The sequence below is a fragment of the Bicyclus anynana genome, chromosome 17 (genome assembly GCF_947172395.1).
Source record: "Bicyclus anynana chromosome 17, ilBicAnyn1.1, whole genome shotgun sequence".
NCBI classification, from domain to species: domain Eukaryota; kingdom Metazoa; phylum Arthropoda; class Insecta; order Lepidoptera; family Nymphalidae; genus Bicyclus; species Bicyclus anynana.
This window is the reverse complement of record NC_069099.1, coordinates 152,060-355,042: the sequence shown is the minus strand read 5'-3', so window position 1 is coordinate 355,042 and position 202,983 is coordinate 152,060. Positions and strand designations below refer to the sequence as shown.

The window sequence follows — 202,983 nt, the reverse complement described above, 5'->3', positions numbered from 1 at the left end:
CGTAAATAGCTAATATACGTTTTTTTTCTCAAAACATATCCTCCCTTCACGCAAGGGACCCTATGGTTACTTGATTCAAATTTACATTACCTCATCACTGTTATCACTATCAAATTTAGTGGCTCTGTCGGTTACAAACTTGAGAAAAGTAGCATCTAAAACGGCATAGCGACTAGCGTTGTTCTGGGCAGACCATCACAAGCACTGCACTCGCCTTGGCGTGACCTCTGTCCCGCCTGACCTCTGCCGATGACACCTTGACATGACTCTGACACCACTTCACTTGTTTCTTCCATTTTGTGCCGATCCCGAGCACTGCTCCCACACTTCGCTCCCGTGAAGGTTTGTCAATTAACCGTAACACCGCTGCCACTTGCTTCGTTACCCGGAACTGGGTGGTTGTCTACCAATGCCGCGTCTTTCTCAGCTGCCTCCATGCTGCTTGCCAGCTGATAAGCTTCACCGCAACGCAGCTTACCTCTGCGAACAACCTCTGCCGAATAGGTTCGCTCCTCAACCCACATACTAACTTATCTCGAAGACTTTCATCTAGCCTTGTCCCAATCTCGCATGTCATAAGACATTTTTTTAATTCCGCTACATATAGTGCAATACTTTCTACCGTCCGTCGGGACCGCCGACGACATTTGAATATTTTTGGTAAAGCACGCGGTTTCGGGTAGACTACTCTGGTAGACCAGAGCCCGGGATGGACATTCTCTTTTTATAAGAGCAACTGTGTCGGTTCTTCTCAGCAGAACCTACCTTCCAATTCGGTGGAACCTTTACAAATAGTCGTTTCAAAATTGCTTGTAAACTGAAGAGAAATAAATGAATTTTGAATTTTTATATATAATTTAGGTAGAAATAATTACAAATGAAACGTGACTTCATTTTATAATAAACTAGGAGTTATTGCCGTTTCTTATAAAACAGTTTTTATAAACTTTTTCTTTCTTTCTACAAGTTAGTCCTTGACTACAATCTGACCTGATGGTAAGTGATGATGCAATCTAAGATGAAAGCGGGATAACTTAGGAGGAGGATGAAAATCCACACCCCTTTCGGTTTCTACATGACATCGTACCGGAACGCTGAATTGTTTGGCGGTACGCCTTTGTCGGTAGGGTGGTAACTAGCCCCGGCCGAAGCCTTCCACCAGCCAGACCCAGACCAATTAAGAAAATCTCTATAGGCCCACCATGGGATCGAACCCAGGACCTCATACATTAGAAAACCAAAATACATTAGAAAACACGATAGATCGTGATTTTTGACAGAGGCGTAACGTCTAACGAGGCAGGTCTTAAGGTAATTATTGGTCTGAGTAGTGAGTACATTATCATATAAGTGCGGTAAGTTGAAAATTACAGCCGAGGCGATATTGCAAGCTGTATTAAGGAAGTAGAGGCTGTAATTGTCAAAACGCACATATGTCATACGACGTTTTATAACACATTTGCGAGGAAACACACTTTGAACACACTTTCTGAAAATTAATTTACATCTTTGCCTGTTTTCCTTGTGATGACATTTAGACATGCTTGTCATTTTTGCACAGATAACGAAGTGCGCACACCAGCGTTTGTTTTTTTTTTTAGAAAAATGCACCAAAACCAGGCAGTATTATTAATAAAGTAAATTAATATTTTTGTGTTTCTGATACAGATAAATGGCTGACATTTATTGTCAACATTATTAAAATTAAAGAATTAAATGTTTTTTTTTAATTATAACTTATCTCACAAAGTTAATCTTAATCATAAAATGTTGAGCACTTTTTTGACATAAAAAACTCTTTGCCAAGATTTAAAAAAGTACTGTTCGTTTTTAGACGGTTGATAAAGGTTACATATTTATTGCGGCACGTGTGAGTAATGAGATACATTACGATACTGAAATTGATGAAATAAGCAATACATTACGAGCAAATGTGTTATAAATATTATTATTCATGTCACGTTGTTTACAGGTATTTAGTGTAAATTATTTAATAAAACACAAACAATGGCTTGTTTTAGAAGATTTATTTTAATTATTTTTATCTACACATTGTTTGACAATGACGCAGCGATCAATTCAATAAATAACTTATATATATTTTGAATGTTTTTGTATAGCTTTATACGTAGGTACAATAATATAATATATAATTACTCTTAATCGAAAATATCCGATTATCAATAATATAATATTTAATAATACATTTTATACATTTTGTATAAGTAAACTTTTCAGTGTAGGCTTTGGCATTTCATATTGGAGTTAATAATTAGTCACTGAACCTAAGGCCTAGTTCGGAATACTTTAGTATTTTAGTCGAGTACGAAAAATTTTTGAATTTATCGCCCATAAATTGTTCGCACTCGACTAAAATACTAAAGTAGTCCGAACTAGGCATTAGAACAAACAGTAAAATGACTTAGAAAAAAATCTAATAATACTAAAGGATCCGACTCCAAGTCACAATCACACTTGTCTATGGTAACAAAGTTTTTCTATACCAAAAAGGCGGGATTATTTATTCGCTTGATTTTAAATTTAGTTTTAATTTAACTTCGAAATAATTGCAGCAGTGTATTCGCTGCATTTGCCAGTGCCTCCCAAGTCTCCAGTCAGTGATTTCCCTTCCCGTAGCACTTCGTAACAAGCGTTTTGAACTCTGTCCGCGTGGTCGTTGAGCTGCAAATGCCGCAACATCATTATCGCAGAGAGAAGTAAGGCAGTGGGGTTCGCCATGTCCTTGCCGGCAATGTCAGGGGCAGTTCCGTGTACCTGAAAAACAATAATAATGATCAGCATATTTTGTACGAGCGTGTACCAAAAGACGCGCTTCCAAAAACACTTCATGCGTATAAAACGCTAGTCTGAAACCGCTCTTATTCTTCTATCATAATTTTTAAAAAAATTGTGACATTTTGTATTATCATGCTAATCTATGTATCTAAAGATCCTTCCACAATGACAATGTGTGCGTGTGCTTACTAGCAAGACGAGTGCTTTATGTAAAGATGCAAGACGAGTGCTTTATGCATGCAGACATGAATGGTGATTGTGCCGATCAGCTACTCTGTTTTTTTCAAAATATTAGGAATTGGTTGTTAAATATGCCTAAGCTTCCGCTTAACTGCTAGATCAAGGGTCAGATACAGAAGGGGTCAGATACAGAAGGGAAGGTTGTTGATTCTTAGGATGGCACGTCTTTTGAGGAGGTTCCTCACAATGTCCCACAGCGGGAGGATTGAATATTTTTTTTAATTTTTAATATAAAACTTATTAAAAAAAAAACATACAGCCGAACATAGACCCTCCTCATTTTTGGTTAAAATAAAACCAACTATGTTTTGAAAACTCTTTATTTTTAAGTATAACTTCATTACTATCATTGAATCAGATTACAGTAACTTAAGTATAAATGCAAAATACATAATTTCATATTCAGATTCTACTTCTAGAGTAACATTATTGTCAGATTACATCTGAACATTTTTAATAAATAAAATATATCTGAAAATAGTTAAAACTCGTGGGAATTTTTCAATGTCATTGCTTACTTTTTGCTTCAAAAGAATCAGTTCCATAATTATTAACGATCTTACCTGTAAATATGATAATATATATTTTTGGAAATAATTGAAATATTTCCTCAAGTTTAACCATTTTCACATATTTATAAATAAATAAGAAAAAAATGAAATAAATCATTGGTAATAATACTTCAGTATTTAAAATCAAGGTAAACGTGTTATAAGTAAACTTAAATTAATAAAAAAAACTACATCACAAATTGAGGAACGAATAAACTATGACCACAGACTTAAGGAAATGATAGACAATCCTTTTGAATTGTTCTTGCCTTAGTCTGTGACGGTAATTAGAGTTAAAATTAATTGATTATGAAACACGGCTAAAACTCACGTGATATAAGGTCGGAGTATGCCCGACTACTTTCGACCCTACACGGGGCCCATAGTCATGAGTTGGTTCTTGTAACGCGGCACGATTCACACATCAAATCAGTTGTGTGAGTATTTCATAATCAATTAATATGAATAACACTCACCATAATTTAAATTCTAAAAAAAAAGAGCTAAAATTATACGAAAAACTTTTGTTAGTGAATACTGTTATTTATATGGCTGATATTGGTACTAACCCTGTAGAAAATAAAAAATAATATAATATTAAGGAATAAAATTGAAATAAACATTTACTAAGAATGAGACTGACAAGAGTACTTTATCAGCTAATTAAAACGTTTTACCAAGTTAATTAGTACCAAGTTTCCACTATTTCATCAGATGAGAAGAAATTAACTAATAATCACACAAAGTCAAAACAGCCACAATTATCACTACAAATAGATGCTTTTACGTGATATACACATATGCGGATCGGCAAACTCGATTTACCATATTATAATCGGTAACAAGAAAACGCGCAAGCTCAGCACATTCTGTATTGGTTGTGTCGAGCAGCACAAGTAAATAATTGTTTATTGACTTGAAAAAAAAAACATAATATTGTATTTCGTGAGAAATACAAGAATTTTTTCTCTAATCTACATATATAAAAATGAATTGCTATTCGTTAATTCGCTAAAACTCGAGAACGGCTGAACGGATTTATCTTACATTGGAAATGTTCGTGGAGGTATAGGGAAGGTTTAAAAAGTGAAAAAAATTAGATTAATTGCCGGGAAAACCCTAAAAACAGTACTTTTCTATTTCCCATACAAAAGTTTAAGAATCAAGGGGTAGGAGTAGGGTAGGGGTAAGGTAGGGTTAGGAATAGGGTAGGGTAGGGTAGGGTAGGAGTAGTAAGGTGTAAGGTAGGGGGGTAGGAATAAGGTAGGGGTAGGAGTAGGCTAGGGGTAGATTAGGATAGAGGTAGGGTAGGGTAGGGGTAGAGTAGTGTAGAGTAGGAATAGGGAAGAAGTGCACATAAGTAATAGCGAAGCTTGACCGGGTCCGCTAGTATATAATAGAAAGTGGTGTGAATTCAAGGGATCTTAATAAACATTTTTAAGGGAAACGAACTGTCACCGTACCCATGCTATCTGAAAAACACTATAGTCTACGCACACACGTCTAGTCGCACGCACACACTCACACACCGTGCCGAAGTCTGCCGAAGTGAATCGACGTTAGACGATGCACGGCCTTCAACGCCGTGTATCGGTCGGAGTGGGGAGTGTTAGGTTAATTTTTGTTACGGAATTTCTTGATTCGGTTGCCGCGCTCAAAGCCCGCGATAAAAGCTATACAATAGCTTATAAAGCTTTTTGTATTTGATCATTACTGCAGATTTTTGCTGATCAGCATACGTGTATACAACGCATTATGGTAACACAACAACACATAATTAACTTAAACTAAACTAAAACACTTTTTCAGAATACGGTCATATTTTCATTTTAAACGTCCTTAAATTAAAGTTGTACTTTAATATGAAAATACCAAATATTATTTCAATTAAACACATTTGAAAGTTAAGTGCGTGTCAAATCTAAAACTAATATTGAATTGCATACAAATTATTTTTTGAAAAATTTCGAACATAAATCAGCTGCCTATTAAATATATTTTTAAAATCAAATTGGACATCACGCCATTACATCGTAAGCCTACGAGCTGTGTCTAGTCAAATTGAATCGTAGAACTAATTATATTTCGTCACTTCATTCCCAGATATAAATTTTACCAAGTAGTTTCCTTTAACCTACAAGCAACAACGCACGTTTCGGAGATTTATTTTCTTTGAAAATGAAGCGACTCACATAATTATGATAGAATTCCATTTACAGGTAAGTTCGTTTAATCATTAATTATGGTTTAAACCAAGGGTTCTCAAACTTATTGTGTCTTTTGAAAATAAAGAAAATTCACCCAAAGCACTGAGTTTCCTATACTCTTGGAAAAATTTGATCTAAAAAAATGTATCCAATCCAATTTAGTGCAGAACTAAATGAAAAATAATCTTTCAGTTAGAATTTCATCTTCAAGTAGTTGTTAAATAATTTTTCGACACAAACTATTTTGTGAGTTTTTAAGACTTCTTTGCCATCAGATTACATTCTAACTTTCTCTGGACCCTCCTCAAAATCTCAAACACCCATGTGTTACCGTCTACTTTGAGAACCTATGATTTAACAGTGTCCATTGTTCATATTTTGAAAAAATTGTCTTTGCTCATATAAAGCATGATTTTCAATGCACCTCAATAATTGTAATTTGGACAAAACAAAAAATATTCGTACATAGGTACACAATATTTATTATTTTAGTTAATAATGTTGTTTTAATGTCTGTTAACTGCAACTGAATTTGATCTATGTTCTAAATAAACTCAGACCATTCAAAATATTCGTACATGAAAATATATTTGAGAGTTACTGAGTAATGGCTTTTCATTTTGTTTAGTTATTTATTTCAGACGAAGACTGTATATCTACTGTATAAAGTATCTTGGTTTTGTTCTAAAACTGATCAAACATTTTCATTTTGGCAGTTTCATATTTGTAAATTCATAGTTCGTAAAATGGAACTAGAACAGATCTTATTAATATGCCTTGTGTGTGGGCCACGAGATATGTTTTCGCTACAGAGTCATTTCGAAGCGTCAAAATGCTGCAAAAATAAATTGGTTAACCCCCCCCCCCACGAGATTGACAGTATACGCCAAGAGTTCATTTTGTATGGCAATAAAAATTTACAATAAACTTCCAAATGACTAAAGTAAACGATCATTCATTCATTCATGACTGCCAAAATTTTATAATTTTGATATCGTGTAGTACGATTTAAATAACTTTTGTAAAGGGTTACAATGTAAGTTTACTTGAAACTAGCGGACGCCCGTGACTTCGTCTGCGTAGAATCCAGTTTTTCACAAATCCCGCGTAAACCATTGACTTTTCCGGGATGAAAAGTAGCCTATATGTTAATCCAGAGGAAAATCTATTTCCATTCCAAATTTCAGCCAAATCGCTTTAGTAGCCGCAGTACAAAGGAGGAACAAACATACACACTTACACACAAACTTTCGCATTTATAATATTAGTGTGATAACGAACTTTAAATTAGAATATAAATATTAAATATGTATAAAGTGTTGGTAAAGGTTACTTATGTGAAGTGAATACATTTCTTTCACTCATCGCGACAAATGTTGACGCACACTAGGCGTAATATTGAAACTCATTACATTTGTTTTTGACGCTCGACTTTGACGCTTGCAAATTAGCGTTCAGCGTTAAGGCTCGTGGCCCAGAGATGGCGTGTTCAGTATAACAATTGTTCTACTATATTAAAAACTAACAAAGCAATAATTTAAATTAATTGTTAAATTCATCTAACTTAGCAACATATTCCGCTGCTGCTTGTCGATATTTTGGTTTTTTTTTTTAAATAAAGTTTTCTAACATCTCCAATATGAGACTGCTAGAAACAACTAATATTGTTCAAACTTCTTTCATATGAAACAAGGAAATGAAAACTGAACTGAAACCCAGAAAACGATTAGTATCAATCAATTGTTCAAACAAATAAAGGAATTTTATTATTTTTAATTATTTATAGAACCTCCATTAACCGTTTTCTGGTTGCAATTGAGGACTAAACGTAATTGGATAAACCAGTTTGGTTAACTAGTTTATTCAATAATCAACAACCAAGCAAAAGTTTTTCTAGAATAAAAGAAGTCAAAACTATCGACAAAACAGCATTTCTTTTTTTTATTACCCCACATGGAGCTATTAAGGCTATGAAGGCTCATTTGTTCTCTAATTCATATTCCTAATGATCTCATTGGTGTAGTCCGTGCAAGAACTCTTCCCTCCCAGATCCTCAGTCAGCACCCTCCCCTCCTTCAGCACGGCGAAGCATGCACCCTCGATGCGGTCAGCGAAGTCGTACATGCGCAGGTGGCGAAGCATCATGACCCCGGAGAGAAGCAATGCTGTGGGGTTGGCCTTGTCCTGGCCGGCGATAGATGGCGCTGTGCCGTGTACCTGTAATATGTTAGTCGGTCAGCCCGTGCCATGCAATTAGGTTACACGCAGACATAGTACAAACAAAACCGCGGACTCATATTTAACTAGACGTCACATGTTGATTCAGTATGATGACATCAAATAGTGTACATTTTTTGGAATGAAATTCACGAGTTTTAATCATCACAATGTCATGGAATCATATTCTTTATTTATTTACGTCGACGAGAACTATTGATTAAAAAAAGATCGATAATTTTTCGAGCACACTCGGAAAGCTTTGCGGCATCTAGTTAATGACAAGTCCGTGCAGTAAAAAAACCATTATTTTTGTTATAACAAATTAAACACATGCTGTGGCGTTAATTTGCGTGAAGTCAAATCTTTCGCGAAAAAGATTATATTAACTATTTTTGCTCCTGTGTGTGTTTTGAAATAAAACTGTGTCTGTTGATGAAATTGCAGTATATTTTTTTTAAATTAAAAATAACTGTCTGTTATGTGATATACACAAACACACATTGATGGCACCAATGATATTTTATACTATATAGATATGTTACAAAATCACCACAAACAGTGATCTGAATTTAACTACTCCGCACACAAGCACAATTTTGTGTTTTCTTACATTAAATATTTAATATATATAAGTGTTACACTTCCAGAACACACAACTCGACATTGTAGACAATACTATGGTGATATTTGTTTAAATAACTATCGATGTTTAATAAGCGACTAAATGTAATTAAGACAATTATGCACATCTGTCCGCCTCAGTTTTGATGCGTTAGTGCCCTATCTCTAGTAGAAAATATCAATGGATGGCACCTAAACACATTTTAATTCTGATAACATTAACTGTAACTACTGGAATCTATGTTTGGAGATTCTTGTATAATCAATATTAAATTACTGCCACTTGCACAGTGAACAAAAACAATAAATTATATCACAATGCAAGGACACAGATAATATATTAAAATAACCTGTAGACTTATATGTAAACAAAATTATTGTTAATGAAATGGTTGTGTTTTTAATTAATTTGTTGTGTTATAATAAAAAAATATGTTTATCCAGCTAGCAATTTTTTTTTTAATATATTAGACGACTACGAGTGACATATAAGACTTTATTTATACTTGTGTATGAATTGTTATAATTTCCAGAATTGATTGTCCTTTTCTGGTCGAGTTACAATATGCAGTGACTTTATGGGCAAGTTTTACCACAATCTAATAAACGTCAGATAATCTTGACGTAAGATTTGTCAATTTCGTACTTTATGTCAATCTAGCTGACGCCGCGCGGTTTAACCCGCGTGGTTCCCGTTCCCGTAGGAATATAGGGATAATATATAGCTTATAGCCTTCCTCGATAAATGGGCTATCTAACACTGAAAGAATTTTCCAAATCGGACCAGTAGTTCCTGAGATTAGCGCGTTCAATCAAACACACAAACTCTTCAGGTTTATAATATTAGTATAGATGACAAAGACAAAACTTGTTATTAAGCAATTCGACACTTTTAATTTAAAAGTTTAGTCTCTTGTTCTTAATTTTTAACCCAATTAAAAAATGGATAGGAAAAAAAAAAAAATACCGACCGAATTGAGAACCTCCTCTATTTTGAAGTCGGTTAATAATAATAATTAATAGTAACCCATGTTGAAATTAAACCCTAGATACTTTGACTAACTGACTGAAGTTTTAATTGACACATACATACATAAAACATATATACATGCAAAACGAAATGTTTTAGTAAAACCGCACACAACACCTGTTAGTCCAACACCTCATCGCTAAAATGTCTGGACGAGACTTACATTTATAATATTTTTCACAATTGGCACTATTGCTTCCTGGTTTTTGTATGAATTATCCATTTACTAATTTAAAATTTTTCAAATTTTTTGAAACAGATAATCAATAAAGACACAGATAATCAATAAAACAGATAATCAATAAAGACACAGATAATCAATAAAACAGATAATCAATAAATAAGAAAAATAACTGAATAAAAAAATTTTAAAAATTAATAATCCTTAAGTAGGTCTAAGAGACACACGATATCTTGGGACGAGGCAAAGACAAAATATGTCGACATGTGTATCTGCATAGTAATATGTGCATAGTCGTTAAAAATAGGTCTCTATTTTATTGAACGAAAGAGCTTGGACTGGGACAACTCCGTGGCTATTGGTCGACAATGTCTTTTTATTTCACGAGATTATTGTCTTACTAGACCTACATAGGTATTAAAACTTTTACAGCAAAAATATAACTAAAAACAACAAAGGTTTGTGTAATAACTGTGGAATTCATACATGGACTGGTAGATAAATAAATTATAATGTTCCATAGTTATAAGGAAACCTTAAAGTTAGCCATATTTGTCTGTACTAGAAAGAAAAAGTAATTTGACAAGTATGTATTATTTATCTGGTTAATGTAAAATTAAATTATTTTTATGGTAGAACTATTCTCCAATATACAGTACAGTGGGATTTATAGTTTACAATTACTTATTAATTTGTATAGTACAACTAGCAGAATTTCTCTACATTTTAAGTGAGATATGTAGTTTACAACTACTTATTGAGAGGCGTGAACGTTATCAACAAGCAACACTGACCGACTCAATCAAATGGATTAGTGCCACTTGAATCGCACTCTGCAATAATGCTATCTTATCATTGGTGGCTGATTGTTTATGGTATTAGAACATTTCTTTTATAAATAGGGATGATGACTAGGTTTGAACATATTGATTTTATGAGACATTCAAGTCAATATTTGCAAAATAATTAATATTATGAAATTTCAAAATCTACTAAAATTCTATTATCGTGATTAGATGAAAATTCAGACATTTTTAGCTTTATTAAACGTGACATTTTTCAATATGTGAATTATAAACATGAACGCACAAATAGCAAAGATATTTGTAATTTAGTTAGAACGCCCATACAAACCTAAATGGCGAATCAACGACATCATTAATTTGTGCCATTTTGTATGGGGCGTTTTTCAGGGATCCGCGGCAGCGCCGCAAATCTGACTCTTTAAATCCTCTGTAGCTTCGAAAGTAATGATCGCAGATACCCTGTTACTTTTACAAAATTGCTTTACTAGTAGCGTACTCCTAATTTATATACAATATAAAAAACTGTCATCATCCCTATTTTCAAGAAACAATTTAAGAATTACCAGGAATTGGGAACTGTGAAGAAGATTTGAGTAAATTTTTCAAGAATTACGACAAATACATCAAAACAATGGCTCTTATTCAGATTTATTTGTCTGATTGTCCTATCATTGACATATCCCGAGATGCTACAAAAAAATCGACCAATAGCGGCTCAATCGGAAACATAGCTCCATCTTTGGTTGCGTTGGGACGAAACGTTTTTTCTTTACGAGTTACGGCGTGTTATATTTATTAGATTAAGGGTAATTATTATAATATATCTGAAGGCTTTACTTTTGTAAAATGTATGTATTTATGTAAGTTTAATGAATTATGGATTGCTCAACCGTTTGATTTGATTTAATTTACTTTTGGGAATGATATATTATTTGCCAATACTTGTTTTTTAACCAATCCAATGATTAGGACTTACGCAGTTGGATCAAATTCACCATCACTATCCAATAGCCAATGGATGTCTACACCTGGGCTATAACTCTTGTTTGGACTTCAAAACTATATATGGTATCAAGCCCCATATATTCAGAGGCACTCTTTGATCCACTTGATGTCATTTTATCCATCTAGTTTAGGGGGTGTTAACCAACACTTAACCACTATTGGCTCTACGAAATGGCCCTGCCCATTGCAATTTTGACTCTCGTGAGTTATATTCGTATCGGTTCTTCTGCTCTCATTTCATTTGCGGATTCAACCGAATTTGAAATCAGCAGAGGAATTAAATTTACACAGATATATTACGTAGCGAAGTCTAGCGCGAATAGTTGCAGAAAACCACTAAAAATGGTGTTTAAAAGTCCATACAGTCCATGAAAATCAAAATTCATTTATTTCAATTAGGCTTAGTCAGGTCAGGTTGTTATGGTATGTAGACATCCATTAGCTGATAATGAAGTGTATCTGTTACCGTTAAATTGTAAAATACGTTAGTTTAAAATGTCACTCGCAATATTGTAATCTGTCGATATATTGTGAACTGAACATACTGATTATAATTTATGGTGTTGTTTTTCGGTATATTATAATCTAATAATATATAATCCCCTGATTGGTCGGCGTTACAGCAGACCGTTCTGTGTCCATAGAGTTAGGAATGAAACACATATGTCAGCCAAATAAAATACTTCAAGAATTGTGACATCATTTATTTATTTATTATCTATTATACCTAAAGACTGACCTAAGTTAACTAGACTAGAATAAGCACCCGGATTTTTATGTTCTAACCTAACCTAACCTTAGATTTGACAAAATTATACTTATAATTAACAATAACAACATTTTACTAATGGAAGAACAGTGTTTAAAATTAAGTGTTTAAAAAAATTAAGAGACGCACTGGTCATCCCTGCGATTTTTTTCTTTTTCTTTGTCCATTGTAACTTTTTACTATTTTTATTATGCTCACTGTAATATTTTTGTAACCCTATGGTAAATTTATCCTGATTGACAATTTAACGGTTACACTTCGATAGATTATTTTTATAATATACCGAAAAATAACACGTTAAATTGTAATCAGTATGTTCAGTTTACAATATATCGACAGATTACAATATCGCGAGTGAGATTATAAACTAACTTATTTTATTAACAATTTAACGGTGACACATCCATGGTGTAAGTGACAGAGACCCTATAGAACGGACAAATACTTACGGACTCGAAGAGCGCGCCGTTCTTGCCGATGTTGCCGGAGGGAGTGAGGCCCAGACCTCCCACCAGGCCGGAGCACATGTCGGACATGATGTCGCCGTACAAGTTGGGCATCACCTGGAAACATTCAATTCTCTTCTAAAGACACAGATTAAAGAATAATAGGCAGATTGAGCGCACGGAACATGGCGGTGTCGCAGCCGTTTCAAATACGATGGAAGCGGCTAACTCGTTAGGAGAAGGATGAAAATCCACACCCCTTTCGGTTTCTACACGGCATCGTACCGGAACGCTAAATCGCTTGGCGGTATGTTTCTGCCGGTAGGGTGGTAACTAGCCACGGCCGAAGCCTCCCACCAGCCAGACCTGGACCAATTAAGAAAATCTCAATCTGCCCAGCCGGGGATCGAACCCAGAACCTCCGTCTTGTACATCCACCGCGCATACCACTGCGCCACCGAGGCCGTAAAAAAATTGAGTCTTTTAAATATTGTCAATTTAGAGAAATTACAACAAAAAATACTACTAGCGATGCTCATTCGCCGAGAGATATTTACAAAAACTATTGGCATATTATAACGTACCAGTACGTCGAACTTGGACGGGTCCTGCACCATGTTGAGGCAGACCGTGTCGAGGTAGCGCTCCTCGAAGGTGACGCCCGGGTACTTCGTGGCCAGGTCTCGGCAGCACCGCAGGAACAGACCGTCGGACATACGCCTGGAAAGTTTCATATTTACATGTTAATAATTTTATTGTTGTAGTTTTAACCCTTAAAAGCATACAAGGTGTTTTACCCAGGTGACTTATTTTTCTATATCTTTTTTTTGTTATCAACGCATCCCCTTGAGATTTCTTTTATTCTCCTAAGTCGACAGTGACTCTAGACAATGCGATGAAAGACTCCTAAGCCTCCGTAAAAATCCGTATTGTGTAGTAAGTTGAATGGTGTAAAAAACGGTTATAGTATATACTAGTATAGTATAAAATATATATCGACTATAATCTAAGCACGTTTTCGTCAAAAAATGACAGATAATTATGTTTGTGAATCTAAATGTGACACTAGTACCGTGAGCCGTGATAGCCCAGTGGATCCGGTCCGGGGCATGCACCTCCAACTTTTCAGTTGTGTGCATTTTAAGAAATTAAATATCACGTGTCTCAAACGGTGAAGGAAACCTGCATACCAGATGATTTTCTTAATTCTCTGCGTGTGTGAAGTCTGCCAATCCGTATTGGGCCAGCGTGGTGGACTAACCCCTCTCATTCTGCTCATTCTCATTCAGCTCAATAGTGAGCCGAATATGGATTGAAGACGACGACGACTAATCCTTATGTAATTAGACTGAGGGTATAAAGCATTTGTATGTTTATACGATAGGTGAAGCAAAACTATGCTACAGCCTTTGTTTATTCTACAAAAAACACATTTCAATTAAGCCTAACCATTATGCAACACAAACCACACTTGGTTTTACTGTACACTGGTTATTATTACATAATACAATATTTAAGAACAAAAATAATTAACAAACAAAAGAGAAGAAAAACCAAGAATAATCATTATCGGGTAGTTAAATAAATATCGAAAAAAAGTGCGAATGAACAGGCTGTCCCAACTCTTTAAGTCTTTAGCTACCGCTTATGTATGTTCGTGAGTAAATTTGTATCTTTTAGAAGATTCTTTACCGTATCCGGAATATCGTTAAAGATTGTTGGAACAATATATTCCAGCCTTCGCTTACCATACCAATAGATAGATAGATAACATAACACTAGACTATGTTATGTAACATCAATTTGACACCGTATCGTTAGCGCCAATGAAGGCGTAATACGATCGTACAGTATCGCGTGTGCCATTTACTGCGATGATTCGAGGCCGCACTCGCCTTCATACACAAATTATCTCGTCAAACCGTATATTTACATAAACAGCGCATGTTATAGTTTTCAAGTAGTTCTTAAACAAATCAGTTTTAGGATTCCGTAGTCAACAAACATCTATCTACAAGTTTTGCAATGTCTGTCGAAGTCTAAAACCGATCCGTTGAAAACAAAGGGCGGAATTACTCTAAGGTTGTCTATTGACTCCTGATTGACTGAGACCCGGACATCGGCTTAGAGGCCCGTCGTTTATGATGTGCGAAAAGCCGACGAACCCATGCGACAACGTCACCCAGGTCCGACAAAATACTGTAGGCTATGCTTTCGGGGTGAAACGTACGTAGAGAGTATTTTGTCGGATCTGGGTGACGTTGTCGCATAGGTTCGTCGGCTTTTCGCTGATGTTAGCAAAATAAAGAAATGTATATATATTCATGACGAACTTCCGCAAACTAACGCCTGCTTCTATCCAATTGTATCAGTCCGATCGTCTCAGAGATCGTAAGTTTTACCCGCGTCCGGGTAACGTCAGATATCCGGGACTCCGCCGTCGAAGGCGCTATGTTACTTGTGTTACGAATTCATAGAAGATGTTGGGGCGCTCCCAGAAATCGTTCACCCGCTGAGTGTCGAATTTAAACTCTATTGAGAATTCGACACTCAGCGGGTGAATGGTCCCCTGGGGGTGCCCCTGCAATGCCTTTGAATTCCACTGTAAACGTTGCCTGGATCGTGAAGGACGTTTTTGGGACAACTCAGTTCTGGTTCTGGTATAAGATCTTTATTTTTACATTAAATTCGCTTATATGAGAAATACAATTAACTCACTAAGCTGTTCATTCACGTGTGTACAGACTAATTAGACTTGAATTTTACAGACAAAAAATCCAAATAATTGCTAAAAAAATGCGGGTAGTTTTAAAATAACATGTTGTTACGTAGAATACTCGACTAGTTTTAATAAAACAAAGATTAGTGCTTACTGGATGCGGCATGTGTTACAATGACATGTTATCTAATATATAAAATTCTCGTGTCGCGGTGTTCGAACTTGAACTCCTCCGAAACGGCTCGACCGATTTTTGTGATCCTTAGCGTGATTGTCGGCCAGGGTGGAGAATCGGCCAACATCTATTTTTCATCCCCCTAAATGTTAAGGGTAGTCCACCCCTAAATTTTTTTTTTTATTTTTTAGGCAAAATTTTTTGTTTTTATTTTTTATGACACACCATACAAAAATACATACAACCCTAAATTTTCACCCCTCTACGATCAACCCTTATATTTTATTTGTTAATTAAAAACTATAATTTTTTTGGTAAATTTTTTTTTTATTTTTTGATGACTTACAACAAAAAATCTCATAATACTTTCAATTTTTCACCCCTCTACGATCAACCCCTATTTTTTATTTGTTAATTATAAACTTTAATTTTTTGGCAAAAACCCTAAAATAGCCCTTTTCTTTTTCCCATACAAATGATTTGTAACTAAAACGTAGTCAATTTGAGCTTTATTGTTATTGTATAAAGTTCATATTAATAATAATTAGAAAACGGGGTAGGGGTAGGGTAGGGGTAGGGTAGGGTAGGGGTAGGGTAGGGGTAGGGTAGGGTAGGGGTAGGGTTGGGGTAGGATAGGAGTAGGGTAGAGGTAGGGTAGGGGTAGGGTAGGGTAGGGTAGGGGTAGGGGTAGGGGTAGAGTAGGGGTAGGGTAGGGGTAGGGTAGGGGTAGGGTAGGGGTAGGGTAGCGGTAGTTGAAAGTTTACATCGAGTTTCACGCGGACGAAGTCGCGGGCATTCGCTAGTTAAATAAATAAAATTTCAATTTATTTTTTATAAGTAAACATAGATTTAGCTTCTTTTATATCAAAATCAAAAAATTTTAATAAAAAAATTCAACCGACTTCCAACTCAAAAATTAGCCTAAACTAAAAAGCAAAAAATAACATCTTACCTATGTGCTACCTTCTGATCAGTTTGAAGGCGGTGCCAATCCAGTGTCATGTTTTAATTAAAGCACACAGAAATTTTGTAATTTAAACGGCTTAAATTAAAACATCACTGGCTTGGCACCGCCTTCAAACTGATCAGAAGGTAGCACATAGGTAAGATGTTATTTTTTGCTTTTTAGTTTAGGCTAATTTTTGAGTTGGAAGTCGGTTGAATTTTTTTATTAAAATTTTTATTTTTTAATTTTTAGTGTTAGCACACCTACTGAGTGTAACCAAAACTGATACTAATATCCTTCGAGAAGTTCTCTTCATTGTCCTTCGTCTTCAATACCAGACCCTTAATTCAGTCACAACCCATCTAGGTGGAAAGTTCTCAGCAATACAAATTCATAAGGTCCCAACAAAGGTAGCTACTGTGAACCGTCGAGGAGTTCCCTTAACTCTCCTTCATCTTCGTCACCAGACCCCTAATACAGTCACAACCCATCTAGGTGGAAAGTTCTCATCAATACAAATTTATCAAGTCCAAACACAAGGTAGCTACTGGGAACCGTTGAAGAGTTCTCTTAACTGTCCTTCGTCTTCATCATCAGACCCTCAATACGGTCACAACCCATCTAGGTGGAAAGTTCTCATCAATACAAATAAATCTAGCCCAAACAAAAGGTACCTGCTGTAAATCGTTGACGAGTTCCATCGTCTGTTTTTCGGCTTCATCATCAGACGCACTCCAGACCTTCATAAAATTGTAGTGGTTTAAGATACCTTATGGAAACATTAACAAACGCACTAGCCGTCCCTACGATTTTCGAAAGTTCCCCTCGATTTCTCCAGGATGCCATCATCAGATCCTGACATGAAAAAAATGGGACCACCCTGGAATCAAACCCTTCAAAACAAAAAAAGAATTTTCAAAATCGGTCCACAAATGACGGAATCATCGCTGGACATACATAAAAAAAAAAAAAAAAAAAAACAATACATACAGCCGAACGTAGAACCTCCTCCTTTTTGGAAGTCGGTTAAAAATCATTTATTTCAAGTAGGCTCAGTTTACAAGCACTTTTGACACGCCAGTTGACTATTTGTAAAGATTCTACCACCGGTTCGGAAGGCAGGTTCTGCTGAGAAGATACCGGCAAGAAACTCAACAGTTGCTCTTTTGAAAAAGTCATACAGTATTATAATTTACAATCGATAACAATTACTGTTTACATTTCTTATAGTTTTACTTCCTGTGTGAAGGTGGAAGCTGATCCAACGGCCTCCAAGCATCTTTATCAGATGGTAATTTATTGTAGATCTGTGCCCCTTCGAATATAATATTTTTGTTACCATAGCTAACATAGTTCAGTTGGCGTTTGGATCGGGAGTGTTCCTTAGGACAGAATTCATTATCAACCCATATTCGGCTGCTGAGCTCGAGACTCCTCTTAAAATGAGAGGGGTTAGGCCTTAGTCCACGACGCTAACCCAATGCGGATTGGCAGACTTCACACACGCAGTGAATTAAGAAAAATTCTCTGGTACGCAGGTTTCCTCACGATGTTTTCCTTCACCGTTTGAGACACGTGATATTTAATGTCTTAAAATGCACACAACTGAAAAGTTGGGAGGTGCATGCCCCGCTGTGAGAGCTGTGATAGCCCAGTGGACCTCTGCCTCCGATCCCGGAGGGTGTGGGTTCGAATCTGGCTAGGACAGAATGCCACGTTTACATTTGACTCACATAATGTTGGCCTTGTGTACCGCGGTGACCTTCTTCCTCTTGTTGTCCTGCGCGAACTGGAAGGCGAACTCGGCGACGCGCTTGCTGGCCTCCTCCGTGATGAGCTTGATGCTCTGCACCACGCCGTCCACGATCTCGTGCTCGATGCCGGAGTACTCGCCCTCCGTGTTCTCGCGGATGGTCACCACGTCCACGTTGTCGTAGAGGGTCTTGATGCTGCAATTGAAAAACTTCATAAATATAACCCTATACCTACCTTACAGATGGACTATTCACTAATCACTAACTATATTTAACTATCCTCATCTTCATATCAGCCGATGCACGTCCACTGCAGGACATAGGCCTTAAGTACAGACTTCCAAACATCACGATCCTGAGCCGCCTGCATTCATCGAATACCTGCGACTCGCTTGATGTCGTCAGTCTACAAAGATTTGGCCGATACTGGGCATGTTGGTTGGTCAGCGCAGAGCTATATTTCTTGCGCCGGTTTCGCTGCTGCCCGACACCCATTTGACATTAAATAATCTAGCCATTGGGAATGGATATACTGCCAATCGTCGGTCGCCAGTCTCGTCAGTCCATCTGCAGGGTGCACCACTAGCAGGTGAGGTTGGCAGTTGGAGACATTGACAGGTACTACGGTACGGTAGCTTCCTCCTAACACCATCTATCACCACTATGAGAGGGGCGTTCAATAAATTCTTCATTTTTTAGGCAAAGAAGAAAAATATTTTTAGATGGTGTAGAAAAGTTACTTTCCCGATCAAATAAATGTATGAGGTTATGGGGAACTACATGGAAAAATATATTTTATTTAGAATTTTCTTCTTATTATTTCATGCCTATACCGAGAATTTGTTGAACGCCCCTCGTAGTTCTAAATAACTATCTATACTTATAATAAATCTGTAGAGAGGTCAATTCTGTACATGAAATATATTTCCAAAATAACTATCAGGGGGTGATTAGTGATGCCAAAAATGCAATCAGTAAAATTTTTGTGTCTGTCTGTCTGTCTGTATGTTCTTTATAGAAACAAAAACTATTAGATGGATTTCAACGAAACTTGGTACAATTATTCAACATACTCCTGGGCAGGTTAAAGTATACTTTTCACTACGCTACGATCAATAGGAGCAGAGCAGTGAAGAGAAATGTTGAGAAAACGGGAGAAGTTACTCAATTTTTTAAGTTTCCGTCGCGTGTACAGCCTTAATGGTTAAAGCTACATAGAATTCATGTATGACGGAAATGTTCTCCTTAAAATTATGTATAAAAACACAACAGCATATATATGTCTATCTTTTATGGTTGACTCACAATAACACGTGTAACTCCCGATAGCTTAGCAGTTCGGAGCTTTCTAATTATATTTGTCTACTCTTATGTTTATAACACTCATCACTCATCCCAAATAAGAAAGTTAATTTTATTACCTATTCAATAAAAAAAGAATCATAAAAATCGGTAAAGAAACACCAAAGTTATACATGAAATACGCTAAGCCATCGCACGTGAATACTAATTCATGCTTTAAGGATTATTTTTGTGTAACGATTGCCGCGCTCGACGCGACTCGCGGTGGGAGGAATAAATAAAGAAGTGCAGCCTTAATGAGTAGGGTAGGGGTATGGTAGGGTAGGGTAGGAGTAGGGTAGGGGTAGTGAAGGGTAGAGGTAGGGCAGGGGTAGGGCAGGGGTAGAGTAGTGGTAAAGTAGAAGTAGGGTTGGGATAGGGTAGGGTAGGGGTAGGGTAGAGGTACGTTAGGGTAGAGTAGGATAGGGGTTTCTAGGGGGGGTGGGGATAGTTAGTTGAAAGTTTACTACGACTTTCACGCGGACGAAGTCGCGGGCGTCCGCTAGTAGTAAATAATAAATAATATTTATATATACGAAGTTTACAGACCAGCTGTTGTTATTAATTCTTACATCACGTGAATACATATTCACTATTTATTTAATGCTAACTGATTAAAATTGAGACTATAGGTAAAAATGTGGCGACTGACAACCCTTGGATATCACAAAGTAGGTGGATATTGCTCAGTTTGACATTGTGATTTTTATTAACAATGCTTTACGGAATATGAAAAATGCGGTCGTTACCTATTTGATTTCTTAATTATATTAGGTGGCTAACATACGTCAACGAATTGGCCATAATTAAAGAGGGAGAAAAGAAAAAGAACAACCTTTTTTACCCTTTCTTATTCCTCTATTAGGTAAACAGCCTAAGATAAGTAAAAGCTAGGAAACGTATGCGTTTTAATCCTGACAAAGATAATTTAATATAAATAATTGCCAGACAGTACCGTAACAACATCGTGGTGCCCAAGGGATGCAAAAAGAAAAAGAGGCAGACCAATTACTAGATGGAAAGACGATCTGATTGCCTTTAAAGGTACATACTGGACCCGATCAACTATGGAAAGGACACGATGGAAGAGGAAGGGGGAGGCATTTGCCCAGCAGTGGGATGAAATTTAACTATGTAGCATGTAATAAATATTATGTAATTTAGATTGTAAAATTAAATAAATAAATTGCCAGACATATCCTGCTAACTGAATTAAGTCTAAATCTAATATTCTCGAGTGAGTCAAGTTACCTACGTTTTACGAAAATCACACTTCACACTAATCACATTCATATTACAAAGGCGAAAGTCTGTGTGTGTAAGTAGGTATGTTTCTTCCTTTGCCACAACAACTGCTAAACCGATTTGGCTGAAATTTGGAATGACAATAGATTTTACTCTGGATAGACTTTTCATCCCGGAAAAATCCGTAGTTCCCGCGGAATTTGTTAAAAACTTAATTCCATGCACACAATATTATTATGGTTATTGTACACAAAGGATGAGTCTTAACACAGATAAATATATGTTTTATCTAACACATGCTATTTTTATCCAAAAGGTAATAAATAATAATTCATCAACATGGATTTGAGGAAATTATCAGTAATCTTTTATGAGTTATTCAACACGAGATTTTGTTCTGATAAGATTGTTTTACATTGTAGATTTGAATCGTGATTGGATGACATTACATTAAATGTTAGTGTAACAAGGAATGTGTCTTGTTCAGTACATTGTATGACCCAATTGGCACCATTCAAGTGAATGCAACCAGGAATTAAGTTACATTGTATTTACGAGACTTTTTAGATTTATTGGCATCAATAACAGATGCCAATAAATCCAAATTAAAATACACACACATTCAGATAGAATCTTTTTTTTTATTTCATTGTTTACAAGTTAGCCCTTGACTACAATCTCACCTGATGGTAAGTGATGATGTAGTCTTAGATGGAAGCGGGCTAACTTGTAAGGAGGAGGATGAAAATCCACACCCCTTTCGGTTTCTACACGGCATCGTACAGGAACGCTAAATCGCTTGGCGGTACGTCTTTGCCGGTAGGTTGGTAACTAGCCATGGCCGAAGCCTCCCACCAGCCAGACCTGGACCAATTAAAAAAATCTCAATCTGCCCAGCCGGGGATCGAACCCAGGACCTCCGTTTTGTAAATTCACCGCGCATACCACTGCGCCACGGAGGCTGTCGAAATCACAGACTATCATAAAAATCGTCAAGACCTAAGATACCAAAACTTCGACATTTGATTTTCGAAAAATGTGGTGATCTTCCAATTTATCTTGAAGTTAAAAGAATCAAAAGCGGTAATTTTGTTTTGTTTTTTTGATTTGTTGATGAGACACTAGAACGTCAGTTTATTTGTGAATGTCACAGGATATATTTTATCTCACGAGGACGGGAACTACGCGGGTGAATCTGGGGCATTGGCTAGTTCATTATAACTGGGTTCTTATATTTTTTTTAATGTATATTAATATTAATGTATTGCGCTCGTCTAAATGTTTCTAATGTTTAAACCCCCTAAGCCAGTGACCTTAAGATCCGTCTCGTCGGTAGCCACGTACAAGATAACGGTTATCGCGAGTCGCGACTGAATCAGCGCTTATCACCGTTCAATTGACTCGCGTTTAAATTCACGGTCATTGGTCACAAGTTTTGTAACATCGACCCATTTATTAACTATTTTTTCAAAAGTTTCAAACAGTACAGCCTACTATTACTTAGTATTTACTCTTGTTCTTATTTTTAACAGTGTTTTCTCATAATGTTGAATTTTTTTTAATTAAAATGGAAAAAATAATTTTTTGTCGGTCTCAGGACTTTCGCCATTGACGTATTTTTATTAAAAAATATAAATTCTTTATAGTATTAACAGAATACAAAAAATATAACTTACAGTTCGTACGCTATAGCATGGTGCGTTGGACAGTTCGTTTCACTCATAAGTTTGTCGCGATGTTAGTACGTATTATGAACGTCATAAGGCAACTGTCACCCGCACCATGCTACAGCACATGGCATGATAATGAGGTGCTAATAGAAGTCAAGCTCACGGAAACTAAAAGGTCATGTGACAATACTTATCAAAAGAGGAACATGTCGTCACAAATTCCAGCAATATCAACACATCCATCACAGTTGTTATCAATTGACAAGCCTACAATATTAGCGAATTACGTAAAACGTAAAAAAAGGCATTGACATTGCAACTTTTATGTCCACTATTAAGTCAACTGGTTATCAATTCGTCGTGATTTCAAGGAATGCCATATTTCTGATAAGTAATCTCAATTTAGTATTAAAATAAGTTATCAAAATATTTTTATAAGGATTTCTTTTTTTTAATGTTATTCTATATATAAATAAAAATTCCAAATGAACAAATACGATTAAAATTCCAGTCCCCTCCAGTGTTAGATTCCTCAGAGATTGAAACCCCCTAAAAGTTTAAAAAGGTTAACCTTTTAGGTTCCAAACCCATAATATGAGTACTTTATAATGAATTCTCTGGTATGCAGGTTTCCTCACAATGTTTTTTCTTGACCATTTGAGACACGAGATATTTCATTTCTTAAAATGCACAGTGAAAAGTTGGAGGTGCATGCCCCGCACCAAATTCGAACCCACACTCTCTGGAATCTGAGGCAGAGGTCATATCCAATGGGCTATCACGGCTAATATTTATTATACAAGTGACAATTTCTTAGTAAATTGATATGATGCATAGAAGTCTTAACAAACCACAAGCCATAATTCGTAATCTAATATCTAGTATGCTTTACAATAGAGTTATTAAACACATAATCATGTAAAATGTGCTAATCCAACAATTTACATTATCACTAGCTGACCCAGTGCACTTTGTACCAACTACCTATAATAATTTTCACAGAATATTGTTTTTTTTTTTACATATAAATCCAATCAAACATTCAAACAAACAACAGCCGCAGTGGCACAGTGGTATTATAAAACAAAGGTCCTGTGTTTGATCGCCAGCTGGGCCAATTGAGGTATTCCTACTTAGTTAAGGTTTGGCTGGTGTCTCTACCGGCAAAGAAGTACCACCAAGGATTTATCGTTCCAGTACCAGACAACCAAAAGGGGTGTCGATTTTCATCCTACTCCTAACAAGTTAACCCGCTTCCATATTAGATTGCATTATCACTTACCATCAGGTAAGATTGTAGTCTAGCAGCAGCAGGGCTAACTTATAAAGAATAAAAAATCATTTTTTTCTGTCAGTGATTTTGTTGACCAGGCATCACTCTAGAACTACTGAATAAATTTAAATGAAACTTTGCATTATTAGAGACCATTACAAAGAGGGGGTTATAGGATACTTTTTGTTGTGAAAAAAAATCAGAAGGGGGTGAAATATGGGTTGAAAGTTTGCATGGTTTTTCAAGTAACATTTGTATACTACCAGAAAAATTCTAAAAATAATGTCATCCAGGATTTTCAAAATTCTACTCCTAAAGGGTTAAAAAGGGCTTGAAGTTTTTTTAAATATAAATGGTTCATGTTATGACTTATATTTGTGTAAAATGATTAGTGAACTATTTATTACATATATAACATGCTAAAATATAAATAGAAGAGAATGAAATAGGGATTGAAAGTTTATATTAATTTGCATGCAGACAAAGTCACGGGCATCCGCTAGTTTTATATAAAACTGTGAATAAACTTACCCATCTAAACTTTTACAAGGTCTGACATTGGCGTACAGGTCAAACTCCTTCCGCAGAGCCAAGTTGAGGGAGCGGTACCCTTTACCCACTGGGGTCATCAGAGGGCCTTTCAGACCTATTTTGTTTGCATTGACAGAGTCAATTGCTTTTTGTGGAATACCAAATTTGCCATCTGGACCCTAGAAAAAATATTTTAAATTATACTCTCATATTTGTGTTTTAAATTGAAATTTTTTTATGTGTAAAATAAATTTTTCTTTTTTAAAAAATTATAATTATTGTTAGATATACTAGTTTAGAGTTACGCTGGTTGTGTATATGTGCAGAGAATCAATAAAAATAATTACTATAAATTTCTTACTCAAAGAATATTTATTGTTGACCTTTTGCAGCAATAATAAATAGTTACTATAAATAAATACAAATTTACCAACATCTCAATGAATATTAGAAACTTTTACATTTAAAATACACCTCAGCAAGCAAAAGGAGGAAAATAAAGGCAATTTCCTGTTACATTACCTACTCTTTTTTCCCTCACTGTTCACTTTTTAAATTAATTTCAATTAAAAATGTTCACATGAACATTAGGGACTTACCCTGACAGCTGTGACATCCACTTCGTCCCATTCTATGGGAACTTTGGCAGCTTCGAATATTTTCTGAACAGCAACGGTGATCTCAGGGCCGATTCCGTGCCCAGGGATGAGTGTCACCTTCCTGACTCCCGTACTGTATTGCGCCGCACCAGATCGCCCAGCTGGGACCTGGCGGACATCATAAAACCTATAGCATAACCTCTACCACAGTACCGGAATAACAAAAAAAACAAAATGTAATGTTAACCTCATTTTTCACACCCACAGCCGCTCCAGCGGACTTATTCACCCCCGACTCGAACAATTTCAGTAAGCTCTCGACAACTTTACTCTCACGAAAAGGCTTCAAAAGGGCATTTATGTAATTCTTCGACATAACTATAGTCTATTTTTGGATGGCAAAAGAAATTAAACGAGCCGTCGCACGAGACTTAATAAATAAGGGGCGCATGCAGATACTTAATAGTAAACGGGTATCAACATCATTATCTACGAACTTACGATTTTTCTGATAATTCTTGCTGCCATTTCACAAAATTTAATTTTACGACGACAAAAGACACTCCGCGAAGAAGGAGGCGCGCGGGGGGAGGTTCACTGCGAACTCGACATCGACAACGACGCATGACCGGAAATTATTCGCAAGGACGAATTTTCCCGGGAATTTAGTTTAAATTAATTTACAACTAAATTACGCACCAAGAGTCAGCATGAAATAAAGAGAAAAATACTCTTACCCTCACGTATTATCTTTTATGTTTCAAAAAAATAGAATTACATGAGAATTACAAAGTGCAAATTATTTTATGCACATATTAAATGTAGCAACTTTTATTTATTTTAGTATGGCTAGTTCCTAATCATGTTGTCTTTTTGACGTTGCCAATTATCAGCTGTGTATAATGTTACCATTTTAGAAACTTTTACTTTTATGTGGATAATTTTAGTAATGTCAGTATATCTAAAGTAACATTACAAAAGTTCATTGACGCTCAAAATTTTACCGGCTAATAATAATAAAAAAGAATCGCAAATATTTTTACATACTATAGTTCTCACGATAAACATAATCATCATTCTCAACATTATGAAAATAAAATTTCGTAACGGATATGATTTTTGTAGAATATTGGTTTGTATTACGTTTGTGATCATTTACGTTGGTTTTTACGAAGTTACTATTAAGTGTGCTGTGTTGGATTTCCCATTTTTTATAATGGGGTAAAGAATAAATCAATAGAGTTATCATCTAGACTAAGTACCAAAATTTAAAATGTCAATTGTCAATGTCATATCAATAGTCAAGTAAGCGTCAAAAATCAAGTGATGACATTGACATTGACGTTTATGCACACATTAATTTGGTACGGTTTTGTATTTGTATTTTTGTAAATATTTCTGATTTAGAAATGTAAAGGTGTACTTGTTCCAAGTTATTCAAGGAGAATGGATCAGCCGCTTAATCTGAAGCTCGCATCTCTATGCCTTATTTCTCAGAGCAAGTTACAGAACATCTTATCCAAATGTGGCGACAAGGTAGATCTAATCATAGACCCATCGCTTATTAAGCCTTTGGAGAGGATTTGTGGAGTGGCCTGGCTTAGGTAATATATATAAATTATAGATACCTTTATTTAAAACCAATAAATAGTAGCCAACTCTATTAATAAGATGGGGCTCGACTCGGCGTACACACTTCAACCAAATGTATTTGCCCCTCCCTAGACTCTATATGTAAAATAATTTCCCTCCTGACTAGGAGCCTGTGCTAGGAGTAGGTAAGACAATTGTCCTATGAGAATGAGAGAGAATTGAACTTTTAAAATTTGGGTCCAATTCTATAACACTGGATGTATTTAGGCTCCTAATATATTCTGTATTGCAAATTCATTGATAACAGGCAGGATGTGATGTAAAATTTATACAAAATCTTTGAATAGTATATTATTTAACACACAATGATAAATAATCATGAACGTATTTCATCTGAGTTCCTATTTCATATTTATGCTGCAATTCCTACAGGGGATATCCATTTTTGGTTAATAAAAAGTACAAAATATTCAAATGGACTTTCTATAATTAAAGAAGTAAAGTTTGTGGTGTTGTAATCTTTGGATCCACTGAACCAATTTTGAAAATTCTTTTACCACTAGAAAATACTTGTTATTTTGTGAATGTCTAAGGCAATATTTTATCCTTGTATTCTCCCAGGAATGGGTACTAAGTGGGTGAAACCACAGGCATTGGCTAGTTTTTTATATAACTGTAAAGTGGTGGACAAATCCAATAATGACATCAATTTTACACTTATACTTTATGTTTTATATTTATGGAATGTGTTTTCAATTTCAATTTCAGACAACATGGAGTTGATAAAATATACAAAATGGATCCTCAGCTGGGTGCTACAGCCAACACAGTAAGGGTCTACTTCATACCAGCCTGCATACAAAAATACAAATGTGTGTTGGACCAGATCTCATCTCTACTCAGCCACAACCCCACACTAGCTGACGCTAAATGCTTCAACATAATCATTGTACCAAAAGTTGTTAATTCTTATGACTCAATCCTAGAAAACAGAGGTCTTTATGACATTGTTAAATTGTACACTTTTGCATGGGAACTAATGCTGTTGGACGATCAACTTCTTAGCCTGGAATTGCCTTTTCTATACAAGCAGTTATATGTAGAGCAAAATCATTCATTATTATCAAGTATTTCTATGTCTCTATGGAGTTTATTTCATGTGACAGGTCGACCAAACTGTATTCTGTCATTAGGAAAATTGTCTTCAAGAGTTTTGGATATACTGGAAGTTTATAATGAGAGTTACTCCAGAGATTTTTTGAATACAAATTCTTCTCAAGATATAGGTTCCTTGGTTATTATTGATAGAGATCAAGATTATCCATCAAGTTTGCTCACACCTGCCACATACAGTGGATTATTGAGTGAAATATTTAACATTACTTGTGGACAATTAGAACTGAATGTGAAAGAAACAAAACTAAAGAAAGGAAAGTTAAATTTGGTAAGCTCAGAAGCGACGCCAACAAAAACTCCATCTGTAATGTTAGACAGTTCTATAGATAGTTTGTATGCTGAGATAAAACATAGGCATTTCTCTGAAGTACTGAGTGTGTTGAGTTCTAAAGCGAAACTACTCAAGAATGAAGACATAAAAGCATTAGGAATACAAGAGATGAAGCATTATGTTGCAACAAAATTGCAGCAAGTTACATTGTTTAAGCAAAATCTAGTCAACCATGTCATGGCAAGTGAGACAATATTGTCGGAAATGAACAACAAGTTTGAGAACCTAACGTTCACAGAGAGTGAAATGTTAAACAATAGAAATAAGAAATCAAACTTTACATACATAGATGAAAACTTTGGAACAGACATTCATATGTATAACAGCTTACGTTTAATGTGTTTGTTAAGTTTGACACAGGGATTATCTTATGAAGAGTACAATTCTTTAGTGAGTAAATATTTGTTAGCGTTTGGTTATAAATTTTTGTATGTTTTCAATAACTTAGTCACAGCTGGATTGCTGGTTCAACCGTCCAGTCCTAAACTGTCTTTGACAAATTTGGGGAATCTTAGTGAGAGGCTACCAAAGTGGCAGAATGAATTTCAGACTGTAGCCAACAAATTGAAGCAACTACCCTCGAAATCTGAGGACGGGAAGTCTCCAAGTTACGTGTTCAACAGTGGATATGTTCCATTAGTGGCAGTACTGTGTAATGCATTGCTTACATCTGAATCTCTTTTGGAAGTCCTTACAAAACTATCAGCATTGAACGAACTTAAAGTTGGCGGTGCGGTTATTGAGAAGTTAAAGGAAGGTTTGGAGACTTTGGATGAAAGACTGTCCAATCTAACTGTTAACAGTGTTTTAGATTTTGGTTGTCGGAATGCCAAATCTCTGCTGAAAACAATTAAAAGTGACAATAAAGTGGGTGGGTTTTCTCTAAAACCAAGGACTATTTTAGTGTTCATGATTGGTGGAGTGACATATGCGGAAGTAGCTGCTTGTGACGTCATTCAAACTTTAACAGGCAGCAAGATTATTATCGCCAGTGACTGTGTTGCGAGTGGCAGCGATTTGATGCTCGCCAATACTTGAAAATGTGTACAAATGGATATTGGAAAAGGAAATTGTTATTAAAATGTTTAATAATATTATAGCTATGCATATTCTCTCTAAAAATTATTTATACTGAGTATAAAATTTTATTTAATAAAAAATTCGTATTTTAAAACATAACTTGATGCATGTTGTGTAAAATCAAATCCTATTAATGTTATTACCAGAATAGTAGCAGTGTGAAAGCTTGTATAAACCTGAAAAATTTTAAATCTTGTATATATATTAACGAGTTATTTGAAAACGGCTGGACGAATTTATCTTGTCAAAAAATTTAAAGACCAACTTTAATTTTTGGTGGAGGTATACCTCCACAATTTTTTACTAATAATATTTGCCAGGAAAACCATGAAAACAACCCCTTTCTATTTCCTATACAAACATATAAGAGTCAAGGGGTAGGGGTACGGAAGGGTAGGGATAGGGAAGAAGTGCACATAAGTCAAAGCAAAGTTTGACAGGGTCCACTAGTTTTCAATAAAAAAGAACAACATTAAAGAAAATATTTTATTTTTAAATATCACAGTAAAAAATTACAAATATATTTCTTACAGCTATGACAGGCTTATTTTTTTCCTTTATAATACACATTTTAATGGAATATACATCAAGATAATTTATAATATGTATTTTTCTACTAAATATATTGGCATATACAAAATAAATTTTATGCTATTTTGGAAGTACCGCCATGTTGAATTTCTCATGACGTTACAAGTTAATTTTGGAAAATTTTATGAAAAGTTTTAATGTCATGCTAAAACAGCCTTCATCTTATTACTATTTGGTGTTGTTTATTTATTTATTATTTATTGCAAAAATTATTAACTCTTTAATTTTTTACATGTATAATATTATGATAATAATAGAACCAGAGTCCTAGTCCTTCATTAAATATACTATAACAAATGTTGTTCCTGCTTTTTATAATTACAAATATAAAAAAAAACTACATATTTTTATTGCAGTTTTATAAACATAATTAACTTCTATTTATAAAAACTTTATTTCATTGAGATCTGAGTATTTTTATAACCCTTGGCTATTACTTCAAGTAATGTCTTCAAGTTATTTTAAGTGGACTTTATAGTCATGTATTTTCCAAATATATTTATTAATTTATTTATATTAGATAGTAATTTTATTTTCAACAGATCATCTTATTTAAAATATGAACATAATATCTACTTAAAGTACTAAATATCAATTATTAACCAGTAGCTGTGATAGCCCAGTGAATGTGACCTTTGCCTCAGATTCCGGAGGGTGTGGGTTCAAATCTGGTCTGGGGCATGCACCTCCAACTTTCCAGTTGTGTGTATTTTAAGAAATTAAATATCACATGTCTCAAACGGTGAAGGAAAAACATCGTGAGGAAACCTGCGTACCAGAGAATTTTCTCAATTCTCTGCGTGTGTGAAGTCTTACCAATCTGCATTGGGCCAGCGTGGTGGACTATTGGCCTAACCTCTCTTATTTTGAGACTCGAGCTCAGCAGTGAGCCGAATATGGATTGATAATGATCGTCTTTTCTCTTTACCAGATAATTTGACGCATGCAAGCATAGGCCTACTAGTCGAGATATAAATATAACAAGTGAATCGTCCTGTATATAGAAAAGTTAAGCCATCATTAAATATTGAAAACCGCTTGACATATAAAGATGAAATTTGGCAGGAAATATAATTTATAACTAGTAAACATATGCTAAAAACGAATTTTGCGACAGGGACCGTTTAAGGAGGCCTAACGGTGCATCCTCATATGTCGAAGCAGTAAAATTTACCGTTGGACCATTGTCGTCTCTAGCTGTTCTTACCATAACGACTTTTATCGTTGAAAAACACCGATATTTACCGCTAAACGACAGTCGTGACAGGAGTTCCCATTGGATCTGGTCAATATTATCGGTTCTGTGTTCGATGTGTACGATATTATCGCTGTCGTGGCAGTAATACGTATCGGTTTTTATTGTGTCGGTTTATTGTGACGATTTTTTTAGTTTTACAACTGTCGTGCTAGCCGTTCACATTACCACGATAATCTGTCGTCACTGTTGGCGACGCAAATTATCAATTATAATATTTAAAAAGAAAATATACAGTTTTGACGAAAAAAAGGGTCACAGATAATTAAACCACTCAGTTCGTTACGAATTATCAACGGTTAACATCCCTTGTTACGTTATACGTCCCGAAGAGCTCATTTTCGCCAATTATTTCTGTTTAGTTTCGGTCGTTACGAAGTGGTCCTTCGAGCCGGATCGAAGACCACTTTGTAACGGACAAACAAATAACAAGAATGGTGTTTGCGTCGTTAACAGTCACAGACAAAAAGATATCATGAACAACATTTAGTCGTACCATCATATATGTGAACACCTCAATTTAAATATACAAGCCACGACACTTCAAAATGTACGGTAAACTGTCGGTTCGACATAATGGGAAGGCTGCCTGTGAGAGGACGAAGTCGCAGGCGTCCGCTAGTAATTTCCAAGTAGCAGCTATTTCCTCCAGTACTGTGCAAACTTGTGGAACTGCTCGACCAGCACCGCCATCACAGCGGTTACTGACATGTCCAGAAGGTTCTGGAGGTAGTGGACGGCCTCCTCGTCGCCTAGGTCTAACCTGGAAGTGAAAAAATCACCATACTTATACCACCATATACCATACACCATATTTATAAAAATCGATTGAATTAAACCTTAATTTTGTTCAAAGGAAAGTCAAAGTGAACTTTACGAATATGTAGTGCTCATAAAGTCCATTTTTTAAATCTATGTTTATTGTTCCTCTGCGGATTTTCCTGGGCCTTCTTCTGTCAGAATAACTCCCTAAAAGTTGTTTCTTGATGTTATAATAATAATAATAATAATAATTTATTTTATTTCAGAATTACAAATCCATATATTGTTAGTATATTAGTAGGTAACATTTTCATCTTACTTATTAAATTAAATTAGTACAGTTAGTAACATTGGAATTTTTTTTTTGATAATATTTTAAAACAACAATCAAGTACGCCCTATAATTACTTCCACACAATGGCCTAGAATTGGGCAGCAGGGTGCTAGCACGTAATCTCTGTAGGAGAGACACCGCTTTTTTACGCCTTATTGCAAAAAAGTCATTTGTATGCGCGTCTGCGAACATTTTTGAGGCGTTATGGGGGTGCCTATAAAACAACTGTTCTGCAACATTGAATCTATATCAATATTATAAATCTGTTTGTTGCTTGAACGCGGTAATCTCAGGAACTACTGGTCCATTTATCGAGGTATAAGCTATTTATTATCCCCGTAGTCCTACGGGAACGGAAACCACGAGGGTGGAAATGTGTATTTGGTAACACTGTTAGCAACGTTTGTCTTTTGTAGGCTCTTGGTTAAGTATGCATATCTCATCAAAAAACAAATTCCGATTGTTTGCGCAGGAACTAGTTATAACACATTGTTATAGACTTATCTATAAATATGTTTAAAATAAAGGTGTAAGAAGATAGACATCAGATGGGTATATCATAAAAGCGAAGAGGTTGAAGCAGCGAAGCAACTCCTACAATTCAGGACACTGGCCATTCAAAAGACGCTGATAACGATGATGAAGAAGTTTGTACCTGAGCTTGTCCTGCACCTTCTTGACCGCCTTGTCCGGCTCCAGCGCGATGTCCGGCACCGACGCGTCCGTCATCAGCGAGAACAGGTTCAGCACCAGGTTGGCGTGTCTGCGCACAATCATCGTAAAGAAAACATATTAGGGGACACGTGTCTTGGAAGCTTTGGCCACTGGGGCAATGTGCTCTTGAGTCAAGACACCGTACCAGCAAGCTCAGTGTATGACGCCCGTAACCCAATTAAGGGCGTCATACACTGAGCTTATTGGGTATTGGGAAGTGGGTGGATGATAAAACTCAGAGGATCGTAAATGGTGGCCCAGTCTTAAAAAGACCTATATCTATAGTCTTTAATTTTTCCCTCCTAGTCTGTTCTCTTATTGACGTTTCATGTATTGTCATCAGAACTCAGAGCGTGTGCAAAATTTCATCCTAATAGAAGACCGGGAAGTGGGTCAAATTAAGTTTCCAAGATTTTCTTACATACATAGTTACAAGTGAAGCGTGTTAAAAATATAACGAGTGTGTTCAACCCTTAAAAGTCTCCAAAACCCACAAGGAAGCGTCATTGTCTACGTTCAGGAACAGTGTGGAGTATATCACCTCCTCAAGTGCAGGAAGGCGGTGTAGCAGAGCTTGCGGAACTCGTGGAAGTGGTCGGAGGTGACGCCGCCCATGGCCTCCACCATCTCCTTGCTGAGCTTCATGGGCGGCGGCAGCGGCTTGGGGTCGCGGCCCAGGATGTAGCCGAAGTCAATGTGGAACAGCGCGCCCGCCTTCGTCAGTAGCAGGTTGTCAAGGTGCCGGTCTCCCACTCCTGGAAATGAAACAAGTGGCTAGTGTTCAACTGAAAACAAGTGTCTTATTGAAAATTTTGATACTTTCTAATCCTCTAAAAGTTACCTTTTGTGTGAGTAAACTTAACAATATTCGTTTTGGATAAAACAAAAATGAGTATGAATAAAGCGACGTTTTTCCCAAGGTTCAAGGATTTTTAGAATGGGGTCCCCACGACAAATGGTGTTGTTCGACCCCATACAAACACTGGTGTTTGGAAGAAGAGTTTATACCAAGGACCAAGGAGTAGACATCCGTGGGCTAAAATTGATGATGACAGATCAAGGGTCAAAAAATTACCGAAATTTCGCAGGTAGGATGTTTTTTAGACGTTAGGAGCTCAGTATTAATTCAATATGGACTGTCCATGAAGGTTTGCCTTTTTTTTTTAATTATATGCGAAAAAATGGCATAAAGTTACTACTCAGCAAAACTGGCTGTTCTTCAAATTGGAGATAGAAATACCTAACCTAACATGACTATTATGTTCTGGACCTTGGGGTAAATTTACTCACCAGCAGGTATAACTTGACTATTATGTTCTGGACCTTGGGGGTAAATCGGTGTTAGATGCCTATTGACTCACCCAGCAGGTAGGTGATGACGCAGTAGCCGGCGCAGCTGCGGATGTAGGTGTCCATGGTGTCGGGCTTGATGCCGTAGGGCGCGCCGTCGCACGGGGTGTGCTTGCGGAAGAAGTTCTGGATGCTGCCCTCCGCGGCCAGCGCCTCGGCCACCGTCACCGACTCCACGAACTGCAGGAAGCCGTGCTTCGAGCTCGTCGCCAGCACTTTGTACGGCGTCAGCTTCAGGTCCAGGTTCTCTCTGAAAGTTCATTCGTTATCAATTCAGATGCCGAGAACGGAGGTGATACATTTGCATCATAACATAATATCCACTACCTGTATATATCTACACATGTATCTGCAAATAAATATTGATTTTAAATTGATTGATTGATAGATTGACATGTTTAATATCTAGCAACCTGCCGCAAATGTTTTGCATCTAATTTTATTTCGTGCGGCAAAATTGTAGAATTTGTTTTATACCCTTATTTTGTGCATCTTTAAAGTCGGGAGTGAATAGACATCTCGGCAAGTGCACCCCGACTTAAACATCATCATTGTCTTCGATTTGGCATGATTAGTCTATGAAACACACAAAAATCGATCAATAAATGTCTTAAAGATCATTAAGCATGGTGCTACCATCTTCTAAGTAAGACAACAGAAAGTCTTGTATAAGGGTGATCTTGTTGCAATGCAGTAAGTCTATGAAGCGCGCTAAGTTAGCTTGAGATAATTTTGATAACATTTAGTTCTCCCTTTAATCCCAACGCAACGAAAGTAAAAACAAAATTATTCCTTTTCATTGCAATAGGACGAGCTAACAAGAGCGATGCTTTCCTGGCGCGCAACTTAGAGACCTTTATCACTTTAGACTGTTTAGATTATACACCTTTTGAGTAGTTGACACTGATACAAGAACGTACCTCCTCAACAATTTATCCATGAGCGTGATCATCTGCAAGATGAGCTGGTCCTGCCTCAAGTCGTCTCCGTGTTTGAAGATGGCCTCGTACTCCACGCCCTCGCTGGTGAGGAACGTGAGCTTGCACGGCATCAGCGCCGACTTGAACAGGCTCGCCTTCTTCGCCACTATACCCTGGAAGTGCTTCATGTGGAATCATGTGCAGCCGAAAGGCTATAAACCTCATAAATTGGCTTACAATCACAGAGTGAGTTATGTCGTAGTATCTCTGTAAGGGCCAGGCTTAATAAAACACAGGTTTACTTGTTAAAAACGGCTTAAAACGGGAACATATATGGTGACGGTTAGGCGCTTGACGTAAAAGTCGTTGGTTTTATTTAAAAGGCTGTCAAAGTCACATTATCTATGACACCATTTATTATAAGGCACAGATTACATAATCAATGGTATTTGCGTCGCTAACAATCTCTTCGTCATCAAAAATGAGGAGATATTCAGAAGAGCCATAATTACCGACATAGCTCAACTAGTGGCGTGACATATAATTCGAAGAGTCGATGGACGTTAGGATCTCAAGGTGCTGCAAGTGTTATTTTTGATGTGTATGTGCACGCACGTGTTATTTTTGTAGTGTATGTATTTAAGCCCTTAAATTCTTTTAAGGACTTAAAAATAACACGGCCTATGTTCAGAAATGGACGTCTATCAGAATAAAAATAAAGATGGAACAAATGTAGCATTGTTTTGTTCCGGATACAAGAGTATCTAAGTGTCTATGACTATATGTGTAGGTGTAATTTTACACATATAGTCATAGACACATGTCTTTAAATCTACGCCTCAGGCTAATGGACGTATCTTTGTAGGACCATAATTATGTATTCTGTGTCTTCATAATTAAAATATGAAGACCTTGATTGTGAAGTGCTGCCTATGTTTGTAGACGAAGGTTTCCACTTGGAGTCAGATGGGTCACCAGCTTGGCAAATAAATCTATAAGTATATCTATAGAAGGAAGTTGTTTAGTTACACTACGAGTGAAAATTGGTGGAGAGGTAACTTAGAACCAGGATGTCTTAGGACATAGGATTCTTAGGGTAGGGGTAGGGGTAGGGTAGGGGACGCACCTTGATGTTGACGCTGGGGTCGAGCGGGAAGGGCATCGGCTCGAAGTTGGCGAAGTTGAACTTGAAGGCGTCGGCGTCGGCGAGCAGCTGCTGCAGGCGCTCCGCCTTCTTGTTGCGGTTGCCGCTCTCGCGCGCCACGCGCCGCACCAGCGCCACCAGCTTGTCGATGAACACCTGCTGGCGCGCCAGGGAGCTGCGCGTGCGCACCAGCTCCGCCGCGCCTGCCAACAGCGACCACTACACTATACGCTGCATCAATACGAGCAGAGCAGTAAAGGGAAATGTTGGGAAAACGGGAGAAGCGAAGCTTGACCGGTAGTTGAATATAAATCTATAATATAAAAATGAATCGCAAAATGCGTTGGTAAGCGCATAACTCATAAACGTCTGGACCAATTTGGTCAATTTTTTTTTTAAATTGTTCGTTGAAGTTCTAGGATGGTTTTTACAGCGAGAAAAATTCGAATAATTGCCGGAAAAACCATAAAAATAGCCCTTTTCTTTTTCCCATACAAATGTTTTTTAACTAAAACGTAGTCAATTTGAGCTTTATTGTTAGTGTATAAAGTTCATATTAATAATAATTAGAAAACGGGGTAGGGGTAGGGTAGTGGTAGGGTAGGGGTAGGGTAGGGTAGGGTAGGGGTAGGGTAGGGGTAGAGTAGAGGTAGGGTAGGGTTAGAGTAGGGGTAGGGTAGGGGTAGTTAAAAGTTTACATCGAGTTTCACGCGGACGAAGTCGCGGGCATCCGCTAGTATGATATACAAATAAGGAATATAGTTAAAGTAAATAAATAGCTAACCAGACTGTAGAACCCACCGTTAATGACGAGCAATTAGGAGTGACTGCCCTGTTCAAACGCTAAGGCAATCGTCGAACATAAAACTGCCTACGCGGCTTGTGCGTCATAATAATTCATTACAGACTAGCCTTAAGGCACGCTACACCAACACTTGATGAGCAGGTACAGTCGGCCACCACGACAGGGTATGTCTCAGTTAGGTTATAAGGTTGTGTGGGCCATATTCGTGGCGGTACCTGGTCTGCGGTTCCAAAAAAAGTCAGCACTGTACGATCTATTTTTAAAAGGTCATGTAGCATAATGTTTAGGTGGGGCCATTTTCTGGGTTATGCCACATATTGCAAGGTATTGTCTTGGGAGAGCATATTGAAGATATTGTGATGTGTGGCATAGTGTGTGTTGAGCATGGGTATTTTCCAGTGAGGCGAATTCGGGTAGGTACAAGTCGCCGCGCCCCCGCGTAATCAGGGATATGGAAAATCTTGTATTACGCAGCTTATCGCACGATGTTAAGGTTGCACCCGACTATATCAAGTACAGTCAACGCCACGCTGCCGTGACTCACCCTTGGCGAGCTGGTGCGAGAAGGTGCGCATGACGGCGAGGTACATGGCGCGCGCGGCGAGGTCCCGCGCGCCCGTGTCCGTGTCCTCGCACTCGATGAGCAGGTACCAGTACAGGTAGTTGGCGACCACGCTGTTGTGGCAGGCGCGCGCGATCAGGAAACTGGCGAGGCTCAGGCGTTCTTCGGATGGCTCCAAAGATTCACTTGCGCATAAAAAAAAAAAGTAAGTATGATTGGAGGAGTCATAAAATAGCGTTGAATCCTATGCTGCGCTCAGGATTCTATATTTGAATCACACGCTTTTTTTCAGTATTATGTAAGAATAATCTGAGGAATCGTAAAAAAAAGCGTTGAATCCTTTGCTACGCCCAGGATACTATTTTTAAATCACTTGCTTCTTAGTATTCATGATGTAAAAATGACAACTTTGCGGTAAATTTTTACCCCCTCTTACTGTTTTGACCAGAACAATTTTGCTAACGGACACAATACTAACTTCAAGTTATAAAACCTTTGTACATCAGAGCTAATGGGAGGGACAAATAAGTCAGTTGCATTTACAAATTACAATAAGCATACAGGTAATCGTCGTTGACTTCGACGCCGGCGTTGCTGGCGAGGCTCTCGGCGACTGCGGCGGACTCTTCCACCGCGGAGTCTGACTGTCTGCTGGTCGTGGACGACGTCATCTCGCTCGCCGTTAACACTGGGATAGAACAAAATATACTATGTAAGTATAGAATACAATGAAAGCAATTTCTGAAAAGACTTAACTGAGTGGTGCTTTTGGATCTTTGAACTTTACTTCTCCGTCCAAAAACTCTTAATCAGTGAAGCAATGCTGGACCCCCATTGCTAATAAGGCACAAAACTCTTTGGTTACCTAAGCGGTAAGCAAGCAAGCCTCTCTCAAACAATAATAGCTCCAATATTTAAGCATTGTATTTGTAGACCGGATATTGTCTAAGGAACACCTTTTGTTTAGCAATTGAGCTAAACAAAAGGTGTTCTTTAGACAATTGAGAGTATTTTATAAGATCTAGTGGGAGTCTCAATTAGATGTTATAACATCCCTGAAAGAGAGAAATTGATACTTTTTTTCAGTCATTATTTTATCTGATCTGGATTACCCCATGGAAATCAGCTTTCTATGATATCTATTGCATCGAGGGTTAAAATGTGATAAAAAGTAACCTGAAGTGGACAGCAAGCTGGCCTGGCTGCCCCTGTGGCCGCTCTGCAGCAGCTTGCCCTCCGCGTCCGAGTACACCGCCACCTCCTTGCCGCAGATCCGCGCGTATTCTGCACAAAAACGACCGTATTTGGCAATATCTCCTAAATTTCTTACGTCAGAACGAGAATTAGATTTAAAGGTAGCTTTAAATCTAATTGCTTTAAGTCTTTAGTTGCGATGGGATAAAAAAAAAGAGCGATATACATACTAAATTATCTCGTTATCACTTGGAGCGTAACTTAAGACTGTAGCATATTCTTATGTCGTTCCGGTTGCTTACGTCACCATGAAGTGGATATCAACCACTAGCTTGAGACAATATTCCACTCAGCCCATAAAACCCATCGGCCACAAGTATAACGTTCCTCTAAGCCAACGTTACTCTCATTTGAGATGCCAAGCAACTGACTTCCTTAACTCAAAGGTCTTATAGTCAATTGAGTTCGATTTGGAGATAGCCTTTATGATAATGAACAACCACGAAATAAGTTTAAAATCATTAGCCTCTATGTACACCCTAGCCCCTCAATGACGCCGCTACGAAACACGAATACAAATCACAAAAAATAATTCGTAATAGTCAGTGTCATAACTTGTCAGGAAAAGTACAATAATTGAATTTCGGTCTGAAGGGTATTCTTGCTGTTATTATTGGCCAAAACTTAAGATCTATCTGTCTGATCTCTTCCTTGTGGATATCTTCCACAAGAAAAAGGCATTGAATGACACGAGACGATGGTTCGTAGCAACCTGATTCCTTTTGGGTTACCTTTGGTAAATCCGAGTTTTACGGATTTAACGTAGCCAAAACACATTTAGAATAAAAAACACATGTTAAAATTTCAGTCTTCGCTACTGATGTGTACTTACGAAAGTGTCCTGTGATTTTACGTTACTATTATAGGCAATGTTTTACACAATCTTGGAGTGGAGGATTTATTTATCATCAGAATACTAAATAGTCTCCCTTACCTACCATATACTTTAACTCACCATCATGTATTTCCATATAGTCTTCGTACTTCAATGCTTGCACCAGTTGTAACAGATACAGTAGTAAGTCTTCATCGGGAGCTTGTTTCAGTCTTGATATTGCGTACCTTTAAATTTTTGGAAAATGTCAACTTTAAGGCTGAGCGAATGGGAGAGATAACTTTATGTAATGATTGACTGACTGTTCTTTAATGTTAGGGGTGATAAGGGGTTTAACGCGGACAATAAGTAGCATTGGTTCTGCTGGAGTATTATATTAATCTCAGTAACAGGACGATACTAAGACTATCGCTGAGTAACTGACACAACATCATTGAGATTAGAGATTTTATTTGGGATCACTTTGATAGGTGATTCTCAAGATTTTCTTTCTTTGCGATATATTTGACTTACTTCCTGACGGCGGGGTGCGTGAACTTGGGCGTGAGCAGCTCCAGAGCGTCCTCCACGTCCATCGGAGCCCACTGCTTCATCATGGCCAGCGCCTGGCGCACCTCGCCTGCCACCAAGTGTGTGATAATATACATTTTTAAAAGTATATCCATATAATTGCGATAGATCATCACATAAAAAAAATACAACCGACTTCAAAACCTAAAAACGTACCCACTAAACTAAAAAGCGAAAAATAACATCATAATATGTTCTACATGCTGATCAGTATGAAGGCGGTGCTAAGCCGGTGATGTATTAATTCAAGCCATGTGCCATCTTATAGATTTAGATTTTGCAGACAATGTTGTTTCATGTGGTCCTGTCAGAAATGGCTTAAATTAAGACAACACCGGCTAAGCACCGACTTCATACTGATCAGCATGTAGAACATATTATGATGTTATTTTTCGCTTTTTAGTTTAGTGGGTACGTTTTTAGGTTTTGAAGTCGGTTGTATTTTTTTTATTAAAATTTTTATTATTTTTCAATTTTTAGTGTAAAATTTCATCTCAAACGAATACATCAGACCCCTAATGACAGTCACAACCCATCTTGGTACAAAATTCTCAGCAATACAAATTAATCAAGCCCAAGCACAAGGTAGCTACCGTAAACCGTCAAGGGGTTCCCTTCATTGACCTTGGTCTTCATCATCAGACCCTAATAACAGACACAACTCATCTAGGTAGAAAGTTCTCAGCAATACGAATTAATCAAGGCCAAACACAAGGCAGTTACTGGTAACTGTTAAGGAGTTCCCTTAATTGTCCTTGGTCTTCATCACCAAACCCCTAAATGACAGTCACAACCTATCTATGTGGAAAGTTCTCATTAAGACAAATTAATCAAGCCCAAACACAAGATAACTGCTGTAAATCGCCGAGGAGTTCCCTCGTCTGTTTTATGACTCCATCATCAGATCGATTTTAAACCTACATAATTTTGTATTTCTTAAAGGCACTAAATGGAAAAGTTTACGAACACACTAGACACCCATATAATTTTCGAAAGTTCCCCTCAATTTCTCCAGGATTCCATCATCAGATCTTGTCATGATGGCAATGGGACCAAATGGGGACTATACCGTTTCAAACAAAAAAAGAATTTTTGAAATCGGTCCAGGCGTCTTTGAGTAATCGGTGTACATACATAAAAAAAAAAAAATACCGGCCGAATTGAGAACCTCCTCCTTTTTGAAGTCGGTTAAAAATATTAAAAACTACTTGACGTACGAAGATGGAATAGACTATATATATAGTAGACTTCTGCTAAGAACGTATTTTGCGGGCCGGATTAGGGAAGTCTAAGTGCGGACGAAGTCGCGGGCGTCCGCTAGTTTTGTATATCTTTTAATTTGACCAATATTCCCATTTCCTTTCAACTAGTCGGTAAATACTGTATAGCTTGGCAAATTCGTAACACTCTCGATGCCCTGCGCACCCGACTTCATATCCGTGCAGTCCTTCCACTCCCGTCGCCCGCATATCATTGAAGTGTCTTCAACGAACTTGCTATAGGAATGGGAATACGAAAAGTCCAGCAGGCGGAAATCGAACTACGACATATCGGTGATGAGTCCCGTCCATTTTAAGATCTTTGAAGGCTTGTTTTTGTCTAGAAAATGATATTACTTTTACACATACTCAATACACAAATGTACATTGTGTTAATGCATCTGTACGCTCAAAATTTAAACGAGCTAAGATTAATATTTTAAATACAATATCCACAATACTCACCTGGACGGTTCCAGTTGACGCACGCTAGGAATTTGGTCAACGCTCGGCGGTGCGACGATAAGTAGAACCTATGGATATAATGGCGAACTTTAGCCTTAGTCTTAAAACAGTACTTTAACTGTCGAGGTGGGTAATAATGCAATTCCGAGCCTAGTAACATGATTTTAAAAAGACGAGGCTCTTATCATTGAATATTAAAAGATTTGAAGTTTTCAAGGGCTTAGGTAACCTGCGTTCAGCAGTTCTATTTACGAATATTCGTGTGAAATTTCATGTAGTAAGGGTTAAACGGTTCGTTTTTGCATTTTGAGTTCTCTGACACTATGTTTACCAGGGAGCTATTATCAGAGTTCGCGAAATTTGACATATTGTTCAGCTGTCAACTTTCGGGAAACCGCCGGCGGCTCGGCAATGAATGTAGACTTGTGCTTAGCCGTCGGAGTTTTACGTCCAGCAAGTAAATAAAAACTGAATTTTGATAATCATAGACTTTAGTTTTGCTTAAACAACTTTTGCTCATAGTCAAATAGTTTTTCTTTTCTATTTATTGAAAGACTAATTCGCAACATCGACATCGCAACTCTGTCGACCTCGTGTCAAAAAGTTGAAGGGTTAAGAGGTACATCAATTTTAGAATTTAATCGGGATCATGGATGGCTGCTGCCCACAGCGTGGAAACCGCTATTTCTTTCATTGTCACATACAACAAACTTGAAACAAGATAGCGTTAGTTCGGTTTGCTTATAAGAAGACGAGTCTAATGAAGATGACATTAATGAACCGTCGGAGAGTGTAACGGAACCTTCACTCCCCACCATTCAAGCCCTCTCCCAGCGCGCAATACGAGCCGTGTTTCATAATCAATTAAACCAATACTATAAAGGTACACCAATACTATAAAGAGGTAGTTTGTTGTGATGTAGGGGGTAATCACTGGATCTACCGAACCGATTTTGAATTCTTTTACCACCAAGCCACGTTATATGTTGCGAGTGTCCTCGGGAAGAGGAAAAAAGCGGAGGAAACCATAGTGCTTCGGCTACTGTTTAATAACAGTAAAGGGGTGATGTAAGCTTATCCATTAAGTTCTGCCGATGTTGCTGTTACCGGTACTTCCACACGAGGTCCTGGTCGTCGGCGCAGAGAGCATGCAGCGCAGCCGGCGCGGCCAGCAGAGCGGCGAGCTGGTCGCGCTCGGCGGCCGACGGCTTGGCGTCGCGACCGGGCACCGCGCAGCGCAGCGAGCGCGCCAGCCGATGCTGCTTGCTCTCTACTAAGTTTTCCTGCCACGGCACCAATTTTATTCAAGCCTTCCATCAGGTAAATTCATTAGATCACAGAGATGCACGCTAGGTGTACTAATATAACTAGATACACGGTTATGATTCACAACACTTGTCAGGACAACTTAACTAACAAAACAAACTGTAACCAAAATAAGACCCTACAATGGCAGAGCATGACCTTGAGTGAAGTCACGTACTTGTAAACGATGTGTGTAGGGTAAAAGTATCCTTTGACCGTATACAAACACTCCCCTTTTCCACTCAAGTCACTCTCTCCGCCTATCCCAAGTAACACTTAAAGAATTACACAACAAGAGATGTGGACGGTTCGAACGCCACGAGTACACTGAAGCCGTCCGTACCGCAAGTCGTTGCAACGCGGCGATAACATGTGTTAAATTATTGAAGATGAAAATGTTGAAAATGCCACCCATAACCCTACGTACCTGTAATATTTCGTAGTCTGGTACAGTGACGATCTCTGCTTGAGCTCTGAATTGGTACATTTCGTCTCCGTCTTGCTCATAATAGACCACCGCGTGCTGCAAATAAAAGAAATACGTATTATTTACAAAACTTGTAAAGTCACAGGATCTTTATAAGATGTCCATCCCTATGTGTATGTAATTCCCTTCTTACTCTATTTGTAAAGGTATGCAAATAATACGCGGAAGACAGAACAGAATTCCACACCATATAGGGAAACCGCAGAATTGCACGGTACAAGGGCATGAATATAGAAGGAGGGATGGGGAGGATACGCGAGCGGCAACATGCTTTACTGTTAGTGGAATGTATCATGAGTACGCCTTCCTGCTCGCCACTGTCGTTATAATCCTAAAGTGGGAAACTTGTTGGAAGCATCCGCCTACAATTTGTCTTATTGTTATGCCGCAATTTTGTATTGAGAAACATGATGTAGTGAAACAGTTCCGGGTAGTCTGCTAGGCTTCTGATGGTGATCATTATGCAGGAAACGAAGATTCCAAACCCGCATTATCAGATTTGATAGCTTATTCACAAGTATTGTCTTTCTCACTTGATATTAAGTAAAAATGCGACAAAACTTGCGGTTAGACTATCCGACACGAATTAAAAGATGGTAAAACCAGCTCTTATTTTTTTAGACAAGCGCACCTCAGTTTTTATCAACATTGAATACGCAGATGTAGCACAAACAAGAACGAGCTACACTCACGTCGATGCCGTCGATCTGAACGGTGGGGAACTCGATCATCAAGTACATGTAGTTGGAACTCCTCTTCTCTTTCTCGTTGATCATCTCTATCTCCCGGAACGTCAGCCTGTCCAACCAGTCTACCTGGGAAGCACACGAAAACAAACAATTTATTATCTGATGAACTTTGTGACTATTTGCTTAATTTTTCTGGTCAGTTCTTTAATCTGCGTGGGTAGTTCAATCACTGATTTGAGGGTAGTTATGGAAAAAACTACTCTCGAACGCGCTCGACCAGCCGTCATTTATGGCTCACGCAGGCGCGTTCTATACGCAATATTTCGACAAAAGACCTCGAAACCATGCGGCAATATGTGTAATTCGGCAATTTTCGTATTAAACGTTAATCTCGTGTAAAATGTATTATCACTTGGTACTATCGAGACCGCGGCCCAGTGCAGTGTTTAATGAAAGCCATTACCAACATGTCTGGAAGAAGCTGATTTCCTGGCGGTTAGGCGGGTCTGTAGCTTCGAAAGGTGGGTTTGCTCCCGATTGCCTTCGTTTCGATGTTGAAAACCTGCCCTAGATACGAGTAAGTAAAGGAAACTATCGAATCATCAACTAGCTATGGATGCAGTCCACAAAATGTTATATCCGTGGGTATGTACAATCCAAAGTAACAAAGTATTGTTTCCATGATTCTTTAATCATTAATAATCGTGTTCTTACTCAACATAAGCCAGGATATAAACAGTTTATAAATCTTCATATCAAAATTTAAAATCGAGGAAACCAAGTTTTTGCTTATTTTTCTAGCTAGATTTGCATTCTGTACCTGTGGTAGATTAAATACTGTGTATCTATCAATCAAACCCAAGGTGTCAAGTAACAAGTAAACTGAGTTTTATAACGATAACCCGATCCACCTCCAAGCATCTCTAATGTCATTACGAAATTAATAAATCACACAAAAAATAAAACTCACATAAAATAGAAACCTCGAATTAAACGCGTTTAATATTCATAAAATAGCAGGTCACAAAGTATCTTGTTCTAGAAAAGCTTCAAAAGATTTTTGTATTTTTAGTCGAATGTAAAATGCAGGGTATATTGTTGATTTAAGTTAAGTAGTAATAAAGCGCTAAACTGTTATTTCTGATAGACTGTTCTTGTTTTATTTAGATTTTTTTTGGTTCATGACAACTTTTTTTTTTTATTCTTTACAAGTTAGCCTTTGACTACAATCTCAAGTGATGACGCACTCTAATATGGAAGCGGGCTAACTTGTTAGGAGGAGGATGAAAATCCACACTCCTTTCGATTTCTACACGGCATCGTACCAGAACGCTAAATCGCTTGGCGGTACGTCTATGCCGGGAGGGTGGTAACTAGCCACGGCCGAAGCCTCCCACCAGCCAGACCTGGACAAATTAAGAAAATCTCAATCTGCCCAGCCGGGGATCGAACCCAGGACCTCCGTCTTGTAAATCCACCGCGCATACCACTGCGCCACGGAGGCCGCCAAAAACAACGAACAACAACGAAGTCATTTGTGCATATGGTTACGGGCACAGAACAGACAACGCTAAAAGCTAACGCCTTTAGCAATAGAAGTAGCAAGGGCGCGCGTACACCCGGGTGTGCGGAACATCGCAAGCGTGTCCGCGCATGTACTTGCAGACTTGACATGTTTAAAAAATCCGTAAAGACATATTATCTTAGTCACTAGTTACATATTTTATTTTATTAGAATATTTATCATACGACATAATGATATATTATATATATTAGTTTATTTTATGATATTTATAATTATTATATAATTTGTGTATTATGGTTTATGTATTAGTGTGTAGTTATTTGTATGTATGTATAATGTACATTATTACTACGTACACACCACCTGCAGTTGTCCTAATAAGGCCCTAAGCCTAAGGTTGCCTGTAAGAGATCGCTACTAAGCGATAAGGCCGCCTTTTGTATTCTACTTTTTCTTATGTTTCTGTTTTGCTTGTTTTCTTTTATTATTTGTGGTGTACAAATAAAGAGTATTAAATAAATTAAATAAATATCTGTGGTTACGGGCAGGTACCCACCTTCGGTATGTGTCCATTCCTGTGTTTCTTGGCCAGCTTGGCGAGCCTCTGCATCTGCTCCTTGCCGCGGTCGGGCGCCTTGCCCGGCGTCTTCTCGCTGCCCTCCACTCCAGGCCACACTCGAAGGTCGAACATGCCCTTTTTCAAAACATACTGCCACTTACGAAATGCACTAACTATATATACGCTCCATTTCTTGTAAAACGGTTTTGGTTTTGACGACGAGTTGCCCATTTGGCCATTTATCTTACAAGGTTTTTAAAGATCCTGACCATTTAATACCCAAGACTTTGGCCATTTACTTCTAGATATTTTAACTGATTTAAAAAAAGAGATGTGTTTATAATAATCATAATCCTAATTAGTGTTAAAAAGATTGCAAGTTCATTTATTTGTATAATAGCTGTAGGTAGTTAATATTTTTGAAAGTTTGAATAATATTGAAAAATTTTAATCAAAAAAAAATTTGTTATTCATTCGCGCTTTCAAATCAAACGATTGTGAAATCACACAATGTACATGTTGGCAAAACAATGTTCTTGAGGGTAGTATATTAATTTATAGACAGTTGACATAAAAATAAATCAAAATCATTAACGCAAAGTATCGCAGAAATAAATATATAAGTAGAAGAATGTTTCCTTTGAATATAATCACATGAATAATCATAAAACAAGATTAACAGCTCAACAGATTAGGTATTCGTTTTTTTTCTTAAAATTTTTGCATCTGAATATCAAACAATCAACTCAACACAGCTTTCACATATTAAAGTGTTATTTATTATAATAAAGTGGTTATTGATATATTTATTATATGCATAATTTATTTTTTGTTGTTTATTGGTGCTCTAAAAACAATAATTGCTTGGACCAATTTAATTTTTTTTTTGCACGAATATTTCGAGCAATTCTAATATTATAAACAATCACATCTTTTTGAAAATCAGTAAGAAATAGGAATATAGCACAGAAACAATTCACACGTTAGAAACACAAAGTTGAAAGCAAATCCACAAATGTCAACAAGCCGCACTGCTCTGTGGCACAGGCTAGAGATCACTGACTCGAGAATATCTCTCAGTAAATACCTATAGCCTCGTTTTATGTGAACTAGCATTTGCCTCTAGTTTCGACCGCGAGTATTTATAACAATTTAAAAAAAAAGTTTTATATTTGAGGTATAGTTGGATGCAATCTTTATGACGTTTCCGAATATCGTGCTTTAAGCTGCGCAATACAAGATTTTAGGTATCACCGGTTACACAGGGGCAAGGCATTAGGCACGTTTTATTTTTTGTAATTTCGGCGCGTTTGGAACCCTCGTAAATTCCATTATAAGTTTCGACTTATTATTATCACCATCGTACTAGTATTACAAACGCGAAAGTGTGTATGGATGTTTGGATGTTTGTTACTCTTTAACGCCGCTACTACTGAAGCTATTTGGCTAAAATTTGGAATGGAAATGGATTTTACTTAAAATATAACAATTATAAATACCTAGCAAACGCCCGCGAATTCCGCGTGGAATTCAGTTTTTCCCAAATCCCGCGGGAACCATGGCTTTTTCCGGGATGAAAAGTAGTCTATGATGAAAATTGGAATGGTAAATCTATTACCATTCCAATTTTCACCCAAATCGCTTTAGTAGCCGCAGCGTAAAGGAGGAACCAACATACGTTCACACTTACACACACACAAACTTTCGCCTTTATAATATTAGTGTGATTATTCGAAAACTTAAAATTAAAGTTGCGAGGGTCATGCATAGTAAGTGATTATATTGATGTCTCTAATTAACATATTTTGCATGTCAATGATACTACTTTGAATAGATAAACAGACAAATCTTTTTACAATTTTATATGTAGCACACATACAATATCGCGTAAATAAGTCGATAACTAGAATAATATGCTAATTTGTTGCATATATAATGATAAATTATTTTTTATTGGCAGAGGTGATACTTGCAACATAGTACACGGGCTAAGAGGTGGAGACTGTCTTTACGTCATCACTTGATTTGATCCAGCAAATACTAATACTGTATGATTTTTTTAAAAAGCTTAGACTAATTACAGAAAGACCAGTATCCATTAACAAAATTGTCTGTCATTTTCTGAGGAAAACGATCCTAATTTCGTATATATCATATACTGAACTAGAAGATTTTGCCCGGTTTTTACACCATTCAACTAAACAAAAAGATATTTTTACGGAGCTCTTTAAACCGACGGACACAATTACAACTACGAAACATCGATTCTATAGAGACAGACTTTATAATCGCATTAGATCGTTGATCATATACTTTGGACAAAAAAGTAACGACTAAGTATAGCGAGGCAGGGTACCTAGTAGCAGTTTTCAATGTTTTCATACTGTGACGATCGCGATTTTTCAAATTCATATTCAAAATGAATGATAAGATTACAAGACCCGCACAATTTCCATTTCCATGGGAATATGGGCATAAATAACGTAGGCTATCTACTCGTATGTTATTCGGTTAAGATGTCAAATAATGATGAAAGAATTTTTCAAATCGGTTGAGTAGATTTTGGGTTCAATCAAACAATTAAGCCGTGATAGCCCAGTGGATATGACCTCTGCCTTCGATTACAGAGGGTGTAGATTCGAATGAAATGAATGAAAAAAATACAATTAAACAAATCTCACCTCCTTCATACAATCATACCTCGTTCATTCACCATACAATCTATTGAGATGCTTGATAAAAAATTAGGCATACGAGTGTCTAGCGCGACCTAAACTGGCTATAGATGACATCATTTAGGAAGCGTTTATGTACATATTATAAGTATATCTAACAGGTACTTATGAACAGAAATCACCTATCATGTATAATTAACTAATTTTCCAGAGTAAAAAAGTGTATCCTAATGGGCATTATTCTGAAATTTATCATGATTCAATTCTAAACATATGTAAAATATATTTAAATTAGGACATTTAATTTAAGAAGAAATGTGTCTAGCTTGTTAAATCTTCCGGATCTATGCAAAAATCTACTTATACTAATCGTATAAATGCGAAAGTAAGTCTGTTTGTCTGTTACTTTTTCACGGCTAAACGGCTGAACGGCTAGGGGTAATCTGTAGATCTACTGAACCCATTTTGAAAATTCCGTTACCAATAAAAAGCCACGGTATCTGTGAGTGTTGTATCATATTTATATCTATGCGGGTGAAATCTTGTGCAGTTACAAATCAAGTATCAGTGCTGAGCAAACAGTAATAACAGTAATAACTAATAAGGTAATAGGTATTTTCTTCAAAACTTTATCTGGCTATTTATCACATTTTGCATGCAGAATTAATGGTGTATTCATGTTATAACAATCAACATTGTCTCTAGTTAGCAACAAGATTATATTTTCATCATTGATATATTGGTAATCTAAACATTTTAAATATTAACAGAATTCAGAACAGAATAAATTAGAATGGAATATTTTGTTAGTTATAAAATTAGTCTTTTAATAACGAATGATGATATTAAAATATCATCATTATCAGCCTATTTAAACTGCCCATAGTGATGCAGGCCTTCCTCCTTATAGGAGAAAGGAAATTTAAGATCCATCATGCTGCTCCAATATGGGTTGGCGGGATCAACTTGTAGGCCAAATGTACCAAATTCAAAAATTAATTTAATCTTAACTTATATCTTGTTATTCAGTGGTATGAATTTCATAGATGCATATGTATACCATGAGCTGTATTAGAGAAGAAAAAGATCATTTTGTACAATTCGTATATACACTGCATACCCTAGTTAAAACCTTGTGTATGCCAGTGTATATTCTCACCTGTCTCAGCATGCCATGTTTACCAAACAGTGATATGGTGGTACCGCCCACCACCATCAGTTTGCCGGGGCCAGCACAGTCGTAGATTGTCATAGCTAGGATGGCATTGCGGGGCAAGTCACTATAATACACTGGCAAAGTCACCCACTCATTCCAACTGAAACAATATGGAAATGACTTTAGAGAATTGTTATGTATAGTTTTTAGTGGCAAGCACTTTTTTTCTTTAGATATTAGATTCAGCTTTACATAATTTATAGACTTTGTGTAATGTTGACACTTTTTTTTTTTCAATATTTTCATACTGTTACTATCGCGTTGACGTAAACGCGAATTTATATAGAATTGAAACAGTTGTGCAGTAGTGCAACTAGATGGCGCTGTTTCAATTCCTTAGAAATTCGCATTTAGGTTAACGCGATAGTAACAGTATCAAACTGCTACTAGGCCCTCTGGTAACTTTTAAACACTTTTAGTCTACTTCATCTAAAAATAATGTTCTTATCATTGACTCTTCTATTTTTTTTGTTCTATTTTTGATGACCTCTCTGGCACAGTAAGTAGAGCTGTGGTCCACAACAGAAAGGTCCTGTGTTTGTGTTTTGGTACAATACTCCATAGAAACTGTCAGAATTGTGGGTTAGATAAACTTGTAGTCAAATAAGTCTCTGTCCATCTGAGACTGCATTGTCGCTTCACACAACATCAGGTGAGATTACAGTCAAGGGCTACCTGGTACCTTATCGTTGAATAAAAAAACTCACTTCCATCTGTTAGTAAAAGACTTGTATGACGTAGTGACAGGTAACGCCAGTGGCACCCCATCACACAACACCTGGCACGTCACATACAAGTCGGAGCAGCCTTCCTGGTACAGCCCGGAGAATTTGAGCATTGGGTCCGAGAGCAACTTGTCATACTCTGGCTTAGACCGCTTCCCTTCCAGGGTACCACTGAAAAATTACATTGTTTTAGTATACATATACCTAATGGCATGCAGAAAGAACAGCTTCTTTTTAATCCTTTACAAGTTAGCCCTTGACTACAATCTCACCTGATGGTAAGTGATGATGCAAGCTAACTTGTTAGGAGTAGGATGAAAATCCACACCTCTACTATGTTTTCGTACTGGGTTGGTTACCCTAGGATGTTTTTACACAACATCATACCGGAACGCCAAATCATTTGGCGGTACGTCTTTGCCAGTAGGGTAGTAACTAGCCACGGCCGAAGCCTCTTATCAGCCAGATTTGGACCAATTAAGAAAATCTCAATCAACCCAGCCGGGGATCAAACCCAGGACCTCTGTTTTGTAAATGGACATGCATACCACCGTAACAAAACATAAGACATAAGGCTGCTTAAAACATAAGACTGGATGAGCTGACAATGTGGTGGCTCTGACTGGAAAAAAGTCCTACATTTAAATTCTAGTTTGTTGGCCTATTTCATACCAATTTTGTCTATTTTTATAATTACTTGTTGAAATCGTAAAAAATGTGATATTATTTCAGATAGAATTACAGCAGAAGACTTTCGTAATATGAAGCAGCTTGCGCAAAAAATTAAAAATGTAGAGCAGTACTAATTTGCAATATCCATTGTGTAAATAATAATGCAACATTGTTAGATTAAATATTATATGAATACTTACATTTTTATTTCTACTTTGTGATCCAAAGATGAGCTATACACATAGTAGAATTTATCATCGATTTCATTCATTTTGCAGCTTTTAATAATATCTATTAGCTATTGAACGGCACAATTGCTCTCTTCTCACAGCCACAGGTTTTTGTGTTAAAATAATGTGATTTTTTATCACTAAATTCTAGCAAGGCCAAATTGCATTGTTTTCGATTTTTTTTTTACATTGACATTTGACGTTTCGACTTTCGTAAACGTCAACAAAACTGGCCAAATATATTGCAGTGTTTCTAGCTTTAATTATAAAATTTAACCAAAGCCTAATTCTTCCACTAATAGGCCGTACAGACTACCTTGTATTAGTATTTTAGTCGAGTACAAACAATTGAACAAACAAACAAACAAGAAAAAAAGCAACGAAAATGGGTTGCTAATGATGCCAGCATCCATCTAGCACGTCAAAATTGAAGGAAACAAAGGTCCCTAATTGACTTAATTTTGTTTTGTCGCTCAAACAACGCATTGTAAACAAACACATTCTGTAAACATAATATTATTGTCTAAAATGTTGAGTTGTGTGATCAGGAAGTGTAAAAACTCTAAATATGAGTGTAATGTATGTAAACATAAAAAATTGCATGAGTGCATGCTCAATGGAGTAGCTGAGTTCGGATCACTAATTCTTGCAATGATTGCGTGTCCAGTTAGCGCGGCGCGGCGATCATCCCCGCGGCGAAATGCAATCGACGTGCCACTTGTCTACAGGGGTTGGTCATGTCTCTTGGCGTCGGCCACAAATGTATAAACACACCCAGACACTGAAAAAATTATTCATGTTCATCACACAAATATTTTCCAGTTGTGGGAATCAAACTCACGGCTGTAGATGCAGGAAGCAGGGTCACTAGCATAGTAAGTTCGGGTTAAAACTTATAATTAGTAGATAACCGGTAAAGCTTGCTACACTTAAAGTGTCAATGTCATTTTGACACTAATTCGTTGCTGTCAATGTCAGCTGTTCATTTGTTGTTGCTGTTAAGTTAATTTTCTATTTCTGTTGTTTTCTATATTCAAAACAAATACAATTTTCAATTTAGCGAGGAGGAATCTTTAATTTCTGTTAATCTACAGTTTTCAAGAATACACATAACCCAATAAAGTCAAGTAAGTATAATAACGTATTACTTTTTTTTGATACTTAGTCTTTTTTTAGGTTATGAAATATATTTTGCATTAATAGTATAATTAAGCATATAGTGCTTAATAAAATACTGGAAAATTCTTAAAAAGTATTTTAACATGTCTAAAACAATAACAATAATGAGGTTAACATTTATAGAGACATTTACTTAAATTTCACAATCCATAACCTAGGTATATAGCAAGACAGTTAATTCCTATATCAGAGTCTTATCTTGTATCTTACAATTTCCTTGACTTTTCTTTTTCCATGATTAGTACAAAGAGCTATTATGATTCATTTAAATGAGTAGCTAATAACACTTAATGATTTTAGTTTAGTAGAACTAATTGTGTTAGAGCTCTTCCAGGGAAGTGCTACTGCTACGCAGCTTTGCTGTGTTTGTGTGGGTTATGAATGTTGATGGAATAATTACAGGCACATGTGGCTTGAAATCCACATCTCAGGTAGACAGATGCAGGATGGTCCATCACACTAATTACACTAATATTTTAATGGTGAAGTTTGTGTGTTTGTTCTTCTTTTGCATTGCAGCTACTGAACCGATTTGGCTGATATTTTAAAATGGAAATAGACTTTACTCTGGAATAACTCATAGACTAGTTTGCATTCTGGAAAAATCCATGGTTCCCACAGGATTTGTAAAAAAATCAATTTGACGCAGATGAAGTCACTAGCATTAGTTGTTTTATTTCTAGCATGTCGTGCAAAGTATTTCTCTATTTATTGTTGCTTTAATTCCATTAGTATTAGTATATAAATAAAAACCGAGAATTTACTCAGAGCACATGTTAAGCCTTCCATCTCATGGTAAGTCATTGAAATTCACATCTGATTTTAGTTGTTGAAGAATTTAACATTGTCTCTTTGAGGCAGCATACTGGGTGTAAGCTCCATATTTCATATCCACCTAAAAGGAGGGATACCTGTCCCTGTAATGACTCATTAAATTTGGCTGATAATGTTAAAAGCTCAATGGCAAAGTGGTCAAACTCATCTCATAGTTGTAGGGAAATGGGAATATTGGTCATATATAATAGATATTATGCAAATATTCTTTTAAAAAAAAAAATAATTATGATAAAGTTTGTTTGTTACAGAATGACAAAACTTCTAGAATGGATATCAGTGACTTCAGCCATCTTTGCAGTATGGTACTCTCTCGTAGGAGGGTACGTCAAGCATAAACTAATTGAAGAAAACATGACACTTGTGGTAATATCACCTATAATATTTGTCATACTGTTTGGCCTGTATGCTGTTACCGTGGTCTTGTACAGAGTATTTACCTTCAATAACTGTGACGAGGCGGCCAAAGAGTTGCAGGCAGAGATCATAGAGGCAAAAAGGGATTTACATGAGAAGGGACTAAGGTTGTAGACATTCCATTTAATTGTATGTAGTTTTAAGAGTTATTCCATATTTATATATTAATAAAGTGTTTTATTCTTTATGTGGTTATTTGAATTAAATTAAAATAGCTCAACAAATAAATAAATAATATCATATTGCTTAGGTTACGGGAATAGGACTCGCTACTTTAAAATTCTTATGCATAGTTTTTAACCATCTTCAAAAAAGGAGGAGATTCTCAATTTGACTATGTTATTTTTGTATGTATGTTACAATTTTTTTGTATGCATTTTATGTTTTTTCCTACTAATATTATAAACGCGAAAGTATGTATGGATGTTTGTTACTCTTTAACGCCGCGATTTGGCTGAAATTTGGAATGGAAATGGATTTTACATGGTTCCCGGACGAAGTCGCGGGCGTCCGCTAGTTTGTACATATATGTATAATAATAATAATAAACAATTTTATATACTTACTTGAGTAATAGTTCAGTAATATATGTAGGTAGAGTTCAACCCAGAACCCGAACCCAGCCCTCGTAATCCGAGTCCACACAGGCTAACCACTGTCCCAACGAGGCTAGATACTTTACATAAGATTAGCCGCGACTACGTCCGCGCGAAAATTTGTTTTTCATATATCCAGCGGCAACCATGTATTTTTCCGGGAAAAGAAACATTACTCTGTAACCACCTCTATCTTCCAGTTAAAGTCCCATTAAAATCAGTTTATTCAATGCGAACAAACAATCTTTTCTCTTTATAATATATATACTAATATTATAAAGCTGAAGAGTTTGTTTGTTTGTTTGCTTGAACGCGCTTATCTCAGGAACTACTGGTCCGATTTGAAAATTCTTTCAGAGTTAGATTTATCGAGGAAGGCTATAGGCTATATAATATCCCCGTATTCCTACGGGAACGGGAACCACGCGGGTGAAACCGCGCGGCGTCAGCTATTATTAGTATAAATGTAAATAGATAATACTCTCTTACAGAAGAGGGTTGAGACATAAGCAGTAGTTTATGTGGATTATCAGGCTTAGGTTAATTTTGACCCTGAGGTTATTATCTTGTTAGTGATAATTAGTGAGATACCGGCTTAACTTGCACTCTGAGCTGAAGCCAGGAAAAAAATGTAATTTTAGGTTCAGCCTTCTTGTCAGTGTTACTTGAAACGCATGAAATCAATTAATTTTAGAACGGAAGTCTGTAACAGCAAGATTTTCATAATTATTAACCAACTTCAGAAACGGAAGAGGTTTCTCAATTCGACTGGTACTTATACAGGTGCTCGGGAGTATTTCCGATAAATTCGAGGTGTTGACAAGTCCACCTATAGGAGCCGAATTGCATAATTTTTTTTTAATTAAAAAAAAACTTTTTATGTTTTCATACAAAGGAATTCAAATAATTCCGACTATCCATTTAACACACGCCTTTATGTCCTTGAATTTTTAAATAATCCTAGTAGTAACTGTCGATATTGACGAGATATTGCAACTGGCACTCCGCACTTTACTAGTAAGCTACTTCATGATATATTTTTTTTACTCCAGAAATATTCTTTTTAGAACACGTTCCCTAGACATTTTTAATTTTCCTTAAATAATAATTATAACCCTAGAGTTACGGGAAACGCTTCCGAGCACCCTGTATATTTTGCTGTTGTATGTGCTACCTTTTGACTAGTTTATTGCACATACAATTTTATTTTTCGTTCTTTGCTTAGTGGGTACATTCTTTTGTTTATGAATTAAATTGTTTTTATTAAAAAAAAATATAAGCTATTTTTTTAAAGCTCCTCTCATAGTTAAGTAGGTATAAAGTGAACTGTGGTGCTGGAAACATCATAGCTTTGGGAGATAGCAGGCAACAAAAATCCAGAATCGTCCTAAATAACAAGCACAACAATATTTTTTTTCTGGTAATAAGAGAATAATGGCCCTGCTGGTCGTCAGACATTCTGCGAGGGGTTTTCACATTGCCATGAAGCTTAAGTTAACGAAATTAAAATAACTAATTAATTACTTGCTTCTCTCAGCATGTGCAAGACATAGGGTAAGTATTGAGATTGTGGTAAAATTAAACAACATATTTTAAGACTAAGATTTATAATATGAGCTAAATACTTGCACTTAAATAACTATTTACAATTTCAATAATTTAAAAAATATCATGTATATATAAATAATATCCTCGCATCATTTCATTCTACATTAAAATGAATGCATTATTTTTATTAAAAAAGACTTATTTCAAGTAAGGTACATTATGGTTTCATACAATATGTATTATGATTGTAAAGATGAAAATATACTTAAAACCTCAATACCAAGTAATGCGCGCCGGTTGTTTTATGTAAGTCTGTCTATACGAAATTCTTCATTATTTTTTGATGCTTTCTTGCTGGCAGCGTCGTAAGTTTTAAGTATGCTATCGCCTTAACTTAAACAGGGCGCACGGCAGTGCAACAACAAAGCTTTTTCAATCAAAAACATAGATACAAAAAAACGAATAATGCATTTTTCCTTAGCTTATATTAATTAGAAATAAATATATGATATAATTCATTTCGTAATAGAAAATAACTCCCTTATATCACATTTCAATTGGATGTATTGTTAACTTGTTTGAGATGTAATGTAGCTATTTTCATGAAGTGTGAACCGCATTGCGGCAAGGTTTTTTTATTGTCAAAGCTACATTGATTATGATATGACCATGACGTCATACTTACTTACTACAAGTGTTTGTCAAGCATAAGAGATAAAACCTTTTTTAAATTTCATTTTCGATTAAGACAATATTGGGATCAAAATAATCAGTAGTAACATTTAAAACGAAAATCATATACCTCCCTACCTAATTATCGATTACAATATATATTACAATACAATATATATAAAACACAATTGTTTTTGGTACATAGTGGCTAGTGGGTATAACGAAACAACACTACCAATAATTTACATATTTTCAGCAATATGTTTGCTACGACGAGTCAAATGATTTAACTACATAATAATAATAATTGTTTACAATCTGAATTATTATTTTTTAATTAAATCAAATTAATTGTACCTCACAATTACGAAAATTAATAATGATTTATTATTAAATAAAAACCTAATAAAAAATTATACCTACATTTAATATTTTCTGCAATTTACTTACTTTTTGCAATTCTTTAAAATATTTTGCTAAATAATATTTGTGATTGATAAAGAATGCATACAATGGAGAATCACTAGTAATATTATCTCTGTTCCCAATATTATCTTGATAAGAACTTCAGTTTATGTTATTTATGGATCTCGACAATCCAATCTGTTATTAATATTGTATTTTATCTAATATCTACGTAATATATCTATGAAAATAGTGTGAGAATGAATCGATGCGTAAAATTGTGTTTTATCCTACGTCGCTCTACATATATTAAAACCCTAATAGCCGATGATATGAAAGATAGCGCCCTAAGCACCGGGGTCGGTCCCAATATATATCTATATAGTTAATATAAATAAAATTATACTTCTTACTACAACATACTTTCATGTCAAGTTTTATTGGGTTATTTATAATTAAATAATATAACTTCAATAAGATTGATTATTATTATGATTCAAATTATTAAAATATGATTTTTAAATACATTTAGCATTCATTGGCTTCGCCGTTCAGGAATGACTAATTCCTAGTAGCGTAATAAATATTAAAAAAAAACCTTAAAGCGTATGCACATATATGTATATGTTAAAGTTACATGCAAGTCAAACTTTCAGTGCATTGATTAACAATCGCAATTTATTTAGTTTGATAGCATTGCAGTGTTTTGATAAACGACGAAATAAAATGAACTCAATTAGTTTAATTTTAAAGCTCTCGATACCCTCTATATTTCTTTCACTTTATTTCTACAATATATCTTGCTAATATATCGACATTCCTACATAAAATTTCATTTATTTACTTACGGGAATACCGCCCCGGGCCATCGCCGTGAAACCATCTCTAGATATGATAAAGAATGTAATTTAAAGCTACAATTTCAAAGTGCCTATCTACATGATTCATAAAGACGTGAAGAGATAGTTGGGATCGCACTACGGTATTCTCCGGTCGTCTAATATAAAAATAAAAAATGTATTTTATACATGGATATCAAATAGAAGCCGGCGTTTGCGGTAGAATATGAAGTTTAATCGAGTATGTATTTGTGTACGATTTATCTCGCAAATCAAATCCTTGAGAAACGTTACACTGATGGAGTGGGTATTCGCTGAATCGGTCGATTTAAAAATTGATATCCACCGAACCCGTTTGTCATTTAATGATATTCAATAGAAAGTAGGTATGCTACGAAATATTTTGTATGTATCACTCAATTAAGTTTCAAATGGATTACGTATAAAATGTACGTACGAAGTCACAGCGTACGTCTCACTTCCTGCTTCCAGACGGTATCATATTCTGAAGGTTATTCAACAACGTTGCAGAAAAATTTTTCAACATCCGCAATAGTGTCCGCAGCAAAATAAATTTATTATACATTACACCTAGCCGTACAATATAAATATTAGAGTGGTAATGGGTAAACACACAGTTCGTTAAACCGATGGACTTGTCCCAAGGTACTGCAATGGCGACCCGCATCAGAATGTGTAATGTTAGTCGAACACCCACTAGGTAAACCAACTTAATTATACGGGATGTAGGAAGCTACCTGATATGATTAAAGACCGTGTTGATGACACCGTACAGGTACAGGAACCATCCAACAGTGTACGTCCATGGAATATAACAATCAATGTTATGTAACTTAAGCAAATGAAGTACCTATACAATAAAAGTTAATTTGTACAAAAATGTCATATTGGAGCGATAAACCGTAGTGCGGTCTAGCATATTTAATTTTATTTGGTATACATAAATTAAGAAGATATCTTGCCAGTACCTACTCGTACTTACTTTTTTATATCACTGACGTATATTACCATAACGGACGCAAAACGAAAATACCTCAGGGAAATAATGTGATTACTATTTGTATGGCTGTGTAAGGCACACAGATTTTATGATAATTAATTATTTAATAATTTAATTATCCTACATCACGGACGAACGGCAAACGCTAACGCACTTCCATTGAGGCATAGAAAATCTAGTGACGGTACATCACAACCGCAATTATATAGAGTAAGCAGACCGTGATATTCGTGTGGTTATAGTACCTACTCGTAAATTGCATCCCCGGTATTGAAAATTAAGTTGCGTTCCATCCGTAATGAAAGATATTTTATTAAAAATTGACTGACATTCAATATATATTTTTACATGAAATATATATTATATATACATATTTCTAAAATCTCCAATCATGTCAGAAGGAGAAGGTAACCATAGAGTAAAAGTTGGGAATTGAACATCATCATCATTTCATTTTCCGAATTGTTAAACTTCCGAGCTTATGAAGTTCAAATTGAGCGCACGGTAGTGCAATCACCAAGTTCAGTGCGGCATTGTTAATTTAACGAATATTTTTTTTTATGGTCCACATTCAATGATCGACAAACACACATTTTGCTATTTTTACTTGATAAGTAATTTCATGTAATCGACTTATGTTTCAAGTTTCAAGAAACATAAGAGAATACAGACCGACATAGCAAAATATTCAAGCCTTTTTTGCAAAATCGTTTTCGTATTATCAGTACGAGTATTATGGACCACAGTTCATACATATAAATATATATTTGAAAATTTATTATATACATATAAATAATATATTACATATTAGTTGTACATTGTATAACTAATATTACGAGTATGACTGTACAGTTAGCATTTGGGACCAAATATCTGTGATCACTTATTTATTTCAAGTTTTAAACTTATGTATTTTTTATGCTAACTGCACACTTGAGACAGAAAAGTTGAAAAAGTAGTTACTGCCCAGAAGTCCAGAATGACTATGTATGACCAAATCATAAAAACGTATAAACACAACGCAAAATGAAAAAACTGCGACAAAATGTTTTCAAGTACAGTAAAAGCTCATTATTCGCGGGGGATACGTTCTCTAACTGTGTCGCGAATACAGAAACAGTGAATATGGAATGGTATTTTATATAAAAAAAATCTTTTAAAATATATGAATATATTTACGAACGTACTTATGCGGAAACTAAAGGAATACTGTTTGGGACAGCCTGTGTAGCGTCGCAGCAGCGGTTCACTCACACTATAATTATGATATTTATTCAACTACCCGCTAATGATTGTGTTTTATTTTTTTTTCTCTTTTTATTTTGTAATTATTTTTTTTCTTAATTATTGTATTATGTTATATACCAGTGCACAGTAAAACCAACTGTGGTTTGTGTTACACTATGGTAAGGCATAATTTAAATATGTTTTTTGTAGAATAATAATAAATAAATAAAATATAGGATTCTACGGGATACGTTCTTTGGTGACAAAATAAAAAAACAAATATATAAAGAGAATCTTCAGTTGCTTTTGCAGTGCTTGACATTTTATGCAGTAAACTTGAAATTTTAAACCATCCATTTGTAATTTCGACAATAGGTATTTGCAAGTTAAAGTTTAAATTTGCAGATTTTACGTCAGTTAGATCCGCGAATAACGAAATATTTAGCCGGGAATATAAGAATTAGGACGCAATTTATTAATCCGCGAATAGTGAAAACGAGAATAAAGGAAGCGTGAATAAGAATGAGCTTTTACTGTATATAATGTAAAGTATGTTTTTAATAATTAGTAAAATAATCATTATAACTTTGTTGTATGTACTAAAAAATAGATAATGATATTAATATATCAATGCTATGAGTAGGTATCCCAGGAGTAAATGCACTGTTTCAACTTTAATGACCCAAGCTGTATTATATTATGTTATTATTCTACCGGACACGACATACAAACATTGAAATTAACCAGGGAAAATATATAACGAAGTACACCATACTAATCGTTTACATAAAATTGGTCCGAAGGTTTTTTTTTCTCTTCTAATTATTTTATCGGTGCGAAATAATTATATAATATTAAATCTAAACATTTATCATTTAAATTAAAAACAGCCATGTGACAGTCCATTTTATACTACCTAGTGCATCGACGTTTATGTCCATTTTGAAAACTTACATAGCTATTTCATTATTATTATATTACTAAATAAATTATTTTAAATAGAGCATTATTTGTAATCATAAAGAAATTAATCCTGCCTACGATTTATACATATGTAAAAAATTATAAAACAAACAGAAATATTATTGTTTTCAATTGAAACTAGTCTTTTACATTTTTTTTAATGTAGTAAAAAAAATCTACTTCTAGTTAGAGAGGTGTTTAACCGTGTACCAAAAGTTTGATAGCTAATAGAATTAAAAAAGTTATTTTTACATGTGAATCAATACTTTCTAACTGTAGTTTGGAAGGACAAAGAAAAATTATAGGTAAGCGTTTTTTTTATGTAATATTACTTTTAATTTCAATATAAAAGACTAGATTTTTTAAAGCTTTACAACTAAACTCTAAAGAGGGTAATTTATTAGGGAAAAGTATTAGAAGACAAGTAATTAGATCAGTGAAAAAGGGAGAAAAGGAGGTAAATTGGTGTTTGTTTTGGCATTTGAGTAATTAGAGAAAAACGATAGCGAATTCGGAAACTTTTCTAATTATAATAATTACAGTATTTTAGCTGTTTTAAGATTAAACATCGAGTTTTAGAAAGATAATAATCAGTGCTAACTCCCATTTATAAACGTAAGAGATGACGTTCTACGATATCAAAGCGACTAGATTATCTTTCTTAAGCTCGGTATTTAATATCTATAGCTGTGTTTGTTAGCTTTTAACAATTTAGTTTGCCATTCCACAGGTGCATATCATTCTGGCCAATAAACTATCTCTATGAGAATAAATCATGTCAACATTTTGGTCAATTGTCATGTGAATGTGATTATTTTTGTAACACTTTTCAATGAGATAGTGTATAGGTATCCACTTTTGCCATTATGGCGTCAAATTCCTCTACAATTATAGCAATTAATTACAAATAAAGAGCTATCACAGATGATACACCTATTGCATACCCGTTATCTGTTACGCGCACGGCAGCAGTGCAGCCAAATTCCTAACCAACCGTTAAAAGACAGCTCGTATTAATATTGTATACCCATTACCCATAAGCGCACGGCAGTGTGCCGGCCAAGTTCTTTTCAGACCATTCTCGCGACGGCTACCGCTATGAGGGAAATGCCGGCTTTCAGTCGCAGGGAGGGTTTGACTTGCGTCGCGGAGGAGTTGCCGGCGAGGATGAGTGCTCTGAGACGCTCTCGCTCGCGATATCTCGTGTCCTCTCCCGGTGGGTCGAGACATTCGAATTCGCAGCATCTTTCACCGACGCGGAAGTTTTTACAGAACTGTGAACAAAGAAACTCATCATCGCCATGTTTTTATAACCACAACATGGCACAGGCTGTCAGTTTTTTAAAGAATAGCAGTGTAAACCCATCACGCTTGTCGGTTGGCGGATCTAGAGTGGTAATGTTTGACTCTGTAACGAATATTACCGATGGTAATCTGGAGCAATGGTGTAAATAGGGCGGTGCCACCGGTGCCCAGGCACAGGGCGTAGACTCTTGGGGGCGCAAGAATAGATAGAATTAAGCATCAGAATGGGCAACGCATTTGCAGTAGTGAACCTGCGTTTGAGTTTTAGTGAGTGAGACACAGTAAGTGGTATGTTAGGCAAAGGGTCTACTTAAATTAAGTGCAGTTATAGACGCTCGCACAGGGCGCGGAAAAGGCTATTTACGAAACTGATCTGGTGTGGAAAGTTCTCTGAAGCACGGGCGTATAACACTACCAACTTCCGAACTCCGAGCTTTGAATTTTAACACCACATTTCTTAGAAGCTAAGCTCTTAAGCCCGACCTAGAGTTTGAACCCAGGACCTCATGATTCAAAACCACATAACATAACCAACGATTCCACAGTGTGGTAAAAAAATCTAAACGCAAAAACAAAGGGGTAATAAGTACTAGTTAAGTTAGTTAAAAAAATTGCCATATAATTCACTAGCTGTCGCCGCGCGGTTTCACCCGCTTGGTTCCCGTTCCCGTTGGAGTACGGGAATAATATATAGCCTTCCTCGATAAATGGGCTATCTAACACTGAAAGAATTTTTCAAATCGGAGCAGTAGTTCTTGAGATTAGCGCGTTCAATCAAACAAACAAACAAACTCTTCAGCTTTATATATTAGTATAGAGTATAGATTCTCGTAAGTATATTATGATAAAAATATTCCCATTCCTTCCAATTAATCGGAAAGTTTGTGTTAGTTAAGAGTGAATAAGTCAATAGTCTAGCGAATTGAACCCATGGCCTTTCGGAGTATGTGAGGCCAATTTACCGTAAAGTTGAGTATATTTTTTAAACCATTCCAATATAAATCGTTCTATTCAATCGGTCAAATCGTTAGATTTTCGAAATGCACACCTTTAGCTATCAACTAATCCACTTTATCCTTATCTGACGTGCTGAAGCGGATGAGTATTTTTGAAGTTACTTTATTTTTAAGGTTGCCTAAACGTAGCCACCAATATACAAGAGATACTCGTATAGTCCCATAAGTTCAACTGCCGCGCTCGAGTAACTGCAAAAATCCTCTCTTCGTCTCTCTACTACTAGTTTTCAGAAGAGATGAAATTGTATGTTTTTGTCAACGCTCTCATTTTGGGGATCTGTTCCAGATATGTAAAACGTCGCTTTAGTGGGTCATGCGACTTGACATACTTGCACCGTATATTAGCATAACTATTGTATTACATAATGGCACCTCGGTTGGTACAAACTTCACGTACTGCGTTAGCCTTTCTGTGACCCGTTGGATATCTGCGTAGGGAGATAACAGATGATGTATGTATTTGCTTTCTGTTTAAACAGATTATGTTTTACTAGCAGACGCCCGCGGTTTCGCCCGCGAACTTCCCGTGTCCGTGAGATTTTTTATTTTTTATTCTTTACAAGTTAGCCCTTGACTACAATCTCACCTGATGGTAAGTGATGATGCAATCTAAGATGGAAGCGGGCTAACTTGTTAGGAAGAGGATGAAAATCCACACCCCTTTCGGTTTCTACACGACATCGTACTGGAACTCTAAATCGCATGGCGGTACGTCTTTGTCTGAAAACCTCAATCGGCCCAGCTGGGGATCGAACCCAGGACCTCCGTCTTGTAAATCTACCGCGCTCACCACTGCGCCACGGAGGTCTTTCTGTGACCCGTTGGATATTTGCGTAGGGAGAACAGATGATGTATGTATTTGCTTTCTGTTTAAACAGATTATGTTTTACTAGCAGACGCCCCGCGGTTTCGCCCGCGTACTTCCTGTGTCCGTGAGAATACGGGAATAAAGATATCATACTAATACTATAAAGTTTGTGTGTGTGTATCTATGTTTGTTCCTCCTTTGCGCTGCAGCTACTGAAGCGATTTGGTTAAAATTTGGAATGGAAATAGATTTTGCTCTGGATAAACAACTTTATTTTCATCCCGGAAAAATCCATGGTTCCCGCGGCATTTGTGAAAAACTGAAGTCCACGCAGTCTATAACTAAATTAATACTAGCGCGCTAGTATTAAATGAGATGAGACTGACAAATAAAGTGACTTTCTATTGGTAAAATAATTTTCAAATTAGTTCAGTAGATCCAGAGATTACTACCCCTACAACATCACTTTCACCTCTTTGTAATATTATTACCTTTTATATTATTAAGTAAATAATTAAAATAAGCAAACGTTAGTGACGTTCACGTGAAATTCAGTAAACATTTTATATCTAGTTAGAGAACGATGATTTTTTTGGGATAAAATTTAGCATAGCCTACCTTCCTCTATAATTATAAAAGTGAATGTCCCATTAAAATTTACCATCCGTTCTGCAGACCAGACCAGTGTGTACAGTCTAAAAGACAGACAGCTTAGTTCCTCCTCCTCCCAGTCGATGCAGTCCACGCTACTACTGCTGCCGCTACTGATACTCACGTAAGGGGGGTCGCAGTAGATGGCCTTGCACCACATGGGCTCGGCGTGGTAGCACACGCAGATGGAGCACACGCCAGGCCCCGGCACGTACAGCAGGCCGTGCGGCACCGACTTGCCCTCCCAGTCGATGCAGTCCTCCTCCACGCACGCTGCAACACGACAGTGAAGCTCAACAACTGGTCAGTGACACTGCATTTACAAATAATCTGACCAAAAATATCTTAAACTCTATCTTGGAGCGCCATAATCAGTTCTCTTTGCTAGTAGAAGTTAGTAATTTAATCTGTAATCTGTGTAGAAGTTAGTAATTTAATCTGTAATCTGTAATCTGTAGTCTGTGCGTAAAAGGGAGTTTCAATTTTTCCGCACATAGCAAGGTTATTAATATACTGATGGTGAAATCAACGGAGATTCGTTAATTCCTACATTATCCACAGGCTTATTTTAACATCAACTCCAAATAAGCCTATGTCCACTGCTAGACAAAACCTTATTTAAAGGAACTTCCAGTCTCCCTGCGAGTCGCTCGATGTCTGTTCACCTAATCAGTAGTGGAGTGGAGACCAACACAGCGCATTCCGCTGTTGAGTCACCATTTCAACATCTCGGGACCCCAACATCTATTGATTTTTCCCGATTATGTACTCCGCCAATTGCCACTTCAGCTTTACAACTCAACTCTATATGTTTCAAACCTATCTTTCATTCTTGAACAGATGTCCTAATAAAAACAAAGGAGATGGTCCATTTCAAGTCCACTCTAATTGTATCCCGTATCATTAAAATCAAAAAGAAAAAAAAACTAGGATTTTATTAATATCTAAATAACTGAATATATTAAATGAAATAAAAAGAAATTAATAAAATTAAAACCCAAGTTTTGCCCAACTATGACATGACAATTGACAGCAAACGTCAAATCGACTACTGCTTTGAAAATGTCATCAATCCGCCATTATTACCCATATTAATGTTGCATTTCTTGGGAGAGAATGAATATTATTTCGAAAGATTTAATTCTTTTAAAGTAGATTTGTATAATCAAAAATAGTTTTAAAAAATATTTTTTTTTTTCCGCCAGGGTACAATTTCTGATCCTGGGCTCCATACAATTTTGGACCATCTCCTTTAATCAAAATGTAAACGAACTATAAACTTAGTTAGTACTTTTTTCTGTCCTTTCTACACAACATGTAAGGCTCCCATCCGCTTGACGCGTGATAAGGAACTTCATTCCAACATTCAGTTACAACAATATTTACGACGGGGATATCTTAATAAAATCTGGGTTGTCGTAAACATCAACACGTAGCGCGCATCAAGCTGGCTCTTTACTCTTTATGTCCCCATAACAGGCCCACGGGACTTACCCTAAATCCCTACTTATCTTGACAGCCGAGTTTACCGACCAACCGTCGTACGTATACCTACAACTCTACCCACAGACACAAAGAACATAGACAAACAGATTATTGCTAGTTCCTATTGATAAGCCCATTTATTACCAATCCAAAAAAAAAATTAAACTTAAATGCATTAATGTATTAATTGCTGTTGTACTTATTCCATTACTATTCTTCCAGACCTTTTTGTTTTTAGCTTGTTTTGGATAATAGTAGAGGAGCCGAAGAGGGGATTTTTGCAGTTACTCGAGCGCGGCAGATAAACATAAGGGACTATACCTTACACTTTGTCGAGTACCTCCACCGAGTATGAGCCCTTAATATTGGTGGGTACGTTTAGGGCAACCAAAAAAAAAACTAACTTCATAAATACTCAACCAGCACGTCAGATTAAGATAAGGTAGGTGAGTTGATAGCTAAAAACTGCACATTTCGAAAATCTGACGATTTGAGCGTAACGTAATGGAATGGGAGGGTTTCAAAGTTACAAAATTAGACCCTTATATTTTAGTGCTCGAGGTACGAGTGCGATTAATTTTTTACTTATTTTTAAGGAAATAATCTCCTAATTAATCGCTAAAATTTTCTTACAATTTCAGTAAGCCAAAGTAATAAAAATTGTTTTTAAGTCTGTAGTTTTTTTTTCCACCGCTAAAAGCGGAAAAAGTAAATAACCATTTATTCTTCCTATAATTTAATCTACCAAATGTAATCGGTCTCAATGACGCTCGAGTAACTGCAAATTTAGCATCCCGGGCTTCCCTACCATAAAGAAAGTTCCTCTTTAGCAGTGTAGGTATAACAACTGTATTTGTAGCTCGCTTTTTTTCGCTCTTCTAGCTCAAAAAGTTCGACAGTACCATAGATAAAGCATTTACTAGCGCTTATTGGTCAGTATAGCTTACCCACAGCGGGGTAGAAATAGTATTTCGAGCTTTAAGGAAAAAATAATTCTTTTCAGATTTTCCTGTTAAAGTTACGCTAAAACCAGAGTTTGGTATTTTATTTTCTCGCTATCGCAGTGAAAAGCAGAGTGTCACATAAGTGCGAGTGTGAACCCCGATTTTTATTTAGCCACGTATCGTTCTAGCACCTTGTTTAAAATCTACTATTTATTTTATTATTCTTTTATTATTTACTATTTTATTAAAATTATTATAACTTTATTCACATTTGATGTGATATTTTATTTTATTATTATTGTAAATTTTTGGTAAATTATTTTAGATTGTAGGTTAATCTTTTACTTTAAGTTTTTAACCGGACTCTGTAGTGCTGTGAATGCCTGTAAAAGATGGCTGCAGTAGTTCAAGAATTTTGTAACTCACTTATATATAATGTTTTCTGCTGTCATTGTTGGCGTTACAAATAAATTAATAAATAAATAAATGATTGATTGGCCTAAATAAACATTAACTAGATCTCTCTATTCTAGAATGTAAACTATCGTGAGTGTTATTCATATTAATTGATTATGAAACACGGCCAAAACTCAGTGTGGATCGTGCCGTGTTGCAAGAACCAGCTCGTGACTAAGGGCCCCGTATGGATTCGAAACTAGTCGGGCATACTCCGACCTTAGATGACGTGAGTTTTAGCCGTGTTTCATAATCAATTAATATGAATAACAGTCACGATAGTTTAAATTCTAGAATAGAGAGATCTAGTATATATCTCTCTATTCAGTTTACAATAGCGTGTAGGTATTATATTGGATACACGATATTTAAAGAACTCAATTCTTTTCAAGCTACCAAAACAACTCAAAACAAATGAAAAATTTTTATTAAATTTTCTATCTTTAAGCAACAGATTAATCAATAAAAGGCAGATAGAGCGTACGGAACATGACGGTGTCGTAGCCGCTCCAAATACAAAATTCAAAAACGAATACATTCCCGAGTCAGTACGACACGAAGCGTCGCATCAGTTACTTTCAATATTATTCAAGAAAAATGGCCTCTTATGTTTTTAAATATTTTAAGATTTGTTTACAAAAACTAAAGAAATAAGATGGAGTAATTTTTTATAGGTAATTATTGATTATTATACTTAATTGTCGTTAGTGTTCAATTTTGAAATACAAATTATGAAAAGTTTGAATATGCGGTTGTCAAGGAGACGCGTGACGTTTTTTTTTTAAGAGTTTTACCGGCTTCACCAAACTGCTTATAAAGACTCACTCTGTATCATGTTTACTCTGTGCTCTAAGTGGATTCGATGAAAAGGTAGGTATAGAACAGCAGACGTAGGCAATAAATTAAAAATAGCAATTATTTTTTAAATATCCACCACATTGATTTCTTTCTACACCAAAAATCAGGAGCTTTCAATAAATAAAAAAATACGATACGAAATCATCAATGCGAAAATCCTAGACGTATTGACGCTGGTTTGAAAAAAGAACTGCAGCTTTTTTTCAATTCCCAAATGACGGAACTACAGGTGCATTAAAAAAAGCAACGGTTGCGTCGCGTACAGCCTAAAAGCCAAAGCCGTAGACGACTTCATTAGTGCACACGAAAAAAAAATTCGGCGCGCATAAAAGGTGCACCCACACACGCAAGCCTCGTCTCGAGTATCCTGTCTCGAGGACATAAAACACGACGCACCTGTATACAGCCTGTGCTATAGTTTAGTACATGATTACGACGATGCAAACGGAGAACTTAATAACCGGTCGCTTTAAAATTTTGGGGAAACTAAATTAAATTGCGCAGGCTTTATTTATACCATATCAGGGTGCTTTGTGGCAGTTTTCAATGTTTTCATACTGTGATTATCGCGTATACGTAAACGCGAATTTCTAAGGGAGACGTGAGACGTCGGGTCTTCTCCGACCCGTATAACACGGGGCGGGGGTACGGGCCTCGAGGTAGTGCCTCCTTGCCCGGGCGTGTCGCGGGGGATCTTTCTCCCCCGGTGTTTTCTTTCAACCCCTCCCGGGGTTGAGGCCAATAGGCCTACAGGTTCACTTTTGTATTTAGCTCCGGTGGCCCCGCGCGGACTGCGATTTCTCGCTATCCTGCGTCGAGGCAGCAGCGGGCTTAGTTGGACACGTGTCGGAGTAGAGCAGCCATCCCTGATTGGATAGCCGCTACTGGTCCTTGGCCTTGTAGGTAGGTGGAGAGAATTGAAACAGTTGTGCACTGTGCAGTAGTGCCACTAGATGGCGCTGTTTTAATTCCTTAGAAATTCATGTTTATGTTTACGCGTTCGTCACAGTATGAAAACATTGAAAACTGCCACCAGGCATTCAGAAGAGGTTTTACGCTATGGGTTTTTGTTAATTTCCGCTATTAATTTCCTTTAACTGGCAATACACTTAACACTCCCACATTCACACTCGCTGCCATTATGGTGTCTCACTCAGAGTGAAAACTAGACTCTGCTATCTGCCTCATCCTGGAGTACTTCGGACTCTATGCCAGGAAAGACGGAGATAATTTCGAAACAAATTCGAAATTCGAAAAAAACAGAAGGTCACTGGCAAAGCGGAAGGAAAGACGCCGCGAACCCTATGCGTTGGTCTGATCAAATCCGCACCACACTTGACTCCACAATCTACAATGCTCTCCGGACGAAGATAAGAACATAATGGCGTGACACAATATAACTGAAATTCAAGTATGGAGGTGGTCACGACTCTTATACGTGAGGAATACGACATAAGGAGGAGAAATTTATAAATAGTAATATCGGCTTTGGACAACGCATTCTAAGAACATCCATCCAATCCAATAATGCTCTGCCGTCTGTTCATAAGATAAAAGTGCTAATATTTGTTATGTTATGTGTCAAGACTCAAGCGTCACTTATTCAGTTCTCTCTTTAAGCCGAGGATTATTCGTTATCCCTGTGTGTCTCTTTCTGGTGCGCCGTTAATTATAATTTCGTCTCTTTTCATCGTCCCCGTGAATCCCGACTGCATTCGAAGCGAGCGCTTGTTGAGTTTCGACAATGACTAAATCACGACGAAAGGATTTTTGATGCATACGAAGTTACCTACTACATAACTATAGGTATGTAGTATTTGTATATGTGGGTACACTTTCCAAGCCTACAAAAGAGGATTATGTACCTCTTTTAGAATTTGCGTTCTATGTTTTAGGAAGACATGAGTTTTTGCTTCAATTTTTGGGCACTTTTGTTGATTATGATGCCTTTGATGCTAGCATAGGGTTCTTTGGTAAAGTATACTGTTAGAAATTAAAATGGTATCTCTAATTGAGATCGTTCCAATTGTTACTTTGTACTTTCGTTACTTTCATTTTAAGTTTTCGATTTAAATTATCACCATTAAGTATTTTAATAGATTTTTTTTCAAGGAGAAGCTCAAATCAAATCAAAAAATCAAATCAAAAATCATTTCATTTCATTCCAGCAGGCTCAGTTTACAAGCACTTTTGACACGTCAGTTGACTTGTAAAGATTCTACCACCGGTTCGGAAGGCAGGTTCTGTTGAGAAGAAACCGGCAAGAAACTCAACAGTTGCTCTTTTTTAAAAAATCATACAGTATTATAATTTACAATTGATAACAATTACAATTTCTTATAGTTTTACTTTTTGTGTGAAGTTGGAAGCTGATCCAATGGCCTCCAAGCACTTTTATCTTTAAGGAACTTATCAATGTTGTAGTAACCTCGATAAAGTAAATGTTTTCTAACATATTGCTTAAAGCTATGCATTGACAGGTCCATCACAGTCTTGCTCACTCACAAGCTGAGTATTAATCCAAAACAACAACAATTAGCCGGGGATCTAACCCAGGACCGTCCGTTTTGTAAATCCACTGCGCATACTACTGCGCCACGGAGGACATCAAAAGTATTGCTGGACTCCTACCAACTAAACCTACCTCCAAAAACGCTGATGTACCTGCCATTTAGACTTCCAAAGTCGCAGCCTCTTTCACTTTCCGAGTTTCCTTTCATCCATCTCCTTTATTTTCATTAAATTTAATTAAAAAATTTCGGTCGCCCATGACTTCGTCCACGTGGAATTTAGTTTTTTTACAAATCCCTCGGGAACCGTGGATTTTTTTCGGGACGAGAAGCCTATGTGTTAATGCAGAGTAAAATCTATTTCCATTCCTGATTTCAGCCAAATCGCTTCAGTAACAAACATCCATATCAACTTTCGCGTTAATAATATTAGTAGAAGTAGAAGTAGAATCTTAATTCAGTCCCATTTTTCACTCGATTCTAACATCTTGGGTATCTGATGGTGCTGGAACTGGTCCTTAGTCTTATCGGGGCGCAGCTAATAATCGCCACACGATATGAGCATCGATCGCCGATGCAGCGCATGTGAAACCCTACACTGAGCATTTCCTGAGCAATTTCTCAAAGGTGAACGCACACAGGAATCCGTACAAGCGAGGTAATGCTCACCGTCTGGTCGACGGTTTGGCGAAATTCGGTTGAAATTTTACACTCTGTTAGTTCACTTTCTTTTATTCGCGAAGCCATTTAAGGGATATTGTTTTCAGTGTGAATGAAATAAAAAGTGGTAAAAAAATTCTCCGAATTATTACACCGTACTAGTTGCTTCGACGGGTGACAGTAGGGCTGGCTCATTTTTTGCGCAAAGGTCCAGCGAGGAAATGCAGTCAGTATTCTTGACGCCATTCCACATTCTACTCACCTATAGATAATAGAAAATGTTTTTTTTTTTATTGTGAAAGAATACATTAAGAAACTTAAGCTAACTTATCCTGATAATGGTGGCAAGAATACTGGCTGCATTTCCGCGCTGGACACCCAGACGGATCCTTTGTGCAAAGACTGAGCCAGCCCTACTGTCACTGATGAGGCAACTAGCCACGGAAAAAATATTGAACTTTTTTGACACTGCTACTCCATGGCCCAAGCCCCAAGGGTCTCCACGGCAAAAGGTACAAATTAGGTAGGTGCATTTTTAGTACCTTAGAGGATTAAGGAATTGCATTTTGCATCGAAGGCCGAGGTTTCGGTTCCCACAAATGGAAAATGTTTGTGGACGTGGGGTACAATGTCTGGGTCGTCGTCGTCATCAACCCATATTCGGCTCACTGCTGAGCTCGAGTCTCCTCTCAGAACGAGAGGGGTTAGGCCAATAGTCCACCACGCTGGCCCAATGCGGATTGGCAGACTTCACACACGCAGAGAATTAAGATAATTCTCTGGTATGCAGGTTTCCTCACGATGTTTTCCTTCACCGATTGAGACACGTGATATTTAATTTCTTAAAATGCACACAACTGAAAAGTTGGAGGTGCATGCCCCGGACCGGATTCGAACCCACACCCTCCGGAATCGGAGGCAGAGGTCATATCCACTGGGCTATCACGGCTCCTCTGGGTCTGGGTGTACAAGTATTTAATAATCTAGTGGCTATCTATCTTGTAATATCCTGTGACAACTATTCCATACACGCAAAAATAAATGTTTACACTGAGAACTCAGTACGAACCAGTATTCCTAACATTGAATTTCGCAAGTAATTTGTTTTTTTTTTTTTTCTGTCTGAGTAGGTGCCGATAGCTCCCTGCGGAACCACTACGGCGTCACCGGGGGGGTGACAAGTAATTTGTTTGTATAATGGCTACCCTAGTTAAAACCTTGTGGACATCACTAATACTAACAGGCCAAGTTAAATAAAAAAGGTAATAATTATTATAATAATTCCTTCGTAACATTGGGTGAATCTACTCTGTTTAAGAAAATAACTCGAAAGTTTTCTAGAAGAAGAAAAGAAGAGGTAGAATTTGCCTTTTGAGCCTTTAGTAGCGTCACTACAAATACACAAAGACGTTCTTAAGTGCTTGTAAATTAAGTCTATTTGAGTTAAAGGAATTTGATTATAAAAGCTTGTAAAAAATACAAACGGTATCTTGCCGTTAAAGGTAAAAAATGTCTCTTTCAAGTCGTTTAGTCATTGAAGCTTCGTTCCATTCTGTATTTACTGAAAGTAGATAACAATAAAAATAAATACGAATCAGCCTGCAATAACCAGACATACCCTATTTTATAAAGCCTAATAAATTGTAACCTTTCCACACTCCTACCATAGGTAGACAAGTACGGTGGTTATAAGAAGGTATTCCCCATCTATCCTCTCATTCTGAGTGGAGACTCGAGCTCAGCAGTGAGCTGAATATGGGTTGATAATGATGAAGTAAGTATTATTCGTATTTCAAGGATCCAGATCAAGGAATCTGAATCTTCATTAAAAAAATTTTGGACATGAGATTGCGGAAATAGGTACATACAGACAGTAAGCGATTATTAATTTCAATCTACATAGCAGATCTACATCTACATTTGGACGTGTAATATTCCAAGGTACGATCTAATATTCCTGAGTTCGATCCCGGGTAACATGAGAAAAACACTTTTGTCTTTTATTTTTGATTTTTCTTTTTCTTCAAATATTTTGAAAGTAAGTAAGTGTTTTATTAAATCTCGATAAAAAAAATAAAATAACTTAAAAAATGCTGAATTTAATTCAAAATATTTCGTATGCGGAAATAGTGTCGCTGCTATGTCCAACGTTTTCGTGTATGTTGGTTCAGACTGAGTTATTCTTTGATCCAGATACTCAATAATAGGGATGAAGATAGTTTTTTTAATTGTATATAAATTAAGAGTATGCTAATAGTAAAGCAATTTTGTAAAAGGAACAGGGTAACTGCGATCATTACTTTCGGAGCTACAGGGATTTAAAGAGTCAGATTTACGGCACTGCCGCGGATGCCTGAAAAACGCCCCATACAAAATGGTACGAATTAATAACGTCATAGGTACATAATGATCGTTAGATTTGTATGGGCGTTCAAAGAAAATTACTAATATCTTTGTTATTTGTGCGTTTATGTTTATAGTACACACATTAAAAAATGTCACATTTAATGAAGGAAAAACTGTATGAATTTTCATCTAAATACGACAAAAGATTTTTAATAGATTTTTAAATTTTATAATTTTATTTATTTTGCAAATATCCAGATAATCTTTGCTTTATATTACCCGAATGTATCATAAAAATCAATATATTCCTACTAATATATCCTATCAATATATACCTAGTCAATAGTCATCATCCCCATTGTTCAAGTGTAAACGTAATCACACTATCACACAAATATATATAACACTACGTTTAACACTTTCACAATTAGGATCAGGGGCCTTAACACCTACCTTCCATAACCACCACGATCCAAACTTCATAATCGGTTACCTACTAAAACCTACCTACTAATCTTGGTAGGAACATGTCTTTATAAAACGAATAGTAGGAACATGTATAACTTTCTGTCTTCATAAGCCTCAATAGCTCAACGGTAAGAGCGGTCGGGCTCATCACCGAAGGGTGATGAGCCCGACCGCTCTTACCGACCGCTCTCACCGACCCTCACCCCGTTGGTCTATTGTCGTAACCACTCTTAGCACAGCCTTTCCCGACTAGTTGGAGGGGAATGGGAAAAAAAAAGTTGAGGCAAGTCTGACTGCGGCAGGCACCCGTCCGTTCAACAGTGAAGGCGACGCTTATGCTCAATGAGAGAGTCAAGCCTCCGCGTCGGAGCCATTAACTTTTTAATTTTTATGAAGTAGCACTGCGAATAACTCACGAGCTATTCGTTTTCTCTTATTTCATTGCATTGTAAGATTTATGTATTTTTCTCTTAACCGTGTAAAACACTAGCCGGCACCGTGCGGTTTTACTCGCGTTATTCCTGTTTCCGTTGGAAAACGGGGATAAAGTATATATGACATTTACAAGTAACGTGGCTTTGTAGTGGTTGAAGAATTTTGAAAATCCGTTCAATAGTTTACCCCCATACAACACCACAAACTTTACCTCTATATAAAAATTCTCTGCGTGTGTGAAGTCTGCCAATCCGCATTGGGCCAGCGTGGTGGACTATTGGCCTAACCCCTCTCATTCTGAGAGGAGACTCGAGCTCAGATGACGATATAAAAAATTAGCGGGCGTTAGCGACTTCATCCGCGTGGAATTCAGTTTTGCACAAATCCCGCGGGAACCATGGATTTTTCCGTAATGAAAAGTAGCCTTTGTGTTAATCCAGAGTAATATCTATTTTCATTCCAAATTTCAGCCAAATCGCCGTAAAATTGACAAAGATTTGTACAAATTTTCATCCCTATTTTATCTACTAGGGAGTAGAATTGATCAAAATCCTTTCTTAACGGATGCATACGTCATAACATCTACCTGCATGCTAAATTCAGCCCGATCCGTCCAGTGGTTTGGGTTGTGCGTGGATAGATCACTATGTCAGTCACAGTCAGTCACCTTCGAGTTTTATATATTTACATTTTCATAAAAAATTGAACCGACTTCAAAATCAGAAAATAAACTAATAAGCGAAAAATAACATCGTACGTGATGCATTAATTCAAGCCGTTCAAATCATAAAGTTTTAGTTAAGTTATTCTCCGATTTTAAAAATTCTTTCACCAGTAGAATGCTACATTATCGGGGAGTGCTATAGGCTATAGTATTTTTTTTCGCTGACATAGACCCCTTGTAGTTTGTCATAGACCCCTAGGGAATCACTGGTCTAAACTAAAACTGTGCAGTACATATTAGCGTAATGAATGCGGTTAATTTCCAAAGTTTTGGCGCGCACTTTGAGCGCTAATTTAGAAACTGAAACGGCGTTTTGCCAATACTGTCATCACTTGCATTTGACGCATTTGGCCACTGCTTGGTGATACTAAAATACGTAAATTAATAATTGCATCGATGTAGAATAACTCGCTGCCGTACATGTAATCCTACTTCCTACTATAATATTATAAACGCGAAAGTTTGTATGGGTGTTTGGATGTTTGGATGTTTGTTACTCTTTAACGCCGTTACTACTGAAGCGATTTGACTAAAATTTGGAATGGAAATGGATTTTACTCTGGATTAACATAGGTTACTTTTTATCTCGAAATAATCCATGGTTTCCCGAGATTTGCGAAAAATGATGATTTTAATGATATAAATGTTTGTTACTCTTTCACGCCTCGACTACTTAACCGAATTAGCTGAAATTTGGTATTGAGATATATTTTAGCATGGATTAACACATAGGCTACTTTTTATCTCGGAAAAATCCATGGTTCCTGAGGGATTTGTGAAAAACTAAAATCCACGCGGACGAAGTCACGGGCGTCCGCTAGTGTTATAATATTTTCAGCTAAAAGTCAGCATCGGATATTGCGCGTTTTTGCATTACACGGCTTTAATTCTGAGCTATTGCATTGTAAACCTATTCTGTTTTGTTTCACAGACATTCATTCATTCATTATCAACCCATATTCGGCTCACTGCTGAGCTCGAATCTCCTCTCAGAATGAGAGGGGTTAGACCAATAGTCCACCACGCTGGCCCAATGCGGATTGGCAGACTTCACACACGCAGAGAATTAAGAAAATTCTCTGGTATGCAGGTTTCCTCACGATGTTTTCCTTCACCGTTTGAAACATGTGATATTTAATTTCTTAAAATGCACACAACTGAAAAATTAGAGGTGCATACAGACATACATTATGTAAAATAGGATGTAGGTACTGTTTGTGACACTAATAATAAACGTATTTTGTATACGTTCATAATTAAATGAGTCCAGTTTAAATAAATATATATGACACCGTAAAATTGTAAATACCGTTAGATTATAATCTATCGAGATGGCGAACTATCGAAAGATTGTGAACAGCAACATACTCGAAAGAACCGGAACTTGAGTGGCTCAGAAACCAATGGTTAGACTATTTTTTTTGTACTTTCTTCCTTAAATTGTAAGCAGTATGATACGGTTCACAATCTTTCAACACTTCACAATCTCACGAGATAGATTATAATCTAACGGTGTTTACAATTTTACGGTGATATACATTCAGTCCATAGATACTTTAAGCAAACATACATACACACAAGCTCATATTAATAGCTGGTATACGATAAATCTCTCTCTCTCTCAAATAGCGTTGAGAGCTCTGACTAAAGTCCCAGATCCATTAATTAACAATTACATATGGACTCCTCGCTGGAATGTTTGTATGCTACGAGCTTCTGACAGACTGACAACTTGACAAATGGTGCTACGTAATCAATTTTAATACTGCAATGAGTAGTATAACACTTAGCGCAACGGATAGCTTGTAATAGTCAGACATGCCTCATTTTATGAAGGTTTAAACGCTGCTGCTCCGGCCGCTCAGATATTGCGTTTCTGACAGTCGCGGTCGAAATGGACAAACTATTATCCGATGGGGATAATGACTAGGTTTGAATATATTGATTTTTATGATATATTCGGGTAAATGTTAACTAATTTATACATAAAAAGCAAAGATTGTCTAGATATTTGCAAAATAAATAAGATTATAAAATTTCAAAATCTATAAAAAACTTTTATCGCTTTTATATGAAAATCCATACAGTTTTAGCTTCCTTACATTAAATATGACATTTTTCAATAAATGAACTATAAATGTACAAATAACAAAGATATTAGTAATTTTGTTTGAAAGCTTATAAAATCTAACGATCATTATGACCTACGACGTCATTAAATCGTGCTATTTTGTATGGGGCGTTTTTCAGGGATCCGTGTCAGCGCAAATCTATGTAGCTCCGAAAGTAATGATCGCAGATAAACTGTTACTTTTACAAAATTGCTTTACTATAAGCATACTACTAATTTATATACAAATAAAAAAAACTGTCATCATACCTATTCCAACGAACCGTCTAAGAATAAAGTGTGTATCTATACTAATATTATAAAGCTAAAGAGTGTTTGATTAAACGCGCTAATCTCAGGAACTACTGATCTGATTTGAAAAATTATTTCAGTGTGAGATAGCCCATTTATCGAGTAAGGCTATATATTATCCCCGTATTCCTACGGGAACAGGAACCACGCGAATGAAACCGCGCGGCGTGAGCTAGTAACACCATAAAATTGTAAACACCGTTAGATTATAATCTATTTCGCAAGTTTGTAAACATATTATATTTTTCAAAAACCTCTAACGTTGATAGGGGTTATTTAAATGCATAATATTCAGGGAGGGTTTTAGTATACTACAAGGCTAGGTGGTTTGTCTGTAAAAAAAATATTTACTTTATGTTGTCTATATCTATGTGAAACGTGATAGAATAGTAAATATGACCTCTGCCTTCGATTTGGAGGGCGTAGGTACAAATCCGTTTAACTTTTTAGTTATTTGCATTTCAAGAAATTAAATATTAATCAAATCAAACGGTGAAGGAAAACATCGTGAGGAAACCTACATACCTGAGAATTTTCTTATTCTCTACGTGTGTGAAGTTCACTAATCCGCATTTGGCCAGCGTGGTGGACTAAGGCCTAAGCCCTCTCATTCTGAGAGGAGACTCGTGCTTAACACTGAGCCGAAATTGTAAATTATAATGGTAATGTTATTTATATAAAAAAAAATAATAAAAAAATACAACCGACTTCAAAAACATTAAACGTGCCAACTAAACTAAAAAGCGGAAAGTTTCCCTCGATTTCTCCCCAGGATTCCATCATCAGATCCTGACATGATGAGAATAGGACCATTCCGAGAGTAGGTATACCCTTTCAAACAAAAAAATAATTATTCAAATTGGTCCAGGCGTCTTCGAGTAATCGAGTAACATACACACAGAAAAAACATAGACTCGAGAACCTCCTCCTTTTTTTTAAGTCGGGTAAAAATATATTAAGAACTGAAAAATAATAATTCAACAAAAATTATACGCCCCAACAATTATTGACTTTTTAAAGAGTAGGTGTGAGGATTTAGTCAGAATACAATTATATTATTACAATTACCATCTGCTAGTTCCCACCTAGTTCAGACCTCACGAAAATACCTCAAGGCTGTCTGAGGCATGTAGGTATCGTACCTAGCTAGCGGCTTGTTTCTTAACAACTCGAACTATATACCTATACCTACTTGTGGAATGGAATAACATCTAGGGATGTTAAAATCCTACTATCCTACTACTATTATAAAGGCGAAAGTTTGTAAGTATGGATGTATGGACGTATGGATGTATGGATGTTTGTTACTCTTCCACGTAAAAACTACTGAATGGATTTGAATGAAACCCTACCACAATATAGCTTATACATCAGAATAACACATAGGCTATAGCTTATACATCAGAATAACATATAGGCTACAATTTTTGAGGTTTCTAATGTGAGGTCGTAAAAAAACACATTTTTTGCGCTTACATTGCAAACGCTGACTGAATCCTACAAGATAGATCAAAACAATGTACTACAGTATTGTACAACTTAAAAAGGTCTACAAAAAAGTCCGTGATGGTATATGTTTATCTCTTATTCTCTTCATTTTTTATCCTTTACTTTGTACGAGAAATAATGGCTTATTTACGAAGCGATTTTAAGCAATAAAAAAAGTATTAATCCTTATCCAATTAAGTATCTTAAATACATTGTGCATTTAATAAAGATCAATATGGCTTTTTACAGCATGTAAATTAAATAAATATTTTCGAAGATATCACAGATTTAAAATTTAGGATAGGCGTGAGATAGGGGTACGGGTGGGAAAGGGATAGGGTACGGGGAGGGTAGGGGTAGGATGGGGGTAGGGTGTAGGTAAGGTAGGGGTAGGGTAGGGGTAGGGTAGGGGTAGGGTGGGGGTAGTGGTATGGTAGGGTTGGGGTAGTGGTAGGGTAGGGTTGGGGTAGTGGTAGGGTAGGGGTAGGGGTAGTAGTAAAGTTGACATCGAAATTTACGCGGACGAAGTCGCGGGCGTCCGCTAGTACCTAAATATATATTAAAAGAAATTCTAATCCACGCCATTGTCGATCAATTATTCTCCCGTATCTGCGGGACCCACGACTATAACTGATCGTGTATTGCTCGGCGTGCATGACGGCTTGACTTATGAAACGTTTTCGTTGCCGTTTGCGCTGCAGAAACGTGAGAATAATTGACCGTCAATGGCTGACTTTAATCATTAACATTGATTTTGGGTTCATCGAACTCAGTATAAACAAGCTTTTTTTTATTCTCTACAAGTTAGCCCTTGACTACAATCTCACCTTATGTGATGTAAGGTCGATGCAATCTGAGATAGAAGCGGGCTAACTCGTTAGGAGTAGGATGAAGTCTACACTCCTTTCGGTTTCTACACGACCATCGTACCGGTACGCTAAGTCGTTTGGGGCGGTACGTCTTTGTCGATAGGATAACTAGCCACGGCCGAAGCCTCCCACCAGCCAGACCTGGATCAATTAAGAAAACCTCAATCGGGGATCGAACTCAGATCGGTCGCTTTTATACATAATATAAAATAGTGGTTGCAAAGCAAGTGATTTGTTCGTTGACTATTATTATCTACTTTTTTTTGTTAAATTTTCATTTTGGTTTTCTTTTCATAAAATCATCATTAACTATACTATAACTAGTCCTACTTCTGTTTCCGGAGTATAAAATATTTTTTAAACGATCGTTCGTTATCAACCCATATTCGGCTCACTGCTGAGCTCGAGTCTCCTCTCAGAATGACAGGGGTTAGGCCAATAGTCCACCACGCTGGCCCAATGCGGATTGGCAGACTTGACACACGCAGATAATCAACAAAAAATTTTGATATGTAGATTTCCTCACGATGTTTTCCTTCACCGTTTGAGACACGTGATATTTAATTTCTTAAACGATCGATTTCGATCGATTTGAACTTCAAACGATCAAATACACGATTTTCATCAAGGAAATGTATAAATGAAACAATTTTCCCTATAAATAGTCGAAATGCCACTATAAGAAACCCGCTCATGGAAAACTACAAGCAATCCCGCATTAGAAGTTCAATCCCGTTACTCCATCACAGTGGGAAGCCGTACTACGCCGATATTGATAAAGGGTCTGATACCATTGAGGTTAGCGGTTAGCGCGCAATGCCAAGGTTTGTTTATTAAGTGGCTTATTATAGCGTATATATGTATATAAAAACTCAGGGATGATGACAGTTTTTTAAATTGTATATAAATTAAGAGTATGCTAATAATAAAGCAATTTTGTAAAAGTAACAGGGTATCTGCGATCATTACTTTCGGAGCTACAGGGATTTAAAGGGTCAGATTTGCGGCGCTGTCACGGATCCCTGAAAAACGTTTCATACAAAATGGCACGAGTTAGTGACGTCGTTGGCTCGCTGATCGTTAGGTTTGTATGGGCGTTCAAACAAAATCACTAATATCTTTGTTATTTGTGCGTTTATGTTAATAGTTCAGTTATTGAAAAATGACACATTTAATGTAAGGAAGCTAAAACTGTATGAATTTTTATCTAATTACTATAAAAGATTTTTATTAGATTTTGAAATTTTATAATCTTATTTATTTTGAAAATATTCAGTCAATCTTTGCTTTTTATGTATAAATTAGTTAATATTGACCTTATTTATCCGAATTTATTAAAAAAATTAATATATTCCAACCTAGTCATCATCCTCATTCAAGAACAGGCTCACATATTATCCAAACAAGGGGCGTGCACAATGATTTTAACTAGGGTAGGCAAATGCATGCAAATTGTACAAAGTGGAAAAATTCCACCTCCATTACAGGTTCATAATGAATTCTCAGGGTATGCATTGCGTTTATGCATCTATGAAGTGCACGCCACTGATTCAAACCAAATGTTTAGGCTTTGTTCGGGTTATGTGAAATTTGCACAAAATCGGTCGAGCGGTTCTTCATTTATGACGTTTTTTTTAAGAAATGAATTCAGAAGTAGTGTAGGGGTAGGGTAAGGTAGGGGTAGGGGTAGGGCTAGGGTAGGGTAGGGATAGGGAAAAAGTTCACATAAGTCAAAGCGAAGCTTTACCTTATCCATAATAAGATATACGTCACCTTTTCAACAACAATGTTTTCCAGACGACGTCATACATAGAAATGTGTAACATTTTCCGTAATGAATAGCGTGGGACAGTGTAAAAAACATGTGATTATAAGGGTTCCGTTTTTGTACTACGTACGTTCGGAACCCTAAAAACAAAAACGTCATGTAATCATTTTATATTCGAAATAGTGACGAAGCAATCACGTTTCACCCTGTGATTTTATAATAGAAAAATTGGCACCATTATACTGTGGGGAGGAAATCTGAAAACGTTTAAAGTCTTCGAAAGGAACCATGAGTTTAATAAGGACTCTAAAGTATCGCGTATTGATTCGTTCTCGGTTGCGTTTTAAGTTTGTCACGGTAATGTAATGCTGTAGATAATCCTTTATTGATTGTACACGTACAGATATTCCATTTCCTGAAGAAGACTTTGGTTGTAATTTTAAGGTAAAAGACAGGTATTTGAGACATTTTGTGTGTGAAACGGAAGTAGCGTTAGCAACACAGAAACATGTTTATTAATTATCAACTGTCTGTGAGAGGTTTCTAAGCAACAGCTTGGTAGTAAACGGGTTTCTACGTCACACGCCTTCTCCAATACCACAAAATAATCCAACAACTCATTTTTGCTATGTTGGCGGTCCTTCAGTGTATAACTTTACTACACCCAAAGCCAACGGGTTTCCCAAGATAGATTAAGTATAATCTATACTAGTATTATAAAGAGGCAAAGTTTGTAGTATTGTAAAGGATAATCTATGGATCTACTGCACCTATTTTGAAAATTCTTTTACCACTAGAAAGCCACGTTATTTATGAATGTCATAGGCTATATTTTATCCCAGTATTCTCCCGGTAACGGGATATAAGCAGGTGAAACCGCGGGGCGTCGGCTAGTATTTTAATAAACGTAGAGTTTGTGATAAAGCATGCAAGTACCACCATGTTTATTTCTGCCTAACATCGTTGTACCGTATTCTGAGGAGTATGGTTGTCGGTGTAATTACAAGCACAACAGGTTAAGGGACTCAACACAGAGATCTCTGTCTGCTGGTTTTTTGACATCCCCTTCTAACACGGTTTTTCCGACTTATTGGAAGGTAAGGAGGGGAGTGATTTTAGGTGTGTCAGCTTTGGTAAATATTTAAAAAAAATGTTTAAGTGTTTTAAGTACCGCTTTAATCTATACTAATATTATAAAGCTGAAGAATTTTTTTGTTTGTTTGAACGCGTTAATCTCAGGAACTGGACTGATTTGAAAAATTCTTTCAGTGTTTAGCTACCCCATTTATCGAGGTAGGCTATACGCTATATATTATACCCGTATTTCTACGGGAACGAGAACCATGCGGGTGAAACCGCGCGTCCTCAGCTAGTACATATATAATGCTTGCGGCGCATCCGTAGTGTGCGATGACCATATAAACCGGCTGACGTAAGAGGCTGTTTGTGGTACGTAATCTTTTGTTAAAAGTTTACGACCTCTTTCATGAGTTAAAAAACGGAAAAGCATTAAGTGGGCCGGCCACATAAAGGGTTATGTGCGCTTTATTCAAAGTAGGCTTTGCAAGGTTTTCGCGGTTCGTATACAATGAATAAAATTACGTTTCCAAGTAGTGTATCATATTAAATAGCTATGTAGCGATAAGGCTGCCTTTTCTATACTGCTTCTTCCTTGTATTATTTCTTATTTTATTTCTATGTTTATAGAACTTAGAAGAGAATTCTAAATTATGATTAATATCAGTGCAAATTAGAAAATAAACAATAATAATATTTCTTTACTATTATTATGATTATTAATATAATGAAGTTTATCAGGGATAATGTAGAATTCTAATGATGAAAGAATTTTTCAAATCGGTCAAGTAGTTTCAGAGCCTATTCAATTCAAACAATGAATTTTTTGACGGCCTCCGTGGCGCAGTGGTATGCGCGGTGGATTTACAAGGCGGAGGTCCTGGGTTCGATCCCCGGCTGGGCCGATTGAGGTTTTTTTAATTGGTCCAGGTCTGGCTGGTGGGAGGCTTCAGCAGTGGCTAGTTACCACCCTACCGACAAAGACGTACCGCCAAGCGATTTAGCGTTCCGGAACGATGTCGTGTAGAAACCGAAAGGAGTGTGGATTTTCATCCGCCTCCTAACAAGTTAGCCCGCTTCCATCTTAGATTGCATCATCACTTACCATCAGGTGAGATTGTAGTCAAGGGCTAACTTGTAAATAATAAAAAAAAACAATTTTTTTAAACATCGAAACTTGCTATGCGATCACTCACAGATAGAAAATGATTAATAAAAATATGTGTCATGTTCTTTTAGCGGTTCTTTCAGTTGCACACACAAACGCCTTACCTTACAACTACAACGAAAGCCAATCCGTCTTCCAATAATAGAACATCTATACGAGAAAGTTATCGAGTACGTAATGGAATACTTAAATATTGAATGATATTTGCCCTCAACTGTTGGCATTCAATCATGCGAAGCTTACATCATAAATAACATTCCAATGCAGGAAGAGATGAGTTTGCTGCAGTCAATATTTTATGTTTTCCACAAAAGAATTTATTTTAATTCAATGTTAAGGTAGATTTTCAGAAATATATCGAGCCCATGCCTTTTTAGATATCGCAGCCAGCTGATTTATTCACTATTCGGTCTATATTAACAATCTATTAAAATAAATATCAAATCAAGTGAGAAATGTCATCTACCTACTATATGATATCCACAAAGGGTTGTCAGTAGGTATGCACCGGATGATATTTGTTACATATAATCTAAATTTCGTATATGTCAACTAACATAGCGAATTGTAGAATGTTAAAAGTGAGAGCTTGATTGCAATCTCACCAGGGGTGTGATTCCGCCAGTTTACACTCGTCGATGTAATTTCGCCTATAACAAGTTTTATTAGGACTTCAACTTTATTTCTATGGGATGCCAAAAATAAAATCTCACTAACAACGAAGTTGACATGGAAATGAGCGTCACATCGCTGTAACTTTACAGAAGAGGCTGGTGTTAAGTGATACAGTCTAATATGGTAGCGGACTTCTCAAACTCAAACTTCGTATTATCTTCTAGCCTGTATCTCTCTTCTAGCTCTACCCTTTCGTGCCATCTTAATGACCTAAGTTTTTTCTGCTTCGCTGTGTCATCGGCCTACAAGGCGTTATAGTAAGTTTGAGAACCTATACTCTAGTTTGTCACTAATCTGTGTGCCCTATCATAACTAGGTCACATCTTGAACCTAAATTGTACGTATAAATATTAATGGGCAATAAACAATCTGCTAACGATGAGAGGAGAAACGTTATAGAGAATTTCTGGATATTTTCCAATCCGATACGGTCAATTCTTTTAAATGTGTCACTTTCTTGCAAGGTCGCCGCGTCCTAGGGTTGCCACCCTGTATGAATATAACTATTACTAGCTGACGCCGCGCCGACGGTATCACCCGCGTGGTTCCCGTTCTTAGAGGAATATGGTATATAAATATAACCGAGTAAGGCTATATTACTCGGTAGATGGGCTTTCGAACACTGAAAGAATTTTTCAAATCGGACCAGTAGCTCTTGAGATTAGTGTGTTCAATCAAACAAACAAACTCTTCAGCTTTATAATATTAGTATAGATTTTAACGACCCTCTACATGGTAATGCTACAGAATATATAAAACGCCAAAGCTGATGGTAATAACAATAGGTAATACAAATTTCGAATTGAGAATTTTTACCAAGAACTTCTTAGATGAAAGAAAATCTTCATAACCCAAGTCCAGGCAGGAATAATATTGAAATAGAAAAATGTACGTCTCTCTGTCACACATATGTGAAAGGAGACGTTGGTCAAAAAATGCTAATCGCATATTAAATTCACTCCTCACAAAATTTAGCACAACGAGCATATGAAAATCGTTTCCTAAGGAGTAAACTCCAAAATAAAATAGGTGGCAACCCTAGCGTGGTCTCGTTTAGAAATGAATAGAGATTTTTTTCCATTTTAAGTGCCTATTTTTGCTTTGTCATAATTTTAATCGGCTTTATGTAAGAAGCGTTTGGCCTGAGCTCTCTTCTGTGAATATTGGGCTAGTGTAAAAATAATTTAGCGGCTTATACTAGACTAGCGGAAGCTTGCGACTTCGTCCGCCCTTAGACCTCTTTAATCCGGCCCCCTTTAAAATTCGTTCTTAGCGGACATCTACTATCTATAAACTACCTCTCTGACTAATTGTAACTAACTAACGGTATTTGATATTTTGTGATGAGTTCTTTCGTTTTTATATATCAAGACTACACCGACGCCTCGCGGTTTCACCCTCGTAGTTCTTGTTCCCGTGAAAATACGGGCATAAAAAGTACCCTATGACACTCACAAATAACGTGGCTTTTAGTGGTAAAAGAATTTTCATAATCCGTTCAGTATTCTTCCCCACTTATACCTCCCATCTTGTAATTATTTATTACTAGCCGACGCCCGCGACTTCGTCCGCGTGAAACTCGATGTAAACTATCCACTACCCCTATCCTACCCCTACCCCTACCCTACCCCTAGCCTATCCCTAGCCTACCCCTACCCCTACCCTACTCCTACCTACCCCTAGACCGTGTGTCCGAAAAACCCAAATATCTTACGGAACCCTATTTTTTCCAAAATAAAATTTAGCCTATGTTACTTGTGGATAATTTAGCTTTCGAATGGTGAAAGAATTTTTAAAATCGGTCCAGTAGTTTTTGAGCCTATTCATTACAATCAAACAAACAAACAAACAAACAAACAAACAAACATACAAACAAAGTTTTCCTCTTTATAATATTAGTATAAGTATAGAAAATAGTAAATAAATATCGTAATGAACTAATAAAACCAGCTAAATTATAACAACCGCATCTAAATCGGCTCATCAAGTTAATTGCTATGATGATATACATAACAGTCAAATTTTGTCGTCATCAACCCAAATTCGGCTCACTGCTGAGCTCGAGTCTCCTCTCAGAATGAGAGGGGTACGGCCAATAGTCCACCACGCAAACTTCACACACGCAGAGAATTAAGACAATTCTCTGGTATGCAGGTTTCCTCACGATGTTTTCCTTCACCGATTGAGACACGTGATATTTAATTTCTTAAAATGCACACAAATGAAAAGTTGGAGGTGCATGCCCCGGACCGGATTCGAACCCACACCCTCCGGGATCGGAGGCAGAGGTCATATCCACTGGGCTATTACGGCTCTCTATGTTCTCCCCGACGAAAAATGGAATAACACTCCATTTTTCGTCGGGGTTTAAGAATGTCGAAGGTCAGGCCACTGCAGGACCATAACACATTCATAACGATAAGAGGTAAGTAGGTGCTTAGTGTATTCACAGTGGAGGCCAAGTGAGGACAAGCTATTAATAACCTCCAAGCGGATGTCCCTCCTCCAGACAAGGGTTGTAGTGTTGCAATGCGGGCGGGTAAAGCATCCCCTACACCGCGGGGGGCGCAAGCCTAACAAAGGATTTGTGTAATAAGCACTTGATGCCCTGATGCTTCGTCTGGGCACAATCCTGGTTTTTGTGAACATAACAACCCGACTAAGAGATGAAAATCCTGCTTTTTTGTGAATTTAACAACTTTTAACCCGACTGAGAGATGAAAATCCTGCTTTTTTGTGAATTTAACAATTTTTAACCCGACTGAGAAATGAAAATCCTGCTTTTTGTGAATTTAACAATCTTAACCCGACTGAGAGATGAAAGTCCTGCTTTTTTGTGAATTTAACAACTTTTAACCCGACTGATAGATGAAAATCCTGCTTTTTTGTGAATTTAACAACTTGTAACCCGGCTGATGGTTGTTAAAGTCAAAAATAAGCACTATTAAAAAAAATAAGCAAATTTTGAATCGTCAATGTACAATGTTCCGTGTTATAAAAAAATTGTTTGTCCATCAGCCACTGATTAATTTACGAAACTACGTTTTTTACAGCCAGACCTGAATCAATTCAGAAAACCTTAATCTAGCCGGGGATCGAATCCAGAACCGTCTTGTAAATCCACCGCGCATACCACTGCGCCACGGAGGCCGTCAAAACTGACAAGACCAATTCAGTAGAGGTATACTATGTAGGTCATTCACTCAAATAAAAATCACGCATATAACTCAAAAGACGTTAGCTTAAGTTCCATTCTTTCTCAATAAAAAAAAACTCGAAAAAAAAAGACGTGTAATGTAAATAAATAAAATTGTATACATGGGTACCTCATTTGGTGTGTAAATTGGAAAATAATAATATTTAAAATTATCCATATTCGGCTCACTGTTGAGCACGAGTTTCCTCTCAGGATGAGAGGGGTTAGGCCAATAGTCTATCACGCTGGCCCAATGCGGATTGGCAGACTTCACACACGCAAAGAATTAAGATAATTCTCTGGTATGCAGGTTTCCTCACGATGTTTTCCTTCACCGATTGAGACACGTGATATTTTAATTACATAAAATGCACACAACTGAAAAGTGCATGCCCCGGACCGGATTCGAACCTACACCCTCCGGAATCGGAGATAGAGGTCATATCCACTGGGCTATCACGGCTCTTTAAAAATAATACTATACCTACAATTATTTTCTTTTGGAGACAAATGGAACAAAAATGAAAAAAAGTACCTAGGTACTACCTATTTAAAAAAATATGTTTTTTTTATAAAATTAAATAAAGAAGACAGTTTATAATTTTAATGGAAGTACATTAAATTGTTACCTTGATAGAAATTACATTACAACTACCGCATAGACAGTAAAAAACATTTCACTTGCCAAATAAACTTGGCTGCACCACTGTAATGCATAATAAAAAACCTTCGTGAAACGTGACACGGGAAGTCAAATTAAAAAGTTTTGAATAGAAATTCAGTGTAAACCCTGTAAACCTGATTTAAATTGTTACATAGTATTTTTAACTTTGTTTGTAAAATGAACTATTACTTTTCATTTCTATTATTGGTTATACTAAGATTTTTTTAATATAGTAAGTATGCAATGAGGAACATCCTCATGATGATGTAAAATCACTTTTTTCGTTTGAATATAAAAATACCATAACTATAAATATGACTTCGTGCACATATTTTCAGGTTTCACGATTCGCGTGTCGTGCTTTTAAATCATATATTTAAAAATCTTGTTTTACAATATGTATTTTAAAATATTCGAACATAAAAAAGCACATTTTATTAGATATTTCGATTATTAAAAAAACAAAAAAAAAAAGAACTCTTCGAAACTACAATATCCTTGTTATCTCTCATATTTTTATATCACTTATATTGGTGTGAACATTCTGTGAAAACAGCCTAGCACACACTAAGCAAAATTCGAAAAAAAAAATTATTAGTTTTTGTAAATGGAACGTTAGTTTGCAAGTTCATCGTACTCACCGACGAGCGCGGCGAGTAGCGCGAGGCACACGACACGCAACACAGACATGCTCGCGCGGCCGCAGCGCAGAGCGGACTGAGCGGAGGTCTGCGCCGCGCCCCCCCGCGCCCCCGACTGCGGCACTGCGCTTCTGTGCCGGACACGTGAGGGCTGGGGAGATTTCCACAGTGTACGACATAGTGGAACTTTTTAATATTAACCCGGAGATCGAGTTATGCGCCGGGCAAGCCCCGGTGAGCGCTGGAGTCTATGCTGCGCTCTCAGTTCGCTGTGGTGTTGGTCACGTGAGAGCTTGGGAGGTGTCCACGGTGTACGACATAGTGGAACTTTTTATTAACCGGACACCAAGATATGCACTGGTATGCGCCGGCACGCACCAGTGAGCGCTGGGGTTTATGCTGCGCTATCAGTTCGCTGTGATGGTGGACTTCTGGAGTCTTCGCTCTCGGTGCGCTGCGGTGTCGAATACTTGCAATATCACAATGGTTTTTTTTATAAATTTCCGCTGGTGGATTGATGCTCACCCCAGCCGCCTGATATGCACTGGCCTATGTTGTACATTTCCAGTATGCCTCAGCAAGCACTGGTGTGCACTGGAATCCCAAGCAGTGCTCTCCGCTAAGGCATTTGATACTGGCAGTATCACAGAATTCACAGCGGATTTTTCTTACCAATGTTCGCTGGTAGATAGAGAAATCCTCCTTGATGCTATAGCCTGGCGTCACTTTGTGTGCCCAGTGCAATTTTGTTATAGAATGTGATTTTAAATGTTATTGATCCAAACTATGCAATGAAAGTACTTAACTGGAAGAAAAGCGGGCTGACTGTCTTAGTGCAATGTTTAATTAGGTAGTGACAAGCCATCACTATTTTTATGATATTGGCTTGCACTTAATATGCTTTCGGAGATACAGAAGTGCACTACTTATTTTCAACTTTTAGCTGCAACTTTTTGCGGAAGGAAGAAGTCTAATATTTCCAACTTAACACAGGATTCTGTGATATATACAAGCTGAAGCTACGAGGCAATTTACAACATATTGCAATATCGTTGCCTAATAGTGAAATTAGAATTTCGGACATTGGCACTAACGACAGGGCAAGTGGCAAATCGCGCCCTTATCGCACCATTTGTAGTCGATTGGTTACTCAATTGCAAGTCGTTTACACCTCGGGGTTACAAATCAAACGTGGTTTTATGAAACTTTAACAGATATTAATAATTTAATTCAATTTTCTTTAAAATGAACTTTTACGTAACCCTTTCGATGTGCCTGTAATCCAGGTTCCTATGATATAGCACGAGCTAACTTCAGTTTTTTTTTATTCTTTACAAGTTGGCCCTTGAGTACCTCCAAAGATGGAAGCGGGTTGCTGTTAGGAGTAGGATGAAAATCCACAACAATTTTCGGTTTCTACACGACATCGTACCCGAACGCTAAATCGATTGGCAGTACGACTTTGTTGGTTGGGTGGTAACGAGCCATGGCCGAAGCCATTAGCCAGATCTAAACCAACTAAGAAAACCTTAATCAGCCCAGTCGGAGATAGAACCGACGACCTCCGTACAGAAAATCCACCGCGCTTACCACTGCGCCACAGAGGCCGTCAAATAAACGTTTATAAAAGGCAAAGGTCTGACCCATGCAGGGTTTTATACCACAAAGATTAAATAATTTGTAAAGCAGGCTTCACATTTAAAGTTTACCGTGACAGGGTTCCGTGATAGAGTGACATAAGCTAGTTAATAATGTAGAGTGACTACACCACCCGTACTACCTACGTCACGCAACTCTTATCAACGTTATTATCATTAGGAACTGGACAACTTTTTAATAATTATTTAAAATAGAATATAATCATCATCATCGTCATCATTATCAGCCGATGGACGTCCACTGCTGGACATAGACCTCCTAGCACTACGATCTCGAGCCGCCAGCATCCAGCGGCTCCCTGCAACGCGCTTGATGTCCTCGGTCCACTTAGTGGGCGCTTTCCGGTGCGGGGTCGCCATTCCAGCACCTTGAGACCCAACGTCCATCGGCTCTTCGAACTATGTGGCCTGCCGACTGCCACTTCAGATTCGCGTCTTGCTGAGCTATGTCAGTGACTTTGATTCGTCTGCGTCCTCATTTCTGATTCGATGATGCAGAGTTACTCCAAACATAGTTCGCTTCATCGTCCGCTGAGTGACTTTGAGCCTTCTAATAAGGCCCGGTCGGTCACTGACTATAGGCCTTGGGCCTTATTAAAATGGAATATACAAAGTGTTATTTGTATTGTATATCGTAGACGTTGCGTAGCATGTAGAAGAAAACCGTAGCACGTTGTAGCATCCCACGTAACCATTTCGTAGAGATAGTGTAGAGACGTAGGCGTAGCAGTCTGGGCAGGTTAAATGTAATCTTTTTAACATTAAAATAAGTATTTACGAGTAAGTGCAGTATACTTCATCGACTGCCGGAACGTGATATTATATTCATTCATTCATTCATTATCAACCCATATTCGGCTCACTGCTGAGCTGGAGTCTCCTCTCAGAATGAGAGGGATAAGGCCAATAGTCCACCACGCTGGTCCAATGCGGATTGGCAGACTTCACACACGCAGAGAATTAAGATAATTCTCTGGTATGCAGGTTTCCTCACGATGTTTTTTCCTTCACCGATCGAGACACGTGATACTTAATTTCTTAAAATGCACACAACTGAAAAGTTGGAGGTGCACGGCCCGGACCGGATTCGAACCCACACCCTCCTTAATCGGAGGCAAAGGTCATATCCACTGGGCTATCACGGCTCTTGAATGGAAATGGAATATACAAAGTGTTAATTGTATTGTATATCGTAGACGTTGCGTAGCATGTAGGAGAAAAGCGTAGCACGATGTAGGAGCCCACGTAACCATTTCGTAGAGATAGTGTAGCGACGTAGGCGTAGCAGTCTGGGCAGGTTAAATGTAATCTCTTTAACATAATAATAATTAGTATTTACGAGTAAGTGCAGTATACTTCATCGACTGCCGGAACGTGATATTATATACTCATCATTATTTTCATTTAATATAAAAGTTTGATAGTTATTATCTATAATCATAAAGTGGTAATGTTTGTGAGGTTGTAGAAGGTTATATGTGGATCTAGAAAACCGCTTTTTGGATATTCTTTTACCGATAGATGAGTTCGTACCATAAGATGTACTCTATCCCTGTATTGCCACGGAAACGGGAATTACCTAAGTAAAACTACAGGGCGTCTGCTAGTAATACTATATATATAAAAAATTGAGTTTCTTAGTTAAGTTTTTACACCTTCGTTTTTGAAATTCAAAAACGAATACGTTCTCTTGTCAGTACGATACGAACCGTCGCATCGGTAATTTTCAATATTATTCAAGAAAAATGGCGTCTTGTGTTTTTTAAATATTACAAAAACTATTCTCAAAAACTAAAGAAATAAGATGGAGTATTTTTTTATTGGTTGTTATTGATTATAATATTAATTTACGTAATTGTTGTTAGTGTTAAATTTTGAAATACAAATTATGAAAAAAGTTTTTATATGCGGATGCCAAGGAGACGCGTGACTTTTGTTTTTTTTTATGGGTTGCACCGGCGTCAGGACACAGTTTGTAAATACTCTCTCTGGCTACTCTGTGGTCTTTGTTCACATTTTTAATTTACATATTCATGATAATTTACAGCTAGTAGTATTAGTATCTGCGCTAAACCGCGGACGGACAAACGGACATGACGAAACTATAAGGGTTTCTAGTGGACTACAGGACCCTTAAAAGACTACAAATACTTTAAAATCTAGTGGATACCGTGGATTTACCTCAACAAGAGCACAGTGGCAGCAAATTGAGGCAACCGACGGTTAACTCGATAGAACAGTCCGCTTCCCGATTATTTCACACTAATGAAGCGACGGGTCGAATTGCGCAGTGCGGTCGCAATCGCATTCACCATGAATTTTTAGTTCATAATAGTTGACTCATATCAAATTTAATATAAACCATATTAATTTCGCAATCGCATGGATTATGGGTCCGAAGTATATCGATGTAAATTAATAAAAGTTAAGGATTTCATTTAAAAATCACGCATTCAAATTTAGTCCATTTTGTGACGTCATAATGTTACTTGATGTGCTAAACGTCATACTAATTGTTGACTAATGTTTTTGTCAAACGCTCCGATTGTAAAGGATTTGTTATAGTGATGAAAGATGAAACACAATTAAACAGTTGAAATATAGACCATCATAGCTGAAATTTGGAATGGAAATAAATTTTACTCTGGATTAATACATTCATCCCGGAAAAATCCATGATTCCCGCGGGATTTGTGAAAAACTGAATTTCACACGGACGAAGTCGCGGGCGTATTTTATAAATTAAAATTTTCATGTTATCAAGTCTCAATAAATATGAAAAAAAAAAATCAATCTAGTACAACGATAATTAACTATATAGAACCATTATAAAAAAGAGTCAACTAGCCTATTTCTACATTTTTTAAGGGCAGCGGTACTCCGTGTATGCCTTTTTTTTCTTTTTTTTTTTACAAGTTAGCCCTTGACTACAATCTCACCTGATGGTAAGTGATGATGCAGTCTAAGATGGAAGCGGGCTAACTTGTTAGGAGGAGGATGAAAATCCACACCCTTTTCGGTTTCTACACGGCATCGTACCGGAACGCTAAATCGCTTGGCGGTACGTCTTTGCCGGTAGGGTGGTAACTAGCCACGGCCGAAGCCTCCCACCAGCCAATATTAGCCTCCCACCAGCCAGCCTTATCCCTATGTCTGACCTATTTTGTAGGTTAAGTTCCTCTTATTATGATTAATTTTCAATGCGACTTCTCCATTTACCCTTATTCATAGACTCCAAACATTGTACGAATGGCACACTTTCCATAAATCATTTGTAGATGAAAAAAATATCATCTTCAATTATTTTAACCCGTACATTCATTATATTGTTAACTAGCGGACGCCCTGCGTTTTCACCGGCCTAGTTCTAGTTTCCGTCGGAATACGGAAATAAAATACAGCCTTTGACACTCGCAAATAACGTGGCTTTTTATTGTTAAAAGAATTTTCAAAATCGGTTTAGTAGATCCAGAGTTACCCCCCTATAACCTCAAAAACTTTACCACTTTATAATATTAGTACAGAATATATAACTTAAGTTTATTTATTATAAATTTAAATTTAATATACTGTGTAATTCTTAGTTTTTAACCGACTTCCAAAAAGGAGGAGGTTCTACGTTCGGCTGTATGTATGTTTTTTTTTAAAGGGTTTGATTTCAAGGTGGTCCCATTTTTTTAGTGTCAGGATCTGATGATGGCATCCTGGAGAAATTGAGGGGAACTTTCGAAAATTGTAGAGACGGCTAGTGCGTTTGTAAGTGTTGGCACCGCCTTCAAATTGATCAGAAGGTAGCACATGGGCAAGATGTTATTTTTTGCTTTTTAGTTTCAGTTAATTTTTGAGTTGGAAGTTACGTCGTGCTCCCATTCATAGACACCCTAAGCACAACATGTACATATGTGACGTACCTAGATAAAATATATACATATTGTATATATATATTTTTTATTCTTTACAAGTTAGCCCTTGATTACAATCTCACCTGATGGTAAGTGATGCAATCTAAGATGGAATCGGGCTAACTTGTTAGGAGGAGGATTTCTACATGATGTCGTACCGGAACGCTAAATCACTTGGCGGTATCTTTGTCGGTAGGGTGGTAACTAGCCACGGCCAAAGCCTCCCACCAGCCAGACCTGGACCAATTAAGAAAACTTCAATCGGTCCAGCCGGGGATCGAACCCGGGACCTCCGTCTTGTAAGTCCTCTGCGCATACCACTGTGCCACGGAGGCCGTCAATATTTCGTCGTAATTTACCTATGCACTACTATAAAGTAAATTTAAATGAAAAACTAACCAAGAATATATTTTTAGTTTAGTTTGAAACACGTTAACCGAAGTAGTTAGCTAAGTTATGAAGGTAATTTAGTTTTTAAATCCGCCGAGAGTGCTTATGCAGTTAAGGAATAAAACTTGCGCTGGCTTTCCCAATGAAAAGAACTAACTCAATACTAAAGTGTTTTTCAAACAGCGTCTTTGAGTTTATACTTGGAAGACATTACAAAAGATTTTAAAAATATGGTAAAGTTATACTTTAATTATCATTATCATCATCATCATCATCATCATCATTATCATCATCATCATTATCATCATCATCATCATCATCGTTATCATCATCATCATCATCATCATCATCATTATCATCATCATCATCATCATTAACAGCCGATGGACGTCCACTGCTGGACATAGGCCTCTTGCATGGACTTCTAAACAAAACGGTCTTGAGCCGCGATCATCGAGCGGCTCCCTGCAACCCGCTTGATGTCCACCTAGTGAGGGGTCACCCAACACAGCGCTTTCCGGTGAGGGGTCGCTATTCCAGCACCTTGCGACCCCAACGTCTATCGGCTCTTCGAACTATGTGGCCTGATCATTGCTACTTCAGCTTCGCGACTCACTGAGCTTTATCAGCGACTTTGGTTCTTCTGCGGATCTCCTCATTTCTGATTCGATCGCGCAGTGAAACCCCAAGCATAGCTCGCTCCATCGCCCGATGAGCGACTTTCAGCCATTTTATGAAGGCTACAGTATTCGACCAGTTTAGTTATATAGTAGACGCCTCCTCGATAAATAGGCTATCTAACACTGAAAGAATTTTTCAAATCGAACCAGTAAGTAGTTCCTGAGATCAAATCAATCAAACAAACAAACAAACTCTTCAGCTTTATCATATTAGTACAGTTAGTATATATAAATTAAGTCAGTGGAAGCCGTAAAATTGTCTGTGCTAAGTCATTTTTTTCTGATTAAAGTAAATCAATGAAAATTTTGGGTGAACGCACAAAAGTAGAATAAAAGAAACATATTTTGTCAATCTAATGAATATCAAAACTGCAAAGGCGGTCTTATAATGCTGTAAGGGAATCGAATGAACAATACCGTAACATTACATTCATTTTGATAAATTTTCCATTGTTTTCAATATATTATTTAATTAATTAAACAAATTCATTGAGTTAATTTCGTGCTTATATTTATTTATTTATTTCTTTACAAGTTAGCCCTTGACTACAATCTCACCTGATAGTAATTGATGATGCAATCTAAGATGGAAGCGGGCTAACTTGTTAGGAGGAGATTGAAAATCCACACCCCCTTTCGGTTTCTACACGACATCATACCGGAACCCTAAATCGCTTGGCGGTACGTCTTTATCGGTAGGGTGGTAACTAGCCACGGTCGAAGCCTTCCACCAGCCAGACCTGGACCAATTAAGAAAATCTCAGTCGGCCCAGCCGGGAATCGAACCCAGGACCTCCACCGCGTTTACATCCACCGCGCATACCAGTGCGCCACGGAGAACGGTAGCATTTTATTTTTTCTGTACAATATTTCATTCATTCATTCAAATTGGCAGAAAAACATAAAGTAGAGTGAAATGAACAAAGGACAAATGATCTAGTCAGCGTGTCCACTGCGCATTTCCGCACAAGATCTGCATCGCTAATGTATCCGCATCACAGTGGGTACTTATTTACTGAACGAAACTTACAATGTGTCCTGCAACATAACATAAATAATTATTTTCAAAATACATAGCTTTTATTTTTTAACTTGGAATACGTTTTAAATTATGTAAAATTTAAAAAATAAATTGTTGTACATGGGTGTTGCTATAAAAAAAATCGAACGTATGCGTTAGGATTTGTTTGCAAGCAATATTAATAATTCATAAATTATAAAAAAAAACTTGCAATTTAAGTTTTTCTATTTGGATGTTAATGCATGGTTAACTTTGTGACGTCATTCTAAATTTAACATGGCGGCATATCTAAGATGACGGACTAGTCATTACAACATTAGTGGTTTGCGCTATGGATTTATAAAACGGAGGTGCTGGGATCGATACCCGGCTGGGCCGATTGATGTTTTCTTAATTGGTCCAGGTCTGGCTGCTGGAAGGCTTCGGCCGTGGCTAGTTACCTCCCTATCGGCAAAGATGTACTGCCAAGCGATTTAGCGTTTCCGTGCGTTGTAGTGTAGAAACCATAAGGGGTGTGGATTTTCATCCTACTCGTAACAAGTTAGCCCCGCCCATCTTAGATTGCATCATCACTTACCATCAGGTGAGATTGCAGTCAAGAGCTAACTTGTAAAGTCATCTGCAACGATAATCAAAATACAGTAATGCACCTATCGACAAAGTTAAACGTGGTAAATAAATAAAAGTACTTCTTAATTAATTTAATTCTAAAAAAGAATAATTAATTCTATAAAGCTCTACTTCTAATACCTATCTATATTTAACCGATCAACCGATCTCATCCGATTATCAGGATGCGTGGTGCTTTCATTCATTTGTAGAAAAGTTGTGGCAGATATCTATAATTAGTTATTAGAATTAGTAATGTTATAGCCGCGTTGCAACGACTTGCGGTACAGACGGCTTCAGTGTACTCGTGGCATTCGAGCCGTCCACATCTCTTGTTGTTTAATTCTTTCTCACTCACTCTCCCCGCCTATCCCAAGTAACCCATACTTAGGATAGGCGGGGAGAGTGACTTGAGTGTAAAAGGGGAGCGTTTGTTACAGTCAAAGGATCCTTTAACCCTACACACATCGTTTACAAGTGCGTGACGTCACTCAAGGTCATTCTCTGCCATTCTAGGGTCTTACTTTGGTTACAGTTTGATTTGTTAATTAAGTTGTCCTGACAAATGTTGTGAATCATAACCTTTGTTCGACATTAGTTTTCTTATATTTGTAATCTTTTTTGAGTCTGCTAAAAGTAATTAGTTAGTAGATGTCTGCCTTTTCGACATTCATTTCACCTTGACCTTACAAGAAAATTTTCTGGTCCTTGGTATAATAACAGTACTTTTTTAAGGTGACAAGGTTTTACGCCGTTTTGAAAATATATTACATCAGACTGGAAATTAAATTAATATTTCCACAACGGACCTAATGGTAACTCGTTTTGTGAAATAATTCAAGGCTTAGGTTTAGACAGATATAACCTACCTATAGGTAATAGCCTTCAAGATATAGCCTAAAAGAGATAAAGTTTGCGATTTATCAAATTTTAAAAAATATTTTACCACTACAAAACGTTATTTGTTAGTGTCATAAGCTATATTTCATCCCCGTATTCTTAAGTAGGCTAGTATTATTACATAAAGTCATAAACTCGAAAAACATAACCCTTCTTAGGTCTTTACCATAATCATTATCAGCCTATGTCAAGGCCTCCCCCCATATAGGAGATGGGATATGAAACTTAGACCCACCACGCTGATCGAACGAGTTGGCAAGTGATAAAGTTTAATTTTGTACAATCACTGATACTGATGATTATATTCGGGACCGACGGGTTAAAGTGGCGGGTAATTTTTGATTTTACGGTAGGTAAAATCTGTTCAACGAAAAAAGGAGTGTTTGTTAACAGTCAAAGGATCCTTTAACCCTACACACGACGTTCACAAGTGCGTGACTTCACTCAAGATTATTCTCTGCCATTCTAGGGTCTTATTTTGGTTACAGTTTGATTTGTTAATTAAGTTGTCCTGACAAATGTTGTGAATCATAACCTTTGTTCGACATTAGTTTTCTTATATTTGTAATCACTTTTGAGTCTGCTAAAAATACTAAAATCCGTTTGATGTAATGTGTCCGATACGTTCTGTAGACGCATGCCATTAACGTGCTCTTTGAGGCACGTAAGTCACGTGATCAAGTTATCAGTCGGATCTGTCGTTCCCACATATTTTTTTAAGGTTCCGAAGCGTTGGTTTTTGTAGAAAGAGAATCGACTTGCCACTTGGCTACAAGCCGATTAGATACAACCCGTTCACTTCGACAACGAACCACATTCAAAAGATGTTGATTCTACAATATTCAAATTGGTTCGATATCCACAAACGAGCGAGTGGAAACCTGATAGTATAAAATTCCCGCAAAACTTTTGTTTGCTACGATGTTTGTATTGAATAACGAGTAAGCAATTTCAAGATTAAAACAGCAAATGGTTATAAAATATAATAAACGATGTAAATCATAGGCTGAGTGGGTAGTGACTAGTGACCCTACTTACTGCATCAATGGCCGTGGATTCGATTCCCAAAACTAAAAAAATATTATTTTACTTCCATTTTGCAATCTACTCAATATAAAAAGCAAAAAATATCACAAAGCTGTTCATTCTTTATCGTTTGGTAATGTTCATTACCACACGGGTAAACCGTGCTATAAATATATTTTTTTTTAATTTTTAAATAGTTTCATTTATTTTTTTATAAAAATAAAAAAAAAAGATTATTTGTGTTTTGGTATCGTGTAAATAACTTTAAGCACTTGAAAAAACACAGTTACTTTAAAATCACAGACAGGCTGTTCAATTTTATTTATATGTATTGTTGTATAGCCGAGAGACGTGATAGCCCAGTGGATATGACCTCTGCCTCCAATTCCGAAGGGTGTGGGTTCGAATTCGTGTGCATTTTAAGAAATTAAATATCACGTGTCTCAAACGGTGAAGGAAAACATCGTGAGGAAACCTGCATACCAGAGAATTTCTTAATTCTCTCCGTGTGTGAAGTCTGTTAAACAGCATTGGACCAGCGTGGTGGACTATTGGCCTAACTCCTCTCATTTGAGAGGAGACTCGAGCTCAGCAGTGAGCCGTATATGGATTGATAACGACGACGACGTTGTATAGCTACAAACAAAGTAAGCCTTTTCAAGTTAATGAGATGAAAAATAGAAATGACTCATTGCGCTGTAAAATATGGTAAACCTAATAATTTAGCATGTAGTTATGTAAGGTACATGCAAATTGCGGAGCTATGCGCGACGCCGGTCGTATAACGTGGGAATATTTAAACGAGGGGCTAATGTTGCCTTGCGTAACTATACCCCGCATAATATCTGTCTATTTTTTTTAATTGCATTTAACCAGTCGTCAAGTAATCATTTTTGTATCACGTAGGTAATTATAATTTGCCCTATTAGGGCGAATGTGGTCACAGGCTGAAGGCACACGAAACGTTGCATCGCAAAGATTTTACCGTATCCGCGGGCATACGAGCGGTGCGGCGCCGCATCTCGTCTGTGAACCACGCTTAAGAAGATCGATTTTGAAAAGCCTGTCTGTGGATCAAACTTCTGAAGATTGATTTCATACTCATATCATTTTGACCTTTTTTTTGTTGTTTCAACCTATTCTTGTCACACTCTAACTTATTTCACATGTAGTAAAAAGAACAAGGATGGCATATAATCACTCATTACCTGTACAAAACACGTCTGTGATTAGTACTGACAGTTTTTAAAACCGCGCTCTAGGAGCGCGGTCTACAGACGCAGCGGCAACGTAGCAGCGTTGGAGAGTTTGACCTGTAGCTCGAGGCCACGCTTCCATTTTGTCGCCAAGTGAGTTAGGTACCATACATTTCAATATTAACTGCTTGGATACGTAGCCGGCGACGTCGCCATGGCGTCTTAATGAGGCAGAGCTTTTACGTGGCTTCTGGATACTCTGGCGGCTTGGCGTTGCCACTATAATGTACACGGTAAACTGTACCTCGCTCACTCAGTCGCCAGTCAGCCGCCATTTTGGACGATGGCTCGGAATATAGCACCTAGTTGATAATGTAAATAATAAGTTTCGATACTGAAAAATTTATGATAGAAATTCAAAACCGTCTTTGTATATGGGTTAGTTCATCTAATGAGTATTCTGTTCGTAACTTAAAAATTAAAGGTTAGGACGAAATAGTAAACATATTTAATCTAATAGGGCAAATTATAATCCATAGTTTCTTTTTTTCTACAACGTAGATAGCAAAGAAGTGCGATTTCTTCTACGTCCATTCTTGACGATGTAAATGAACTGACTGTCACTGCCATGACGCCATGGCCACTCGATTTGGCGACCTTGGGATGCCAGAAGTAGACAGGCCTGCGCCGCTGGCGACGTCGCCACGGCGTCTTAATGAGGCAGAGCTCTTTAATTTTAATATAGTAATAATGTAATGTAATTGTTAATATCTTTGTTAATAAAGTAATGTTGTGAGTGCGACGCATAAACAACTGAGCGGTGCTGCGGTGACGTCACAATTCACCCCTTCTCGCCTCGTCTCGGTGGTTGCAAGTCCGGTGCGGCGCCGGAGCGCATCGTGACTCGTGTGACATGCCACAGATACTTCTATGTAAGACACAACGCATGTATGGGTCCCCAACACGAAAACGAACGATCGAAACGAAAAAATAAATTACGGAGCGCGCGTAAATTGAACTTAGTACAAATATATAATAAATTACCGCAAAAAATTAAGGAAAAGGAAAACATTAATGAGTTTTTATTAACATTAAAAAACTAATTTTGCTTGGAAAAGTATATTATAAAATTAATGACTTTTTGACCGAAAAACAATAAATCCGCCTCTCTACTTATCTTAACTTATGTTAGGTTAAGTTAAGTTTTACTTTGTAGTTACAACACCCTCACAGGGTTCCATTTGTAATAATTATGACGTTTTATCTATGACATGTGTTAAATATTATAATGGAAATGTAACTTAAATAAATAAATAAATAGTTAAACACTACGTCACGATGTCGTCTTAACGGCATGGTAAATTGCTAATTTACGACACGGTAACGTAAATTAGCACGTCACGCCGCGTCACGACGTCGTGACGTGGTGATGGGGACAGGCCCTATAGTCCATCGTCCGTCATTGTTGTCAGTCAGTCCTAGTCAAGCGGAATAAACCGTCAAGTCATGTCATACTTTACGAAGACGACCTTATCAAAAATTTTGATAGAGTCCACCGAGCTACTTATAAACATATAAACACCACGAATTTCCTGCCAAAACTCTAATATCTGTCTTTAGCTACGGTTACCCACATAGAACAGAGATCGCTAAAAATAATACTTCTTATATCTGTGGTTACCCAAGTATGTGTTGACTATAAAAAGGTTATGCTGAGAGTTTGAAGCCTTTTTTTCACTGAAATCATCAAAAATTCGGATAAGACATTGATAAAAGAACCGATTTGAAAAATTCTTTCACTGTTGGGAAGCTTAACTATGCTCGGGTGGTATAAGTCATATTTTATTCCCGAACTCCCACGGGAACGGGAACTACACGAGTGAAACTGCTTGGCGTTTGCTAGTTAAGTAATAGTATTATAAAGATTATGTGTATGATTATAAAGTACGTTAGGTCACTTGATCTACTGAACCGATTTTGAAAAGTCTTCTACCAATCGAAAGCCACGTTATTTGCGAGTTGCGAAACGGAACGGGAACAATACGGGTTAAATCGCGGATCGTCTGCTATTTGGTGTCTTGATTTTGGTTATTAAAATTAAATCATTTATATTGTCTCAAACCATGAACCTCAATATCCGTTGTTGAATCAAATTACCACGGCAACGACAAACAACCCTTATTTGGTTCGATATTAATTCCTTCGAGACATCAACAAATCAGTTGTAATCATAGTGTCAGGTTGACGTAGATAAACGACAAAACAAACAAACAAAATTATTTTATTATAAAATCAATGTAAATTGTAAATACCCTAGCGTTACGAACGATATAGTTCCCAATTTTGGTAATATACCACCTGTTGAGTTGTAGTGTTATAAGTGAGGAAAACGTTTTGACAATGGCCGGAGTTAATCGACCGATGAGCCGAATGAGAAAGTTGGAAACTGTACGTATTAGGTAGCCTTTAAGCAACGACATTATATTTAAGTAATTGCATTTAAGTATGCCTTTAAGCATGCACCTCCAACTTTTCAGTTGTGTGCATTTTAAGAAATTCAATATCACGTGTCTCAATCGGTGAAGGAAAACATCGTGAAGAAACCTGCATACGGGTTGATGACGACGATGCCTTTAAGCAACGACATTATATTTAAGTAATTGCCTTTAAGTATAGGCATAGATTTAAGAGTCTGTACAAAGTATAGGCGACTCTAGAGCTGTTGCTTGCTTTGACCTAAGGATAAACTTATCTCATCGATCTTATTTCCTCTTTGATTTGGCCAGAAGGCCAAAACACCCTTCCCGAACGACCCTCTAAGCCGAGGTCCGAGTCTCAGAGGTGACACTCTTAGAGAGTCGTTCCGCCCATCTACTCTACTTCTGTCTTTGGGACCCATCAGGTGATGCTTCTGCGCTCGCTCAAACCCCCCGATGACGCCGCTGAGGTGCCATAAGGAGCCTACTAGAAAAAAAATATCGGCGCCACTCTAAAATCACATTTCTAGGATCATTTTGTTGGCCGTTTGTCTTTCTTCATTCTCATCTGTTAAACTGATGTATCACAGAAAGAAGCACTGTTCCGGAGTCGGAAGCGCATCCTCAAGTATCTGGTGCTGGGGTTCCTGCGGCAGGAGGGCCTGCAGCGTAGCGCCGATGCGCTCGTAGCGGAGGCCGCCGTGAGCGACGAGTACACCCTGTGCGACAACATCGACCTGGACATCATCCTGCAGGTCAGTATGTCCGAGCTGTATCACACACCTGGTGCTGGGGCTCCTGCGACAGGAGGCGAAAACCTGTAGCGCTCCGCCGACGAGCTTCTACTATGAGCTAAAAACCCCAGCAAACTGTGGGTAGACAACAAAACCGCGCTTCAGGTGTTCGCAGCTACGTTCAATGTTGAGACTTCCGGTATTATAGCTTATCGGTTTCTGTCATTCAATGCAACCCACTCCTTAGAAGGATTAAAAGCTCGTAATTCCTGCTATTCTAGTAGGTAGGTACTTGAAAACAAATAACTTTAAATGAGATATCATTTCTCGACTAAATTTCATTTTACTATTGGATTGGCTATTACATTTTAGTCGTTAGTCGTTTACAATGTATTACTAATGTAGCTAACGTGTAATGTAGGTACCTATTTACAACAAGATAGGTAGCAGGATATCCACCGCAATACATTTGGAGCCCAGTGACCTAAATAAAGGGAATTAGAAAGCGCCGTGAGCGCGCCCTCAATGGAGCACAATTTACCGGCAACTCTCACACGTAGCCGCCAGCATAGCCGGCTATAAATGTAGCTAAGGCTAAGGCTAAGGCTATAGCTAAGGCTAGATAGGTACACAGACGCTTTGAACATAAGAGTCTGTTTACTGAACAAGTGAAACGTTGGTATGTTATGATGTGTTTGAGGTTTTATGGTTTTTTTTTTATTCTTTACAAGCTAGCCCTTGACTACAATCTCACCTGATGGTAAGTGATGATGCAGTCTAAGATGGAAGCAGGCTAACTTGTTAGGAGGAGGATGAAAATCCACACCCCTTTCGGTTTCTACACGGCATCGTACCGGAACGCTAAATCGCTTGGCGGTATGTCTTTGCCGGTAGGGTGGTAACAAGCCACGGCCGAAGCCTCCCACCAGCCAGACCTGGACAAATTAAGAAAATCTCAATCTGCCCAGCCGGGGATCGAACCCAGGACCTCCGTTTTGTAAATCCACCGCGCATACCACTGCGCCACGGAGGCCGTCAAAATGGGATTGAAAAGATGCTCGTAGTTGCCTACGACTTTGCTCTTGTGATTGCGTACATACCTATCCACTTAATACTATTGTTAATTACGTAGCCCGACTGATCTCAATAATATATTTTGTTTTAATTAATTTTCTACAATGTCTACAATTCTTCATATTCAATTATGTTTCAGTTTTAAAACCAAACTGCACTTTAAGTCGCGTGCATTATAAAGATCATGAATCGGTATATTTTAGATGCAGTTTCAGGAGCTAAAATCACAATAAAAAAAGCTACAGGTTAATAAGCAACAAGATTAGACCGTAGGTAAATCAAAAACAGCCTTATAAGGCTGTCAAAGTCAAAGTCAAAATTCATTTATTTTAAATAGGCTTAGTTTACAAGCTCTTTCGAAACGTCGGGTAATAATATTAAACTTAAGATAATGGTGATAATAATTATTCAAAAACTTAAAATTACAGTTACGAGGGTTCCAAACGCGCTTTGCTCTGAGAGCCCACAACAAACTCAGTCAAGTTTAACTGTTTTTGGTTATGAGATTTTTTTAAGGAATTTTGCAACTCTGTCCAGAATTTTTTTGAATTAACCACGCAATTAAATCTTTTTAATATTAGTTGACATGAATATTGTGTTGAATTATTAATAGTGAGAGGTACTACATAATGCCCTAAGTGTTTATTTACGGTATCGGAGTCAGCAATAGGTCGTCCATTGTGCATCCGAGAGTTGGACGGATGCCATACAGAGCTGGAGACTCGCGGACGCCACGCCGACCTTGCGCTTAGGCTGCGGGCACAACTTCTTGGTATTTTTTTTTCCGTGTTAAGTAAATGCCGATGGCTCCATGTGGAACCACTACGGCATCACCGGGGGGTTTGGGCGAGCGCGGAAGCATCGCCTGATGACACCCGAAGGCTGAAATAAAGATAGAGGACGGAACGACTCTAAGGGCGTCTCCTATGAGACTCGGGCCTCTAGAGGGCCATTCGGGAGGGTGTAACCGTGATCTCAGTGAATCAGTCCGGACGCCCCTGAGATCGTGAGTTAGAAAACCCACGTCCGGGTGACGTTAGATATCGGGGAGCTCGTCTTCGCCGGCGAAGACGCTGTGTTGCTTGTGATTGTGTTGCCCGGGAAGCATTGTCGGTCGTCATGTCATCGTCTGGATCGTCTTTTTGGTACTATAGGTTGGTAAATTCGTTCGTAACACTCGCCATGGTCCGCGCGGGCCGGGCGGGGGGTAGGGATAACTTCATACCCGCGCAGTCCTTCCCTCTGCCCCGCGCGCACGACCTCACAGCAATTTACGAACAAAGTCGTCGTTGTATGCGTTGTACTGCCACGTGTAGTGGAGAATGAATGCGAGTGCGAGTGCACCAGGGGCGAAGGTTCCTAACAATTCGATTCCTATCGGGTTACCTTAAAAAAAACACGAGTTTTACGGACGTAAAAAAATTAACGTACTCAACTACTCAGCCAAAAACACATTCAGACTAAAAAAACACAAACGGGTTACCTACCTACCAAAAAAATTTAGTCTTCGCTACTGGTGTGCACGCCGCCTTATGTGACACATCTCGCTTTTGAAACTGAAATGGTGGTGCGGAAAAAAGTCCAAACCTCTGCTGAAAATAAGAATAGTTATGTGTTTCTCTATCGTTATTAAGATGCCCTATTACCGATGCTCTTAAAACACCCATGCCCTTCACACAATTATTTTCCAATTGTGTTGACTGGGAATCGAATTCACGACTGTGGATGCAGCAAGCAGGGTCACTAGAAGTCTATACTTTTCATAGCCGCACTGCAGGCGAGATACGAACCAGGTCTTTTCGAGCTGGTTTCGCACTCAACGTGTTAAAGGAATGTTATGTTGTTTGTGTAGGACTACTGCAGCTACTGAGAGCCGTGATAGCCAGGTGGATATGACCTCTGCCTCCGATTCCGGAGGGTGTGGGTTCGAATCCGGTCCGAGGCATGCACCTCCAACTTTTCAGTTGTGTGCATTTTAAGAAATTAAATATCACGTGTCTCAATCAGTGAAGGAAAACATCGCGAGGAAACCTGCATACCAGAGAATTATCTTAATTCTCTGCGTGTGTGAAATCTGCCAATCCGCATTGGGCCAGTGTGGTGGACTATTGGCCTAACCCCTCTCATTCTGAGAGGAGACTCGAGCTCAGCAGTGAGCCGAATATGGGTTGATGACGACTGCAGCTACTATATGATCCGCTTCAACAAGAGGAATGTTATGTTGTTTGTGTAGGACTACTGCAGCTACTACATGATCCGCTTCAACAAGCAGCCCCAGTTCTGCCGCAAGGCGCAGGAGGCGCCGCCCAGGAGGCCGCAGACCCGGCGCGCCAGGCCCGAGCGCGCGCTCCCGGAGACGGAGGAGCAGGACCCTGGGCTGCCGGCCAGCTTCACTGTCACGCAGTTGTTGAACGTGAGACTCATCATTACAGTGCTGCAGCAGTATGCTGAGGCAGTGACTTTTTTAGCTTAAGTAACATAGTATTTTTTTTTTTATTCTTTATAAGTTAACCGTTGACTACAATCTCACCTGCTGGCAAGTGATGATGGAAAATCTAGGATGGAAGCGGGCTAACTTGTTAGGAGGAGGATGAAAATCCACACCCCTTTCGGTTTCTACACGACATCCTACCGGAACGCTAAATCGCTTGGCGGTACGTCTTTGCCGGTAGGGTGGTAACTAGCCACGGCCGAAGCCTCCCACCAGCCAGATCTGGACAAATTAAGAAAATCTCAATCTGCCCAGCCGGGGATCAAACCCAGGACCTCCGTCTTGTAAATCCACCGCGCATACCGCTACGCCACGGAGGAGGAGGATATCTATTATTTTTTTTGTTTTGTCTACTACTATAATACTATTTGTAACACATTTGCTCGTAAAGTATCACTTATTTCACCAATTTCAATATCGTAATTAATCTCATTACGCACATGTGCCGTAATGTAAAGTAAAATGCACATGTGCCGTAATGTAATATAAAACTTTTATCATCCGTCTAAAAACGAACGGTACTTTTCTAAATCTTCGCAAAAAGTGTTTATGTCAGAAAAGTGCTCAATCTTTTATGAATGAAATTAACTTTGTGAGATAAAATATAATGAAAAATCATTTAATTCTTTCATTTTAATAATAATTTTGACAATAAAATTCATTAACCATTTATATGTAACAGGTAACAGAAACACAAAAATATGAATTTACTTTATTAGTAATACAGGCTGATTTAGGTGCATTTGCCTAAAAAACGCTGGAACTTCGCTATTTAAGCAACAATGACAGACGTATCAAAATGTCATCATTGGAAAACATAGATGGAAATTCATATTCAGAAAGTGTGCTCGCAAATGTGTTACAAAACGTCGTATGACATACGTGCGCTTTGATAATTACAGCCTCTACTTAATATAGTTCTCGCCTTCGGCTCGAGCTGCAATATCATAGTGTACTATTATATCGCACGAACAGCTCTCTTCTGAAGAACAAATACACTATCAATAACAACATCATTACCCCATAGTATTTCAGTCTCTCTATGCCATAGGCGTATATAAAAGAGCATGCCCGCGTGTTAAGGTTTTCTTAATTGGTCCAGGTCTGAATGTTGGGAGGCTAGTTACCACCCTACCGATAAAGACGTACCGCCAAGCGATTTAGCGTTCCGGCAGGATGACGTGTAGAATCCGAAAGAAGTGTGGATTTTCATCCTCCTTTTAAAAAGTTGTCCCGCTTCCATCCTAGATTTCCCATCATCACTCACCAGCAGGTGAGATTGTAGTCAACGGTTAACTTATAAAGAATAAAAAAGCTACATCATCAACGAGTAACATACGCTATATTTTGTTCCCGTATTCCCACTAAATATAAACATCAAGCTTAAAAGTATTGTGTTGTTGTACCAAATATTTATCTTCCAGGATAACGAGCTACCAAACTCATCAGCTGTAGAACGGAAGCCTCTTTCAGGCTTAATATCCGGGATGACACCAGAGAAGAAACAGCTTGTAGAGCTGTTGTACCAGGACATCGTCAGACCGTCGCCGGTATCGTGGGACGACATCAAAGGGTTGGCTACAGCTAAAAGCATTCTGATGGAGTCTGTGGTCTATCCTGTCAGGTAACGCGGTGCCTATGGTAATTTAGGGAGACTCGAGCTCAGCAGAGAGCCGAATATGGGTTGATAATAATGATGATGATTGTAATTGGTCGGGCAGGTACCCCGAAGTGTTCACGGGGCTGCTGGAGCCGTGGCGCGGGGTGCTGCTGCAGGGCCCGCCGGGCACCGGCAAGACGCTGCTGGCGCGCGCCGTGGCCAGCGAGAGCGGCTGCACCTTCTTCAACATCACCTGCAGCACCGTCGTCAACAAGTGGCGCGGGGAGTCCGAGAAGATCGTCAAGGTCAGGGTTCTATTTTGTCATTAGCGGACGCCCGCGTGTTATTTAGTTTGTCACTCTCGGGAACCGTGCATTTCGGGATGAAAAGTAAAATAAAATCTATTTCCATACCAAATTTCAGCCAAATCGGTTCGTTCGGTAATAGCGGCGTTAAAGAGTAACAAACATCCATACAAACTTTCGGGTTTATAATATTTGTAAGTAAGTAGTGGCAGTGGCGGATTAAAGGTCCAGAGCGCCCTAGGCAATCACTTTATCGGCGCCCCTGTACCGGCCATAAATGGCCATCAAAATACTATAAATTTTAAGTAGTTGTTCTTGCAATTACGATGACATTGTATCATCAAACCCTAGACGTTAGTAGATCAGGATCCTTGTACTTACGCTAATGCGCGAATGAAATATGACGTTATCACTGTGAAGAAATCAAGAGGGACGACAGAACGAACATCATGATTCCTCTCTGCTCTGGGAAATAGGCCTTAAAGTGTTTTGACAAATGATGGTGTGTTATGAATATATCATTACAGATTTAGATTATAGACCAGCATTTAGTTCTTAATCGTCGATAGGTATGTCATTTTCTTTATTTGTTCAAAAATTCTGGGCTCAAGCGCCCCTTGTAACTACACGCCCCTGGGCACGTGCCTAGTTTGCCTTACGGATAATCCGCCTCTGAGTAGTGGTAGTAGTTATTTGCTTAACGTCTAAGCGAGGTTAAGCATCCAACTCGCAGTTAGCCGATTTTATAATCAATATATTTAATTTAGTTTATGTTATAACTTCATTTCACAAACCTGCTCGCACCTATAGTCATCCGCCTCGCGTATTTTGTATAGACAACTAATAAATAACGTTTTTTTAATTGTAGTTTTTTTTAAACATGGACATGATATACCATTTTAGAATCCTCACAAAAGTTCTTGAATTTGATACCCATATTGCAATATTAGAAAAAAAATTTTTTTTCACCTCGAGTCTATAGCGTCTCGCAGTCATCTTGTTGTTTTTTTTTAGTTTCACCTATCTAAGAACACTTGACCGTTTGATAGCGTCTCACAGTCATCTTGTTATTTTTTATTAGTTTCACCTATCTAAGAACACTTGGGTTATTGAGACAAATCTAACGATATCCTAATTAGGTAAATCCGTTCAGTGGTTTGGAAGACATGAGGTAATAAAGATATTATACATACATACAAGATACGCGCGAAAAACATAACCCTTCTTGCAGTCGGTTAAAACAAGAACCTCTTTCTTTTTAAAGTCTGTTTAAAATCGCTTCCAGGTTCTCTTCGAGATGGCATCCTACTACTCTCCGTCGATCATCTTCATCGACGAGGTGGAGACGCTGGCCGCGGAGCGCGGGGGCGAGCACGAGGCGTCGCGCCGGCTGAAGACGCAGCTGCTGACCGAACTGGACGGCGTCGCGCACAGGGAGGGCGTCGTGTTCCTCCTGGTCAACTCCAACATGCCGTGGTACGCTTACCTTCAAGTAACCTTAACCTTAACCTTTAAGTACCTGTTAGCGACGACTGTCAAAGTATGACGTACGCTGTCACCGTATACGTTCCGTTTTGCCTCTTTATTAGAAGGCACATATTAACCAAACATAGTGGCATTTGCGTCGCTAACAGTACCGACGTGTGACGTTCGGAAAGTCTAGTTTAAGGCGGCCAACTTTGTGAAAAATTTATGCGGGACTTTCTGTGGATAGATGATAGATGCGCTAAAGTTTAGTCGCTAACTTAGGTACAAAAGTCAAATGCCTTTGTATATCACACAATCAAAACAATAGGGATGATGACAGTTTTTTAAATTGTGTATAAATTAAGAGTATGCTAATAGCAAAGCAATTTTGTAAAAGTAACAGGATATCTGCGATCATTACTTTCGGAGCTACAGGGATTTAAAGGGTCAGATTTGCGGCGCTGCCGCGGATCCCTGAAAAATGCTCCATACAAAATGGCACGATTTAGTGACGTCGTTGGCTCGCTGATCGTTAGGTTTGTATGGTTCGTAATATCTTTGTTATTTCTGCGTTTATGTTTATAGTTCCCATATTAAAAAATGTTAATAGATTTTGAAATTTTATAATCTTATTTATTTTGCAAATATCCAGTCAATCTTTGCTTTTTATGTATAAATTAGTTAACATTGACCTTATTTACCCGAATGTATCATAAAAATCAATATATTCAAACCTAGTCATCATCCCCATTGTAACGTAAGTTTCAGGTACTACGTTTGTAAGCGACTGAACCGAGTAGGTACGAGTATGATAAATCATGTATATTGTATAGATTTAAACCGTATTTAGATCAATTGACTTGTTTATAAGATACGTTGACACAGACAGAAAATATGCAAGTAAATCCGCTGTGTGTCTGTCTAAAAATTATATTGTTTGTCCTCAATCAGGGAAATAGACTCAGCAATGCTCAGAAGATTGGAGAAAAGGATCTACATACCGCTGCCAGATTTCAAGACACGAGAGGAACTGTTCGAGAGTTTCCTAAGCAGCAAGAACATAGAGCTGGTGCCCAGGGTCAACTTCCAGGAGTTGGCGGCCAAGACCGAGGGCTACTCCGGTAGCGACGTGAAGCTGGTCTGCAAGGAGGCGCTGATGAGCAGCGTGAGGAGGATGCTGCCCAGCATGGGGGGCAAGAGTGAGTATCAGTGTAGCAGCTCTTGTTCTCTTGCCTTCGTTATCAACCCATATTCGGCTCACTGCTGAGCTCGAGTTTCCTCTCAGAATGAGAACAGTTAGGAACATAGTCCACCACGCTGGCCCAATGCGGATTGGCAGAATTCACACACGCAGAGAATTGAAAAAATTCTCGCAGGTATGCACATTTCCTCACGATATTTTTCCTTCATCGTTTGAGACACGTGATATTTTAATTTATTAAAATGCACACAACTGAAAAGTTGGAGGTGCATGCCCTAGAATAGATTCGAACCCACACCCTCCGAAATTGGAAGTAGAGGTCATATCCACTGGGCTATCACGGCTCAATGTTCTCGTGCCTACTAAGCGTTATTTACCACGTGAGCTTTTTAGGGTTTTTAGCATTTTAGCGTTTTTCGGGTTCCGTAGTCTACAAGGAACTCTTATAGTTTCACCATGTCCATCTGTCTGTCCGTCCGTCCGTCCGCGATTTAACACAGAGTATTACTACTAAAAAACTTTAATTTAGCATGACTATGTACATTAAAAATGTGAATAAAGTCGTAAAATAAAATCTTGAAAAATAGTTTTTTTAGAGTACCTCCCCTACATGTAAAGTGGGGATGAATTTACTCCTTTTTTATAAATAAATAAATATACTTAAACATCACTATCTAGCCCCAAAGTAAGCATACAGAGTAGCTTGTGTTATGGGTGCTAAGATAGTTGATATTATAATATTAATATACAATTATATACTACATATAAATACTTATATAATGTATAAATACACACAGACACTGGAAAACATCCATGTTCATCACACAAATATTTTCCAGTTGTGGGAATCGAACCCACGGCCGTGGATACAGAAAGCAGGGTCACTAACCACTGCGCCACGCGGCCGTTTATCTCATAGTGTGGGGTATCGTTCGATACGTCTTTGAAAGATATGGGGGGTCTTCTATCACTATTTTTCGTAGGGATCCGTTTGTAAAATATTAAGGTTTTAATAGCTAACTTTGGTTAGAGTAACATTTCCGCTACCAAATAAACGGTTGTTTACAGTTACAATACGATTTTTTTTTAAATTTAGCAATAAGGAAATGAGATAAATAAAATATTATCTAATACCATCCGGCGGCAATTTAACTAGGCAACCTATGTGCTATGTGAATATTTTCTATAATTTTTTGTTATCATAAATATATAACAGATGAGGATATATTAATTGATTACGAAAACGGCTAAAACTCGTGTGATATAAAGTCGGAGTATACCCGACTAGTTTAGAATCCATACAGGGCCTTAGTCATGAGCTGGTTCTTGCAACGCAGCACGATCCAAACTGCGAAACGGAGGCGCGGCGCGCGTCCGCTCGCATCGCGCGCTGGGAGATGGGTTGAGTGGCGGGAAGTGAAGGTTCCGTTACACTTTTCGACGGCTCATTAATGTCATCTTCTTGTAAGCAAACCGAATTAACGTTATCTTGTTCCTAGTTTGTTGTTTGTGACAATGAAAGAAATAGCGGTTTCCACGCTGTGGGCAGCAACCATCCATGATGCCGATTAAAACCTTATCATCATCATCTCCTTACCCTTATCCCACTTAAGTGGGGTCGGAAAAATATGTCAATCTTTTACACATGTCCTCTTTCACACAATCCAACCATCTCTTCTTTGGCCTTCCTCTCCTCTTATGTCCTTCCACTTGTACATTCAACATTTTTCTAGTAATATGACTTTCCCCCCTACGCATTACATGTCCATACCAAGCTAACCTTCTACTCCTCAATTTTTCTGTCACTGGCGCCACCTTCAGACTTCCTCTTATATACTCATTCCTTATTTTATCTAATCTTGTCACACCACACATCCATCTCAACATACGCATTTCGTTTACATGCATTCGTTTACTATCCGTCCCTTTCACCGCCCAACATTCTGAACCATACAGCACGACAGGTCTTACAACCGATTAAAACCTTATACCACGTGAGTTTTAGCCGTGTTCGTAATAGATTAATATAAATAACACTCAGTCGAATCTTGTACTAATAGTATAATAATATAATACAACATAAATCTTATTTGTTACTCCACAGATCATGCCAACCGTAAAGACAAGATATCTCTCTCCGATGTGCTGACAGCGATAGAGAAGACGAAGCCCGTTTCGAAGAATCTATCTAAAAGACATGAAGACTGGCAAAATGAAATGGGCTCATCTTAGATATTAGTGATAAACATAGATATTTGTTTATGTGCCGAGTTTGAATTGAGTAAGCGAACAATTCGATATTTTAATTGGTTTTCAGTTCTTTCTTCAGTTCACTTCTGGGCACTGTGAGGGATTCAAAGGCGCAAGAAGTAAAATACTTTGCTCTGGCGTGACACGTTGTATGACTACTTACACACTACACTTTACCTACTAGCGAATATTTATTAATACATAGTTTTATTTTTATTTATCTTTATATCTATACTTATAATAAAACTGTACAGGTCAAATCTGTACATTATTTAGATATTTTGAAAATTTTTGTTGGAGGGAAATGAATATAATCGATAGTAAAGGCAAAACTATTTTTTTCGTCGTATTTTTGTCGATCACGCTGAAATTACTAAATGAATTCAAATGAAACTTGGCACGATTTGAAACTCACAGTTAAAAGTTATATTTGTAAAAATTGGTATGTTGGAGAAACAGGTTGACATCATAATTGTTATCGCCGTCTAGTGTTGAAAATAGTAGTCTGTGACGGATATGACGTCGCACGATCTCGTGTTGGGTGTTGGCTTCAGTGTGCTCGTGGCGTTCGAACCGTCCACATCTATTGCTGTGTAATTCTTTATGGGTTACTTGGAATAGGCGGGGAGAGTGACTTGAGTGGAAAAGGGGAGTGTTTGATATCAGTCAAAGGATCCTTTAACCCTACACACATCGTTCACAAGTACGTGACTCCACTCAAGGTCATTCTCTGCCATTCTAGGGTCTTATTTTGGTTACAGTTTGATTTGTTAATTAAGTTGTCCTGACAAGTGTTGTGAATCATAACCTTTGTTTGACATTAGTTTCCTTATATTTGTAATCACCTTTTGAGTCCTATAACATCAGAAGTGCGATAAAGAACTTGTGCCCACAAAGTAAACAAAGATAACGACGAAGTTTTAAACTATCCTAAATCAGGCCAATCATTTTTAATTTAATTGTTAAATCTAGTATGAGAGAGCATTTTTCATAAAAAGAGGGTATCAAATTAAGTGAGTATAGTCGTAGTATACACCGATGAGTCTTACATTACGATATTGTTAAATTCGAATATTAATAGTGTGTGAATCGTGATTCCAAATTTTAAGTATTGACGGTATAACTTTAGTATTGACGGTATTGACGGAAATTGTTTAGAAATTGTGTTTTCACGGTGTTCTCGATGAAACTTTGCGTTTTAATATTATGACAAGACGCGAAATGTTAGATTTTGTGTTAATATTTGCAACTTATAACAGTTTGAAATTTGTGAATTTTGATTACCGGATTAAGTAACCCTACTTCATACACGACGTTAAATACAATGGTGACTTGAAATATACATAACCCTAGATACACAAGGCCCATACACACTCATTCGATTAAAAATGAGTCATACACGACCTTCAATAGTGGTTTGTACACGCTCAAGTTGTTAGTGTAAACGCAACTGCACCAGACACGGACGCGATCCAGGGACGGATGCGCCACCAGGATGGCCGAATGTTATCGCCGTCTAGTGTTGGAAATAGTAGTCTGTGACGGATATGACGTCGCACGATCTCGTGTTGGGTGTTGGCTTCAGTGTGCTCGTGGCGTTCGAACCGTCCACATCTATTGCTGTGTAATTCTTTATGGGTTACTTGGAATAGGCGGGGAGAGTGACTTGAGTGGAAAAGGGGAGTGTTTGATATCAGTCAAAGGATCCTTTAACCCTACACACATCGTTCACAAGTACGTGACTCCACTCAAGGTCATTCTCTGCCATTCTAGGGTCTTATTTTGGTTACAGTTTGATTTGTTAATTAAGTTGTCCTGACAAGTGTTGTGAATCATAACCTTTGTTCGACATTAGTTTTCTTATATTTGTAATCACCTTTTGAGTCCTATAATATAATCGGATTTAAAAAGCAAAACACAATTTGAATCAAAGTCTGTCAGGTCCAACAATTCCCACTAAGAATGTTACCAATAAACCTTGAGTGGCAGAGAATGACCTTGAGTGGCAGAGAATGACCTTGAGTGAAGTCACGGACTTGTGACCGTTGTAACTAGGATTAAAGGCGCCTTTTAAAACTAACTAACACTCTCCCTTTCCACGCAAGTCATTCTCCACGCCAATCCCAAAATAAGGATCCATGAAGGATCCAACAAAAGGTGTGGACGGCTCGAACGCCACGACAAGAATGCCCTAGATGTGAATTGTATAAATATATTTATTAATTTTATTTGTTTATTTAAATAATTAATATTGCTTCGCGACATCATCCTTGTGACGTTCTATTATTTCACAAATCCCGCGAGAACTATGGTTTTTTATTGGATATTTTTTTTTTTGAGACCGCTATGTGTTAAGTTCAAAACATAACCTAATATTGGCAAATCCCTCCTTATCTGGAAAAAATAAACGTCAAAAAGGCATCTGCGTTTCCTGACAATATATTAAAAAGATTTGATACCATTGGTTATATTTTTGGTATTATTGTTTCAATGTGCCCCATATCTTGTTTCCAGGGTTCCCAACTTAGGGGTTTTCCCCCCAGATTTAGGGGGCAAATAAGTGAAATGGGATTTTTTTAGGGGTATTTTCAGGGATTTTTTGTCTCTTTAATATTTTTAAATTAATGACAATTTTAATATTTCTTTCTTGACCTAGTAACTTATAACGATATATAATACGTTGTTCTACAACCACTCTGAGACAACTGGCGGCAATTTACATCGAATAAAAAAAAATGTTAAAATTTATTAATTGTCAACATGTATGATTTTAAAAAAATCGAATCTTTAGATAAAGACGTAATATTTTGTCTGTATTAAATATATATTTTTTAAACTTATTACAGCATATTATTTCTAAATTATTATGAATTTATATTTTTTAGGGGACAACTAATTAATTTTGGCGTTTTTATGAGTTTTTGACACAAACTTTAGGGATAAATATTTTGGAGAGTTGGTAACACTTCTTGTTTCATTGTACCCAAGACATGGGGCAGAGGTAGGTGTTTACAAAATCAAAGATAAATAGGTTTAAGTTTGATTATTTATCTCTGTTTTGCTGTGCAATTATTAAGTTATGGTATATGGTATATTGTTGATGTTTGTAAGCAAAAATAAACTAAAGTATAAACTCTGATTTTTTTTTAATCAAAACGTTTTTTTCGTACCATTGTGCCCAAACTGACCCTACTTGACAAAACACGTTTGCTACGCAATAACCTTCAATGTTGTTTAAATGTGATAATTTATTATTTATAGTAGTTTTAAAATAAACAAAAAATTTCATTCTTGAACCATCTTTTATTTAACATCTATAATAATAAATACATCAATATTTTTTTTTTTAAAAATAGGGCAGTGGTACCAAAAGATGAACGTAGACGCGTTTTATACAACTTTGAATAATTGAAAATCAGTCAATATTAAGACAATAATACTTGTTGTGTCTATTTTATGATAGCATATAAAATCACAAATTAACTTACTGGGATAAAACTTGTCTTAGATACCTATATCATTTATTATTTTTCTTAAATATATAATACCTACTAATAATATGTACACAGTTCAAATCCCTAATTTTAATAAAATATTTAAGTAGAAAAACATTACAAGCAAATCAATGGGAGGGGGGACTCAAAAATATCGGGGATTTCGTCATAGCTTCTTGATTTCTTGATATATTTTAACCAAATTTTCATGACATTCATAGTATACCTACTGCCACCACCAGAACGCACTCTTGAAAACGATCCTCATATTGTTCAAACTTATTACAATTCACATAATGGAATGTTCATCAGGCCATCCGGCTTGTTTTAACTCCGCCAGTGTCAAAACAATTTTCTCATATACCCTCATTTTATCATAATTATCTTATCATTATCTTAACACATTTAATTTACTAAAAAATACACAATATGGTTTTAGAAAAGGTAGCTCGACAACCTTAGCTTGCTTTTCTTTAATATAAAATGTAACAAAATGTTTTAATAAAACAATTTTCTAATTGCTTTCTACACTTCTGGACTGAGCATGTTTTTTTTCTTTTCAGTTTTTGTATAATTTATGCAGTCGGGTTTTTTTATTTGTTTAATTCATTTATTTATTTAAATCGTGCATGTTTTGACTTATATATTTGTAAAATGATTAGCGTAGGTACCTACTAGGTATTTATTATACATAAAATATTCGAAATTTTTAGAACACATTGCTATAAGTTAATTTGATATTTATTTAATAGGGATGATGACAGTTTTTTTAAATTGCATATAAATTAAGAGAATACTAATAGCAAAGCAATTTTGTAAAAGTAACAGGGTATCTGCGATCATTACTTTCGGAGCTACAGGGATATAAAGAGTCAGATTTGCGGCGCTGCCGCGGATCCCTGAAAAACGCTCCATACAAAATGGCACGATTTAGTGACGTCGTTGGCTCGCTGATCGTTAGGTTTGTATGGGCGTTCAAACAAAATTACTAATATTTTTGTTATTTGTGCGTTTATCTTTATAGTTCACATATTGAAAAATGTCACATTTAATGTAAGGTACGATAAAAAAAAATCGACGATACGATACGATAAATATAAATTAGTTAACATTGACCTTATTTACCCGAATGTATCATAAAAATCAGTATATTAAAACCTAGTCATCATCCCCATTGCAACTGGCTTGGAACACCACCTCGTCCCCGTGGCTGCAGTCGCCCGATGTCGTGTCTATATAAGGAATATGATGGCAGGGATCTGGTTCATTCTCCTGGAAACGTCCACGAGCTCCACATCGGAGAAGTGGAACACCACCTTCTCGCCGCTGTTGTAGTTGATGATGGCTTGCTCCAGCCCGTCTATGCCGTAGTATTGCTGCATTTCCTGCATGTTCTGGGGGAACAATAATATCTTTTTTTTTTACAAGTTAGCCCTTGACTGCAATCTTACCTGATGGTAAGTGATGATGCAATCTAAGATGGAAGCGGGCTAACTTGTTAGGAGGAGGATGAAAATCCACACCCCTTTAGGTTTCTACACGGCGTCGTACCGGAACACTAAATCGCTTGGCGATACGTCTTTGCAGGTAGGGTGGTAACTAGCCACGGCCGAAACCTCCCACCAGCCGTAACACCAGTCTGTTACGAGAAGTAGCCTACTATCTATATAGTTTAATCATAGAGTCTGGCTAATGAAAGTAGAGACGAGAAATCGCCCGCCAAATTTAAAAAAATCATTTAAACAAATGAAAGAAAACAGCCAAACTCTACATAAACTAATAAACTCAGTTTTTCCAATATTTGCACTATAATTTTGATATTCACTCCGATTTTATTTAAATTTTTGAAATTTGGAATGGAAATAGATTTTACTGTGGATTAACACATAGGCTACTTTTTATCCCGAAAAAAATCATGTTTTCCCGAGATTTGCGAAAACTGATGATTTTGATAATATGAATGTTTGTTACTCTTTCACAACTCGACTACTGAACCGAATTAGCTGAAATTTGGTATTGAGATATATTATAGCCTGGATTAACATATAGGCTACTTTTTATCACGTAAAAGTCCAAGGTTCCCGAGGGATTTGTGAAAAACTAAATTCCACGCGGACAAAGTCGCGGGCGTCCGCTGGTGACCTTAAATTTTTATTTCTGAACGTGATCGTATTCATTATTAAATCCATATAGTCTGAGGACTTTATACCATGTATCAAAAATACTCGTACTTACAAACATACATTAACACTCAATACAATAGAATGACGAATAAAATATATGATTTATAAGGAAACGTATTGGCCGCCCCTACAATTTTCAATAGTTCCTCTCGATTTCTCCAGGATCTCATCATCAGATCCTGGTTTCCTTATCATGGTACCACCCTCGGAACATCTTCTTTCCAACCAAAAAAGAATTATCCAAATTGGTCTATAAATGACGAAGTTATGCGCGAACACCTCAGACTAAATACATAAGGACTAGTATCGCACCCAAATTCACGAACAAAATTTTCTGCCATTTTCTTAGGAAAACTAGCTTAGATTTCATACATATTTTATACTAAACTAGCAATTTTTGTTCGTTTTTTACACCATATAACTACACAAAAAGGATATTTTTACGGAGGTTTTTAACCGACGGACACGATTGTAAACTACGAAACATCGATTCTTTAGAGACAGTGTTTATAATCGCATAAGATCGTTGATCATATACGTTGACAGAAAAATAATGTCTTGCGAGGCAGGTCTTTATCTAATTAGTCTGAGGCGAACACACATAAAAATCTAAGAATTACACAGTGTTGGAAATATGTTATTTACACAAAATTCGGCGCTGCCATTGTAGATGGTGTCGGGCAGGATCTCGACGGGCTCCCTGAACATGGCGGGCGAGATCTCGGCGCTGCCGTCGCAGCAGAACGTGGTGATGTTACTGCCGCACACCTTCTTCGTGTCCTCGTGGATTATCTGCAAGCATCAGTGGATGTGACCTCTGCCTCCGATTCCGGAGGGTGTGGGTTACAATCCGGTCAGGGGCATGCACCTCCAACTTTTCAGTTGTGTGCGTAAGAAATTAAATATCACGTGTCTCAATCGGTGAAAGAAAACATCGTGAGGAAGCCTGCATACCAGAGAATTATCTTAATTCTCTGCGTGTGTGAAGTCTGCCAATCCGCATTGGGCCAGCGTGGTCAACTAAGTTTGAATATATTGGTTTTTAGGAGACATTCGGATAAATACGGTCAATGTAAAAAACAAAGTTTGACTTGATGTTTGCAAGATATGTAACATAATAAAATTTCAAAATCTACTTAAATTCTTTTATCGTAATTAGATGAAAATTGCTGGAATGGCAACCCCGCACTAGTAAGCGCAGTGTTGGCCGACCCCCCACCAGGTGGACTGACGACATCAAGCGAGTCGCAGGGATTCTCTGGATGCAGGCGGCTCAGTATCGTGATGTTTGGAAGTCCCTACAAAAGGCCTATCTCCTGCAGTGGACGTCCATAGGCTGATATGAGGATGATGAGGTGTAAATTCATACATTTTTAGCTTCCTAACCTGTTTTTTTTTTAATAAATGAACTATAAACAAAAACACACAAATAACAACAACAACACACAATGAGATATGATATATGAGATGATGATGATGATGATATATGAATACAAATTAACAATCAGCGAACTAACGACGTCATTAATTCGTGCCATTTTGTATGGGACGTTTTCCAGGGATCCGGGGCAGCGCCGCAAATCTGACCCTATAAATCCCTGTAGCTCCGAAAGTAATGATCGCAGATATCCTGTTACTTTTAGAAAATTAAAATTAATAGTAAATATTAGCATTCTCCTAATGTATATAAAATTTAAAAAAACTGTCATCATCCCTTTATGGATGAAATCTCTATGGTCCCGTATGAATGCATGGTGGACTGCCGAGTTAAACAACTCAAAAGCAACGAATTATTATTTGGTGGTATATATATTTGTGTATTTATGCAGTTACTGTGGGGGTGTAAAGGGAGCAAGGGGTGCTTATAAAAACAACTGAAAAATATATAATATATTATTTGTACATATATACAGGGTGCTCGGGAGTATTTCCCATACCTTCAAGGTGTTGACGAGTCCACTTATAGGAGCAAAACTGCAAAATAAGGATCCGTATAAGGGACACATCTTGAGATCTATGTACAAAAGATTATTAATTTTAGAATGTTTTTTGAACATTTTAAGTCATCAGCATTCTACTATACATCATATTTATTTGGCAGGATTTATATTATGATGTCAACGACCTCATCTTGGAATCTAATAAAAATGGATATTTGAAAATCTAATAAATGTGTGTCAAATTCAAATTTTAATTTATTATTTTCTAATAAAGTGCTACATACTTCTAAATGTTTAATAATGCTAAGCTTTCCTTCCTTGGTTTTATTGCTTTGAAAGATTTATGGATTTCAAGCATTCTTTGGGTTTTTTAATGTAATAGGTCCCTCTAACATTACATTTTGACGACCTCCGTGGCGCAGTGGAATGCGCGGTGGATTTACAAAACGGAGGTCCTAGGTTCGATCCCCGGCTCGGCAGATTGAGATTTTCTTAATTTGTCCAGGTCTGGCTGGTGGGAGGCTTCGGCCGTGGCTAGTTACCACCCTACCGGCAAAGACGTACCGCCAAGCGATTTAGCGTTCCGGTACGATGCCGTGTAGAAACCGAAAGGGGTGTGGATTTTCATCCTCCTCCTAACAAGTTAGCCCGCTTCCATCTTAGACTGCATCATCACTTACCATCAGGTCAGATTTTAGTCAAGGGCTAACTTGTAAACAATAAAAAAAAAAAAAACAATGTTCTAGACTTCAAAACAAATAACTTACCTGTATATGAACTTTATATTCTATTGATTTTTGGTAAAATCCAAACAACCCAAATCCTACGACAAAGATACTCTGGTCCACAGTGAACGTGACCTCAGACGTATTAGGCAAGTGCCACTGCCAATTAATTTGAGGGAATCTATTCACTGTCAGCTTTATACCAGTCATACGTCTTGGGGTGTCCGTGAACCCGACATTCGGCTTAGGGTTCACTGTAAAATATAGAAATAACTCGAGAATCTCTTTATCATCTAGTAAGCCGCTCTTGACTGGTCCCATTGCAAATTCTTCAACAGACATTAGGGGGAATCTTATAGCATGGAAGGCTTTGCCTAGAACCGTTCTTTGGTTTATCGGCGTCACTTGTAACTGACGCCTGTTGCACTCAGCCTCCGACCAGCGGAGCGCCGCTGAGAAAATCTTTGCCTCTCGTATACGTAAAGTGTCTCTGGAATTAAAAAATATATTTATATTTAAATATGCTGTATGTCTTTTTCGTCTGTTGATCAATCTCCAGGAGCGGGGTTTCAAAAATGCTTCTGTGAAGCAATGTCCTGGTTCGCGATCACGTAGTTCTTTCATTTTGGCCTTTTTTGAGTTGTTTAAACCTATTTTTTTTCACTCTAACTACCATTACATGTAGTAAAAAAAACAAGGATGGCATATAGTTACTCGTTACTTAAATTAAACATGTATACGACGATTACTGACAGTTTAAAAATCCCGCGCGCTCCAGGAGCGATGTCAACAGACATTTTATTTTGGATAAAGTAAAATTTATACTAATATTATAAAGCTGAAGTGTTTGTTTGTTTGATTGAACGCGCTAATCTTAGGAACTAATGGTCCAATTTGAAAAATACTTTTAGTGATTTATCGAGGAAGGCTATAGGCTATATATTTACAAAAAATTAGGAATCCTTCCTGAAACTCCAATAATGTAACCCAATGTATACAAAAGTTTTGTTTACATGGCGTGCGCTGCAAAAACTATTGACGTTAGAATAAAATAATGTACTACAACTTTGCAGAACACATTATTTTGTACAAATTTCTAAAAGACGAAATAATGCCGCTAAAAGACGCCCCGCGGTTTCACGCACATAATTCCTGTGAACACGGAGTAAAAAATTGTCTATGACACTTGCAAATAACGTAGCTTTCTATCGGTGAAAGAATTTTCAAAATCGGTTCTGTAGAACCAGAGATTACCCCCTACAACCACAGAAACTTGGTTTGTTCACAAACCACAAAAAATGGTAGGTATATTTTTTAAATTATATAGAGTTTTATGCGATAGTTGGGAAACCATCGCTCGTTCTAATTTCAAATTTAAATTTAAAAATACGTATCTTTCCAAAACCAATTACATTTTTTTTAAAGTTAGCTTGTTGAATGAAATTCTCTCTAATCTCTAAATGTACTAACTCCAATACAAAACTTGAAATAAATCGTCATTAGGTAGTCACACGCGCCACGAAAGAGGCGTCACAGTCAAGCCGCGGGCGGAAATAAGGTTCCACAGATGAAGGGGGGAGGTCTGTAGCGTCTCCATACTAATATTTAGTTAGTAGTTATCCATAAATTGTTAACGATAGTGTAAAGTGCCCATGTGGCAAGCACATAATATAGACGCCATGTGCCACCAACCACATAAATTGAATAAATATTTTAGCTCTAGCATTTTGTAATACATGAAATCACAAAGCAGTTGTACAGTATGTAAACAGTGATCGATAAACACGCTTTTCTTTGCCTCTTTACCTTCTAACCAGACACGGCAAAGTCTCACATCAGTGGACACAAACCTCAATGCAAAACATTTTATATTGTTTGTTTGTTTTCACTGAACAGACTAAAACTACTGGATCTGTTTGAAATATTCATTCACCAATGGAAAGCTACATTCAGGCACATATTCTACAATTTATTCCGTATTCCCACAGGAATAAAACCCATGTAAGCCCGCGTGTACTGCTAAAAAATATCGTGAAAATATACCTTTCCAAAACAGCATTCAGAGTGTCCTGATCAATATCTGTAAAATCTTCCGCATTCAATACATCAGTTGTATTCTTATCTATCATCTCCAAACATAAAGCAGCTAGCTGAGGCACATCAAACAATATCGCCTGAGTCAACAGCAGAAAGGCGTTGTCAGTGCCCAAATTGGCTTTCAAAAACTCAACACAATGCTCCTCTAGCGCCGCCACATCGTATTTCTTAGCTGCATAAAGCGTAGTCATGACACTGTCAGAGTCAATTCGTACTTCATCAGAATATAGAAACTCTAACAGGTGTAGAAAAGCAGCTGGTTCAACATCGGGCAATTCAACCTCTTCTGATTTAGTAGCCAGTACACCATGAAACATCGCATTAAAGACTGCACTGCCTACAGATAGCACTAACTTGTGTGCCGGTATCACTTGTTGATTCGCCTCTTTACCTACAATGAAATGGACGTCGGAAAACAATTCATTGTTAAATAGGAATGATAAACGTTCTTTTACTGTAGTTTTCGTGGCCTGCAATTGGTGAAGCGTCCCACCAGTGCCGTTAGTCAGCTGCAAATTCTCTGAAGAAGGCAGAGGTTCACTTTCATGATTGTCACCGTCATTCCGGCTCTGACGCTGTTGGCATTTGGAGGGCAGCATGTTTAATTGTCGTTCAAAGACTAATCACTAGACTCGCTACATGCTGGTCGTATCGTCGCACACGTTAACACGTCAGTCGTCACCGTTCGTTATCGTTATTTTTTGGTAGTAACTTTTAGCACATTCTTGAAAATTGTTCAGTTACGCTTTCTTTTTGTATGAAGAGACTTTTGCTTGTCGGTTGTCAGACCTAAACACCAAGACAACACAACATATATTAGGTATTAATTAGTACCAATCATAAGGCGGCCAACTTTCTGAAAATTTTATGCGGGATTTTTGTGGATAGATAGGGTTGCGGGGGGGTGGAGGGGTCAAAATTATGTCACACTAATTTTAAAAATCAAAACAATTCAATCATTCGCGCGCGCGCCTCTCCCGCTCTTACGTCTCATGTGTTCTGTAGAGTGAAAGAGAGAAAGAAATCACGCGCGATACGCTTGGCGCGCGCATGCGTATAGATGCAGCGCTATTGTACGTGCGCGCGTGTGGGTGTTGTGTGACTCAGTCCAGAAAGGGCGAATTGGCCGCGATTCTCTCGCGCGTATTACGCGCGACCGTTGCATTCACAAGGCCCGTACCAACGCGCGAGCATTTGGGGAGGAATTCAGTACGAAACATGGAGTTGAACGTGCACTCGCTAGAGGACAAGCTAAGACCTTGTCCAGAAGGGGCGAATTCGTCGCGAATCGTATCGCGCGAATTCTAACGCGCGTTGTCAAAGTACTAGACATCAATACATCGTGCGAATTCAAAATACGCGCGTAAATCGCGTGCACTACGCCAGACTCTCGACTCGCGCGCAATTAGCGCGTATTGCGCGCGAGTCGAGATACTAGGGACGCCTTGTTGCGTCCAGTTAACGCGCGAACTCGTGGACGTGGACGCAATGGTCGCGCGTAATACGCGCGAGAGTATCGCGGCGTTTGTCGGTCGTGTGGTAGAAAATGCGGGACAGTGGACGCATCCAACGTTTTACGGGACTATTTTACTAACTATTTCAAAGCGGGATTACATCTATCATTACGGGACGGTCCCGCAGAATACGGGACGGTTGGCCGCCTTAACCAATCATTTTGTTAGAACATAGGACCTGTTTTCAGATTAAAGGGAAAACATGTAGTTTGAACAACATACACAATGAGACAACATCACATAAAACCATTTTAGTGGTTTACCATACTGGTGTACCATATTTTATTAACTTAGAGATTAATATATTTACATAAACATTTCAGTACTACAGGATTTGGGAAACTGAGTAGAAAAGTAAAGGCGTGAGTCATTTATGGACATCGATGATTGATGCATTTGAAAAAAATATGTTAAACAGAGCCTTCATCAATACCTACCGCATTCACAGAGTGAGATATCTATCACCCTGATTTTATTCAGGTTTACAGCTTGTTCTTTTAATTTAAATATATTTAAATTTTAAGAACCATCAAACAGTACAGTTAAATAGGGAAAGCGATAACGATTAAATAATAAATATGGTAGTAGCAATGTGAACACAATTGAATCAATTTAGAAACATCAAACAAACCCAAAGAGTAGTTGTTTAAAAAACAAAAACAAACCGATCTGTATTGTCCAATTTTTGAAGTAATAGGCGATGATTACTGCATAATATTAAAAATAAAAAATCACGAATCTGCAATACAGCGAACCACTGAATTTATAGTAAAATAAAAATTAAAAAACTATTAGCATTTAACATGGATAATTTGGACATGGACGTATCGTAGGGTAAGGATGATCGATATTCATCGATGTTGAATAAACATCGATGTTTTAACATCAATGGGTTGGTTGACTTCGATATCATCGAAACATCGATGTTACCTGAATAAAATATCGAAACGTCAATTATTCTTTTGGGCGCGATCCTAGCGTGCAGTAGGTGTAATAGCTTCCAACTAAATATTCTCTCTCTCTGTCTATCAAGTTTTTTTTACAAAGTGTCCCTAAAAGAAAAAGAATGTTAATTTTTTCTTATTTATTTTGTGATTTCTAGGTGTCTCAGTAAGAGTGCATTTATCTAGTAAAGTAATTAAAACTTTTCATAAATATTCAGTTTTATTTGTTTCCAAAAACATCGATGTTTTAGATACTTCGATACTTTTGATTCGATGTTAACATCGATGTTTTTCTAATATCGATCATCCATAAAGAGTGACTTTAGCACGGCACTGACAGATTCAGCTGTGAATTGACACTGACAAATATCCTAATGTCATTTTTTTAATTTATTTTACGGCCTTGGATACCTAATGTCACTTTGTAACATAGTGTAAAGTGCTCGCAAGATAAGTCTGCGCGCGACTGGCGGAGCACTTTATGTTCTTCTTTTTCTTTAATTTAATGGCTTTTGGTTATGCCACACTTAATGTTTACCATATTTATTGTCTGATCTTCAGTTCTTCAGAAATTAAACTCAACAAACGTCATTGTCTTGAATTATTTCTTTTACATGCATTCAAAGTTTACCAAAACATTTCAACGGTCATCTTTTGATGGATGACACTATCCTACACTAATCGAGAATAAATTAAACTGCCAAAATTCGTCACAATGGAAAAAAAATACAACCTCGTTCAACATGAAATAAAATTTTGAGAAAGGCTTCTTTTTTTCATTTCAAACAAGCCATCATTGCAGTTATTATAACCTAAAAATTAAACCCTGAAATAAGGCCTCAGCCAGCTTTTTAGGGTAGGGGTAAGGTAGGGGTTGAGTAGTGATGGGTAGAAATAGGGAAGAAGTGCACATAATTAAACCGAAGCTTGATCGAGTCCGCAATTTTTTTATAAAAACAGAGCATCAAAAATAATTTTTTTTTTAATTTACTATTTCTTTGAAAAATCTGCCACTGAAAGTCCCATTGAAATGGGTCCAGCCGTTTCAGAATTTACCAGACCGGACCGGAATAAACAGGCATACTGTTAATCATATTTTTAACAGACTTCCAAAAAGGAGGAGGTTCTACGTTCGGCTGTATGTATGTTTTTTTTTTCATCCGTCATTTATAGACCGATTTTAAAAATTCTTTTTTTATATAAAAAACAGACATTTCAATTTTATTAATTTCTAGAGATTTTGAGTTTGAGATAGATCAGCCAAGTCGGACTATGAGATACTGACACGGTTGCTATGAAATAACAGGCCTTTCAATATGACGTATTGATTTATGGTAATTGTAAAATAAAACTAAATTTTTATTATTGAACCATCTTTTATTTGACATCTAGTTATATTAATAATTAATTCACCTACTTATACAAAACTTTGAAAAATACATATTTCATTTTTTTTTAAAATAGATAATACTTACTAATAATACTACGTACACAGCTCAATTCCCTAACTTTAATAAAATATTTAAGTAGAAAAATATTACAAACAAAACAAACAAATAGGGTCCATGTAGTAAATAAGTCCGCATACACTCGCATTTCCGTATTCCTTTTCCTAATGCATAATCTATACTAATATTATAAAGCTGAAGAGTTTGTTTGTTTGATTGAACGCGCTAATCTCAGGAACTACTGGTCCGATTTGAAAAATTCTTTCAGTGTTAGATAGCCCATTTATCGAGGAAGGCTATATGCTATACATTATCCCCGTATTCCTACGGGAACGGGAACCACGCGAGCGAAACCACGCGGCTTCAGCTAGTTTCGTAATAATTCCGTGAGACTACCGCAGATTTTACATTTTTCTTCATTCAAGCCTTAATCAAAAGATCTTTATCTATTTAGCGGTGGTGGATTAATGGTGTCTCGTGATAATCTCAGAAAATATGAGAAGTTTACCCATGTTAGGAGAATAAAGAAAACTTTCAGCATTTATAAAATAACGAAGGTCTGGTCATCATGATTCATATACTAGTAACAACTTGTGATGAAAATGCACAAGTGTACACCTAATCTATACATAAAATAAAACTGGTCGAATTCTATACATTTCTTCGCAATTTGAGATTTTACTTATACCATTTGTAACATCAAACGCTAATAAAGGAAGCCAGCGCCATCTAGAATCTATATTTATATTACGAATTCTGTACATTTTGTACATCCTGTACATTGAAGATATTTTAAAATTTTTTGTTGGTGGGCATTATATAATCGATACTGAAGCTAAATATATATTTTTTTCGATGTTTTGTTTGTCTTTCCGTGTTAAAATTTTTTAAAATTCAACCCATGAAGTGGTGAAATAAGGCTTGAAAGCTTACATTGATTTCCACGCGGGCGAAGTCGTGGGCCTTCCGCTAGTAAATAATATAATCTAAAATACCTAAAGGAAATATCACTAAAAGTAGTTGACATATTTAATTCGTTTATAAATTTTACATCGCTCATATTAATAAAACCACATATACTCCGCGCCACGAAAGAAGTCCTGCGACTAAAACCTGAACTAAGCGCACCTGAACAGCGCCCTTTCACCGTGCAGGTGCCGGTTCCATCGGGTGGTAGAGACAAAAACACCAAGCAAAATCCAGGACTTGTGACTACTGGATGTAGGGTTAAGGAATTTTTTGACGATCGATCAACACTCCCCTTCTCTGCTCGTGTTGTTCTCCCTACCTATCCAAATTTGGTAAGATCCTATTAGAGCAGCTTTGGATACTCGTTCTAATATAGAAATAGCTGCACTTTTAGAGAGGCCAAGGTCTTTAAGCAAGTTATAGAGAGATTTTGCTGGTAATCCTCTCGCACCTACTTCTACGGCGTACAGACTAACTACATAGCCATTTTTAGTTAGTTCATTTGTTAGGTCATAATATTTATTCACTTTTATACTGTGGTCCTTCGGAATGTCTCCCACGGCACAGTAAGCTACTAATTCACTAACTTTGACGTATGCTACTATAGTGTTTTTCAGGTAGCATGGAATTTTGAGATAGACAGTTCGTTTCACTATTGAAAATTTTAGGATTTACGATAATAGTACGTATTATGAACGACATAAGGCAATTGTCACCGTACCCATGCTATCTGAAAAACACTTCGGGTGACATATTTATATTCGGAATTAAAATTATATGTACCAAATGTAATCCGACAAGTCATCGTGGATATCATAAAGTAGGTAGATGACATTTCCCAATTGATTTCATGTTTATTTTAATAGGTTGTTAATAAAGACTTAGTGAATAGGCTAGCTGTACAACTACACAGACTTTTAAAACAAATAATACACGATTTTAGATTATCATTGTCTATAGATTCATTTTTTTTTATTTGACTAGAAACGAAACTCAAACGCCTATGTACGTTTGCCGAAGTAATAAAAAACCTACAATAGTTTTCATTAAATAACATTTTTTTAGATTAATAGTAATTATTATAGTACTAGTATATTAATAGCATTGTCATTTACAGATTCTTGATTTAAATAATGCACAAATTATGTAATAATTTTGGCACTAACTACTTCTGTTTTACAAAAATATTCATGTATTTATAGTAATTGATGATTTCTGTTAGTAATAATAATAATTTTATAATGAATAAGCAGAAAATATGTATGATACATTCTAATTTAATTTGATATATGTAGTACTTTGGTCTAAGATCCGGCATCAGAAATATATACCCTCATCTGTTATTCATTAGTGCTATGAAATAAATGATAAGTAATGTTCACAATGACACATTGCAAATAGGTTGCCTAGGTAGATTGCAGCCAAACACATTTTTCATATAATATCTAAGAAACCATGAACTAAATCAAAGGTAACCCAATACAAAATTAAATTTCGTTTTTGTAATCATTAAGCATAAAATAAGCTTTCATTTGACATATTAGATGACTAAATAACTGATGAGGGTACATAAATAACAATTAACTGTTTATATCTGGCAACCCCACAGTTGCAGTGTGAAAGCAGTCAACCTTTACTTTTCATTTCTTTTGGGTCTATTCTATTAAAAAGTGAATGAGTGTTTTAAATGAACTGATGAGGGAAAAGAATTGACAGAAAATTAAAAAAAAATATGCGTTTTACACTATCCGATCACAATTTAACTAGGCAATCTATGTGCAATGTGTGAAAGTGAATATTTTCTACAATTTATTTCCCCAATTTAATTAACAGATGAGGTTATACATTTCTTATGCTGGATCTCGTACTACAAAATATTATAATGAATAAGCATAAAATATATAATGATATTCATTCTAATTTAATTTGATATAATTATGTAATACAAAACTAATGACAGGGCACTGTTCACTAAATACACCTTTCGGTTGTAGGTATAACCGACAGCCCTCTTAGCAGAGCATGCATGGAGGAATAAGAAACCCCGATACATATTATGCTTAGATGCAGCACACATTGGATCCCCAGCAACACTCCACGAGGCGTTCGGCGACCTGGGCGGCCTGCTAAGCTTCTGGAGCGAGTTCGGCTGGCTGGAGTGACTCCAGCGGGAACCAGTACCAGAAGGATCTACGCACAACGGCTAACCCCTTGTTGCCAAGTGCGGAAAAGGCCAAAAAGAAGAAGAAGTAATACCAGTTGTTGTCTATATGTGGAATATGATGGCGGGGATCTGTCCGTCCTCCACGGAGGTGCCGTTGTTGTTCCCGGCCGCATACGAGAACTGGAACACCACCTTCTCCCCGTTGTTGCAGTCCACGGTGACGCGCCGCAGCCCGCGCGTGCCGTAGTACGAGTCGGTGCCCTGGGGGTACAAATATCATAGACTATACTACAGCCTTTCTTGATGAGTACTGTTTACCAACAAATAACGACGATGCAAGCGATTTTTGATGTACCAATAATTGGTAATAATGCGAAAATATAGCCCAACAACAATATAACCCCAGAGTTATAGCAAATACTCCCTAGCACCCTGTATAAGTAATCAGATTTACCTTAAGTTTGGCGCTGGCAATGTATGAGGTGTTGGGCAGGATCTCGACGGGCTCCTTGAACATGGCGCGGAAGGTGTCGTCGGTGCCGTCGCAGCAGAATGTGGTGGTGTTGGAGCCGCACACCTTCTTTGTGGCCAGGTGGATTATCTGCAAGCATTCATCATCAGACTAGTAGACCAGGCCTACTTTGTAGACCTAGAAGTAGACCTTTACTACTTTAGGAGAGGGGATTTAGAGATTTGTCCTTGAATTAAAAGGCTGTGTAATATTTGACTCTATAACCATTAATATCACATGTTAACAATAATGACTGGGACTGGTGGCTAAATATGCTCTCCAAAACTGGTAAGAAACATCCTCCAATTCAAAATAATGTTTGTAATTACTTTGCCCAATAACAGTAATAAAAGCATGTTTAATGCCTGTGTGATACACAAGGTTTCATAAACATATGAAGTTGTCATAAAGATATAAAGAAAACATTATTTTGTCACTCAAAATACACCCTATATCTTGAGCGACAAAGTTAACACATATCAAATTTAATATAAACAATATTAATTTAGTACATGGATAAATAATTAAAGTTAATGATTTCTTATAAAACTTAACTTAAATATCACATATTTTTTAAAATGTTTCAAACATCAAAAATGCCATTTTGTTACTTCACGATGTTGCTTGAAAACTAAAAGTACTGTCGTCCATTTTGTTACTTCACGATGTTACTTGAAAACTAAACGTACTAAACGTCACACTAATAGTTGACTAATATTTTTGTCAAATAGAATTTGTTAAAGTGACATCATGAAACAGATAAAATATAGACAATCATAGCGTTTTAGCTCGTATTGTCAAAAAAATTATTAAAAATTGAAATTTTCATGTAGTCACATAACAAAAAAAATAATACATTTTTTTTAATCTAGTAGAATGATAAATAACTATTTAAGACCATTTAAAAAAATTTTCAACTAGCCTATTACTATAGATATTACATATTTTTTGACTTAAAAACAGATAAACTTACCTGTAAATGAACTTCATATTCTGTCGGTCCAAAGTAAGATCCATACAACCCAAATCCTACAACAAAGATCCTCTGGTCCACAGTGAACCTGATCCTATCTGTAGTCCCACTGTAGCCCCAACGGGACTCTGTCTGAGAGAATCTATTCACTGTCAGCTCTTTACCAGTCATGCAGCATCTCGGGGTGTCCAGAAACCCGACGTTCGGTTTAGGGTTGACTGTAAAGTATAGAAATAACTGGACAATCTCTCTGTCATCTAGCAAACCGCTTTGAGCTGGTCCCATTGCAAATTCTTCTACCGACATTAAGGGGAACCTTATAGCATGGAAGGCTCTGCCTAGGACCGTTCTTTGGTTTATCGGCGTCACATGTAGCTGGCGCCTTATACACTCCGCCTCCGACCAGCGAAGCACCGCTGAGAAAATCTTAGCTTCACGTATACGCAAAGTGTCTCTGAAAATTAAATATATAATTGAATAAATAATATGATTTAACAAATGAACTAACTATACTAAAACCATAATCAATGTGTACTGTTTACCAACAAACAAATAAAAAATGTAGGTATAAATCGCTAATCATTTCACAGCTAGTAATAGTTATAATTCTTGTTCTTTTGTTGTTGTTGTTCCTAAATTAAAACTTGTTCCTAAATTAAAGAAAATTAATTTGATTAATAAGCTTAGACCTATAGATATAGTTACTATAATTTTGAACAACAATAAAAAAAAAAAACAATAAATAATCCAAAATAATAAACAAGTTATGAAATGATATGCATTTTCTACCTTGATTTCTAATTTATTTCTTAATAAACAGTGCACATTGAGTATGCTTTGAGCATAAAAATTACTCTGTGGTTACTTTGTATATTATAAAAGTGAATGTGAGAGGATTACCAGCCAAATCTCTATATAACTTGCATGAAGAACTTGGCCTCACTGGAACTGTACCCAGTTTTGTATTAAAACGCATAGTATCGAAAGCTGCTCTAGTGTGATCCTATGACATTTGGCTAGACAGCAAGAACACCACAAGCTGAGAAGGAGAGTGTCAATCAATTTGGAAGGATATCCTTAATGTACACTACACTCATTGGTCACAAGCTTTATAGCCTCAAACAACCAATGGCCCAAACCTACATACTGCTATGTCGTTGATATTTCTCTGACATGTACTAACCACGTACCTACAACAACCAACTCCTAGTGGCCAAGTGCGGAAAAGGCCCAGGAAAGAAGAAGATGTACTAACCAGAATAGGTATCTTCTAGGCATAGGCTGCATCATCATTTATCATCAGGTGTGATTGCAGCTAACTGCTTGCTTATACAAAATAAAAAAAAAAACACTACTAACTACATTATACCTTTCTAAAACAGCATTCAAAGTGTCTTGATCAATGTCTGTGAAACCTTCAGCATTCAATGCATCAGTTGTGTTCTTATCTATCATCTCCAAACACAAAGCAGCTAACTGAGGCTCATCAAACAATCTCGCCTGCGTCAACAGCAGAAAGGCATTGTCAGTGCCCAAATTGATTTTCAAAAACTCAACACAATGCTCTTCTAGCGCCGCCACAGCGTATTTCTTGGCTGTATACAGAGTAGTCATGACACTTTCAGGACCGATTCGTACTTCATCAGAATATAGAAACTTCAACAGGTGTAGAAACGCAGCTGGCTCGACGTCAGGTAATTCAACCTCTTCTGATTTTGTAGCTAGCACACCATTGAACATCGCGTCGAAGACAGCGCTGCCTACGGATAGCACAAACTTGTGCGCCGGTATCACTTGTTGATTCGCCTCTTTACCTACAATGAAATGGACGTCGGAAAGTATTTCATTGTTGAAGAGGAATGATAAACGTTCTTTTACTGTAGTTTTCGTGGCCTGCCAGTTGTGGAGTCTCCCGCCTGTGTTGTTTGTTGGCTGTAGGTTCTCTATCGCGGAGGAAGAAGGCGTAGGTTCATTTTGATGATTGTCATCCTCGTTCCGGCTTTGTCGCTGCTGCCTGTTGGAAGGCAGCATGTTCTGAGGCGGCTGTTCATCACCATTCGCCTCCTCCAGCCTCACATTGAGTAATCTATTAACAATCTCATTCTGGAAACCAGATGCCATGACTAAATTTTATTTTCTTTACTCGTACATTACATGAACGCCGGTCAGTTATCATCCGCGAGTTTTAGTTACAAATAACATTAAATTAGTAATTACGCGATCTGAGATTAATTTAATATTGGTATAGTTCAATGTTTGTGAAAATCTTGTTATTTCTACACAATTTTCAACTTCCGAGTAAAAATTTTCTGAATTTTAACGTGACATTTCAATACAATTTTCAAATCAAAATGACGTTTAATTTGTCTATGGTTTGACATAATAGCTTTGTTTGGATTGGATGGTTTTGGATTCTAGTCTTCATCACTTTATTTAGTTATCGTGCTATGGTACTCTCCCTCAAACGATATTATTATTAAATATTACCTACCTTGCTAGACGTTACCCTTCTGTTAGAAGTATATGATTTTAATCGTTTTCGTCGTGTAAAGACTTCCCTAAAAATACCGGTTTCTGTTAGAAAAACGGCAACAATTTCTTTTACTTTATTTAAATTCACGCTCCATACATTTTTGAGATCATTTTGAAAGTGCCGGCGAACAAAAAAACAATAGCATTAGCAGCAATAGCTAATGTTATAGTCCAAAAGTTATCAGATGGCTTTAAACAAAGTTATGTAAGTTCGAAGATTCGGTATTTCCATACAATCTTAGTGTCGATTTTCAAAAATACCCTCCAAGAAATAACTGGTATGTATAAGTTAGAACTACCCATATGGAGCAATAAATAAATAAAATAAAAATATACATAAACAATACACAACAGTAATAGTACTTAAATACGCACAAACATTGTACTAGCTACGTCGCTACAAAATAACCGCAAAAAGTGATCCGGCTATAAAACTGAGCGATGTGTGCGCTCAGTTTTATAGCCGGATCACTTTTTTAGCACAACTTTTGTCTTTAATTCCATTATTTATTTATGTACTAGCGGACGCCCGCGACTTCGTCCGCGTGAAAGTCGATGTAAACTTTCAACTACCCCTACTCTAGCCCCACCCTACCCTATCCCTACCCTATCCATACCCTACCCCTACCCTACCCCTACCCTACCCCACCCTACCCTACCCTACCCTACCCTAACTCTACCCCTACCCTATCCCTATCCTACCCCTACCCTACCCCTAATTTTCTTTGCTATAAACCTCACGGAGCCCGAGACCTTACCAACGAATGCAAAACCGTGGAAATCAGTTCGTGCGTTCTGGAGTTATAGCGTCAGGAAGGAAATCCCGACTTATTTTTATATAGTACTTTATAGTATTTACACTTCCTGAACACACAGCTTGACATTGTAGACGATATTTAGGTCATATTTGTATAAATAACGTTGTAAAATTGCGATGTGGAAATTTCCTCTTTAGAGAGGTAATTTTTCATAACCTAGTAACACATCTAAACATTATTACAACACAGTATTGAACATCATTGGTCTATATGTCGAGTTGTGTGTTCAGGAAGTTGTTGTTGCGGTATTTTTGTAGACTTATCCGATCTATAGTATAAAATTATCATTGTTATAGACGATATTTAGGTATTGTTTGTTTAAAATATAATGTTCATTGTTGACTACAACTAACATTGAGTTAACTAAAAATTTCCTCTTTTCAGCGCCTCATTTTTCATGCGCTAGTAACACATCTAACAGTATTTAATATTATTGATACATGTTAAGTTTTCTGTGCGCTTAAGAAATAACTTCCCGTCTAGGGGAGCACCAGAGACGAACGAGAAAAAAAAACGAGCACATGAATGTTATACAAATTCAAAATTCGTGCATTGAGTGGTTTAATCTATCATTTGTATCTACGGTACTTAATAATGTTGTTCACTACTCTTACACAAAAACACTATCATATAAAGTAAATTTGTAAAGTATAAAGTAATTTTGTTTTTTTAATTCCTGTCTATTACGAGTACTAGCCAAGCACTAGCCTACTATAAAACGGAGGAAATTCGAAAATAGAATCATTAAGTATAGGTAAGGCCTTAATTGTTTTGAAAAATAAATAAAAAACTTTAAATTGGAATGAAATGCAGCGTACTTGTCTGTGGAATGCGTTCATTTTTTTATTTAATTTTTATTGAGTTGCGAATAGAGCGAGATTTGAAGACCTGGGACATCCTGTACGGTGTACCTTTGCTTTTTTCTCATGTGTAAGAAAAATAAAAATAAAAAGCGAGAATTTTAAAAACAATTGCCGTGAATAATCTATACTTGAATAATAATACAGACTACTTTAGTATTTTAGTCGAGTAAAAATCGTTCGTACTCTACTAAAATAAAATACTAAAATAGTCTGAAATAGGCCTAAGGACTCAATACAAACCAATATTTACCACAAAATACATAGGGCAAGGAATTTTCCAATGTTTTCTGATACTCGTAGTTTAGTGCAGTAAGAGCCGTGATAGCCCAGTGGACATGACCTCTGCCACCGATTCCGGATGGTGTGGGTTCGAATCCCGTCCGGGGCATGCACCTCCAACTTTTCAGTTGTGTCCATTTTAAGAAATTAAATATCACGTGTCTTAAACGAAAACATCGTGAGGTAACTGCATACCTAAGAATTTTCTTAGTTGCTCAGCGTGTATGAAGTCTGCCAATCCGCATTTGGCCAGCGTGGTGGACTATTGACCTAAACCCTCTCATTCTGAGAGGAGACTCGATCTCAGCAGTGATCCGAATATGGGTCGATAATGATGAATGATGATATTTTCACAAGAACAGGAACTACACGAGTCTCGGTTACACCCGTGTAGTTCCTGTTAGGCGCCATATATTAGATAGATCAAATTAAAACATTCTTTACACCATATTTGCCTTCGATTTAATAGGTAGTTATTTACCATGTTCAGGTAAATAGGTAAATGGTAAATGCATGTAAAATCGTTGACTCCCCCCTCCTCCCCCCCGCGTGCAGAGACACCGCGCGTTGCTTTATTGGCTCTTCTGCCTGCTTCCACGAGCTCACAGACACAACAATTGTGTAGAACTGGCAACAATTTAATTTGTAACAAAGTCCATCGTTTATTTGATAAAAAAAAAGATTCCGACGAATTGATAACCTCCGCCTTTTTTAAAGTCGGTTAAAAATCTAAATAGGGAAAAATCAATTATAATTATAGCCCAGACTCCGTGGAACATTTGTACAATTGATTACTATCGATTTTCCGTGAGTAGCTTCATCTTGATGAGACGCTCAACTTTTTTATTTACGAAAATTCTTGATTCTGGTTACTGGGTTACCAGGTAATAAAAATTTCTGAGCGTTGGCACGACATAATGTATCACGCAATTTTAGGATTTTGTAGCGGTTAAGTTGTATAACTATTAATTAAGCAACAAATAACATTAAATTAGTAATTACGCGATCTGAGATTAATTTAATATTGGTATAGTTCAATGTTTGTGAAAATCTTGTTATTTCTACACAATTTTCAACTTCCGAGTAAAAATTTTCTGAATTTTAACGTGACATTTCAATACAATTTTCAAATCAAAATGACGTTTAATTTGTCTATGGTTTGACATAATAGCTTTGTTTGGATTGGATGGTTTTGGATTCTAGTCTTCATCACTTTATTTAGTTATCGTGCTATGGTACTCTCCCTCAAACGATATTATTATTAAATATTACCTACCTTGCTAGACGTTACCCTTCTGTTAGAAGTATATGATTTTAATCGTTTTCGTCGTGTAAAGACTTCCCTAAAAATACCGGTTTCTGTTAGAAAAACGGCAACAATTTCTTTTACTTTATTTAAATTCACGCTCCATACATTTTTGAGATCATTTTGAAAGTGCCGGCGAACAAAAAAACAATAGCATTAGCAGCAATAGCTAATGTTATAGTCCAAAAGTTATCAGATGGCTTTAAACAAAGTTATGTAAGTTCGAAGATTCGGTATTTCCATACAATCTTAGTGTCGATTTTCAAAAATACCCTCCAAGAAATAACTGGTATGTATAAGTTAGAACTACCCATATGGAGCAATAAATAAATAAAATAAAAATATACATAAACAATACACAACAGTAATAGTACTTAAATACGCACAAACATTGTACTAGCTACGTCGCTACAAAATAACCGCAAAAAGTGATCCGGCTATAAAACTGAGCGATGTGTGCGCTCAGTTTTATAGCCGGATCACTTTTTTAGCACAACTTTTGTCTTTAATTCCATTATTTATTTATGTACTAGCGGACGCCCGCGACTTCGTCCGCGTGAAAGTCGATGTAAACTTTCAACTACCCCTACTCTAGCCCCACCCTACCCTATCCCTACCCTATCCATACCCTACCCCTACCCTACCCCTACCCTACCCCACCCTACCCTACCCTACCCTACCCTACCCTACCCTAACTCTACCCCTACCCTATCCCTATCCTACCCCTACCCTACCCCTAATTTTCTTTGCTATAAACCTCACGGAGCCCGAGACCTTACCAACGAATGCAAAACCGTGGAAATCAGTTCGTGCGTTCTGGAGTTATAGCGTCAGGAAGGAAATCCCGACTTATTTTTATATAGTACTTTATAGTATTTACACTTCCTGAACACACAGCTTGACATTGTAGACGATATTTAGGTCATATTTGTATAAATAACGTTGTAAAATTGCGATGTGGAAATTTCCTCTTTAGAGAGGTAATTTTTCATAACCTAGTAACACATCTAAACATTATTACAACACAGTATTGAACATCATTGGTCTATATGTCGAGTTGTGTGTTCAGGAAGTTGTTGTTGCGGTATTTTTGTAGACTTATCCGATCTATAGTATAAAATTATCATTGTTATAGACGATATTTAGGTATTGTTTGTTTAAAATATAATGTTCATTGTTGACTACAACTAACATTGAGTTAACTAAAAATTTCCTCTTTTCAGCGCCTCATTTTTCATGCGCTAGTAACACATCTAACAGTATTTAATATTATTGATACATGTTAAGTTTTCTGTGCGCTTAAGAAATAACTTCCCGTCTAGGGGAGCACCAGAGACGAACGAGAAAAAAAAACGAGCACATGAATGTTATACAAATTCAAAATTCGTGCATTGAGTGGTTTAATCTATCATTTGTATCTACGGTACTTAATAATGTTGTTCACTACTCTTACACAAAAACACTATCATATAAAGTAAATTTGTAAAGTATAAAGTAATTTTGTTTTTTTAATTCCTGTCTATTACGAGTACTAGCCAAGCACTAGCCTACTATAAAACGGAGGAAATTCGAAAATAGAATCATTAAGTATAGGTAAGGCCTTAATTGTTTTGAAAAATAAATAAAAAACTTTAAATTGGAATGAAATGCAGCGTACTTGTCTGTGGAATGCGTTCATTTTTTTATTTAATTTTTATTGAGTTGCGAATAGAGCGAGATTTGAAGACCTGGGACATCCTGTACGGTGTACCTTTGCTTTTTTCTCATGTGTAAGAAAAATAAAAATAAAAAGCGAGAATTTTAAAAACAATTGCCGTGAATAATCTATACTTGAATAATAATACAGACTACTTTAGTATTTTAGTCGAGTAAAAATCGTTCGTACTCTACTAAAATAAAATACTAAAATAGTCTGAAATAGGCCTAAGGACTCAATACAAACCAATATTTACCACAAAATACATAGGGCAAGGAATTTTCCAATGTTTTCTGATACTCGTAGTTTAGTGCAGTAAGAGCCGTGATAGCCCAGTGGACATGACCTCTGCCACCGATTCCGGATGGTGTGGGTTCGAATCCCGTCCGGGGCATGCACCTCCAACTTTTCAGTTGTGTCCATTTTAAGAAATTAAATATCACGTGTCTTAAACGAAAACATCGTGAGGTAACTGCATACCTAAGAATTTTCTTAGTTGCTCAGCGTGTATGAAGTCTGCCAATCCGCATTTGGCCAGCGTGGTGGACTATTGACCTAAACCCTCTCATTCTGAGAGGAGACTCGATCTCAGCAGTGATCCGAATATGGGTCGATAATGATGAATGATGATATTCTCATAAGAACAGGAACTACACGGGTGTAACCGAGTGGCGCCATATATTGGATAGATCAAATAAAAACATTCTTTACACCATATTTGCCTTCTATTAAATAGGTAGTCATTTACCATGTTCAGGTAAGTAGGTAAATGGTAAATGCATGTAAAATCGTTGACTCCCCCCTCCACCCCGCGCGTGCAGAGACACCGCGCGTTGCTTTATTGGCTCTTCTGCCTGCTTCCACGAGCTCACAGACACAACAATTGTGTAGAACTGGCAACAATTTAATTTGTAACAAAGTCCATCGTTTATTTGATAAAAAAAAGATTCCGACGAATTGATAACCTCCTAAGCCTTTTTGAAGTCGGTTAAAAATCTAAATAGGGAATAATCAATTATAATTCTAGCCCAGACTCCGTGGAACATTTGTACAATTGATTACTATCGAGTTATTTTCCGTGAGTAGCTTCATCTTGATGAGTCGCTCAACATTTTTATTTATGAAAATTCTTGATTTTGGTAGCTAACTGGGTTACCAGGTAATAAAAATTTCTGAGTGTTGGGACGAAATAATGTATCACGCAATTTTAGGACATTGTAGCGGTTAAGTTGTATAACTATTAATTAAGCAACAGTAATAAAAAAGCTGGTTAGTAACAACTTTTAATAACCTCTTTATTGACTTGCTTTAAACGCCTTTGCAAGGATTACTAGCGTCTATAAAACAATCGTGAAACTAATATTTATAATAATAATAATAATAATAATAATCATTTATTTGCGTATATATCATATGAGGCATATTTTTATAGGATTTTGAAAGCTTTTTTTTACAAAGAAACAGCCATACAGAAGCAATTATTTGTAAAAAGAACCAGCCGTCTCTGTGGCACACATATTTTATTTGGTTGAATGCCCCGCCAGTTTGGGCCCATTTGTGACAAAACACAAATTGGCGGGAACAGAGTTTGATTATTTTTTACTACTTAGTCTTTTACAATTTTATCTATCAATACTTACGTACTTTGTTTTTGTTTTCTTTTTACTGTAGATAACGGACGCCCGCGGTTTCACCCACATAGTTCACTGGTTAAATTTTAGTTCATGTGATTTCTGTGTTGATAGTTTTCATCAACAACATGTTGGCGCTTAACATAGGTACATAAACAAACCTAAAATAAATAAAAAAATCAAACTTGAGTCAACCACTTACCCTTGCTAAGAAAAAAAAACTATTACGCATGTTGTAACAACGCTTCTATCGTTTCGTAGCTCTGCAACACATTTTCTACGTCATTGGGGACACGCACGCGCGCGACGGTCGATCCAGCTACAGGTGCTGTCCCGGCAGTCGCACTGTCGCCATCGGCAGGACAACCCCCGTCAACCCTTGTCAAAATCTCATCAGCCCTGGTTAAACTATAAAATAAACCATGTGTCTAACTCTCATAACAGACTAATCTACACATACTCTTGTCAAGCCCATTATCAACAAATCAACAACGCCTGTTATTATTTTAATAGCAAAGTCTTAAAACTAAATATTTGTGCTGAAAATTTAAACAGGCGTTTTTTTCAACTAAATATTTTTATCTTTTTTAAAAGTTACACTCCTTTTTCTATACTGCTGTTGAAGTTTCTAATTATTTATTGATTAAATAAACTATTGATAAAGTGTTGTTGGTGGGATATTTTATTGATTGTAGTATTTGTTTACCAACGTCTTTGATCGAAATGTGAATATGAGGTGTAATATAAAAGTTGGTTGGTCTACGTAATAATTGCTCTGTGGCGTTCATAATACATAAATGTAAGTAACTAGAAAATTAATTTGAATATTTTATAATTATTATTTAAAATTAATCAAAGTATTTAATTAATTATATTAGGTACTAAAATTAATTATCTATTTTAATTTGCTCAAGTGATAGACCTAAACTAAACGATTAAAAACCCTCCGTTTGCCGATAAAGTTTTTAATTAGTAAAAGATTTTTTAAAACCGGTCTGGTAGTTTCGGAGCTTTGTAACAAACCAACAAACATTTAAATCTTATCTCTTACAATGTTACTTTAGATGATGACAATACGATCGGTTGTGTAGATAAGGCATAGAAGCGTAGAAGACAAACAAATGAACATTTAAAATATTAGTTTATTACCCAACTACGGCGAAACCTTTAAGAAGGGTACCTATTGATTTTGGCTGTATGTATGAGTGTATGTTTCACCGTAGCGCCTAAAGTACTGAACCGATTTAATAAAAAGAGAGCAGTTAAGTTAATAACTTTGACATAACCTCGTTTTGAGTTCGGCAGCTTTCATCATTAACAGCCGATGGACGTCCCTATTGAGGTTTATTCGAATTATGGCTATACGTCCCTCGAAGAGCACGTAAAGCCGTCGGTCCATGATCTCTCACCGGTCGTGTCGCTCTGCCGTCCATAGGACTATGAGAGTTAGGGGATAGAGAGTGCACCTGTGCTTGTGAACACACTTGTACACTGCAACATCTCTTGCGTACATCGTTAATCTCACCATGAGACCACTGTGGTCTAAAATATTATAAAGTTTGAAGTATATTTATTTTGAACAATAGGGTACTCGCCTGATGTACAAAACTAAGAAGATTTTTTGCATATAGGCAGTTTAGATGCCTAGAAACTCTAATCACATTTTTATTTGTGAAAATAATCTCGTAATTGTAATATTTTTATAAAACAAAGTTGTATTTTTATCACGTCACCGCAAACGCCAATCATAAACTGTAACGTCATTCGCTACAAGGCATCGGTTTGTGATTGGCGCTATCGTTGACGTGATATAATCACATCACTGCAAACGCCAATCACGCTGTTATCTCTATAAATGACGTCACTTGCTAATGTGTTGTGTTTCGGCGGCAAAAATGTTGCTTATATATTTTTTCATTTATATTAAATTTTTTACTGGTTATTATTGACGGGACAAAATAAAATATAGCTTAAAATACTTCCATAATTCAGTTTAAACACTGTTTACAAAAGAGGCAAGTAGCCTATTCTATAGTGTCATTTTCCGTCTACCCTCTTTTATGTTTATTAAACTGCAGAACAAAAGTTTTGAACTTGTGACCTTTATTTTTATTCTGACGGTGTATTTTACATGGCTTTTTTGCGAGGTATTCAATTACTTAGCTGTCTATACAGGGGAGCGCGAGCGGCTTTTATCAGGCCAGTGCTTTAATATGCATAAGTAATTATATTTTTGGCGCAGTGGGCGTAACTCTGTGGTCGAGTGTTTAACTTGTTCGGCTAGTTTATACTCTGTGGCGTGCGTTTGATAGATGCATAACTGCGTTGCCTACTCTTAGCCCCATTAAAAGTTCAGCAGTTTCAGATATGAAACGGAAGAAACAGACAATTTCTTTTCTAAAATTTTCACTTCTGTTTTAGTACCTACTAAAACATCTCTTAGAATAATTAATTATCTTTAAAATACCTTTCCAAAAAAAAGTTCATCCTCACTTTACATGTAGCGAGATATTAAATGTTTTAAGATTTAATTTTACGACTTTGTTCACATTTTTAATGTTAATTTATTTTTATTTTTTTTAATTTTTAATTTTACACACTCATGCTAATTTACAGCTTTCTAGTAGTAATTAATAGCGACGGCCTCTGTGGCGCAGTGGTATGCGCGATGGATATACAAAACAGAGGTCCTGGGTTCGATCCCCGGCTGGGCCGATTGAGATTTTCTTAATTGGTTCAGGTCTGGCTGGTGGAAGGCTTCGGCCGTGGCTAGTTACCACCATACAGGCAAAGACGTATCGCCAAGCGATTTAAAGCGTTCCGATACGATGTCGTGTAAAAACCGAAATGAAAATCCACACAGGATTTTCATCCTCCTCCTAACAACTTAGCCCGCTTCCATCTTAGACTATATCATCACTTACCATCAGGTGAGATTGTAATCAAGGGCTAACTTGTAAAGAATAAAAATGAAAAAAAAATTTCTCTGCGCTAAGCCGCGGACGGACGGACAGAAGGACGGATGGCGAAACTATAAAGGTTCCTTGTGGACTACGGAACACTAAAAATGATTTAAGCTGGGAATCGAACCCAGTCTTCAGAACTATCAGCTACCGTCTTTTGCAGAAGCCACGATGCTGAGTCCGAAGATCCAACGCTCAGTGCGCGTCAACGATGGTCAGCTGGTCACGCTGTCCGACCGGGCGCAGTACGACCACTCGCAGGTAAGTGACCACCACATCCCGACCACGAATTAGCCAAGCGATTTAGCGTTCCGGTACGATGTCACGTAGAAACCGAAAGGGGTGTGGATTTTTATTCTCCTTTCATCCAGCCCGATTCCATCTTGGATTGCATCATCACTTACCATCAGGTGAGATTGTGGTCAAGGGCTAACTTGTAAAGAATAAAAACAATATAACGAAGCTCTTGTTTACACTTTCCTGGGCCTTTTACCGCACTTTGCCACAAAGGTTGGCCGTTGTACGTAGGTCCATTTGGTACTGGTCTCTTCTGGAGTCACTCCAGCTAACCGAACTCGCTCCAGAAGCTTAGTAAGCCGCCCAGGAGGGACATTATGTGTCTCAGTCACAGAAAACATATCTACAAGTATCTCAGTGTACCATTCAAATAATCAGCCACTACATAGATTTCATCGTTTTTTCGTAATTGTGATCATCTAACATAGTTATTTCAACAAAATGATCTTGACTACGTCATTTTACATCAAATAGCAGTGGTTTTTTTGTTTTACGATCATCTAACATAATTGTTTCAACAATTTTTTTTTCTAGTCCTTATAAGACAAAAAACTTTGAAAATTTTAATTATGTCTATGGTGCAGGCTGGATACTTGCATAAAAGGAGTGCCGACAACACAAAATGGCAGCTTCGCTGGTTTGTTCTGTACCAGGTAAGCAGACATTAAGTGATACTGATTTACTTACTTTTACTACTTGCTTACTTTCAAAGTAAAAAGTCAAAATTCATTTATTTCAATCAGGCTTAGTTTACAAGCATTTTTGAAAGGTCAAGATTATGTCATAATTTAATTTAATTTAATGGTGGTAATAATAGTCGAAAACTTAAAACTAAAGTTACGAGGGTTCCAAACGCGCCTTGGTCCGAGATTTAGGAGTGCAACATACGAAAAATAGATGACGTCTAGGCTATAGGCGTCTAAGTACCTACTTAGTAGCTAATAGTGCAGCTTACTGCCGGTTACGGGGAGTTTGGTTTGCTACGTATTTTAGGTGGTCCAGCCCCTTTAGCCAAGTGGCACGTCGATTCTCTTTCTACGATCGCAAACGCTTCGAAAACTAGAAAAAAATATGGGAATAACAGATCTTGATCACGTGACCTATCGATAGCAAATGTCATTCCCATACATCTTTCTAGATTTCGAAGCGTTTGCGATCGTAGAAAGAGAATCGACGATCTGATCTTACGATCTGACTTGGCTACAGGGATTGGACTACTTTTTATATATAACACTCACCATAGTCTAAATTCTAAAATAATGGTTACTTATTAACAAGGTGTTACTTATTACCTGTCTTAGTATTATTAATGTTATCACCATCACAGAACCTGTTGTTCTACTACGAGTCAGAGAACAACACGCGACCCACGGGTGTGCTCCTGTTGGAGGGCTCGTACTGCGAAAGACTCAGCAAATCGCCCATGGAGAGAAACGCCTCGGTAAGATCATCACCATCGTCACCACCATTATTATCTCCCTACAATAGCCCAATAGAAACTGCTCTCGATTATGAGAGCCACCATCCACCCCAACCAACTGCTTGAGGCTTGTTACTGCACCCCCGATTTCAACCCTGATTTCGGCGAACGCCTGAAAAACGTCCTTTACGATCCTGACGATGACATAACTGTTATCGCCGCTTTGCAACGACTTGCGGTACGGACGGCTTCAGTGTGCTCGTGGCGTTCGAACGTCTACATCTCTTGTTGTGTAATTCTTATGGGTTACTTGAGATAAGCGGGGAGAGTGACTTGAGTAGAAAAGAGAAGTGTTTGTTAACTGTCAAAGGATCCTTTAACCCTACACACAACGTTCACAAGTACGTGACTTCACTCAAGGTCATTCTCTGCCATTCTAGAGTCATATTTTTATACAAGACGAAATGCAAATTGGCATCCTTTTGTTGTCGATGTTCAGTCGTCTCGCACAAAACGTTTCGCATCGACATTTCTAATAAGAACAGCGAAGATGTGTGAATAGGCATTTTCTAAGCAAGCGCGCTCCAACCTAGACGGTAGACCATTGCTTTCCACCAAGCATGATTGTAGTCAAGCGCAAGTAAGATTGGTTTCGCAAATACTTTCGAATGAAAAGTAACGTTTTTCTCATTATTCGTGTTGCGGCTTGTGTTTTTACACTTCCAAAATGATCACGAAGGCATAATTATGGGACTAAACAAGAAAAAAACAGTAAAATATTTTTTAAAGTCGCAGCATGCGCTTATTGCATACTAAAATAAGATGTGCGTGCACGTCTTTGACTAATGACATAAAATTGTGCGTTCTTTAATCCCATCTAACGATTTATATCGATGCTTTACATACACATATTTTGTCTTACATAATCGAAGTTGCAACAAGACTAGTGTCATCTCAGCTCAGTGTTACACGATTACGAACTACCGAAATACATAATACGCTTACTATTTCAGGCACCCGCCGGTTGGCGGTTACTCGCTATTATACCTTTTTATAAAAACAGGTATCTTACCTTGTTTATTCGTCAAATTGCTCTGTTCCTTGTTCTAAATAAATTGTTTTGGTCCAGTTCTGCTTCACCATAACTTACCGTCGAGAGAGCCAGCGTCAGTACGAACTGCGCGCAGCGTCCGAGGTGGACTGCGTTCACTGGGTGGACGCAATACGAGAGGCCAGGTGAGTCAATATATTATATTGTAAATACATTCGCGTGATCCAATCAGAAATGAGGAGATCCGCAGAATAACCAAAGTCACCGACATAGCTCAACGAGTTGCGAAGCTGAAGTGGGCGGGGCACATAGTTCGAAGAGCCGATGGACGTTGGGGTCCCAAAGTGCTGGAATGGCGACCCCGCACTAGTAAGCGCAGTGTTGGCCGACCCCCCACCAGGTGGACTGACGACATCAAGCGAGTCGCAGGGATTCGCTGGATGCAGGTGGCTCAGTATTGTGATGTTTGGATGGCCCTACAAAAGGCCTATGTCCTGCAGTGGACGTCCATCGGCTGATATGATGATGATGATGATGAAATACAGTTAAAGTTAAGCTTGGCAAATTCGTTCGTAACACTTCCGATGGTCCGAGCGGGGCTGGTAGCGATGCCCCGCTTGCACGACTTCATACCCGCGCAGTCCTTCCCTCTGTCCGCGCGCACGACTTTACAGCCTTGCAGTCCGTTCGACCCGTCGCCCGCATATCATAGGGGTATCATCAACGAAATTGCCGAATAGTCAATATTTTATTAACCGACTTCAAAAAAAGGTTTTCAATTCGAAGCGTATGTTTATTTTTTTTTGGTTTGTTACCTCATATCTTCGTTATTTATTATCAACCAAATACATTCGCAGAGTCAGTAGAAAGGTAAAGTGAGTTGATAACAATATTTGTTGTAAATAAGTACATTTACAGAGTCAGTAGAAAGGTAAAGTGAGTTGATAACAATATTTGTTGTAAATAAGTACATTTACAGAGTCAGTAGAAAGGTAAAGTGAGTTGATAACAATATTTGTTGTAAATAAGTACATTTACAGAGTCAGTAGAAAGGTAAAGTGAGTTGATAACAATATTTGTTGTAAATAAGTACATTTACAGAGTCAGTAGAAAGATAAGGTGAGTTGGTAACAATATTTGTTGTAAATAAATACATTTACAGAGTCAGTAGAAAGGTAAAGTGAGTATATAACAATATTTGTTGTAAATAAGTAGATACATTCACAGAGTCAGTAGAAAGGTAAAGTGAGTTGATAACAATATTTGATGTAAATACATTCACAGAGTCAGTAGAAAGATAAGGTGAGTTAATAACAATATTTGTTGTAAATACATTCACAGAGTCAAGAGTAGAGTAAAATCTATGCATTCCAAATTTTAAAGAAAGAAAGAAAAGAAAGAAAGAGAAATGCGTTTATTTTGAAATTATACCACTCATCACAATATCTGCGAATTTCAGCCAAACCGCTTCAGTAGGAACAAACATACACACTTACACACAAACTTTCGCCTTTATAACATTAAGTGTGATAGTGTGATGTGATTAAGTCACTACAAGACTACTACAAGTAATTGAGTGAGCGTAACCAGGGTGACAATTTCGTCTCTCTAGTGGTAACATCTCGGTCAGGGCAGGGATTAGACGCGACCTTGACCCGCGCGGGGGTGGGGCAGCTCCCCCGTCTGTAATTCAGTAATGGAGGCTGCGGACAACTGAATAATCAAACGTCTGTGTCCCAGCCTACTATTAGACGGAACCCTCCGAGAGTTCAGTGTACAACCGTAATAGTGTTTATTACAAGCACGGATTAAAGAAGTTTAGCTTTTAGCTTTTCTGTTCTATGATTACAAACTACGAGTAGGTGGACTTCGATTTTTTTTTATTTAGCTTTCTTATTGATAAGATTAAAAAAATATTGTTTTTTTTTTAGTTTTTCCTTCGAATATGGGTTGATAATGATATCATCATCATCATTATCAACCCATATTCGGCTCACTGCTGAGCTCGTGTCTCCTCAGAGTGAGAGGGGTTAGGCCAATAGACCACCACGCTGGCCCAATGCGGATCGCCAAACTTCACACACGCAGAGAATTAAGATAATTCTTAGGTTAGGTCTCCTCACGATGTTTTCCTTCACCGTTTGATAGTTACTTTCTTAAAATGCACACAACTGAAAAGTTGAAGGTACGAAACGTACCCTGGGCCGAATTAGAACCTACACCCTCCGGAATCGGAGGCAGAGGTTATATCCACTGGGCAATCACGTCTCTTATTATCTATACTAATATTATAAAGCTGAAGAGTTTGTTTGTTTGATTGAACGCGCTAATCTCAGAAACTACTGGTTCGATTTGAAAAATTCTTTCAGTGTTAGATAGCCCATCTATCGAGGAAGGCTATATATTATCCCCATATTCTCATAAGAACGGGAACCACGCGGTTAAAACCGCGCGGCGTCAGCTAGTCTTGTATATAAAACAAACAAAACCAAAAAATGATCAAAATCAAATTGATGTTGCCGTTGTTGAATAGAACCATTTGCCAGCGGTGTGCACAAGGTTTTTACTTTTTAAATAGGGTAAGCTGTACGTAAAAATTTACAAAATGGAAAATTCCTACTCCAAATCTTCGTAGATTAGATTGCACCTAATTTCCATTTTAAATATATATCTTTGGATAAGCACACATTAATAGCTAATTTATGTAACTAAAACTATAAAAAATTAAATTAAAACATACAAAATTAAATTAAATTCTTAAATTAAAATAAACTGAAAGTAAGACTTAAACTATCAAAAGCCGGCCATTTTTGAATATTTAATGAGACAATTTTAATTTCCGTATTATTTACCCACCTACAAGCAGACGCCCGCGAATTCGTCCGCCCTTAGACCTCTTTAATCCGGCCCTATCGCAAAATCCGTTCTTAGGATACCTACTAAGCATAAACTACCTCCCTGCCAAATATCAGCTTAGTACATCAAGCGATTTCCGAGATTTCGTGATGTCATTCGCATTTACATATTAAGATTACTCATTCCTTTTTTTTGCACAAAAATCAAAGTAAAATTTAACTTTGTATCTCGTAAGTAGGGATGCTGGGCGTCTTCGCATCTCGGACGGTTGCCATAGCAACCGGGTCGAGGCCGCACTGACATTTCACCCGGGAGCTCTCGCATTCGGATCCTTAAATATTAAATAAATCTCTAAAGGAATACTGAGCTTACTCTATATATTCTAACGGGGCCATCTTTGCACAATGGAGGTGTTTTTAAAAGAAAAATGTCTAACACACCTAGTACAGCCTTTTAATACGATTAGGTACATACTTAAAGTAGAAAACGGTACTTAAAGGAAATGTTCGCGATTTTCATATTATTATTTCGAAGTTTTCGCTATGTACTCGTAGGTAGTATTTTAATGAATCAAGTTTAGACATTAAATGCACTACATATACCTATCTACCAAAGTTTTTGAGACACTCCTAATATTACAAAATAGGTTTCCGATGTCCAGCTAACGTCAAAAGAACAGAAATTAAATAACTATATTTAAAAATCAATGCCACTTTTCGGTGTAATTTTAAAAACCAAGAATGGGCTAACCGATACAAAATATGCTACTATTTAGTAGATGGTTTATGTGAAGTTTGCACAAAATGAATTCAGGGGTAGGGTAGGGGTAGATTGGGGGTAGGGTAGGGTAGAGGTAGTAGTAGGGAATTGTAGGTTAAAGATAGGGAAGAAGTGCACATAAGTCAAAGCGAAGCTTGACAGGGTCCGCTAGTAGATTTATAAAATAAAAACACAATTAAATGTTTTTCTGCTATTTAAATCACTGTTTCACAATGAGGCGATTTTACTTCAAGAATCCAACTTTACCATCTGTGTAGAATGTACCGTTTTTCACCAGTTTCAACAAGCTGCTGCTACAGAAGGAGGAGCTGGAGCAGAAGCAGCTGCACCTGCTGCAGGTGGTGGAGAGCGAGCGCACGTCGCGCTGGCAGTACGCGCAGCAGTGCGACGAGCTGGCCAACGAGGTCAAGAAGTTGAGGACAGAGGTCAGTGTAGTCCCACCAGCTGCAACAAGCTGCTGCTGCAGAAGGAGGAGCTGGAGCAGAAGCAGCTGCACCTGCTGCAGGTGGTGGAGAGCAAGCGCACGTCATGCTGGTAGTACACGCAGCAGGTGCCAACAAAGACATACCGCTAAGCGATTTTCGGTACGACGCCGAATACATCATACAAACCATGAGAGTACGGGTAAAAATAACTTGTATCTCTTCTAAGTAAGTCCACTTCTATCGTAAATTGAATGGTCACTTAACAACAGGAGATGAGAGTGCAGTCAAGGGCTAATATGTCACTTGAGGCTTTATTTTAAATAGGTTTTTTATAAACAGATTAAAGATATAAAAATCAACTTTAAGATATGAAAGTTCTACTTTACAGAGGTAGCCTGTCACTACTGTGCACCCCAAGGTTTAAATTAACCTATGTGAATATTTTGTACTTAATTTCCTTTTTATGTTTACAACATATTGATAACCGAGCATTCATATTTGGCAGCTCTGCGCATATAAAAAGGAGCACGAGCCAAACACTCGGACGTCGTCCACGGCCAGCCTCTCTCCGGCAGACTCTGATGATATAGACCCTGCGGAACTGCGCAAAATTAAGAAAGTTCAGGTAACAATTTATCTCACACATAGGGTATGAGCCTCAAAGGCTAATAAAGGGCTGGAAATCATGACCAAGGAAACCATCAATGTCTCGCTGCGACTTGCCCAGGCACGGAGGTGTGGTGATAGAGGTGTCACGAGGGCCACACCCTTATCCGACCTAAGATGAAGCGAAGATAAAGAGGCAAGCAAAAGACTAGCAAAAGGTAAAGAGTGCCTAATTGTACTTCAGATCGGATAGATATAATGTCATACATCAAAAAAACTACGATTATACCTGTGCATTCATGAAATCTGTTTTGTATTTTTAAAGAGTTTCTTTCGAGGATGGTTGTGCAGACGCCGCTGGAAGCAAATCGTGGAGCAGTACATCAAAAGCCCACATGCGGAAAGCATGAGAAAGAGAAACAGGTAAATAATGTATCTCAAGAAGTTTATACACAACTTGACAAACTCTTACACCAATATTTTATTTTCAGTTTGGTATTCAAGATGGTGGAAGCTGAAGAGGAATACCTGGAGCAGATGGAGATATTGGTAAGTTATCTATAAAGTCTTGTTTCTAAAACCTTTACATTACATAGGATGGCTACCTTGAGACATTGCTAAGAAATTGTGACAAATTTCCTCTTTAGTGGTAACAACAAAGAATCATAAATTGTGTAAAATAAAAAATTTCATGGTCTTCATGCTTTCAACAGGTGACATGTTTCCTTCGTCCATTCAAAATGGCGGCCAGCTCTAAGAAGCCACCGTGCACGCACGAAGACGTCAATTCCATTTTCTTGAACAGCGAGACCGTGTTGTTCCTGCATCAGATATTCTTCAAAGGACTGACCTCGCGAATGGAGTCTTGGCCTACACTGGTGTTAGGTTAGATAATGATTATTATTGTATGAAAATATATTTTAAAAGACTTGAATAATTATGGGAAATGCGCCTTGAATGATGTTACATTCCTTTTAATTCCAAGAAGAAACGGTTGGAGTTTGTGAAAGTGATAGGATATGATAGGATAGGAAAGGTAAGGCATATCCTTACCTTTCCTATCCTATCATATATGACTGTGTGTAAGATGAGTAGATTGGTACATAAGTGACGTGCGATAGATAAAAGGAATCGTACACGGAGTAAGGTCTGAAAGTTGATGATGCACAGTGAACGAGTTTTAAAGAGCTTTTAGTTACTTATGATCTAAAGAAGAATACCAAATCCGTGACTTGTGTAACACCCAACAATTACCTTTTATCCAACATTGGATGTTCTATTCAGATTGTAATATAGTAGGAAATATTTTTTTATCTAATTAATAATTAAGCTTGCCACTTGCGATCCAAAGATCGAAAGCACAAGAGCACGTGGCAGGTCACCACTAGACTGACCAAATCAAAACCGCTCTCCATGGTTCGCTCCACAAATATGATAGAAGATCTGGATGAAATCAGACTCCTGTACTCGGAAAATGGAGAGAGATTGTAAGGATTGCCACTACCCCTAAATGACGACCACGACCACTCTGCTAAGAGTGTAGCGGCTAAGAAAAAGAAAGAAAAGGTTTTGCTAAATAAGTAATAAGTATCTTGTCCGTCTAGGTGACCTGTTTGACATGTTACTGCCGATGCTGACCATCTACCAAGAGTACGTGCGGAATCACCACTACTCCCTGCAAGTTCTGACAGAGTGCAAGCAAAGCCAGCCGTTCACTCAACTGCTGGCACGGCTGGAGACCAAGTCGGCTTGCCAGGGCAGGTCTCTGGAGACGTTCCTGACATATCCTATGCATCAGGTATGAAGTTTGAAGCTTTTGAGGAAGCTACCGATACACCAATCCGTGACTTAGCGTTCCGGTATGATGCTTCACAGAAACCGTCAGAGCAATGGATATAATGAAATTATACCTCTTTCAAGTAAGCTCGCTGCATCGTCACTTAACATCAGGTGATATCAGAGTCAAGGGATATTGACTCTGATATCACCTGATGACCTGACCACGTTGAATAAAAAAAAGTTCCGCAACGTGGTGATGTTTTGAACATTTTTGGCAAAGGTTTGCCCTTGACTACAATTAAGCTTGATGGATAGCGGTCTATGTTGGAGCGCGAAGAATTTAACCTAGAAGATGCCTATTTACTCTAGCTTTGAAGGTTTTAAAATTATAAGTGTCATGAAACAAACGCCAAAACGGTCAAAAATCGACACACAAGCTACATTGCGACGGCGTTGCAAAGTCTGCAATTTCACCTGTGTCAACGGTTGATGTGTCAACCAATGATGCTTCTAGCGCGGCGATCTATCGAGTCTAATGCATCAAACTGATATTTTGCAGAGCCATCCCAGAGGCAACTGCAGTACTCCATACAAATTAGATCTAGAACTTTAGCTATGAATCTTTAACAACGCTAACCCTGTCACACGTATCAGATACCGCGCTACATCATAACCCTGCACGAGCTGCTCGCCCACACGCCGCACGACCACGTGGAGCGCCGCAGCCTCCAGCACGCGCGCGCTCAACTCGAGGAGCTGTCCCGACAGATGCATGATGAGGTGCGTTACATGCTATCATCAAAGTGTACTGTGACTCATCATTACCATCACATCAGCCGATGGATGAATGAATAAAGGCCTTTTGTAGAGACTTCCAAAGATCACGAACCTAAGACACCTGCAACCAGCGACTAAATGCGAATCTCTTAATATCGTCAAACCACCGTGATGATTACACACAAATAATATCTTAATAACTTTAATTATCATTATCAGCAAATTTTGATTACCCCATTAAATACTCAATATGTTTAGGATTATATAGCGTATTCTGATCATTATACATTATACATAATATGATTTTTCGAAGGTGAGTGAGACAGAAAATCTGAGGAAGAACTTGGCAGTGGAGAGAATGATCATCGAAGGCTGTGACATTCTTCTGGATGTTAATCAAGTCTTCATTAGACAAGGTAAGCTACAAATACGTACTATAAAAATGTCTCCTAGATAAGCCTTATTAACTAATGCCACAGCTTGAATCACAACACATAGAAATCTCTAAAGCTGACGTAATTCCGTGGTGACAACGTAAGGGTTATTTTCGGTACGCCATTAGAAATAAATTCCACCGTGTCCTCCTTTAATTAGCTCTGGGGCTCTTCTCTAGCAGTTCTACACTCGCCCAAAACCCCGATGACGCTGCTGAGGTCCAGAGCCTTTTTATTTTATGAAAAGATTCGCGCTTGACACAATTTTACAATTAAGTCTTATGGATAGCAGTTACGCGGTCTAAGTTCGAGCACACTTATCATTCAGTCAGGAAACACAAACGTGGATGCAAATTGTTTAGTACGAGTTGTCTGAATATCCACAACCTAAGAATGCCACCGTTCGCGGCGTGATGTGTTCTGTAGTAGAATGCGGAAGGAAGAACAAGATGGTGAAGTTCTTGCGCTAACTCACTGTATCTATTTCACAATATATCTAGTCAAAAATGGAAAGAAGCAACATTGCGACGGTGTTGTAAAGTATGCAACTTCAATTGCGTCTGTGTTAATGGTTCATTACCAATCCTTCTAGCGCGGCGACTATGCATTAGAATGCATCAAGTTATAACAAAAACCATAATCAGAAAAAGGGATATTCTATTGGTCTAATAATTTACAGGAACATTGTCTCAAGTGGTCGGCAAAGGACGTCGCGCTTCGTTGCAATCACGTCAGGCATTCATATTCAGCAACCACCTGCTGCTCACGACCAGAGCGACTGGCGGACGCCTGCATCTGCCTCCTCATGGCAGGTTGCCTCTGCACGATGCCCTGCTCATCGAGGACCCGTCTAGTCATGACGATGATGGTAATGAGATCATTCTTCTTGTTTTCTTTGAACAAGCAAATACCCCGCGATTTCACTAAGGTAGTTCCCGTTCCTGTAAGAATACGGAGATTAAATTAACCTATGTCACTCGGTCAAGATGTAGTTTTCTGATTGTGAATTTTTCAAATTACTGTGCAGTAGTTGGTTTTAGTTTTAAATCGTAATTTGTAACGCAAACTGTAGCTTCAATACTATTAAAACATTCTATGTTATTAAGTATGACTTTTGTATAAATAGCTCATTTATAGCCTGACTAGTTTGACACTATGATAACTTTCGCAGATAATGCATCGGTCTGTTCATCTCCTGGGGGAGATCTTTACCAGGGAAAAGATTTCAAAATACTAGTGGAAGTTAAAGGGGAACAAGTCTGTGCACATTTAGGTGAGTCACATTTCTGTAAAAAACGTCTTATGTCAGATAATGTTCACTTTAATCATAATTAAAATGACTGTATTATTTCATCATCATTATTATCAATCTGGAGTGTTCATCTTATCTCTACTACAAGACAGTGGATTTAAAGCATAGTTCCATCATGCTAAAATATTAGTTAACGGCTATGTCGGATGCTAATAATATTTTACTCTGTAACTATCACTAATAGGTATTAATATTAGAGAGATTTCCTTGTTCTCCAGACTCCGTACTTCTTGTGAGAATCTGTCAGAATATAAAAATGGCATAGACTAAACCAACAAAACAGTCTCGTTTTTGCGCCTCCTATCTATTGGATACCGTTAATTTGATATTGTAATGTGTGGCAAAAGTTAGAAGGTCTTTTCTTTCTTTCATCTTTCTTTGACATGACACTTTGTTAAGACTTGAGAGCGTTCTTAAGTGACACATTAAAAAAGATGATGATGATGCAAGCTAAGAAAGATGTATGTATGAATATTTAAAAAACAAATGCAAGTCTTAGAGTAATAATATCTATAATCTAGTTGCCGCAACACTCGAAGAAAAGGCAGCATGGACAAGCGAGTTGGCACAGTGTATGGAGAGCGCTGCGCTGACTGAACTGCTACGCGCCTGTGGCTCCTGCGGCGCTGCCTCAGCCAGCCTGCCAGCTTGCCGCTCCGATAGGGCACTCTTCACTGATGATGTGGATATTCGCTTCAGCAGGACGTTGAACTCCTGCAAAGTACCCCAAATTAGATCCGCGACTCCAGAACGGCTTTTGCAGAGGTTGACAGGTAATTTGGAGCAGATGTATACTCAAACGGTCCATTTATAAACACGAGGCGTTTTGTGTTCATTACTGATTGAGAGGGAGGAATTTTAACTGACCGTTCTAAGAAGAATCTACGCGGTCGATGCTGCTTTTAATAATTTTTGTTTGTAGTCGATACCGGAGAATAATATACATCCAGTATTTTTTTTCTAGCAGTATGCGACCACGGCTCTACCTTTATCATTTTTGTACCTACTATTTCCCGATTTCTATTAGAATTATTTTCTTTTTTAGACCAGTTTTTACGTAGTCGGATTATAGTTTTTAAACTTTTTTTTAGTAAAGTCTCTCGTGTCATCTCTCGTAAATACGAGAATGTACGAGATAATGATCCCATCAATAGTAATAATAACCGATGGAAACCATTTGTCAAGCTTTGGCAAATCAGTCAGATGAGATGGATCCACAGGCTATAAACGTATTCGATAGAATCTTTTTATAACCGCCTTCATAAAAAGGAAGAGGAGGTTCTAAATTCATCGGAATCTTTTATTTAGTATACCTATACGTAATTGTATCTCAGAAATTGTTGCAACATACATGTTTTCTTCCAACAGATCTCCGCTTCCTGTCAGTGGATTTCCTGAACACATTTCTGCTCACGTACCGCGTGTTCACGGACGGGGTGACGGTGCTGGAGGCGCTGAAGCAGGTGTTCTACGAGCAGTCGCAGCAGGACATGGAGCTGGCGCCAGCGGCGGACGCTATGAGGAAGCCCAGTGCTGCTAGCACTGTTTCTGGTATGTCTTTTAATCATATAGGTCTCGTATTCATAACTATCTGACGCCTCGCGGTTTCACCCGCGTGGTTCCCGTTCCCGTAGGAATACTGGAATAATATATAGCCTTCCTCGATAAATGGGCTATCTAATACTGAAAGAATTTTTCAAATCAGACCAGTAGTTCCTGAAATTAGCGCGTTCAAGCAAACAAACAAACTCTTCAGCTTTATAATATTTGTGGGATACAATACAATACAAGGGATGCAGTGTCTATAAAGAACTACAGAAGCAGAAATATCCTCCTCTACGCCCTAAAATACCTGCTACACGCTGAGACAACAACGACAAATGCCTGAAACGAGCTATGCAGATATCCTTAAAAACAAATCTCAACCAAAAAATTATTCAAATATCCAAGAATCTTACGATAATCCAAATGATATGAAGAATCTAATAAATATGTTCAATCAAATTATGAATCAATTATGCACCGTGACAAATCTACTCACCAATTTAATGACAGTCATATGTCAAAATTCGAGCAGCTCCAAATAGTTTTATGGAACCCAAATGGCCTGTCACACCACTCTTTAGAAGTTAAACTATTTTTAACCGACTTCAAAAAGGAGGAGGTTCTCAATTCGGTCGGTATTTTTTTTTTTTTTTTTTTTTTTTTTTTTTTTTTTTTTTTTTTTTTTTTTTTTTTTTTTTATGTATGTACACCGATTACTCGAAGACGCGTGGACCGATTTCAAAAATTCTTTTTTTGTTTGAAACGGTATAGTCCCCATTTGGTCCCATTGCCATCATGTCAAGATCTGATGATGGAATCCTGGAGAAATTGAGGGGAACTTTCGAAAATTATATGGGTGTCTAGTGTGTTTGTAAACTTTTCCATTTAGTACTTTTAAGCACTACAATTTCATGAAGGTTTAAAATCGATCTGATGATGGAGCCATAAAACAGACGAGGGAACTCCTCGGCGATTTATTTGAATTAATGAGAACTTTCCACATAGATAGGTTGTGACTGTAATTTAGGGGTTTGGTGATGAAGACCAAGGACAATTAAGGGAACTCCTTAACAGTTTACAGTAACTACCTTGTGTTTGGCCTTGATTAATTCGTATTGCTGAGAACTTTGCACCAAGATGGGCTGTGACTGTCATTAGGTGTCTGATGATGAAGACCAAGGTCAATTAAGGGAACCCCTTAACGGTGTACGGTAGCTACCTTGTGCTTGGGCTTGATTAATTTGTATTGCTGAGAATTTTGTACCAAGATGGGTTGTGACTGTCATTAGGGGTCTGATGTGTTCGTTTGAGATAAAAGTTTACACTAAAAATGGAAAAATAATAAAAATTTTAATAAAAAAAATACAACCGACTTCAAAACCAAAAAACGTACCCAGTAAACTAAAAAGCGAAAAATAACATCATAATATGTTCTACCTGCTGATCAGTATGAAGGCGGTGCTTAGCCGGTGTTGTCTTGATTTAAGCCATTTCTGACAGGACCACATGAAACAACACTGTCTGCAAAATCTAAATGGCTTGAATTAATACATCACCGGCTTAGCACCGCCTTCATACTGATCAGCAGGTAGAACATATTATGATGTTATTTTTCGCTTTTTAGTTTACTGGGTACGTTTTTTGGTTTTGAAGTCGGTTGTATTTTTTTTATTAAATTTTTTTTAGAAACAAATGGCGTAGTATCGGAAACCCACTTCACACAAAAGAGCGGTACAACTTTCTAAAGGCTCACGAAACCGAGCACCACAAGATGTCAGGAAATAGACACTACATTATTATATTTGAGCAAATCACTGGATTTCGCACCAAACACGCCAAAATTCAACAGATTGCAGGAATAAAGAGAGACTAAAAAAAAAAATTATCTTTTTGAGGCCGTCTTATAGAAATGGGGATATGGTAGTTAGATCTAGAAGCTGCGGGTTGGTAGGGTGATAATGTTAACTTAATTTAACTACCACAATCAGATGTTATTGATAATGGCCAAAACCGATGGATTCGGATGGAAAGTTTTATTCTCAAATCAGGGCTGAAAAATTCTTAGAATAAAGAAAAACTCAGTATCTTATACTCACCAGGATCCAAGCTCAGGGCCTCGTGATCATAAATAATCGATAAACATACAGTAATAGCGTCCATATTAATCATAGATAAACGCATATAGGTATGAGTTGGGTATGGGTTACATGGGTTACTTAATAATGCCAGTTTGACGTTGTTCACCAAAAGTTAAATTGTTGATGCTTGTAAAAAAACATCTAGAAGATTTTGTTTCAGGTTATGGTTCAGAATTAAGTGATCGCGATTGGCAGTCACGATTTTGGAAGAATTCAAAGAAAAGTAAGTTTTCATACGTTTTACCTTTTGGACATGTTCTTCAAACTCAATGGGTTTATTTTGTTTAGTTTATGAGTGTCTGTTCCTATATTTTATCTTTATCATCAACTCTCAGGCTGTTACCATATTTTTCATCGTATATGTAATCATAAACATGTTTATTTTAAAAGCTAACGTTTGCCTCGAACTGTTTGTGAGATATGCCCCTGTAGTAGGGAAATGAAATGAAATGAAAGAAATGATTAGGTATCTTGAAATAATAAAAGTATTTCTAGGTGAAGAAGAAGATAAGCTGTCACCTTATTTGATGGCACCTTCGCGCCGAACGTCAGCGGTCAAGGTATAACATTTTTCCTATCTTCCTAATCGTATTTGGGTTAAAAAACAAATCGTTTTTCATAAAGGCAAACTTTGGACAGTGCAGAAACTGCCTGAATAATATTTTTTTTAACTTTTAGGCGGAAGAAGACAACAGTCATCTGCAAATACCAAAAATAATGGCTACATCCTCAAGCAATGAGACTTTGAAAGGTATAGAAACATATTATGATGTACATGTTATGAATATATTCGAAAATATTGAATTTTTTAATGCTTGCCTCGTAACGTAACCCGTTACGTTACGTCTGTCCGCAAGTGTTCTATATTCAACAAATCAAAAACGGCTAATTTTCTGAACTGCCTCTAGCATATTTATATAACACTATAGCCAATAATATTAACAGATTTGACACCCATAATTTTTCATAATGGTTATAGTTACTGCGTATTATCAGGTACATCACCATCTTCACCCAGTGCAGTGAGCTCTGTCACCCTGGTCGGCACACCCAAGAAGACGAGTCCGGTCGAAAGCATCTCGTCAAAGCAACCCTCGCAGAAAGAGGAACCTTCCCCAGTTAAAGATAATAACACAGCAGCCACCATCACTAAGGACGAGAGCATAGAGCTCGTAGACCAGAGCGATGAGGACATTAAGTACAAGGAGGAAGAACAAGAGAAGAATAAGTATAAAATAGACGATAAATTTAAAATGTCCCAAAAGTTTTCGGATGTGTGTAATGTTAGTAAACATTTTTGATTATCTACTAAAGAATTCATTCTATTTTTCATCATAGTTTGTTATTTATGTGGATCGTCAATGACTGACGAGTCATCATCATCAATTGCTTATGTTTAATGAACAACTGCGTGGCCAGAAGAGCTATTCTGTAACGATGTTTTGATTATTTCGCAAGTGCGAATTTCCAATTAACCTCTGTCTTTCTCTTTCGTATCGTGTTAGACATAGAGAGATAGATGAATTCGAAACTCGCACTTGCTAGGTATACAAAACATCACCACGCTGCTTAACGAAGGTCAGATCGGATATCCGACCAGACCCTTAGATTCTCAACAAACGTTCACTAGAGATCCTTAACTGGTTTGTTTTTCAAAGGGTTGCCTCAAGTTACTGAACACTAGACACCATGATTTATCATGATATTCCGTAAAATAATAAAAAAAATCGAAGGTACAATTCAAAATTATTACAAGCATTTTTGACACGCCAGTTGACTATTTGTAAAGATTCTACCACCGGTTCGGAATGCTGGTTCTGCTGAGAAGAAAGAAAGCAAGAAACTCAACAGTTGCTCCTTTAAAAAAAAAAAACAAAAAAAAACCATAATTAGCAAACTCCATAATTGGCTATCGTACTTACCTAATTGGAGCATAAAGTGACAATCTTTTAACCTTTATAAAATGAGATATATCTAGATCTCGTTGTATCATTTGTTATTTTTCTACACACCGCAGCGGGTACGCACAGCATCAGAGAGTCCTCGACGTCTGCAGCCTTCGGCCGCTACAGCCGAGGCGCGCCGTCGGTCCGAAGGCGCCCGGGAGGTCACCAACACCACAGAAGCGGCTGAACCTCGTCGCGCTTCTGATACTGCTGCGAGATCTCTCCCGAGGCGTTCTGTGAGGTATACTTGCCATAGTTCCACTATGACTAGAAATTAACCAATTAGTAGCACTTGTAACGAAAGAAAATTCATCATTTGCATTATTTTGAGCCTATTTTAATGGCCCATTATCAGGTCAAGGCTCCTTCCTTTTAAGAGAGAGAATAAAGGAAAACGCCTTTTTTAACGATCTATGGAATGTGGTGCTTAAACTCATCCCGCTTCGCATTGACAAGCTTAGGGTTATGTTTGACTTTATAACGATCACTATTAAATTTTAGTTATAATAACCAAGAACAATGACTTTATGTGTTTTCCGAGGCATGGGGGTATGACAACGTCAACTTCCAGTCTAGGCTGAGAATATTAATCATTTCTTTGAAGAAAGTAAAACAATTTTCTAATACCGACGCAACACTCATGTCCTCGTGACATAAGTTAATCGCTGGACAATAAACTAGACAAGAACGGAGCTGGGAATTTGGTGGTCACACTCACGGGCCTAAGATCACATTGGCTCGTTTAAGAGAGGCCTTTCAATTTAAAAACGATGATACTGATGACTGACGATGAACTGCTTGTGATTTTTCAACAGCGAAAGACGTTACACGAACGCTTCCATCAACAGTGAGAGACGTCGCTACTGGGGTGGCTCTGAACCACGCACGTCCGTCACATCGCAAGCCTCTCAAATGCAGGTAATGGTGTGCTTTTTTAATAATTTAGCAAAAATAAACCTAATTTTCAGAGCAAAGTTATTTTGTTGCCCTATTGTCTAAAAAATATTAACAGCCCCCTTTCCCTTTCAACTATGTGAAAGTCTCAGAATTGGGACAATAGTTAAAATGATAAGGATCGAACCTTAGACCTTTATAATGCAGTTGCAGCACCTTAATTTTAGAAGAAATGACCAAGACAACAAGATGACAGAACAAGCAGATGACCCTTATGCAAAGTGGACCTTATGATAAGTGGAAAATAACGCCTATAACAGAGCAACACTTCACACCACACTATGTAAGGAACCTCCAACCTCAAATGTACTGTCAACAACCTAAGTCAAAGGTGTAAAGCATATGCCTGGAGTTTCACCAGCAACCAATCTGAAGGGTATCCTTGAGATTGAAATACAGCAAGATTGCTTTAGAACGTACGTACGTTCTAAAGCAACGTTACGTGTTTTATCAGAAAGAGCCCTACTGCTATTTAATAATATGGGGTAGGTCTAATCATAAGGAAACCATAAGCTTTTGCTAGCACCTAAAAGACTTATGAAGAATGCAAGTTATATAGTTATGATGTACTCGTAATATAAATATCTGCCCTGCCAGAATATTGCGATTTCAGGCCTCCCTAAATTAGTATAGTCACCGTTATGTGAAATCGCAGTTCAGAATCAAAATCCAATTCAAATGAAAAAAACATAAAAAAGACCAATACAGTTGGAGCAGTTTTATTTACATCTTTACAAACTCTGAGAGTCTGTAATAGGTACTCTCAAGGGCCATATGAAAACCAATCCCAAAGAAACGTGAAAAAGATTAGATCATCATACAGCTGCTTCATTTTGGATTCCCACATTTTATTAATTTTCAAGTAACTCAACTCTCAGTTCATAAATATTACCAACACAAGGACTTATGGACGTATAGGTTGGAATTTTGTGTTCAATTCTGGAAACGTTCAGGCCAGAATACGAGTAGATTCGATTGAGAAATTCTTGTATGTTATATTTCTTTTAGAATTATCGTCGAGAGACTGGCCAACCAAAAGCTGGAGTCGTCATAACCTCTTTCCGTCAGTCTCACCGGAGGTATTATAACTTGTTCCATGTGCCTCTATTTGTTTATCGAATCTTTCATTTCTTGACTCGATGGTGATATCATTACGTTAACTACTATAGCACAAAACGGGATCTCATTAACTATCGGTGTTGTCGCATGTAATTACTTTTATTCTGTGATCTCAAATTTCTTTATCAATTTTAAGATTGTCAGCTTTTGCACGATGATCCATTTCTTGAATATCAATCTTAACTTAATTGTTCAACTTACATTACGTACTTGGATCATTATTGATTAGTTCTGTTTTTACTGTTTCAGTTACAATTTGATCTTGGTTTAATCTCTTTCAATCTAGATGAGATTCAATCTAGATCCGATCATCGTAAATGGCCTTCTGTTACTTGATGTTATTCATATTTGTTGAAAATTTAACAGCTTTGGAAAAGACCTGTTGTGGTGAGTCCACGTCCGAGGTAAAAAGTAGAGGAAACTCTGTAGAGCTGAGTAGAGGATCTTGGAAATTTGCTTCTAGAGTATTCTGCAATTTTATCTTATACCAATAAAACTTTTACTCTCGTGAACGTTTACAGACGTCATTTTCTTGACCCGCACCACTCATTCAATATCCATTACTCGTCATTCGAGACTGAGCTTTAATTTGTTTACTGTGGATACGTTTTTTATTGATACTTATCAATATAATGATAATGGGTACCACATTAAATTGGAAAATCTTATGATTGTACTAGCTGACACGGCAAACGTTGTTTTGTTTTATAAAATACTTCTAAGAAATATAAAATTATGAGGGGACCACCTTCATCTCTTAGGGATGATGATGAGACTAATAGATATTGGCCGATTCTCAGACTTACCCGCTATGCACACAAAATTTGATAAATATCGGTCCAACCGCTTCGAAGTAGTTAAGTAACAAACACGGAGATACGAGGATTTTATAAGTGAATTCAAGTATTTTTAAATATGTTTCATTTAGTGATTTGGCTGGGTTATCAACAACAGATCAACGACAAAAACTGAAATGCGACTATTTGTTGTCAATAGTAAATGTAACTACTACACACAAATTAAAGTTCATATTTGAATGAAGATTTTTAAGTGGTGCAGCGTTAATTAATGTACCCTGGTCATGAAATATACCTGGATTTTTTAAACTAACACATAGCATAAAACCAATATAAGCCCTTAACCGACCCAATATAATAGAAATGATAAAAAACTTTAACCTTTTAAAAACAGTTTTACATTAGGTAGTAGTGATTTTAAGAATTACGCACTTTATCTGATTGGATTGTTTTTTTTTTCAAAATTATATACCTTTTTACACTTTTAGGCTTATTTAACTTTGCATTTATTTGTTTTTGATTAGAAATAATACTAATTAGAATATTTTTATTAAATAATATGTAGATTAGGTATTGCAACTGTCCCAATATTATTATAACGATTACAATATTTCGAAATGTGAGATTTTTAACCTATTCAGTAGTCAAATTGGATGTTAGAAAAAACTTTTTTAATAAACCTCTCGTGAAAGTAATGCGGAAAGAAGTCACCACTTTCAAGTCAACAATTACACAAATGAAATATACTTTTATATGAATTATACAGTTCAATGATCATCTATATCATCTCTTTCTGTGAAAAACTTCTTTCTTTCTCACTTTCGTTTACGTCACTGCATGCTCCTTTTTGTGTCATGTTTCTACTTTGACCATCTTCTTCTTAATCGTTAATGTATTCTAGCATTAAATAAAGGAATAAACGTAAAAATTAAAGCATTCAACATAAATAAAAGAACACAGACTAAAGGAATAAGATAAGGATATTACTGTAAACTGTCTTTGGGTGAGGAATATAAATATTCTCAGTACAGTTTTTCGTGGAAGTTTTTTGAAAGCAAGCTGTCCTAATGTTCCGTTTACTGTTTATCTTTTCCTGCTGTCTTTTGGAATAAACCCACCAAGAATGTTATTGCTTGAATCGTCAATATCTGGTTGGTCTGTATGTAGGAGCAGTACATCGACTGCAGCGGTTGCCTTTGCTGTGGCTACTTCAGCATCATCCAACCCTCGGTCCCCACCACCAACTTCTCCACCACACGCGAGGCGGGACTCTGTTATATCAACCGCTGCTACTATGAGAGTGTTGAATGTTCTAAGGTAAGTTTTATCCACCACAATTTTTGTCAATCTACAATTTGCTTTACCAGTATCAACTACTAGGAAACTAATGAAATGTTATCTTGTAAATATGTTTGGGTATGAAATCGCATCAAATTGTGTTACTATATTTTATGACATTTGAAAGGACAGTGCTTTTAATTCTCCTTGGGATCTGCAATCAAGTGCTAGACTAATTTCAGAAAAGTTGTGTGACTTTATGTCGGTTTCTATAGCAGAACAGCCATAGCTCTGCCGTCTAGTACTAATCATCTAGTATATCAACTCTCTTCAAACATTTGACTTACAACGCTACTATACCAGTGAAGTAGCAATGCTATTATGGTATTAAGTTAGCCTTTCTTTGTGCTTTCTTCTGTAATTTCTGCCTTACTCAAAGAAGACCTTTAATGGTAGGTAGACAATGCTGGCAAATATTATCCACATGATGAAGATGGTAACAGAAACATTAAGATTAACAATTGCTGAATTTCTTTTCTAAAACAGACACTGGATTTCCAAGCACTCATCAGATTTCTGGTCTGATGAACGTCTTCGCGGTCTCACCATGGACTTTCTGAAGGAGATCGAGAGCAGCCCAGGCTTGCTGCCAGCGGAGAACAAGTCAGCATCGCAGTTGCTGCGCCTGTTGGAACGGCCACCGGATAGAGCTGTGGATTTGAAGGCCTTGTTTATGCCTCCAAGAGTAAGTCATACATGATCACCGGTGATAAACATATTATTCATTTTCGTGATCTACATAATAGAAAAGTTTGCTAATCTGTAATTATGTGTATCTACAAATTAAGTTAAAGAGGTGCTTGGTTGTTTCCATTTTCTTCGAGTGGCTAGTCTTTATCTTTTGTCTGTGTTTCAATTGGTTTGAACTAAACAATCTTCACTTTTCTCTGCGTATATATAAAACAAACATTAGGTACACACCACAGAGCTCTATTTTGGGGGACGTTTGTAAACATGAATATGTTTTGACAGACCCGATGACGTATATTATAATCGTAGTATACCCAATGGTTGGTTACCGTTCTTGAGTCGATAGCCTGTATTTTTGTTTGTACTACAGATTCCCACAAAAGAAAGCATCGAAACATTGTCTGCTCTCGAGATCGCCGAACAAATGACGTACTTGGACTATCAGATCTTCAGCGCCATTCACAGCGAGTAAGTAACCAGTTAACAGTAAAACATCGGGACTAGACTTTAGGTTCCAGCCAAAAAAGAATCTTCTGGCCACATGGTAACAGGCCCTGGTTCCATAATTGCTTCCATTAATCGTTTTGAATTGAAACTTTTTCCATCATCTCAGTTTTTTAATGTCGTCAATACGTCTAGCTTTTTTGCGACGTATAATAGTCCATCTATTACATGTCGCATTATACCTAGTATGGTTAGAGGAGCTCAGCATAACATCCCATAGTTTCACTTGTGTCGTGGTCTCATAACCACACAATGTTTGATACTGCGCAGGGAGTTCCTGGGGCAAGCCTGGACGAAGGGCGACAAGGCAGAGCGCGCGCCACACATCCTGATGATGACGGCACACTTCAACCACATCTCCAACCTCGTCATTTCTGAGATACTCAAGAAATACACGCTGCTAGGTCTGTAGTAGTAGAAGCCTCGAAAGAAGAATAACGGTAAAAAATAAATATCACGAGTCTCAAACGGTGAAGGAGAAACATTATGAAAAAACCTGAGATTTTTCTTAATTCTCTACGTGTGTCTGCCAGTCCGCATTGGACCAGCATAGTGGACTATTAGCCTAACCTATTAATCAAATATGTTTTTATTAATTTAATAACAAGTTAATTATTAGCACACTATTATTTTAAAGGCGAATATATGTGTGTGTGTGTGTTACTTTTTGACGCTTCAACCGATTTGGCTGAAATTTGGATTGGAGATAAATTTTATCCTAGAAAATTTTCTGGAAAAAATCATGGTTCCCGCGGGATTTGTAAAAACAGAATTTCGCGAAAGGAGTCGCGGGCGTCCGCTAGGTATTAATAGATGTGGAATGGCTAGAGATTTACACCCTAATTTTAAATTTGTTTATTGGTAAAAAGTGCATCATAGATTAGGTATGTCTTTAGTATAATTGTCGATTAGGGGGTCGATCAACACTGCGCTGCTGCGGAGTCGTCATTCCAGCACCTTAAAACCAAAACTTCTGAAATGGTAACGTAACGTAACGTAAATGGTAACAGGTCGCGCGGCCTCCATCGAGAAGTGGGCGGCGGTGGCCGACATAGCGCGCTGTCTGCACAACTTCAACGGCGTGCTGCAGGTGTGCGCCGCGCTCGCCAACAGTTCCATCTTCCGCCTCAAGAAGACCTGGGAGAAGGTCTCCAAGACTGTGAGTTCAATGGGGAAAAGCAAAAAGACCTGGGAGAAGGTCTCCAAGACTGTGAGTTCAATGGGGAAAAGCAAAAAGACCTGGGAGAAGGTCTCCAAGACTGTGAGTTCAATGGGGAAAAGCAAATAGACCTGGGAGAAAGTCTCCAAGACTTTGAGTTCAATGGGGAAAAGCAAAAAGACCTGGGAGAAAGTTTCCAAGACTTTGAATTCAATGGGGAAAAGCAAAAAGACCTGGGAGAAGGTCTCCAAGACTGTGAGTTAAATGGGAAAAAGCAAAAAGACCTGGGAGAAAGTCTCCAAGACTTTGAGTTCAATGGGGAAAAGCAAAAAGACCTGGGAGAAAGTTTCCAAGACTTTGAATTCAATGGGGAAAAGCAAAAAGACCTGGGAGAAGGTCTCCAAGACTGTGAGTTAAATGGGGAAAAGCAAAAAGACCTGGGAGAAAGTCTCCAAGACTTTGAGTTCAATGAGGAAAAGCAAAAAGTCCTGGGAGAAAGTCTCCAAGATTTTGAGTTCAATGGGGAAAAGTAAAAAGACCTGGGAGAAAGTCTCCAAGACTGTTAGTTCAATGGGGAAAAGCATAAAGACCTGGGAGAAGGTCTCCAAGACTGAGTTCAATGGGGAAAAGCAAAAAATTAAAGACCAAAAGTCGATAGACGATTTTTTTTTTAAGTCTAAAGTTGAAGTCAAAGTCTAAAGTCAAAGTCAAAGAAAAATATGTAAGAGACCCTGATTTAATAGACCTAATAGAACAATGAGGCCTTGTATTATCAAGACTGAAAGTTTGTCTGTCCAATTATGTAGTATTTTCTTTGAAAAGAAACGAAAGAAAATGCGTTTATTTCGAAATTATGCTACACATTACAATATTTCCAGTACACCAGGTTATCCAGGACAATGCCCTGCGATGTGTGGCATAACCCAGAAAATGGCCCCAGCTCAGCATTATACTACGTGACATTAAAGTCAGGACATGTAGCGCTGTTTTTTAGCAATTCTAACAAGCTCTATGACAACTTTTTGCCAAATTTCTCAAAATGGTTTTGGATCTTTAATACCATTGACCTCTTATAATGAATAGGATCGGTGTTTAACGCCTAAAAAAGACTTACCAATTTACCGTTGTAGTCTATATAGCTATTAATAATATATAGATGACTATTGATTGTTTGTTTGTTTGATAATAAGCTCTGACACTAATGGACATTCTTTCACCGGTAGAGTCATACGTTAACCCCGAACATATTATATTTATTCCTATTTATCTACGTTAATGGAAACTACTCGGGCGCGTTTATTGCTATTATTTTAAATTTTTGAAGCAGTTTGTTTGTTTGATTTTTTAATTTCGTTTTATATTGTTACAGAGTAAGCAGACGCTGGAAAAACTGCAAGTGTTGACATCTTCTGAATGTCGGTTCAGAATTTTACGAGATGCTTTGCATAGGTATTTTTACAAATATTTTTAGGGCCCTCGCCTTACATCTCGGGCCCTAAAAATACCTCGTATATAATGGGTCTTTTTAGCCCCTTGTATAACAATCTACTAATATTGCAAGCTCGAGCTGAAGGCGAGAGCTATACTCGTAGTAAGGAAACAGAGGCTTTAATTATCAAAATGCACGTATGTCATACGACGTTTTATAACCCATTTGGGAGGAAACAGACTTTCTGAATATAAATTTGCATCTTTGCCTGTTTTTCATGTGATGATATTTTGAATCGCTAGTCATTTTTGCACAGGTAGCGAAGTGCGTGCGTTTTTTTAGGCAAATGCGTCGAAAACAGCCAGTATTACTAATAAAGTAAATTAATAGTTTTGTGTTTCTTTTACAGATAAATAGTTGTCATTTATTGCCAAAATTATTAAAATGAAAGAATTAAATGTTTTTTATTAAGTATATTTTATCTCATAAAGTTAATTTTATTCATAAAATGTTGGGCACTTTTCTGCCATAAAAACTCTCTGCTAAGATTTAAAAAAAGTACCATTCGTTTTTAGACAGATGATATACTCCTATTATGTTTTAAATTACATTAAAGCACATGTGTGTTTTACTTTACATTACAGTATTGAAATTGGTTAAATAAGAGATACTTTACGAGCAAATGTGTAAAAAAAATTCTTTTAGGCTAGAATATAAAACCTTGGGATTTCTTCCTTCCGAGCAATTGACCAAGCTATATAATATTGAACAATCAAAGATTGATTGGTTAATTATTATCAATCTTTAAAATTTCACCGGCAACCATTTGGCGGCTAAAATAACCGATTCTTCCCCGGATTAGTACTATTACAAAAAGCTCTACTACTAAATATTTAATTATAATACTATTCGTGTGTACAGATGCGACCCGCCCTGCATCCCGTACCTGGGCATGTATCTCTCGGACCTCTCCTTCATAGAGGAGGGCACGTCCAACTACACGCCGGAGTCTCTGCTCAACTTCTCCAAAATGAGAATGGTAAGAGAATTATTGCTAGTATATAGTAGAATTGACCAAGTTGACCTGATGAATTCCTAGTTCCCTGGAAAATGGGGCGGGCCCAATGACGTTAAATACTGTTAGATGTGTTACTAGTGCATGAAAAATGAGGCGCTTGAAAGAGAAAATTTCCACATCTCAATGTTAGTTGTGGTCAACAACGAACGTTATTTAAACAAATAATACCTAAATATTCTACAATGTCGAGTTGTGTGTCTAGCACTTAATGGTTCAGGAAGTGTAAAATCTATATACATATACATAAATAAATAATGGAATTAAAAACAAAATTGTGCATGTGTGCGCTCAGTTTTGTATTGGAATCACTTCATGCATGTGATTTTATAGGGACGTAACCGATCTATAGTATACAATGTGGGTAAGGTAGATAGTAGAAAAGTAGAAACGATTTCCAGCCCCTGCGTTCATTCTCTTTCTACGATCGCTAACGCTTCGAAAATTAGGAAAATTTATGGGAATGACATTTGCTATCGACAGGTCACGTGATCAAGATCTGTCATTCCGATACATTTGTCTAGTTCTCGAAGCGTTTGCGATCGTCGAAAGAGAATCGACGTGTCACTTGGCTACAGAGGCAGTTATTGTTATAATATGATGATGTTATAATAATTGTCATTAGGCGCATCAAGGACCCATTACATTACAGTGGCTATATTGTATCTATACTAAAGCCATATTCGATGTGTACTGAGTGCCTAGTGGCAGTTTTCAATGTTTTCATACTGTGACTATCGCGTAACCGTAAACGCGAATTTGTAAGGAATTGAAACAGTTGTGCAGCAGTGCCACTAGGTGGCGCTGTTTCAATTCCTACGCGATAGTCACATCATATAGGTACACATACTGTTTACCAACAAACAAGTAATTATATGATTGTTTTGTTCCTCAGATAGCGCACGTGATCCGTGAGATACGAAACTTTCAACAGACCCCCTACAAAATAGATCACATCCCGAAGGTAAGTAGGTAATAGGTGTGTAACAATAAACAATGTTTAAATAATTATTTCACTACTCTTGCTCAAAAACATTGTCATATTACCACTCCACAGCGGGGCTAAACAAGCATTTCAGCCTCTAGGGGCTAAAGTAATTTTGTTTTTTTAATTTTTGTCTGTTACGAGTACTAGCCAAGTACTAGCCTACTTTATAACGAAGGAGGTTTTATTCGTAAATAGAATCACCGTAGGTAAGGCCCTTCTTCTTCTTCTTAGAAGCCAGTGGTAAGGTAATGATTGTTTAATAAAAATAAAACTTGAAATTGGAATAAAATGCAGCGTTCTTGTCAGTGGAATGCGGTTATTTTTTTACCATTTGATTTTTATTGAGTTGCGAATTTATAGAGCGAGATTTGAAGACAAGGTTGTACGGTGGTAATACCTTTGCCTTTTCTTCATGGGAAAATAATATATTAGTAAAGAAAATAAAATTAAAGATTCAAATACTCGCTTATAAATCACGTAATAGAAAACTTTATTTTGTTCTGTTCTGATACCATAGCGAGAAAACTGTGTAACTGGCATTTGAAATACAAAGATAACAAGAATACGATTATTACGATATTTGCGATTTAATAAAAAAGATAAACTTAAAATAGTTTATCTTTTAAATTGATAAAAAAAATTAACTATCTCTCTTTCTTATTTTACCTATAGATAAAATATGGTTATAGTACATTACTGCAGCGGCCGGTAAGAGAGGCATTGATGGACGAACGTGTGAATGTGGGCCGAGGCGAGGTACACACATAAGTCCATCCATCATGATGTAAGTCCATCAATGCCTAGTAGCGGCCAAGGCTTATAAAGTACTTTTCTCAAATAATGCGCGGAAATTAAACTAAGTAGTATTCAGAACTTTTATTTGAAAATACAATTATTGAATTCTTTAAATTGTATTTAAAACCAATGACGAAGTTGACGAAGAACTAAATACAATAGTTTTTTATGCGCCAAAGTACAGCAAGTTTGATTTATCTTGAAGAAGGTTGTCAAAACAATGCTCAAATTTCCAAGCATGTTTGAGAAAAAGATTATAACTATGTCGGTAGGTCTGCGAGTTCCTGCTGGATCGGTCTTTGCTGATGAACGAAGAGCGTCAATACACGTTATCTCTGCAACTTGAGCCCCGGGCCTCACGGGGCTCCGCTGGAGGCCTCCCCGGCACGCCCGGGTCTCCGGCCTCACCAACAGCGCAGCGACGTCGCCGCGCCTCGCTTGCCGCCCTGGCGCCGCTCGCTCCACTGCGAACCGATCGTTAAAATAAATTCAGGTTTTATTTAATTTAGCACAACTAATGCATGATATTGGTTCTTATTCTGTTCTACATATATCTAATGTATTAAGATTTTCACTTTTTGTTTTTAATTCTATCCTTTTTCGCAGCAATTATTTCGTGCAATTAAAATGGCTGAGTAAGTTTTTCTTAGAAAGATTGATTATTTAAAAGCTGATTTTCTTCCCTATACAGTCAGCCTTAATAAAAATCGGAGTAACATTACAAAATATTTAATAATAATATAAAAATATGTAATAACAATCTGCGTTTTTTAAATTTTAATTTTTTTTTCTGAAATTGATGCAACAACAATCGATAGCTCAGTTTTTAATTAACTATACTTTTACATTCTGTTTATACTTTATGACTATACTAATGATTATTTTATAGTTCATTTAATAAGTATATTATCATAGTAATATACACATAAAAGAGATAAATAAAATAATTAACACAGAATACTAGATTTATTGATCTGTGAATTAAACAGTATTTTATTAATCTAAGTACTAAAAATACCTAATTTTAATTGTTTAGTTAATGTTAGAACCTAAAATAAATGTCTCTCATGCGTATTGTCTATTCAGCATGAAAAATTGCTTCAGTGGGTGTAAGATCTGAAGCGCTAAAACTCTATTAACGTAAGGTAGTTATAATTGTTGTATTGTGTATTGAATTGAAACTATTTTTAGCCAGTTAATTTAAACCTAATTCATTAACATAGTTTTAAAAATATTTAAAAAAAAGATGCGGTCATATATATATTTTTTGTTTTACTTTTTAACAAACAGTATTTAGGCAATATAATAGTTATTTTGGTGCCAAGCTATATAAATTCTGTATTCCAGAGTATTACAAATATATGTATTAATTATGGTCAAAGGTTGTTTGATATCATAAAAACTAAAACAAGTCTGAGAACTATGGTAAATTATGTGATTGATTTTTTCATTTAACTTTGTTATATCTATGTATCTATATATCCAGAAATAGTAGTAACTATCCAGTTTACAACCCCTAAGAGTTTGAATTTTAATTTATACTATACAATGTAAAACCCGTAAGAGTTCAAATACGAATAATTATTATAAATTGTTGTAAAAATAGTTTCATTTCAAAACATGAACTACTTGTATGTCATAAAATGTCTGAATTAACCTAAAGTGATTTCAAGTGAGAATATTGTCTTAAGCCTTTTCTACGTCCTTTTCTATGTCATTTAATGTTAGTGTTGTTGTTAGCCTATACATAAACAAATATAGTTTGAAACATTGTTGGTAAATAGATAAATGTTTACTATGCCATTTGTAATGATCGGGTTTTAGTCGAATTTAAATTTTTATTCAACGGCAATGGATTTTTTAACCAAAAAAGTTCATATGCAATTCATTGATTTGTTGTGAATTGATTGATACTTCACTTTTACACTTACTGGCATATTTAAATTTACTTAAATAACTCAAGAGACCTTGAGCTAATTGTTCCTTAAATTAAATGGCATAATTGTAGAATTTCGTGTCATTATATAAGTTTAGTGCGTGTGAACGATTGTTTAGGGATCATCAAAATTCATTAGTGTTTATTAATTTTAAACACAATTACCTACTGAAACCCAATTCAGACTATCTTCTTTACAGCAAATGAAAAAATAAAACAACGTATTAATGAAAACATTACTCTGTGAGGCTGTGAGTCGTTCAAGCTTAGTAACTGACATATATAACTATTAAAGGATACATATACACTAAATATAAATACATAATATATCAAGTTTATGAACTGTTGATCTTCTTGTTGAAAATTAGAAACCGTACAATTGACTAAGTGTGTAAAATCGTAGATTATTGATATCAAAACAAATACCAATGTCTATTCTACCGTGCAATTCGTTATATATTTTACAAAATTACTGTCCTTATATTTAAGAAAAAACTTGTAATGATTGTATCTCCTGTTGTGCTAAACCGATAACAATATTATTACTATATAATATACAATATTAAATAATATTATATACTATAGTCTACATGGAGGTATATTTAAGGTTATAAAACTTACAGTATTAAAGTAATATAGATATATGGCCCATGTATTCTAAGGTCATTAATTGTTCTTCGTTGTACCCCTTACCTGTCTGGTTGTGCCTGACGCTTATCAAATGAAAAAAAAAACGAACGATCTTATGCGTATTTACCTGTTGATGAAATGCTGTAGATAACTGTTGTAGATACTAAGATTAAATGGTTGTTTCATATTTACTATAAATTAAAATTTAATAAATATATCCCCTTATAACTGCACAATTTTAAAAGTATTTGGTCACGTTAAAAGGCTGTCTTAAGTGTTTATATAAAACTCTATTATTATAATTAACTTATTGTAAATTGCTATTGAAATAAGAGTTTGGTGTAAGTACCTATTTGTTAAAAATTCGTCTTCCCTTTTACCTTCTCTTTATATATATTTATCTTTACTTTTCGTAATGACTATTTCGCAAAAAAAGAATTTCGCCAACTAATTAAATACAAATTATAATTCCATAGCCCTAACAACAATGAAAGTTAATAAATATACAATAAACTGATTCAATATAGTATCACAAAATACAAAATTGATATCTAAAATACATTTAGCCGCAAAATTTAAGGTGACATTGGTCCACGAGTAGTGCAAAATATTTTGAGGAACAAATTCTGAACACTAAAAATGGATGAGCCATATGGAATACTAGCAGCCGCCCCGCGGCATCACCAGCGTAGTTCCCGATCCCGTAAGAATACGGGGTCAAATGTTACCTAAAAGCACTCGGTGAAGATGCAGCTTTCTAATTTTAAAAATCAATAGAGTAGTTATTGAGCTGATCGTAACAAACAAATAATCAAATCTTTCCTCTATAGGTACTTTAAACTATTTCAGTATTTGTAACTACTTAATAATATGTCTAACAGAAACGGAAGAAATATATTATAATTAGTTGGTGAAACTATCAAATTTACACTATTAATAATAATTTTACACACGATAACTACTGTACAGTCACCAATAAATTAAAAAGGCTTCAAAATTCATGTTATGAACAATTCTTATGAATAGGTAACCGTTAATATAATTTTAATACGTAAGTAAGCTAAGTCGCTGTCTACCTCTTTGCTAAAATTCTAAAACTGAGTCTTGTTGAAAATGAAAAAAAAAATAAAAAAAAATATATTTTTTCGATCGCTCAACTTCATATTCGTGACGTATTATTAAATAATAATTATTGGTAGAGATACTTATATTTGTGTACTATTATTTACATTGATGTTAGGTTTAATGTTAAAAAAATATATTATCAACTATAAGTGTTAAATGCATAATAAGTATAATCTGTTTATTTTTAATCTTAATTTTGGCCTGTTTCTTGGTCATGAAACACTCACATATCAAAGGATATGTTCTGTGACTAAGAACTATTGCTATTCCATCTAAACTTTTGAATAAAAAATTCAGTAAGTTAAATACTTACTGTATGTTTTATTCAAAAGTTTATAAATACTCTAAAAAATTTAATTTATGAAAATACAGACATGTATATTATATGTAATTACTTTAATTTTTAAAACGCATTCCAATATTAACTTCATATTTATCTGATTACTTACACATCGTAAGTATGTAGTAAAAAGAAAATAATTGAACTTTACATAAATTATTACACATTTATTTAAAGTTTAATTTAAATGATAAGCCGGTTTTGTGCACAACGATTTGAGTATTGTACGCACTTTCTACTACTACTAAAGATTATCTGCATAATTTGTATATTTTGAAGAAAGAATTTAGTTCATGTTATTGATTCGTTGGTTATGCAGAGCTTCTATGTATAATATTTATATTGTCGAAATGTATATAACGCCTAAATGTCTTTACAGTTAAGAAGTTGATTAAAATTTTAAACAAAGAAGTTCAACCGACCGGCTGTACGCTGTACTGTCTGTCGTACTTTGCAGTACTCTCAGTGAGTACTAAAGACAGGTACAGTTGAAGAAACAAGTTAAAATTAATAATCCTCGAGAGTCATGAATAGCTTATAAGCTAATGAAATAGCTTGTCATAATCACTAGATAATCGACTTTAACGACAGAAATTCTTGCCATCATCTGATTAACACGCTTTTAACAATTTTCCTAAAATTAAGAGACACTGCACTAAAAGAAGCGTCTCACTCTTGTTAGCTTTCAAACCAAAGTCCGCATCATAATCGATCTCTTTCAAGAAGCTGTGGTGCCAAAAACAAACGCAAAGATAGCTACATCAAACTTATAACACCCCTTATTTTCAAGTGGGGGGGTTAAAATGTAGAATAATAACGAAGATTGAACCCTAGTCCTGTCGGATTTCAATTGATAAATTTAACTGTAAGGGTATTTAGGGGACTTTTATGTATCTATTATTTTAATAAAGATCTACCTAATCAGAAATATATTTTATAATTAATTATAATAAATTGGTACACGATTATATTCTTCAAATTAATATCACAAAAACGTTTTGTTCGTGTTTTGGAATTTAAATTGTTCGAATTTAATTTTAATTGTGTACCTATACATTTTTTTTCATTACAATATGTTGTCGACGTCACACTTGGCTTTCATCACAAATTTACAAAAGTACCTATATGTATAACTATAATTTTACATACTTATCTCATTTTTCAAACATAAACCCTGATTTTAAAAACAGTGCGATTTTTAAAATTTTATCACTTAACAGGTTCGTATTTTCAGCAGACGATATAATCTTGAATTTCAGGTTCAAAGATTTATTGATATAGGTACAGATTCAAATATATTATTGAAATAAATAAATATTTTAATATTCTGATTTAAAAAGTGCAATTTTATGGGTGATACGAAAAAACTATTACCTTACATGTAACTGTCACATTGTTTGATCAACAAATAGGTCACGTGACTGAAGACATATTTCCACGCATTTAATTATTACAATTGTATGACTTTGACTTTTTGTCAATGAACCACAGTCAAGTAAATTTATACTATTATTTGTTGATGTCAAGCTTCTGACACTGACGTCTTTACGGTTGCATTTGCATTTTAAAGTAATATTATATAAACCTAAAAACCTAAAAACGTTTATAGATCATCATTATCAAGCGATGGACATCTGTTATCGTTAAGTTGAGAGTTCTTTTGTGGATCTCCTCATTTACGATTCGATCACGCAGAGATACTCACAGGTCCTCCCCCCCTGTAAACGCCTACGGACCCTGCATTCTGTAAACATACAGCGATGTGACATCGCTCATTTCCATGGCAACATCGACGAGTATAAAAATAGCGGAATCACACCTCTTAGGCAGAGATTACGTAACACTTATTATGTTTTGGATTGGAGACAGACGCAAGCGTAACCGCAAATACGTGCAGTTCAGTTTCTTTAGTCATTTCTTTACTATGCGTTGACTGCTGGCAGCTGAGTGTGATAGTCACTTCTGACTCAGAATACAGAAAACACCAGAAACCACTATTGGATAAAAGCAGGCGTCACTTTGCGGAAGTACATCATGATTATATAATGATTTATTTATTTCGCTATCCTTCGCGAAAAGCCGACGAACCCATGCGACAACGTCACCCAGGTCTGACAAAATACTCGCAATTGCACGTTGTAGAGTAAACATCTCCTGAGGATACTCCGGTTTCGGGGTGAAACGTACGTAGAGAGTATTTTGTCGGACCTGGGTGATGTTGTCGCATGGGTTCGTCGACTTTTCGCGGAGGATAGCAAAATAATATACTAATATATAAATGACCACCACGTTATACCGTCAATATTGTGTTTAAAAATTGCATGGCACACAACACGGCATACACAGAGTAACTAATCGCTTGTTCGTGAAATTACACCAAAAAAGAGTAATTTCAACGGTTTCATTCCTATGCGCGATCACACCGTCTAGAGTTTTCTATATTCTGAGACTTCTGATATCTCAGATTGTTGTCTTTTCGTATAAGTCTTATTAAAGTTGTCACTGTAAAGTTTTGTCAGTGTTTTATTTGTATCCCTGCGTATAAGCCAAAATTGTCTAACTCAATCAGTGGCTAGGCAATTTGGCTTCGGTTTTGATGATTTGAGTATGACCTTATCGGGAAGTTAATAATGTTACATTACATTATTTGACGGCCTCCGTGGCGCAGTAGTATTCGCGGTGGATTTAAAAGACGGAGGTCCTGGGTTCGATCCCCAGCTGGGCTGATTAAGGTTTTCTTAATTGGTCCAGGTCAGGCTGGTGGGAGGCTTTGGCCGTGGCTAGTTACCACCCTACCGACAAAGACCGCCGCCAAGCGATTTAGCGTTCCGGTACGATATCATGTAGAAACCGAAAGGGGTGTGGACTTTCATCCTCCTACTATCAAGTTAGCCCGCTTCCATCTTAGATTGCATCGTCACTTACCATCAGGTGAGATCAAGGTCTAACTTGTAAAGAATAATAAAAAAAAACACCCCGTGCTTCAGACAAGACGTTAAACCGTCTAGGTCATTATTAGAGATATCATTGTGATTGTTACAGAATTGAACATTATCACTAACTAAAAAAAAAAGATTCCTACGAATTGACAACCTCCTCCTTTTTTTTGAAGTCGTTTAAAATGGAACCGACTTCAAAGACGTATTTCAGTTACCTATTTTGATTTTAACACAAAATTTCTTAGCCGATTTTCATGACAATGAAATGGGACCAATCTGAATTTCTTTAAAAACAAAAAAGAAAATTGGTTAATAAATGACAGAGTTATGAGGTAAAAAACATAAAAAAACACTTCAACTCATAGCTGTAATAGGCACCTTTATCGCTAAAATCGATCTCTATGAACCTCGTCAGAGGAAAATGATATCTGATAACTAAATCTAGGCCACAACGTTTAGGTATCAGACTCATAACAAATAATAATATTTGAGAGGCGTCGCCAGTGACGCTGCTTGTATTTATTTTGATGTAATAAATGTATTCATGGCATTAGCGAGTTGATACTATAAGCAAATGCCATTACAGTTTTATGATGCCTATTACTTTTTATTATGCGAGAAATACCCGTGAAAATACTCAAGTAAATAGCATTAGAGGATCAGCCACCTAAAGGGTTCTTTGTAAAAGGTAAAAAAAAATACGTCATAATTTTCAGCCTGCTTTTAAAAGCCTATTAAAGGGCCAGGGCCTGTAGCCATGTGTCTCGACGATTCTCTTTCTACAAACGCTAACGCTTCGAAAACTAAAAAAATGTATGGGAATGACAGATCCGATCGCTAAACTTGACCACGTGATCTGTCGTTATCGAATGTCATTCTCATATATTGTTTAAATTTTTTGCGATTGTAGATAGACAATCGACGAGATGGCTACAGGCCTACTTTTTATAGAAGAAAATATTTCTAGCTTGGTTTCACTGCCCTGCTCCGAAGTGGGTTGACGAGCTTTGGTCACAATGTTTGAATCTGTAACGAGTAGTAGCAGATCTCATTTCAAGGGACCAACTTCCCAACATAAGTAGGTAGTAGGTACAGATGCGGATTGGCAGACTGCACACACACAGAGAATTAAGATAATTCTCCGGTATGCAGGTTTCCTCACGATGTTTTCCTTCACCGATTGAGACACGTGATATTTAATTTCTTAAAATGCACACAACTGAAAAAGTTGGAGGTGCATGCCCTGGACCGGATTCGAACCCACACCCTCCGGAATTGGAGGCAGAGGTCATATCCACTGGGCTATCACGGCCTTCACGGCCGCATTGGGCCAGCGTGGTGGACTATTGGCCTTACCCCTCTCATTCTGAGAGGAGACTCGAGCTCAGCAGTGAGCCGAATATGGGTTGATGACGACGAGGTACAGATAGGTAGATAGGTACTATCAAAAGAAAAACACTTAATATTTCATAGCCCGACCTAGGAGTCGAACCCGAGGTCTCATTATCCGAAACCACATAGACTATAAGCATTGGATAGTTATTTATGGCGAAAGTTTGTGCGAGTGTGTAGGTATGTTTGTTACTCCTACACGCAACAACTACCTACAGTACCGATTTTGGTCAAATTTCGAATGAAGATAAAATAATAGAATTATACCCTGAATTACCATATAGACTTTGTGGTAACTAACGCATAAACGAAGAACTAAAATAAACAATTAAACATTAATAATATCTAAAGAAACTGCATCGATATTGCTATGAATAAAACAACAACACCATATTTATCATAATTTATTAAATAGAACCTTAATAACTAATAAATTCTTTATTCACTAGATGCTAAACTTTGGCATGCATGCACGTATCAATTCCTAACCTTTGGCTTTGGTAAGCACACATTCACCTAAACTTCTTAACCGACTTCAAAATAGTCCTGCTATTTTCTTTTTGTAGGGATATTTGTAAGTACATATCGTGATTTAGACTAAAGTAACGACTTCTACGTCAGAATTACGCTCCATCAAGTTTATGGAACTGCAATATGTGAGCTGATCCAACGAAATCAATTGTCCTTATCGAAATGAGGATAAATTGTATAGTTTTGATAATGTAAATAGGGTTGAGGGTATTTTAAATGTAACTTACATTTTTGTAATACATTCATTGCCCCATATCTTGTAAACTCTGAAAACCAGCAGTCAATAAATACAGCGAATCCAAATGGTTCACCCATTTGAGACACGACGATCACACTTATGCCCTCATTTTGCTTCAGGGCTTAAAATATAATTAAACGATGCGAACTGAGCCTACTTGAGTTTTTATATGATTTGCTTTTTGATCCCCAACACTCTCCGATATCTGGAACCACTGAATACAGGCTGTTCTAGTCGTTACAAAAGGCCAGTGTCCAGCAGTGAACGTTCATCGGCTGGTTATGATTCATGTTCACACATGCATATGGACGGAGTTCTTAGTGCTGGTCCCGTCGTCCAAGTCCTTCAGCAATGGCGCCGAGCCACACATGCGCATGTTGTTGGTGTAGGGGATGATGCCGACGAGGATACCAGCGAGGATCACCCACAAGCCGCCGACGTAGAATGTCAAGTCCCAGCTTTTGGTTATGTCGAAGAGCAGACCTGGTTACAAGAGAAAGAAATGTTAGACTAGAAGAAACAGTAGGATAAAGGTGTAGGCAAATAAACGAATTATAATGTTTTTTTAATTTCTTGGACATAACTCCTATATGGAATGAGATTGGATTGAGGAAGGATCCTTTCAAATAAAATTAATCAAATGTAGAAAAAATAGCGTTAGCACTTCATATATCTATATTATAATTAAACCTGTGCCAAAGTGAAATTACATTTATGTGGCGAGTCAACATGTGCCGTATCGACACGACAAATACTCGTATTTATAGGTCGTGTCGACACGTGGCACAAGATGTCAATTCATACATTTAGTATGAAACCGATTCGGTTCTGAGGCATTATGATACGACATGTCAGATAGATATAATTCAAGCTTTGAAATAAAGGGCAGAAACAGAATGTTTGTGGTCCTACAGCCTTTTGAATAATATCAATGAGTTTTATCCCAACTGTCACAGTCACCATATACGAGTATTTTCCGCAAGAAGAAGTAGTTCCAATTAAACTAACTCTGTGTGTTTATTAAGCATTAAAAAATGGTCCTTCGAGCCGGATACAAATAATTAATATAGCTCATAAAGGTGGTCCACACAGATGGCCAATGCCTTGACTCAGCAATATCAACTCATATCCCAGCGTGTAGTATGGGCATTAATTCGATCTGAATGACCGGAGTGTAGACGTAGGAACTAGCGTACCAAATGGTCCTTCGAGCCGGATATAAATTGTTAACATACCTCTTATAGGTAGTCTACACAGATAGCCAATGCCTTGACTCAACAATATCAATCCGTGTCCCAGCGTGAAGAAATCAATGGGCACCAATTCTATCAGAATGACCGGAGTGTAGACGTAAGAGCTAGCGTACAAAATGGTCCTTCGAGCCGGATACAACTAGTTAACATACCTCCTATAGGTGGTCCACACAGATGACCAATGCCTTGACTCAGCAATATCAATCCATATCCCAGCGTGAAGTAGTCAATAGGCACCTGTTCGATTGAAATGACCGGAGTGTAGACGTAAGAGCTAGCGTACAAAATGGTCCTTCGAGCCGGATACAACTAGTTAACATACCTCCTATAGGTGGTCCACACAGATGGCCAATGCCTTGACTCAGCAATATCAATCCATATCCCAGCGTGAAGTAGTCAATAGGCACCAGTTCGATCAGAATGGCCGGAGTGTAGGCGTACGAGCTAGCATAGGACCAGCCGAAGATGACAGACACGACTGCCAAAGCCCAGTAGTTGTTGATGCAGAGAGGGTAGGCGGCGATAGAAATGCCACAGATGAATAAGCAAATTGCGAACGCTTTTGTGACATTTATCCAGGGTTGGTCGCCGGCCCAGCCAAGTACTACCTAAAAAAATTAACAACATTTTGAGCAGTGAATGGAGCAGTGAGTGCGCATGTCGGAAGGATCCCTAAAACCTGCATCCGGAGTCACGAGACTCTGGGACTGCTCAAGGTATTCTCTGTCATTCCAGGGTCTTATTTTGGTTAGACTTTGATTTTTAATTAACAAACTTGCAAATTCTGACAAATATTGCAAATTATAACCTTCTGAATTTGTAATGCACTTCTGAGTCTGCTAAAAATATGTTTATTCTAAAATTATTTTAATGTAATTAGAACTTACAATACCAATACCGCTGGCGATGCCAACAATAGCAATCATGGTGGCGCCGCCCTCCATGTTGACGGCAGACATGTAGGACTTGAGGAAGAAGTAGGGGATGATGGCCCACACGGCCAGGATCAGCGACGCCATGTTGAACAGGAAGAAGTGAAACTCGGTGAACATGCGGAAGTCAAAGGTCGACTTTAAACCGTCTATCAGGCGGTCGTACCATTTCTAGAAAAAAACAAGTGACAATTACATTAACAACGAAGCGACCTTTTTCGTCCAAAAACCCCCAGTGCCTGAAGACGAAAGTCTTCAAACAGTGTGTGTTGCCAGTGATGACTTGATCGCTTACTTATCAAACCTTAGGCTCAAGTCACTCAGCGGGCTATGCTTCGAATTCGATCGAATCAGGAATGAGGAGATCCGCAGACGAACCAAAGTCACTGACATAGCTCAGAAAGTCGGGAAGCTGAAATGGCAATGGACAGGCCACACAGTTCGAAGAGCCGATAGACGTTGGGGACCCAAGGTGTTGGGATGGCGACCGGACCAAAGATATCAAGCGGGTTGCAGGGATCCACTGAATGCTGGAGGCTCGAGACCGTTGTGTTTAGGAGTGACCATGCAAGAGGAATGGCGATGGATAGTGAGGCTTGCCACCGCGCCCAAATGACGACCACGACCACTCTGCCAAGAGTGTAACGACGAAGAAGAAGAAGAATGCAAGAGGTGTATGTCCAGCAGTGGATGTCTATCGATGATAATGATGGTGATGGTGATGATACATTAACAAATCATCATCATTATCATTTACTCTCTTCTTGTAGGAACGGTCTCGAGCCACATTTCTTGTGCATCTCAGAACCCTGCACTGTTTGGTGGTCGCATTGGAACGTGGTGGATATGGAATTTAGCAAATTTTCCAGGGCCAGACCCAGAGCTGTACAAGTATAAAGTGTAATTTTATATTATCTCTGTTATAATATAAGAAATTATATCCCCGATCGCTATTATAAACCTTAGCAAACCTTAGGAAAAACCTGCTACTTTCCAAAAGCCACCAAGGTCCAGACCCCTTATTTACCTACCGTACTAAAGTATGATAATACCATCAGTTGATAAACCATGCTCTTAGATCATTACTGACTTTTATGAGTGTATTGTATACTAAACGACGCCTCGTGGTTTTACTCGCGTAGTTCCCGTTCCTATAAGAATACAGGGATAAACTATAGCCCATGACACTCACAAATAACGTAGCTTTCGAGTGGTAAAAGAATTTTTAAAATCGGTTTAGTAGTTCCAGAGATTACCAGGTTACCTCTTTATCTTATATTTTTACTGTGTCTTTATAATATTAGTATAGATTATTATAGTAGGTACTTGCATAGACAGTCATTTAAACCGGTTTCAAAAATAAATGTTATGACAGCGTCATATAGGATTAACTGGATCCACATATAATCACTTTTTATGTACTAAATGATAATAGTGTTTAACTACAAACAAAGTAATCTATATCCATATCAAGATCATTTATTTTTTTAATGATCTTGATATGGAAATAGCTTCTATTGTCGTAAACACAGTGTTAAGGAAAACACTGAATGCATGTTGATACAATTAAATTTTTACCAGTAAATACTTAGCGTGCGAATCGGTACATAACTCGGTTGTGTACGTATTTATTTATCCTTATTAAGCATTTAAAAAATTCATCTCACGTTGTTTGATTATTAAATCCTAAACTTATGAACCGATTTTGATGAACGAAGATGTCCCACTCTCCATACATTGTTTGCCCCAGATAAAAAAAAACGTTAATGCGTCACAATGAAACTTTTACGATTGGATTGAGATCTAGATTAATTTATAAGTTTTATTTTTGATCCTACGAGTAAACAGCAGGGTTATTGCATAACATAACATCTCACATAATACCTACCTATCTAGAAAGTAAAAATTAAAATGATTTTTAAAATCCCACTATTTCCTAGAAAAAATTTTATTATTTATATTTTTGGGTCTCTTGGTATTTTTTATTTCACCTGGGGCAATTTTGGGACATCTCCTTTGCATACTGTGTGCAACAAAATTCAACGTCAGAAAAAATATTTCAAAAATAGAAGAAAATACCTATTAAATGCTATCGGACGCCCGCAACTTTGTTTGCGTGAAATACCTTTGATTTTTACGGTATAAAAAGTAGCCTAAATATTGTTTAATAACTTCCTCTATCTGCCAGTGAAAGTCCCGCTAAAATCAGTTCAGGATTAAATTAACCAGGACCAGACATTAACCCGGACAAACAGACAGACAGACGAGAATTAAAAAAATTTATATTGTTATAGTTTCGTGTAAATAACTATAAGCACTTGATAAAACACAGTTATCTTGAAATCTCAAACTTCTCAGACACTTCAATTTTATTTAGGTATTGATACGCGATTTTAATATTTGTATTATAAAGTTTTGTGTTCAAAATTAATTAATTTTGTAAATTAACTAGGTAAGTTTTAAAAATTACTATGTTTTTTTTTAATTTAATTGTTTAAATAAATCATTAAATTTAGATATCCGGCGGCAGTTATATTTATAGATAAGTTTATTTCCTATACTTTCACGTACAAGACATGATATTTTATTTGCAAATCTATGCAATATGTAAGTCGTGTATAACATTTTTATTATGGCGGGGTCTCAAACAGTGGAGGACAGACATCGTGAGGAAACCTGCATACCTGAAAATTTTCTTAATTACTCTCTATGTGTGTGAAGTCTGCTAATCCGCATTGGGCCAGCATGGTAGACTGAGGCCTAGCCCCGTAACCCCTCTCATTCTAAGTGGAGACTCGTGCTCAATAGTGAGCCGAATATGGGTTGTTTATTATGATGATAGTCATACTTTCATAAATCATACCAATACGCCCAGTTTTGCATTCTCATCATATGCATCTGTCCTAAAGGTGATTGATTGATTGGAGATATTGACATTTTGCTTATCTTACCTTTTCGTTATCAGAACCGGACCATATCGACCACGTAGAATTTCTATAGATATCAGGTAGAGACGATGCACGTAGCTTGTACCTAGGAATGTTCATCATGGCTCCTCTGTACATCATCGAGCCCTTGTATAGAGGCATATCTCTCAAGTAATGATGGTCTGTGGATATTTGCCTTGATATCCAGTTCGCTTGAGCAGGCTGGATAGGTACGCCTTTACTTGGCTCTTTAGGAATTGCAAGTGCGTTTGACGGTTTAATATCTGCTTCTTTAGGAGCTAAGTCTTTCTTTATTGCTTTATTTTGCTCAGTTTCTTGCTTGAATTCATTTTGTGTTTTTGGTTTCTTAGCCATTAGTGTCATGTTCATTTTCGTTGGTTCTTTCACAGATATAGGAGGTTCTACATTTACGTTTTCCTCGGAGCGTCTCCTCGTGAGTATGTGTGGGTAGTTGTGGAGTATTATATTGTAAAGGCGTTTGTTTGTCATCAATTTCTCTATCACCTCCGCTGGCACCTGGAATAACAGAATTTTAAATGTTTATAATAATAGCGTAACAGTACAATAAATGCAGTTGAAAGCTTTTTGTAACGAGTGTATTACGTGGACTTACTTGATCATGATGTTGTACAAACGTAGGAAGATGTACATCAGAATTAGCTCTTTTGGTAGCTATCTCCGCATTCATTTGCGTAGTAGCCTCCAGCTTTTCAGCTTCTGCTACTGATGTGGTCAGCATAGCCAGAATGTACTCAGGACTTCTTCCACTCTTTAATAAATCATTTAACTCATCGGCGTCTAGGTAAACTGATTCATTACCAATCGATTTAGATGATATTGAGCCAGCACTTGACGATCTTCTAGACCTCGACTTCTTTGCCTCCATTTTTTCTCTATGTTCTTTAATTATTATCCAGTCCGGGTCCCTCATTAAAGCTCCGCACACACACATATTCAAAACAGTTCCACCTAGCAGAACGAGTGTATTCCTCCAGTCATATATTTGCAGCAAATAGTTCGTCAGTGGTGAATACACCAATGTACCAAAACCTACACCAGTGTGAGCTATAGACACTGCTAAAGTCCTTCTTTTGTCAAACCAAAACGCAACTGACACTACTGCGGTAACGTAGAAAATGCCCATCGAAAAACCACTTATAACACCTAATGTTACACACAACATTTCAATACTATTACTCAGCGATGCAAGCAAGAAACCGATAGTCGACAGTATACCGGCGGCCATGTTCATAGTTCTGCATCCATACCTATCTACTAAAGCACTCATAATTGGTCCGGAGATCAGAGGTATTGAAATAAATAAGCTACCTATTAGTGACGTTTTTGATTGTGAATCTTGGAAATAGTTGATAAATTCTTCATGTAGTATACCGAAGGAATATGTGAGTCCATCAGCACACGACGCGGTGAGGAATGCAGCGAACACCACAACCCAACCCCACCCTCCGTCAGGTATTGGTGGCAGTTTGTCATCATCTTTGGAGCATATACTGTCAATATCATCCAGCCCCTCAAATTTAACTCGTTCTCCAGGAGGTGATTCATCCTTAGTATAATGTACGACATCTTTTGTATAATTGTCCTCTAATTTAAGCGAGTTAATTTTGTTGAGGTCTTTCAAATCTTGGCCATTTTCATCTCGAGCAACATCGTTAGGTTTTTTAGTTTCGTTGCCAACCATTTTTGTATTTTGTTCCGTCTAGCTTACGATATCTCATAAATTACTTGTAATCTGAAACAAAATTGATAATAAATGATTGATTTCTTCCTTCCTTAGGTTACTAGGATTTGTTTATGCCAAATCAGCACTTTGTACTTCGCTACTATCAGGAAAATGAATGATGATGAATTTGATGAGTGCTGATAAAATTCATAGACAATGTTATCTACAGTCAAGCTACATCCGAAGCCTATCGATCAATAAATAATAAATATTTATTTTAGATTGATAAATATTTGTTGTATTTTTAACCGACTTCAAAAAAGGAGGAAGTTCTCAATCCGACGCGTATGGTTTTTTTAATGTTTGTTACCTCATAACTTCGTCTTTTTAAAACCAATTTTGAAAATTCTTTTTTTGTTTGGAAGAAGTATACTTTCAGTTTGGTCCCATTTCATTAACATGAAAATCGGTTCAATCATTTTGTATTAAAATCAAAATAACTGAAATACGTTTTTGAAGCCGGTTCCATTTTTATGTAAAGATTATGTATTTTATTAAAATTGTTACAAAATTTTTAAAACAGGACAAATATTGAGAAAAATGTAATGTCATCACTGTTTTTAAAGAATACGTATTTGCTATACTGTCTTTTGTGAACATGATAAGATACCAGCGGATGAAAATCGATTTTCCCATCACATTGAGCCTTCTTTTAGGGCGTAATTTTTCAAAATCTACCACTATCGACGCGGTGCAAAACCAAAGTCCGAATATTAGGCCTATTTAAAAATCTGATCTTTTAAAGTAAGAAATTTGGACAATTTTTCAGTTATTTTACTTTCAAGAGCCAACTATAAAAACGAATATTTTTAAAAAACGGAAATAAACAAAAAGTTTCAAAATTCGAAGGAACGAAGTTATGAGTAAGAAACAATAAAAAATACACAATTTGAAAACCTTTTTATTTTAACCTTTTAATAAATTTGGTTAAAAATAGTTATAACTGTTTACTTTGATAATAATTATTACGTTATAAGTTTGCTATTTTTAATTTTCCTTTATTATATATGACTTCGGTATTTGTAATTTGTAATTCATGACATATACTTATTAGTTATGGAAACTTTACGCTATGACTCAACTATATAAATCAGAATTTTGTTTGTTTTAAAGCTATTGATTTACGAAGGTAAACATGTCTGGTTAGGCGTCTGAGATAATAATTAATACACAATGTGAAGTAAAGTATATATGTAGTAAATATATATAAGCCGAGTCAGCGGGAATAAAAACACAACTGCCTTTTTCACCAGAATTATCGCATATAATCTATTGTATTTATAATACATAAGAATAATCAATGATAATACATGGGTATTTATGCACTTTTACATATAATTATTGACTTTTTCCTCACACCGATCTCTCTTTTGTCCTCTCTCTACCATATATCCTTTCCCTCCAACTCGTCGACCCACTACGTCACTCTCTCTGCTCTGATTGGTCAATGTTTCTCTGCGTCGACGCTATTGGCTGATTACAGTAAACTTACGTCTAAAAATCTAACAAATCACATTTAAATAGTTTAAAGAGAATAGCTTAATTAATTTATCTGCTTCCAAATTTACGGAGTATCGACTATGGGATTTGTGGCCATCTTTAACAGAACCTAACATATAGTATACCATTTTACGCATTTTTTAATCAAACAATAGCAATCTGAAAATAGTTTTGTTAATGCTGTTTCCCTAGAAAAACCGTTGCTAAAAACTATTTGAACATGAAATCGTAATTACCTAAATTTTCTCAAGTATAAGAATTTGGTGAAATTGCATTTTTTACGCTTTACTATTTTCCAACTATATTTGCAACACCATTTTATTTTTTAGAGTTTTACAAGTAATTTACAAATTTTCTTAAAATTAATCGAAATAAAAGACATCCATTGTCAATATGTACAATAATTAGATTTTATTAATAGTTACAATTTTACTATTATTCTATAACCAAAAAAATAATACACAAAAAATACATAATAATGAATAACATAAACCAGCAAGTAATAATTAATGAAATATGAATTACCTACACAATTATTTTCAGAATTTATACACACACATAAAAATGTAGACAGAGAAAAGTATACATAATTTGCAGTTTTCTATTACGAATAAACAAAAAGCCGGCAATGCAATGGCAGTACTTGGTATTCACGATTATGGGGTAATGGAGTGGTAATCACGTACCACCATGTGACCAGCCTGTCCATTGGCTGCTATGTATATAAAACACTTTTTTTAACTAACGCTCTACCTAGCCTGGCTTAGCACAGGCGCAATGACTAATATGATGTCATATTTGTCCTAAGGGAACAGACAAACGGCAAACATTTTTTAGACCTTTTTAACTGACTTCAAAAAAAGAACGTTCTATGATCGTTTTTATATAGCGGTAATAAGTCAAATCAAATCAAATCAAAATTTATTTATTGCGAATTCAGGTTACAGTCAGATCTTATTGAAATAAACACCAAATTCCGACTTACAGCTTGCAATATCATTATAAAAAACATTATAATTTACAATAATCAATTCACTATATAAATAATATATAAATAAGTCTATGGTACATTGTATATTTTTTTTAATATTGTATGTATTATTTTCAGAAGCTGTCAGTTTTTTAACCCGCGACGAAAAAAGATAAGACGGACGCAAAGACGGTGTTATAGCTTTGAAGTCGATGTCTGTCTATTTGTGTCATCATACTCTCAAACGGACGAACCGATTTCGATGCGGTTTTTTTTCATTTGAAAGCTAGTAAGTTAATAATTTTATTTTAAATTAATAGGTATTAGTTTTTTGGATTCCTTTCGTTCCATAGTCCACAAGGAACCCTTATAGTTTCGCCATGTCCGTCTGTCCTTCCGTCCGTCTATCTGCAGTTTAGCGCAGAGACTATTACTAAAAACATTACCCTACTTCAGACGCAGTCGGGTAAAAAACTGTAATTTAGCATGAGTATGTACCTATATACAAAATGTGAACAAAATCGTAAAATAAAAACTTGAAAAATATTTACCTCCCGTGCATGTAAAGTAGGGATAATTTTTCTTAATAGTTTTGTATTACATTGATTCAAAAAAATAAACAAAATCCAAATTGCCTGAATACATAAAAAAAATAGCTGTAAATAAATTTAGGAAGACATTATTTGATTTATTAATGAAAAAGTTGTACTATAGCGTCAATGATTACATGAGTGAAAACTTGAAATAGGGACATTAACCATAAAAGTGACATTTATATTGACATTTTTTATTGACATTTATATTAACATTAATTAATTCGAACTTTGTTTTATTTTTATTATTTGTAAATTTGTAATTTGTAAATTAATTTGTAAGATCTGTTAACTTTTGCACGCCAACTATGGCAGGATATGTGTTAAAATATAATATAAGACCTATGTACCTTGTAAAGAATAAAAAAAAAAAACAAAAATGTAAATGTACTATATTCTGGCGAAATAAAAATTGATTGATTGATTGAAAAAAATACTCACTATTTATAAAAGAGTTTTTGGTATAGCACCTATTCCACTATAGTTTTGTACATAGGTTATCACTTAGTACCTATGTGCTAATGATAAGACTATGCACCGGGCGGCACATCTCACGGTTGTACGCGGCACAGTCGGATGCTGTACTGAAGAGAAATCTCGCTTATATAGCAGCCTTCGCGAAACTATTGTCTGATAGGGTGACCAACTGACGTGTTAATGGGGACTTGAATCATCTTTATCTGCCTATTTTAACACAACAGGGCCAATCCGTCCTATTTAGGAGTGGAGGGAGTAAATCCGCGCCATGCTGCTAAGGCAGGTTGGCGGACTTATGTTAAATTCTGCATTTCTGCATATCGTCTCCAAAGAGTAAAAAAATCTTTTGTAGGTTTGGGTGTATACGATCCCCAATACTGTGATGGACCTGCCGATGCATAGATTTAAGCAATGTGTCAAGTAACATTTACTTAGTCGAGGTTACTACACCATTGATGAGTTCCTCAATGATAAAGATGCTTGGATTGGATCAGCTTCCACCTTCACACAAGAAGTAAAACTTTAAGAAATTGTAATGTTGTCATCAATTGTAAATTATAATATTGTATGATTTTTTTAAAAGAGCAACTGTTGAGTTTCTTGCCGGTATCTTCTCAGCAGAACCTGCCTTCCGAACCGGTGGTAGAATCTTTACAAATAGTCAACTGACGTAGAAGTGTTTTTAAACTAGGCCTACTTGAAATAAATGAATTTTGAATTTGAATTTTTGAATTTTGAACTTGAATTTAACGGCAGCTATCCGAATAAATGCGTTATAGATTTATGGACGTACTCTATAATATTCCTTTTTGCGGCATATAAGTACCCTCAATCTTAAAACTTGTAGCTTTATATTATTTGAAGCTTTTAGGGACTGTAAATATGACAATTTAGTTTATTCGATACATATGAGATATACGACAGACGAACAAAAAAGTGATGCTATAAAGTTTCCGTTTTGTCCTATTGTGGAACCCTAAAAACTTTAATATATTTGTCCAATCCATCTGTAATTTGCCTAGCTGTTTAATTTAATGGCTACTCGTTAAAAACATCCCTTGGGGTTTGAATTGTTGGGAGTGATTGGGGGTGAAAAATATTTTATTATATCAAGTCCTGAATTAACAATCAACAGTGAGGTTACCGTACTACACATAATACAGTGAAACTATTAATAGTAGACAATGAAATATAAGCGATAACGGGATTAATTGAAATAGTACGCGGGATGCTGTGACCTACAGATCCTTAACTCTGAGATAGACAGTCAACAGCAGTAGAACTTTTTAAAGAGCTTTAAAAGGTTTTATTTTCATTGATTTGCTGTATTATAGAGTTTTATTGCTTAAAGTGGAATGAATTTTATTCAATAACTAGCTGAAGTCGCGCGCGGGCACCCACGTGATTCCTGTTCCAGTATGAATACGGGGATAATATACATATAGTCTTTCCTTCTTAGCCTTCCTCGATAAATGGGCTATCTAACACTGAAAGAATTTTTAAATCGGACCTAATATCGAATTAGTAGTTCCTGAGATTAGCGTGTTCAAGCAAACAAACAAACAAACTCTTCGGCTTTATAATATTGGCACAGAAAACATATGTACAAGATATTAGTATCATTGACCTCTATAGGAGATCGATGATTAGTATAATAGCTTTAAAGTTGTGTAAAGGCACAAGTGAAGTGATTAATTCAATTTTCTCGGTGGATCAACAAAAGTTTTACTAAGGTTGTCTTCGTCTTGTTAAAGGATGACATGGCTTGACTATGACTTACTGACTGCCAACGACGGATGATGGACTATATTTGACCACTTTTACCCTAATACTAAAACTCGAGAACGGCTGAACGGATTTATCACTTGATATTAAAAAGTTCGTGGATATATAGAAAGGTTTAAAAGGTGAGAAAAATTAGAATAATTGCCGGGATAACCATAAAAACATTTTCTATTTCATACAAACATTTAAGAGTTAGAGGGTAGGGGTAGGTTAGGTGTAGGGTAGGGGTGGAGTAGTGTAGAGTAGGGATAGGGAAAAAGTGCAGATAAGAAACAATAAAAGAGCTCTTTAATCACAGATGTCGTCCGGTGAATTACTACCGGAATACATATTTCTATAGAAATTAAACTCCTAGCAGTCTTTATGGCTAATTGAAATAATTTAAACATAATTGGCTGTTGGTCCGGTGACCTTCTTTTTCGTTCCTGGGTCTTTTCCTGTGGATATCCTCTTTTATCATCCAGGCTACTAGCAAATGCCCTGCGGTTTCACCCGCGTAGTTTAGTTCCACTTCCTGTGGGAATATGGGAATTAAACATAGCCAACGTTACTTGGTAAAGATGTACCTTTTTAATGATGAAACACTTCAAATATCGGTTCATTTGTTTTTTGTGCTAATTTAACATAGGTACAAATAAACAAATAAAAAAACATAGTTTCAAATTGACAACCTCCACATTTTTTTGAAGTCGGCTAAAATTCAAATCTTACTTCTTTAAAATATTAGTGTAGACTACTAAAACACTAAATAGTATAAAAATAGGATAATATATAGAATAATTGATTTTTAGTAATTCCCAAAGGCTTAGTTTCTGATTTAATTGTTATGCTAAAAAAAATGTCATATTGCCTTAGAATAATTTAGCGTTTAGATTTTCAATATTATATTCTTAATACTTACTTATTAAATCTGTAGGTTACTGTGGACTCAGAATACAGAAAACCACCAGAAGCCACGTTTAGATGTCATTCTATAGTGCGCACTCAGAATACAGAAAACCACCAGAAGCCACGTTTAGATGTCATTCTATAGTTCGCAGTGTGTCCAAAAATTGTACACAACAGCCTGCACTCGTCGCAATTCTCACCCGCGTAATGTTGCTAGTACATGAGGCTGTTAAATTTTTCCCTATTTTGTGGTAAAAATTTATAATGTTAAAAGGAAAACAATAAGTGTACAGTTCATCACATTAAATGTTAACTTGTATGGTAAATAATAAAAACAGTGGGACCGGTTTTCTAGTGATTGCTAAGAGTCAGCAAGAAAATAAACTCTAAAAAATTTAAGACAAGGACAAATAAATAATAGATATAATAAGACGGTTATTATAAAACTTATCAACTAACAATCAAAAGAAATACATATTTACAATAATAATTTTATATATTCCATATAATTATATAATATTATTATTATAAATACGTATTTCAATCGCGTGCACAGTTATTATTATCTCGTCTTATTTCTCTAATTTTTATGTCTCTTAAAATTCAAGTATAAATAAGGCCATTTAATTGGTTTAATATCTTTTAAGAATGTGTTTTGAAGATAAAAATATTTTATTTAATCCTCTTGCTCAAACAAACAAGCAAACAAGTAGGTACACAAACAAACAAAAGACCAAACAAACACACGAAAACAAACAAATGTGCAAACAAACACACAAACAAACAAGAACGAACGAACTTATTATAATATAGCACGCCATAGTTATTTGTAAAATTTTAAAGCTTTAAGATTATTTTACACTTTCTTTATCTGCGCTGATTACCACAATTTTATTTCAACTTAATTGCCGGAACCTATGCCTACCTATTTAGTTGATTAGTATTTTACATAAATAATAAATCCTTGAATTGAAATTAAAAGTAGGGAAAATCAAAACAATTACATTGGCAACACTTACAAAATGAAGTCATCGGTTTCTATGACAACTAAATTCACGTAAAAATTATTCATTATTTTAACCTCAGAATACAGAAAACCACCAGAAGGAGTGATAGCGCAAAGAAGTGAAGCCATTTAAACTACACATTTTACGATTACTCACTCTGTGTTTGTCGTGTTGTTTAACGTGCTATACAGGTGACAAATTTAATTAAATTAAGCCGTCTTGTGCTATTCCTTCGTGTAAAAATGCCGTTGGTAGAAAAAAGAAACTGAATAGGATCACATTTCACGTGTAAGTAGCACAAATAAATATTCTTATGTTAAAATAATGAATAATTTTTACGTGAATTTAGTTGTCATAGAAACCGATGACTTCATTTTGTAAGTGTTGCCAATGTAATTGTTTTGATTTTCCCTACTTTTAATTTCAATTCAAGGATTTATTATTTATGTAAAATATTAATCAACTAAATAGGTAGGCATAGGTTCCGGCAATTAAGTTGAAATAAAATTGTGGTAATCAGCGCAGATAAAGAAAGTGTAAAATAATCTTAAAGCTTTAAAATTTTACAAATAACAATGGCGTGCTATATTATAGTAAGTTCGTTCGTTCTTGTCTGTTTGTGTGTTTGTTTGCACATTTGTTTGTTTTCGTGTGCTTGTTTGGTCTTTTGTTTGTTTGTGTACCTACTTGTTTGCTTGTTTGTTTGAGCAAGAGGATTAAATAAAATATTTTTATCTTCAAAACACATTCTTAAAAGATATTAAACCAATTCAATGGCCTTATTTATACTTGAATTTTAAGAGACATAAAAAATAGAGAAATAAGACGAGATAATAATAACTGTGCACACGATTGAAATACATATTTATAATAATAATATAATATAATTATATGGAATATATAAAATTATTATTGTAAATATGTATTTCTTTAGTTTGTTAGTTGATAAGTTTTATAATAACCGTCTTATTATATCTATTATTTATTTGTCCTTGTCTTAAATTTTTTAGAGTTCATTTTCTTGCTGACTCTTAGCAATCACTAGAAAACCGGTCCCACTGTTTTTATTATTTACCATACAAGTTAACATTTAATGTGATGAACTGTACACTTATTGTTTTCCTTTTAACATTATAAATTTTTACCACAAAATAGGGAAAAATTTAACAGCCTCATGTACTAGCAACATTACGCGGGTGAGAATTGCGACGAGTGCAGGCTGTTGTGTACAATTTTTGGACACACTGCGCACTATAGAATGACATCTAAACGTGGCTTCTGGTGGTTTTCTGTATTCTGAGATTTTAACATAAGAATATTTATTTGTGCTACTTATACGTGAAATGTGATCCTATTCAGTTTCTTTTTTTTACCTACGGCATTTTTACACGAAGGAATAGCACAAGACGGCTTAATTTAATTAAATTAGTCACCTGTATAGTACGTCAAACAACACGACAAACACAGAGTGAGTAATCGTAAAATGTGTAGTTTAAATGGCTTCACTTCTTTGCGCTATCACTCCTTCTGGTGGTTTTCTGTATTCTGAGACTGTGGACTATTGTCCAAAAAAAGATAAGAATGTCCTTGACGTACAAAGATAAAATCTACATAAAAATTGTAATGTCCTTTTGTCACAGCTATTCATCCATTCATATCACGCCGCAAAATGTCTAGCATTCCTATTATTAATATGGTACATAACTATCTATTTAAGTAGTAATCTGATGCTGGAAAAATAATAATAATATGGTACCTACTTAAAGTACATAACAACAAAATTTTGCAAAATACTACGTTTATTTTGCAAAAGACATCTTTTTTTTTATTCTCTACAAATTAACCCTTGACTACAATCTCACCTGATGGTAAGCGATGATGCAATCTAAGATGGAAGCGGGCTAACTTGTTAGGAGTGGGATGACATTCACACTTCTTTCAGTTTCTACGTCATCGTTCCGTAACGCTAAATCGCTTTGCGGTAGGTACGTCTTTGTCGGTAGGGTGGTAACCAGCCACGGCCGAAGCCTCCCACCAGCCAGACCTGGACCAATTAAGAAAACCTCAATCGGTCCAGCCGGGGATCAAACCCAGGACTGCGCCACGGAGGCCGTCAAATGTAACGCCTATAGTCTAGTTACATGTATATAATTATGTATTCTGTGGTCAAGTCATAGTCAATATTACAAAGAAATAAAGGTGGTACTGGGGGTAATCACTGGAACTACCGGAACCGATTTTGAAAATTCTTTTTATACTAGAAAGCCAGACGGACGGAGGGATGGATAGACAGACGGACATGACGGCATAAGGGTCAAAGGTTGAACCTTCTCCTCGCAAGCTAATAGTACATTTATAATATCTCGGAAGCTCGGAAACTGTTCCTCCTTCATCAGAAGATTTTGTTCCTCCTTCATCATTCTACCACAGGACTCGGAAAGTACCTTCACTAAGATTTGGCCTCACTTAAATTATTATCAGTATAATTTATTCTTCGGCCTCGCCTTTTCCCGTTTATTATTTTGTACGCTTTTTTTAAGCCATTTTGTAAGCCATTTTTTACGATCCTTTGCGTCATCGTCTGTCATGCCCTTATCTTTCAGGTCCTTCGGACCTTCGTTAACCACGTTGTTGGTGGTCTTCCCTTCCCCCGCTTCTTAGTATCCATGGAAAATTATCAGTATCATTTACTTGCAAGAAATAAATGATACGATAATTTAAATTTTTTTATTTACATTTTATCATGTTGTTATATAGGTAATAACTAATAAGTAACAATGTCTCACCATTAATCCTACTAATATCATAAACAGAGTGGTTGTAGAATTACGTAATAAATGTCGTTATAAGTCGCTAGGTCAAGAAAGAAATATTATCAATTTAAAAATATTGAAGAGTCAAAAATCCCTGAAAATACCCCTAGAAATTTCTGACCCCTAAAAAATCCCATCGCACTTATTTACCCCCTAAATCTAGAGGGAAACCCCCTAAGTTGGTAACCCTGACACAACGTTCTCTAGCCGTCAATAGCCAGCGGCTCCCTGCAACCCGCTTGATCTCCTCGATCCACCTAGTGAAAGCATTGCTTATTTATTGTAATTCTTATGACTCTTACATCTGTTACCTAATTCTTTATCCGCAAAAGGTGCAGTCGGCAAACGTCCGATAATCCAGATAAACTGTAGATTGCAACGAAAACGATATTTCGGCGAGATGGACGTCTTGACAGTTGTTTGCCCTTTAATCATCATGACCTCGAAAGATAAAAGAAAAAGAATGGTTCTTTGTTTTTACAAACAAAAAGATTTGCATTATCATTCTTATTTTTGACATGAGATCATCGAGACCTGAGGCTCTTTCTAACATTCATAAAGCTCAGGAACAAAATTGCAAGTTGGTATAGACCTCGGCAAGTAAGTTGTAACAAAATGGCGGTCAGGGGCGTAGTAGTACCGCTGTACCAGCTAATGATATTTTATACTAAAGATGGGTCACTAGCGCATCAAAACTAAGGCGGACAAATGTGGAAAAACTTAATTTCACCCAGTTTCTTATTAAACAACGAACGTTATTAAAACAAAATATACCTAAATATCCTCTACAATGTCACAGTAGATATAACAAGACAATGTCGAGTTGTGTGTTCAGGAAGTGTAAAAACTATATATACCTATAAATATATAATGGAAATGCATACCTATTCGCTCGCTATTATCGCCCATGGATATAGAACCACATAAAAGCTTTATAATTAATAAAGCTTTTATTTACTGATATTTTTTTACATAATATTATTGCAACATTCATTGACATTGATTGTTCTTTCTTCAGCTTCCGAAGGCAAGCATAAACCTTCTCCAGACACTTGCATAATCCTCTGTCCCTTGCTTTCTTTCTCCTGTTGTCTGTCTGAGGTCATCCTCCGCCAGTATAAAGCCATAATAATAATAGCCTTTATTAACAATTTACCTTAAGATAAAAAAACTATACAATATAAAACAAAATTACGACACCGGTCTTGCCTTTCGGCATAGGCCTCCCCCAAGATCTTTCATGCCTTGCGATCATGAACTTTCCTTTTCCAAAGTGTTCCTGTCATCTTCAAATCATCTTCCCATCTTCTTAATGGCCTGCCGCGTTTCCTTTTGTTGTCTCTAGGGTACCAAACAGTTACGTCCTTAGCCCAATTTGCGTTTTTGTTTCGCATTAAATGACCAGCCTATTTCCATTTAAGGTTTCTGATTGTATACGTCGTATAAAGCCATAGTACCTACTCTAAAAATCCCATCAATCCGTGGGAAACTAAAATAAGCAACATATTATAGATATTTGAGTCTGTTACCTATCAAAAACACAGATAAGTAAAGATTATCTCTACCCGGGACTCTACCTCAAACTCGCCACTCAGAGATACAATACACGCGTACCTAAAACTCAATCTGTTGAATTTTGACTGATTTGCTTACGATAAACGAACGAGATAAGATTCGTTAAGTACAGGAAATACCCAAATAAGCAGACGACAATGTATCTACGCCCACAGAAAAGTGGTATTGAAACAACTAAGACTGATTTGTTTTACTGTAGCACTTGTAAATATCTCACCAGTAGCGTCACTAAGAACGCGTAGCTAGGTAGGGTAGGGCTAGCAAAAATGTACTCCAACAGTGGGTACAAAGGAGGCACGGAATAGTTACCTTACACAGGTTCTTTCGGGGCACGGCTGCTTCGGTAGATACCTGTGGACGGTGGCCGGTAGAAAGCCTACCGAGGTGTGCCATGAGTATGGCTGTGCCTCTGATACCGCACAGCATACTCTGCTAATTGTCCCAATTGGGTAGAGCCTGTAATTGGTCGAGACTTATCTCTATCAGGCGTCATAAAAGCCATGATTATAACAGCCATGACAATAACACAAATAATGATAAATCCTGGGAAGCTGTAGCCTCATTCTGTGAAATTGTAAT

General features: G+C 36.9%; 9 protein-coding genes and 1 long non-coding RNA gene across 13 annotated transcripts; 4 read left to right on the top strand and 6 right to left on the bottom strand.

Annotated features, from left to right (window-relative positions):
* Positions 1 to 2,008: 2,008 nt before the first annotated feature.
* On the bottom strand, positions 2,009 to 25,782 carry LOC112049313 (probable isocitrate dehydrogenase [NAD] subunit alpha, mitochondrial). 3 transcript variants are annotated; one of them, XM_024087163.2, is made up of 7 exons: positions 25,627 to 25,782; positions 25,126 to 25,293; positions 24,527 to 24,705; positions 18,446 to 18,661; positions 13,457 to 13,592; positions 12,876 to 12,989; positions 2,009 to 2,775 (listed from the first exon to the last, which is right to left on the bottom strand). In XM_024087163.2, the coding sequence occupies exons 1-7, from the start codon at positions 25,651 to 25,653 to the stop codon at positions 2,548 to 2,550; spliced, it is 1,068 nt and encodes a 355-aa protein (XP_023942931.1). In that variant the 5' UTR covers positions 25,654 to 25,782; the 3' UTR covers positions 2,009 to 2,547. The 3 variants fall into 3 exon arrangements, with proteins under 3 accessions (XP_023942931.1, XP_052742520.1, XP_052742521.1); XM_052886560.1 differs by lacking the exon at positions 25,627 to 25,782 and adding an exon at positions 25,373 to 25,576; XM_052886561.1 differs by lacking the exons at positions 2,009 to 2,775; positions 25,627 to 25,782 and adding exons at positions 3,343 to 8,011; positions 25,373 to 25,593.
* Positions 25,783 to 26,451: 669 nt separating this feature from the next.
* LOC112049301 (vacuolar protein sorting-associated protein 33B) lies at positions 26,452 to 29,404 on the top strand. Its single transcript, XM_024087141.2, has 2 exons — positions 26,452 to 26,729; positions 27,487 to 29,404. The coding sequence occupies exons 1-2, from the start codon at positions 26,572 to 26,574 to the stop codon at positions 29,261 to 29,263; spliced, it is 1,935 nt and encodes a 644-aa protein (XP_023942909.2). The 5' UTR covers positions 26,452 to 26,571; the 3' UTR covers positions 29,264 to 29,404.
* Positions 29,405 to 29,779: 375 nt separating this feature from the next.
* Positions 29,780 to 52,358, bottom strand: LOC112049315 (phosphatidylinositol 3-kinase catalytic subunit type 3). Its single transcript, XM_024087164.2, has 19 exons — positions 52,179 to 52,358; positions 51,289 to 51,477; positions 50,525 to 50,681; positions 46,688 to 46,825; positions 44,610 to 44,732; positions 43,858 to 43,953; positions 43,233 to 43,408; positions 42,126 to 42,193; positions 40,345 to 40,450; positions 39,952 to 40,058; positions 38,919 to 39,026; positions 38,304 to 38,430; positions 37,725 to 37,927; positions 36,358 to 36,578; positions 35,232 to 35,404; positions 34,323 to 34,561; positions 33,503 to 33,716; positions 32,903 to 33,010; positions 29,780 to 31,914 (listed from the first exon to the last, which is right to left on the bottom strand). The coding sequence occupies exons 1-19, from the start codon at positions 52,247 to 52,249 to the stop codon at positions 31,791 to 31,793; spliced, it is 2,748 nt and encodes a 915-aa protein (XP_023942932.2). The 5' UTR covers positions 52,250 to 52,358; the 3' UTR covers positions 29,780 to 31,790.
* An 825-nt stretch (positions 52,359 to 53,183) lies between these two features.
* LOC128198911 (uncharacterized) lies at positions 53,184 to 54,825 on the top strand. Its single transcript, XR_008251617.1, has 2 exons — positions 53,184 to 53,335; positions 54,473 to 54,825. It is a non-coding gene; the product is annotated as an uncharacterized LOC128198911 (long non-coding RNA).
* Positions 54,826 to 56,824: 1,999 nt separating this feature from the next.
* LOC112049311 (uncharacterized) lies at positions 56,825 to 101,750 on the bottom strand. The gene is made up of 4 exons (XM_024087157.2): positions 101,715 to 101,750; positions 90,544 to 90,694; positions 65,814 to 65,962; positions 56,825 to 63,183 (listed from the first exon to the last, which is right to left on the bottom strand). The coding sequence occupies exons 1-4, from the start codon at positions 101,748 to 101,750 to the stop codon at positions 62,980 to 62,982; spliced, it is 540 nt and encodes a 179-aa protein (XP_023942925.2). The 3' UTR covers positions 56,825 to 62,979.
* A 2,575-nt stretch (positions 101,751 to 104,325) lies between these two features.
* On the top strand, positions 104,326 to 118,676 carry LOC112049291 (katanin p60 ATPase-containing subunit A-like 2). Its single transcript, XM_052886673.1, has 8 exons — positions 104,326 to 104,373; positions 104,993 to 105,157; positions 108,444 to 108,623; positions 110,126 to 110,325; positions 110,423 to 110,606; positions 111,892 to 112,082; positions 113,025 to 113,272; positions 115,379 to 118,676. The coding sequence occupies exons 1-8, from the start codon at positions 104,326 to 104,328 to the stop codon at positions 115,504 to 115,506; spliced, it is 1,344 nt and encodes a 447-aa protein (XP_052742633.1). The 3' UTR covers positions 115,507 to 118,676.
* A 131-nt stretch (positions 118,677 to 118,807) lies between these two features.
* Positions 118,808 to 128,321, bottom strand: LOC112049300 (BTB/POZ domain-containing protein 2). The gene is made up of 5 exons (XM_024087140.2): positions 128,143 to 128,321; positions 125,910 to 126,752; positions 123,909 to 124,356; positions 121,847 to 121,993; positions 118,808 to 120,412 (listed from the first exon to the last, which is right to left on the bottom strand). The coding sequence occupies exons 2-5, from the start codon at positions 126,560 to 126,562 to the stop codon at positions 120,251 to 120,253; spliced, it is 1,410 nt and encodes a 469-aa protein (XP_023942908.2). The 5' UTR covers positions 126,563 to 126,752; positions 128,143 to 128,321; the 3' UTR covers positions 118,808 to 120,250.
* Positions 128,322 to 129,777: 1,456 nt separating this feature from the next.
* LOC112049303 (BTB/POZ domain-containing protein 2) lies at positions 129,778 to 136,831 on the bottom strand. Its single transcript, XM_024087142.2, has 4 exons — positions 135,856 to 136,831; positions 134,487 to 134,940; positions 133,457 to 133,603; positions 129,778 to 133,263 (listed from the first exon to the last, which is right to left on the bottom strand). The coding sequence occupies exons 1-4, from the start codon at positions 136,605 to 136,607 to the stop codon at positions 133,105 to 133,107; spliced, it is 1,512 nt and encodes a 503-aa protein (XP_023942910.1). The 5' UTR covers positions 136,608 to 136,831; the 3' UTR covers positions 129,778 to 133,104.
* A 7,138-nt stretch (positions 136,832 to 143,969) lies between these two features.
* LOC112049305 (ras-specific guanine nucleotide-releasing factor 2-like) lies at positions 143,970 to 178,460 on the top strand. Of its 2 annotated transcripts, XM_052886498.1 has the most exons (34): positions 143,970 to 144,410; positions 146,738 to 146,835; positions 147,456 to 147,524; positions 148,199 to 148,312; positions 149,421 to 149,527; positions 153,256 to 153,403; positions 153,909 to 154,028; positions 154,335 to 154,432; positions 154,501 to 154,558; positions 154,723 to 154,894; positions 155,614 to 155,807; positions 156,443 to 156,568; positions 156,879 to 156,981; positions 157,679 to 157,867; positions 158,171 to 158,272; positions 158,833 to 159,084; positions 159,680 to 159,862; positions 162,155 to 162,217; positions 162,490 to 162,554; positions 162,673 to 162,745; positions 162,991 to 163,277; positions 164,012 to 164,181; positions 164,756 to 164,858; positions 165,903 to 165,973; positions 166,380 to 166,400; positions 167,978 to 168,127; positions 168,635 to 168,833; positions 169,209 to 169,306; positions 169,613 to 169,746; positions 170,353 to 170,501; positions 171,871 to 171,950; positions 172,852 to 172,969; positions 173,901 to 173,969; positions 175,061 to 178,460. In XM_052886498.1, the coding sequence occupies exons 2-34, from the start codon at positions 146,746 to 146,748 to the stop codon at positions 175,268 to 175,270; spliced, it is 4,185 nt and encodes a 1,394-aa protein (XP_052742458.1). In that variant the 5' UTR covers positions 143,970 to 144,410; positions 146,738 to 146,745; the 3' UTR covers positions 175,271 to 178,460. The 2 variants fall into 2 exon arrangements, with proteins under 2 accessions (XP_052742458.1, XP_052742459.1); XM_052886499.1 differs by lacking the exon at positions 166,380 to 166,400.
* A 5,078-nt stretch (positions 178,461 to 183,538) lies between these two features.
* On the bottom strand, positions 183,539 to 194,436 carry LOC112049306 (monocarboxylate transporter 14). The gene is made up of 6 exons (XM_052886547.1): positions 194,301 to 194,436; positions 189,666 to 190,805; positions 189,056 to 189,568; positions 186,060 to 186,275; positions 185,495 to 185,780; positions 183,539 to 184,402 (listed from the first exon to the last, which is right to left on the bottom strand). Exons 2-6 carry the CDS (start codon positions 190,752 to 190,754, stop codon positions 184,212 to 184,214), a joined length of 2,295 nt encoding a protein of 764 aa, XP_052742507.1. The 5' UTR covers positions 190,755 to 190,805; positions 194,301 to 194,436; the 3' UTR covers positions 183,539 to 184,211.
* Between the last annotated feature and the right edge of the window lie 8,547 nt (positions 194,437 to 202,983).

Excerpts from the sequence above, each read along its gene's own strand:
- LOC112049313 (XM_052886561.1), bottom strand. The coding sequence starts at position 25,501 with ATGTCGAAGAATTACATAAATGCCCTTTTGAAGCCTTTTCGTGAGAGT. Across the intron at positions 25,294-25,372 it reads CTGTGGGTGTGAAAAATGAG|GTCCCAGCTGGGCGATCTGG; the intron begins GTTAACATTACA and ends GATGTCCGCCAG. Across the intron at positions 24,706-25,125 it reads TGGATGTCACAGCTGTCAGG|GGTCCAGATGGCAAATTTGG; the intron begins GTAAGTCCCTAA and ends TATTTTTTCTAG.
- LOC112049301 (XM_024087141.2), top strand. The coding sequence starts at position 26,572 with ATGGATCAGCCGCTTAATCTGAAGCTCGCATCTCTATGCCTTATTTCT. Across the intron at positions 26,730-27,486 it reads TGTGGAGTGGCCTGGCTTAG|ACAACATGGAGTTGATAAAA; the intron begins GTAATATATATA and ends TTTCAATTTCAG.
- LOC112049315 (XM_024087164.2), bottom strand. The coding sequence starts at position 52,249 with ATGAATGAAATCGATGATAAATTCTACTATGTGTATAGCTCATCTTTG. Across the intron at positions 34,562-35,231 it reads ATGGATAAATTGTTGAGGAG|AGAGAACCTGGACCTGAAGC; the intron begins GTACGTTCTTGT and ends ATGAACTTTCAG. Across the intron at positions 33,011-33,502 it reads GCCTTCCTGCACTTGAGGAG|ACACGCCAACCTGGTGCTGA; the intron begins GTGATATACTCC and ends GATTGTGCGCAG.
- LOC112049311 (XM_024087157.2), bottom strand. The coding sequence starts at position 101,750 with ATGCGGCGCCGCACCGCTCGTATGCCCGCGGATACG. Across the intron at positions 90,695-101,714 it reads CTCGTATGCCCGCGGATACG|CCCTCACGTGTCCGGCACAG; the intron begins GTAAAATCTTTG and ends AAATCTCCCCAG. Across the intron at positions 65,963-90,543 it reads GCTACTCGCCGCGCTCGTCG|CGTGCGTGGAGGAGGACTGC; the intron begins GTGAGTACGATG and ends GTCGTGTTGCAG.
- LOC112049291 (XM_052886673.1), top strand. The coding sequence starts at position 104,326 with ATGGCCGGAGTTAATCGACCGATGAGCCGAATGAGAAAGTTGGAAACT. Across the intron at positions 110,326-110,422 it reads TCTGTGGTCTATCCTGTCAG|GTACCCCGAAGTGTTCACGG; the intron begins GTAACGCGGTGC and ends TTGGTCGGGCAG. Across the intron at positions 110,607-111,891 it reads AGTCCGAGAAGATCGTCAAG|GTTCTCTTCGAGATGGCATC; the intron begins GTCAGGGTTCTA and ends AATCGCTTCCAG.
- LOC112049300 (XM_024087140.2), bottom strand. The coding sequence starts at position 126,562 with ATGCTGCCCTCCAAATGCCAACAGCGTCAGAGCCGGAATGACGGTGAC. Across the intron at positions 124,357-125,909 it reads CTGAATGCTGTTTTGGAAAG|AGACACTTTACGTATACGAG; the intron begins GTATATTTTCAC and ends TTTTAATTCCAG. Across the intron at positions 120,413-121,846 it reads ATGGCAGCGCCGAATTTTGT|AACATGCAGGAAATGCAGCA; the intron begins GTAAATAACATA and ends TTGTTCCCCCAG.
- LOC112049303 (XM_024087142.2), bottom strand. The coding sequence starts at position 136,607 with ATGGCATCTGGTTTCCAGAATGAGATTGTTAATAGATTACTCAATGTG. Across the intron at positions 133,604-134,486 it reads AATATGAAGTTCATTTACAG|ATAATCCACCTGGCCACAAA; the intron begins GTAAGTTTATCT and ends GAATGCTTGCAG. Across the intron at positions 133,264-133,456 it reads TTGCCAGCGCCAAACTTAAG|GGCACCGACTCGTACTACGG; the intron begins GTAAATCTGATT and ends TTGTACCCCCAG.
- LOC112049305 (XM_052886498.1), top strand. The coding sequence starts at position 146,746 with ATGCTGAGTCCGAAGATCCAACGCTCAGTGCGCGTCAACGATGGTCAG. Across the intron at positions 154,433-154,500 it reads AGCATGAGAAAGAGAAACAG|TTTGGTATTCAAGATGGTGG; the intron begins GTAAATAATGTA and ends TTTTATTTTCAG. Across the intron at positions 159,085-159,679 it reads GCTTTTGCAGAGGTTGACAG|ATCTCCGCTTCCTGTCAGTG; the intron begins GTAATTTGGAGC and ends TTCTTCCAACAG.
- LOC112049306 (XM_052886547.1), bottom strand. The coding sequence starts at position 190,754 with ATGGTTGGCAACGAAACTAAAAAACCTAACGATGTTGCTCGAGATGAA. Across the intron at positions 185,781-186,059 it reads TCGCCAGCGGTATTGGTATT|GTAGTACTTGGCTGGGCCGG; the intron begins GTAAGTTCTAAT and ends TAATTTTTTTAG. Across the intron at positions 184,403-185,494 it reads GTGTGGACCACCTATAGGAG|GTCTGCTCTTCGACATAACC; the intron begins GTATGTTAACTA and ends TCTTGTAACCAG.